This window comes from Globicephala melas, chromosome 8 (genome assembly GCF_963455315.2).
Source record: "Globicephala melas chromosome 8, mGloMel1.2, whole genome shotgun sequence".
In the NCBI taxonomy this organism is placed as follows: domain Eukaryota; kingdom Metazoa; phylum Chordata; class Mammalia; order Artiodactyla; family Delphinidae; genus Globicephala; species Globicephala melas.
Window position 1 is genome coordinate 93,453,915 of NC_083321.1, and position 282,423 is coordinate 93,736,337.

At 48.5% G+C, this 282,423-nt stretch overlaps 5 protein-coding genes across 10 annotated transcripts; 2 read left to right on the top strand and 3 right to left on the bottom strand.

Moving 5' to 3' along the window:
* Positions 1–15,119: 15,119 nt before the first annotated feature.
* TMPRSS13 (transmembrane serine protease 13) lies at positions 15,120–185,573 on the bottom strand. 3 transcript variants are annotated; one of them, XM_060304121.1, is made up of 15 exons: positions 185,400–185,573; positions 119,695–119,728; positions 118,930–119,006; positions 35,831–36,065; positions 34,648–34,752; positions 31,393–31,515; positions 30,248–30,377; positions 27,972–28,064; positions 24,383–24,426; positions 22,963–23,125; positions 21,906–22,078; positions 19,072–19,170; positions 17,712–17,854; positions 17,405–17,557; positions 15,120–16,707 (listed from the first exon to the last, which is right to left on the bottom strand). In XM_060304121.1, exons 4-15 carry the CDS (start codon positions 35,958–35,960, stop codon positions 16,690–16,692), a joined length of 1,374 nt encoding a protein of 457 aa, XP_060160104.1. In that variant the 5' UTR covers positions 35,961–36,065; positions 118,930–119,006; positions 119,695–119,728; positions 185,400–185,573; the 3' UTR covers positions 15,120–16,689. The 3 variants fall into 3 exon arrangements, with proteins under 3 accessions (XP_060160104.1, XP_060160103.1, XP_060160102.1); XM_060304120.1 differs by having other exon boundaries at positions 118,885–119,006; XM_060304119.1 differs by lacking the exons at positions 118,930–119,006; positions 119,695–119,728; positions 185,400–185,573 and adding an exon at positions 49,173–49,282.
* IL10RA (interleukin 10 receptor subunit alpha) lies at positions 92,602–106,716 on the top strand. Of its 3 annotated transcripts, none has more exons than XM_030837947.2 (7): positions 92,602–92,745; positions 94,828–94,942; positions 95,550–95,740; positions 96,817–96,986; positions 98,716–98,863; positions 100,879–101,000; positions 104,099–106,716. In XM_030837947.2, exons 1-7 carry the CDS (start codon positions 92,679–92,681, stop codon positions 105,023–105,025), a joined length of 1,740 nt encoding a protein of 579 aa, XP_030693807.1. In that variant the 5' UTR covers positions 92,602–92,678; the 3' UTR covers positions 105,026–106,716. The 3 variants fall into 3 exon arrangements, with proteins under 3 accessions (XP_030693807.1, XP_060160101.1, XP_060160096.1); XM_060304118.2 differs by lacking the exon at positions 92,602–92,745 and adding an exon at positions 93,269–93,842; XM_060304113.2 differs by lacking the exon at positions 92,602–92,745 and having other exon boundaries at positions 93,269–94,942.
* Positions 156,665–209,362, top strand: TMPRSS4 (transmembrane serine protease 4). Its single transcript, XM_060304360.1, has 13 exons — positions 156,665–156,688; positions 181,837–181,870; positions 185,186–185,299; positions 197,086–197,235; positions 198,293–198,422; positions 201,071–201,175; positions 202,141–202,181; positions 204,402–204,561; positions 205,612–205,778; positions 206,544–206,642; positions 206,827–206,969; positions 208,943–209,092; positions 209,330–209,362. The coding sequence occupies exons 1-13, from the start codon at positions 156,665–156,667 to the stop codon at positions 209,360–209,362; spliced, it is 1,350 nt and encodes a 449-aa protein (XP_060160343.1).
* Positions 209,363–231,910: 22,548 nt separating this feature from the next.
* On the bottom strand, positions 231,911–260,068 carry SCN4B (sodium voltage-gated channel beta subunit 4). 2 transcript variants are annotated; one of them, XM_060304128.1, is made up of 5 exons: positions 254,884–260,068; positions 242,999–243,171; positions 241,807–242,035; positions 239,965–240,094; positions 231,911–235,593 (listed from the first exon to the last, which is right to left on the bottom strand). In XM_060304128.1, the coding sequence occupies exons 1-5, from the start codon at positions 254,933–254,935 to the stop codon at positions 235,500–235,502; spliced, it is 678 nt and encodes a 225-aa protein (XP_060160111.1). In that variant the 5' UTR covers positions 254,936–260,068; the 3' UTR covers positions 231,911–235,499. The 2 variants fall into 2 exon arrangements, with proteins under 2 accessions (XP_060160111.1, XP_030693907.1); XM_030838047.2 differs by lacking the exon at positions 254,884–260,068 and adding an exon at positions 250,791–251,736.
* Positions 260,069–260,206: 138 nt separating this feature from the next.
* SCN2B (sodium voltage-gated channel beta subunit 2) lies at positions 260,207–274,334 on the bottom strand. The gene is made up of 4 exons (XM_030838057.2): positions 274,070–274,334; positions 265,330–265,496; positions 264,812–265,022; positions 260,207–264,125 (listed from the first exon to the last, which is right to left on the bottom strand). The coding sequence occupies exons 1-4, from the start codon at positions 274,137–274,139 to the stop codon at positions 263,926–263,928; spliced, it is 648 nt and encodes a 215-aa protein (XP_030693917.1). The 5' UTR covers positions 274,140–274,334; the 3' UTR covers positions 260,207–263,925.
* Between the last annotated feature and the right edge of the window lie 8,089 nt (positions 274,335–282,423).

Below are 282,423 nucleotides of genomic sequence, written 5' to 3' on the forward strand. Positions count from 1 at the left end.
CATGGCCGCTTCACCCGTGACCCAAGACTCAGTGGGTCAAAGCTGCAGGAACCCAGGCCAGGGACACAGAGTAAGAGAGATCAAACAGACTCAGAAAGGCAGAATCTCGAAGAAACAGGGCACAAGAGATATCTGTGTGTGGAGCTCTGAACTAGACACAGCAGGAGAGTCAAAGGAAACAGAGCTATGGAATATTTGAGCCAGATGAGACCTTAGAGAACATTTTGCAAATTGGGACCCCAAGGCCCAGAGAGGGGAACTGACTGGCTCAAAGTCACAGAGCTTATTAGTGGCCCAGTGGGGACCAGAGCAAGGTCTCCTGAGGACTGGCCTATCCTTCTTCCCTTGCCCCACCCATCTCTCGGGGTTTCTGTGTCCTAACTGAGCAGTTGAGAAAACTCACGCTTTCCTAAATGCATGGAAAATATTTTAAAATATTAACTAAGCTGTGTACCTGAGTGCCTATTATTAATGTCCCAATCCAAGAGAAGGATCAGAATAAGAGGTGGGACTAATCAGGGGCATCTTCCTGGAAGAGTTGGGCTTTGAAGGAGGAGGGTTGGGGGTTGGGATGGGAGAGCAGGCTGAGGCTCAGAGGTTGGAATAAGATGTGAGGGAGGTGCAGGCCATCTACTTGGCAGATTTGGAAGCCCTGCCGGGAAGGCACCGGGGTTTGTAAGTTTCCATCTAGGGCCTGTTTTTCTTGTCTGGTTCCTCCACCAGTGGAGGAGAGATAGGGCTGCCTGGCAGGTGCCCAAGTGGGAGGCCCTGGACACCTGAATTTGGTGTCAGAATTCCATTCTCTGCCCCCCTCTCCCCTGAAAGTCCAGCCCCCCCTTCATCATTAGGGGAGACCTCAGAGACACCACCCAGCTGAGTTTCTTTTCAGTTTCCCATTCTTTCCTAAGAACTGCTAGGCACGGAGCACACAATTTATATGTTCCCGACTGCCCTTGGCCCAAGATTTTACAAGAGAGAAGGGATTTTGCTTGTAGTAGGAGAGGTCAAGGCCCGTAGAGGGAAGAACTCCCTTGTGATCAGAGTGGGCAAAATGAGCGAGGTTGGTAAATTTACTTCCTTGGTAAGTAATTCCTGCTCATCGGAGAGATCCACAACGCCATGCCAGAGAACAGGTTCTTCTGGAAGGCGGTGAGCCAGTCGTAGAACAGACATGGATAATCACTGATTGGACTCGAGTGCTGTTGGTCTTAAGCAAGCTGCTTAACTTCTCTGGGCACCAATTTCCTCCCCTGTGAAGACATATTATTGGTAGTCTCTATTCCATGGGATTATTATGAGGATTGGGATAGAAAACACGTGTAAAATACCTACCACAGTGCCTGGCAATGACGATTGCTCAACAGACATTTGTTTCTTGACTTTCCTGTACTATCCAAGCCCACTTTGACCAACCCCAACAGAGAACTGTCACTGACACCTATCACGGACCTACCGTGTGCCAGGCAGGGAACTAGGCGCATCCCACTCCTTCTCACACAACAACCTTGAGTACCAGGTGTTCCCGATTCCCAGTTTCCTGTGAACTCCACCCTGTAGCAGACCACTGTGACAAAAAGTCCTAGCAGGTGCAGAGATGCAAGACAGCAGCGACTGCAGGGTCAGAGGGACACGCCCCCTGCTCTGAACTGTGGACCTTTGCACGTCGGCGGGAAACTGGGTGCTCCGCGAAGGATGAAAGTGCCAAGTTCTGCTAACCCTGTCCGTATCTGGGGGACCCTGATTGATCCAATTTAACTCATCAGGCTGGCTCGGGGAGTGACCAAGAGAACTGAATACCATTCTCTGGTTGGGAGACGATTCTGCAGGAGATACAAATGCCAACAGCCACCTCTGAGCATTTACCACAGGCCTGGCACAGCACTGATGAGTTCACATACATCCTCTTCTTTTCGGGTGCACGCAGCAGGGAGTGGCAGCTTGCGGTAAGCAGCAGCTGGAAGAGAACTTAGTTCCCTGACCGGGAATCGAACCCTGGTCGCCTGGGTGGAAACCAGGAATCCTAACTGCTAGACCATGGGGGCCAGCGTCTAGGGTCTAAATCCCCAGTCCTTGTCTGCCTTGAGAGGAAAAATCTGACAAGGAGACAGAAGGTATAGATGAAAGTAAAGCGTTTATTAGAAAAGCAGAATATGTGGGGAAAGACGCATGGGCGAACTCATCGAGAGAGTAGCTAGAGTCATGCCTTTGGGAAGTTTAGATCCTTTATAAGGGGCCAGTCTTCTGGGACTTTGCTCTTCTCTTGGCCAATCGTCTTGCTTTGACCCCATGGCTAATTTTTCTCAGGGCCCTCCCCTAGGTGCGCAAGAACCCCTCAGCAAAGGTGGATTTCAGCGCAAGGGCGTCTGCGGAGGATGGCAAGACTAATTATGGTCTGGCGTCCCCTGCCTTTTCGACCCCACGGAGCCTTTCTGCACATGTGTCATGTCTCCCTTGCCCCAAGGATGGGAAATAAGTGACCTCTTGATCTTTTAAACAGGGTTTAGTCCCTCTCTGTTCCTGCTATAAAATTGTGCTATGTCTGGCTAGTTACCCTATTCCTGTTGTTTTTATATCAAAGTGCAGATCTCAAAGTGAGGACAGGAGGCTGGTCATAAATACGTTGTCCGGAGCCCACTTGTCTCTTGCCTCAGGAAATATAAACAGGAGGCTGGTAATAAGTGTCCGGCCTGGAGCCCATCTTTTTCCGGCCCCAAGAAGTGTGAACAGGTGGCCAGTTGTAAATGTCTAGCCTGGAGCCCATCTATCTCCTGCCTCGCCCTCATTTAATCCACACAACAGCCCTGCGATGCAGATCCTATTTTTGTCCCCATTTCTCAGACAAGGAAACTGAGCCTAAAAGAATGACGCAATTTCCCAAAGTTGCTCAGTTGATCAGTGGCAGAGCCAGGACCCAAATCCAGGTGCAAAGCAAGTACTTGTTTGGGGTTTGTTTGGTGAGGATGCAACCTCGGCTCACAGCTTCCAGGGGTTCTGCACTCCTGGCCCCTTCTCCCCACGAGAAGACCCCAATCCCCAGGGCTCCCATTATGCATGATCTTGTGACACAAGGACACCCTCTCATAGCCACCAGCCACCCCTGACCCCTGCCCTGTGTTGGGCTGAGGCGCTGGCACCCACCCCTGCCCTCTCTGCATTCCAGAAGCCATTAGCCAGGGATAGGCAGGAAATTGCTTTCTTTGTCCCAGCAACCTGTTTAGGGGAAGTGCTCGGAAGTTTTTTTCCCTCTGAATAGGCCATCTCCCTCGGTCTCCCATCGTGAACTTCCTGCTTTCTGTATTGTTGAGATTAGACTTCTGTCTGTGATCAAAGAAGGGTGCCTTGTGGCTGCTCTAACCAGAAACTGGTAAGAAATAGGCTGGAGACACATCTGGCTACTGTCATTATTGTCATCATTTGGTATCTGCTAAGTGCCCCAGAGCACCTGCCCTAGACTCGGGAGTGCTCTGAGAGGACATAGTCAAGAAAGATGGAGTGAGCTTCCTGCTGCCAGGAAGCCTACATGCAAATCTCCACCTGCAAGTCAGTTATCCCAAGCCTGGTGCACACAGGTGTGTTCAGACAAACAGGTCCTCTAGGAGGGGTTCACGAATGTAAGCGAGACTCGAGCCTCACAACCACCAGAAGGGCTTGTTAAAACAGAGTGCTGGGCTCCGCCCCCAGGGGACCGCACTTTGAGAACCAGCCCACTAATAATGCCTCTACCAACAGCACTGAGATACTCACACGTGTGCTGCAATGCATGTACACACAAAGACACACGTGCTCAGACACAGGTCCTGCCACCTCTTAAGCATCCTCTGGCCCCACTCTCTCCCTCAGTCTTTGGGCTTCAGTATCTCCAGTCTTCTCTGCATTCTTCAAGCCATGGTCCTCCTGCCTCAGGAGGAAAGAGAGGTAGGAGAGCAATAAATTGAGGCAGAAAAGCAGAACCGCTCATGTGTGCTGTGGTCAGCTGTGGACCAAGAACGCTGCCTGCTGAATCAGCAAACAGAGGATGTTGCAGTCATCAAGCCATCAGCCACTGCAGCTACCCTGACGGTGCGCCCTGAGGGAACTCAGGATGGAGACAAACAGGCTGCCTGCCACCACACCATCAGCTACTGTAGCGCCCCCAACGGTATACACTGGAGGGGATTCAGGATGGAAAAGAACAGGATACCGGCCCTAGATAGTGGAGGTGCATATCAAAGGAATGATTTCATTAAGCCAGACTTTTGCATCTTCCCATACATAGAAAAGTGCTAAATTCATTAACTTTAGTTGTTTGTTTTTTCTTTAATTAACAATAATCTTTTGGTGTTCCAGCTGCCCGGGTTTTTTTTTTTTTTCAAGAACTCCTATATATCCTGGCTCCTTGCTGTCTTCCGGGCTTAAGTCCCCAGCAAGTCTGCGGAATAAAACATAATTCTCAACTTTTAGGTTGTCCTTTTTTTTTTTTTTTTCAGTCGACAGTGGGAAGTGGCAGTAGATTCTCCTGGCAAGATGGTTCTCACTGAGGCTGGAACAAGAGACAAAAACTTTCTCTGCCTGGAACACACTTTCTCCTACTGAAACTGAGCAAAGGCTTGTGTGTCTGTGGTGCAGAAAGCTGAACTCTGACAGTGGGAGTTTGCATCAAAGTAAGGATTTACTGCACGGCACTGAGCAAGGGAGTGGGAGACAAGCCTCACATCCACTTCCACTTGACCTTTGAGCTAGCGGTTTTTAAAAAGGAGAACAAAAAGACTGAGATTAATCATCGTCTTGTGATATTTCATAATCATATTTTCGGGAGTCAGAATGCCTCTGGTTTATAATTCTCTGGCCAGGTGGTCCATGGCTTGGGGGGTCTGTTAGCTCAGCTTGCCCTGGAGAAGCAACCTGAGTTTGTATGTTAATGATGATGTGTATAATAGCAATCTTAGTATATTCACATTGTGGGCAATGAAACCAAGTGGGATCCTGCGGGGCCCTCCTCAAAAGTCCCTCCGTGTTTCCTGTTTCTCGTTTGTAGAAAAAGGCTTTAGTCTCCTAGGCCTTCCCTGAATTCCAAAGAATAGACTGAAGTATGTCCTAATTAGGGAAGTGAGGGAATGCAGAAACAAAGGAGAAGCAGTCTAGCAAGAAAAGTAATGATAGCTTAAACAAGAGTTCAGCAATAGAGCAGAGTCCTAGTTCCTCCTCAAGGGATATACAGAACAATCTGTCTTTGAGTTGTTCTGCAGAAACTAAGCCCCCACATGGGTGGAGGATGGTGACTACATACTGACCACAAGCATGTAGACCCCAGACTGGTTGGAACCAGAAGGTTGATGATTAAGATTCCTTGAATACCACCCTATTACCTCACCTCACCAGCAGCAATCAGAAGAAAGTCCACGAGTTGCAAACCCTCACCCCAAATGTTACCTTTAAAAACTCTTCCCTGAAAACCATTAGGGAGTTCAGGTCTTTGGAGCATAAGCTGTCATCCTCCTTGCTCGGTGCCCTGCAATAAACACTGTACTCTCCTTCACCACAACCCGGTGTCAGTAGATTGGCTTTGCTGTGCAGTGGGCGAGCAGACCCAGGTTTTGGTTCAGTAACACCAACGGCAATTTTAGTATGCTAACTGTGTTGTTGACAACAGTAATTTTAGTCTGACTCTGATTAGTGTTCAGTTAGCATAGAACTGAGGTAAGAGGGGACAAAAAAAGAATAAAATTTTGGCTAGAGAGATGAATCATAAACTCGGTATGAAAACTCGGTTTTAAGGGGACTCGGTTTCACTACTCTTTGTCTAGTTAATGCCTACCAACTCCTCAGATCTAGGTTCTAACAGCTCTTTCTCCAGGAAGCCTTCCTGATTCCCCTACCACTCCCACCACCATCACTAGACCAGGGCAGAGTCTAATTATAGGTGGTGATAAAATGAAATTATTTTAAGTCAGGAAAGGAAAAAAATTTAACATAAAATTGTCTCTGCTATTTGAGCCACTACCGCCCCTCTTTAGTATGCATTGTGCATCTGCATTATACTTTAACTAGATCCCCTTAGATGACACAGCAATGCCTATTAGCCACAAAAAGAAAAAAAGAAAAGAAATTTCCTCCTCGTGCCAGCGAGGTAACTCCTTAGGAGATAACATTCCTTCCTTAATCCTGTAAGGGGTCAAAATGGCCAACTACTCACCTTGCTGGACTGTGTAAACTGTCAGTATATTACTTTGATGTATAATCCTTTGACATATAACCCTTTGTCTAATAGCAATGTTGGGGGGTAGGGGGAACAGTTCTCAGAGCTTTTTGAAAGACTGTCTCCCAGGTTATAATCCCCAGATTGGTGCCAATAAAATTTTCCATTTCTTTCTTAGACTGAGTATTGATTAATTTTTCATCAACATTGGTCATATCTTTGTATAATTTTTCTTCACATATTTAAAAAATGTATGTTTGAGTCCGTGAGAGCTGTGATCACGTTGAGTTTCTCAAAGTTCCACCCCTAGCTGTGTGCCTGCTTCACGGTAGATGCTAGCAATGTTTGTTAAATGAATAAATGAACCCCTCATGCATGTGGACAGCTCACATAGACACACAGGTATTCATGTAAGAACACGTTCATGTGTACTTTTATGTCTGCCTTTAGCATTCTTTGAAGCGTGGGGTAACAGACCTAGACACTGTGGAGGTGTAGAAGTTAATTAAACTCTTCTGAAAAAGAGTTTAGCATTTTGGATAAATATGTAGACAACCCTACTTACAGGAATTTACCCTTAGGAGATCATTGCTTCAGAATGAAGCATGCACAGAGAAATCTATAGCGTTAACGTTCATAATATCAAAATCTGGAAACTAACTACTCTACTTAAACGTCCACTGACAGATTAAGTAAATCGATACATCTACACAATGGAGTATTCTACAACCATTAAAGACGATAATATCCGTCCCCCTGGGGAAGGTGTTTATCTCTTATTGTTGAGGGAAACGAAATCAAGGTACAAAATAATCTGTATAATATGATCCCATTCATATGAAATTGTAGACCTCTCTCTATGGATACATAGAGAGAGATCTAGAAAGATTTTACCCAAGGGCTAATAATATTTACCTCTGGGTAGTGGGATTTAAAGTGATTTTTACTTTCTTCTTTGCAATAGTACCTACTATTGTAATAGGTGTTGAGAGATTAAATGAGATAGTAAAATATGTGATGATGTGGAGAGTTTATGCCTGGCAAATAAATGGTACCCTTTATATTATTTTTATAGTTTTCAGGATTGTTTGGATTTTTTTCAGATGCTCCTGTAGTGAGAGTTAATTGCAAAATTACAGAAACAATCAAGCTTTAAAAAAAAAAGACCAGAGTAGAAAGGGGCAGGGAAGGAACACCATGATATAGGTGTGTGTCCTCCACTCCAACCACAAGTCCTGCTCCCAGCACTTAATGCAGTCCTTGCACTAGTGACTGCTTGTCATAATTTGTTGAATTCAACAGAATTTGGGGCATCTATTAGTCCAATCAGAAGGATTATCAGAGAAGAGCCTGATGGAGTTCTAATCTCCAGTCCCAACCACAAAGCAGACCCCACACAGGCTTCATCTGCAATATTGAAGCTATTGGCCATGCTTCCCCAATCCTGGGCAGAATGATCGAAGTGTTTCTAGCACACACACCTGGGATGCTTCAAGCCGCGGAAGTTAAGAAAATGCAAATTCCCAATCACTCTTCTTTCTCCCACCCACTGAGCTCTTCATTAAACTGCAGTTAAATTAACATCCCTCTTCTTCAACAAGACCCAACATCACCACATAAACCTGACTAGCCTCAGCCCCCTTCACGGGAGAGGTTGTTCACTTTTTCCTCAGAGTGAGCAGCAAAGTAAGATCAAGATATGGTTCCAGTAGAATTTCCAGAAAGTGCCTATCCAAAATCAATACCTGCGGATTTCCCTGTTTTTGTCTTGCTGTGTGGTCTAATACAGCAGTCCTCAACGTGTGGTCTGAGGACCCCTTAAGGTGCCTGAGACATTTTTCAGGGGATCAGCAGGGTCAAAACTATTTTCATAATAATGCTATGATGTCATTCGCATTTTTCACTGTGTTGACATTTACCAATGGTACAAAAGCGGTGGTGCGCAAAACTACAGGCTCCTTACCATGAATCAAGGCCACGGCACCAAACCGTGTGTGTAGTCACTGTGTTCTTTGCCAGCACACTCTTGCCAGTTTCACTTAAGAACATCTTTGATGAAGTGGTAGAAATGATTAATTATTGAAAAGTATTCATTTTATTTAATCTCAATCCTAAATACATGTCTTTTTAATGTTCAGTGTGAAAAAATGGGAGATATGCACGAACCACTTCTGCTGCATCCCAAAGTACTAAGGTTTTCTTGAGGAAAAGCCTTGTATTGTGTTGGCCAACAAGTTTGTTTGGGTTTTTCTGTAACAGCTTTTACAGAAAAACCCAAACGAAGTTTTTGGCCAACCCAATATTTTTGAGCTGCAAGCTGAACTAGCCACATTTTTTTCGTGAAATACCATTTTTCCTTGAATGAAGATTAACATACAAATGACTGTTCAGACTTGATAGTTGGCAATCATTTTCTCAAAAATGAACAGAATGAGCTTGTCGCAGCAAGGAAAACAACAGACAATATTTGTTGCTAGGGATAGAATTTAAACTCTCAATTGAACATTAGAATTTTGGAAAATTTGCATCCTTCCCATGAGCTTGACTGATTTCCAATCCTTAAATACTTTTCTAAGAGATCAGCGGTCATATTTTTATTTATTTTTTTATTTTTGGCTGCGTTGGGTCTTCATTGCTGCACAAGGGCTTTCTCTAGTTGTGGCGAGCAGGGGCTGCTCTTCCTTGAGGTGCTCAGGCTTCTCATTGCAGTGGCTTCTCTTGTTGCAGTGCACGGGCTCTAGGCGTGCAGGCTTCAGTAGTTGTGGCACGCGGGCTCAGTAGTTGTGGCTAGTGGGATTTGTTGTTCCGCAGCATGTGGGATCTTCGCCGACCAGGGCTTGAACCCATGTCCCCTGCATTGGCAGGCAGATTCTTAACCACTGTGCCACCCGGGAAGTCCCGAGATCAGTGGTAATATTAACACATATTATTTTTGATATTGTATAATGAAGTGTGTCAGCATGTGGAAGATGTTCATAACTCAGAATCAATATTTTCCAAATGATGAAGGCATGATGTTACAATATTAGGCGTGGGTAAAAAGACCCATTTGGAGTGCAACACAGACCAAGAGATTTTAATGTAACTGAGTAAAAAAGTTCATTGACAGGTTTTAGATTCCACATTGCATCTGACCTTTACGAAACTGCCACTTGTCAAGTTTGAGTATAGTAACTATCAAAAAAAAGTATCCACAATTACCTGAAAAGGCTAATAAACTATGTTTCCACTTTCCAACTCTATATCTATGTGATATTGAATTTTCTTCATATATTTCAACCCAAACAACATATCACAACAGATTGAACACTGAAACAAAAATGAGAATCCAGCTATTTCATTCAGCCAGACATTAAAGACAGTTGCAAAAATGCAAAGCAATGCCACTCTTCTCCCTTTTTTGTTTAAAAAGTATTATTTCAATAAAAACATTATTTTTGTTAACATTAAGTACTCAGCTACAAATATAATGAAATAGGAACAGGATCTGTATGCTAAAAACTACAAAACCTAGATGAAGGAAATCAAGTAAAATCTAAATAAATGGAGAGACGTATCGTGTTCATGGTTTGGAAGACTCAATAGTTCTAAAACCTCAATATTTATAAGAACCTTAATAAGAACCTCAATAGTTCTAAAACCGGTTCTAAAACCTATATGGAAATGTAAAGGCTAGAATAACCAAAATAATGTTGAAAAAGAACAAAATTGGAGGATTCACCCTACCCACCTTTAAGACATACTATAAAGCTACAGTAATTTAGACAGGGTGGCATTGGTGAAGGATAGACATGTAGATCAATGGAACAGAATAAAAAGTCTAGAAATATGCCTGTACAAATATGCTCAATTGATTTTTGACAAAATGCAAAGGCATTTGGATGGGAAAAGTACAGTCTTTTCAACAAATGGTGCTAGAACAACTGGCCATACATTTGCAAACAAAGAAACAAACAAAGAATGAACCTCAATCTATAACTCAGTGGTATCCAAAAAGTAACTCCAAATGGATCTTAGGTTCAAGTGTAAAACATAAAACAATAAAATTCTTAAGAGAAAATATCAGAAAAATTCTTCTAGAGCTTGGATTTGGCAAAGAGTTCCTAGAATAATCCAAAAAGAAAAAAAAATCAATAAATTGGAATTCACCGAATTAAAAACTTTTGCTCTGTAAGGACACAATTAAGAGAACGAAAAGACGGGCCACATGGGGAGAATATATTTACAAATCACATATTCAACAAAGACTGGTATCTGGAATATATAAAGAACTCTCAAAACTCAACAATAAGAAACAACCCAACAAACGGACAAAAAATATGAACAGACATTTCACTCAAGAGGCTAGATAGATGGCAAATAACCCATAAAAAGATGCTCAACAGCATTAGCCATTAGAGACATGCAAGTTAAAACCACAATGAGACACCACTACACATCTATTAGAGGGGCTACAATAAAAAATCTGGCAATACCAAGAACTGGTGAAGATACGGAGCAACTGGAACTCTCATATTGCAGGTGGGAATGCAAAATGGTACAGCCCCTCTGAAAACAGCCTGACAGTTTCTTATAGAGTTAAACATATGGTAACCATAATCTCACCTACAGGAATTTGTCCTAGAGGAGTGAAAACTGAGGTTCACATGAAAATCTGTACACGATCATTGAAATCTATGCTTATCTTGATTTCTGCCATGATCTCATCAGGAAAGAATGGCTTTGATCCTAGAGAGAATTTCTTGGCCTTTGTACAGTGTTCATAAGAGACAGGCCTGAGTTGTCTGCAAGCAGAAGGGCTTTGGGGGTTGAAGAGAGGGGAGCAGCCTGGGCCTGACCCAGGGAGAGTGGGGTTCCTGAGACTAGGGGTACAGAGAGCAGAGAGTTTGTGAGCTACTCCCTTGACCTGTAAACCCCCTGAGGGTGCTTGTGATGGCTGCGGACTGAGCACCCTGCCTGAAGAGCAGCGGACAGGCTCTCCTGGGGCTGAGCTTCCTGGGGCAGAACATGATGAGAGATGTTTTCCAGCCAGGCTGCAGCAGTTCAAAGTCAGATTTTAATCTACTTGTAAAGACAAAGATGACATTTCTTACACTTTAATGACATGGAACAAATTCCTACTGGCTCTACCGATGTTAGCTGGAAAACCCAGGGATAGATGAGATGACCCAGGGTGAACATTTACCCTGAGAAGAGAGCTGAGGCTGGTGTCCTGGGGACACCATTTACAGAGCTTGTGGAAGACAGAAGGAACAGCCAGAGGGTCAGGAGGGGAACTGGGAGAGCTTGGTGCCACAGAAGCCGTGGCAATTTCACAAAGTGGGAAGTACTCAAGAGTTAAATGTTGCAGTTCCAGTGAGATGAGGACTAAAAATGTTCCATCAGATTTGGCAACATGACAGTTCACTGACATGATGGGGCAGGAGCCAGATGGCCGTGGATGGAGGAGTCCATGGGGAACAAGGCTGTGTGTCCCCTCACAGCCCTGAACTGTCAGCTCCTTTGGCTGAGCAGTCAGATGCCACCAGAGCAGGGCCAGTGACAGGAATCCATCCTGGTCCCATCAGTGATGAGAGAGAAGAGTGAGCTCTATTCAGTGCATCTCCGTGACTTAGAGAAACCACCCTTCGGGGACGGCCATCTACCCCAGATGGTAGTGTCATCTCCATGGAAGATCAGCCATCGCTATGAGACTGAGAGGAAAGTTTATGGAGAGAAATGGCAAATTTCCTAAGCCCTGGAGATGTTTCCAAATTTCCCTCTCCTATCTCACTTATTGAGTGAAGTGATACGGAGGTGAAGGATCTGGCCCTTTTGTTGCAAACTCAACATTTGTTGAGAGGTCCTAATATGCCAGTCACTTTGCCCTGTGTGTTTACATGCATCCTCCCACTTAATCCTGCAACAACGTGTGGCCTAGATACACCCATCTCACGTATGAGGGAGCAGATCGGCTTGCCACAGAGCCAAACAAGCGGCGGAGCTGGAATTTGTACCTCCACGTTGCTTTGATTCCAGCTCCAGGACTCTCTCCACTACAACATAGTGTAATTAGGAGGAATTATTCAAAGAAGGCTCCCAGCTCCCTCCTTGTATGAAAAGTGAAGAAATTCTGGGACCTGGGACTTGGACAGAGGAGACAGCTTGTTATATCCACAGGTTTCGCTGGCAAGAACTGAGCTTGAAGGACCAAAGACCAAGCCATGCTCCTCCCTTCTCAAAGGACTCATCCAATAAAGGCTCCTGCCTGGAGCATCCCAGCTGCTTATCGCCCGAGCACAGCACCCTGTGTTCCCTGGGTAGGCCCATTATAAAACCAGCATGGGGCTTTCTCCCTGGGCTGGGTGGCAGTTTCCAAGGAACAGGAAGCCTGGGCCAGTGCAGAGGAGGTAGGGAATGAGTGGCACGTACCTCTCAGAGTCACCCACCCACATGGAGGAGACATGGAGGTGTCCTGGGGCCATAGTGGGTCATGGCATGGGAGGGTCTCCCAGAAACCATCCACTTGGGGGTGGTGGGGAAGGTGCCAGGGGGCCTCGTCCCATCCACGATGCATTTGTCCCAGGTTCTAGAAGCTGCATGGTCTAAGGCTCTGGTCGTGTGACACTCTGAGGGATATGCCCATCCTCCTCTGGGAGTTGTGCCACCTTGCCCCTCCTACAGCACAGGCCTGGTGGAGAACAGAAAGATCCGCAGAGCCAGATGGCAGACCCCACGAGGCGGCAGCTAGGAAGCCTCCACCTGCTTCTAGAGCAGCTTTTAAAATCAGACAGCCTGGATTCAAAGTCCAGCTCTGTCACTTAGTAGTTGTTAGTTTGGGGGCAGCTTATTCCAGTTCTCTCGGCCTTGTTTCCTCATCTGTAAAATAGAGATAATAACAATGCCTACTTCATGCTCGCAGAAGATAATACACGTCAGGTGGTCAGCACAGCATCTGGCACGTAGCAGCGTTCAGCAAAGGCTAGCTATTACTGTCATCGTCCTCCTCGTTATCATTTCGAGGAGCTCTCTCCATGTGCATCTCTCAATGTCCTCCCAATTGCATCAGGACATTGGCTAAGCAATTATGGAAAACAATAGGTCTTGGGAATCTAACCAAACCCCAGAGGCAGCTGGATGGGCAGCAAGGCTGTAACTGGCTCCTTCTCCAAAGAGCCGTCATCACCTGTCCCACCCCCAATGCGCTCACTTGACCCTCCCCCTCTCCCCAGGGAAATTCAGCTGTCAACAGAGCTGACAAAGCCAGAGAGCTTGACTGGAACCTGGAGATGCCTGGGACCCAGGGACCATAGGACAGTGTCACCAGCAACACCTCCCCTCAGTACACACGCCCATCTCCCTGGATTCTGGATCAGTGTGGGAAATCTCATCACCCACCCTCCATGATTTTTATAGCCTCTGTAGATGTCCTGGGCCTAAGGAATATTTTTCTCTTCCCATCTAGATACTGCTTTTTCTCTTACCTCTCCCTGACACACACACCTCTGCACCCCCAGCAAATCAATTTCTGCCCTAGGAAGCCAAGAGAGGAGAGAAAGGGTCTGGTTCCCAAGTAAAATCGAACAGAAATGCCCTAAGCCCTAACTCTCGGCCCCAAGGCCTGGCTTCTGGGATATGACCAGCTTCCTCTGGGGGGCAGAGATGGCTGGTTAGCTTCCAAAACAGGTGTTTACTCTTGCATGGGAACTGCCCAGGGACTGACTTTCTTAGTGTCTTTCCCACTTGATCTAGGTGGTACCATGTGATATGTTGACACCCATTAAATATGAGTGAAAATGACATGTGTCACTTCGGAGCCAGAGCATTTAAGAAGTGGAAATGCTTTCTTCATCTTTTCTTTCCTCTGCCCACCAGCTGGAAGCAGATGACAAAGTCACTAGGCTGAAAGAATCTGAACCCCTGAAAAATCATGTGGAAGAAAGCCTCCCATTGGCCAGACACCCTCACTGGACTGTTAGGTAGATGAGAAATAAACTTGGATTGGGTCAAGCCACTGAGATTGTGGGAAATTTGGGGATCTGTGACAGCAGTTGTGTTACCCCTACTGCTAAATATAGGAAGCCTGGCACCTGCCCCCCTCCCCATGCTTTGTCGTGCAGACGGAGCGAGAAAATAATTGGAGGAAGGATTTCCCCTGGCGTTGACAGGGGAGATTAAACAATCTTGGGGTGTCCAAAGGCCAGGCCCACGGAGGCAGGTCTGGAGAAGTCTGTGCTCATGGCTAGAGGCATGCGTGTGTGTTGAGGGTGCTGGGAATTCATCGTGGATCATAATGGGTGAAGTCAATATATTGATATTAAACGGAGGAAAAGTGCAGAGCAAGGAGGGCTAGAGCTTTCAGAAGAGGCCAGTGGGACCGCCCACCCAATTCTCCTGGAAACAGTTGAGTGAGCACCGGGGCTTCTTTGTAAACATGCCTTTTGCTGAGCTGGCAAAGTCAGAGGCAGAGAAAGAGAAAGGAGGGAAACAGAACAGGCACTGGCCTGCTCTTGCCCCACCCCAGCTGCTTGGCGAAGACTCGCCTACTCTATTAAGACTCATTTCAAATCTCACCTCATCGATGAAGCCTTCCCTGACCTCTCTAGGTGCAGCTACTGGCTGTGTTCCAAGCACGGTGTCCGCACCGAATCACAGCTTCTATCACACGGGGTCACGACCATGACTTCCTGAGGACCATTGTGGCTTTTGTACCACCTGGGCCTGGCGCAAGTTCCTGGTACAGAGCAGGCACCCATACGGTGGGTGAATGAATAAATAAATGAATGTATGATTCAATGAGCAGAACCCCAAACTGAAGAACCAAAACTAAGAACAAAAACGGAGGATGTCTGGGCACCTGGGTGGACAATCTCAGTTTTCTACCTAGGGTACCGTGAAAACATCCAGCGACACATTTTTCAGGTCACACAACATTTATTGCTGAAGACCACTGCTAGGGGTGGATGTGAATGTTGCCGTCCCCCAAAAAGCCCCAGCTGTGATAACATGTCACCAATCCCCTCAGACCCTGCCCAGTGAACGCTAGCCAATTCCAACTGCTCTTCCAGAACAGTGTCTCCCCCGAGCAGCAGCCTGCCTGGGCTGGGCTGGGCTGATCTGCTCGGACCCTGCCGATGGAAGTCATAGCACTACCAGACAGGCCCAAAGATGGTAGGAGAATGGGATTGCAGGAGGATCGGGTGCCCCAGAGAGAAGGATGGGGAAGGTCCAGGACTTCAGCTGGTGCGGGGACTAGACGCACTGATGCCCTGCAGGAGGGGCAACTCGGATCCTTCAGAAAAGCTGCTTGGAGGGCCTGGGGACAGAGCCAGCTTTCTCTCCAAGGCAGTTTTCATGGCAACACTGTGTCTATGAGAAGCTGAAATGGAGAAAGCTGAGAAGAAATTCCAAAGTCCAAGGACAGCCCTGGGTACCAGGGATGTCCATCCACCTGGATTTTCCCAGGCTCCGGGGCCAGCAGAGAAGCAGCATCGGTTCCTTCATGCTCCTGCAGCCCTTGGGTGCAGCAACAGTTGTGTTTCTCTTTATGATGGATTTGTCCGCCAGCCCAAGTGAGGATTTGCTTCCCTGAGTATCTCAAAGGGCCCCTTGAGGGCAGGAGCCTTCTGTGGGACTGCAGAGGGGCACAGCTGCCGGGAGTCCCTCTGAGTTCCTGAGGTGATTGACGTTAGCTCTCTTGGCTCCTGGAATTTTTTTTTTTAATGTTTATTGGAGGATCGTTGATTTACAATGTTGTGTTAGTTTCAGGTGTACAACAAAGTAATTCAGTTACACGTGTACACATATCCACTCTTTTTTCTTTTAGATTCTTTTGCTCCTGGGATTTGTGGAGAATTTTTAAAAATACATCTACTTCTATTTCTTGAATATAAAAATAAAATGAAATGAAATTTGCCTCCAACAGCCTGTGACCAAACGAGGACAGCAAGCCCTGTCCTGAGTTGTCCGCGGGGACAGCCACGACACGGCCCCAGCGGGAGGGCTGAGAGGGGAGAGGCCACGCAGAAGGTCAGTGGGAATATCTTCCCACTAGGGATGGTCCCAGTACTCCATGAAACATATTACTGGCCCCTGACAGCAGTGATGGCTGGGCCACTGGAGGCGGGGGGGCGGGCAGCCCATTCTGGACTAGTCTCCAAGTTAGGGTCAGAGAAGCAAGAATTCCTGATGTGACCTTCCAGGCCCTTCCCTGGGCTCCACCTCCTGCATCCATTATGGTCACCCCTGTGGGAACCTCCATGGTGTCCAAACAGTTCTCTTCAGGTGATTTCCAGCCTGGCGTTTGAGAAGAGCTGACAGTGCTCCTGGTTTCTGAAGACCTTGGGAAAGCAGTGATACACACATGTGCCCACGCACACACACATGTGTATTCACAGAGGCAGCAGACAGTGGAGGTGGCAGTAATGATGGTGTCTGGTGGCCTTTAGCCCAGATGATGGTGCCTATGGCCCGGTCACATTGGCCAGAGTCTTTACAGCAGCCAGTGCCGTGCGGTGGAGCCGGACTCAGGCTTTCTAGAAGCGCGTCTCACTCTGAGGAGAGGGAGAACAGGGTGAGGGTGGGCAGGGTGTGCTTGGAACACAGAAGGCTGAAGGTGGGGGCTCAGAGCCTAAAATTCAGCCCAGCTGTCATCAGGCACTGCTCCTCAGAGAAGAGGGGCAGCCCAGAGGAAAAGATGGGAACAGGACCTGCCCCACTGGACTTCCAGAGAAGCCTTCCCATCCCCACCTGAGCCCTACTGCCTGGGCAGAGAAGGGAAGGGCTGGCACAGCATCCCTGCCCTACAGCTAGGATGCAGGCCCAGGGAAGGTAGGAGCTGGACCGGGTCCACAGAGGTGGGGGGTAGACCTCCGTTTCCTGAAGCCCAGTTTCCCGGGAGACCCACCTCCTGCCAATAAGGGGAGGCCTCCTCCTGTCAGTATGTGGGCTCACGACGCGGCCATCACTGGGCAGAGGCTGGGGCCAGTACCCAGCCTAGACCCACCACTTTCCAACCCTCTGAGCTCTGTTTTGCAGGAGGAAAAGGGGCGGAAGAAGCACAGGCAGCTGGGGTCGGCCCAACATTTGACTCCTGTCCTGTCCTGGTCATTTCCACATTCTGAACACCCCCAAAGGCGAGGGGGCAAGGGGACCTCGCCGAGACCCTGGGGAAAGGCTAGGCCCTCTTCCAGGAACCCCACCTTTAGGAGTCCCCGCCTGCTGGGTACACACACCCCGCAGGGCTCTCACCTCCATCTTGCTGTATATCCAGTGCAGGACTTCCGTCACTTTGGTGTACACGCCGGGTTTGTTTCTCTGGCCACAGCCAATGCCCCAGCTGGTGACTCCTGCCAGGTACCAGCGGCGGTCCTGCTCGCAGACCAGGGGCCCCCCGCTGTCTCCCTACAGGGGAGTGCACGCGCATCAGCAGGGTGAGAGAGGCAGTCCTTGGGCAGGAAACGGTGGGCACCTGACTCTCCCTCCGACCCCAAAACCTCAGCCTTCCTCCCTTCCCTTGGGGTCCCAGGGCCTGAGCCTCACGTGGGAGCAGCCTCACCTGGCAGGAATCTCTCCCTCCCCGCAGGTCCCCCGCACACATCATCCTCGGGGTGAGGTTGCTGTTGTAGACCAAGTAGTTGTTACACCTCTTGAAGTCGATGAGGTTGACCTGCACCTCCCGGAGGAATGGGGATATCCTCTCTTCAGTGCAGTGGAGGAGAGAGAAGAAGGGAAGGGAGTGAGACTCCGGGCAGCTTTGTGGCCTTCCAGCTGCCCACCCCACACCCCAGACTGGCAGCCTCCTGGGCGTGGAGGGCACCATTCCCATGGTAGGCCACCCAGGATGTATGGGCACATACACCCTCACACCAGATACAACTCACTACACGTAACAGAGACACACGTACCCAGACAAACTCACAGGCCTTTCAGGCTGCCTCACATGCTGCACAATGCCTTTCTGTGTCCAAAGCAACGTCAAATAGATCATTTGTTTCTGGTAACCACGTGCTCTGAGGAGAGCAGGTGTGATGAATCCATTTATAGAAGGAGAAATTTAGGGCTGAGGAAGGACTTGCCCACCGTCACCTAGCGAGTCAGTCACAGGGCCAAGATCAAAACGAGGCTGCTCCTGGCCAGTCCCCGCTCCATCCCACGAGCAGGCCCCGACACCTGCAGCGGCCACGAGCTTGCGATGCTCACGGCAAGGCCAGCTGACTGCTGTGCCTTCCTGCCCAGTATACATAATCTTACAGACCGGACACAAGACACGGCCACCTGTGATCACGATGAAGTGAGGGAAAACCAAACCGCTTCCTAGCCTCGTTTCAGCACAGACAAAACACAAGGTAGGTCAAACCACGAAAGGACCAAACAGCCCCCTGTCCCAGCCAGGAGGAGCAGCTCCTGCTTCTTCACCAACTATAGCTTTAGACGCAGTCTATTAACTCTTTCTAAATGAGATTTTAAGATATCCACTCACAGGATTATCCCTGCTTCCTACAGGCAACCAATCTAGAGAAATACTTCACTTCTTTGAACCCCCTTCAAAGTACCCGAATCCTATAAGTCCTTTCTGACACCCTCTTGTTGAGACGCCCCACGGTTCTCCCTGGTGTGAGTTCTCCCTCGGTTCAATGAGCAATGAACCCAGGTCTTTCAAAGACAGGGGTTTTCCTTGTGTTGTTGGCTGGGGCCTTGTCACGGCAACTGCTCTGATGTATACGCAGGTGTATATACACACACATTCACACCAAGGTCCATGACTCTATATATCCAAACCCTCCTCTAGGTAGACCCTCATCTCTATACCCTGACATATCACCCCCCCACACTCTACACAGACACATATGTACACACACACACACACACACACACACACACACACACACACACACACTCTAGCATCTGCCTCTCACCATCTGTCTCCTTGGTCTTGCCGAAGCCTGTGACCCAGCAGGTCTCGTTGAGGCTGAAGGTCTGTCCGTGCATGGGGAGGCAGGCAGGTTGCACATGTGCTGTGACAAGACCTCAAGACATCAGTGAAGGGACAAGGCTGGAGGTTTTGGTGGGGGGTGTGTGTGGAGGGACAGGAGTACCAATGTCCCAGGACCTCCTCCTTCCCCCCAGAGTGCTTCTGAATCTTTCAGGGCCTCGAACGGACCAGGCAAGAAACTCAATCACTTTATCTTGCCCCTCCAGCCTTCAGGGTGCCGTCAGAGTCCCCCAGACATTCTGATTTTTCGGTGGGTGACATGTGGGCAAATGCATATGTCTTGGAAGCTCCCCTGTGCCAAGCTGGTACTGGGTGGCTGAGGGTCTCTCTCTTCAAGAGTGGCTGTCCCAGCTGAGCCTCTTCCACGCCTGTCCCTCAGAGCAAGGAGCAGTGCAGGCTAAATCCCAGGTATTACTGCCATGACGTCTCAGGGTGTGTCCTGCCTGGTCTGGGGAGGGCACCCTTGTTTGGCCAGGGCCTGAGCCTCTCTCTCCAGGGTGAGACAACCTCTCCAAGTGGGGAGAGCACATCCCTAGAGGCACAGGCCACGAAATTGCTGCTCCCTTGCTCCCACACTCAGAATCATATAGAAGGTGCGGTTGTGTATCAGTTCATAAGCTCCCTCTGAGGACCAGTGTTCCCATGTGGACTAGAGCATCGACCAATTTGCAAGAAGAAAAGAGTTGATAGAATGTTTGCAGTGTTCACGATTGTTATGCTCACTGCAGCTTCCCGTGCCTAAAATAGTGCCTGACACATAGAAAGTGCTCATAGGAAGGAAGGAAGGAAGGGAGGGAGGGAGGGGAGGAAGGGGAAGGGGGGAGGGAGGGGGGAGGGGGGAGGGAGGGAGGGGGGAGAAAGACAGAGGGAGGGAGAATGAATGTAAAATTTTTCTCCTGTAAATTGGGAGTCGAACACATTTCTCTGCTAGAGAGTAAACAAACAAAAAATAAATGAAGGGATGCCATCAATTATTAAGCAAAAACACAAAACTTGACTTCTTAAAATAGTGTGTGTCTATTTTAGAGACATGCAGTCTTAAAACCATGTAACACTATTATATATTCTACTCTTTTTATGGGATAATTAAATTTATCAGTGAGCCTCCACAGGTTTCCTCAGCTAGTACTGTGACTTCGAAGCGCTCAGCCTACCAGACAGTTTAAGAAACTCTGCCCTGATCTCTAAACCAAAAATCAGAGCACATGGTCTGACCACAGGACTACATAAATCTAAGCTGTGAGTGTCTCAGCCTAGAGATATTCCTCCTTCCCAGGAGAGTGGGAGGGGGTGGGAGCGGCTATCAGAGTCTAGAGAGGGACTGCTGCAGTCTGAAAAGCATAGGTAGTGCTATATAGCTTTAATTTAGTTTTACAAATTAATTCTATTTGGAATTCCAAATAATACTCAGGGGGGTTGGGGTGATGGCAGGTAAGATCTGGACGGTTAGTCAAATGAAGTCTGGGTTTTACAAGGCTGGGAAGGCCTGTTCTGATCCTTCAGACTGCCTGCCCGCTTTTATGTGTGCGCGAGGGGCAGGGCAGGGGCAGCACGGCACCCCCATCTCACCGCCCCAGGCTCCACAGACGAGGCTAGGAGGGGCAGGAGAAAGGCTGAGAGGGCTCACCCGTGGCGGGTGGTGGACTTGGCTTCTGCTGGGATCCGCTGGGGGCCAGCTCCACCCAGCCCAGTCCTGCGTTGGGGTTGGGGTTCTCCTCCGCACACCGCTGTGATGAGCTAACCGCTGTGACTCAGGACCAACACCGCCTCCATAATTCACGTGCCGACAAAGGCCCGCTCACAGGCCCAGAGCACCAGAAAGGCTGGACTAAGCAGAGAGCCCTCCAAGGCTTCCAGAAGCCTCTGTAGCCTGCCAAGACGGATTAGGTGCCCGAATCTGTGCCACCACGGCTCCCCGGGGTGCCCCCGACATCACATCACTAGCTTCTAAGTGGCTGTTTGTGTGTGTCATCCGTTTTGTTCTCTTTGCAGTGAAATTGCAGAGCCGCTATGTAGGAGACACACAGTGTTTGACGCGTGAACAAATGGGTGGATGAAGTAATGAAGATAAACCCTGATCTCCTGAGAACTTCAGTAGCATTTCCTTCCTGTAGCCCCATTTGCTCCTCAGCTCCACCCTCAGCTCTCACGGCAGTTAGATGTTTGGATGTATAGGTACTTTTCTTGTGTTCGCAACTTTGGCGTTGGCAATTTGCCAGCAGAGAGCAGCAAGGGAAGAGCACTGCTTAGGAGCCAGACCCAACTGGACCCAGTCTTGGAGCGGCCACTCATTACTGCATGGCCTCGGGGAACTCTCTCTCTCTCAAGCTCCTCTTCTCAAATGTAAAATGAAGTTAATAATAGTACCTGCTCCACAGGATGGGTTGTGAAGAGTAAATGAAATTGTAGATGTAAAATGCCTACCACAGGGTCTGGTCTCTGTTAAGTGCTCGATATACCAGTGAAACAATTCGATCTGTTTATCCTGATGAAGGCCAGTATCCAACCCCTGGCTCTGTCACCAATTTGCAATGTCAGATGTGTCACTGGGGCAAGTTTGTTTCCAACCTCTGGGTCTCAGTTCCCCTAACTGTAAGACAGAGGTGTTCCACTAAATGATCTCTAACAATCTTTGACGTCCACCACGCTGAAGCTCTGGACCCTGGGATGGGTCAGTGGACGCTGCTAAGTGTCAAGGCTGGGCCCCAGGGCTGCTGGATGAGCAGGGTGGGGTGTGACAGGCATGGATTCACTCACCGGTCAGAGTCAGGGGCTCGGAGAGCCGCATGAGGGCGATATCATAGTCGTCCTCGTTGTCCGAGTAGTTGCTGTTGATAATGATCTGGGCAATGGAGGCTCCCTCGGGCAGCTGGTGCAGGTTGTTGGTGCCCACGTACACCTTCCAGTCCTCCAGGATCTTATTCGGGGTCCTGCTAGGGCCACAGAGAGCATGGGCCAGTTACCACATGGCAGAGCCCTCTGGCAGCTTCCACCACACACAGGGAGCTGCGGCCAGAGCGCCACTGGAGGCAGGAGAATGGATGAAATGACCTCTGGGGGGAGCTCTCTATCTTAGCCCGGGGATCTAGGACAATCCCCTACTTCCAAACAACCGCTCTGAACTGGCGGCTCTGTACCTTACGATAGAAAACGGGAGGGGATGAGTAAGACTTCTAGGACCACTGGCCCCACTGTCTCCTCTGGACGCCACCAAGGATCAAATAAGGCAGGTGGGACACATCTCAGTGGTAGTATCCTCAGCAGAAACGGAGCTTTCGATGGGACAAAGTGACCCACTGAAGCCTCACTACTGGGGAAGCCAGAGCCCCTGAGGCCTCGTCTCCGAGCCCTTTCCTGTCCACCAGCTCAAAGGACAGGCCTGGCTGGTGACTGTCAGAAGCTGACCGCACTGCCCTTCCCACAATCCCCATCCCTCAATTCCTGGGACAGCATTCCTGATGTCTTGGGCTCCTCCCCTCTAACTTGCAGTTTCTGGAAGCAGCAACAAGTCCCAACCCTCTTTATTTCACCCTGTTCCTTAGGGCAGGCTCACAATTCCTTCCTTCTACCTGCCTCTCTCTCTCCCTTGGAGCCACCAATCTGTACTGGCTCAGAACAAGTAATCCCGACTCACAGTCCCAGGACCAAATACCAATGGCAAACCATGGTCCTCACCACACACGAGCTGCCCAGCCCACAGGGGCCAGCCTTACCAACAAAGCCCCCCTCCACAGAGAGAAGTAGTCTGCCCTCAGCCCTTGCTGGCGTCCCCGACCCTCAGCGGTGTCGCATCATTGCCCCCTTGGGCACTTACAAGAAGAAGCAGTGGGCGGCGGTGAGAACCCACTGGGCGTCGATCAGCGTCCCCCCACAAATGTGGGTGTGGGCGTACTGCAGACTGACTTGCCAAGGCCACTTGCTCTCTGGGGCCAGCGCCCCTCCCACGATCCGCCCGGTCAGGGCCCTCAGTCCACAGCCTGGGGAGAAGTAGAAGAGATAAGCTAGTACGAACTCAGCTTTTCTCAGAGCTGCAACCATGCTCCCAGGCCCAGGGAATCTCAGGCAGCCGCATCCTGAGGGTACCACCCACTCAGGAGGCCGCTTTGCTCACTTAATCTGATGCAGCACAGCTGCTTCCTGCCAACAGAGCTCCCACATGGTGGGTTAGCCTTCTGGGATCATCCAATGGGTAGTTTGGTCCTAGGAAAGATCCTCTTTCCTCCCCCTCATTCATTCTTCCATTAATTCGATAAATGCTTCCTAAATACCTCATGCTTTGCGCACTGTGCCAGGCTCACAACGGTGAATTCCAGGGCTGCTGTCAGGACCTCGCGAAAGCAGACCAAGCCTAACATGACCCTGAATTGGTAAGCACTGTGAGGGGGATCGTTTCAAAACAAAGGAGAAAAGCCCTTCCCATGATGCACAGGCAGGTGGCGTCCACGTGTTTCCTCAGTGGGTCATCTTGTGCTGTTGGGGACCCTGCACCCCAAGCGAACATTTCCAAACATGTTCTGGAGTGAGTCCTCCCCCCGAAATCATGGACAGAGTTTGTTCACATGTGTGTCCTTTCTTTGAAGAAGGAGAGAGTGAAGAGCCAGCGGTGGTCTGAGGGGCTCCATCCGCAGCACTGTGCCCGCCTGCTCAGGGGAGCACCCCGCCCGGCCATCATGAGAACACAGCACTCATGGACCGGTTAACAGTTTGGGCTTTGGGGTCAGACCCAAGGTCCAATACCAGCTCCTTACCTACCAGCGGTGTGACCTTAAGTAAGGCAAAATTTTCAGTCTCTTTTCAGTAAGCGGACAATAATGGCACCTGCCTCATGAGAATTAAATGTCATCACGTTTGTAAAGCCATAGGCGCAGTGCCTTGGCACCCAGTGTGCTCCGTAAATGTTGGCTCTGGATCTAGCTCCACATCTATCGATAGCAGAGCTTTAAGCTGGCCCTGATGTGCTCTCCCAGTCCTCTGCCCTCTGCCCAGAATCCAGGAGACTTGGATGGTGAGGTTGCTGGGCTAAGCAGAGTCAGGAGAAGGGGAAATGCTACCCTGAGAATGTCCATCCAGGTGCCTTACAGGGACCCTGGCCCTGAAACAGGCCTGCTGCTCCAGCCCCTCTTCCTGGCTTGGACACCCAGGGCTGGCCCTCTCCCTCATAGGGACCCCACTGCTCTGCCCCCTGACTCCCACCCCACACAGGCCACTATCCAGGAGAAAGGGCATCTTCTTACTGGGACACTGGAGAGTCACATACTGCTGGGAAGGGCATTCAGACCTGCAGCAGGAAACACAAAAGATGAGAAAAGGACACATTAGCTGGCTCCTCCAGGAAGCCTTCCGTGATTGGTTTCTGCTAAGTCTCATCCCATCCCCTCTGCACAAGAATATGGAGTTTCTTTTCTTTTTTTCTTTTTCTTTGTTTTGTAACATCTTTACTGGAGTATAATTGCTTTACAATGTTGTGTTAGTTTCTGCTCTATAACAAAGTGAATCAGCTATATGTATAGATATATCCCCCATTCCCTCCCTCTTGCATCTCCCTCCCACACTCCCTATCCCACCCCACTAGGTGGTCACAAAACATCGAGCTGATCTCCCCGTGCGATGCAGCTGCTCCCCACTAGCTATCTATTTTACATTTGGTAGTGTATATATGTCAATGCTACTCTCTCACTTTGTCCCAGCTTTCCCTTCCCCCTTCCCATGTCCTCAAGTCCATTCTCTATGTCTACGTCTTTATTCCTGTCCTGCCCCTAGGTTCATCAGAACCTTTTTTTTTTTTTTTTAGATTCCGTATATATGTGTTAGCATATGGTATTTGTTTTTCTCTTTCTGACTTACTTCACTCTGTATGACAGACTCTAGGTCCATCGACCTCACTACAAATAACTCAATTCTGTTTCTTTTTATGGCTGAGTAATATTCCATTTATATATGTGCCACATCTTCTTTATCCATTCATCTGTCGATGGACATTTAGGTTGCTTCCATGTCCTGGCTATTGTAAATAGTGCTGCAATGAACCTTGTGGTACATGTCTCTTTTTGAATTATGGTTTTCTCAGGGTATATGCCCAGTACTGGGATTGCTGAGTCATATGGTATTCTATTTTTAGTTTTTTAAGAAACCTCCATACTGTTCTCCATAGTGGTTGTACCAATTCACATTCCCACCAACAGTGCAAGAGGGTTCCCTTTTCTCACACCCTCTCCAGCATTTATTGTTTGTAGATTTTTTGATGATGGCCATTCTGACCAGTGTGAGGTGATACCTCATTGTGGTTTTGACTTGCATTTCTCAACTGATTAGTGATGTTGAGCATCCTTTCATGTGTTTGTTGCCCATCTGTATATCTTCTTTGGAGAAATGCCTATTTAGGTCTTCTGCCCATTTTTGGATTGGGTTGCTTGTTTTTTTGATATTGAGCTGCATGAGCTGCTTGTATATTTTGGAGATTAATCCTTTGTCAGTTCCTTCATTTGCAACTATTTTCTCCCATCTGATGGTTGTCTTTTCATCTTGTTTATGGTTTCTTTTGCTATGCAAAAGCTTTTGTTTCATTAGGTCCCATTTGTTTATTTTTGTTTTTATTTCCATTTCTCTAGGAGGTGGGTCAAAAAGGATCTTGCTGTGATTTATGTCATAGAGTGTTCTGCCTATGTTTTCTTCTAAGAGTTTTATAGTGTCTGGCCTTACATTTGGGTCTTTAATCCATTTTGAGTTTATTTTTGTGTATGCTGTTAGGGAGTGTTCTAATTTCATTCTTTTACATGTAGCTGTCCAGTTTTCCCAGCACCACTTATTGAAGAGGCTGTCTTTTCTCCACTGTATATTCCTGCCTCCTTTATCAAAGATAAGGTGACCATATGTGCGTGGGTTTATCTCTGGGCTTTCTATCCTGTTCCATTGAGATATATTTCTGTTTTTGTGCCAGTACCATATTGTCTTGATTACTGTAACTTTGTAGTATAGTCTGAAGTCTGGGAGCCTGATTCCTCCAGCTCCATTTTTGTTTCTGAAGATTGCTTTGGCTATTCAGGGTCTTCTGTGTTTCCACACAAATTGTGAAATTTTTTGTTCTAGTTCTGTGATAAAAAGCCAGTGGTAGTTTGATAGGGATTGCATTGAATCTGTAGATTGCTTTGGGTAGTACAGTCATTTTTCACAATGTTGATTCTTCCAATCCAAGAACATGGTATATCTCTCCATCTGTTTGTATCATCTTTAATTTCTTTCATCAGTGTCTTATAGTTTTCTGCATACAGGTCTTTTGTCCTCTTAGGTAGGTTTATTCCTAGGTATTTTATTCTTTTTGTTGCAATGGTAAATGGGAGTGTTTCCTTAATTTCTCTTTCAGATTTTTCATCATTAGTGTATAGGAATGCAAGAGATTTCTGTGCATTAATTTTGTATCCTGCTACTTTACCAGATTCATTGATTAGCTCTAGTAGTTTTCTGGTAGCATCTTTAGGATTCTCTCTATATAGTATCATGTCATCTGCAAACAGTGACAGCTTTACTTCTTCTTTTCCAATTCGGATTCCTTCTATTTCTTTTTCTTCTCTGTTGCTGTGGCTAAAACTTCCAAGACTATGTTGAATAATAGTGGTGAGAGTGGGCATCCTTGTCTTGTTCCTGATTTTAGAGGAAATGGTTTCAGGTTTTCCACCATTGAGAATGATGTTGGCTGTGGGTTTGTCATATATGGCCTCTATTATGTTGAGGTAGGTTCCCTCTATGCCTACTTTCTGGAGAGTTTTTATCATAAATGGGTGTTGAATTTTGTCAAAAGCTTTTTCTGCATCTATTGAGATGATCATATGGTTTTTCTCCTTCAGTTTGTTAATATGGTGTATCACATTGATTGATTTGCGTATATTGAAGAATCCTTGCGTTCCTGGGATAAACCCCACTTGAAGATGGAGATTCTGACCTTTCTCCCTCCCAGTGGGACAGACCCTTCCAGTGCTTTCTGCAGGAATGGGGATGGCTTAGTGCAAAACATGCCCACTCTTCTCCCAACGTCCGTTTTTCTGTGGCAGATCGCACATATTGGCTAGGTCCATGTCCTTTGAACTCATGACTTCACTGTCCCAGCATCTTTCCCAAGCTAAACAGGTGACCCAACATTCCCCTGACAGTTGCTCAATGTTCAGCCAGCAACGTAGCATGTGAACCACCCAGCACAAAGCAGGCATCCAGGAGGCAGCTCATTGCTTCCCTTCCCTCCCCATGCCTACTTATCTCACAGCCTGGTTTCTTCTCTCCCCTCCCCAAGGTAAACACTGCTAGCTGGTGGGGCACCCCCCCCCACTCCTCCCCTCCACCCAGTGGTGGTGGGAAAGAGCAGCTGCAGTGCAAAGATGACAGATGGCGAGGCCCAGGGGGATGGCGATGCTCCTCAGATGGGCCTCCCTGCCCCCTAACTACCTGCACCTGGCACTCCCCCTGCTGAAGCTCCCCCGCCCCATTCCCCACCCCACTGATGTTTCCCCCTTTCCACCCCAAGCCCCCTCCCTGCAGCAGCTTTCTGTCCAAACATCAGGCTGACCAGTGGCCCCGAGGTTTATTCATTGTCTCTGCCAACCAGGTGAACTCTTGGGGGCCCCTCTGACCTCGAGGTGCTCTGTGCACCCAGCTTCGACTGCTTTCAAGTCAGGAGGCAGGTAATGAATGAGAGCTGTTTCTGAGATGCTCTTGACATTCACGAGGGACTCCTGGAGGTGAGATCCCAGAAAGGCCGAGGGAGAGGGGCTCCCTGACTCAGAGCACTCCTTCACTCCCCTGCTCACAGCTGACAGCCTGGGCCGCCTCACACACCTGTAGATGCTCTCCTGGAAGGTGGAACTATATTTGGAGATTGAGAAACTGCTGTCAAAATTCCTGTTGGTCACGTTGGCTGTCCAGAAAGCACTGCAAGGGAGGAGAGGGGAGAAGAATGAACCTCCTCGAGACAGCGCACACCCATGGCTCCCCAGCCAGCATTAGAGTCCCAAGCGAGCCCTGCTGCAGAGGCCAAAGGCAGTTAAAACCCAACAATCTCAGACCCCACCCACATATTCCACCACTGCCCCCTACTAGCCCTACGCACTAACCCAGTAGTTTTTGTTTTGTTTTTTTAATGTTGAGCCTTCTTTTAATTTATTTATTTTTATTTTTTGGCTGTGTTGGGTCTTCGTCTCTGTGCGAGGGCTTTCTCTAGTTGCGGCAAGCGGGGGCCACTCCTCATTGCGGTGCGCAGGCCTCCCACCGTCGTGGCCTCCCTTGTTGCGGAGCACAGGCTCCAGACGCGGAGGCTCAGCAGTTGTGGCTCATGGGCCCAGCTGCTCCGCGGCATGTGGGATCTTCCCAGACCAGGGCTCGAACCCGTGTCCCCTGCATTAGCAGGAAGATTCTCAACTACTGTGCCACCAGGGAAGCCCCTAACCCAGTAGTTTTGAAAGTGTGGTCCAATCCCAGGGGACAATGTTAGCACTGCCTGGGAAGTTGTTAGAAATGCAAATTCTTGGGCCCTGTCCCAGGCCTACCAAATCAAGAATTCTGGTTTTCCGTTTTAACAAGCTCCCCAGGTGATTCTGATGCGCTCTCAAGTTTGAGAAACACTGACCTAGCCCTTTTCTCTCCAGACTGATCCACGGACTGACAGCAGCAGTATCACCCCAGACCTGCTGAGCCAGACTCTGCATTTTAAAGATCCTCATGTTATGGGTTTGCACCTTAAAGCCTGAGAACCGTTTGGCTTTTAGACCACAACGTGCCTAAGTATCACCCCCGGGTGTTGTTAAGCAGGTCTGAAATCCTAATCCCAGAGATTCTGATTTCAGGGTGCATTTTAACAAGCACCCCAGGTGATTCTTCTGTGGGTGATCCATGGACCGCTATCTGCGTGGCCCTTCGGTGTGTTTCTAGAACACGGGACACCCTTGCATGACAGCATGCCTTTGCGGGCGCTGTCCCTCTATCCAGGGGCCTCGTCCATGCTCTGCTGACCTCCGGGCACAGTCAGGCACCCTCTCCGTTGTGTGTGCATAATGCGTCCCACGTGTCCTTTCCGTTACACATCACACGGTGCTGTGATTATTGGTTGAAGCCTCTCTCACCCGCACCATACCAGAGATTGTCCAAGGGCAGGGATCTTGTCTGGGTGAATGGCTCAGACATAATAAAAGCTCGATGAATGTTCTTTGAATAAATGACACTATCTATTGAAGCCCAAGGGAAGTTCGCATTTGCATAAGGTCACACAACTCAATGATAAACGATGTCCGTTGTCTTCCAACTAGATCACCCAGGTCGTCTTTCACAGATGGGAACTCTGAGGCTGAGGTAGGGGCAGAGAACTGGTTCTAAGTCCTCGTCCCCAAGCCCTGGTGTTCTAGGTGGTTTCTACAGAGAGCCCACAGTGAGATCCTAAACAAACCTTTCTCGCTACAACTTCACACACGTTGGTGAACCCCCGAACTACTTGGTTTGAAACCCAGACCAAGGGGGAGGATGGAGGTGACTATGTGGCCTGCCAACCGGGGGCTCCTTCAAGGGGGAAGGTCACGGTAAACCCCACTCCCTACTCCACCCACTGGTACCAGCTTCTTGTTTCAGATCTGTAGAGCCAAAGATGCTAATGACTTTACCTAGCCACGTCTGCCCATCTCGTTCCTCGTTTGACGCATTCTAGCCCAAGCCGCAGCTGCTTTTTTGCTCAAAGTCCACTGAAGGGTTTGCACAGCCTGAGTTGCTGGTTCCCAGATGTGAGGAGAAGACGAGACCTGCCCGAATGCCCACCCACCTCACAGGGCCTCTGCAACCACTGAATGCGAGCGTGGGCATGAGGACGCTTTGATGCAAAAAACCGTACAGGAACGTCATCCTGCTGTAGATCTGCAAATAACTACGTTGGCCTCCTGGAAACAGCTTGTCCCCAGACTGGGGCTCCCCAGGCCACTGTCCCTTTGAATAATCCAAGTGTGCTATTAGCTAGTGACCTCAGCCCTGGTCCCCAAGAGTTTTTTTAATATGTGTTTCCATCAATGATCCTGAGATGCCCTTGTGAAGAGTTTGAGGCACCCCTGAAGCCGGGACTCATGGGGGAGGTTTACCTCTTGAAACCCAGCTGCTGGCAGGTCTTGTTCGAGTAGAGATCATTCCAGCTGTCACTGCAGATGGGAAGCCACTTATGGGAGGATCCAGAGTAGAATTTAAGCAGAGACTTGTCCCAGTCAAACCTCACTGCAGGGCAAAAAAAGGTCAAGGCAGGGCCTCAGCACCAGGAAGCTCCAAGTTCTTGAGGAATGAACTGAGTAAGGCTCTGAGATGCTCCTGTCCTAAGGCTTCTCACTGAGGCCTTGCAAACAGCCGGGAGCTTGGCCCGGGACGGGATGGTCGTCAGCCAGTGCTCAGAGCCCAAGATGCTCAGTAAGGGCAGAGCCAAGGCAAGGGGCTGGGGCAGAGCAGAAAGAGATCTCCATCCGACGGGACCCACAGCCGTCACTGGGAGAAGGGGTGTGCACTGCCAGGAGCTATCACCCCACGAGGGCAGTGACGTGCCCAAATAAGAGAGGGACAAGGGGAGTGGTGATCCAACTGAGTGCTCGCTAGACAGGCTCAGTCACAGATGGATGTGGTCATGGGCAAGGACACACATGTACACACAGGTGGAAAGGGCCAGTTGTGCACCCACAGACACCCACATTGGGGCTGTACATGGACAACACAAGTAAAAACCACTGAGGACCAGCGCTCAAAGAGATCATTGTGCTCATGAAAGCCTTCATTTACAAACTGACCTTCATGGAACCATAGAGGTGGCAGGTCAGAGGTCACCTGCTGGGCACATGGACAGAGCTCTGGACCCCACACCTGCCTCCAGCCAGAGCAGCCCTGCTTTGCTCAGTCTGGTAGCTGCGAGCTGTCAGATGGTATCCGAGAACCACTAATCTTGTCCAATCCACTCATTTTCCAAGTTAGGAAACTGAAGCCCAGAGAAGGTAAGTGATTAACCCAAGTCACACAGCACTCAAAGCCAGGTTCCAAACCCCAGCCTATTGTAACTAGAACCCAGATCCTATGAGTCTCTCTCCATTGCCTCCCATTTGAGCTGATACCCAGTTTGCAGTCCCCAGAGTGCACATGCGCGGGTGTGCACTTGCTCATGCTCACGCGTGCGCGCGTGCGCGCGCGCACACACACACACACACACACACACACACACACACACACACACACACACAGCCGGCCTCCTTACCACAGCCCAGCTCGTCGCTCTTCAGCTTACAGTCCACGACCCCATCACAGCGCACAGCACGCTTGGGGCAGCTCTCTACCGGTTCCTTGTACTTGATCCCTGCGTGGCCCTGCCAGAAGTAGACTGAAAAAAATGAAGCAGAAGCCAGGTCACTGCCAGCCCCAGAGAGACATGACACTAAGCAGCCCATGGCCCTGGGTGTTCTGAGACACTGATCTGCAATCCCTCCTGGACTCTGGGTCTCTCGTCCCCCTTCTGTATGGAGAGAAAGGCTGCTCAGGAATGCTCCGGAATGCTCCAGAAAGCTTCTGCAAGCAGGGCAGCACTCAAGAGCGGCCACCCAGAGAGGGAGGGAGGTGTGGAGACGGTTACTACTCTGGGAGCTCCCCTGCCCTATGTGCCGGCCAGAGTGGTGGTCAGAAAAAGCCCTTTCTCCACCATCCCAGAGGCCCCTTCTCAGAGCCACTCTGGCATCCCTCCGTCTCTGTGCCCTGTGGGTTGTAGCAGAGACATTTCCATCTTCAGTCATACACTTGCAACCACTACCTGTCCTGTCTTCGCAAAGGCTGTCCTCCCAGCCTCAGAAGCTCCTGGATTTTCTTCCTCCTCCCTCTTCTCTAAACAAGGGATGTCCCCTTGGCTCAGTTCTTGCCCCGTTACTTGTCTTGATGCCTTTAAATGTCTTCCCACTCCGCGAGCAACTCCAGGTGGCTGATTCCTAAACGTACAAGTTGTGCTGAAAAGCCGACAGCTTTACAAACCATATGTGAAAATCAGCTTCATGACTTCTTCTAAGACCCATCTCTTTCCAAACTAGGAACCGTCATCCCTCCTTCCCGGAAACACCTCCCCTTGGATGCCTAAGAAACCCCGGTTCTGACTCCTCACCCTGCCTCTTGTCTGCAACCTGTTCCTCAGCCCTCACATATCCCACTGGTCCCACTATGCTCTCCGTCACCCCGGGTGCAGGTCAGCCCTGTGTGACTGCTCCTTCCAAGTCCAGACACCAATCCCTCCTAACCTCTTGGACTTCCCCCTCCTCTCTGTGCCCCGGTCCTTCCCTCTCCCACGTCCTGGGCACTGAGGCTCCTGGGATCACTTTGATGTGCAGCAGAGAGAGCTCTCAGGGGGCGGGGGCTCTAGTCCTGACCCCACTGCACAGCTGCTCAGTGACCACTTCCCTGGGAATTCCGGAGGTCAGGGGGCTTCAGGGAATGCTGTGAAATCATGCTGAGCACCTGCCCTCAGTTGCCATCTCCCCCCTCCATGGGTTATTTCCTACTGGAGCAGATGTCCCGTGTGGGGAAGGGAGGCAGCTGGGTGGGGCACCCCAGCGGGACGTTCACATGCATGCCACGTGGCGGCAGGTTCTGTGTTGACGCCTTCACATGCATTGTCAGGCAGGTGGGGAAACTGAGGCTCGGGAAGTTAATTAACTTGATGAAGCCACACAGCTGGTAAGTGGCAGAGCCGAGATGCTTCGGCAGGTCTGTCTGGTCCTAAAGCCATACTCCTTGTTTGTTTGTTTTTTTACTTTTATTTGTATTTATTTTTTGCGGCATTTATTCCCGGGCCGTACGTTTTTGTTTCTTCAGTTTCTTCTGAGATATCTTCTTCTTCTGGACAACCTCCTCTTCTGGTTTAGGAACAATCTGTTCTTTTTCAGTAAGGATCATCTCAGTGTGGCAGGGAGAGCTCACGTATGGGTTGATCCGACCATGAGCTCTGTAAGTCCTGTGCCGCATCTTGGAGGCTTTGCTCACCTGGATGTGCTCAATGACCAGAGAATCTACATCTAAGCCCTTAAGTTCAGCATCACTCTCTGCATTTTTGAGCATGTGCAGTGAAAATTCAGCGCTCCTTCTGGGCCACCGACCCTGCGTCCAGCCCCAGTGTCTGGCCCGGGCACACCTACCAGCTCCACCATTGTAATGACGGAATGGCACACACTGCTTCTGTAAAGTGACGTCCTTCAGATACTTGATGGCTTTTCGGATAAGCATACCCTTAATGGCCTGGGCAGTTTCACAAGTGTTCTTAAAGTGAACATGAAGATTTGAACCTCTGACTTGCATGATTTTGTGGGGTTTTCTGGGTCAAGTGAAGAGCAAATCATTTTTAGAGGTCACCTCAAGCCACTTACCAGAAAAGGAAACATAAAGTCATACTTTTAACCAGCGTGCAACTTCTTCCCACGCAATCCTCTCCCTCAGACAGACCTGCCCTTCGCCACCCGTGCTGCCTCTTTAACAGAATCCTTACCCCTCAGCCTGGCATTTAAAGCTCTCTACAATGTGGCCCAGCCACGTGCAACCAAACGACAGCCCTCAGGTCCCCAAATGAATATTCTGTCTGGTTAAGTGGGTCCCTTCCCTCTCCCCATGCCAACTTGCCCATCTGCCCCCCACATTTCCTGCAGCTCCTCATCCTGCTCAGATGCCCTGCCCAAGACGCACCCCCCCCCATCTTCTAGGTCCTCATCTGGCCCTATGGCCTTTAGGAGCTGTCCCCTGCCACCTCAGCCCATACAGCTGTCCTCGCTTGCTGATGGTCACACTCAAATCCACTTGGTCTTAATCATTTCCACCTACGTCCCCCAGGAGACAGTCCTCTCCCTGAGGACAGGGTGGTGTGACGTGTGATCCCCTTCGCTCCCTCCTAAGGTTTCCCACTGTGCTGGGCTCCCTGGCAGGGAGTCCAGGGACATGTCCTGAGTATCTTTCCCAAAGGAGGGCGAGGAATTGAGGGAGCCTGGACCCCTGAACACTTTATCCCATTGATTAAAAATGCCTGGGGACTTTTCCTAATCAATGTTTTTATGTTTGTTTTTTAAATAACTAACTCTTTTAGAGTGGGATTTTGTGCCAGGCATTATGCCAGTAGCTCATTTATTCCTTATAACCCAGTGAAATCTTTAGGAAATTTTACTGAGCACATAATAAGTTGAATGAATGAATTTATTCCCATTTGAAGAAACAGAAACTGAGCTCAGACTGGTTAACTACTCGCCCAAGTAAGTAACACAGATGGGACCAAAGCCAGGTTCCTCTGACTTCCCACCCTCTCGATCCAGCTGTCTCCAAGGGGCCTGGAGGCGCCACGGGCCAAGGCCATTTGCAGGAGTGTCCCTTTGTGGACATGGCAGCCGGTGAGTGTGTGTTCCCCACTTGTCTCCCTGCTGCGTGCCCCCATCCCTGAACCCCACTGCACCCCGCAGTGACCAGAGCCCAGCCCCGCTCCCTCTGTTAAACTCACAGAGAACGATGAGGGACACCACGAGGGCAATGAGGAAGAAGATACATCCGATGAGCAGCAGCTGCTTCAGGCCCTCCTTCCTGGTGAACTTGGGCAAGTGGATACCTGGGAACAGGCCAGAAGCAGGGGAGGGTGAGGCTGTTGGAGGGGAGTCTGGCACAGTGGATGAGGGAGAAGGAAAGCAAGCTGGCCCAGGAGGGCCCTGTGAGGACCACTCCACCCAGAATACGGCACCGCCCCTGCCTGAAACCAAGCTCCCTTTTACTCAGCATCTACGGTGGGCCAGCTGGGCATTTGCGTGTGTGTTCTCATTTAATTCTGACAGCAACTGTGTGTGCTGGGTATCATTACGCCCATTTTATAGATGGGGAAACTGAGGTTCATGGATGTTAAATAACTTGCTCAAGCTTACTTGGCTAGTGAGTGGCAGAGTAGGGATTCAAATGAAATGTGTCGGATCCCAAAGGTCTCCGCACCAAAGTGCCTCACCGGTCCTGCAAAGGGCAAGACTGGGCCCCAAATCTGGGATGCTCCTCCAGTCCTGTTTATATTGCAGTGCTGGGGCAGGAGGACAGGAGGAGGGCAAAGTTGGGATGGGCAGACAGGCTGCTTCCCTAAGGGCAGAGCCAGTCCCTGAGGACCATTTGACGTCTCTGTCCCCCTATTAGCTGAATCCTATAAGCCAGATTGGGCAGTTGGGGGTGGGGCATGCCTGCCTGCTCAGAATCTCTCTCTTTGCCCCTCTACCCACAGATGAGCCCACGATCATGACTGTGCTCCAGTGCAGACCCCAGCTTCCCTGGCAGACCGCCAGGGCAGCCCAAGGAAAGAACCCTGGTTTCTAACCAGGAGCCCTGGCTCTAAAAATCTGCACCTTGACCCAGACTGAGCAGCTCCGAAGTTCCATCTGCTTGGTCGGTCCTGCTTTCTTATCCTCCACCCCATTTGCTGCAATCTCTCACTGCATTGGGTTTGCATGTCATGGTTCCTTTCTGCCCCCTCCTCCCCAGGTCCCCCACTGCCCACCCGGACCATCCCCGCTCCTTCCCAGTCATCGTTATTCAAGAGCTAGAGGAGGAGCAGAGAGTGACAACTTGGAGATTCCCCCCCCCCCACTGCACCCCACTCCGCCCTTGGACTGCTTCCCTGTTCCTCTTGCCTTCCCTGCAGGAGCCCCCCATACCTGGGTTCTCCCTGGTGGCCCTGGCAGCTGGCGTGGACCTGGCAGGAGATGCCTCGACAGGCACGGCCCTCACTGGTGTGGCTCTAACAAGGTGTACTCTCGCTGGAGACGATGTCATGGAGGCTGACATGGCAGACGATGACCCGCCGGGTGATGACCTGGAAGGTGATACCCGGGCTGGGCATGCACAGGCCAGGGGTGCCCGGGCTGGAGGCGTCCTTGCTGGGGAGGCATTCTGAAAGCAGAGTGAAAGCCATCCCTCAGGCTGCTTCCCACCCAGCTGTCAGCCCTGCTGGGCCAGGAGATAGATGCCCTGGAGCAGGCGGCTAGGGGGTGAACAGACCTCCCAGACAGGGAAGAGAATGTCCAGGGATGGAGGAAAGCTCAAAGAGCCTGTGGTACCCTACTCCCTGCGGTCTCTCCCCATCACAGGGACCTGCGGAGGGGGGCAGAGGGCTGTGGGTCATCTGCCTGGGGTATGGGGGCACCTGCTTTGGCTACACGTGTCTGGGGACCCTCAGAAAAGAGGTTGCTGGACCGGATCCTCACTCTGAGGGGGAAGTAACCACCCTTTCTGCCCTCTTCACGCCCCTGCATCCCGCCCTTCTGTGTATGTGTGTTATATTATAAAACATCATTCTTACAATGAGCTGTCATCAAAAAGTGTGAAAGCACTACCTAAGGAAAACCCTGACCTGCCTTGTACCCCACTGTTCTCAGTAACACAGGAAGTCACACACACATGCGTGCGCGCGCACACACACACACACCCCGATACGTCAGGGAAAAAGGAGAGGCAAGATGAAGGGGAAGGAGGTGACCAAGGTCCTTAACCTTCCTCGGCTGTAGGTGGAGTGATTTTTTCATTTAGATTCAGCACTTTAATCTGTAGTTACAGAGGACTTATTCCCTGAGTGCCCTATGTATTTACTCACTTGATCTTGAGAACAACCCTACGAGGTAGGAACTCTTATTATCCCCATTTTGCATCAGGGGAAACAGAGGCAGAGAGATTCAGTAACTTGATCAAACTCTCAGAGTTAGAGTGGCAGAGACAGGATTTGAGCCCAGAAAGTTGGGCTGTGGAGGCTACATTCAACCACCAGGATTTGCTGCCTCTCTGAGGAGGGATGCGTGAGATAATGCAGCAGTGGCCAGAGCAGGCAATCAGTGAACACCAGTACTGCTCCTTCCTGGAGAGTCTGAGCCTTTGCGTGCACTGAATCTGGGATTGGGAGCTGGTGGGCAGCCAGGGCTGATGGAAAGTCCTTAAGCAGCCTCTACTGGTGGCCAAGCCCTGGTCTGCAGGAACCCCAGTCCCTGTCACCAGATTAGGCATCCTCTCTCCTCCCTCTGCCCTCCCTCACACCATTTCTGCTTTCTAAGCAGAACAGCAGGGGGAGCTGGAAACTGACCTGGCCACGTCTGCCCCTCACTATCATTTCTGCTGAACACTGACTGGACACCCAGGAGGGCAGCGGGGGAGCAGCAGGAATGGTGGGGGAAGGGACCTGTGCTCAGGGACCCTGTGCTCTGGGCACAGTCGGCAGGGCTGTGTGGAAGAGACGGGCTCTGGACCTTGGGCACCTCTATTTCTTCCCTCACCTACCACTGTGCTTAAAAGCATTTGACATTAGTAAGCAGCTCAGTTAATAAAAAGTCCTCTTCATTAGAACATCCGGCTCAAGTGAACACCATCAAGGCTGCCAGGCAGGGTGGGGTTTTTTGTTTTTTTTAACTCCATCTTCTAAGAGTCAGAGGTAATGGATCTGGTCACTTCTCCATTTTTCTGGAGGCTGTGGGATGAATTCAAGGAGGGCTGTTGAGTCCCTGACCACACTCAGCTTGCCAGAGGCAGGAACCAGGAGTGACTATCCCAGGGGTTAATTGAGGAACATGGGTAAATACACGAGTCCAGATGCCCCAGCCAGCAGAGCAGGGACACACTCGTGTGTGTTTAGGGATATGAAGGGCAGCTGAACCAGAGCTCAGATTTCCCTCTCACCCCTGCTGTCTAGAGACTAGATTTCCACAAAACGAAGACCCGTTAGCCCCTGGAAGCCTCAAGGGGAACAGGACTGGGGTTGCAGCATGGAGAGGGGTTGAGGATATGCTGAAATGTACAATGCATCGGTTCACAGCACTGGCTTTGGAGTCAGGCAGACCTGGGTCCCAATCCTAGTTCTAGAAGTGTGACCTTAGACAAGGCACTTAACTTTCCTTTTTCTTTTTCTTAATCTGTAGAATAGGACTAATACTCCCGAGGATTCAATGAGATAAAATAGGAAATCTCTTGCCCGTGCCTGGCGCACAGTGGCTGGGCAGGAAACGGTCATTCCTCTCCCCCCTTTGCACTGGCACACCCAGCGCCCACCGTGCTAAGACTTAACAGCCCTGAGGCTTGGCCAAAGGTGCCTCTAAAGGCTAAAAGGTGGTGTGAGCTCATCTTGGGAGAAAAGAGGATGCTCAACGAAGGCCAGACTAAGGTCCTTCAACAAGAGGAACAAGCCCAGGCTGTGTAGAGCCCTGTGCTTCCTTCCCACAAGTGGTGGTCCCAGCCTCGGCACCTGAGCGAGACCTTGGCATTGTGGCACCTCAGCTGGCATGCCAGGCCTCCCTCCCTGTTATGCTCACAGTGTACATCGTCCCTCACCTCAGGGGAAATTCCCATAACTCAATCCAATAAATATAAATTGATTATATAATTGATATAATTGATTATATAATTAAATATGATGGATTATAGCTCCCAATGTATGGTACTTGAGGGTTTATAATACACCTGCACATCTCTGGCCTCCTGAGGTCGTCACTCCATCCCTGAGAGGTTGATATGTTTAGAAGCGCATTTTACAGGTGAGGAATCCAAGCCTCAGAGCTCAGATTGCCCAGAATCACATAGTCAGGACCCTGGCCCAAGCCCAGCTGCATCTGAGTCTCCTGTCTTCTTGAGTCTTCCCAGTCTTTCCTCTGAACCCTGTGCATGGGATGCTCATTCTGCATCTGTGACGTGGCTTGAGAATCGGGCCCGGGACCTTGCTGGGCTGGGAGTGCCATGGGGAGCCTGGAGGTGGAGCCGAGGCTTCCTGCAGGGATCTTGGTCTTTCCAGTAGGAAACAGGGAACTGAAAGTTTCCAGTGGGAAGCAGGGTTGGGCCCGGTGGCCTGCCAGGACAAGCCTGGTCGTCAGAAGCAGTGGCATCACAGCCCTGCAGTACTCTCAAAGCCAGCTGGCGACTGGGCAAGCGACTTAACCTCTTCACATCTCGGTTTCCTTACCTGTGCGGTGAGCCGGTCACCTTGCCTCACAGCATCGCAGTGATAGCTGATGTATATAAAGTAAGACTTGGTGACCGTTAGCTGTGATGGTGGGTGGGTGTTTGTCTATTTGCTTGTTTGCTAAAGACACTGGGCTTGAAATAGAAAACTCTGTGTTCAAATTTGACTACATCCATTCCTAACTGGCTTGGGCCAGTACATTAACCCTTCAGAATCTGTCTCCCCGCATATAAAATGGGAATGATCTTACCTTTTTCCTCCAGATTGACAAGGAATAAATAGGAAAGAGGCTGGTTTATAAACGCTTATCACCGTAATAATAGGAACAGCCCCACTGGGCATTTCACCTGATCCCATTTCAACCTCATAACAGCCCTTTGTGGTTGGTATTATTAACCCCATCTTATAGATTTTGAAACTGAGCTCCAAGGTGGTTAGAACATGCCCAAATTTACATCTCAGGAAGTGACAGGGCTTGGATTCTATCCAGGCCTCCTCAGAGCAAGTTGAGTCTGGCCCCAAATGATCACGAATGCCCACAGTAACTTCCTGCATTTCTTCAGGGCTTACAATTTGCAAAGAGCGTTGACACCCATTATTCCACTTGATTTCTCACCATCCTCCTAGTTTAGCAAGCTGGACAGGAGTTATCATCCCCAGTTTCTACACAAGGAAACTGGGGTTCAGAGGGACACAAGAGCATGCCTAAAACCCCAGAAAGGATTAGTGGCCCTGGGACTCTTATCACAAACTTCTGACCTCCCCAGCAAGAGCTCAGACCCTCCACCTGAGCGGGACCCCATGACCAGCTAGGGTCCTGTCACCCCATCAGCAGGGCCTGAACGAGAGAGAGGGCTGAGAGGTCCACAGGTGGTGGAGGCCTAGAGGAAGATGGGTGGGGAGACCTGGGGGAGGATGGAGGGAACAGGGAGCAGGCAGGCATAGCAGGAAGCCGGGGGCAGCCAGGGAGGCAGGGAGACCTCCTGAGCCCTGCGGGTCCCTCTCCCCAGTGCTGGTTCCACCCACAGGTGGGTCCCAATGCGCCCACCCACAGCCTTGGCCGGCAGGAAGTGGGGAGGAGAGCCACCTGGGTCCCTCTTCTCTGAGTCTAGAGGGAGGTGGGACGTGTAAAATGGAACTAACCTGGGGCTCGTTACCCAAGGAACCAGGTGGAGGGGTGAGTAGTCTCCAGCCAGACTCTTTCAAACTGTTACCTCTGGGCCTCAGCGGTCCAGCACAAAGTCTTCCCAAGGTTGGGCAGAGTGGGGTGTGGGGATGGAGGGGAAGCTGGCGGGGAGGGGAGAAAGGGTGATACCCAAGAAGGGGCGGGAGGCCCGGGAGGCCCTGGAGGCCCTGGCCTCGAGAACGAACACTGTGGTGTCGGACAGGGTGGGAGACAGGTGGAGAGTTTCTGGCCCCACAGAGCAGGACAAGAGAAGGGCCCTAGTCCCCAAAGTGCCAGATAGAGCTGCCCACGTAGAGAGCTGCAAGGGACAGCAGGACGGAAGCGCAGCGCCAAGACCAGAGGAACACAGCCTCCAGAGTGAGGCCATCTACTCCATCTTCCTGACTCCAAACCATCACACTTCCAGGACGCTGCTGGGAAGAGTTCTCATTTTCTAGGACTACCCGAGCAGGAGATTCCACAGCCCTCCTTCTTTACCCGTTTCACAGCCTTCCACCCCACCCTCCTGGAAGTTCTTCCTGACGTCTAACCTACTAGAGCAGGAACTCATTTCCCTTCCTTAATTCTTGGAGATCAACTGCTGAGATTCCAGCATCCCTCCTGGAGAGCTGACCTCTCCCTCAGAGCAGATGTCTTGAGCAGGTGGGGAACAGGGAGGGGAGGAGGATTCTTGCCCAAGGTCCTGAGATACAAGGGACAGAGCCCGGACCAGAACCGGCCAGACTCCTAGCCTTGGCCAGCGAGCAGCAGACCCAGGATTGGGAATCAGATGACCAAGGCCAGACTCTCCACAACCTGCCTGCAGACCAGAGGCTCCTCGGTCTTCATGGGGATAGGGGGACAGGGCAGAGCGTGGGTGACTCTGGCCATTTCCCTGGCCTAACATTGCCAATCATTCTCTGCCTCTCTGCCCCCGCCACCCCTGGCATGGTCTCTGGGGTTACCCCCTGGGCTAATACAGCCATGAACCCTCACTGTGTCATGGACCAGGCCTATACCCCAGGCTGTCACTGATGCCACCTGCCTGTGTCTCTGCAGCTCCCGGGGACCCCTACTCAAAACTCATCCAGTCCCCTCAAGACACTCTGCGGCAGGAGGCAGCGGGCAGGGCAGGGTCTACAGGAAGACAGCAGCGTATGGGCCAGGGAGAGGCCCGGAAAGAGCAGTGCCTGGCTCTGGGGCTCGTTCCAAGCACTTTCCGGGACAGGAGCTGATAAGGATCATTATTCGCATTTTATAGACAAGGAAGGAGAGGCCCAAAATATTTGTGTGCTTTGCTCAAAGTCGCTCAGATACGTCTTAGAGCAGAAGAGGGACTAAAACCCGAGTCCCATTGCACCCGGTCCACTGCCCTCTATACCACAGTTTCCGGGGTAGATTCCCCAGCCCATGGCACCTGGGCCAGTGTTACGGTTTCCTGCGGCAGCTCTGCCCTGGGCCCTTACCTGGTGGGGGATGGGAGTAAGTTAACAAGCCCCCAAGTGGGTCCTACCCTTGGCCTCTCTGGGTCTCCTGCAGGCCTAGCCAGCAGGGCCAGAGAGGAGGGAGCTTCTGCTGTGCTGAGTGATGTCACAGTCACCTCCTGGATCGCTTCACCTCAGTGGTTATGTGGCTCCCCCCATGGACTGTGCCCTGGGCTTTCTATAGAGACTGTTATTTACCCACAGGCGGCAGCCTGATCTCCGGCCCAGATGCACTGTGGGTCACTCAGAGCACCCGGCATTACTGGGAGAAGAACCCCATAATAAAGTCTCACGCTAGGCTTAAGAATGTCCACCTGCAGTGACCTGAACACGTTTTCATGTCTCTCGGGGCCCCTTCAAGTCCAGCACGAGCTGACTGGGCCTCCCTCCTCAGTTCCGGGCCACGCTCAGGCTGGGCATACCACAGGCTAGAAGCATCTTGAAAACCCTCTAGTACAGCCCATTTTCCTACTGATGAAGCGATTAAGGCCCAGAAAGGCGATGTGATTTGTCTAAGATCACACAGCCAGCTGGGGGCAGTGCCAGGACCAGAACCCAGCTCTTCTGACTGCCGTCCTCAGGCTGCTGCACACCTCCATGCTCTCCCACTGCCTGCCCCTTACCACGCTCCAACAAGGAAGGACCCCTTGCTAGATTTAGGCCCCGGTGGCAGCGTCTCTCTCCCAGTGACCCTGAGAATCAAGGATGTTCAAAGGGTGGCACCCCAGGCCGGCACCCCAGTATTCCAGGCTACGCAGGATGAGGTGCTCCCCAATCCCCACCAGAAGCACAAGCGGTACCAAGAAAGATCAGAAGCCCCCTTTCACAGAACTTAAAAAGCCTCCTTGCCTGTTGGGAGCCTGGGGACCCCCTGGACCATGGCAGGGGAGCCTGAACCCCCTCCAGCGTGGACTGGACTGGATAGGAGTGGTTGATGCTTCTTCCCGTCCTCACTACCCAACCCAGGCTTCATTACACCTCCAGGTACACAGGGTTCCGTCCTACCCTCCCCGCTCCCTGGACCCAGAGAAACCACGCAGATACAGGCCCCCTCAGAACCCACAGGCAGATTTCCCAGCACCTCCTGCCACCCAGCCACCAGCACGCCCCACATACATGCAACGTTAACCTCAGGGACCCCAGTCGGCCTGGAATCAAACTGGGCTCCAGACGAATCAAACTGGGCTCCAGTCTAATCAAACTGGGCTCGGGCCAGAGCCCCGAGGCCCCTCTCACCCCAGGCACAGGAGGCTCCAGGGAGCCCTGCTTCTGCTCCTAACCAGCTCCATGACCTTAAGGATAGTCACATTCCTTTCTGGGTCCAACCAAGGAAAAGGCTGGACAATCATCTATTTTCAACCAAGTTTCTACTGAGCATTAGAAGTTCCGTGGAGATGCCTTGGAGGCCAGCTTGTAGGTAAAGGGCTTCGAGTCCTTTACCCCACTTCAAACAGAGCAGATTAACTTTTCAGTTTTATGCAGTGGGTTCCACATAAGATTTCATTTGAACAAAAGAGGCTGCTACTGCAAAGAACTTGAAAATTGCAGGTCTGATTGGATGCTAAGGCTTCTTCTAGTTTATGATGCCTCTTATACACGTGAAAAAACCCTGGGGATCCCTATTAGGCTAGAATCAAAACACCTTCCTGCTCATTCATTCATTCATCAAATAGTTTAAAGAACATTGAGTACCCCCTATTGCCAAACAAATAACGTTTGGTTGCCCAGGACCTTGGTGCCTCAGTTTCTCCCCATGCCCCCTCTCTGCAAGGCTGGGGTGGTAACAGGGCTGCTACATAAGGGGGGCCCCATGGACAGTCCTGGGTATTGCTTCCCTATCACAGGAGCCAGACGCCGCCTGGCATCGCCAAGGCCTCCACTTGGCTGACAAAGCCCTGGGTTCCCGGTGCTGGCATCCCTCCCTGCCTGGCTGGACACCGTCCACCCCCGTTGCTGCCGTACCGAGAGGAAGCTGTTTTGCCAAAGCAGGACACTTAAGCCAAGTGGCTACTGTTCCATCAGTCAGCCTTCCCACCCAGCACCCCGCCTAGAGCCCCGCACACACACTCCCACACATTTCATGCTTACATTTGCCAGGTCACAGGGACAACACAGGGGGAGGCAGGGTGGGCTGGGCCCAGTGTAAGGCTGCTCGGCACCAGTGCCAACATGCAACACAGAGGTTCAGGTGAGGGCTGCATACCTGCAGGGACAAAGGGCAGGTGCCAGGAATCCTGGGGGTGCCTGCACTTTGGGGTCTAGGGGATAGCAGAGCGACCTGAGCCTACTGGTCTGCCATCTTGGGAACCTGCCCAGCCCCCTCTAAAGACGGTGCCTCATCCTGGACCAGCCCTGGGGCCTCCAGCCATTCTCAAGTGCACAGCATCTGTGGTCTTGGGCTGACTGAAAACCTGCTCCACTTTAAGAAGACCCCGGGCTTCCCTGGTGGTGCAGTGGTTGAGAGTCCACCTGCCGATGCAGGGGACACGGGTTTGTGCCCCGGTCCGGGAAGATCCCGCATGCCGCGGAGCGGCTGGGCCCGTGAGCCATGGCCGCTGAGCCTGTGCATCCGGAGCCTGTGCTCCGCAACGGGAGAGTCCACAACAGTGAGAGGCCCGCGTACCGCAAAAAAAAAAAAAAAACCTTTGGAAACCTTCACGTGTATATGACTGGCTTTCCCACAGAGGACACTTAGCTGCTCTCTACCAAAAAACGGAAGAGGAAAGTAATCTTAGTTGTAGCAGAAGGAATCATGGTTAGACATAAAGAATCACTTTCCAAGCATGAAGATTATTAAGCCTGAAAATAATGACCAAGAGAAGTTTAAAATCCCCTTGAAGATCTTCAATACCACCTTTTCTAAGACGGTTTATGAGTCTAGTGAGAGGGTTACCCAAAGATAACCTTGAAGCCCAGTTAGAATGCTAAGCTTCCATGATTCTCAAACCAGCAAAGTTGTCCCAACAGCACATACGTCCTGGCTGGGGTACTCAGGGGCCACAGAGCGGGAGCCCAGGATTCAGCCACACAGCCCCGGGGTGCTTCCTGACCAGACCCCAGGTCCCATCAGCTTCTCCTCCCATGGGGCCCCTTTTAGGAACCATGATAAAAGGAGGCTGCATGATCGTGATCCCCAGTAGCTTCAAACTGTAAAAGGCACATTCAGTTTCCCCTGAAACCGAGGCACACTGCCGCTGCCCCACCTAGCTTCCAGCCCCATCCCTGCTTCCTCAGTGCCGGAGGTTCTGGCCCGAGCTCCACAGATGCACTCACCAGGTGGCTGTCTCTTTCCATGGTCTCCAGAGGAGTGAAGCCTCCAGGCTCAGCTGATGTTGACGGGAAGATCCATGTTTGGCTTCCCAGGCAGGTAAGGAAAAGGGGGCTGGAGGGCTGAGGGCCAGCCCTCACCAGATGGGCGGGGAAGCCAGTTGGGACATGTGAGGTAATCCTGTGTATGAACAACAGGGCAGAACTAGCCAGACCTGTCCCTCGCTCCTCCTCCAAGGCCATCCTAGTTACTCAGCAAATACCAACTACTGGGAAGATAAAGCTACCTTTATTCCCAAAGCTGTCCCCACAGAGTCAGCTGTGGGGAAACCAGGGGTTCCAGACCACCTTTTTTCAAAGGGGGATTCTGGGGAGAAGTGGCCCAGGCCTTGGGAGGACAATCTTAGCCATGCCAACCTGGGCCCCTAAAACAGGTGCTTCTGAGCCCTCTGAGGTACGACCCTGTCCCCATAAGGATCGTCCAAGATCAGGGACCAGCGCCTACCCAGGGCAGGACAGAGTGAACCTTCATCTCCAAGGACCACATGCCCAAATCCCAAATCAGGGCACGTAGGCTGGCAAAAAGAAGTTTTTTCCTGAACTTTGCTTATTTCCACAACAACTCCCAACAAGGAAATTCAAATCAAATGGCTTCTAATTACGCACATAATAAATTGCCTCTATTGAAAATAATAAAATGTTATGAAACAACACATCAAAACCAATGAAAATAAAACATACATATATTGGAATGGAAACCATTCCAAGAAATACTATGCTGACTCATGATTCCCTACCTCTGCCCCAGCCTGTCGAAAGAAATAGTCTAAAGAAACAGAGGAAGCGCTGCTGCGAAGGGAGAGTTAGCACCTCCACACCCAGCAGAACTGCTGAGAACAGCAGAATGTAAGCTTTGGGAAGAACTTTCCAGCCTCTGAGTATTTGGGGGCATAGAGATCATAGAACTGCAGACCCTTAGAGATGGAAGGAAGCTCAGAGTTCATCTAGTGATTCAATCTCCTCATTTTACAGATGGAGAGACAGAGAGTCAAGCAGCTGAGGAAACTTCACAAGTCACATCTAACAAACAACAGCGGCAGCAATAATAATAAGGTGCTGGGTGTCCTATGAAATGCTTTACATACAGCAATGCATTTAATTCCTGCAACAATCCTGTGCATCCATCCTTCACTCATGCATTCAACAAGTATTTATCGAGTGCTTATGTCCCTGGCACTGTTCAAAGTACTAAGGACACAGTGAGCAAACTCAGCGAAGACCCCCACCCTATGGCAGTAGCATTCGGGTGGGTTGGGGCAAACAAAACGAATTTTAAAAACAGATGTATATGTATAACTGATTCACTTTGTTATAAAGCAGAAACTAACACAGCATTGTAAAGCAATTATACTCCAATAAAGATGTAAAAAAAAAAAAACCAGCTAGACAACAGTGGTGCCCATAGGTGGATGATACAGTGTAGCAGAAAGTGGAAAGGGCCACAGAGCAAAACAAAGCAGAGAAGGGGATCCAGAGGGCTGGGCAGGCAGAGTTACAGGAAGGTCAGGGAGGGGATCACTGACTTGACATTTAAGCAAAGACAAGGGAAGTGACTACTATTCTCTCCATTTACATACAAGAAAACAGGAATTTCTAGCTCGGAGTGGAAGCTGCTGGCTCCAGAGGTGTCTTGAAGGAAATGGAATCCAGAGGCAGAAGGATGGTGGGCCCAGGCAGAGACCCTAGGCTTCTCCAATCTCTCCCTCCTCCCGCCACCAGCCTGCCAGGGCAGAGGGACCCCTCCCACGTGGTCATCCAGTCCCTAGGAGACACCGAATTGTGTCCTCAGCACCTCCTCTTCCCTCTTTCCTAGGGAGGCACCCCACCCCTCCTCAGGCCACCGGGGACTCTGAGGCTGGAGACTGGCATTGGGCCTTTCCTTCCATAGACCAGACCTGAGGAACCCCACTCTGTCTCCCAGGCAGACCACTGGCCTCCCAGGGTCACCCTTAGCTTCATTCCCTGAAGGTCCCCCCGTCCTCTGGTAAGAGCTCAGGATTGGGACTCTGGGCCCGTGGCAGGGGGCGGGGCTGGAAACCCCACCTCGGAGGTAAATGCCAGCAATGTGAACTTGGAGGTCTTTAGATTCACCCTCTGGAAGACCGTGATGACACAGCCACCCAGAGAATGTGTCCGGCCCTGGGGAGGCTCTGAAGAGACGTGGGTTGTATTTCTTGCTCTGTTCCTTGGGTCCATCAGAGGCACAAGTCGTCCCAGGGTCCTTGCTGACCAAACCAGCTGACCCACGTGGAAATGCCCATCAGCCGTCCGTTCAGTTCAATCAGCATTGACAGCTCGGCACCAGGCCCCGCCGTAGCTGTTGGAGGTGAAGGTGGCAAAGAACAGGAGTGTGGGGACCCTGCCCCGGGGGGTGGGGTGAACATGCAATATCCCGCGTTGGGGCTCGGAGACGGGGCCAGGGGACACTGAGGCATGAAGTTCTTTGCTGGTGGTTTTCCTGTTTCCAGAGGGGAAGGTCCTGGGGTGGCACAAGGCCTGGACTCTTCCCCCAACAGAGCTGGCCTTAGTAACCACCTACCCCGGCTTCTGCACCCGGCTCCAGCCTTGCTCTGCCTCTTCCTGTCTCCTTGGAAGGAAGGAGACCCCGTCCGTGCCATCCCTGCATCCCTCTGACTACCGCCTTTCCTTTGCCTCCCCGCCCTCCTCCCTCCAGAGACCTGAACACGACGACTTTCCACCCAGAGGGGAGCAGCGCACTGGGCCCAGGTGTTCATCTGCTCTACCTTTTACCTCGCCTTCAGGGGGGACTCCAGGCTTTTAGTAGCCTGGTCCTTTCCCGCCTCTGGTTCATTTCATTTAGGGTGGAGGGAGTTTTACAGAAAATATATCATCCATGCAAACAAGTACATGCCTCAAGGCAGCCCCAAGAGAGTGAGGAGTGACAGAAATCTCACTACTATTTTGAGACTAAACTCCTAGCGCTCTGCTTTCATGGCCGCTCCAGCTGCCACTACCCAGCGCCTTGCAAGCTCTTTCCTGCGGCTACAGACCGGGAAACAGGGCTCTTGGCCATTCTAGTCCCACCTGGTTGTCAACAGTCCTGCTTCGTGAGTCCTCCTTCATCAGCCCTACTTGTGAATTTCCTCCCCGCTCCCTCCGCGAAAGCTCTGAGTACCATCCCTCCTGTGTAGCCCACTTCTGAGATTCTCCATCACTTAGAGCTCAACAGAGGGACTTCCCTCCAGGTCTAAGGGAAGCTGGGACACACAGACCACATACTTAGAGGCCAGGCAGAGAGGACACAACAAGCCCACCCTCAAGGGAATAAGTCACCAGGAGAGACCCCCTGGGCCAGGACACCTTCCCCACCCCAGAGCCTGGACTCTTCCCCCAGCCCCTGCTCTCCCCACCCCAGCGCTCTTCCCTGAGCCCAGACCAGCAAGGCTACTGGCCGGGACCCACACCAGGTGCTTGGTTAAGGGTGCTCCCAGATATTATAAAGGGAGGCTGGAGAGGGTGGCAGTATTTTTTTTTTCAAACCCAGAGGAAACAGCTCGTGAGCCTAAGCGGAGCCCCTCAGCCAGCCTAAGGAAGGCTGGCAGGGGACTCTGCTGGTGGGGCAACTCTGAGGCTCCCCACATCCAGCAGATATGGGGCCTCTTAGCTGAGTAATAGGGACAGGGGAGGGAGGAAGGCCAGCCACACCCAGAAGAGAAAGCTGGCCAGAAAGCCTGAGCTTGGCCAAAGGACCACCTGATGACCCCCCAGCAGGTCAGGGCCTCAGAAAGTCTAGAACCCTCAACCCAGGAGCCAGCATTCCCCTTAGTCATGGAATTTGCTGCCCCATTTGTCTTGTTCAGGACCAACAGGAGGCAGAGAGGGACCAAGCCCTGTTCTTCTCCCCGTAACTATCATAGTTCTGGTTGCATCACTCCAAATCCGTGATTAGATGGGATAAACTATGTAGAAAGCCTCTGGCAGAACCCCAGACTCCCTCTGGCACACTCTGGCCACCAGCCCCTTAAACAGTGGGCCATGGGCCGTGAGGAGGGCCGGCCCCGCCCTCCAGGGTGTCCCGGGCCAGGGCAGCCGAGTCCTCTCAGGTGGACCACCTGTGACCCACCTACCTGGAAGTCACCCAGCTGTGCCCAGATTGGAGTGGAAAATACCACCATCCGGAGACAGTTCTGACTGTTTAGGTGCCACCTGTTTCCAAAGAAGCGTTTGACGCAGCTGCTCTTCCTCGTGATTCGCCCACACCCGTTTTTCTGTCTTACCAGTTCCCCTCCCTGCAGAAGTCAAACCCCACTTCAGCACGACAGCCCCTCTCACACTTGAGGGAACAGTTTGGTGACTCTCTGAGTCGGCACTCTGCCCACCTGAGCACACCCAGTTCCTTCACTTGCTCCTGGTGTGGGGTGATGTCAAGTCCTCTTCCCTCCATGGATTTCTCCAAAAGCAGGCCCACGGGCACTATGGCCCCCCTGAAGGGTGGTCCCAGAGCCACTGTCCCCACAGCAATATTTACAGGCTCCTCCTTGAGATAAAACCAACCAGTGGTTCACCAGAACCACCAACTGGGCTGCTGCTAATTTTTCCACAGGACTGAAGCAGCTGCCCAGAGACCAGCGGTGCTGAAAGACAGGTAGGGATTAAGTCCTGCAGAGGCAAACACGGGTCACCTGCACACAGCCACAGCCACATTCAAATACTCACAGAGTGAGGACAAATGAGACACTGCTGTGACCACGAGACTCCCACATTCAGACAGGAGCATCTCTACTCCCCTCCGATCCATCTGAGAAGGCTTTCTGGAGGAGGAGGTGGGATTCCAGAAGGTGTGAGAGACAGGCAGTAAGACAGCCTGGCACTCTGGGGCTGCCAAGGAGGGTGTGAGAGTCCTCAAAGGAACGTTCAGAGCAGGAAGTGTTGAGTGGTTTGTACAATAGACTTTGAGATCTGTCATGGAATCAGAGCTCTTCGGGTACTCCCTCTGTGTCCTTGGGCAAGTTACTCCCCATCTCAGAATCTCAGTTTCCTTAAAAGGGGATAATGGTTCCTCTCAAAGAGAGTATTTATGTCCATTCACTGAAATCATTTGTATGAAACGTTTGGCGCAAGGTCTGACACATGGTACTCACCAATAAGTAGTAGCCATTGTGAGATGACATAACTTGTGAGCCATTGTGAGCCATTGTGAGATGATATAATTTCTGGTTGAACAACAGGTAGTGCTCTGAGCAGGTATGGAGAGGGCTAAGACGTATGCTTTGAATTCAAAGCCCGGAGAAAATGGTCCTTTGCTGACAGTTTGGTGGAGAAAGCCCTGGGCTAAGACACGAGACTGGGCTTTTATTGCTTCTCTGTTATTGCTGAGCAACTTCTCAGGGGCACCAGGGCTCAGCTTCCTCATCTCTAAAAAGTGAGGTCCCTTTCAGCTCTGGAGAACCTAATCTCTAAGTAGAGAGACTGGGCACAAGAGAAGAGAGTCAGTGAAGGTGACCAGGCAGTCTGGAGATCCTTGCACAAGAGCTGAGGAACAGAGAATCTGACAGAAAGAAATAGAATTACAGTTTGAGAAAGAATAAAATTCTGCCTAAAGGTTTTGCCCAGGAAGACAGAACAGAAGGGGGGTCAGAACCCAGAGGAAAAGGAAAAACAGGTGCAATGTGCAGTAAATAAGAATTATGAGGAGAAACTACATATTTTTTCATGGTTAAATATAAAAAGAACACCAGGAAATAATAACTCACATTTGCAAAGCACTTGCACGAATATTATTTCACTTTGTCCTCAGAACACAACTGCATTTTGCAACAGGGAGCAAAGAGTCAAATAAATACACTCTCCCCTGTCAACAGCTTATGAAGGATGGAGCTAATGCTCAAATCCACGTTCTCTGCTTCCACGTGGATCTATGTTCTTACTATGACAGTGTCTGTTGTAATAGACGGGTATAACGGATCATCATATTTTTAAATTTTCCAAACTATCAATACACTGTTTTGATAATAAACAGTATAGAATGTTAAATATGTACATTATTGTTAGAACCTTTATCTATAGTCTTTACAGTTCAGAGTATTTTAAAAGGAACGCTTCCTTTGGATGTAATTCTTTCCCTAGCTTCATTTTTTCAGCTGCTGCAGATGTGTTTTTATCAGAGCAGATGATAAGTGTGAAGTCACTGAAGGTGAATCCCTGCAGGTCCCCAGATTAATCATTCTATGTTTTGCCAACTGTCACCAAAAGATAGACATTTATATTGTTTGCTCAGCGAAAGGGAAATGTTATGCATTTTGAGATTTTGGCTTTTAGAATATGAATTATTTTTTAAAAGATACAAAGTTATACAGACTTTAGATAACACGAGAAACTTTAGATTTTTTTTTTTTTTTTGGTAGTATAGTTGATTTACAATGCTGTGTTAGTTTCTGGTGTACAGCAAAGTGATTAAGTTATATATATATATAGTTTTTCAGATTCTTTTCCATTATAGTTTATAACAAGATATTGAATATAGTTCCCTGTGCTATACAGTAGGTCCTTGTTGCTTCTCTATTATATACAGTAGTTTGTATCTGCTAATCCCAAACTCCTAATTTATCCCTCCCTCCCTTTCCCCTTTGGTAACCATAAGTTTGTTTTCTACGTCTGTGAGTCTGAGCATGCAACTACATTATTCCATTTCTCCAATAGGTCATTCAGAATTTGGAAAGAGAACATGAGCCTTTCTGCTTTTTTGGCCCTCAAAAGACTTCTCAGTTTAGAACAAACTAATCTAAAGGAATATGATTTTTTTTTCTCTATGCACATGGATATTAAGACATTGAGTAATCACATTTGTAAAGCACTTTCTCTTCATCTCCTCTAGCCCTTAGGACAGCCCTCCAAAGCAGACAGGACAGGTGATCTCAGGAAAGCCCAGAGAGGCTCCAGGTCCCAAGGCTGGTGGCGCGGCTGGGTCCAGCTGCAGCCGAAATGTCTCCAAGTCTGTGCATTTCACATTAATGGTACACCCCAAACAGGGGCCCTTAATAATTATGATCAACATAAAATTCATGAAGACAAATGCTTCCCTTGAAACTATCTTTATATCCAACCTAGAGCACTGCTTAGGGACAATGCACCTTGACCCAGGTCCAGCCCTGGCTTAGCTCCTTCCCAGAAGTGGAAACTTGGCCAAATCACTTCACTTTAGTTCTCTCAACTGCGATCCAGCAAAGGTAAGATCTGCTCTGCCTGTCCCTTAGGGATCAAATGATATTGTGAGATGGCTCTTGGGAAACGCTGACGTACTCTAAGGATATAGGATGTTATTACTATCAGCTTAAAACTCTGTGTAAACAGATCTCCCTACAGTATGTCTTCCCTTAACGCTTTTGACCGCTAAGATGTGCCCTTTTGTAACACATCAGAATTCAGTTCAGCCTTCCAAGTTTTATAAGTTTATATTGGGTTTATTTTTTCAGCTTTAGTTTTCCCACACTGAGGGGTCCTGACGTTTCTAGCAGTTTCTCATGGAGATCCTTAATCACGGAAGCACTGAATGGAGGCTGTTACACAGAGCAGGACAAGGTTTCCAGCTGATGTTTCCCTGAAAACAGCCAGATTCCATCGGCCTTTTGGGCTGAGACTACCCTTTGGATCACGACTACCCTTTGGATCACCCACTGGTAGGCTGTATCCAAAACTGTTTGTAGCACCGTTTAGATCCCCTTCTTGAGTCAAGACAGAAGGCTCAGGGCCCACGACCTTAAAGCTAGTGCCTGGATCATTTTGCTGAGATATGTTCCCTTTCACTTACCAAATCAAAGCCCACTCACTCAGCCCCTGAAATCTTGCTTGATTTTTATACATCTGTAAACGATTATTTGCTGTGCACCTATCGTATACCAGGTACTGCTCAGGCCACTAAAACCTAGCAGGGGCAGCCCAGCATCACACCCGTCGTTATGAAGCTTACCCTTCCGTGAGAGCCTCACTCTCCTCCATCCTCACCCTCCCCACCCTGGGACTTTGCTACCAGAAAAAGAATAGCTAATGTGTATTGCACCCTCTTTGTGGACAGTGTCTTAATTAATTGCCACATCAAACTTATAAATAGATATTTTATACCCATTTTACAGATGAAGAAGCAATCAAGGCTCAAAAAGGATAAGTAATTTGCCCCAAGACCACAAAGCTAGTCATGCTGGAAATGGGTTTGAAAACAGCTCTGTTGGACTTCTGAAACTGCTTCTAATGCTACTCTATGCCTCTCTATACAGTCTCCCAACTCACCATCGACTTCAGACATAGAAATATGAATGGTCATTTTGTCTTCCAGAGAATTCATGAAGATTTAAATAAGGTCTGTCCACTCCAAGATTCTTAGAGGATGTTACTTAATTCTTTGTATAGAGAAGTTTCCAATTTTCTCTATGGTTGGTTTTCCACTCTAGGCTAGCTGCTTATCTATATGGCAATATAGCATAATGGTTAAGAATGTAAACTAGACTATGGTTTAAAAAAAAAAAAAACACCCTAGGGTGAAATTTTGGTCACATTAGTTACAAGTTTACTATCTGAATCTCAGTTTCTCCAGCTGCAAAAGAGAAAATAATACCTATCTGATGGGTTACAATACCCCATTAAAGATTAAATGAGATAAAACGGTAATGTATGTTACCATACAACTTTCCTCTTAATCACAATGTTTTCAATAGTCTTGGATATTGGAACTTTTACCATATTTAGAAAATCTAAAACAAACATTGAAAACTAGCTTCTCTCTAGTTGGATTAAGATGTGTGTGATGGGAAAAACTCAGTGTTCCTCCTATATTTCTCCATTACTACCTTACCCACAACACCCTGACACCAGACGGCGGGTTTTTTCCCCCACACCAAGCAATTCTGTGACACCAGATGAATGTCCTACAATTTAACTCAATTCTGTCACATCCCACGAGACTGCCTCCCAACTTCAGATGCCACTGCAAGTAGTAGGAGCCCAGCTTACCCACCAGTTTTGTCCAACTTAACTACAAATTGGAGATTCTCATGACCTCCACCCCCTTGGATTCAATTATTTGCTAGAACAGCTCGCAGAACTCAGGGAAGCACTTACACTTACCACTTTATTAAAATATATGATAAAGGACACAGCTGAACAGCTAGATGAAGAGATACATAGGTGAGGTCTGGGAGGGCAGGAACTTCTGTCTCTGTAGAGTCCTACCCCTCCCAGTACATGGATGTGTTCACCAACCTGGAAGCTCCCTGAGGCCCACACTATTGGGATTTTATGGAGGCTTCCTCATGTAGCCATGATCGATGATCAACCCCATTTCCAGCCCCTCTGCCCTCGTTAGGGCATGGGGGCTGTGAGGCTGAAAATTCCAAGCTTCTCATCATGGCTTGGTCTTTCTGGTGACCAGCCCTCCACCAAGAGCCATTCAAGAGCCCACCCAGAGCTGCCTCATTAGAACAAAAGACACTCCTATCACCCAGGAAATTAAAAGAGTTTTAGGAACCCTGTGTCCAGAACCAGGAGCAAAGACTAAATATTAAAACCAAAAATTCTCCTAGCATCTTATTTACAAGGGTTTCAGGAGCCCTGTGACAGGAACTGTGGGGAACAGAGACCAATACATAAATTTCTTATTTCACAATATATTTTTTAAATTTATTTTTTATTTATTTATTTATTTTTGGCTGTGTTGGGTCTTTGTTTCTGTGCGAGGGCTTTCTCTAGTTGCGGCGAGCGGGGGCCACTCTTCATCGCGGTGCACGGGCCTCTCACTATCGCAGCCTCTCTTCTTGCGGAGCACAGGCTCCAGACGCGCAGGCTCAGTAGTTATGGCTCACGGGCTTAGTTGCTCTGCGGCATGTGGGATCTTCCCAGACCAGGGCTCGAACCCGTGTCCCCTGCGTTAGCAGGCAGATTCTCAACCATTGCGCCACCAGGGAAGCCCCACAATATATTTTATTGAATTTGGATGGGATTACTTTTACCTGAATTAATTGCCAACATTAAAAACCCCAAAGAAGTCTGCTTCCCCTTCCAAGATTGCACAATACTTTGCCCATAATATACACTCAATAAGTCTTCACCAATTGACTGATATAATTCTTTTGCATCTCCTCATAATGTGTAGCACAAATCTGAGCAATCAGTTAGTCAGTCATCAAGTCTTTACTGAGTCTGTACTATGTGCCTATCAGGAGTTGCTTAATAACTAAATTGCTTCCACTGATCTCCCCATCATGAAGAAAAATTACTGTGAATAGGCTACACCTCATGGTGTTATGCGAGGGTGAACAGAGCTGGTGCGTGTACAGCCATTGCACAGACCAAGTGCTCCGTGGATGTTCGCAGTCAGACTCACAGAAGGTCCAGCCTGGAAGAACCTCAGGGATCCTCTTTTCTGAATCATTCTTTTAAATTTCTGATTGCAGGGTAAACCTCTGACATCTTATGGCAGAGCTTTGAGAGGCCAGGATTCTAAAGACCCACTTCCTGCCTTTGGCCTTTCCACCCAGGCCTGTGCCCAGACCTCAGAGTCTGAAGGCTGCCCAAGGCTTCTTTGGTTCAACACCAAACCACAGACCCTCCTATACTAAGTTCAATGCTTCAAGGCTAAATACAAGGCCAACCAGCCAGTCACCCTCAGCTCCAGCTGGAACCACCACGGCCCCACCTGCTCTGGGTTCCAGTTTTGGGGTGAGGAGTGAGGAAGACCAGAGAGCCCTCCTGTGTCACCACTGTCCCCTTTTCTTCTCAGTACTGGGTGCCCTGGCTTTCCACTCACCCTGAGCACCTGGAAGAGCTGGTTCTCCCTGCCTTCACTGGGCCAAGGCTGGTGTGATGCAATGTGGCCCGAATCATCAGGCCCAAGTTCAGTATAATCACCCACATGTGTGGATGACACACACAGAGGGGCTAACGAGGGTTAATTACCCCGGGCGGGGTGACAGAGCCAGTGACTAAGAGAATGCTTTGCTCTAGCTTCAGAGAGCTGGAGAGAAAATTCCAGCAGTCCCACCTGGGCCTGGACCCTGTGTGGCCCTCCAGGACACCCTTCCCATTAGGTCTCTCATGGCATCCAGGGGGGCTCCATGGGGATGGAATCCCAGAGGTAGGCAGGGCATGTGTACAGATGGAACGCCTGCATCAACTGTGCATGTGCAGAATACAGCAGAATAGACCAGCTCACGGGGCATGTGTTACCTGATCTGTCTCCCCTAAAAGCCAGGAAGTGGTCAGAAGGAGAAGATGCATTCATTCGTCCCACAAAAAATAAAAATTAACAGCTTTATTGAGATAGAATTCACATCCCATATAATTTGCCCACTTACAGGGTACAGAGTTATGCAACCATCACCACAATGAGTTTTAGAATACTCATCACCCCAAAAAGATACACCCCACCCATTAGCAGTCACTCTCCATTAGTGACTGCTATGGGGTCAGGGGAGGTAAGCTGGAGCTTACCTCCCCCAGCCCCATAGGCAACCACTGATCTACTTTCTGTCTCAATAGATTTGTCTATTCCGGACATTTCATATAGATGGAATCATACAGCATGTGATCTTCTGTGACTGGCTCCTTTCATTCATCATAATATTTTCAAGGTTCATTCATGTTACAACTTGTATCAATACTTCATTCCTTTTTATTGTGGAATAATATTCCATTGCATGGTTATCTCATATTTAATTTATCCATTCATCAGTTGATGGGCATTTGGGTTATTTCTACGTTTCGGCTATTATGAATAATACTCTACAAACATTTATATACAAGTTTTTGTGTGGATATATGTTTACAGTTCTCTTGGGTATATACCTAAGATTGGAATTGGTGGGTCATATGGTAACTCTGTGTTTAACATTTTAAGGAACTTTTTCACAAATAATTTTGAGAGCTTCCTATGTGCCAGGCCTGGGCTGGGTGCTAGGGATTCTGGACAAATCTGGTGAAAAAAATCTGAATAAATTCTAGTGAAGAAAACAGATGAGGTTCTGTCCTCATGGAGCTCGAATTCTAAAAAGGAAGACAGGCTGTAGGCAAGAAAAAGTAAATAAGCACAATCATTTCACATAGCAACGGAAAGAAAACTGATGAAACGGAGCAGAATGAGGGAGTTGCTTTGGATGGTACAGTCAGGGAAGGCCCTGGATAATGAAAAAGAGTCAATCGGGCAGTGCTCTAGGTAGAAGGAAGAGCTCAGAAGAAAAGACAGCAGCATCGTGGGAGCAGAACGAGCAAGGAAAAGAGTGGTCCTAGGGTCCCGTAGGCCACAGGCAGGGATGATCTAAATTTTATTCCAAGAACAATGAAAAGCCATTGTGTTCTTTCAAGTAAGTGGTGGAAGTGGCGGGAGGGTGGGGGTGGGGGGAGTGTAGAGGCATGATCTGATTTTTTTTTTTTTTTTGGCGCTACGCGGGCCTCTCACTGTTGTGGCCTCTCCCGCTGCGGAGCACAGGCTCCGGACGCGCAGGCTCAGCGGCCATGGCTCACGGGCCCAGCCGCTCCGCGGCATGTGGGATCCTCCTGGACCGGGGCACGAACCCGTGTCCCCTGCATCGGCAGGCGGACTCTCAACCACTGCGCCACCAGGGAAGCCCTTGATTTTTTTTTTTTTTTTTAAATCAGATTTTGTGAAGTGTAATCTAGGTACAATAAACTTCACCTTTCTAAAGTATGAAGTTTGATGAGCTTTGAAAACTATTACAGTTGCATAGCTACTACCGTGCTCAAAATAGACAATATTTCCATCTCCCCAAGTTTCTCTTATACCTTTTCTCAGTCAATCCTCTGTCCACACTCCCTGTCCCCGACAACCACAGATTCATTTTTTGTGCCTTTTTCGAATGTCATATAAATGTGGTCATAAATACGCACTCCTTGCTGTGTGGCTTCCTTCAGTCAGCATAACGTTTTTGAGATTAATCTATATCGGCAAATAGGAATCGTCTGTTCCTTTTTTCTTGCTAGTGGTATTCCATCGTATGTATATGCCACAATTGGTTTGTCCCTTTACTAGTTGATTGACATTTGGATTATTCCCAGTTTGGGGCTATCATGAATGAAGCTTCTATCAATATTCATGTACATCTTTGTATGGACATGTTTTCATTTCCCTTGAGTATAAACACCTAGGAGTGGAATTGCTGGGTCCTATGGTAAGTTTTAACCTTATAAGAAAAACTGAACTGTTTCCCAAAGTGGTTGTACCATTTTTGCACCCCCCACTAGCAACATACGAGAGTTCCAGTTGCTCTGCAGCCTCACGCACACTTGCTATTGTCAGTCTTTTAAAATTTCAGCTGTTCTAGTGAGTGTATAGTAGTATTTCAATGTGGTTTCAATGTGCATTTCTCTGATATCTAATGATGTTGAGCATTCTTTCTTGTGCTTATTGACCATTTCCATACCTTCTTTACTGTTTATTCAAATATTTTTGGCCCCTCCCCTTTTTATCTAATTGTTTGTCTCTTTATTATTGAGCTATAAGAGCTCTCCATATATTCTGAATATGTTTTATACACTCTGGATATATGTTTTCATATATTTTCTCCAGTCTGTAGTTTATCTTTCTGTTTTCTTAACAGTGTCTTTTAAAGAGAAGTTTTAATTTTTGATGAAATTCAACATGTCAATTTTTCCCTTTAGAGTTTGTGTTTCTCATGACTTATCTAAAAGTCATTTCCTGGGGAATTGCCTGATGGTCCAGTGGTTAGGACTTGGTGCTTTCACTGCCAGGCCCAGGTTCGATCACTTGTTGGGGAACTAAGATCCCACAAGCCTCAGTGCAGCCAAAAAAAAAATTTTTTTTTAAATTAAAAACAAAAGTCATTTCCTAACCCAAGGAATTTTTCTCCTATTTTTCTCTAGAATTTTTATAGCTTTAGCTTTTACATTTAGATCTATAATCTATTTCAAGTTAACGTTTGTGTATGATGTGAGGTAAAGGTCGAGGTCCATTTTTTTTCATTTTGGACATCCAATTATTCCAGTACCGTTTATTGAAAAGACTATCTTTTCCCTATTGAATTACCTTAACACCTTTGCCCAAAACTCAACTGACTATATATTTGTTGGTCTATTTCTGTAGCCACAGAGCACATTAGTGTCTGAAGCAGGGAGCTATGTACCAGCCTCTGACCCCAAAATAGGAATGAAATTAAGGCCTCCAGGCAGCCACATGGCCCCCGGGCTGGGTGATCCCTAGGAAACAACTGGGAGGAGGCACACACTGGAAATGGTCTCTACTGCGAAGAGGGAGAGGAGGAGAACTCCCGGGGCACAGGGCCTGGCTCTGGCCCCAGCGGAGGGGACATCTGAACCTAGAGATCTCTTTCAGCTTCTCTGATGAGAACTGAGAGAGGCTGGGGAAGGGGAAGGCCAAGAAAGAGGAAGGACAGAGGAGGGGATGTCATTGGACCATTGATATCATTGGACCACTGATTAGAGGACCATTGATTGGTCCAGGCCTAGTGGGCAAAGCTGGGTAGAACCAGCGTTAGGAATCCAGGTATCAGAGGTAGAAAGACCAAGAGAGCAGCAAAGGGAGAAGGAGAAGAGGGAAAAGAAAGGAACCTGCTGTTGTCAGCAGGAACAACAGTGGCCACACGGGCCAGCACTTGAGCTTAGGGATAAATTAATGAATGGGTTCAGGTATAACACTCACCGCAAATGAGGATCAGACCACCAGAAAGGACTCTAGATTCTCAGAGCAATGGTTCCCCATCCTGGCCTCACACCAGCATCACTGATACCCGGCCCTCACCCCAACCAATGCTCTGGAAGAGAAGCTGGGCATTGGTATTTTTGAGGTGCTTCCTCAGTAATTCTAATGAGCAGCTGGGGCTGAGAAGCCCCTGTTCTCATCCAACTTCTTCATCTCACAGAGGAGGAAACTGAGAGGCAGAGTTGGGCAGTGGCTTGAACTAGGATAAATGACCATCCTGGTTTGCCCAGGACTCAGGGGGTTCCTGGGATGTGGAGCTTTCAGTTCTAAAACCAGAACAGTTCCAGAACATGAGACTTTCAATGCCCAAACTGGGAAAGTCCCAGGTAAACCAGGACAAGTTGATCATCCTAACTAAAACATTTATCTCCCTATTCTCGGTAGCTCTTTCCACTTAAAATGATAGATTAGATGATCAGTGAATCCTGGACAAGCAACTGGGCATCTTGCTGTTTGATCAAACCCCTAATGTGGTAGAGCTTTTGTTTCTAGCTGCCCTTCAGGACATGACCTCCCCCAAATCCAAATACAAAACAGTCAGTCCATTAGCCTCTGAGAGGACGGAAGTCAGGCGATCTCAGTAGAAGCCACATCTAGCTTTGCTCAGACATGTTACCGTGCTGGCTTCCTGCCTCTGTGGGGTGACAGAGGGACTCCTTTCCCAGCTAAATTCTCCTAGAACAAGCTTTCATGTCACCACATACCTCTCCTCTGCAGCTTATCACAGTAGTAATTCTATATTTGTGTGATAATTTGATTGACATCTGTCAAGATTTTAAATTCAGTGAGGACAGGGGCCATGTCTGTTTCAGCTCATTATTGGATCTCAGCACTTAGCACAGTATCTGGCACATAGTAGGTGCTCAACAAATGAATACATGTAGGCACGCATGAATGAATGAATAATGAATATCATTACCTATAATCGTGCCCAGGGAGTAACACTGCCTTACATCCTTCTATCACTGGGAGATTTCAAACCAGTAGGGGCTAAGGGTTAAGTTCTTGCCTAGGGGGTTTCATACTGTTACGGTAAATGTAATTTATTCATCATCCTCTGAAGTATAGAGGCACAGGATGATAATGAGGGGAGTGATGGCCTCGCTGAGAGGCCTCTCTTTGCCACCTGCTTCCTGAGACATGGCTGCTTCTGAAGCAGAACTTCTGATTACCCTCAAGTCCAATCCACACACCTCCCTGTCTCAGTAACCACTGACATCTCTATTAGTATCTGTGACATTCAGGGCTTGCCAAGCAGGACCTCTGTCACATTCTTAGTACCTCGATACAGACGGCCCATGGATTTATCATCATCACCATCATCACCAACATCATCATCATCACCATATCTTTATTGAACATCCTATGTTCTAGTCACTGTGCTGAATGCTCAGAAAGCAGTGGCTGGGGTGGGAGTTGGTAAGATAATAATGATAGACGAGACGTAATTTCTGACCTAGCATGTTTTACCATTCAGCTGGGTGGAGAGATATGTACTTAGAAAAAGCTTATCAGATTCTAGGACAGTTTGCAATAAATGTCAGAGACGTAGTACAGTCGTGAAGTAGTGCCCAATGTCAAAGGAGGGAGAGTACTAGATAGAACCGTGGGCGGGGCTGGGCTGGGGCGCTCTCCACTGTGTCATTCACATCCCACATTTTCCATGTTCAGATACCAGTCTTTGGCCCTCACTTCCACCCTCCACTCCACTGCCCAAACTCAGAAGGAAACAGGACAGGGGTATCTTTGTAGAAATGCTTGCCATGTCCCTCCGGTCCAGGCATTCATTAGAACGTCAGATGAATGTCAGATGAATGAATGAGTCAAGAAGGGCACCCCCAGCTGCACCCTCACCTCAGATATAACAGGCGATACAGTCCTCCTGGATCTCACCCCACTGAACCTAGTGATGAACACCCCACTGTTGAAGTCATCCTGGTGAGTCATTTCCTGGGAAGTGGCCTGGAGAACCACCTCCCGCTCTGCTGGCTTAGCCGCCCAGGACATGCTTGGCTTAGGGCGCCACCTGCTGACACTCCTAGGAAAGGCTCTCCAGGTCACCACCTCCTTCCCCACCTGGGCCAGCCTCAGAGTCCTCCAGGCTGGTAACCCAGGAAACCAGAACCCCAAAGTCCAAGTTCCCCAAAAAAGCAGAATCAATCCTCTTCCAAGACCCTTACTATAATCCTCCTGTGCGGCTTTGGTCTTGAGCATCCTTTTAAGGGAAAATGTCACCTGTGTATCAGCTACTTATATGTCCCTAAAGCATTCAGCTGTCTGGAGTTATTACCCTCTGCTTCCAAGCCCATACAAGTGGGGAGCCGGGGTCACTCCCCACACCTCCAAGGATTATGGAGGGGGACTTACGTTTCCCAGAGTTACCTTTAGATCTGCATTCTTTCTTCTGCTGATGTTGGAACCCTTGCTCGCTGCTCTAGGTTTTACATCCTGTTCACGTGCTGCCCTTTTTCTGCACCATGTGCCCCACCAGACAACACCCCTGTTGCTTTGTTCCCCAAAGGGCCAACTACCAAAGGCTGTGCATGCAGCACACTTTACAGAAGGTGTAGAGTCGGAAGGGGGTGTTCAAGCAGGGAGGTGCCTCGTCAAATAACTCAACACTGGGCAAGAGATGGGGGAGGGAGGCTAAGGTTGGCCTGATGCCATTTACAGATCTAACCTTATTGTGGGAATAGAGGCGCCAGGACAGCTCAGATCAGTTCTGGACAGGAGTTCTGCATGGACAGAGAGATAATGGTCCTATCCTCATGAAGCTTACATCCTAGTGGAGCGAGATGGGCAATAAACAACTGGGCTAGTAAATAACTAGGTGACCTCTGTAGTAATAAGAGTTATAAAGAAAACAAAGTGATAGGGAGTGGCTAGTAGAAAAGAAAGGAGGCACTTGCATAAAATGATGTCAAGGATGACTTCTCCAAGAAGGTGAGAGGTGGACCAGGACCTGCATGGTGAGAAGGAGACAGAGCAAGGGGGAGGAGAAAGGTGAACAGTCAGGAAGAGAGGCGGAAAGGAGTCAGAGGATTGGCCTTTCACCTTTGGGGTGAAGGGTCAAGAAGAGACCTCCCCAAAGCAAGGTAACCCATGTGATTTTCAAGGACAGGAATTTCAATGTACACTTTCAAAATTGTGTGTGCATGGAGGGGTACAGTGTGGCCACTCATTTTCAGTAACTCGATCATACTCATGGATTTTTTTGCAAGGGAGTTTTTACTTTTGTTTCTGTTTTGGTTTTGGTGGAAGTTAAGGAAAGAAGTGAGATTGTCACCCATGGAGAAGAACAGAAAACATGGATCTAGAAACAGAAACTCACAGATAAAGGCAAGCATGAGCTCACAGGTCCCCCTGGGAATTCCTCTTCAGCAGGGTTTCAGACCACAGCCAGTCTGGGACTAGAGGCTCAAACTCATCTTAGCTAGATCCCACGGAGCAGAGAGAGAATTCCCAATGTTCATTGCACACTTGCACTTCACTTCCAATATCTCATTTTAGAGATATACTGTTATTTCCACATGATAGATGAGGACACTAAGGTAAGAGAGGTTCAGTAACTTGCTGAAAATTACTTAACTCATAAGTGGAAGACGTAGAATTTGAATTCGAGTCTGACTCTAACCCTGTGCCCTGGATCAGACTCTACAATGTGAATACAATGAATTTTTTAATGAACGTTTCTCCTTCCCTCTCACCCCAACACTCAGACACCCACAGACACAAGAAATCCCTAGCTCTTTTGACTCCCCCATAGTACCTGGTCTGTTGAAATTTGAAAGAGACCTCGACTCCACAGAGCAGTGGTTCTCAACCAGGGACGTCTGGCCACGTCTGGGGACGTTTTGGTTGTTGGTGTTGGTGGTGGTGGTGACGTGCATCTAGTGGGTGGAGGCCAGGATGCTGCTACACACCCTATGATGCATGGGACCCACAACAAAGAATTATTCAGACCAAAATGTCCCTCGTGCTGAGGTTGAGAAACTCTGATGTGGAAGATGTCATCGAGGAAAGCTACTAGCTGGCCAACTCAACATTACTTTGATGACTTAACCTCAGTCAGGGAGCTGTTGCTCAGCTAGCAGCACCCAGAACCTAGGTTTTGTGAATTCTCCAAGATGATAAGGTCCTGAAGAAATGATTCACCTCAAGCCAAAAAAAGCATAAGAACTAGAGCTTTCAAATTTTTGAAGCAGATGGACCCCCAAAACCAAAACAAGCAAGAACCCTCCCCGCTCTTCATAGACGCTATTGCAATACACTCTAGAAAAAACGAAGGGGGAAAGTGAAAGGAAACCTCAAGTCCGTGCAAAGTCCTGGGGTATCTGAGCTCCTTCCCCGGCAGTCAGGGGAAGAAGAGCCCTGGGTACCACTTGTCCTGCTGCACTGGCACCTGAGAACAGATATCAGAAGAAGTCTTTCTAGAAAGATCAAGATCTGGCGATAGTCTGAGAGCCACAGGGACAAAGCCAAAGGGAAAGAGCCCAGGAACGAGGCCAAATACCACCCATGTGAGTGAGACCAGTGAATTCTCCAAAGCTACGCTCATTAATTTACCACAAAGAAACCTAAGGGTCACACAGTCTAGAAGGTTGTCATTAGCATAGAAATAACTTCTTCCCAGAAGCAGACCCTCAGAAAACCAACTGCTCATTCAGTTTGGAGGGAATCCCCACAGAGGAATGAACTTAATAGTCTCCTTTGAAAGTGCTTTTCTCACCCCAGGACTGTCCAAGCTATACTCTTCCAGAAAGATTCTAGTCCTGAATGCAGATGACCTTCAAGTGCTCAGTTCCAGGGAAACCTGGGTTCCCCTGCCGACCTCCTTCCTCACCCACATGTCTTCTTCCCAAGGGCACGTTGTCCAGGTTATGGTGAATCTTTCTTAGCCGGAAGCCAACAAGTCTCCTGATTTGACCTGGGATGTGTTGATTTTCTAGGTTAGCTCTCAAGAGGCTCTCTTGTTTCCCTTGTTCACCAATGCTAGTTCGCGGTGGTGGTGGGGGGTGGGGCCCTGTCCCCTGTGCTGCGGCTCTGTGCTGGCTCCCCTGTCACTTCCTACACTGTAAGAGTTCCCTGAGTATGTACATTGCCTCCCGACCCCTAGTCTGTGGTTGGCAAGGCAGGTTCAACAGCACAAACTCTCGATGTGGACAAAGTCGAGACTGAGTCCCAGCTGCAGCCCACACTGGCTGTGTGACCCTGGACAATGGCTTTAACCTCGCCAAGGCTCAGTCCTCCCTTCTGTTAATCAGGGCTACAAACGGCAATGGTGTCTTGAGGACTAAATGAGGGGATGTGGATGAAGTGCCTTGCACAGTGCCTGGCAATGGTGAGCACTTGGGAAACGTCAGCAATCATGGTAGCTGTCACCTTGCACGGGGCCAAGCAACAAGGGCGGTGGCGTCTCCCACCACGCCTCCCGCCTGACCTGTGCCTAGCACGTGTTTGTGACTTGGGGTATCGGCGCGGAACTCCTTGTTCACTACTCATTTCACATACACATGACTGTCCGATCAGTGGGACTAGAGATTCTGTGAGGGCAGAGAAGAAAGCAGTGCGGCGAGGTGGAGCCCAGAGCCTGGATGTCAATCCTGCCTCTGGATCACCCCGGCAGGTTACTTACCCTTTCAGCTTATTCATCGGAAAAGTGAGGAGATGGCAACATACGCCTACCTTCTAGACCAGCGCTATCCAACAGAAATATAACATGAGCCACAAATGCAAACCACAGAGATGCGAGTTTTAAATATTTAGCACCTATATTATAAAGAGTAAAAAGAAACAGACAAAACTGATCTTAATGTGTTTTATTTAACCCAAGATATCCACAAGATTATCACTTCAACGTGTAATCAATGAAAAAATTTAAGGGGTTGTTTTATCGTCTTTTTTTAAAATATTAAGTCTTTGAAATCCAGCATGTATTTACTATACACAGCACATCTCAATTCAGACTAACCAGGTTTCAGATACCCGGTGGCCACATGTAGGGAGTAGCTGCCATACTGGACAGTGCAGGCTTAGGAAGTAATAAAAATTGAATGAGTTGATGGAAAGAAATCAGTTGGTCCCAAGTAAGTGCAGGGTAAATGTTGGTGTTATTACTTCACCACTTGAAAGAGACAGCACACGGGTGTGGGTGGGGCTCTGAATAATTTTGTGTCAAAGTCTTTTTTGAATGCTCATCTTCTTGTAAACATAAAATACAGTAGAGGATAGAGGCTAAGCACATAGCTTCTGAAGTCAAACTGCCTGGGTTAGATCCCACCCATGCCACTTACTAGCTGTGCAGTCTTGGGACAATTACTTAATGTCTCTGTACCTCAATTTACTCATCTGTACAAGGGGGCTAAAAATAGGACCTCCACCATGGGGTAGTTGTGAGGATGAAATGAGTTCATTCATGTAAGTGCTTAGAAGAGTGTCTGCCATCTGATATCATAATAGTAGGTATTATTGTTCCACGTTTGTTAAAGAAAATCTGAAGATACAGAAAGTTTGGAAGAAAATTAATCAATTAACCCCAGAGTCTTTTGTACCCAAAACAACCACAGATGATATTTTTCTGCTGTGGTTTCTCAATAAAACATGGGGCCCCACCTAGTTCCTCTCTTGATGTTATAAAGTGCCTCTCCCATCCTTCCCTTATCCTCCACTCCACCCACCTTGTCTGCCTTTGAAGTCTCTGGCCCCAGAAGCCAAGCGAAGGTCAAAGAACATTCCTAAGAACATGAAGAAAAGGCGAAAACATATACTTATGCTTCGAGGCAACACTTCTCTGGTCTGTTGTCCAGTGACAGTCTGATCAGTAATTGACATGACATCTCGCTTCCACCAAATGTCAATTGAGATGGGACTGTTGATTTGGTCATATCACAGCACAGGGCAGCTGTGTGTGTCTGAGATGTGACACCCACCTGGGACAAGTCCAGGGTCTTCTCTCAGTCATGCTGGACAGTCCCAGGGCACCTTGGTGACCCAAATTTGAACAATGTCTGTCCCTGATTACAACCCCTCCTGCCAGGCCTGCAGCTCCAACTGTGGACACTTCTTCCTAAGGCAATGGTTCTCAAACTTGAGGGTGTGCTTATGATAATTACATACTGAAATGGTTACAATGCAGATTTGACTGGGTTCGACTCTGAAAGTCTGATTTAATAGCTGTTGGGGATACCCAGGAATCTGCATGCGGTGGGGGATTCTGATGCCTGTGGTCTGCAGCCCACTCTTTGAGAAGTCCTATTCATGTAAGGGGGGTAATTCTCTTTGCAGCTCACTGGTATCTACAGACACAGAGACCAAGCTAGAGACAGTGATGGTGAGAGCGAGTGAGGGAGGGAGAAAGGGGGAGGGAGCCCTCCCCGAGTCTCTGACCCACAGTCCTCTCCTTGGAAGTTCAGTGTCAGGCCTCGACCGGAGCACCGACAGCACCCCTCACCGTTTTTAAAAACGGTGTGACTCACATATCACATTCCAATGATAATGGAAAGAAATATCATGTCTGGAGTCAAATCTTAACTTTGCACCTTAGCTGTGTGGCTTCAGGCAAGTGTCTTTCCTCTTTGAGCAATTTACTCATCTGTAAATAGGGATAATGAAGCCAACCTCTCGGGATGGCTTTGGCTATTAAATTAGATACTGTATGTGAACAAACAGAGCAGAACCTCCTACATAGTAGAGGCTCATTTTAGTTATTTGACAACTATTTATTGGATACCAGTATGTGCCAGGCTCCATGCCAGCTTTGGAGGCACAAAGATGCATCAGAGGAGCTGCCTTTTTATAAGGTGTCCTCCAGGTGCTGGACAAGGCAGGCAAGGTCTCCACTATGAGACAGGAGAAAAACCAGAGAGGCAGGGTGGCTTCCCAGAAATTTGAGTACCTTCCCTTCCCCAGATGATAATTTGCTACCCATTCAGAAGTTGGGGAATGGCCCACTGAGACCCAGTCATCCCCACACTAGGATTGGCCATGGAAAGGACACGTTTATAACCTTCAGCTGACCGTCCCAAGGAAAGCTAACTTTCGGCAAAACTCAAATCCGCTAAGTGAGCTAGGGAGTGAGGCTTGGTCAGCGTGCAAAACTCCTGCCTCAGTGCACATCAAAGACCCTTCATATATTTATGCCCTAATAATCCCAGTTCTTGACATTTCCTCTAAGGAAATGATCTTAAAAAGAGAAAAGCTTTACACACAAAAATGATATGTCAAAAGCTGTTTTTAAAAAAAAAGGTCCATGCCCTTTAATCTAGTAATTTCACTTCCAGAAATCTTCTCTAAGGAAATAATAATAGAGTCACACAAAGACTGTGATGTGTACACGTTGTTCATTGCAGTGTTTTAAGTAAAATATTTTAATCTAACGTCAAACAAGAGAGGAATTGGCTAGGTAGGAAATAATAGTCAAAACATTAAACAACCAGTACAAATAAGGATTCTGAAGGCCCTACTATGCCAGGTGTTAACCTTCTAGCTGCCAGACTGTGAAAAGTTTGGGGAGGGGTGTCCAGGGCAGCCTGGAAGGGAAGACAGGGCATTGTACCACTGGCTATCCTCCTACTTACTAGGCTAAAAATTCAAATTAGATTCAGAGGAGAATCATGCAGCCATTAAAAATGATTGTGGTTACATGTATATACATTTGTCAAGACTCACCAAATTATACACTTAAGGTCTGTGGATCTTACCGTATGTAATTATATCACAATTTTTTAAAGCATTGTGAAATAGAGTAGTGGTTAAAAGCCTGTATTCTGACCTCAAATGGATCTGGGTTGGACATACCAGCTCCACCAATTCCCTTTCTAAGCTTCAACTACCTATCTGTAAAGTGAGGATAATGATAGTTTTTACATCATAATATTGTTGTGAGATTAAGTGAGATAATTAATGAAAAAAGTTTTTACATCATAATATTGCTGTGAGATTAAGTGAGATAATTAATGAAAAAAGTTTTTACATCATAATATTGTGAGATTAAGTGAGATAATTAATGAAAAAAATTAACACAATGCTCAACACTTAGTAACTGCTCAGTGTTAGCAATAATTTTATAATATGAAAAAGTATATATGATATAATATATATCATAACACATATGACACACATATGTATCATATACATCATAGACATATATACATACATATCACATGTATATCATATATACCCATGATATAATAAGAAATATGAAAAACAAAAACAAAATTATATCCGCAATATGATTAAAGCCATATATATTTTTACATGTTTAACCTTTGCATTAAACAGAGACAGGGATGGAGTGATGTCACCAAAATGACGACATAGGACAGTCCTGATTTCAAGCCCTCACACAAGAAGAACAACGAACAACTATTCATGGACAAGACACCACTGTGAAAATCCTCGAACACAGAGGTGAGGCTGAAGCACACCCCGTACCACAGAGACCAAGACTGATCACATCAGGAGGCTAAGGGGAGCAACCACACGCTGACCACATTGCCCCTCCCCCATGTGGCGCAGCACCACATGGAGAGGTCTCCCCTGAGCCTATGGTTCCTCCAGAGGCAAAAGAGAGCCCAGGCTGGACAACCAGCTTCCCCACTGTTGTGGCTCACTTCTTGGGAGTCCCACTCTTGTCTTGCTTCAGGGGGATCGCAGGGGAATCTGTGGAGCTTGACCACTGGGAATCAGATTGTGATGGAGAAGGGAGGAGGGCTTGTAGGAACCAGCGTTTGGATTTTGGCAGACCAAGTTCCTACTAGCAGCACCTAAGTGGTAGTCTCAACCAGGAGCTTTACTCATCTGCAGAGCCAAGACAGTGGTGCAGTCTGACCAGGGAACTCGGCAGGGTGCAAGTCTGCCTGATTTGGGACCTCAAACGAAAAGCTTTGTCAGCCCTGGAGCCTGGTCTGCTCCTCCAACCAGGCAAGGGAGCTAACTCATAGCCCTACCTACTGCTGAATACAGCCTCCAACCCTGCTAGCCAGGAAACCTCACCAGAGCTCCTGGGAATCTCAGTAGCCCACCCTGCAGCCCCGATTACAGTGGCACTTGACTGGAGAACCCAGCCAGTGGCTCTGAGCCTGCAGGGCCAACTCAGTGACCATGTCTGTCCAGGGAGCTAAGCATGCAGGTCTGTCTGATTTGATCACCCAGCAAAGAGCCCTGACAGCCCTGGGGCCTGTTCTGCAACCCCAGCTGGCAGAGAAACTAATTTATAGCTCTGCCCAAAGCTGAATACAGCCCTTGGCCTGACCCAAACAAGAAACCTATCATCTCTAGTTGCAGAGCTATCTTGCAACTCTGGTTACAGCAAGACTTGAGCAAAGAACCTGGTCAGTGGTCCTTCCCATCTGTATAGCTATGATGGTGGCCCATCAGGCCAGAGAACTTTGACCCCTAAACAATAGCCTTGCGGGACCTACCCCAACAGAGAAACTAACTTATAGCCCCACCCACTGCTGAATACAGCCTTCAGCCCATCCAACCAGGGAACCTAACCAGAGGACACAGGATGCTGTGTAGCCCATCTTACAACAACCCTCCTTCCAGTGGCATTTGAACAGAGAGCATATCCCATAGCTTTTCCTGTCTACAGAGCAAAACCAGTGCACCCATCCGCCTGGGAAGTCAGTGCACAGTCTTACCTAATTTATGTCCCCAAAACAAGCTATGCAGGCCTTGGGTCCGTTCTGCTGCCCACCCCCCGCAGCGCAGGGAAGCTAATTCACAGCCGCATCTACTGCTGAGTATAGTACCCAGTACCAACAATCTAGGAAGACTGACCAGAGAACTCAGACAACCACAGAACCTATCCTGCAGCCTTGCATGTGCAGGGAACCAAGCCAGCAGTCCTATCTAACTGTTCTCAGCCAATGGCAGCCCCCCAACCTCAGAGCTTGGGCAGTGGCCTCATCCAAAAATAGACCCTGATAGTAAGCCCCACCTATCCGAGGAGGCTACCACCTGACACATCTAGAACTCCAACCTGAGAAGCCTAGTGAAGAACCGTCTCTGCCAAAGTGAACCTGTAAAGTCTGGAAAAGAAGACGGCTGTCTCAAATGTACAGATACAAATGTAAGGAATCAAGGATCATGAAAATCCAGTACACGTGACACTACCAAAGGAAACTAATAAAGCTCCAATAACTGACCCTCAGGAAATGGAGATCTATGAACTGTCAGACAAAGAATTCAGAATAATCCTCTTAAAGAAGTTTAGAAACTACAAGAACACACAGATAGACGTTTAAATGAAATTAGCAAAACAATACATGAACAGAATGAGAAGTTGGAAAAATGTTTTTCATGCAAATGGTAACAACACAAAACAAAACAAGAGTAGGGGTAGCTATACTTATATCAGACAAAATAGACTTTATTTTTTTAACTTTTTATTTTATATTGGAGTATAGTTGATTAACAATGTTGTGTTAGTTTAAGGTGTACAGCAAAGTGATTCAGTTGTCCATATACATGTATCTATACTTTTTCAAATTCTTTTCCCATTTAGGTTGTCACATAATATTGAGCAGAGTTCCCAGTGCTATACAGTAAGTCCTTGTTGATTATTCATTTTAAATATAGCATTGTGTACATGTCAACCCCAAACTCCTTAACTATCCCTTCCCGCCACCCTTCCCCACCAGTAACCATAAGTTTGTCCTCTAAGTCTGAGTCTGTTTCTGTTTTGTTAATAAGTTCGTTTGTATATTTATTTTTAGATTCCACATATAAGTGATATCATACAATATTTCTCTTTCTCTATCTGACTTACTTCACTCAGTATGACAATCTCTAGGTCCATCCATGTTGCTGCAAATGGCATTATTTCATTATTTTTAATGGCTGAGTAATATTCCATTGTATATATGTGCCCCCCACCTTCTTTATCCATTCCACTTTTGATGGACATTTAGGTTGCTTCCCATGTCTTGGCTATTGTAAACAGTGTTGCAATGAACATTGGAGTGCATGTATCCTTTCAGACCATGTTTTTCTATGGATATATGCCTAGGAGTGGGATTGCTGGATCATATGGTAGCTCTATTTTTAGTTTTTTAAGGAACCTCCATACTGTTCTCCATAGTGGCTGTACCAATTTACATTCCCGCCAACAGTGTAGGAGGGTTCCCTTCTCTCCACACCCTCTTCAGCATTTACTGTTTGTGGATTTTTTGATGATAGCCATTTTGACTGGTGTGAGGTGATATCTCATTGTAGTTTTGATTTGCATTTCTCTAATAATTAGTGATGTTGAACATTTTTTCATGTGCCTCGGCCATCTGTATGTCTTCTTTGGAGAAATGTCTATTTAGGTCTTCTGCCCATTTTTTGATTGGGTTGTTGGTTTTGATGATATTAAGCTGCATGAGTTATTTGTAAATTTCAGATAAAATAGACTTTAAACTAAAAATGGTAAAAGGAGACAAAGAAAGCCATTATATGATAAAGGGGTCAATTCATCAAGAAGATATAACAATTATAAATATTTATGCACCAAACATCAGAGCACCCAAATATATAAAGAAATACTAACAGAACTAAAAGGAGAAATAAACAGCAATAGTTGGAGACTTTAATATCCCACTCTCAACAATGGATAGATCATCCAGACTGAGAATCAATAAGGAAACAGCAGATTTGAGCAGGACTATAGATCAAATGTACCTAATAGTCATACACAGAACAATCTATCCAACAATAGCAGAACATATATTCTTCTTAAGCGCACATGGAACATTTTCTAGGACATACCACATGTTAGACCACAAAACAAGTCTTAGCAAATTCAAAATTGAAATCATACCAAATATCTTCTCCAACCACAATGGTATGAAACTAGAAATCAATAACAGGAGAGTTAGTAACTAGAGTTAAAAACTGGAAAGTTCAAAAATATATGGAAATTAAACAAAACTCTCCTGAACAACCAATGGATGAAAGAAGAAATTAAAGGAGAAATAGAAAAATATCTTGAGACAAATGAAAATGGAAACACAACATGCCAAAATTTATGTGATACAGCAAAAACAATTCTATGAAGGAATTTTATAGTTATAAATGCATACATTGAGAAAATGGAAAGATCCCATATAAATGACTTAATTTTACACCTCAAGGAAGTAGAAAAAGAAAAAATTAACCCCAAAATTAGCAAAAGGAAGGAAATAATAAAGATTAGAGCAGAAAGTGAAATAGAGAATAGGAAAACAGTAGAAAAGATTAACAAAGTTGAGAATTCATTCTTTGAAAAGACAAACAAAATTGACAAAACTTCAGCTAGACTAACCAAGGGAAAAAGAGAGAGGACCCAAATCAACAAAACTATTAATGAAAGAGGAGACATTACAACTGATACCACAGAAGTACAAAGGATCAAATTAGGCTACTATCAACAATTATATACCAACAAACTGGACAACCTAGAAGAAATGGATAAATTCTTGGAAACATACAACCTACCAAGACTGAATCATGAAGAAATAGAAAATCTGAACAGACCAATTACTAGTAAGGAGATTGAATCAGTAACCAAATATCTCCCAACAAAGAAAAGCCTAAATCCAGATGGCTTCGTTGGTGAATTTTACCAAACATTTAAGTAAGAATTAATGCCAACTCTTCTCAAACTCTTCCAAAAACTCAAAGAGGAGTTGGGTTAACCCAAAGTCATTTGATGAAGGCAGCCAAAAACCAAAGCCAGACAAGAATACTAAAAGAAAAGAAAACTATAGGTCAATATCCCTTATGAATATAAATGCAAAAATTCTCAATAAAATACTAGCAACCAAATTCAGCAGCACATTAAAGAGATCATTCACCATAATCAAGTGGGATTTATCCCTGGTATGCAAGGATAGTTCAACATATGCAAATCAATAAATGTGATATATTACATTAATAGAATAAAATAAAAATCATATGATCATCTCAATAGACGCAGAAAAAGTATTCAACGAAATTCAACATCTGTTCGTGATAAAAACTGTCAACAAATTAGACATGGGAGGAACATACCTCACCATAAATAAAGGTCATATATGATAAGTCCACAGCTAACATCAAATTCAATGTTAAAAGTTTGAAAGCTTTTCCTCTAAGATCAGAAATAAGGGTGCCCACTCTCACCACTCCTATTCAACATAGTATTGGAAGTCCTAGCCAGAGCAGTCAGGCAAGAAAGAGAAATAAACAACAATTCCAATCAGAATTGGAAGGGAAGAAGTAAAATTGTCTCTATTTGCAGATGACATGATTTCATATCTAGAAAATCCTAGACTACACACACACACACACACACACACACACACACACACACACACACACACACAGAGCTGTTAGATCTAATCAGTGAATTCACTAAGTTGCAGGACACAAAACTAACATACAAAAATCAGTAGTGTTTCTATACACTATCAAGAAATTACCTGACAAAGAAATAAAGATAACAATCTCATTTACGACAGCATCAAAACAACAGAATATTTAGGAATAAATTTAACCAAGGAGATGAAAATTTTCTACACTGAAAACTATAAGACATTGATGAAAGAAATCAAAGAAGACACAAATAAATGGAAAGATATCCTGTATTCATGGATTGGAGAAATTAATATCAATAAAATGTCTATAATATTCAAAGCCACCTACAGATTCAGTGTAATTCCTATCAAGATTCCAATGGCACTTCTTATGGAAATAGAAAAATCAATCTTAAAATTTATATGAAACCACAAAAGACCCTGAATAGCCAAAGCATTCTTTTATGAGAAGAAGTGGGAGGTATCACATTTCCTGATTTCAAGCTATATTATAAAGCTATAGTAATAAAAACAGTATGGCTGTGTCATAAAAACAGACACATTGACCAGTGGAGCAGAGCTAAGAGGCCAGAAATAAACCCATGAATATACGGGCAACTAATATTTGACAAGAAAGCCAAGAATACTCAATGAAGAAAAGACAGTCTCTTCAATAAATGGTGCTGGGAAAACTGGATGTTCACATGTAAAAAAAATAAAGCTAGATCTGTATATTACACCACTCAGAAAAATGAACTAAAATTGGATTGCAGACTTAAATGTAAGACCTGAAATCATAAAACTCCTAGAAGAAAACAGAGGGAAAAAATCTATTTGAAATGGGTCTTGACAACTTTTTTTTTTTTTTGATATGACACCAAAAGCAAAGGCAACAAAATAAAAAATAGACAAATAGGGCTACGTCAAACTAAAACGCTTCTACACAGCCAAAGAAACAATCAACAAAGTGAAAATGCAACTTACAGAATGGGAGAAAATATTTCAAATCACACATCTGATAAGGGGTTAATATCCAAAATACATAAATAACATACAACTCATTAGCAGGAAAATTAATAATCCAATTTAAAAATGGGCAAAGGGCCTGAATAGACATTCTCCCAAAGAAGATATTCAAATGGCCAAAGGTACATTAAAAAGGGGCTCAACATCACTAACCATAGGGAAATGCAAATCGAAACCACAATGAGGTATCACCTCACACCTATCAGAATGGCTATAATAAAAAAACATAAGAGGGACTTCCCTGGTGGTGCAGTGGTTAAGGATCCGCCTGCCAATGCAGGGAACACTGGTTCGATCCCTAGTCCGGGAAGATCCCACATGCTGCGGAGCAACTGAGCCCGTGCATCACAAATACTGAGCCTGTGCTCTAGAGCCCCTGAGCCACAACTACTGAGCCCACATGTTGCAACTACTGAAGCCCGCATGCCTAGAGCCCATGCTCCACAACAAGAGAAGCCACCACAATGAGAAGCCCATGCACCGCAATGAAGAGCAGCCCCCGCTCACCCCAACTAGAGAAAGCCTGCTCATCGCAATGAAGACCCAACACAGCCAAAAAATAAAATAAAATAAAATAATTAATTAAAAAATAAATTAAAGAAACAAGTAATAAATGATGTGTAATCTAATGAAAAAATATGAGATTTCCATCAATAAATTTCCTATTAAAAAAAAACGTAAGAGACAAATACTGGCAAGGATGTGGAGTAAAGGGAACCCTTGTGCATTGTTGATGGGATTGTAAACTGGTACAGCCACTATGGAAAACACTATGGAGGTCCCTCATACCATCTGATCCAGCAATTCCACTTCTGGGTATATATTTGAAGAAAACAAAATCATTATGTTGAAGAGATATCTGCACCCCCATGTTCACTGCAGCATTATTTACACTATCTAAAAATGAAAATAACCTAAATATCCATCAACAATGAATGAATAAAGAAATTGTGGTGTATATATATGCAATGAATACTATTCAGCCATAAAAAAAATAGTCCTGCCATTTGTAACAACACGAAAGGGCCTAGAGGGCATCATGCTAAGTGAAAAAGTCAGACAGAGGAAGAGAAATGCTGTATGGTCTCACTTAAATGTGAAATCTAAAAAAACAAAACAACCAAGTTCATAGAAAAAGAGATCATATTTGTGGTTACCAGAGGCAAGAGGGTGGGGGTGGAGGAATTGAATGAAGGTGGTCAAAAGGTACCAACTTCCAGTTACAAGATAAATGAGTACTAGGGATGAGATGCACAACATGATGACTGCTGTTAACACTGCTGTAGGGTACATTTGAGAGCTGCTAAGAGAGCAGACCCTAAAAGTTCTCATCACAAGGAAAAAAATGTTTTCCTTTTTTGTATCTGTGTGAGATGGTTGATGTTAACTAAACTTATTGTGCTAACCACATTGCAATACATGCAAGTCATTGTGCTATACACCTTAAATATATACAATGCTGTATGTCAATTATATCCCAATAAAACTGAAAGAGAAAATAAAAACATTTAAAAAAAACAAAGTGGAAACTATGTCATGGGACTATGGGTGATTTATTTTTCCTTCTTTGTAAACTTTTCTGTACTTCCAAATTTTCTTTAATAAATATGAACTGCTTTGTAGAAGAAAAACATTTCTAATTTAAAATGAGATCATTTCAAAATCCCATTGTTTGGGAATATGAATGCTTCAAAATGTTATGGTTTGTTAGGACTACCTGTCCTTAGGGTACTTGGAAAGGGATGAACTTTCAAAATGGGAGAGTCAAGGAGCCAGCTATAAGGAACCAGGGAATACAAAATCTAGGGAATGGGGCAGGCAGATGAAGCTGACACTAGACACAAGAATTCTGAATAAAAGATGAGTGTCTGAGTGAATGAGCAGAATTCTTAAGAAGCTCAACAAACCCCAATCAGGGTATATTCCAAGAAACCCAAAATGACTGGTGTCCTTATAAGAAGAGGAGATTTGAACACAAACATTTACAGAGGAAAGACCATGTGAAGGTACAGGGAGAAGACAGCCATCAGCAATCCAAAGAAAGAGGCCTCAGAAGAAACCAACCCTGCTGACATCTTCTTTTTTTAATGTTTTAATTTTATTGGGGTAGAATTTATTTACAATGTTGTGTTAGTTTCAGGTGTACAGCAAAGTGATTCACTTATACATATACATACATTCATTCTTTTGTAGATTCTTTACTCATACAGGTTATCACAGAATATTGAATAGTGTTCTCTGTGTTATACAGTAGATCCTTGATGGTTATCTATCTTATATATAGCAGCGTGTGTTCATACCAAGCTCCTGATTTATCCACCCCCCCATGTTTCCCCTTTGGTAACCATAAGTTTGTTTTCAATATCTGTAAGTCTGTTTTGTAAATAAGTTCATTTGTACCTTTTTTAAATAATTAGAGTCCACATATGAGTGATATCATATATTTGTCTTTCTCTGACTTACTTCACTTAGTATGATAATCTCTAGGTCCATCCATGTTGCTGCAAATGGCATTATTTCATTATTTTTTATGGCTAAGTAATATTCCATTGTATATATGTACCACATCTTCTTCACCCGTTCCTCTGTCAATGGATATTTAGGTTGCTTCCATGTCTTGGCTATTGTAAATAGTGCTGCAATAAACATTGGGGTGCATGTATCCTTTTGGATTATCGTTTACTCTGGATGTATGCCAGGAGTGGGATTGCTGGGTCATACAGTAGTTCTATTTTAAGTTTTTTAAGGAGCCTCCATACTGTTCTCCATAGGGGATGTACTAATTTACAAACCCACCAACAGTGTAGGAGGGTTCCCTTTTCTCCACAACCTCTCCAGCATTTACTGTTTGTAGACTTTTTGATGATGGACATTCTGACTGGTGTGAGGTGATACCTCACTGGAGTTTTGATTTGCATTTCTCTGATAATTAGTGATGTTGAGCATCTTTTCATATGCTTCTTGGCCATCTCTATGTCTTCTTTGGAGAAATGCCTATTTAGGTCTTCTGCCCATTTTTTGATTGGGTTGTTTGTTTTTTTGACATAGAGCTGCATGAGCTGTTTGTATATTTTGGAGATTAATCCCTTGTCGGTCACATCATTTGCAAGTATTTTCCCCCATTTTGTGGAACCCTGCTGACATCTTGATCTTGGACTTCTTGCCTCCAGAACTGTGAGAAATAAATTTCTGTTGTTTAAAAGTTATTTTGTTATGGCAGCCCTACAAAACTAATACACTTTTTAACAGAAACAAGAGAAACCAGAAGACCAGGGAATGATATTTTTAAGGTGCTGACAGAAAATAACTGTCAACCTAGAATTCTATAATCAGCAAAAATGTCCTTCTGAAATGAAAGTGAGAACTTTCGCTTCTGGACAAGATAGAGTAACAGGGACCATTTTACCTTCCCACCTGAAACAACCACTGCCCCCCACATGGAAAAAATATATGTAAGTATATATATTTAAATATATATATATATACAGATTTTCAGGATCTTGAAATTCAGGCAACAAAAGACAAGAACCCTGAAAGCCCTATGATTGCCCCAACATGTTGCCTTGAGAGAGTTTCCAGGCCATAGCACAGGGAGGGGGAACTCAGGTAGAGCCTATGCAGCTGGGGTTCATTGGATGGAATACCAGAGAGGAGAGAGCTACACGCAGAGAGAACATCAAAAATCTGAAGGAGGTTCCCTTCAAGTATTCAGCAGAGTACTGATTAGTGTGTCCAAAAGACGAAACTACCAGAGGCCATGCAAAGAACCATCTGAAAGAATAAGACTGAACTGTACCTGATGCTCACACAGAACTGGAAACAGTACCTGTCCCCACTATCCAGACTGGAGAAACTAATAATCCACAGGGCAATGGGTACAGTTCTCAGGGTAGTCTTGCCTCAACAGAGGAGAATATTTGCCAGACTCACCTAAGAAATCACGAAAGCAAGACACAAAAGGATAAAACTTTTGCTAAGTAAACTTAATTGCATCCCAGAACACAACTCAATAATAATTATAGGAATACAAAAATAGCCAGCACCCAACAATATAAAATTCACAATGGCTGGCATACAACCAAAGATTATAAGCCATGCAGAGAAACAGGAAAACATGACCCATGATGATGAAACAATCAATCAATTGAAACAACCCAGAACTGACACAGATGCCAGAATTGGTAGAGAAAGACATTAAGACAATTATTATAGCTGTACTTCATAGGTTCAAAAAGTTAAGTAGAGACCAAGATACTTTTATTTTTAAAAATCTCAATTCTAACTTCTAGAGATGAAAACTACAATATCATAAATGAAAAATACACTGAATGGGATTAACAGCAGATTAGACACTGTAGAATAAAAGATCAGTGAACGTGAAGGCATAGCAATAGAAACTACCCAAAATGAAACACAGAGGAAAAAATAGCCACAAAAGAAAAGAAAAGAAAAGAATATCAGTGAGCTGTAGGCCAGCTTCAAATGGCCTAAGATTGGACTCCCTGAAAAATTCCTGAAGGAGATGAGAGAAGGGGTAAACAGAAAAATATTTGAAGAAATGCTAGCAAAATTTTCCAAATTTAATGAAAATTATAAACCCACAGGTCTAAGAAATCAACCAACCAAACAAAAAATCTGAGCACAAGAAACATGTAGAAAACTACACCAAGGCACATTATAATCAAATTTCTCAGTACCAATGTTAAAGAGAAAATTTTAAATGCAGTCGAAGAAGGACATGTTACATACAAAGGAAAGATTAAGATAAGGATATGTCACATCAGAACCAATGTAAACAAGAAGACTATGGAGCAACACCTTTAAAGAACTGACAGGAGGGCTTCCCTGGTGGCACAGTGGTTGAGAGTCCGCCTGCCGATGCAGGCGACACGGGTTCATGCCCCGGTCCGGGCAGATCCCACGTGCCGCGGAGCGGCTGGGCCCGTGAGCCATGGCCGCTGAGCCTGCGCGTCCGGAGCCTGTGCTCCGCAACGGGAGAGGCCACAACAGTGAGAGGCCCGCGTACCGCAAAAAAAAAAAGAACTGACAGGAAAAAACAATCCATCTAGAATTCTATGCCCACAAAAATATCTCTCAAAAATAAAGCTACAGGGCTTCCCTGGTGGCGCAGTGGTTGAGAGTCCGCCTGCCGATGCAGGGGACACGGGTTCGTGCCCTGGTCCGGGAAGATCCCACATGCCGCGAAGCGGCTGGGCCCGTGAGCCATGGCTGCTGAGCCTGCGCGTCTGGAGCCTGTGCTCCGCAACGGGAGAGGCCACAACAGTGAGAGGCCCACGTACTGCAAATAAATAAATAAATAAATAAATAAATAAATAAATAAATAAATAAATAAATAAATAAATGAAGCTACAATAAAGATATTTTCAGTTATACAAAAGCTGAAAGAAATTTCACCCCACACCATTTTCCCCTATTATTAATATGAGAACATTTGATTACAATTAATGAACCAATGATGATACATTTTCATTAACTAAAATTCATACGTTATTCATATTTCCTTAGTTTTTACTTGATGTCCTTTTTCTGTTCCAGGATCCCATCCAGGGTACTACATTATATTGGTTGCCATATCACATTACATTTAGTCATCATGTCTCCTTAAGCTCCTCTTAGCTGGGACAGTTTCTCAGAGCTTTCTTGTTTTTGATGACCTTGACAGTTTTGAGGAGTACTGGTCTGATATTTTGTAGAATGCCTCTCTGTTGGAATTTGTTTGATGTTTTCCTCATGGCTATACTGGAATTACAGGCTCTGGAGAAGAAGACCACAGAGGCAAAGTACTATTCTCATCACATCCTATCAAGGGCAGGTACTGTCAACATGACTTTGATATCACTGTTGATGTTGACCTTGATCACCTGTGTGAGTTAGTGATTGTCAGGTTTCGCCACTATAAAGTTACTCTTTTCCCCCTCTTGCCATACTGTCCTCTGAAAGAAAGTCACCATGCACAGCCCACACTTAAGGAGTAAGCAGTGTTGCTCATTGAGGGTCGAGTATTTACATAAATGATTTGAAATTCTTCTACATGGGAGATTTGTCTCTTTAGTTGGGATTTTCCATATTTTTGCTCAGAGCTTATCACTGTTAGCAGCCAGAGGGTTATCCAGTACAAACTATTCCACCATTACCTGAACTAGACCTTCCCACATCTAACATCTGTTGGACATTTATGCACCATGCACTGTACTAAACAACTTCTATGTATTTAATTTCATTTAATCCTTGCAATAACCGTATACAATAAATACTATTATTCTCATTTCATTGATAAAGAAACTGAGACTCAGAGTTACTCTACTTGTGAACCCCATGGTATTCCTGGCTATGCCTTGCACACCATACCCTAAAAATTGGAGTGAATTTCCATAGACTGTTTGTCCACCCAGATTTTGTGCTGCTTGGTGGACCCTGCTCTGAATCCTCTCCTTCACACATTTCTCAGCCTGTGTCTGAGGCCGTCTATCCTCCCTTCCCTGCTGGGCCTGGTTGTGTAGTAACTAGGCGGGCTCCTCAGCCTGCCCCAAAGCCTACCCCAGAATCCAGTTCCATGGCTTCCCATGGGTGCCTGAACTCTCAGGCACAGAGCAGCCCCAGGGCATGAGGGGTCACAGCCTCACACCTCTGCTCACATGGAAAATGCCTTCTCGCCAAAGGACAAAAACAACTCCTCACACCTATGGAGACCTGAGCGATCTAGAAGACTGTTTCACACTCTGAACAAAATCCCCCACCCAGATGTTCAAAGGTGAGAGAGCAGGGAGGGAATTGAAGACTCAAAAGCCACTATGGTTGGAAAAGAAACCTAACAAGACAGCTTCTGGGCAGTTAACCCACCTGCACCCACAACAGCCCTTAGAGGAGGAATCATGGGTATCAATAAGGCTCAGCTGATTTTAGAGAGTTCAACCACTCAATGCTCAAGGTTTTGCTCTTCCTCACCCCACCCTAAACCTCATCTTGGGCACCACAATGGAGTAAAAACAGGACGCGGGGGCAGAATATCATTTGATATTCACAGAAGCCCTGGAAGGATGACAAGGGACTTATATTTTCACTTTACCATAGAAATGGAGGCTTAAAGATGTAAAGCAATTTGCCAAACTCAGTAGAGTTAGCAAGTTGTCTGACCCCGTCTTGGCCTATTCACACAGATGGTTTGATGGAAAAGACTAGGGCCAGTGTCATTACCAAAACATCAAGTTGAGGCACCTAGTAATACTGGCCAATAAACAAAGATGTAGATGAAAATTGTTGGCCAAAAGAGTACTCCGCAAAGTTGGGGGTGACGCACAAGCCTGGAATGACTAGTGTTTATCAAAGAGGGTTCTCTGGAGACAGTGTCGAATATTCTGCAGAAGGAGGGAAGAGGAGGCAGGAAGAAGGCCAGATGGGTCCACACTCCCAGAACATTCATCTGACTGCCATCTCCTGGAACACTATGCCTGGCGTGGGGCCCCTGTGCAGAAACCACTTGGTGGCATCTACCCCGGAAACCCATTTGGATCAAGCACTGCAGGCAGCAGAACTGGATCTGGAGTCCCAGGAGAGGAAACAATCAACCTCAGTGTTCTGCTCCCAGCCAGACAGGTCTCTGAGGGTTGCCAGCACTTGGCCTACTGCCTAGCACACAGTGGGGCTATATTAGAAGTTGGTTGACTTAAGTGCTCCTGAAAGAGACTGAAGTACAGAGAGGTGAAGTCATTCTCCCAAGACCACACAGCAGTAAGTAGTAGAAATGAGATTCAATGCAGGTCAACAGGCTATTCAGCATTCAAGCCCTCATGCTTTCCCCTCCACCCTATAGTCTCTTGCCTCAAGGGCCAGAAGAATGTCACTTTCTTGTCTTCATCTCTGTAGCTCCCGACACAATGTCTGCCACACAGTAGGCTCTTATGAATTTTTTGTTGATCAAAGCTTAGAGGTCTGCCCTTAACACTGAGTTCAGGCGGTTTCCTTGCAAAACCACATGGCATACTGGGCAGGAAGTGAGAGGATGAGGCCTGAGGGAGGAACGGGGAGGAAGGGTTCTAGGATACCAGGCAGGGGCCACGAGTTAGGACTGGTCTAAAGCATGGGGAGAAGGCACAACAGACTGACCCCCTCACACAGTGCCTGAAACCCACACCCCTCTCCCCGTGGGCCCCACCCCAAGCCCTGCACATCCTGCCGGTGCTGGTCATGCCCTGGTCCCGCCATCTGTTCCCTCTGCCTGCAACACTCTTCCCTCCCCTCTTAACCTGGTGACCCCAACTCGTCCCTCAGATTTCAACTCAAGCAGCACCTCCTCATAGAAGTTCTCTTGGGCCTTTGTCACCAGGTCAGGTCCCAATTATGGACTCTCATAGCACTTACCACAGTTGCAATTTTGCATATTATATAGATGATTATTTGATCAACACCCATCTCCACTTCTAAACCGTAAGGCTATGAGAAGGCTCTGCTTCGCTCACCATGTCTTCCCAGTGTCCTGCAGTGTCCGGTATTGAGTAAATGCTCAATAAGTATATGTTCAATCAAGGTATGATTGAATGAATACAGAAATGAATGTTGAAACTGGTCACTGTGGTAAGATGAAAATGGCTCTCCAGAAGCTATCCATGTCCTAATCCCTGGAACCTATGAATGGTCCCTCCTATGGAAACAGGGTCTTTGCAGATGTGATTAAATTAAGGATCATCAAAATGAGTCCGACATAGACTTCCCTGGTGGTCCAGTGGTTAAGATTATGAGTTTCCACTGCAGGGGGCACAGGTTCACTCCCTGGTCAGGGAACTAAGATCCCACATGCTGCACGGTACAGTCAAAAAATAAAATAAAATAAAATATAAAATAAAATGATAAGATAAAATAAAATAAAACTATTCCTTTAAAAAAAATGAGTCCTACATGTAATCACATTTAGGTTCCTGAGAAATTCTTGTAATTAAAGAGACAGGGAGATTTGACACATACACCTCACCCTGGCTGCCTTGGGTTCTGGGTCTCTCACAGGGGGACGTGGTTGTACCCAAACACCTGCCAACAGGCCTCAACCTAGTTCTTTGCCTGGCAACCTCCCAACTGACCTACAGCTGGAACGTCCCATCTGCTTCTTTTTGCCTGTGGCTGGTGGGAGTAGGGGCGAAGAGGAGAGTGGTGATGTAGGGTCAGACAGGCCTGGACTGGACCATTTGCTGAGTAACCTTGGGAAAATCATATAACCTCTCAGTTTCCTCCTCTGTAAAATGAGAAAAGAATACCTCAGAAAGGATCAGATGAAGTAATAACAGCGCATTAGGCAGCACAAAAATAAACGCTAGGTTTCCTTTTCCCCTCGCTTTCAAACTAAGCATCCTCCAAGGCAAACACAGTCTCTTTTTCATTTTTGTCCCCCGGTGCTAATCACAGTGGCTGACACAGAGCAAGTACTCAATGAATACTAGCAGATTCAAGCTGTTGACCCAAGAGGGAGAAGGGCCGTGAGGAAGATGTGGCAATAACGGACTTGGTTATCAAAGTGGGACCTCAGAGGAGCTGAGTTACTGACTTATGCTTTAGTATGTAAGGACCAGAGTTGGTGTGGGGAGGAACGTTAAATGGAGAGGGGGAAAGAATTGAGTCCTGAGCACAAGAACACATGTCATGGAAAGAGGCCTCTACTCCAGGAGCCAGAAGAAGTAGCTCATTATATGATTGCACAGGGAGCATCTCCTGAGAACAATGGATGGGCAAGTATCCAGGACTCACATGGAAAGCCTTCTGTTAATTTATAAATGTGGACACAGGTAGTGACCACTTGCAAAACTTTCATGAACCCCAGAGCATTTATTCACTTCAGCTTTCTGAAATTAGGCTTAGAATTTCCACAATTGGTAACATTAAACATGAGTCACCTCTTTGGAGCTTCCTACCGTACATCGAAGTGTTGATAAATGGTATATATTTCTGAACACTTATTACTTCATCAAAGAATTTTTATGTGTTAAAAAAAATGTGTTTACCAAACCGAAGTTCTAAGAAGGGTAAAGGAACCTCACCATATTCAAGAACTCTAAAAAGCTGCAGAAGAAATGCTCATTTTTCTCTCATGGGTCCTGAGAATTTTCCACTTGGGTTCCTTTGGTGTCTGGGAGGAGGGGCTGAGGGGGGAGAGAAGGGCAGGTTCGTGCAGGCAGAAAGGAAGGGCTACTGGCCACCAGAAAGACCAGCAGGACTTCCTGTCATCAGTCACCCAACTGCTGGCTTGTGAAAAAGAGTTTGGAACAAGGTGAGAAGGACAACTCACTTGCTTTTATGTCCCAAAAGGTCAGATGGCCACAGAATGAATCTGGGGGTGAGGTGTGAACTTGTCTATCTAACTGAGCTCCTCCTCTCTGACTTTCATTTTCCTATAGATGATAAGAATTTGAACTGCACCCTCGGACTGTAGAACTTCCCTCTTCCATGCTCCCCTCCCACGCACCCATCCACTGGGAACATGTGCACACTTTCTACGCACTATGCCCGCCTGACCTCCAATGATCATTTCTTGTATTCGTCATTAATTCTGTGAAAGAGGAAAGGCCTTATTTCCAGTATGTCCTGGGGAAAGTGCTGGAAGAGAAGCAGGGGTACAGATGAATTGTCCGCCACGTAAGGATTCCAGGATTCCAAGGGGCAACAAGATCTCTTGGAGCCATGAGGGGACGGGGAGAACAGGCTTTGGGTTATGACCTGGTCAATATATGTTTGGCCTGGCAGTGACCAGAAAGGAGACCCAATCCACAAGAAAAATACCAGCAGTACTAATACTCTACATGTGTATTACACCTTAGAGTTTACAAGACACCTTACATCTAAGCTGGTCCTTAGACGTTATTTATTACAGGTTTAACTCCCTTGAAAGTACATGCTCCTGATCAGGCCAGCGTATGACTAATTTTTGTATCCCACAGGACCTAGTCAAGGGTACTTAACAAACGTTTGCTTACATTAATCCTCTCGACAACCCCAATAGGCTGTAAGAAGAGGTATCATCTTTATATTATAGGTACGAAACCTGAGACCTGGGGAATTTGTGACCTGCCCAAAGGCACAGATGACAACTGACAAACTGGGGCTTAAACCCCAGTTTTAGGTCTTCCCACCCCGCACTCCTACTGCTGCCAGAGGTACAGTGGAATGGATACCTTTAAATTCTTGAAACTGAAAAACTGTATTTCAAGGGTTACAAGCAATTTCTATATCACAGAGTAGTAATTAGGATTTATCTTTAGGTGGGAGCCTCCCTCTGTCCTGGGTGAACCTTCTTAGTCATGTCAATAGAAAGTAAGCATATGCCCATAGTTTTGGGCAAAGGCCCAGACGTCAGTAGTGGACCCAAGACAGGTCCCTCAGACCGAGGTCTAGAGGTTTTGTTTGGCAATGTCAACTGAGTATCTCCTTAGCAGATCCATGGCCTGGAGAAGTTAGAAAAATAGGCTGAATTTAGACTGTCCCATCCCACACCTGAAAATCACTGTTCTTTGTTGTGGCTTTGCTCATAGAAGACCAGGAGCCCAGACACGCACAGGAGAAGCAGGCAAACCTGGTCTCTTCCCCTCCGTGGAGGAATGGCTGTGCAGGGCCCTGGATTATGCTTGACATGCCACTGTCTGGGCCATACAGATGCTGTCCCACCTGTGCTGTTATCTGAGGCTAAGGCAGACTTAAGGAAATACGCCAGCAACTAGCCCTTTGTGGGCCACTGGAGCCACACTATACCTTGGGGTGGGGCTAGGAATTTCCCTTGAAGGATATTGATGCTCTTCCTGTGAATCATCTTAAAGAGAGAAATAAGAAGAAGAAGTAGTGGGCTTTGAGCAGGGAAAGGAAGGCCTCTCCCTTCTCTGGAGGCAAGAAAGTTGTTCAGAGAGGCCTAGAGATTTCCAAAGGTGGGAGGCTAACTGGTTTCTTCCTGCCACAATGACTGCCAGGAGCTTAAGGAAAGTTTTCAGAAGGGGACCAAACTGGTGGGAGCTCCGAGTGGCTACTTCTTAAAGTGGCTGAAAACTATCTCTTTGGTACTTCTGCTATTTGCAAGCCTCCAACAGCAAGTCAAAATGTGATGGGCCCTGTGTCCACACCTGAAGTGAGCAGCTGCAGCCCAGCACCATGAGACCCTAGGAGGTGAGGTGTGAGACTGCCAGGAGAGCCCTGGGCATGGGAGACTTCCCTGGAGAACCCCACAAGTTCTCTGGGAATGGAAGCCCAAGAGCAGATGAACTTCTTCCCTTCGTAGGACAGGAGCTCAGACTGCTGTTAAGTTTACAATTAAAGGGAAATGACACCCCTAAACACTGGAGAAGTCAAAGTCATCTGGACTACAGAAGGAAAACACAGCTGTTTCTTGAAGGGAATGGGATATTTTTGTCAGTGTTCTTAATCTCTCGTACCCAGGTTCATGAGAGCAATGGCAATGGACTAGGTGCTCACCCTTCCTGATAAGATGATTGGAGGCGAAGAGGAGTCCAAGTGTGGTCAAAGGCCCCAGTTGTCCTGGGGTGGGGTGGGGTTCAGCACAACATACAGCCTGGAGAAAGGATGAGTGAATGCAGACAAGGGGAAAGGGCACTGGCCCCCTCTAGTTAGTATGAGGCCTTTCTGCTGAATATTTCTACTAGCCACACTCCCTCTTATTTGGGAAGCCTTTATCAGTTGTCAGAACACTTCTGTATCTGGCCTTGCAACAGCCCAGGAAGGTTACAATTCTTCCAATCCTGTCATTAGCTAATAGAGGTAAAGGGACTGGTGCAAGGGCACACACCTGGCAGTGGCCAAGCTAGGGCGAGAAATGGGTCTCCTGTCTCTGAGGCCCACAGGTTGCTCCCAGCAGCCTTGTGGATCTTGGCCACTGGCCAAGAATGATATCCCAAGTAGACTGCAGGCTTGAGATGGCCCTTGGCCCCAGCTCTGCTGATTCAAGAGAATTAGCAGGGGAGGTCCCTCACCCGGGAGACCAGTATTTCTTCCTCTTTTCTCTTTGCTAGGGGGCACAAAACATGACACGTGATTCACATGGTCTTCATAGTTCCACAAGCCTATTTGTCGGGGCCTGTCAGGCAAAGAGTTGAACTTCAATCAGATCAGGGTTTTGATTCTGCCACTAACTAGCTGAGTCACCTTAGCTAGTTACCTCTGTACTCTGGGTTTCCTCTTCTATTTAAAATGCAAATCTGCCATGTCTCTCTCCTGCCCAAAACCCTTTAGGGAGGCCTATTACCCACCCAACTAAAATTCAAGCAACTCTCCATTCAAGTCTGAGCCACCATCTGAACAGAAGAGAGAAGGACATTCAGAAGGGGGTTCTGTCCCTGGTGAGCTCTTTTATTCTCATCCAGGAGAGAGCCAGGCAGACGGTGAATGGATGTGAATGTTAATTAGGTTCTGTAACCAATAGCAAGAAGGCTCCTTCTGGGGCTGGGCTGGCCCTTGATGACCTCTTCCCCTCACATCTGTCATTCTCCTTGACCCAGTGACTACCAAGTATCCCCAGGCAGCTTCCTTTTCTCTGATTTCTTCTCGGGGTTGGTTCCATTGAGGTCTCTCCCCCTGTTATGTTTAGCTCTGACACAGTGATCACAAGGCCTGGAACTTCCCTCATCACTAGTCCAGGGACAGAAACTGCAAGCCGTGTTTGTTACCACACTCGAGCTGGACTTCCTGCCGCTCAGATGACCACCCTACCCCACAGTGGTGCCCATTCAGAAGCATCAAACTGAAGACCAAGATGAAGTAGAGCGAAAATGGGACAACGGAACCATCCAAAGCCCAAAACTTGTCCTAAAATTTTCCCAGTGTGGCCATGGGGGCAAGGCTCTGCCCACATGTTCTCTGGGGCTCCTCACCTTCCCTCTTCCCACCATACTCAGCCCTGAGCTGTTCCTCCTCCCCGACCCACACCCTCCTCTCTTTCTCTCTCTCAACTCAGTAGACACTTGTCTTTTCCAAGAACTCTTCCAAGATTGGGAAGGGCATTTTTTTATATGGTTGCAAAAGTATGAGCTCTGGAGTCAAACAGACCTGGATTGTAATCTTAGCTCTGCCACTAAGTGGCTGAGTGATGCAAACAAGTGATGTTGTCCCTGACTTCACTTCCCCGTCTGTAAAGCATTAATAATTATGTCAGTCTAGAGGGGGTAGTAATAAGGATTAAATGAGACAATGTTTGCACATTAATCAGGGTAGTTAACATTAGCTGCTATAACAAAAATTCCAAAATCTCGGTGGCTACCTACAAGAAGAGTGTGCCCCACACTCAAGTCACAGGCTGATGTAGATTGGGTGTCTTTCCTGCATAGCTCCCCTCCAAGAGGTGATTCAGGGACCCAAGCTCCTTCCATCCCCTTGGAGTCCCCTTGGAGTCCCCACTAGGCCCCCTCCACTGGCTGACAGAATAGCAAAGACAGAGTTAGAGGCCAGGCCAGGAAGTAGCACCCATCAATTCAACTTTACATTGGTTAAAACCCAGTCACATATTCCACCTAATTGCAAAGCAAGCTAGGAAATGTAGTTGTCATGTGTGCCCAGGAAGAGGAAATGGAATTGCTAACCATCTAGCCAGTCTCTGATACAACATATTAAGTATTTAGCAGAATGACTGATACGTAGTAAGAGCTCAATAAGCAAAGGATACTATTATAATTACTTTCTATTATCTGTCCCAATACTGGTATGAATACCAGAAATCACTGAACCTTACTTAGGTGGACTTTTCACAACACTGAGATTGAATAACTGAATACAAACCAAAATAAACACTGAATTTCTTAAAAGAAAAAGATACAGTAATCATATGTCTGACATAACTTCTGTTCTAGGTGCTTTCTTTGAGGCACCAGGATACACTGGAATAGTCTACATTCAAATGCTGACTCTGCCCTGAGCAAAACATTAACCTATGTCAGTCACAGTGGTTTCCTCTTCTTAAAATAGGAATGCTAATTTACTCACTTTACAGGATTCTTTTAAAAATGCCATATTCCCTCATATCTAAGCATATACTTCCCTCTGTCTGGAACACCCTCCTTGTCCCCTCTTCACCCAGCTACCTCCTACTGATTCCTCAGGTCTCAGCTTAGATGTCACCTCCTCCAGGAAACCTTCCCTATCCTTGACCCCAGTTGTGGTAGAGTGTCTGTCTCCTGTGTCCCCATGTGAGCCTGTATTTTCCTTCCCAAAGCACTTACCACAGCATATTAAAAATCTCTGTTCACTTTCTGTCTCTAGCTGAGTGTTCATTTCTTGTGGAAAGGGACCTTGTTTTCACCACCATTTTTTCCTCAGCCTCAACAATGTGCAGGCACATAATATCCCCAGGTTCATAATGATATGCATTAAATGTATGTCATATGAATGAATTAAGAAATCCTGATCCTTCTGCAAAATGGTGAGGGGGTATAGATTGTAAACTCTTACAATTCAACACAAAACTAAAAGTAAAGACAAGTTCAGAAAGACACAGCGCAGCATACTCCTTGTAAAGGTCAACGGGAACTAAGAAGTCATTTCAGACAGCAGCCACACCCTCGGGTCATGCCTGGGTACTTCTGAGCAATTGGCTAACTTTTCATCTCTCAGTTGAGCAACAGAGGGTGCAAAAAATATCCTCACACATTAAAAACCTCCAGGCTGATGTAAGAGTGTGGCAACAAGAGCTGTCCACTTAGGGTGGCCCTGGCTGACCATATGTCCTGCTGGGCTTGCATATACCACTCTTCGCTATCCATGTGGCCAGTGCATCCGACCACCATCAAAAAATGAGGTCCTGGGCTTCCCTGGTGGCTCAGTGGTTAAGAATCCGCCTGCCAATGCAAGGGACACAGGTTTGAGCCCTGGTCCGGGAAGATCCCACATGCCGCGGAGCAACTAAGCCCGTGCGCCACAACTACTGAGCCTGCGCTCTAGAGCCCGCGAGCCACAACTACTGAAGCCCACGTGCCTAGAGCCCATGCTCCGCAACAAGAGAAGCCACAGCAATGAGAAGCCCGCGCACCACAGCGAAGAGTAGCCCCCACTCGATGCAACTAGAGAAACGCAGCGACGAAAACCCAATGCAGCCAAAAATAAATTAATTAAATAAATAATTTTTTAAAAAAATGAGGTATTTCTAGTCCCAAGGTAGATCTTCAGATACAGGATGGGACTTCCATCCCACCCCCCGCCCCCCATACACGCACATAGTCTGAAGCACATGCCACCACCCAACAACAGTGAAGTGGACAGTTTGTCTCCCATGCCCAGTTACCTTCCCTGCACCTGGAGTGAAGTGTCAGATGAGCCAATTGACAGAGGTATGAGTGACTGATGACGTTTATCCAGTTCTTCCGAAGCACTATTACCCAGCAGGAAAAAAAAAAAAAAAATGTGGTGCTCCAAGGACAATGGTGCTTCAAGGACAAAGGACGACCCTGCCTGAAAAAGTGTCAGCGTTACACCCCCTACCGGACTCTTAATCGCCCTCCCCACCATGTTGCAATGGTTAGGAAATTTCTGAGCCCACCTGGGCAACGGGACCTGTCCCAAATAAGGAAAGGCATATGCCCTGTCCCACTCCCACCCTATAGAAGGAAGGTATATGTGCCTCGACCAATCAGTAAACGAAATTTTCACCTCGGGCCATTCCTTTGTTTTCTGGTTATAAAAACTGATCAATAGCACATGTTCTGGCTCGACTCTCCCAGACTACTAGGAGGTCGACCCGCCGTTCTGGCGGCGACCCTTCCCTCTAATAAATTCTATATTCTTTACATTCTGCCTTGTGTCTGGAAATTCTTTTCCAACCCCCGTTCGGACCACGACAAAAAACCTCTAAACATGAGATTTCAGGCAGGCGAGGGAAACCAAAGAAGGCTGGAAGACGTCGTCGGCACCCCTTCCAAAATATTAAGCAGGTACCCTGAGCACCTGAGACAATCTCCTTCCCAACTCTGAGCAGCTGCGGATCCCAACCCTACTCTTCCGTAAAATTTGCTCTAACACCCTCACCCCACTTTCCGCACCCACAGGGACAAGGCTGTTCCTCGCCACCTGCACCGCAACAGAACACACACACACACACACACACACACACACACACACACACACACACACACACACACACACACACACACACACACACACACACACACACACACACACACACACACACACACACACACACACACACACACACACACACACACACACACCAGGCTACCCTATTACACCGGGGGCCCCGGGAGGCGAGGAGGGTGAGAGTTGCCCAGAGCCCGGCCCCCGCCCCGGGACAGCATGCGCAAGCCCTGCCCCTGCTTCCTCTCCACCTGCCTGGGCTGACCGCGCTCCGCAGCGGTTCTGGCTCCCTGACGCCGCTGCTCGGGCTCCCTGACGCCGCGGCTCGGGGGCGGGGCGTCTCAAGGCTCCGCCCCTATGACGTCAGCCTAGCGGGGCGTGGCCTGGCAGGCGGTCGGAGGCTTCAGTCTCAGTCCCGCAGAGCGGCGACCGGAGGCAAGCATCCCGGCTCTGGCTTCTGCTCCCGCTCCGGAGGATGCGGCTCGACTAGGATGCTGCCGCGCCTGATAGTGCAGCTTCCGGCCCTCCTCAGCCTGCTCCTCGGCTTTCGCGCGCACGGTAAGGATCGGGGTCTAGCCCTGACCTCTCCGCGCCCTTCCCGCTCCCCCTCCTACCGGTCGTCACTCCTACATTAAAGTTCTGAGTCCCACGGAGAATCACGTCTGGTTTGCCCTCTATGGAGAGGGGCACCCATTATCTCCCTACTCCCCGAATCTCCCTCATTCTGGCAAGCCTGGGTCTCAGGCTCACCCGTTGTGGACGTGGAAGAGACTGAGATTGACTAGGGGAGGGGGAAGTATGGATAGAGAAGTTAAATGACCCCCCCACACACACACAAGTCACCGTCCACCCGCCTCCCTGTGCGTCATAAATTTACCCCTGGCTTTTTTGTTGTTCTAGTTCAAATGAAGAGACTGCTGGTCCCTCTGGGGAATTACTTTGATCTCAGTCTGACTCTACCTTCCCTTAGCTCTCCGATTAATCTATTTCTGCCCCGTGCCATGTCACCCTATCTCAGCACTTTTCCCCCACTATTACCTGTCACCCCCATCGGATCATCCCTTCTCCTCCTTTAGCCCCCAGTGCTCTCCCACTGCCACCTGCCTCCCTCCTCCCTACTGCTACTCCTTAGCTCACCTAACCCAGCCAGAAATCCTGGAAAGTTTCTGCAATTGAAAAGACTAAATCCTGAAGGGAGAAAATGAAAGGGCTGGCAGCCGGAGGGACCAGGAGCGGAGGCAGGGAGAGCAGGGACTGAAACTGCTTCTACATGACGCCAGAATACGAAGTAAAACATGCAGTCACCATTCACATGATAGAGAGCTGAGCTGGGGATGTGCAGCCCCAACACCACAATGACCCACTGTGTTTTTCACTTTCCGTATACTGTTTTGAAATCGAGACACAGACTTGAGGATCAAAGACAGTATAAGAAAGCAAGCAAGGGACCGGGACAGATGTGCTTTCTAAGTGAGGATGACAGTCAGAAAAAAGAAGCATTATTAGAGAGATGATGAGAAGTTGGAGAACAAGGGAAGCCTGGGAGTCGCTGTCAGATGGAGAGACATTAAGGGATCGAGGAGGAGAGAAGAGGAGCTGAATGTGGGTATTGGCCTGGACATACTTCATTGCATTCGATCGGCAAGACTCTTAAAGTAGGTGTATTTATCACATTCTTACAAATGAGAGAACAAGTTCAGGGAGGTTAAGTGATTTGTCTGAGTCACACTAGCAAGTGCTAGTTTGAGCCTCTTGAAGTTAGTTTCCCATGGTGAGAGGTGTAGCTGGCTGTGAGGGGAACACAGGAGGTGGAGAGAGGCACTGGTACTTAGTATATATCACCTTGGAGCCAAGGTGCCAGCTCTTTGTGGAAACGTCCTCAGCCCAGTCTAGACCCCGGGCTGCCTGTCCTAAGGCTGGGCATCTGGCTGCAGTAAAGCCCTCCGAGAAGTGGGGGCAAGCACTCAGCTTGGGGTTCTGTGAAGAGAAACAGGTAGATGCCAACTAGCAGGATATCTGTGTACCCAAAGAACTCCAGAGAGGGGGGCCTTGGGCTAGAGCCAGGGCTGGGACCAGGGTGGGGACCAGGTGTGGGGACGGAGAGCAGGCCTTGGGATGGGGCTGGAGCAGGGACAGGGATTGGGCAGAGCCAGGGACCAGCTCATCTGAGAGCTCACTGTGGGCACATCTTAGCCCTCAGCCCCTGCCTTCTTGCCTGGGAGGCATCACACCCACCTTGGCTCTTCTCAACCAGCACTTCTGCTTCTGATCACCTACAGCACAGGACAGTGATTTAAGGACACTATACTAGCTCTGGGATCAGACGCATCTGGATTCAAAGGCCCACTCTACCGCTTACTACCCCATTGACCTTGGGCAAGTCACTTAGCCTCTCTGAACCTTCATTTCTTCTCTGGTGAAATTGGGGTAATAAATGCCTGCCTTGTAGGATTACTGTGATAATTAAATGAGACAATATATGTAAAGTACTTAGCTGAGTGCTCAGCTCAAGGTAAAGTGCTCAGTAAATGGGAGCTGTTAGAATGCCTGCTACCATCACCACCATCATCTCCTCCCTGGCGGGGAGGTGGAGGGGACCTCTGCTAGCTCTGGTACTGACACTGTTCTCCCTGCGGACAGAACTGCCCAGACCTTCATCTGCGTGGTTTGAAGCAGAATTTTTCTACCACGTCCTCCACTGGACTCCCATCCCGAATCAGTCTGAAAGTACCTACTATGAAGTGGAGCTCCTGCGGTAAGCAAAAGGGAGGATGGAGAAAGGAGGGAGGTGAGGGAGGGAGTGGGTGAGTCCATCCCCTTCTACCCATGCTGGCATGGGAAGATACCTGCCTTGTTACTGAAATGACACCAGGAAGGACCCTGGCACATATCCATCAGTTGACAAGTACTGATCAAGTCTCATATGGGCAGAGTAGTGTGCTGGAAGCTCTGGGTGAGAAAGCCAAGGTATTGCCTTTATCCTCAAGATTTTTCCATGTTATTGGAAAAACAGGAAAAGCATCCGTAAGCCAGTTGGAGAACAAGGAAGCCCTAAGGACTACAGATGTAGTTGGGAGAAAGGAGGAATTGGGCTGTGTTGCAGGGAGTGGCAAGTCTTCCTGGATGAGTTGGCATTTGAGCTACTCGTATTCCAATCTAAGAGTCTTCTAGAGCGCAGAGAAATTGGTACAGAGTCCCAGAACCAAGGGAGATCCCCTTGCAACTAGATGCCCCGGACTAAAGGGAATACCCTGAGGGCTATACCGTCACGAGAGCTCTCCCCTGGCCTCTTGCTTCCCTCCTAAAGGAGTTAGGTTTGAGCACAAGTTCCTCTCCCAATGCCTACCCCGCTATCTCCCCAGGTATGGAGTAGAGCCCATCTACTGGAACCCCATCCGCAGCTGTAGCCAAACCTTGGTGCTGTCCTGTGATCTCACCATGCAGACCCTGGACCTGTATCATAGCAATGGTTACCGAGCCAGAGTCCGGGCAGTGGACGGAGGCCAGCACTCAAACTGGACCTCTCCCAACACCCGCTTCTCTGTGGATGAAGGTGCTTTTCCTCCCCGGGACCTAGAACATGGCTTTCAGGGTCCTTTCCGGCCGGAAGCTCTAGTCTAGAACTTTTCTTTCCATTCCCATAGCTCGCCTCATCTGCCTGGCTTCCTCGCCGGGGATTTAGTTGCCCAAACAAGCCTGAGTCAGGACTTTGGAGAAGGTTTAGATGAAAATAGCCAAGTTATTCAGGATTTAAAAGGGAACTGGAGTTGTTTATCCTACAGAAGAGAAGTCTTGGGGTGAGTTGGGGCAGCTGAGTCACGAGGGTCAGGTTGGTGTACTTGTAGGGTTCTGGGAGGGGAAGCAAATCCATAAGCACTCAGCATAGGGCAGCAAGCTGGAGGCAGAATTTCTATCAGGTCCTCCTCCCTTTAAGAATGAATTCCTCGGGGTCACGGTGTGAGGCTTTGAAGCAGGGAGGTGCTATTGAAGCAAAGTTGGGAGTTTCTCTCTGCAGAGAGAAGAGAAAAGAATAAGCCCCAAATGTGATGGGATTCTTTCCTTCTGCAGATTGGGACTGACTGTGCTCTATGTGTGTGGCAAGGCTGCTCTGCAGAATTCAGAATGATGCTCTTGGAGGTCATTGTCTCCCAAATGCCTGCCCACAGGCCGGTACTCCACTGGCTGCAGAAACATCACTGAAGAGTGTGTTTAAAATAGGCATTTCCTGGGCTTCCCTGGTGGCGCAGTGGTTGAGAGTCCGCCTGCCGATGCAGGGGACACGGGTTCGTGCCCTGGTCCGGGAAGATCCCACATGCCAGGGAGTGGCTGTGCTCCGCAGCGGGAGAGGCCACAACAGTGAGAGGCCCATATACCGCAAAAAAAATAAAAATAAAAAAAATAGACCTTTCCAGGGCCCAGCTTCCAAAATTCAGATTCACTGTGTCTTGAGTGGGTCTGGGCATCTGCGTTTTTAACATGCTCCCCAGGATATCCTTATGTTCTGCCAGGTTGAGAAACCTGTAGCCCAGGTTTTAGGGTGGGTAAAGCTTGACCCTGGAGGCCAGGTATGGATGGGGTGCCCAGGCCCTCCCCAGGCTGCACGCCTCATGGTTTTGTCTCCCGACTCAGTGACTCTGACAGTTGCCGGCGTGAAGCTAGAGGTGCACGATGGCATCATCTTTGGGGTGATCCAGCTCCCCAGGCCCAAGATGGCCCCAGCAGGCGACACATATGAAAGCATCTTCCACAACTTCCGGGAGTATGAGATTGAGGTTCGCAAGGTACCAGGACGATATAAGGTATGGGATTCCCCAAGGCCAGGCTTCCCTTGTGTACCCCTGGGGAACTTTTCCAGCAGAGTCGAGAGAGCTTGTGGGGCAAGTGGGGGTAGCCAAGATGGCCTGAGCCCTTAAACCTGTGCTTCTGCCAGGTGGCAGGGACGACAGTGCCCGCTAGGTGTCAGGCAGCGCAGGAGATGTTATAACTATTGCTTCCAACCCCCTTGCAGATGGGGATTTTATTCCATGTTATAGATGGCAAAATGAAGCTCTCAGAGGCTATGAAAATGCCCAAGCACACTCCCATAAATGGGAGATCTGGAATCTGCAAAATCCATCCTCTTTCCTTTCAACCACAGTTGATTCTAGCCTCTTCTGGGATGGTCCTCAGTATCTATAAAATACTTCCTTTTTGCTTTTTTTTTTTTTTTAACATCTTTATTGGAGTATAATTGCTTTACAATGTTGTGTTAGTTTCTGCTGTATAACAAAGTGAATCAGCTATACGTATACATATATCCCCATATCCCCTCCCTCTTGCGTCTCCCTCCCACCCTCCCTATCCCTCCCCTCTAGGTGGTCACAAAGCACCGAGCTGATCTCCGTGCTATGCCGCTGCTTCCCACTAGCTATCTATTTTACATTTGGTAGTGCTTATATGTCAATGCCACTCTCTTACTTCGTCCTAGCTTACCCTTCCCCCTCCCCGTGTCCTCAAGTCCCTTCTCTACGTCTGCGTCTTTATTCCTGTCCTACCCCTAGGTTCTTCAGAACCATTTTTTTTTTTAGATTCCACATATATGTGTTAGCATACAGTATTTGTTTTTCTCTTTCTGACTTACTTCACTCTGTATGACAGACTCTAGGTCCATCCACCTCACTACAAATAACTCATTTCGTTTCTTTTTATTGCTGAGTAATATTCCATTGTATATACACGCCACATCTTCTTTATCCATTCATCTGTTGATGGACACTTAGGTTGCTTCCATGTCCTGGCTATTGTAAATAGTGCTGCAATGAACATTGTGGTACATGACTCTTTTTGAATTATGGTTTTCTCAGGGTATATGCCCAGTAGTGGGATTGCTGGGTCATATGGTAGTTCAATTTTTAATGTTTTAAGGAACCTCCATACTGTTCTCCATAGTGGCTGTGTCAACTTACATTCCCACCAACAGTGTAAGAGGGTTCCCTTTTCTCCACACCCTCTCCAGCATTTATTGTTTGTAGATTTTTTAATGATGGCCGTTGTGACCTGTGTGAGGTGATACCTCATTGTGGTTTTGATTTGCATTTCTCTAATGATTAGTGATGTTGAGCATCCTTTCATGTTTGTTAGCAATCTGTAATCTTCTTTGGAGAAATGTCTATTTAGGTCTTCTGCCCATTTTTGGATTGGGTTGTTTGTTTTTTGATATTGAGCTGTATGAGCTGCTTGTATATTTTGGAGATTAATCCTTTGTCAGTTGCTTCATTTGCAAATATTTTCTCCCATTCTGAGGGTTGTCTTTTCGCCTTGTTTATGGCTTCCTTTGCTCCTTTTTGTTTTTAATACAAACTAAATCATGGTAATCACAGAGATCTTGGGCTGCCTCGATAATGCAGGGTTTTTTATCTTAGAAAAAGACCACTAAAGGGGGTTGGCCTTCAGTGCTTTAGAGCATCTCTAAAGCCCCTTCGGCTCTCAGCTTGCATATGGCATGGAACAAGGATATCGTGTTTACTGCTCTGATTGTTTTCGTTTCAGTCCCATGACAAGATAAAACATGAAAACTTTAACCTCCCAGTCCCGAGAGGGGTGGGAGAGTTCTGTGTCAGGGTGAAACCATCTGTCAGCTCCCGAGTGAACAAGGAGGTCTGGTCCAAGGAGGAGTGCATCGTGCTCACCCCGCAGTGTGAGTTGGTCAGGGCTGCTGTCTGGGCAGAAGGGAGGCAGGAAGGGCCTCTCACTTCTGAAAAGCATTCCACTGAGGGCTGCCGATGTGGGGAACTGTGCTAGGTGCCCCCCAACTGCGACACAGCTCTCCATCCTCACACAGCTCTATGAAAGAGCTCCTATTGTCCCCATTTTAGAGATGCAGAAACTGAGGCTCAGTACCTATAAGCAACTTCCAGGGTGTGGCCACAAAGCCAGGTCTCCCAGCTCTGCGGGTGCTTCCACTGGAGCCCAGCTGCACTCCCAGGAGCCCTTCTGCAGCACTCCTCAGCCAGCTGTGGTGGTTCCTGTTTGTTACATTCCTCCGCTGTCTTTTCTTAGAGCTGGGGGCACCAAGGGCTTCTCCGAACTTCCCCTCCTCCCCCTCAGAGGAAAGCAGAACTGAGCTGACTCCTCCCCACAGCTGCAAAAGTCAGCAAATACTGTGCCAGGCTCTCAGCCCGGTGCTGGAAAGGGGAGGGAGGGAAGGGAAAATGGCATGTGAAGGCTGTGGTTCTGCCCACAAGGATCTTACAGTCTGGCTGGGAAGACAGGGTGTGCCCAGAGCAGGCTGTAACTAGCTACTCAGGACAACATATGTCAAGTGCCCAGCGAATCATGCCAACAGTCAGTGCGCTGGGAGTGCCCGGTCCAGTGTGGGCAGCGTCCAGCAATGACCAGAGGGACTCCTTACTTTTCTGCAGTACATTTCAGTTTATGGCAGACACGCACAAACTCATTGTCATTTCAGCCTCACTCTGCCTTACTGAAGCAGAGGAAGGCACCATCTGTGTGCCAGGCGGCCTTAAGAGCTTTTCAACATCCACTCACTGATATAGAAATAGTTTTGTATACAGGTCTAGGTTCAAATCTCAGCGTCGTCACTTATGAAATATATGACCTTGGGCAACTTGCTTAACCCCTCTGGGCCTCAGGATGCTAACCTATAAAAATAGGGAAGATATTCACCTCCTAAGGTGGCTATAAGAATCAGGTGACATAGTACAGTAGTCCCCCCCCTTATCTGAAGGGCATACGTTCCAACACCCCCAGTGGATGCCTTGAAAGCATGTATATATACTATGCTTTTTCTCTATACATACATACCTATGACAAAGTTTAGTCTATAAATTAAACAAAAATTTAAGAGAATGCCCAAATTGACACCATCACTACTCTTGCACTTTGGGGCCATTATTGAGTAAAATAAGGGTTACTTGAACAAAAGCACGGGATACCACAACAGTCCATCTGATAACTGAGGCAGCCACTAAGTGACTCACGGGTGGGATCTGCTGGACAGAGGGATGATTCATGTCCCGGGCCAGACAGAGTGGAGCAGTGTGAGATATCATCATGCTACTCAGAACGGCACACGATTTAACTGATGCATTGTTTATTTCTGGAAATCTTCCATTTAACGTTTTTGGACCACATTTGAACACAGGTTAACTGAAACCACGAAAAGCAAAACCACAGATAAGGGGGGATATTATAAAGGGCTTGGTTCATGGTAAGTGCTGTGTGCTTCACAGCCATCTATGAGGTAGGCACTATTATTTTGCCCATTTCGTAGACGGTAAAACTAAGGCTCAGATAGGCTAACTAATTTGTCCACAGCCTCACAGCTAGTAAGTGGTAGAGCTGGGATTTGAACCCAGGTCTGGCTGCTCCCAAAGCCTCCCTTCTTACCTGCTGTACCATCCTGCCCCACCACTATGTATGCCTTCATGTGAGTTTTGTGCAGAGAGCTGGAGGCCATGTGTCTAGTGAGGGAATCCTTCAGGGCAGAGGTTGGAGGGCCAGGCAGGGACTCCCAAGAATCCTGGCGTGGCCTCCAGAGTTGTGGCCTATAGGTAACCTGGGGGGGGGGTGTGGGGGGGGGTCACTCGGCCCCTCACCACGAGGCTCCTGAGAGGGGCCATGGGATCCTCGGGGACTGCCCCTCCATATCGCATGGAACCAGGCTATAAACCCATCGCTCTGGGCCCACAGATTTCACCGTGACCAACCTCAGCATCTTCTTCACCTTTGTCCTGCTGCTCTGTGGAGCCCTGGCCTTCTTCCTGGCCCTCCAGCTGTATGTGCAGCGCCGGGGGAAGCTGCCCACCGTCCTGGTGAGTCTCACGGGGAGGCCACTGCCCCATCCTTCCCGGCCCCACCAGGACTCCGGGAGGCAGGGAGAACCCTCCCAGGCAGGCCGTGTACCCTCAGCCCTGACATTATCAGAGGCACCTTCATCAAGCACCATGGGGGCGGAGGGAGGGCTTGAATGCCAAGCCCAGCACGGAGAATGTTGCCTTATAGTGGCCCAGATAAGACACAGTAATCCCAACCCACCATGCGCCATTTTGTTACTATTTGCCAATAATTGGCCACAGACCAGCCCCTGTGCATTAGTACCTCGGAGTCAGGTAGTTATAGCCTCACTTTACAACTGAGGAAACTGAGGCATAGAGAGATTGTTACGTGCAGAGGGTCCCACAGCCAGGAAGAGTCAGGGCCGGAGCCCAGCCTTTCCCATCCCTAGAGGCTGGCGATGGGTGCTCTGGAACAGGCAGACAAAGGGCTGCTGTCAGTGTGGGAGAGAGCAGAGCGGAGAGGTGATGCTGAGAGGCGAGCATCTCCGGACCTTCCCACAGCCTATCCTCTTGCTACACAGTGCTGACAAACACCGCATTTGTAGTCAGCCGGCCTCCAAAGTTCAGCTTGCCACATTGAGCAGCATTTCCAGACCACAGCCCGTCTCTGGCCTGGGATTCAGACTGGACCAAAGGTGGTCCCCACAGCTGACATTACTGTGATGGTCGAGGGCTCAGCTGTAAGGGTGGGCTCCTTCAGGGAGACCAGGGCCCAGGGAAGCTCACAGCTGGAAGGGGACCCTCCACAAGGATCCCAGGATCTCTAGGAAAAATAAGGAGAGAGACAGAGGCCCTCTGAAATTATTTTGAGTAAGAACTCTGGGATGGGGATGGAGGGGAGAGAAGAGGGGTGGGGCTGCCTGGTGAGTGCACCAAGGAACCTGCCCTCAGGGATGGGTAACTAGACAGCAGAGTGGTAGGAAAGGACCACTGGATGGGAGAGTCTTAGCTGGGCTTGGGAAAAGGCATCTAGTAAGAGAGAGGTAGCTGTTGAGTTACAGTTACCAAGCAAATACAACATGCAAAATGTTGTACGGAAGCAGCTGAGTAATGTGGCCACTGGTCCCAAGGGGCTTGATTACGTCTGGTGGGGCAGCCAACGAATCAACGATTACGTTTAATGCAAACCAGTGAAATGGACATAGATGCAAAAATGCCAAAGGAGATGACAAGCAACCTCTGTTTTTGTTGTTCTTTCTGAACATTTGGATCACAGAATTGACTTGTCCTCATGAGTTTTTTCGTCCTCAAGATAAGTACAGCCCAGTTTCCTTCCTCTAACGATCACAGCCGTTACTAACTTTATAAATAACATGCACTTGCTTGTTCTCATTCATTAGCTGCTTTGATCTGATCTTCAATGATTATCAAAGTAAGCATTGTTAAACAAGTGGGGATTACAAATCAGGACAGTTGAGTACCAATTCCAGATCTATTTGTTCTTTGCTGCTGTGTGACACTGGGCAAGTCATTTAACTTCTCTGAGGTTCAGTTTTCTCCTCTAGGAAATAGAGATAATAATACTTCTTTAGAGAATTATTAGAGAGTAAAATTCAGTTCACCAAGTGTTTATTGAGTGCTTTCTCTGTACCAGGCACTGTTCTAAGTATTTTACATGCATGAACCACAACTTGAGAAGGCAATACTGTCATTACTTCCATTTTGCATAGGAGGAACTAAAGCACAGAGAGGATAAATGATTTGGCCAAGGTGACACAGCTGATAAGAGGCAGACCTGGGATTTGAACCCATGAAGTCTGGCTCCAGAATACACATCCTTAGTCACCAAGCCACATGATATCAATAGGGATACAACCAATAAGAGTTGCATTAGAGTCATCACATACAAAAGGAACAAGGGCAGATGTGCAACAGTGAGTCAGTAAGTCAGTCAACAAACCGTTGAAGTGCCTACTATGTGCCAGCTCAGTTTAAGCTCTGGGAACAGAGTGGCCCATAAGAACAGACGACTCCTGCCCTCAAGGAGTTTCTATTCTCTTGGGGTTGGAGATCGTGTGTGTGTGTGTGTGTGTGTGTGTGTGTGTGTGTGTGTGTGTGCGCGCGCATGTGGGGGCACAGAAAACAAAAAAATAACTCCAGGAACTAAGTGCTAGGAAAAAATAAACTGGGTTAATGGGAAGAGAGTGTCTGGAGCACTGCTTTAGCAAGGGTGATTGGGAAAGTTTCTCTGAGGAGATGACATCTGAATTGAGACCTGAACGATAAGGAGGATACAGCCATACAAAGTGCTAGGAGAAGAGTATTCCAACCAGGAGTAGCCTGTGCAAAGGCCCTGAGACAGCACTGTCCAGAGCAAAAGGAACATCAGTGCGGCTGGGGCACAAGAGCAAGGGGGAGAGAGGTTAAGTGACTTCCCTGGGCCTCTGGGCAATTAATGGGGAACGAGGCCCCCTCAGCTGCTAGCTCTGCTTGTTTCACTGCCCCACGCTGCAGCCAGGCTGCGTTTATGTGAGTCACTCAGGGAGTGAAGAAATTAACTCGGTGTCTCACATCCAGCGTTGTAAGAGATGAAATGAATAACATGGGATAGGATAGGACAGGACAATACAATAGATCACAGTGCACAGGTAGTAACGATAAGTATTATTTTGTGAAATTGGTTTCAATCATATATGAGTTGTATATTTATGGGCTATTTACATACAGGTTATTGTGTAACATATTTCTTACTTGGGGTCATAGTGGAAAAAAGTCTGAAACACATTTCTAAATCTCAGTGGGTCCAGCCTGCTTTCGGGTTTGAAAAGCACTGCTGATAGAGCCTCCCGAGAATGTTCTCCTTTCCCTGCAGCCTCCCATTCTGCCTGTCATTCTGTCCGAACTCCGAGAATACGGGCTTCTTAGGTATCTGGCCTGAGTCAAACTGAGAATTGCATGAGGAGGAAAACTCAATTCTGAACCAAAACCGAAAGGACAAGTGGCAGTGTACTCCAGGCTCTGCACGACCCCTCTGTTGGAGCAGTACCTCCTGAACCCCTGGCCTCCCCTGGCCACACTGGGGCGGGTTCCTGCAGGTGACCCTCCCACCCCTCACTCTACCCTCTCCTCCCCAGGTCTTCAAGAAGCCCAGTCCCTTCAGCCTCATCAGCCAGCTTTCCTGCCCAGAGACCCAAGACACCATTCACCCCCTCGATGAGCAGGCCTTCCCCAAGGTGTCCCCAGAGCTGAGGAACTCGGAGCTGCACGGCAGCACGGACAGTGGCTTCAGCAGTGCCAAGCCATCCCTGCAGACTGATGAGCCCCAGTTCCACCTCCCTGCCCCCCACCCCCAGGCTGGGGGTACTTTGGGAAAGGGGGTGCCCCGGTTGCCGGAGGACAGCTGCAGTAGCGGCGGCAGCAAAAGTACAGACAGCGGGATCTGCCTGCAGGAGCCCAGCCTGAGTCCTGGCACGGAGCCCAGCTGGGAGCCGCAGGCGGGGAGCGACAGCCGGGACCAGCTTGACAGTGGCATTGGCCTGGTCCAGAACCCTGAGGGGCAGCCTGAGGATGTTCAGGGTGGCTCAGCTTTGGGCCATGTGAGTCCCCTGGGACCGGAGGTGGCTGCGGGAGAAGACCCAGCTGCGGGGGCCTTCCAGGGCTACCTGAAGCAGACCCGGTGCCCGGAGGAGAGGGCAGCCGAGGCGGGCGGCCTGGAAGAAGAGTCCTCCTCAACAGATGGCCTTGGCCCCAAATTCAAGACATGCGTGGACGCTGAGGTGGACTGGCCTCTACCAGCCCTGGCCAAGGGCTATTTGAAACAGGACCCCCCAGAAATGACTCTCACTCCCTCAGGGGCCCCAGCTGGACAGTGGAACCCACCAACTAAGGATTGGTCACTCCTGGGCTTGACCCGCTGTGGTGACCTTGGAGCATCTGACTGGAGCTTTGCCCACGACCTTGCCCCTCTGGACTGTGTGGCAGCCCCAGGCGGTCTCCTGGGCAGCTCTGACTCAGACCTGGTCGCCCTGCCACTCATCTCCAGCCTGCACTCAAGTGAGTGACTCGGGCCAGAGGGCTGCTTTTGGTTTCCGCTGCACCCTGCCTGGACCCAGAGGGGCCCCAGGGGATGAAAGTGAAACACGAGGCCAGTCTGGGCACTTTTCTGCAAGCGTAGTGAGGCCAGCGCCAGGCCTGGTAAGTGTCCAGGGCAGGAGGACACTCAGCTAGCACAGGGTACATGTGTGGCATTGGCCTCCTCTGCAGACGGGGCCCTGCAGACTCTGGCGGAACTGAGAAGGGCAGGGCAGAGATCTCCACCTCCTTGGGATGCTTCCCATATTGTAAAGGACTGCTTGCTCAGGGGAATCATGGGGCCTTTTGGAGTTGTGGTGAGGCCACCAGGCTGAAGTCAGCTCAGAGAGCCAGGCCGCCCTGCTGAGGCCAGCCATGTGTCAGGGCCTCCAGCAGGATAGAGGGCCGAGAGGATGGAGGCTTCAGGGCCTCGCTGCAGGGGCCATTTCTAGGAGGTAAAAGAGGGAGCAGGGGTCAAAGGGAGCTGAGATGCAGAAGGGGGCTTCTGGCTCAGAATCCAGCGCTCTGGGGATGGCTTGTGTCCATCTGCAGACAGCACCCTCTTTCAAGCAACTAGAGCAGCATCCCCCTGGGGCACTTGGAGTGGCCAAGCCATGCACTACCCTCACCCTGCTGCCCACACCATCTTGCTGACAGTACCAGCGAAAGCATGGGTGTTTGTACTGGTCAAAACTCAGGCCTTCAGGTGGCCTCTAGGCTTGGACGCCACCTTATCTGCCCAAGAGGGTCAGGGTTAGGACCTGCACTGTGTTTGCTGCTGACATCCAGCTATAGGACAGGACACTGGGGTAGGGTCTCTGTTCAATGATCAGCTGTGCGACCTTGGGCCAGCCACTTCTCAGAGGGCCTCAGTTATCCCATCTGTGATGTAAAGAATCTCTAGGGGACCCTTCTAGATGATGGATGGATGATAGCCAAGCTGGCTTCTGGGGTGACATCTCCAACCCCAACTGACCCTGGGTAGGGAGGAAGCCACGCCTTCACAGAGCTGGCTTCTTTCCCATGCCGCAGGCTAACTGATGTAGCAAGAGTGCATGGCATTGTGCTGAGAGAACAATCAGACCCTGGGCCCAGAGAGGGGGCAGGTGTGGGCCCCGCTTCCCCACAGTCAGTTTAGAATCTGTCTGCAAAGCCATTTTACAATCCGTGGGCAGGGAACCTGGGAGGGGTGATAGGCCTGGGGCGTGCCCACCGCCCAAGTCATCCTCGGCCCTGTGTTTTCCGTGGCATTCTGGGAATAGACATCAGGCCCAGGGAATCCAGCCAGAGCCCCTTCCACTCTGCCAGGAAGCTCGTAGGCGCCAGTCCGATAATAACTCCCTCTAGAAACAGGCTTGAAGGAGGGGTTTCTCAGCGTTTCCTTGGAAGGTTTATTTATTTATTTTGTTCATTTATTTATTGAAGAAGCAGCAAGATACAGGGAAAGAGTTCTGGGTATTTCGATAGCCTAGGAGTTCTCATTCTGATTTCACTGTTTCTAGCCGTGTGACCGTGGGAAAGCCACTCTTCCTCATCTGTGAAACCAGAAAACGTTGTCTGACTTGTTTCATTCATAAGGGTGTGAGGTTCCACTGACGACGAGGATGTGAATGTGCCTTGAACGCAGGCTCTGTAAATGAGTGACATGTGTTCTTTCTTCCAATAAATTGTCAGAACCACAGGAATCTTGGGAAACCAATCAGATTTCTGATGACACAGTGGCTGGTAGAGGCATCAAGTTGTTGACGACCGAGAATGATAATGAGTAGATGTGCGATGTCACTTAAGCTACCAAGACTGAGGACTTAGGCTCAAATCAGGTCCAAGTCGTCATGTTAACATTTATTTTCTGTGACCGTGGGCAAGTTTCTTACTAAGTTCCAGTTTCTTCATCTATAAAATGGGAATAATCATTCCTCATGGGGATGTCAGGAGGTTTAAATGAGATCACACATGAAGAGTTACATTTAAAGCTGTATAGGGAAATGGACAGTTTTTCTTGGAAACAGGTGAAAATGAAAGAGATCATGAAAAATGTATGTTATGTGACGAAATTGCTGAAAGAGTACGTGAGGAAAGATAATGAATGCAACGTAAGGTATAGAGCATGTAATGTAATGAGAGGTAATGAAAATGAGTGTAAATGAAAGAGTATGCAGAGGGTTCTTCAAGAAGACTGAAAAGGAAACAGTGGGACAGAAAACACTATCTTTTGGATGTGAATTCTGACAACTTGAAAGGAGACCCGACAGCCCCTCCCTTCCAGGCAGACAGCAGACCAGGCATTCCTGGAGCCCCGCCAGCTGCTCCCCCCAACGTGGACGTGTGTCCCAGCAGTGCTTCTCGTAAGTGCAGAAGCCATCTGCATTCAATTCTAAAAGCAGCCTCCCCCTTCCACGAAAAGCCACGTGTGGGTTTCAGGCTCTCCCCGAGCTCAGCCCAGCCGGTGGAGCAGACCCAGGGCTTGGGGCCTGAGTTTGGGGTACACTTTGCTCTTTGTCGCAGCCTGGATCCTCCAGGAGGTGGTCGGGGACACCACATCTCTGTTCCCCTGTGTCATCTCTGATGATGCCTCTCCCCTTTTACTCTGAGAAAATAACCAGTTCTGCGGAAGCATTGATCCTGTTATCTTCAGAGAACTTGACTAATCTTATACCGTTTGGGACCTGCTCAGACTTTTGCCCCGAAGGCCTCCTTGTCAAATTGGTGTATGGGGTTGGTCACTTCCTCCTGGAAATGAGTGTTGGAGATGGCGTCTGCCCAAGGGAAAGGCCTCTGGGGCAGGTTGGATGAAGCCTGGCTGAGACATGAATAGGAAGTTTCAGAGAGTAAGACGAATCCCTCTCAAGGAACTGAGGCCAGTTTGGATGGAAGAGAGGAAGCATGGAGTAGTTCAAAGGAGAGAGTGGAGTCCAAGCACGTGAGCTCTTGCAGCAGGCTTCCCTTATGTGGAAGGAGTAGGAGTTTGTGCCGGGTCTCCTCCTCTTTTAAGCTGCTTTCTGACCACCCAGCACGGCCAGGGCCATGGGATAAACTGAGCGAGTTCTTCCAAACAGCAGTGAGACACTGCCAGGCTTCTTGGGAATTTGGAATAAAGTCTCCAAGAGATGGCCCCGTTTGTTCCTACACTGAGAAACCTCCTTCGAGGGCTTTTCTAAGCTGAAGGATGGGTGATTCTGCATTTCTATGAGCTAATGGAACTTCCACTTAGTAAGGAGATGGGAAGTGGGCATTCTACTGAACTCTGTTTTCCCGAGTTTGTAAATAGCTATAGTCAAAGAGTCTGCCTCGTCTTTCCCCAAAGATCTCCATCCCTCCCCACCCCACTCCCAATGCACACACGGTCACAGCACACACACCACCCCTGAGATGGTCCCACCCACTGCACTGAATGGAGCCCACAGGGCAGTGCAGGTGGAGGGTCGCTGAGCCCCGCCCACGAACGGCAAAGAAGGGGGTCTTGTTGTGCCCACCTGGGACAGCACACTGGTAACCATGTGAGGTAGTTCTAGCAGTTAAGGCTGATTTTATCAAACCCCAGTCTAGAGGACACTAGGTACTAGAAGGCATGACTCATCTATTTCCTGTAGTGCTCATGGGTTTCTTTTAAAGCAAATCCACAATTAAAAATTTCTGATTAATCATTTATGATCACTTTTGTTGATAAGCCACCACACCTCACTATCAGCTTGATCTTAACTTCATTTTCACTCCCATAAACATTCAAAAAGGGTGCTGGGACCCAGTAAACACTGACAAGGGTTGGGTGAGGTGAAAGTTGTGTTTTAGAAAGATAACCCTGGTCAGTACACAACAGGGTCAGTACACCCTGGCATGAGTCAGAAGGAACCAGGCAGAATGCAGGGTGAGCTGCTGGAGGCATTCCTTGTCAGCATTTCATTTCTTCAAGAAACACATTATTAAGCATGTACTATGTGCCCAACATGGCACTCGGCCCTGGGTCCAGAGTGGTGAACAAAAGATGTACAGCTTCATGGAGGGCACCTCTGCTTATGAAGATAATCACCAAGCTACTCAACAGACTAACAAACATATTACTATAATCAGTGATAAGTGCCATGAAGGAAACTAACGTCCACACACGAGATGGAGGCAAGCAGCAGAGAAACTGAACAGGAGGTTGTATTAGTCAGCTCAGGCTGCTATAACAAAATACCATGCTTCAACAACACCACCGTTATTTCTCACTGTTCTGGAGGCCAGAGGTGTTGGCAGGTTCATTTCTTGGTGAGGGCTCTCTTCCTGACTTGCAGATGAGGCTAAAGATTCATGATGGCCCCTTCTCCTTCTCCTTCCATAGTGGGATGGGATGGGGGTAGGGGTGGTAGAGAGCTCTGGTTTCTCTCCCTCTTCTTGTAAGGATACTTTTTCCACTGTGAGGGCTCCTCTCTCACAACCTCATCTAACCCTAATCACAAAGGCCCCACCTCCTAATACCAGCACATTAGGGGTTAGGGCTTCGACATATGAATGGGGGGACCACAAACATTCAGTCCACGACAGAGGCTTAACCAATAATCCAATTAAATGAGCAGGGACAGTGGGAAGAGAAGAAGTGACAGATTCAAAAGACAATGTGAAGGGAGAATTGGCAAGACTTGATGACAACCTGGAGTGAGAGAAACAGGAATCAGAGGTACTAATCATACTTCAATGTGGATGATGAGAAAAGTGAAATATGGCCGTGGAAGGGAGACATGGGCATGGGGGAAAAGGGGAGATGGTGAGTTCTGGAGTTGATATGACAGGTCAGCCAAGGAGACAATCCTCCAGCAGTTGGCAAGGCAGGCCTGGCCCTGGGTGAGGGCTCAGAGCTGAGGATTCGGATACGAAAGCGTTTGTGCTATGACCCACTTAGGTCAAGTTCTCATTCAAAGGTATGGAGAAGACCACCAAGCTCCTCTGCAGCCAATATACAGTTAAAACACTCACCTCATGATCGCCCAACCAGAGGAAAAGCAGGCTGCCATTCCTCTGCTCTTAGCCATGCCTGCGCTGGGCACCTGTCTTGCAGACCCCACTGTCATTGGTGCCATGTTGTTCCTTGGACAATCACAGCCCATCACAAGGGTGCAGCTGAGGGTTTTTAGTAAATCAGCTGATCTGTGGGGCTGGTTAGCTCTGGAGTAGGCACAGGGAGGGGTGCTGGTGATGATTGGTACATGACGAGCAAAGGTCTGGGTGTGGGTGCCACACCTGTATACCTCTACCTGCACAAGGAAGGAGGGGCTGGTGGAGGTTAAGTCCTCATGATGGCCCTGCAGAGAACAGAAACATTCCTCAGGATCCTGCTACCTAGTCATGCAAATCCTAGGCACCCCTCTACCTATCCCCCAGGGCACTCAAATCACCTGGGGGTACTTGTCTTCCTAAGCTTTTCCTCAAGGCCCAGAATTTCTAAGGCTAGTTCCCAGGGACCTGCTTAATAAACAAGTTCCAGGTGATCAAGTTGCAGGTGATTCCCATATACATTAAAGTCTGAGAGTCACTGCTTTCGAGAATAACTTGATGATTTGCTGCTTGTTCTATTAAACTCAACCCTTCTCTCCTCACTGCTCCTAGATGGTACCACCCAGTCCATACCTTTAAATGCCATCTGGATGCTGGTGACTTCCAAACGCCCAAGCAGGACTTCTCCCTAACTCTGCTGCCTCCTGAGCAGCTCCATTTAGATGTCTAGCACGCATCTCAAAAATATGTCTGCAGCAGAACTCTTGACTCCCTCACACACTCATTCCTCCCCCAGTCTTCCCCTCCTGAGTAAATGCACCATCATTTACCCAGTTGTTCATAACAAAAAACCAGGAGTCATCCCTTCACAACCCACATCTGATCCATCAGGTAGGTCCTATCAGCTCCACCTTCCAAATAGATGGTGAACCCAACCACTTGTCACCACCCCCACATGATCATCCTGGTCAAATCCATTATCATGTCTCACCTGGACCACTGTTCATCCCCTTCCTGCCCCTCTATTTCCACTCCGGCTCCGTTAGTCTAATCAAGCATGATCTGTACAGTATACTTACTCTAGTGCAGTAGCCAACGTGATCTTTATAACATACGACTCAGGTCATGTTATTCCCCTGCTGGAAGCCCTCTCCTTTGCTCCTGGTCCAAATCCAGATGAGCTGGTATCTGCCCACTCTCTCGACACACCTGCTGCAGCCTCCCCCTGCCCACTCTGCTTCAAGCTAATTTCCATCTCAGGTCATTTGCCCTTGTTCCTCCCAGGTCTTATCCTGCATTCCCTCCTCATTTAATTCATGTGTCTCCTCAAATGGAGACTCTTTGAAGAAGTCTCTCCTCACCACCCTCCCCAAGTATCCGCCCCATCTCTACTTCATCCCTCTATCCCCAGCTTACTTCCTTCAGAGCACTTATCATTATCTGAAGTGACATGATTGATTTATGTGTTTATTTGCTCATAGTCTGTCTCTCCCAATAAAATATAAGATCTGTAAAGACAGGGACTTTATCTCTTTTGTTCACTCCTACATTCCCCAACTTCAGTTTGTATTTGTTGAAGGAATGAATGAGCAAGTAAATAAATGAACACAGACTTACAATATAAGGCTGTAAGTGCTGCCTTAGCCTAGACTGCCCCATCCAGAAGCAGAGCCTGATTCAAGGAATTGTGGGCAGGTGGTTTATTTAGAAGGCAATCAGAGGGAACAAGGGTGAGGGAACAGGAGAAGGAAAAGCCAAAACAAGAATATGTTATCAGGCTGGTCATGCTGAGAGCAACTGGACCCTGATCCCACTGGAATGTTTCTTGGAGCATAATAGAGGCCTCTTCCAACTGTCCCCTGAGCACTGACAGTAGAAGTCCTAATCCATCAGCTCCTGAACTTCACTGGCTGAGGCTTGCCCCAGAGATGTTGACTCATCTGTACTCTCGGGCTGCTGGTGAACAGGGCTGCATGGGCTCCCCCAGAACAGAAGGAGCCAGGGCAGAAAGCAAGTGATGTGCAGTGGGCACTGCAGAAGAGACTGGTTAGCACAAAGTCAGTCAGAGCCCACTCAGAACTGGCCAGAATCAGGGGTGGGGCCAAGAGGACGTAAGGGATCATAAGAAGCATCAGCTGAACGTGCTGTGATGGAGATGTGCACAGCGGTCCATAGGAGGGCCATTTGGTCCAGCTAGAGTGTTCAATGCACATTTGTTGGACTAAACTGAAAGGAGTAAAATACACGATTTATTAGATTATGCTAAGTGAGGTTGGGAGACTTCCAAAACTTGAGATATTGTAAGATCTGAGCCCACGGTTCAAACCTGGGGCAAAGAAACCACACATCTAGTAGAACAAGCACTGTGTGGCATGATACAATGGAGTGAAGAAAGCAAAACTTCCTCACATGGAGGAAGTGCCCATCAGTCCACCCAGGCTGAAAGGACCAATCCATGGACAAGCTTCCAAGCCAAGGTGGCTGGTCTGGAGATGCCCCAAGGGCAAAAGGGAAGAGGCAACACACCCAGGGAGTGAACAGAATGCTCAGGAGTGGAATGGAACTCAGGAGACCTGAGTTCTACCGTCACCCAGCTCAATCTTGTCATGCCTCAGTCTTCTCACCTGCCACATGGAGAGAGTAATCTTCAATCTGACTCCTCTCATGAATGCATTGGGCATACTGCTGTCATTGAACATACAACATTCCATGCTCATTTCACTGTGAGCTCTTGGAGAGCAGAGACTCCTCTTGATTTCTCTCTGTATCCTTCACACCCAACCAATGGCTAATATATAGCATAGGTGCTCAGTACATTTTTGGATGCATAAATGAATGCCTGAAGGAGTGGATTTCCTCACAGAGAAAAGCATGTGAAAGATGGTGAAGTAGTATAATGTCCACATATGAGATGGCAATGTGGTAATGGTAGCCTGAGGCTGAACGTATACTTGGGAGACATTAGACCGATCTGAAATGAAAGCAGTCAGGATATAAATTTGATTTTATTTTCAGGCTCGTCATCTTCTCGGCTTCATCATATTATACCATGATTATTCCCTTCTCTGCTGTTTTCACCCTATAGCTCTTAGGTGTTGGAGGGACTCAGAGCTACAGACTAAAGAGGAAGCCTAGAGCAAGGGGATGTGGTGAGGAGGCAAGGCAAGGGACCGTGAAAACATTGAACATGCAGCCATTCACCCCTTCAGCAAACATTCATTGAGCACCTGTCATGGGTGGGCCCTCTGGGAATACAGCCGGTGACAAGACACGATCTGTCTCTTCCTTGGCTCACCTCTGCAGTGGACACACACACACACACACACACACACACACACACACACACACTCTCAGAGGTGTCTCTGCCTCCCTCCTTCCCTGCCTCCCTCCCCCAGCACTGTGGAACTGAAGTCACCCACACTCTGAAATAGCCTTGCAGCTGGAAGGGGCCTGAGAATCCTTAAGTCCAGTGGCAGCCTTATACAAACAAGGCACCTGGGACCCACCAGCTCCTGGGGCTAGACCTGAAGATGAGGCTTCTTACATTTTCCACCCCTCTGCCTCTCTACGGCTCCCTGCTTGTGTATGAGAAACCTCATCCTAGGCTTTGGGGATGGGGAGACTACCCCCATGTCTCTGCAGGAAAAATCCAAGAGACAGGGAGTCTACCAGGATCTCTAGCACTTCCTCACCTGTTGTTTTGTTGGCCTGTTGCTACTCTGGGCAGACAGAACATTTTCACTTCTGGTCCCCAAGTGTGAGAATTCACCAGGCCACTAGCTTCCTGTTTTGTACCAGATCTGCTTAAATATCACTGTTTCTAGATGGTTTTTGATCACTAAGCACTTTAAAAAAGTAATGATAGACTGATCTACTCCCACTGTGAGGTTCTCAGAACCCTGGGCCAGAGAGAGGGACACCATAGACACTGGGCCCTCCATCCGTGGTCAGTGGCATGGAGCAAGGTCATTACAGCTGAAAAGGAAGCTACAGGAGAGCAGAGCTCCCCCCTCACCTGTCCAGCTACTTCATGGGTTTGGCCATTATCTCTCAAATAGAAAAAGTCACTGTGAGCACTTTCTCCAGATCTGTATCAGTTGATGATCAAAGGGGTGAACATGGTTGAGGACGGAAAGAGAAAATCGAAAGTTTTGGTTTTCCGAGCACCTGGGATTGGACCAGGGATGAAGCAACACCCAAGATTCCCTGAAGAGACTGAAGAATCTTTCAACATAATTTCCTGAGGAGTTCCTGGCTATGGCCAGAGCCGTGCAAGGTACCATAAAGAACTCAGAAAAAGTATAAGATCTGAATTTTGCCGCAAAAAGTACCCATCAAATAGGAGAAAGTGAGGTTAATCTCAAGAGAGACTGGATTCCTGCACAGTGCCTAGCACAGTTCCTGGCCTATTAGAGAAACTGCATGAATGAATAAATACAAGGGAATGATCAAGAATTAAGTTATGGTAGCCAGAGAGTATTTGTAATTAAAACTCAGAAGACAAGAAGATCCATAGATGTTGAAGAAGTTTCTCTGGAGAAGTGAAAATTGAGATGACCTAAAGAATGCACAGAATTTGATGATTTGGAGGTGAAAGGGGATATAAAAAATAAAAGAAAGAATGAGGAATGGGTCAGTGGGAAGCTCAGGGCTGAGGACAAGGCCTGAAGAGGCCAGGCTTCTGAGAAGCCCTTCTCACCACACGAGGGGACCTGGGAAAGAGATTAGAGACCAGAGCGAGGGGGCCAGGGAGCTCAGGGAGCTGCTAGCTTGGGCAGAGGCTAAAAGTGAGCAAGAGTTATAAAGACAACACATTCTTGCCTAGCCTTAAGCAAATCATTTCACCAGACCCTGAGCCTCTGTTCCCTCACCTGTGAGGCTGGGAGGATGAAGTGACACAGTGCATTTGAAGTCCCTGCTTTGCACAGATCTTTGTTCAGCAAATGTTAGCGTTTTACCTTCCTGCTCAAGAAGGGCTCGGTCGGGAATGGTCCAGTCTCGTGAGCTGGTCAGACCTAGCCAAGGTCAAAGAAAGACTGAGTAATATTTAGGATCCTAAACCATCAGGGTCTAAGGGAACTGCAGCCATCACCTTTCGGCTGCCACCTCCTGAGTTAGAGAGTTATAACTACACTTTGTAGTATACTTGCCTCTTTTGTGTATTGAATGCCTACCAAGTGACAGGTGCTGTGCTAAACACAGAGAGTACAGAGATTAGAAGGTGAAACTCTTTTTCTCCTTCAAGTAAAAGAGAGGAACCTTGGAGAAGTAGTCCAGTCCTCGATGGCCAGATGCTGAAATTGAAGCCCAGGGTGGTGAAGTGACAGCCCATGGCCACACAGCATGGCAGGACAGGTCAAGACCAGACCCTGTTCTACAGTGTTCAACCCTCCTCCCACCAGCCCCGAGATCAGGCTGCATCTGTGAGGCCTCAGATTCTACTCAGGCTCCAATGCAGTCAATGTGGCTGGCTGTGCAGCCTTAGGCAAAGCATACACCTCTCTGAGCCTCAGCCTCTCCATATGTAAAATGGGACCAGTAATCATCTCCACGTCACAAGGTTGCTACAAGGTTCAAGACACAGTATCGCGCATGGAAGTGCGTTGTACTCTGCAGACTGAGTATTGTATCAGCAGTTTCTGCTCTTCCTCATGTTACCTTGGCGTCTTTCTCTAGGACAAGGCAGCCTTCTGTGGCCAGAGAAACTGGGTGTTTCTCTCCACTCAGCAGGCATCTATTAAGCCCCGCCTATGGACTCCACTTTTAGCAGTTACTAAAAACCTGTGGGACGTAACCCTGCCTGATCGGGTGACCTCAAGTCTAGAGTCCTGAGGGAAGCCACAGGCAAGATGAGACTTAAGCCAACCGTGGAGACTAGATGTGGCTGGGGGTGGCGGGAGTGGGGAGGAGAAGGCATTCTAGGCAAAGGCAGCCCTGGCAAAGACACCAAAGAGGAACCTGGTGGCAGTGAACATGGGAAGGGCCACGGAACTGCTGACACTCGTGACCGCTTCCTGGCTCCTGGGGCCAGTGAGATGAGGAATAGTTAAGGGGAGAAGGAGGGCCTGGGGGGGGGGGGTCGGTGCTGGCACGGCCATGGGTCTGGGTGCCCAGCCAATGCCCACACCAACCAGATTTGAAGCCAGATTTCTCAGCATCTTCTCCCTTATCGTTTCTGAATCAGCTGGAATCTGCCCCCAACGGAAACATGTAGAATCAAGGGTAAAGAAAGCCGTGCTAGCCGGTCAGACTACGGAAGTCAGGAAAACGAGGGGGAGGCAGAGAGGACAGGGAACGCGTCAGAGGACCCAAAAAGAGGAAGTGGCCCAGTCTCAGTTCTGCTCCCAACTGAGGAGCAGAATGGAGGAAATACCCTCCTTTCTCCCAGCCCTCGGCAGCTGTCTCTGTCTCCTAACCTGAAGCCACCAAACCGGGGGCCGAGACCACTTGGGCTCTGGGCCCCATCCTTTCTGTTTTTCCCAAGGCCGCTGAGTTCTGAGCACTTTCAGGGGCCTAGGACAGTCCTGCCGGGGCTGCAGACCCAGGATCCACACTGAGCAGGGCATAGCTGAGAGTTTATTGAGGCTGGACACCCCCTGGGTTAAGCAATGGGGCTCAGCCCTCAGAACTGAAATGCAAGGAAGAAGGACACCAAAGTCAGCCCTTCCCCGGCAATAGGTCTTCAAGGAAGGGAGGGATCTAAAGTCACTGGGGGGCTCTTCCCCAGCCCCACCTACTCAGGAATAGAGGAGTTAGGGCCCAGCTGAAGACCTCCAAATCCGGAGCTTTGGTTTATTAAGCTGGAGCCTGGCTACATTGAGAGAATGGACCCCAGACCCCGGAGGGAAGTAAGGGGATAGCAGCTATAAGTCCCCTCTCCTTCCTTCCTTCCTTCCTTCCTTCCTTCCTTCCTTCCTTCCTTCCTTCCGCCCTCCCTCCCTCCCTCCCTCCCTCCCTTCCTCCCTCCCTCCCTCCCTCCTTCCCTTCCTTCCTTCCTTCCTTCCTCGGCAATCTGCTAGAACCCAAAGTAAGAAAGAAACCAGGCCTCAGGAAAGAGAGGATAGGAGGACAAATACCATGACTTCTCTCCTCCTCGCCTATCATGGTCCTGGGCTTCTGCATCTTGTCCACCTTGTTGCTGGGACATGGGCAGGGAGACCAGTGTCTGGTAGTTCTAACTGCAGTTTCAGCAGTGGCAGGGCCCCCTCAGGCCCTGCTCCATCCACAGCTGCCCCAGGAACTCAATCTCTCTGGATTGAACAACTCTGCATTAAGTACCTACTAAGCTGACATCCCAGTTCAGGCCCCACCTCGGGTCCAGTAGGGCACAGACCGGAGGAAGGAGTGATGACACACGAACAAACTGTTCTCCTGTCACAAAGCTACACTTGGTTCTTGATTTCCCGTGCGCACGATCTGTTTTTCTCAGGCTAACCTTGGTTCCTCTTCCCCACTCCATTTCTGGTCCACTTTCCACATCACAAGGCAGGCCTTGCATGGGAAATGGAGAACATGGGAGACTGAGCTTGCCACACCATGCCCACCCCATCACAGGAAGCTAAAAACAAGAATGTGTTTCTAGACCGTTCTCAGCACCGCCCTCAAAATTGTTTGGGAGGCACCAAGGCTGGTCAGAAGCAGGGAAAACAGGCCCCGGTGGTGGACATGTGTGTGGGAGGGCATGAGGGGTTGGGGGACTTGCTGAAAGTGCCGGAACCAAGTTCGAGTCAAGGCCTAAGCTCAGCCTTCAGCCCTTAGGGGAACTTGGCTTCTGGTAGGAAGGTTGAAAGTGGAATCACCCTCCCTCCCGCATGACTTTGCCTATGGAGGATGTGACAGGTTTTCTGGCCCTTGTGTCAGTCCTGCAGGGAAGTGACTGGGGATGCCCCAGGTAGCAGGCCCCACCCACAGCGGCCAGCTGGGCACCTGGAACTCCGCCCGCAGGCTCAGAGGCCTCCCGGGAATCAGCCCTTTCTCGCTGGGACGCGGCCATCTCTGTTTCTGTGAGAAAGCCACCGTGACTCCACAGGCTCTGTCCCCAGAGGCCTGACTCTCCTGGGGGACTCTCATGCCACAGGCTGGTGGTGTCCCCAGAGAAAACTCCTCAGTGTTCACAAGAGGGGGTCAGGCCAGGCCTTGAAGACCTAGGGGTGGAGGCAGGGGAGGCTGGGAGGGGCAGGTGCTGAGCCAGGAGCCTCCTCCTGCAGAAAGAAAAAAAGGGAAAGTGACAAAGAGATGAGTCTCGGGAAAGATTCCTCTAAACCATCACATCAGGGCAGAGGGAGGAACACGCGGAAGAGGTGAGTGTGGGGTCCTGTGGGGAAGAGATGAGAGAGAAACTGAGGGTCTGTGAGGGACTCCTGGAGGGAGGAAATGTTTAGATGAGAGAAAGCAACTGAGCTGTGAAGAGGGATGGGCTTGAAGGCGGGCGAGGAAAGGTGTGACCAAAGGGTCAGCCAGCCAGGAAACAGGCATGGCTCCTGGGCTTAGAAAGTTCAGAAGCTCTACAGCAATGCTTCTTGGAGAGGGTGGCCATCTGGAATCTTCATCTCAGAGCAAAGGGTTGAGATACAAAGCTCTATTCTAGAAATTTCCATCTGATCAGAAATAGAACTTCCCCAGGAAAGAAAGGCAGGACATGGGTCAAGTGGAAAAGGAGCGGCCCAGGGCTAGCAGGAGGTGGGGAGTGGGAGACAGCACAACCCCAGGCCTTCATTCCTGAGATCGTCCCCTACAGCACTCACTCTCCAGGAGGCGAGGGATGAACCAAATCACCTCCGGGTTCCAAGCAGTCCTTGGTGCTAGGCTTGGGTGCCTGGACCATCTGAGGACCACACTGGGACATCAGACTCACTCAGCTCACCAACCTTCCACTCACCTCTCTGGGGCTCCAGAAAGCTGCTGCTACCCTCATCAGACCAACCTGTTGGAGAACTTCATGGAGCTGCCATCCGGCCACTGATGGTGAAGGGTGGACCCATCTCCAGATCCTTCATGTTCCTGAGAAAGGTGAGCCAATCAAGTTACTGGGGCTGAGAACAAGACCTTTCCCTGGGACCAGAGCATGGGAAGAACTTCTAGCAGTGACTCACTGACTCACTGGCTTATCTTCCAGAATCAGAGCTACCCCATCTCTCAGGCCAGATGAGAAGCTGCCATGTGACAAAGAGCAGATGAGATGACTTATCACAAGAGGAGTTTCCAAACCCCACACCCTGAAGGCCTGATTGTCTTCATTTGACAGCATCTTATGCCTGAGATTAAATTATCTGTAATCAGGCAGGTGTCCACCACAGACAGTGAAATGCTTGAAGACAGAAGCTATGCCCAGTTATCTTTGTACCCTTAGAAACTAACACCACAATACCTGCTACACTAGATCTTTACCGAATACACGATGGGTGAATGAATAAAGGAATGAATGGATGGTTGGATGGTGCCTGCCCAGGGGTGGATGCTAAGAGGAGCACTATCATTTGGATCTTACATGGTCCTGTCCATGTTCAAGTTTTCGTTCATGGAACTTTCTAGATGGACCCTGGCTCCTTCCTTTTCTCTTGTTTGTTTAGGGACATGGGGAGGACACAGGGAAGGCGAGCAGTGAATTTGAGTTCCATCTTTGGTTCTTTCTCAAGCATACCTAACCCCCCATGCCCATCCCACCCAGATCTGCCCTGAATCTACTCACCGGATTTGGTACAAGTTGAAGACAAAATTAGACCCTAGAAAGACAATCAGAAAAGAGAGGGTTAGTACCTACAGGGAGAGTGGTCCATCACTCTTCTGGGAGCATCTAGTTCTCCCTCACCCCTGTCTGGAAGGTGTGGGGTGGCTAGGCAGGGCTGCAGGATGCCATGGGAGGTTCCCAGTCCCTCAGCGTCTGCCCTCCTGCCCCAGACCCATGGGTACACCCCTTCCTCCCAGACAGAACCACCAGTCTCTGAGGATAGATCCTGCCACTGGGGATCCCTCCATCAGGGGCACTGATTACTCTGCGAAGGAGGCTTGAATCCAGACTCTGTGACTTTAGCCTCATCCTCATCTATAAAAAAGAGAGACTAAAAATTTCATCTTCGCATGTAATTTTAAAAAAAATCATACTAGGCTTGTGCATTGGCACATAGTAGGTGCTCAACAGACATCCACGGAAGCTGTTGAACTTAACTGCAGATCTGGGAGATGTCCTCTGCCTCTTGGCACTCCAGCGTGCCCTCCCAGTCCTCCTGGGTCCTATGGGAAGGGCAGATATGGATCAGAGCTGGGAGCAGCCCAGCAAATTCCAGGACACGCCCAGTGAGGCTGACGCATCAGCAAGCTTAGGAGAGAGTCCCAAGAGAGGGCAGGGCAAGAGAGGCTCTAGGAGCCAGGGTAGGAGACAGCTGCAGCTTGGCCTGTCTAGCACATCACCCTCAGCCTTGTGGCCCGCACAGGCCTGGGAGGTGGACTCCTGTGAGCTCTGAAGGACAAGGAAGCTGACTGCTTGCTGGGGGAGAAGAGCCTCCACTCCCTCAGTAAAGGCCCCACCCGCTCCCCCCACACACCTCAAGCGCTCAGCCACCCACCCAAGTCTTCAACCACCGCGGCCACCACAGGAAATATTTTTGCATGACTCCGTGCTGAAGAGTTTGCAGCCCCGCCTGGCCTGAGCCCTCTCGCGGCCCCGTACTCCAACTGACTGCATCATGTTCCAAATGTCCTCTCCTCCCTCCCCACTGCCATCAAAATGACTGTCCCCTGGGAATCTGGATCCTGGCCAGCTAGTTCAGCTAAGTCATGCTAAGATGTGAATGTCTGATACCTGATTTTTTAGAGTCAGCTTGTTTCTCCAAAGTAACAGTCCTCTGACAGTAGAGATAATTTGGAGCTGGGAAGCCTTCCTGAAGCTGTAGGCTTTCTCCGTGTTGAAAAAGGCACTGCTGTTTGGGGAGAAGCCCAGGACGTCTCTCCTCTGCATGAAGCAGGAAGGGCAGCCTGGAGGGCCCCCGAGAGCAGAGACACACAGATCCTTGATCCTCTGCCCACAAAGCCCTCGTATGTGGTAGCAGGGTGTTAACCCCTGGGCTCTGTTTGCTGCTTATACTTATCACTTCTTCCCTGTTTGTGGTATGAGCTCTTGGTTAGATTTATATTTTATCTGTAAAGGCAAACCAAGAAAAAGAGCGAAAGAGAGGGAGGGAGAGAGAGAGAGAGACTGGAAACGTGCTGAAGCAGAAGTAGAGCAGGAAACCAGGTTTGTAGGGAGAAGCTGACCATGGGGGCACACGGAGACAACCCACCCCTGCTGGGGCAGGGAAGGAAGAGGCAGGGCAGCCCCACTCCTGCTGGATGAGGGGCCAGGAGTGTGAAAGAATCATCTGATTCCCCATCTCCATGGCTTGGTGTCTTGAGGCTCCAGAGGTGTCCCCAAGAGGCCAGAGGTGCAAGGTTATGCACAGCCTTTGGTACCGCAGGCTTGCACGCGAAGCCCATGCCCATCGTTTGCAAAATGTGGGACCCGAGCAAACCCCTGTCCCTCGCAAGACTTCAATTTGCTCTTATGAAAAATAAGCATAATAATGAACACACATGGAGTTGTGGTGATTAGTGGAGATGCCATATATAGAGCACTTGGGAGAGGACCTGGCATACAGGAAGTGTTCAGTAGATGTTAATTACATCATTACTGTTGTTGTCATAATTATCATCAAGTAGTGAATTGTATTCTTAAATATTTCACAATTTCCCCCACCCTAGCCTTTCCCTCTCCCATGCCCCTGATCCTTCTTCCCATTAAAGCAGCCACGTTATTCTCTGAGAGAGTATGACAGCCAAATGCAGGGAGAAAGGGTCTCTCCTCCTACTTTTAGATTCCAAAAGCCCAGACCCTTAGAGAAATGGCAAGGATTCCCAACATAGACAAGAGACGAACAGAACCAAGATTACTCTTCTCAGTATACTAGGGGAAAATTTCCAGCCTGGGGGAGGGGAAGGGAGAAAGTGAGGTAAGAGAGATGGGAAAAAAGCACTGGAAAACATTGAAAAGATGTCAATGGGCCACAGAGAAAAAGTCCTTACTCCCCGATCGAAGTGGAGCCCCGGGGAGGCAACAGAATTCCCAGGTAGAGTTGTGGGATCCGAGAGCTGGACTGAGCCCCAGAGAGACAGCAGGAGCCCAGTAAGGGAGACCTTCAAGATGGTGGAGGAGTAAGACGTGGAGATCACCTTCCTCCCCATAAATACACCAGAAATGCATCTACACGTGGAACAACTCCTACAGAACACCTACCGAACGCTGGCAGAAGACCTCAGACCTCCCAAAAGGCAAGAAACTCCCCACGTACCTGGGCAGGGCAAAAGAAAAAAGGAAAAACAGAGACAAAAGAATAGGGACGGGACCTGCAACAGTGGGAGGGAGCTGTGAAGGAGGAAAGGTTTCCACACACTAGGAAGCCCCTTCACTGGTAGAGAAGTGGTGGGGGGGGCGGGCTTCAGAGCCACGGAGGAGAGCGCAGCAACAGGGGTGCGGAGGGCAAAGCGGAGAGATTCCCACACAGAGGATCGGTGCTGACCAGCACTCACCAGCCCGAGAGGCTTGTCTGCTCACCCGCCGGGGCGGGCGGGGCTGGGAGCTGAGGCTCGGGCGAGGTCAGACCCCAGAGAGAGGACTGGGGGTGGCTAAGTGAACACAGCCTGAAGGGGGCTAGTGCGCCACGGTTAGCCGGGAGGGAGTCCGGGAAAAAGTCTGCACCTGCCTAAGAGGCAAGAGACCATTGTTTCGGGATGCACGAGGAGAGGGGATTCAGAGCACCGCCTAAACGACCTCTAGAGACGGGCATGAGACGCTAAGGCTGCTGCTGCCGCCACCAAGAAGCCTGTGTGCGAGCACAGGTCACTATCCACAACCCCCTTCCGGGGAGCCTGTGCAGCCCGCCACTGCCAGGGTCCCGGGATCCAGGGACAACTTCCCCGGGAGAACACACGGCGCGCCTCAGGCTGGTGCAACGTCATGCCGGCCTCTGCCGCAGGCTCGCCCTGCACTCCGTACCCCTCCCTTCCCCCGGCCTGAGTGAGCCAGAGCCCCCAGTCCACTGCTCCTTGAACCCCGTCCTGTCTGGGCGGGAACAGACGCCCTCCGGCAACCTACATACAGAGGTGGGTCCAAATCCAAAGCTGAACCCCAGGAACTGTGCAAACAAAGAAGAAAAAGGGAAATCTCTCCCTGCAGCCTCAGGAGCAGCGGATTAAATCTCCACAATCAACTTGAGGTACCTGCATCTGTGGAATACCTGAATAGACAACGGATCATCCCAAAATTGAGGCGGTGGACTTTGGGAGCAACTGTAGACTTGGGGTTTGCCTTCTGCATCTAATCTGTTTCTGGTTTTATGTTCATCTTAGTTTAGTATTTAGAGTTTATTATCATTGGTGGATTTGTTTATTGATTTGGTTGCTCTCTTCCTTTTTTTTTTTTGCGGTACGCGGGCCTCTCACTGTCGTGGCCTCTCCCGTTGCGGAGCACAGGCTCCGGACGCGCAGGCTCAGCGGCCATGGCTCACGGGCCCAGCCGCTCTGCGGCATGTGGGATCTTCCCGGACCGGGGCACGAACCCGTGTCCCCTGCATCGGCAGGCGGACTCTCAACCACTGCGCCACCAGGGAAGCCCGCTCTCTTCCTTTTTTTATATATATATATAAATTTTTTTTTCGTTTTTCTCTTTTTGTGAGTGTGTATGTGTATGCTTCTTTGTGTGATTTCATATGCATAGCTTTGCTTTTACCATTTGTCCAAGGGTTCTGTCTGTCCTTTTTGTTTTTAGTATAGTATTTAGCGCATGTTATCATTGGTGGATTTGTTTATTGGTTTGGTTGCTCTCTTCTTTCTTTCTTTTTATATAACTTTTTAATTTTTATTTTTAATAATTTTTTTACTTTAATAACTTTTTAAAATTTTATTATTATTTTCTTTCTTTCTTTTTTTTCCTCCCTTTTCATTTGAGCTGTGTGGCTGACAGGGTCTTGGTGCTCCGGCCGGGTGTCAGGCCTGTGCCTCTGAGGTGGGAGAGACGAGTTCAGGACATTGGTGCACCAGAGACCTCCCGGCTCCACGTAATATCAAACGGCGAAAGCTCTCCCAGAGATCTCCATCTCAATGCTAAGACCCAGCCCCACTCAACAACCAACAAGCTACAATGCTGGACACCCTATGCCAAACAACTAGCAAGACAGGAACACAACCCCACCCATTAGCAGAGAGGCTGCCTAAAATCATAATAAGGTCACAGACACCTCAAAACACACCACTGGACGCAGTCCTGCCCAACAGAAAGAAAAGATCCAGCCTCATCCACCAGAACACAAGCACCAGTCCCCCCCGCACCAGGAAGCCGACACAACCCACTGAACCAACCTTAGCCACTGGGGTCAGACACCAAAAACAACAGAAACTACAAACCTGCAGCCCTACCCCAAACACAGTAAGTTAAGCAAAATGAGAAGACAGAGAAACACACAGCAGTTGAAGGAGCAAGGTAAAAACCCACCACACCAAACAAATGAAGAGGAAATAGGCAGTGTACCTGAAAAAGAATTCAGAGTAATGATAGTAAAATGATCGAAAATCTTGGAAATAGAATGAAGAAAATGCAAGAAATGTTTAACAAGGACCTAGAAGAACTAAAGAGCAAACAAACAATGATGAACAACACAATAAATGAAATTAAAAATTCTCTAGAAGGAATCATAGCAGAATAACTGAGGCAGAAGAACGGATAAGTGACCTGGAAGATAAAATAGTGGGAATAACTACCACAGAGCAGAATAAAGAAAAAAGAATGAAAAGAATTGAGGACAGTCTCAGAGAGCTCTGGGACAACATTAAATGCACCAACATTCAAATTATAGGGGTCCCAGAAGAAAAAGAGAAAAAGAAAGGGACTGAGAAAATATTTGAAGAGATTGTAGTTGAAAAGCAAATATTTTCTCCATTCTGAGGGTTGTCTTTTCATCTTGTTTATGGTTTCCTTTGCTGTGCAAAAGCTTTTAAGTTTCATTAGGTCCCATTTGTTTATTTTTGTTCTTATTTCATTACTCTAGGAGGTGGATCAAAAAAGATCTTGCTATGATTTATGTCAACTAAAAATAGAATTACCATATGATCCAGCAATCCCACTACTGGGCATATACCCAGAGAAAACCATAATTCAAAAAGACACATGCACCCCAATGTTCACTTTAGCACTATTTACAATAGCCATGTCATGGAAGCAACCTAAGTGTCCATTGACAGATGAATGGATAAAGAAGATGTGGCACATATATACAATGGAGTATTACTCAGCCAAAAAAGGAAAAAACTGAGTTATTTGTAGTGAGGTGGATGGACCTAGAGTCTGTCATACAGAGTGAAATAAGTCAGAAAGAGGAAAACAAATACCGTATGCTAACACATATATATGGAATCTAAAAAAACAAAAAAAATTGTTCTGAAGAGCCTAGGGGCAGGACAAGAATAAAGACGCAGGTGTAGAGAACGGAATTGAGGACACGGGGAGTAGGAAGGGTAAGCTGGGACGAAGTGAGAGAGTGGCATGGACATATATACACTACCAAATGTAAAATAGATCGCTAGTGGGAAGCAGCTGCATAGCACAGGGAGATCAGCTAGGTGCTTTGTGACCACCTAGAGGGGTGGGATAGGGAGGGTGGGAGGGAGGCGCAAGAGGGAGGGGATATGGAGATATATGTATACATATAGCTGATTCACTTTGTTATACAGCAGAAACTAACACAATATTTCAAAGCAATTATACTCCAATAAAGATGTTAAAAATAAAATAAAGGAAGTTTACAGGAAGAGAAAGATTTAGGAAGCAAACTGAAGAACACATAATATTTTTATGGAGATAATATATTCAATAGAAACAGAAAGTAATAGAATAGATATCATTAAAAAGTAAATTACTAACAAAGAAAAAACTTGAGGAAAGCACAGAGGATGGGAAGAAAAATACAAAGCGATTAAAGAAATTAGAGGAAAAACTAATACTTATGGAAGACCAAGATAATCCTACTAAGGAAAATTGGCAATCCTGAGGTAGAGAACCCAATAAATTAAATAGAAAATGTTTTCAAATATATAGTAAAAGAGAATTTCCCTGAATGGGGGGTGGGGTGGGGTGGGGAATGGCATCTGCCAATTAAGTGTATACCAGGTTCTAGGAAATATTGATTCAGAATACTGAAGATCAATGTACATTCTAATTAAAGTGCTGTTCCAGTTATTAAGCTATTGTTTCTCAACTTCAAGCCCACCCTCTATATCCAGTTTTGTGATGTTACAGCTGGGACTCTGCAGACCCCATTTCTCCTTTGCCAGACAGGGGAGGTTCTGCCGATAGAGGTTGACACCGGGAGACTGAAAGACTGGAGGATAAAGAAGGGACTTGCTCAGTTCTGTCTACTTCCCGTTGTCTTCTTGTGGATTTCCTACTACTGTCAGCATCACCTATTGCTTCTTTTTCACCCCAGCAGTTTCTTCTACAGTTGGGTCTAGTTTTCAGTTTTTCCAAAGTCATAAAACCAGTCTCATTACTCCCTACCCTCCGCTCCAGAAGCATGAGCATCAGACAGTCAAAGCCCCGTCCCCCAAAGGTCTGAGGTTCTCCTCAAATCTCCATGTTTTAATAGTTCCAGGTTCTTTACTTTGTTCTCCCAGTCCTACGGGTAGTAGCTCTTCTTGCAATTGCTACCTCCATGATACCTTAGTATTCTCTATCTGCCTTATCACTTAGCTAGGTAGCAATTCTCTATAATAAATTCTCTCTGTTAAAATACCTGGTAAGGTTTCTGTTTCCTTTACTGGACCCTGACTTTCCAGGCAGAAATATAAAAACCTTTTAGGGGAAGGGCAGGGTGATGAAACATAATTTAGGCTGATCTCAGCTTTCTTCACAGAAAATTAATGCCAGGAGACAACAGATCATTGTCTACAAAGTTCTAAGGGGAAAAGAAAAAAGTGAAACCCCAGAAATATTTTATCCAGCCAAGGTATTGATCAAATATAAAGACAATAGGCAGACATTCTCAAATATAAAAGAACTTAAGGAACAGAATCACTGTTTTTTGTCCCAACTGCAGTTGGTGGGGAGAATGGCACCAGAATGGCCCTGAGCAAGATGAAGAGGGTGTCTGTGGTGGAGAGCTGTTTAATGCAAGGTGTCTGATTCCACGTGGGGTGAGGAAGATGTCCATGAGGAGGGGATGCCTGGTATGAGGAGTCAGGTAAAAGAGGAAAGAGGAAGGTAGTCAAACATGGGATGTCAGGTACCAAGCAGGGTGATAAGGGTATCAGTGCTGGAGAGGGGAGCAGCAGAGATAGGAATTGATTATAACAGAGGATTCATCCAAAAAGTAAATATATTAAGAAAAATGGAAGCCAGATTTCTCACTATTGGGAAAAGGAATTACAAATACAAAAATGGAGCAACCTAGACTAAGCCTTGCGGTATTAGATTGGATTGGAGTTATTAATGTGAATTCACGTTTTCTACATATACAAATAGGTACAGAAATAAATGTTGACGTGTATATATGTAGCTCTATCTTCTAAGAGGACTTGAGAGCAATTATGACTCAATATCAGTGAACACATCTACCACCAAAATCTTGGCTTCTAAATGCCATTTTTCACTGTAAGAAACCAGGGCTCTTTGGATAAAGGGCTGATTTCAGACTGACGGGGAAAATACAAGATGAACTTGAAAACCTTCTTGTGTCTCCCATCTCCAAAAAAGAAAGCCCTAAAGAATACTGGGGACATGTCAAAAAGACATATAAGCCAGCTTCTATTGGCCAAATCATGATAGTTGAAGCATCAGAATAAATCATTACATAACAACACATTGACTAAAACAGAAACCATAAATCCATACAAATATTAATTAACTAATTAAAAGTTTATAAAAATAGAGTTGCCACATGATCCAGCAATCCCACTTCTGAACAGTTATCCAGACAAAACTATAATTCAAAAAGATACATGCACCCCTATGTTCATAGCAGCACTATTCACAACAACCAAGACATGAAAACAACCTAAATGTCCATCAACAAATGAATGGATAAAGAAGATGTGTTACATATAAACAATGGAATACTACTCAGCCATAAAAAAGAATGAAATAATGCCATTTGCAGCAACATGGATGGACCTAGAGATTATCATACTAAGTGAAGGAAGTCAGAAAGAGGAATACAAATACCATATGATGTCACTTATATGTGGAATCTAAAATATGACACAAATGAACTTATCTGTGAAGTAGAAACAGACTCACAGACATAGATAACAGACTTGTGGTTGCCAGGGGGGAAGTGGGTGGGGGAGGGATGGATTGGGAGTTTGGGATTAGCAGATGCAAACTACTATATATAAAATAGACAAAAAACAAGGTTCTACTGTATAGCACAGGGAACTATGTTCAATATCCTGTGATAAAGCATAATGGAAAAGAATATGAAAAAGAATGTACATATATATGTATGTGTGTATAACTGAATCACTTTGCTGTACAGCAGAAATTAACACAACATTGAAAATCAACTATACTTTGATCAAATAAATTTTTTAAAAAGTTTAGTGCCTAATGGCATATTTACATGGTTTCAAAGTCCCTCCCCGCAAAATACCTTTTAATAATAAAGAGAAGGCTTCCCTGGTGGCGCAGTGGTTGAGAGTCCGCCTGCCGATGCAGGGGTCCGGGAAGATCCCACATGCCGCGGAGCGGCTGGGCTCGTGAGCCATGGCCGCTGAGCCTGCGCGTCCGGAGCCTGTGCTCCGCAACGGGAGAGGCCACAACAGTGAGTGGCCCGCGTACCGCCAAAAATAATAATAATAATAATAATAAAGAGAAAGAAGAGTAACTTTACAGAGGGGAAGCCTGGCAAACACCACAATAATCAAGTGATCAAAGTGAACATCATCAATATGACACAAACACAAACGGTGTGCCTTCTGCTACGACGCAATATGAAGCACACAACGTCACTTCCGTGACATTATTGCCAAAGACGTAGAACCCAAGCCTCAGAGTGCGGAGACATCATACAAACCCGAATTGAGGGCATTTTACGCAATAGCTGGCCTGCAATCTTCCACTGTAAAAGTCATAAAAATCAAGAGAAGATTGAGGAAATGTTCCAGACGGAAGCAGACTAGAAAGACCTGAGAACTAAATGCAACCTGTGATTCTGAATTGGATTCTTTTTCTATAAAAGCCATTATGGGGGCAATTGACAAAACTTGAAGAATCTAAGGATTAGATGGAAATAATGTATTGATTTAATTTTCTGATTTTGATCATTGTATCATGGTTATGTAGGGAAATGTCTTTATAGGGAACAGACTCTAGAGTATTCAGGTGTGATAGGGCATTAGGTCAATAACTTACTCTCAAATTATTCAGGGAGAAAAAGGTTTGGTTTACTTTCTAAAAAATATATTTCTAACTTTTCTGTAAACTCTTAATCATTTCAAAATATAATTTGATAATTTTTTACATGTGGCTGGTCTCTATTTACTGATTTACAAAATCTCAAGACATTTTGTAAACGAAAAAGCAAAGTTTAAATGGATACAGTATAGGGCTTCCCTTGTGGCGCAGTGGTTGAGAGTCCGCCTGCCGATGCAGGGGACACGGGTTCGTGCCCCGGTCCGGAAGGATCCCACATGCCGCGGAGCGGCTGGGCCCGTGAGCCATGGACGCTCACGGTAATTGGTAGGTTATGAAGGTTACTTCATAACCTCACCCCGTGGGATATGTTTTAAAATCTACTCTCCTGTTTGGTTCTAAGACCTTTGACAAGCATTTTCCAATGATTTTGGAGGTAATAAGTTTGAATAGGATTTAGACTTGATAAGCTCCTGTGTGTTTTCTTCCATATTCCTTTACGTGCTGCCTTATTAACACAGTCAAGGGGCTTCTCCTATTGTTGTTATTGTCACTGTTGTTTTGACTTCCTGATAATGTCCTTGTAAAATCAAGAAAGTCTGGAGCAAGACTCACATTTATTCACACATGGAATGGTTAAGACAGACTTTAGTTTTCAATGATCTCTTGATAACAAATGAAGAGAGAAGCCTCCTTCTCTCAAGGCACTTAAATATGAAAGTTTCAAAAGGCACCTCAGAGGAAAGTTTACATGAAGTTTCAGAAGACTGTCTGACAGCAAGAAATCCCTTGCAGAATTCTAGAATCGCTTGGCAATACAGAACGGAAATTAAGAGTTTGGGTGCTGGTGCCAAACACACATGAGTTTGAATCTCAGCTTTACCATTTACTTACAATGTGTCCTTGAGCAAGGGACTTAATCCCTCTAAAACTCAGTTTATTTATCTGTGAAATAAAAATAAAATTATCTACTGTCTATTATAGATTTTTTTGGAAATAATATGTGTCTACCACAAAGAGAGCACTTAATAAGTATTAACCATAGTAATTGTTGCCGTTGCTGTTGGTTACTTTAAAAAAAATAACTGCTTTCTCAATCTCACAGTTCTAAATATGGATTAAAACAGACTCATGGTCCACAATGTCAAGCGTAAAAGTAAAAGGGAAATGGCTGTTTTCTATATGCACCATGATATTCATCACAAGAATCTTAAGAAGGAGGAGCCAGCCACCTTATCACAACATTAGCCCAAGGATGGAGCTGTTAGTGAAAATTCCCTTGGAATATGTGTCCATCGAGCTGCCCATTACTCTGTAAGTGGTTCTAAAGGTTCAATTGCTGTTTAGCAAATGAAGAAACATCTATTCAAGAACATCTACAAAAATTTGGTAAGAAAAGTAAGAATGTGTGGTATTTGAACCAAGACCATGGCCTCCCTCCTTTCACTCAGCTCATCAAGGCAGAAACTCCACTCCAGGCTTCTGCTTCCAAGAACACAGGTCTCCCTCTCCCCACAGTAACCAGCTAGAGGGCTTTTTTCCCAGGAAGAACAGGACTTCAGCATTTCTCATCCTGTCCCCAGCTACTGTTGCTAAGGCTAAGTTCCAGGTGAGTACAGTTGAGAATTGGGGTCTCTCTCTTCCATCCACTCCCCTCTCATGAGATGGAGCCTCTACCTTGGGTAGGGCATGCTGAGAATATTGGGGCCCTGACTGCCCTCATGAGGCAGTGGTTTCACAAAGGAGAGGCAAGCCAAGAGGATCTCAGGCTACTGTCTGCACCTACTGATTGCTCAGCTCCTAGAGCATTGTCACTCAAAGAGAGATTTGTCATTGTTCCCACCCCCACCTCCAGAGCTCCAGAGATTTTTCCTAGGGGGAAAGCAGTCCATAAAACAAATAGCTCACCATGTCTTCCCAAAGGAACTGACTTTCTTTGCAAAAGAGCATGGAAAAGTTCAAACCTAATGTTTGCTCTCAAGACCGTGGAGATTGTGGAGAAAAGCAAATAGAGGGATATTCGTGGATTTAATGAAGCTATAGCCCAGACTATACACTGGATAGTTTATAAGACAGAATCAGAGAATAAAACAGCTGAGAGGAACCCACTGGGGTCAGAACAAATCTCAAACACATACTTCAAAAACTATTCCTTCAAAGGAGTCACAATTTGATCAGATTCACTTATAGAGCAATTTGCACCCCAGAGCACTGTTGAAAACATTAGAGCAGCCAGCAAGCAATTAGTGACAAATACCACTGTCATCCAAGGGGCTGTGGGCATACTCAAAGCTATTACATCTCCCTGAGGAGCAGCATCAGAGGCCGAATACTGGTGGAGTGAAATAGACTCCACTAAAACAATCCAGCAAATCACAAAAAAATAAACAAGAAATAACAACAAATCTGGAAGGGGAAGGACTAGGAATTGCCAAAATATATCATCTAAAATGTCAAGTTTTCAACAAAAACAAATATAAGAGGCAAGAAAAGAAATAGGAAAATGTAAACCATATACCAGAAAAAAAAAAAAAGCAGGCAAAATGAACTGCCTAGGAGAGCAGCTAGATTATAGATTTAACAGAAAAAGACTTCAAAATAGTCATTACAAGCATGTTCAGAGTACTAAAGGAAAGCATGCTAAAGAAGTAAAGAAAGGTATAACAGTGTCACATCAAATAAAGAACATCAATAAAGCAATAGAAATTATTTTAAAAAACAAATTGAAATTTGGGAGTTTAAAAATACAGTAAGTGAGATAAAAAAATTCTTTAGAAGGGCTCAAAAGTAGATTTGAACTGGCAGAAGAAAGAATTAAAGAACTTGAATCACTAGACCAATAGAGATTATACAAGCCAAAAAAACAGAGAGGAAAAAAAAATGAAGAGAAGTGAATTAGGCCCAGAGAATTGTGAGACACTATAAAGTGCACCAACATATGTGTAATCAGAGTATCAGAATGAGAGGAGAGAGAGAAAAGACCAGAGAAAATATTCCAAAATACAGTGGCAGAAAACTTCCCAAATTTATGAAAAAGTAACCTACACGTCCAAGAAGCTTAATGAACTCCAGATAAGATCACAAAGAGATCCACAAACACACATCACAGTAAAACATGCCAGGGGTGGGGGAAGAAAAAAAGACAAGGAAAAAGTCTTGAGAGCATCAAGAGAAAAACAGCTCATTGCTTACAAGGAATCCCAATAAGATTAGCAGCTAGCTTCTTAGCACAAACAATGTAGGCCAGAAGCAGTGGAATAACATATTCAAATTGCTCAAATTTTTACCAAAAAACTGTCAATCAAGAATCTTATATTCAGCAAAGCTATCTTTCAAAAATGAAGGTGCAATAAAGACTTTCCCAGAAAAAAAAAAAAAAAAGCTAAGAGAATTTGCTGCTAGCAGTCCCACCTTTAAAGAAATACTAAAGTATATTCTTCAGGCTGAAAGCAAATAATCCCACATTATCACTTGAGTACACACACACATACACACACACACACAAAGGTAATTGTGTACCACTAAAGGTAATTATTTTTTAAAGTATGAGTATTTCTTTCCTTCCTTCTTATAACTGATTAAAAAGAAATTGTATAAATAATATGTAGATAATGTAATGTTGGGCCTACAACATATACAAATGTAAATAACACCATAAAGGAAGTGGGTAGGAACAAAGCTCTTTTGGGCTAAGGAAATAACTGCAGTTAGTAAAGTAATAAGTATAACAGTGTTTTGTTGGGTTTGTAACATTAAGAGATATACATAACAACAATATACAAAAGCAGGTAATAGAGCTATACAGAAGTAATATTTCTATACATCACTGGAACTAAGCTAGTATATAAATCTGAAGCTAATTCTGATAAGCTAAGCTATATACGGTAAACCCTAGAGCAACCACTAAAAAGAAAAAAAAGGTAAAAAAATATTAAAGGAATTAAAATGCTACATTAGAAAATATCTACTTAATGCAAAAGAAATCAGTAAAAGAGGACTAGGGGAACAAAAAATGACATGGGTCATATAGAAAACAGAAAGTAAAATGTCAGATATAAATCCACCCTAGCAATAATGGCCTTAAATGTAAATGGATTAAACAATCAAATAAAAAAGCAAAGATTATCAGACTGGATTAAAAAGAACAACATGGCCCAACTATATGCTGTCTACGGGAGAGGCAATTTAGTTATACCGTCTGTAAAATAGTTGTAGCTAAAGTAGTGATTAGAGGGAAATTTATAGTTGTAAATGCATGCTTTAAGAAAGAAGAAATATCTCAAATTAGCCAAACCTTCCACCATAAGACACTGGTAAAGGGAAGACAAACTAAACCTAGAGCAAGCAGACGAAAGGAAATAGTAAAGATTAGAGTGGACATTAATGAACAACAAATAGAAAAACAAAAGAGAACATAAAGGAAAACAGAAGTTGGTTCTTTGAAAAGATCAACAAAACTGACAAACCTTTAGCTAGATTGATCAAGATAAAAAAAAGAAAGAAAACCCTCAAATAACTAGAATCAGAGATGAATGAGGGGACATTACTACCAACCTTTCAAAAATTAAAAAAGATTATAAAGGAATACTGTGAACAACTGTACACCAACAAATTGTATAACTTAGATAAAATGGACAAATTCCTAGAAAGACACAAACTTCTAAAACTGACTCAAGAAGAAATAGACTATCTGAGTAAGTGTAACAAGTAAAGAGATTTAATTAGTAATCAAAAATCTACCCGCAAAGAAAAGCCCAAGCCCGGACAGCTTGACTACTGAATTCTACCAAACATTTAAAAAAGAATACCAATTCTCCATAAATTCTCCCAAAAAATAAAACAGAAGGGAATACTTCCCAACTCATTTTATCAGGCCAGTATTACCCTAATACCAAAAGCAGACAAAGACATCACAAGAAAATTATAAGCAAATGTCTCTTATGAAAACAAACACAAAAATCCTCTACAAAATACTAGCAAACTTACTCCAGCAACATATTAAAAAAATTATACTCGATGTCCATATGGGATTCATCCCAGAAATCCAAAGTTGTTTCAACATCTGAAAATCAATTAATATAAAACATCATATCAAAAGAATAAAAAACAAAAATCACATGATCACCTCAATAGATGCAGAAAAGGCACTTGACAAAATGCAACACCCCTTCATGATAAAAACACTGAACAAACTAGGAATAAAAGGGAACTTCCTCAAACTTGATAAAAGGCCTTTATGAGAAACCCACAGCTAATATCAGACTTAATGATAAAAAGACTGATTTCCTCCTAAGATCAGCAACAGAAAAGATGTCCATTCTTGCCACTTCTATTCAACATTGTACTGGAGGTTCTAGCCCAGGAAGTTAAGGCAATAAAAAGAAATAAATGGCATCCACATTGGAAGGGAAGAAATGAAACTATTCTATTCACAGATTATATCTGATACATTAAAAAAACCTAAGAAATCCACTTGTTTATTAGAACTAATAAACAAGTTCAGCAAGATTGCAGGATAGAAGCTCGATATACAAGACTGTTGTCTTTTCATACACTTGAAATGAACAATCCAAAAATGAAATTAAGAAAATATTAGTTCACAAAAGCATCAAAAAGAATAAAATGCTTAGAAATTAATTTAACAAAATAAGTGTAAAACTTATACTCTGAATATTACAAGTCACTGTTGGAAAAACATAAAGAAGATCTAATTAGATGGGAAAACACTCCTTGTTTATGGATCAGAAGACTTAACATTGTTAAAATGGCCGTATTCCCCAAATTGATCTTCAGGTTCAACGCATCCCAGTCAGAATCCCAGAGACCACCTTATAGATATTGACAAGCTGATTCTAAAATTCACATAGAATTGCCAGGGACTTAGAGTACTTAAAACAGTCTTGAAAAATAAGAGAAAAGTAGGAGGACTCACATCTTCCAATTTTAAAACTTACTACAAACCAACGGTAATCAAGACAGTGTGGTCCTACACAAGGATAAACACATAGATCAGTGGAATAGAACTGAGAATCCAGGAATAAACCCATCCATCTATCATCAGTTGAATTTTCTTTTTACAAAAATGCCAAAACTATTCAACGGACAAAGAATCGTCTTTTCAATAAATGGTGCTGAGACAACTGGAGAGCCACATGCAAAAGAATGAAGCTGGACCCTTACCTAACCATATACAAAATTTAACTCAAATGAGTCAAAGACCTAAGCATAAGAGTTAAAACTATAAAGCTCTTAGAACAAAATATAAAGGTAAATCTTTACTACCTTGGATTTGGCAAATAATTCTTAGATAAGACACCAAAAGCATAAGTAATGAAAGAAAAATAAATAAATTGAACTTCACTAAAATTTAAAATTTTGGTGTTTTGAAAGACACCATCAATAAAGTGAAAAAGATACCCCACACAGAATGGGAGAAAATATTTGCAAATTATGTATCTTATAATAACTCTTATAACTTAACAATAAAATTTTTTTAATGAGCAAAGGATCTGAATAGATATTTCTTTTTTTTTAACATCTTTATTGGAGTATAATTGCTTTACAATGGTGTGTTAGTTTCTGCTGTATAACAAAGTGAATCAGCTATACGTATACATATATCCCCATATCCCTTCCCTCTTGCATCTCCCTCCCACCCTCCTTATCCCACCTCTCTAGGTGGTCACAAAGCACAGAGCTGATCTCCCTGTGCTATGTGGCTGCTTCCCACTAGCTATCTATTTTACATTTGGTAGTGTATATATGTCCATGCCACTCTCTCACTTCAGCCCAGCTTACCCTTCCCCCTCCCCATGTCCTCAAGTCCATTCTCTACGTCTTTTGAATAGATATTTCTATAAGGAAGATATATACATGACCAATAAGCACATGAAAAGATACTCGCAACGTCATTAGTCATTAGGGAAATGCAAACCAAAACCACAATGAGATACCACTTCAAATCCACTAGGATGGCTGGATTCCAAAAGTCAGATATTAAGTGCTGATGAGAATGTAGAGAAATCAGAACCCTCATATAGTGCTGGTGGGAATGTAAAATGGTGCAGCTGCTTTGGAAAATATCTGGCAGTTCCTCAAACATTGTGTACCACATGATCCAGCAATTCCACTCCTAGATACACACCCAAAAGAAAACATTAACCCACACAAAAACTCATACATGAATGTTTCTAGCAGCGTCACTCATACTAACTGAAAAGTAGAAAAACCCAAACAGCAATCAACAGACAAATGGATAAACAAAATGTGGTATATCCATACAATGGAATGTTATTTGGCCATAAAAAAGAATAAAGTACGATACATGCTACAACTTGGAAGAACCACGAAAACATTATGCTAAGTGAAAGAAGCCAGTCACAAAAGTCCTCATATTATTTGATTCCATTCATATGAAAGTCTTGAATAGGAAAATCTATAGAAACAGAAAGTAGTTTATTGTTTGCTTTGGGGTAGGAGGTAGAAGGGAAGGGGGTTTACAGCTAAAGGAAAGGGTTTTTCTGGAGGTAGGTGATGAAAATGTTCTAAAATTGACTGTGTGTCCCAAATTGTGTGAGAGTGAGGTAGTGATAGGAGTAAAAAAAGACTTTCCAGTTTTACCTTAGTATTAGATTGAACCACATAAAATTGCCATTTTTGTAAGTCAAGAACAGATATCATAAATTTCATACCATTTTAATTTTTTGCAACAGGAATATTTGTGTAATAAAAATATTACTGAAGAAGACTAACCAATCTCATAGTAACAATAAAAGAACAAGTACCTCTTTTTTTAAGACTAGACACAGGAGTTGGGAAGGAATGAATAGGTGGAACACAGAGAATTTTTAGGGCAGTGAAAATACGCCGTATGATACCATACTATTGGATACATGTCATTATACATCTGTCGAAAACCATAGAATGCACACCACCCAAAGTGAGCCCTAATGTACACTGTGGACCTTGGGTGATATTGATGTGTCAACGTACGTTCATCAGTTATAATAAATGTCCCCCTCTGGTGGGTGATGTTGATAAAATGAGAAAGGCTTTGTGTGTTGGGGGGTCAGGGGATATATGGGAAATTTCTGTACCTTCCCTTCAACTTTGCTGTGAACGTAAAACTTCTCTAAAAAGTAAATTCTCAATTAAAAAACAAAAACTAGACACATTGGTTTGCTTACTGTCCTCCCCCCCCACCAAATTTTAACCTCACTTTTCCCTTTCTTTCAATCCAATTTCATGAATGAGCTGACAGAGGATTTCAGGCAGATCTTCCTAACTTGGGCACCAGAAAACTGGCTTTAGTGGTATGAGATCATGGAATGAGACTTGAAGTTGAGCCATCTGGAGGGTGAAATATTGTTACTTTGGGCAAGATCAAGTTTTAATCGTCACCTTTGTCAAAATGGAGATAAAAATATTAACTTTGCACAGTTATTGTGAAGAAAAAGTGAGATGTGTGTGAAAAGAGGGGTGCAGTATGGTTCCTGACACGTAGCAGACATTCCATAAATTACTTTCATTCTCTGAAGATGAAAATTTTTAGAACAGCCTTAGAGTGTTGGCAGCTTTGCATCGATCTAACCGCTGTCTCTGACCATCAGAACAGAAATCAGCTAGGCACCAAGCCACGTGACCCCACACAGATCTCCACCTACTGAAGTTGCTCAAAAGTCTACTTTTGAATGCTAAGGCAAGAATGAGGGTGGGCAGAAATGGTCTCCTGAGAGATCACAATCTCCCATGACATAAAATGGGACTGAGTGTTGGGCCCCTTTCTCTTCAAGTGATGTCACATGATCAGATACCCCTTTTAAATTAGATAGATATGTGGTCTCCCTTCAAGCACACAGGAGGATAAGCATCACCTTTGATACCAATGATAGGTTTATGAAGAACCAGGGGGAGGCCTCAAGAAATTCTAAGTGCTGGTTCCTGCCTATGCAGAAATGCAATCTAACGCCAGATGGTTCTCTGCCTACGCAACCCTGGGCCTCAACACATCCCTGTGTATCCTGGACCTCAGCTTGAGACGGAGCCAAGTTCCCCCCATGATTTAGACAAGTCAGGGCAGGTGTAGAGCAGGTGTTCCCAAATGATCCCCTAAGGATCTTTCAAAGAATGGAGCTACTCCAGACCTGTCCAATCCAACTCTGCAGACGGGGAGCCCAGGAATCTGTAATTTCCTTTTTTTTTCCTTTTTTTTGAGTTTGATCTTTTTCTAATTCTTTTTTATTGAAATGTAGTTGATTTACAATGCTGTGTCAATCTCTGCTGTACAGCAAAGTGACTCAGTTATACACATACATTCTTCTTTTATATTCTTTTCTATGGTTTATCACAGGATATTCATTACAGTTCCCTGTGCTATACATTAGGAGCTTGTTGTTTATCCATTCTAAACGTAACAGTTTGCATCTACCAACCCTAAACTCCCAGTCCATCCCTCTCCTTCCCCCAACCCCCTTGGCAACCACAAGTCTGTTCTCTATGTCTATGAGTCTGTTTCTGTTTTGTAGATCCGTTTATTTGTGCCATATTTTAGGGAATCTGTAATTTTCAATAAGCTCCCCCAGGGGATTCTCTTGCAGACAGGCTGCCACCGTTTGGGTTTAAAGATCAGAGGGGTGCAATCAAAATATGGGCAGAAGACCTAGATAGACATTTCTCCAGAGAGGACATACAGACAGATGGCCAAGAAGCACATGAAAAGCTGCTCAACATCACTAATTATTAGAGAAACGCAAATCAGAACTACAATGAGGCATCACCTCACACCAGTTAGAACGGACATCATCAGAAAATCTACGAACAACAAATGCTGGGGAGGGTGTGGAGAAAAGGGAACCCTCTTGCACTGTGGGTGGGAATGTAAGTTGATACAGCCACTAGGGAGAACAGTATGGAGGTTCCTCAAAAAATAAAAATAGAATTACCATATGACACAGCAATCCCACTACTGGGCATATACCCTGAGAAAACCATAATTCAAAAAGACACATGCACCCCAATGTTCACTGCAGCACTAGTTACAATAGCCAGGACATGGAAGCAACCTAAATGTCCATTGACAGACGAATGGATAAAGAAGATGTGGTACATATATACAATGGAATATTACTCAGCCATAAAAAGGAACGAAATTGGGCCATTTGTAGAGATGTACTTGGATCTAGAGACTGTCATACAGAGTGAAGTAAGTCAGAAAGAGAAAAACAAATCTCGTATATTAATACATATACGTGGAACCTAGAAAAACGGTACAGATGAACTGGTTTGCAGGGCAGAAATAGAGACACAGATGTAAAGAACAAATGTATGGACACCAAGGGGGGAAGTGGCGGGGGGGGGGGATGAATTGGGAGAGTGGGATTGACATATATACACTGATATGTATAAAATAGATAACTAATAAGAACTTGCTGTACAAAAAATAAACAAAATAAAATTCAAAAAAAAAAGATCGGAGGGGTGGGTCTGTAAAGGTCTATCATAGGAGAGTCAGCATAGGGAGTTTCCCAAAGAAAATAGTTCCGGTTATCTCACATTGAAGAGGAAGAAGGTGAAAGTCACATTGAATATACTTAAGGTTAGACACAAAGATGTTTAGGTTTGGAAATGTGTTGTTTTGAGTAAGAGTTTAAGATAAATAAACACTTTAGATTTCTTGGTAGATACCAGTCCCAAGAATACTTAGTTTTAGCACTTCCCTGAACAAGATAAAGACAATGAGAAGACTAGAAGTCAGCCTCATTTCTAATAAGTGAGCCTTGGGGGTAAACTGACTTCTGAGAGCCAGCCCCCACTCCTAACGTGATGATCTGGGGAAAAATGATCCAATAGGTGTCTGACAACAGAGAAAAAGAGACAGAGGCAGAGAGAACACACAAAGACTGAGCCCTGGCCGCAAATTGGGCTGCTGAGGCATTCTAGGGCCTTCCTGACATGACACCCAGAAACTCAACTCTCATCCCCTGGCTCTTCCTGAATGGAGCCTCAGTGGTGTCCCAGTAAAGCCAGGATGCCATCTAGGGGGAGGCATTTGTAGCACATCTGCAGCCAGGGGACCCCAGACCTCTGACTTTCCTACCCAGAGACCAAGGGTTGGGAGAGGTGGGCCTCTGCTTGAAGAGCCTGGACCCATGAACAGGAGAAGCAAATAAAACATTTCAGCCTCCCCCAGTCTGGAGTATAAGCTGTGGTCACTCACCTTGGGGGAGTCCAGGCAAAGATCCCCTTTACATCAGGTTAAGCAAATGACTACTGTGAGCTGGTAATCACTGCGGCCCTCCACCCTCACCCCAGGGCACCAGTTTCAGTGCCTAAGGTTCAATGGATAGGGTCTGTGTCTTGGGAAGGGTGGAACAGAGAAAGCATCCCTGAGTGTTTCAAGGCCTGTCAATGGTCCCTTAGGAGGTGACCTTTCAGGGTCAGATGGAACGTGGCCTAGGACTCTCTCTCCCTCCACGTCAGTGCTCCCCAGAGTGTGGGTGCGTCCGCTGGTAATACAGGAGATGATTACAGTAGTTCCTGGGGGCGTTTTTGATTAAATAGTTATGCATTTACTTTACTGTGTTTCAGAAGGAGAATGAGCACATCAAATCTGGATTTTGTGGACTTCATTGCTTAGGACAAAGGAGGTATTTAATTTTAAAAGGTGACACAGGTTTAAGAAAAATATTAATAATGGTACAGGTGTTTGGGGATGAGGCAAAGGTCATAAAGTTGTTGGGGAAACACTGCTCTGGATGAAACATATGAGTAACAGCCAAACACCAGGCCACCTCAGAAGAGAAAGAGATACCTTCTGGGAAAGAACATGCCCTAAAGGAATAAAATGTCATAGGCCCTGGGACAGGACAAGGGAGGGGGAACCTGCCCCTCATATTTCCTTCTTATCCACATCCTCATGCCTACAGCTCAGGCTGAAGAGCTGCAAAAAAGAACAAGTAAAAACCATAACAGGGGCTTCCCTGGTGGCGCAGTGGTTGAGAGTCCGCCTGCCGATGCAGGGACACGGGTTCGTGCCCTGGTCCGGGAAGATCCCACATGCCGCGGAGCGGCTGGGCCCGTGAGCCATGGCCGCTGAGCCTGCGCATCCAGAGCCTGTGCTCCGCAACGGGAGAGACCACTTCAGTGAGAGGCCCGTGTACCGCAAAAAAAAAAAAAAAAAAAAAAAAAAAAAAAACCCATAACAGTTTGGTCAATAATCATAATACACCACTTTTGTAACCAAAAATACATTTTTTAACTCAAAAAAGTGTTATTTCACTCCACTTCCCTTGCGTGTTTTTTCCCTTTCTTATTTTTAATTTATATTTTTTTCTGCATGTTTTATAATGCTCGTATACACTAGAGTATAAGTACAAATACAATTTGTAAATACATAAATAGCAGCGTGAACGCTCAAAATTGTTTGTGGCTAGGAGGCAGGATCAACAAACGTGGCTGCTATATACATCGACATTACTCACTATGCCTGCCCGGATTGCTGTCAGCAATTCCTCTACGTAAACTGTGCCTCCCCAACTAGACGCTGAGGGGGGAGGGCTGGGGAGTTTGTTGGGGGGTGACCTGTGCCACTGAGTTCAAACCACCTCATGCTATAGTGGGGTCCCTGGGGCCTGGAGGATTCCAAGGGGCCCAGGCTCCTTGGGAGGAGCAGGCGGGGGAGGTTTATAAAGTCAAGAGTCCTGGAAGGAGCACAGGGCTTGCCTTCAGAGAGACCTTACACTGGAGCCCAGTCCTAGCACACACCCGCTGTGCAATCTTGGGTGACCGCTCTGAACTTCAGGTCTGTCTTCTGTGAAATGAAGAGCGAATGAGTGGTATACACCTCATAGCATCCTTGCAAGGCTCACGTGAAGTAAGAGGAAAAGAGCTTTGGGGAATCACAGAGTATCTTCCTTCTCCCAAGTAGTGTCTCGGGCACGGGGTGGCCCCAGAGGCTCCCAAGCTCCAAAGCCTGCAAGAAAGGGGTGCTGCAGGGCCAGCCATGGGAACCCGTGCTGAGGCCCCTGTCCAGACAAAGCCAGGTCTCTGCTCAGATGGGCCAGATGTCATGCCCGGCCCAGCTGAGCTAGGGCACTGGCACCTAGCCGGCCACACCCACCATCAGCCACTCTTGCTGTCTCCAGCCTCCTGTAGTTTGTGGGAAAGTTCAAGGGCAAGTTGGCTTTTACATTTTGACTCTTCTTGTTGATCTCTGCCAGACCTTTGAGGGGAGGGGGGGGGAAGAGAGGAGACAGCCGACATGCACACAGTGGTGAGCACTCATCCCAAGCACGTCCAGGGTCCTTCTACCTCACGGCCTCCTTTTCACCCAAGCCTCCTCCAGCCCTCCCCACTCTTGTTTCCTGATCATAAGCACAGGCTGATTCGTGCAGGTTGCAGAAATTAGGATAAACCAGGGCTGCTTTGTATGGTTACAAGTTTAAAGGCTTTGGGGTTTTCTGGATCTGGCCTTGAAGCCTCTAGAAATATCTGAATACTTGCATGATTCCCATCTCTCTCTTCCTCTTGTCACCCCGATGTGTACCGACCCCAAGACCAGAGCCTCCCAATCCTTTGTGCACCGTTTGGAGGAAATTGCTCTGCTGACCTCCCCCAATCCATTCCCATCCCAACTACTTCCTATAACTCCCAGCAAACAGCTTGGGGCACAAAAGTAGAGAACGTATCCTTCCCAGTTTTGAACAGACTGTTATACTTTTCACCATTCTCTGCTGAGACCCTGAATCGGACCACGAGCTTCCCCTACCCAGGTGCACAGGTGCTCATCTATCTCCACGTCTCCCCGCGCAGGTCAATACCTGGCACAGGTAGATGCTGAAGTGAGCCATGGGGACAGCGGCACGGCTGATTCAGCTCTATCCTGCTGGGGCTAGCACCGCGTCTGACACAGCAGATGCTCAGTACTGCTTGATCAAAGCTGCTGGAATTAGGAGGCACCTCTCTCCTCCCCCTGCGCTGGCTGAGACTTAAACACAGGCTTCAGATCCCTCAGAAGATCGTGCAAATCAGTCTCAGAGATCCATTGCCTGGGTGACAGCCTGAGACGGAGGTTTTACCCAGGTGTGAGCTCTCCCAACAGCCCAGAAAGGGGGTAAAAGTGAGAACCCTCTCTCACCACAGCGCAGATAGACGGGGTGAAAAAAACCTGTCAGCTGCACCCTACCTGTGCCTGCCCTTACCATCTAAGCCTATGCAGGAAGTGGGGGAAACTACCAAAGCCAGCCAAGTCATCTGTGGTTTCACTTCTACAGTGAATCAGTTCCCTGTGCAGGGGCTCAATAGTGCAACCTTGGGTTTAAATATTAGTGAACGAGGGGCACCAGCGGGAAGCAGGGTGTGAAGTCCCACTTGCCGGTGGTTCAGCCGTGCCAGGTGTTCTTCAGCACAATCCTGAGCCTTGGTGGAGGGAACAGTTTACCTGCCTCACCGGGATGGGGTGAGAATGACACAGGTGAAAGCATTTGGCCAACGGGCAAAGCCTCCACACCTGTGTATTACTTGAAGCATGAACAGGAGTTGTGGTCAGATTCAAGGCACCCCTTGGAAAATTTTGGGGGCACTATGTGCATAGACTCAATGTGAAAAGTCATCCACTTACCTTGCCTCCCCCCCAGCAAAGCAGTTCTGCCTCTCTTCCTCCAGAGGAGACCCCAGACTCTGGTTTCCTGAATCCAGCCTTGACTAGCTGCTCAGGGGTCCAGGGCTCCCCAGAAGGGAGAAAGGAGGGAGAGAGCAGAAGCAGTTTGCTGCCAGGTTTCTCCACGAAGCTAATCAGCTTAGGTGTCAGGCCCCTTACCTGCACAGACCCCTCCAAGCCCCTCTATCTAATTTGGTACTTATTTCTATATTCTTGCTTTAAACTTCAGGCCCCCACAAAACCTGGGGCTGCTCTGGCTCCCAAATAGGACTCTCCTCTCCTCAGAGATAAGCTCCCATCACTCCCCGCTTGATAGCCAACGCCCTCCACGAGCCAGCCTCCCCCCCCACCGGATGTCCACCTGTCCAGCCAACTCGGACAGGCCTCCATGACTTGGCTCAGGACATCCCCCAGCCAGGACTGCATTTTCCCTAACTTTTCAGCCTGTTGCACTACTGCTCAGACCCACAGCAAATACTACCAACGGTAGGAAGCCTTCCGCCAAGTCCCAAGCAAAATCAACCCTCCCTCCTGGGTGCCCCTACTGCACTCAGCACACCCCTCTGTCACAGCACAAATCCGTCCCGGGGAAACTTCAGCTTTGAGAGTCCGCCTCCCTGCCCAGACTGTGTGCTCCTCCAGGGTCCAGGCGAGCTTATCTGATTTGTGTCGGCAGAGCCCACCAGCTCAGAGCTGGCCCCTCCCAGGTGCGGGGCAAATGTTTCTTGAATAAATGAATCAATGAATAACGCTAGTGCTGGGGACAGTGACAGAGTGATGTTAAAAGGTCAAGTTCAGTCCTAGATCCCAGCTGCAGTCATTGCTCTCACCCTCTGGCCACCCCTCCTGATACCTTATTCCGCTCCTCCAGGAAGCTGAGCCCTGAGAAACCATTCCTGGAGCCTGCGCGCCCCCTCGTGGCCGAGTGGCCACCAGCACCTTCCCCAAGAACTAGAGGCGGCAGGCGGGGCCCAATCCTTGGACGACCTGCACAGATGCTTGTCACCCACCACCCACAAGAGCAATGTGTTCACCAGGGTCTTATTCACGTGGAGGCTCAAGTCCTATAATTTCTGTAATTCCTTGGCCTGTAAGGGGCTATGAGGACTCATCTCACCCGTGGTTCCAGAGACCCCACCCTGGACCCAGCTGCCCTGAGCAATGGTGATCACATCTGTCCAGGAGGTCTCAGAGAAGAAAACGGGAGGCCATCCTGATTCCTGTGTCTCTGGTCTGACACTCTTGCCTGTGGCTTCCAAGGGCCTCCAAGACACCTGGGATGTGCGCCAGAGCCAGGATGAGCTGTGAGACCCAGTCCCACAGCAAGACTAGGCATAGCAAAGTCATGCCCTACTTCCTGGCTTCTGAAGGAGCTCACCAGCTACTCTACGCCAACAGCCTTCCTCACTCTGGACCACACAGTCCTGCCACCACCCCCAGCCCTGCCACCTGGAATCAGGGACAGCAAACCACTGTGCTTTTTTTTTTTTTTTTTTTGCGTTACGCGGGCCTCTCACTGAAGTGGCCTCTCCCGTTGCGGAGCACAGGCTCCGGACGCGCAGGCGCAGCGGCCATGGCTCACGGGCCTAGCCGCTCCGCGGCACGTGGGATCTTCCCGGACCGGGGCACGAACCCGTGTCCCCTGCATCGGCAGGCGGACTCTCAACCACTGCGCCACCAGGGAAGCCCCCACTGTGCTTTGTTCAGCCTGTGCAGTGTTGTATTCATACTTGAATGTGATGCCTTTCGACGGAGCATGCCTTCTGCTGGTGTCTCCCCGCCCTCTGTTAAATACACGTACAGTTCTTCCTTGACTTACAATGGAGTTACGTCCTGACTAAACCCATCGTAAACTGAAAATATCATAAGACAAAAATGCGTTTACTTGAAAAAATGCATTTACTACACCTAACCTACCAAACATCATAGCTTAGCCTAGCCTACTTTAAACGTGCTCAGAACACTTTCATTAGCCTACAGTTGGGCAGAAGCATCTAACACAAAGCCTAGTTTACAACAGAGTGTTGAATATCTCATGTAATCTGTCGAATACTGCACTGAATGTGAAAGCACACTGGCTGTCTGGGTACAGAAAGGTTGTGGGCGCACCAGCTGTTTACCCTCAGGATCACGTGGCTGAGTGGGAGCTACTGCTGCCCAGCATCACAAGAGAGTATAGTCGTACATCGCTAGCCAGGAAAAGATCAAAATTCACAATGCGAAGTTTCTATTGAATGAGTATCACTTTTGCACAATCATAAAGTTGAAACATCGTTAAGTCGAACCATTGTAAGTCGGGGACCATCTGTCGTCATTCCTCCCAGTGTCTCTTAGCTCCTGAAGGATCTGAGTTAGACACTCCTGCTCTATACAGTTCATTCACACCATTTCCTGTCTGCCTACAAAATACTACTTAATAATTGCCTCTTCTAGGAAGCCCTCTTTGATTATTTATTCAATAATCATGTACCATTGTTTTGACAAAGAGTCTGAGCATATAGGAATAAGAGATACAGCCCTAGACCTCTGGTGGGGAAGACAGAGGAGTTGAAGTATTACTAGTGGTTATTCCAGGGAGTAAGTGCTTTGGGAGGTGAGCATGGGGGCTCTGAGAGCACTGGGGCCCAGCACAGAGCCCTGATTTTGGGTGGTGTCCAAGACACATTCCTGGACGAGGTGCCATCTGCACTTTCTTTGTAAAGAAAGACCTAGTAGTCAGGGGCCAGCAGGGGACGTGATGAAGGAAGAAGATGCTCCAAGCTGAGGGCCGAGAGGCAGGAGGGACCGTGGGGCACTCAGGGCTCACTGTAGCCAGTCAGAGGCTTTGAGTGTCAAGTGGTGACCAAGGGCAGGTCGTGGGGGCCTTGCTGCTCCCCATCAAGGAAGGGCATGATGATACTGGCTCCTTAGAAGGGTCACTGGAGCCACCGTGTGGGGAGGTATTCTCCAAGGAGCGCTTTAGGCAGCCGTGTCATCCCAGAGAGAGACAACAGAGCCTGGTCGAGGGCAGGGGCAGTGGGGAGACGGGGAGGTGATACTGAGGAGGGAGGGTCAGCAGCATTTGGTGATCAACTGGGTGCAGTGAAGTAGGAAGAGGGTGCAGCCTGACGGCTCTTAGGATGTGGCTGTAGGCAACAGGGTGGATGGCAGTGGCCACAGAGCAAAATGAGGACATCGGAGAAGGCAATTCTGTTTGGCCCTGTTGGGTTCCAGGTACTCTCAGACCCTCCAGAGCAGATGCCCACTGGGCAATGGAGATAGAGATTTGTTGCTTAAGAGAGTTCTCTGGAGTAGAAAACTTAAATTTGGGAGCTATCAGCACCCAGGTGATAGGTGCAACCTTGGAAGTGGATGAAATCCCCAGGGAGAGAATATAAGCAAGAAAAAGAGAGGGCCACAGAGGGAGCCCTGAGGGATGCTGACACACAAGGCAGAGGAGACAGGGAAGGTCCAGCCAGCAGGAGGGCAATCGAGGGAGGAGACTGTGCAGATCGTCGCACGCCATCGCCAGAGGTCACAACACACAGGTCATCGGGGACCTCGGCAAAAGCAGTTCTGGTGGAACGAGGCGTGCAGGGGCCAGGCCACCGTGGGCAGCGGAGTGAATGCAGGTGGAGAAGGGTGCAGAAGAGAAAGGCCGCACGTCCATGAGAAGTGAAGGTGACAGGAGTCGGCCATTCTCCCCAAGCTGAGCGGTGGGGGGAGGGAAAGCGACCTGGCAGCAGAGCTATAGAGCAGGATGTCGAGTCAGAGCAGGATGTCGAGTCAGGGGAGACGCGTTTGCTAGAAGGGAGATTTGGACAGAGGTGCGCGCTGTCAAAAGGGAAGACGGCGAAGACACAGAAGGAGCTGCTAACTGATGCTCGCTTTCTTCAGGAGGAGAGAGAGGAGCTCAGAAGGCTCTGAGGGCGTGAAGAACATTCTTCCACTGCAGCTGAAGGGAAAGCAGGGAGGGTTTGGATAGAGATGCGTTTGTGGTTGTGCAAGGAGTAAGGACAGGCAGGAAGCTGAAGGGTTCCTGTCTGTGAGGCTCTCTACTTCTCTGTGCTATAGGAAGTCAGGACGTTTGTTGAGAGTATTGGGGGGCAGCATGATGGGGAACTCAGGTGAACCACCGCGGGGAGAGAGCTGACCATGGACGCACAGAGAGGTGGCCACGGGGTGGGGAGAGCTCAGCTGGGAGTTGGAGCCAATGCTGTTGCTGTGGTCACATCTGGGAGCCTGAAGGAGTTTTTTTCAGCATCCCAGGTACAGGAAGGATGCAGGTGGTTGTTGGCTCACTCCAGGGTTGGTGTTTTGCTGGCCAGGTGTGGTGCACGCACACACACACATCCGATTGGCACCAACCTCTCCCCACCTCCTTCCCTGCCAGCAGTCTGAGGGGATGCTGTCACTAAGATAGTAACAACAAGATTAGTAATAACACAGGAAAAGGTAATGGGCATTCACCATGGCCAAAGGCTCATACCTGCCTTGTACTTGCCCCCAAGCACAGAGTCCTGCAGCATCTGCGTCTCAAAGGCAAGGCCTACAGTAGGTCAGGGTGGAAGCCATACGCATGGTAACCAACGGCCCAATGGAAGGGGTCCACCTGTGGACCGTGGGTCAAATATGTATCAGATCCAAAATCACCCCTATTTTCCTTTACCCGAGTAATCCCCGTAATACCTGCTTTGTGGTACAATTTTTGTGGAATTAAACCTGAACGGCTTAAAAATAAATCATTACATTTCCATCTTCAGTTGATCTAAGCCTATATTTGATACCTGGCCACAAGAGTAGGGTAACCACAGGCAGGGGATTAAACTCTATTGACCCTGTGACCTAGCTGGGAGTTGGTCCTCCTGAATTAGAACACGTTTCATAATTGTTTTTAAAAAAAATCTCAGGCACCCACTCCCTAGGCCAGCCACCCTGTTACAGGGGCTGTTATGTTGGAGGCCAGGAGGGCAGCGTCCCTGAAGCAGAGGGGGCCCCTCCTGGGCTCGCTTTGGCTGCTAAGTTCCCCTGCAGCCCTTGGGTGGTCCACTGTCCCCCCTTCCTGGGTCCACCCCTCCTTCCTTTGAGGTTTCTCTCCTCCGCGCCCAGTCTCAGGTTCAGTATTCACCCCAGGGCCAGGCTTGTGGGGAAGGGACCGGAGATGGAAATGGACCCAAGGAGGGGGTCCTGGGCAGGTGGGGCAGCTGTGGGCAGGGGTCCATGGCCTGGGTACAAGGAGGGATGATGGACCTCAGGATGGCATGCCCAACAGGTGGGTGAGAGGCAAGTGCCAGGGATCAGGTCAGCCTGAGGGCAGAATCCTGGAACAAGGGCTTGGTATAGGGACCAAAGCAGAAACCCACTTGTAAGAACACGAGAAAATTCAGAAACAAGTAGGGGAGTCGAGAGCTGGTGGAGCCCCTGACTGGGTCCACCCATCCCTCGAAGCCTGGGTTACTGAGTATGTCCTGCCTTCAGGTCAGACTTCTCTGGAATTAGACCATGACCTCAACTTTGAGGACCTGGGGAGGAAATGGGGGGAGGGGTCCTGCCGAGGAGGCGGTAGCGGGTTCAGAGCATCTCCCCCACTTTCCTGTCCCTAAAATAGAGCACTGTGCTTCTGAGGTTTTGCTGGTAACTAAAGGGAACCAGGAGAGAGGTCAAGATAGGACAAATAGGGCAAGTCACAAGTTGAGCAGAAAGGTCATCAGAGCCCCTGGCATAGCTGGGGTCAGGCCCCTCTCCTGGCCCGGGCCTCCACCTGCCCCTCTCACAAGGCAGGATCCTTATCTAGAGAGGCGGAGCCCTCGCAGATCTTCCACAGCAATGTCTGTCCCAGCTTGGTGGTTCTGGGCTCAGCCTCTGCCCAGTTCACGGGGTGGGGCACTGAAACCTCTGGGAGACCCCAGCCATCCTGTAAAGGTGTAAGAACCCGAGAGGACCCTGAGACTCTTTCAAAGTAAATGTCATCCCATCACACAGAAATGATGTGAGGAGTGGGGAGGTGAGGACGCGAACGTGAAGCCCAGTCACCTGTGAAGCCTGGGACACGTGCACGGTGGGCCTCGGTCTGGGGAGGGGAGTGATGTTTTCTATCAAATGTGCTGGAGGAAGGGAAACACCCCCAGCGTGGAATACTCAGACCCATTGGGGTCCAGGCTCAGCCACTTACTAAGGGATCACCTTCCCGGTTTGAAACAATGAGCAGCCTTATAAGGCCCACCTGCTGGGTGCCTTAAGGTGTAAATGAGAAAACGCGGGAAAGAAAGTTTGCCACCGTTGTTAAAAATGCAAAAATATGTCGTGGGCGCTCCATTGCCAAGAAGAGCACCCTGAGGCTTTGGAGTGCACTGGGGCCCTCAGGATCCCCTGGCCTCGGTGGGCCCTCCGGATGTGACTCCGTCTCCATTCCTCTGCTGCTTCCCCTGGGAAAACATTCTGGGCTCCCCCCCAACCCCGACTCTGCCTCACTCTGGGCCCAGAAGCAGCCCTGGAGCATCGTTAGGAGTGCCCAGATCTGGGGCACAGGGCGAGGTTCTCAACTCCGTGTGGGTAAGCTCAAATAGAACTGCGGTCCCGCCCGGAGCAGCTGGGCCCTGCTGGGGATCGCGGCCTCCCACCTCTCCTGTGACGGGGAAGACGCCAGGAGAATACTTGCTGCGCCAGACCGAGCTGAGCGCCTGCAGGCGGCGGGTCGAGAAGAACTTGGTTAGCATTTTCTCTCCTCGCCCTGAGCTCTGGGGCCTGTTGGGAGAGGTGGAGGCCGCACCGCCCTGGCAGACAAACCTGCACCCCCCCGTGCGGGACAAGAAGGAGGGGCCGGCTGGGAGGCAGCCAGGGCCCCCAGCCGCTGACCCAGTCCCCACGCTCCAGGGGCTCTCCCAAATCTCATCCACACTCATGCCTCTTCCCTGGGAAGCCTGCCTGGAACCTCCACCCAGAGCCCAGACAACTCATCTCACTTCCGCCCTGGTCATCAGGGATGCGAAGGGAGGCTGAGGGCTTCCTCCACCGGTGGGAGTTCCAGCCTTTTCCATTCCTCAGTGTAAACACCCTGGCTCACCACCTCCAGCCGCAACAGCCCTCTTGCGATCAGCCCTCTTCCTAGAGTTGATGAAGGAGCTGGGAAATACTCAAATAAGATCTTCTGGCTTTGGAAGGCATGAGTCAGCCTTTTGCTGCAGCTCTGTTTTGCTGCACCAATGCTATAACCAATCTGCTGTCCTTGGCTGGCAGAGGAGGGTAGACGGGGGCGCAGGCAGCCCTGGGAAGCATTCGTGGTGGAAACCCAGAGGTGGCTGCCTTGCTCCCCTGAGAGACTGTCCTTGGCCTGCTTTCCCTTCCAAGCGTAGGATCCTGTGCACCTTTGGGTCCCAGGTGGGGAGAAAGCAGCTGCCACTGGCTGGCTGGAGCCCCTACAGAACTGGAGTCTACAGGGATTCCTCTTTTCGTTGCCCTTAGTGTTCCCCTTCCCCCATCTCTTCCTCTGGTTGCCTGCCAGCTCCAGGCCCCCTGGAATGTGGCTCCAAACTGGCTCGCAGATCTCTTTTCAGCCCTGAGGACAGACGCACAACCTCCCAGGCAGACATCCACGCTGGCCTCCCTTTAATTTTCCCTTATTGATCCAAGAGGAAGCAGCAGAGGAGGCGCTTCCATGCTGCTCCTCCAGCTCCGTGTCCTCCCATCACGGCGGCTCTGGATGAAGGTCTGGGGGACTCCGATGGGGCAAGCAGAGCCTCCCGCAGGCACCACTTCTGCTGAGTCACTCGTTCTGATATCTGCTTGTCCAGTGACGGGACTGCTTGCATCACCGTCGCAGTGACAGACTCACCCTGCCCCCATTCAGTGCGGACGACTATGGGGCTGAAGAGGGCCTGGGCTCTGCGTCCGCATCACCCTCATCCCCAGCTCCTCCAAGAAGGGAGAGGTCAAGAGACCAGACTTTGGTCTCTGGGAGCCGGCTGCAAACCTCAGATCTGGGCCTGATTTCCCACCTGTAAAATGTTGGAGATAATGCCCACCTCACACGATTATTGTCAGCATAGGATGACACAGTCACATGAAGCAGAGCCTGAAAAGTGCTCACTCACTGAGTGGCATTTCTTGCTACTATTATGCCAATGAATGATTTTTTTTTAATTAGCAAGTTATTCCAGGGACTAGTGTGGTGAGACCCCACACCTTGGGTTATCTTCTTCCTGGCATCAATGTCCCAGGGAAGCTGAATCAATAGCTATCAGACGAACACAGAATCAGATCAAGGGAAGTGGGAGGGTGTGGGGAATTTCACTGCGCTCTGGGGAGGGCCCACGAACACCAGTAGCCTCCACAGGGGCTAAGAGGTAAGCAGAACCTGCTAGTGCCCACCACTCCCAGGCCCCATCCTCTGTACCCTGGGATCCCCCTTTTGTGGATGCTTTCTTTCTTTAGATGTGTGAGTGTCACTGACTAAGCCAGAGTCACCTCTGTTCCCTGGGCCTCCAAGATGGCGATTCTCTTCCCATGATGAGTTGAATTCGCAACAGCAGCCCTCACCGTTCAGGGACTTCCCGCCTTCGCAGCCCACAGCCTGGCTGTTGGTGTACAAGTAATAATGCCGGTCACCTCGCACGGGGTGTGACTGTCACCAAGCGCTCCCACCCCACGCGCCACCTGGGTCCAAGTTCATCACAACTCAGTCTCCCCCTCCGAACAATTCCAGCGCATAGACTTCTAATTCTGTTCCATCACAAAGCAAAGCAAAAGTCCGGGGAACCACCCGGCGCTACAGCATCAAAGCAGGCACGTTCTTCAGTTCACAGGGGCCAGGACCCCAGGGCAGCCTCAGACCCTGCTGGAGGGCCCCTTCCCAGCAGAAGCAAAGGTGACAGCAGCCTCTGACCTCTTCCCGCAGCCCAGCTGGGTGTCAGGAATGGAAACAGGACGTTCACTGGGGCTCTGACTCTTTTTTTTTTTTTTTTACATCTTTATTGCAGTATAATTGCTTTACAATGGTGTGTTAGTTTCTGCTTTATAACAGTGAATCAGTTATACATATACGTATGTTCCCATATCTCTTCCCTCTTGCGTCTCCCCCACTCCCACCCTCCCTATCCCACCCCTCTAGGTGGTCACAAAGCAGCGAGCTGACTCTTTTGATTTTGTGATTGAGAACCAGGCAGATGGGGAGGGAAGGAAGGAAGGTGGAGAGCAAGGGCTTCATCCAAGCAGGCCTCTCTCCACCCCTCCCTCCACATGCCCTCTCTGTCCTCCGTGTCTCTGAGCTTCTGCCACTTCTGCAGCCTCCATCTGTTTCCCTGTCCATCTCCCTCACTCTCTGTCTTCCCTCTGTCTTCATTCCACTCTTCTTTCTGTTGTTCTAGTCAGTATTTTTCTAAATATCTTTCTGCTCTCCTTCCTGATTTCTGTCTCTCCTGTCTCTCTCTCATCTCCGTCTTTCTGTTTTTATTTCTAAAGCTACTCTACTCTTAATTACTCAGTCTTTTTGCCTATCTATATCTCTCTTCTTTTCCCTTCCAAAGAAAAACACAGAAGTGGGAGATAAGATAGCCACCAACTTTCCACTGACCACACCCCACCCCACCCCCATATACACAGACCCCAAGGTCCTGCCAGAGGTTCAAAGTGGTGGTTCCGGGGGCTCATCCTCAGAGTCACCACTGATAAAACTGGTAACCTTCTCCACGCTGAGCCCTAGGCGGAATCTTGGTCAAGTACACTGAACTGGGGCAGCCCAGATATCCCAACTGACCAGACCAGGACAGAATGAAATACATCTGTTCTAAAGCATGACCTGCAGTGGAGCCCTTGTCAGTGGTCCCACACCTGTCCTACCTTCGCAGCTGCAGGGTACCCACACTCCATCCCACCCCACCCAGCTCCTTCCCTGCATTCTCCTTTGCTTATCTTAGCACCAGAAGATGACAGCCAGGACACACCCAGCCTAACCAGCCTTTCCCAATGACTTTGGCCTGGAGCACCGTGGGTAGGAGTCTGGCCACCATCCAAGATGGCTTGGAGGAAGAAGAAAACAAGGGTACCTACACTTTGAGTGGTTCCCAGAGGTGAAATATGGGAGTGGTCTGGGTCTGATCCCTGGGACATGGAGCCAAGGGGCCAGGCTAAAATCAGGGAGACTGGACAGAAGCCACCATTACTGCCCGATTGACCCATTTCACGTCCTTCAGGCACTACCCTCACCATCACTCACTCGGGGCTGTGCCTGGGGAAGGGGTGTCTGCAGCCCCCCGACCTCCAGAAGCATGGCCAAGTGGGACAGCTCCAGCCAGGGCTCTCACTGGCATATTTGACTCAACCTGTTCAGATTCAGACTCTTTATCTTTCTCCCCAAAGCTACCCCTCCCAACTGTTCACCCCCTTGGTAAATGGTACCACTATTTGCCCAGTCGCTCAGAGAACTGAGACTCTCCCTGCATCCTCCCCCTGCCTTGTTCTCCAAATCTACTTAGTTATCAAATCCAACCATGTGTAAAATTTCTCTCTGCTCTCCTGGGTTCTTCCTCCCACCTGGACTTCCACCAACAGCCCCCTACAAGTGTCTCTACCCCCATCTCTCCACACTGCTGCCGGGGGGGGTCTTCCAAAATTAATAAAACAAAGAGCAAAAATTCATCCCTATTTGAACAACTTCTACTGGCTCCTTAGCGCCTAGAGCTGTGGTCTCCAAGCCTCTTTGATGTTTGTCGATAACAAAATAATTTTGGCACCCACCTCTAACATATGTATATTTATTTATGTATAAATTATGTTTCCAGGGCTTCCCTGGTGGCGCAGTGGTTGAGAGTCCGCCTGCCAATGCAGGGGACACGGGTTCGTGCTCCGGTCCGGGAAGATCCCACATGCCGCGGAGCGGCTGGGCCCGTGAGCCATGGCCGCTGAGCCTGCGCGCCCGGAGCCTGTGCTCCACAATGGGAGAGGCCACAGCAGTGAGAGGCCCGCGTACCGCAAAAAAAAAAAAAAAATTATGTTTCCATGTTCTACCATCATTAGCCAATATCTGAAGGACAACCAACCTTTAAAGAAAGAATATTACTAACACCAGAAAATTTGAATCTATATTTCAAATTATCTTGATAATTTTGAATACTTCTAATCAGCTTCCATTGATATTGATTAGATTGTTTTTATCTCAACACAGGAAGGTAATGAGGAACCCATCCAAAAAGTGGGGGAGAGATAAACCCACGCACATATGGTCACCTTATCTTTGATAAAGGAGGCAAGAATATACAATGGAGAAAAGACAGCCTCTTCAATAAGTGCTGGGAAAACTGGACAGCTACATGTAAAAGAATGAAATTAGAACACTTCCTAACACCATACACAAAAATAAACTCAAAATGGATTAAAGACCTAAATGTAAGGCCAGACACTATCAAACTCTCAGAGGAAAACATAGGCGGAACACTCTATGACATAAATCACAGCAAGATCCTTTTTGACCCACCTCCTAGAGAAATGGACTTAAAAGCTTTTGCACAGCAAAGGAAACCATAAACAAGATGAAAAGACAACCCTCAAAATGTTGAAAATATTTGCAAATGAAGCAACTGACAAAGGATTAATCTCCAAAATATACAGGCAGCTCATGCAGCTCAATATTAAAGAAACAAACAACCCAATCCAAAAATGGGCAGAAGACCTAAATAGACATTTCTCCAAAGAAGATATACAGATGGGCAACAAACACATGAAAGGATGCTCAACATCACTAATCATTAGAGAAATGCAAACCAAAACCATTATGAGGTATCACCTCACACTGGTCAGAATGGCCATCATCAAAAATTCTGCAAACAATAAATGCTGGAGAGGGTGTGGAGAAAAGGGAACTCTCTTGTACTGTTGGTGGGAATGTAAATTGATACAGCCACTATGGAGAACAGTATGGAGGTTCCTTAAAGACCTAAAAATAGAACTACCATACGACCCAGCAATCCCATTACTGGGCATATACCCTGAGAAAACCATAATTCAAAAAGACACATGTAAAAAAAAAAAAAAAAAACCAACAAAAAGACACATGTACCACAATGTTCATTGCAGCACTATTTACAATAGCCAGGACATGGAAGCAACCTAAGTGTCCATCGACAGATGAATGGATAAAGAAGATGTGGCCCATATATGCAATGGAATATTACTCAGGCATAAAAAGGAATGAAACTGAGTTATTTGTAGTGAGATGGATAGACCTAGAGTCTGTCATACAGAGTGAAGTAAGTCAGAAAGAGAAAAACAAATACCGTATGCTAACACATATATATGGAATTAAAAAAAATTGGTTCTGAAGAATCTAGGGGCAGGACAGGAATAAAGATGCAGACGTAGAGAATGGACTTGAGGACACAGGGAGCGGGAAGGGTAAGCTGGGACGAAGTGAGAGAGTGGCATGGACATATATACACTACCAAACGTAAATCCTCCCCTTTGGCCCTTACTCTTCTACCTGACCACGTCCTGCTCATCCTCATAAGCTCAGCTCAAATGCTACCTCCTCTGTGGAGGCTGCCGACCTCCAGCTCAGTTTGCACTCTCAGCACGGCCTCCCCGGCAGATCACAGTGCCCTCCCCACCATGTCGGAGAGCTATGGGGGGCAGGTAAGGTGCCTGATTCACCCATGTGTCCTCAGACTACAGGTGCTCAGTAAATGACTAATGAATGAGAGATTCCCACAGAGCCTGGGATGAGGTCTAGGGACAGTCTGGGCCGGAGACTTCCAGGTTCAAGAACTTTGGTTCTGGGTAATGGGCAGGGAGAAGATGAAGGCGATGATGTGAGGGGCATCCAGGACTGTGTCTGCATGTTGACAGAAGGGCTGCCCACTGACGGCCTTTCAAGTGGGAGATGAATCTACTCAAAGGAGAAGAAGCAGGGACCCTGGGGTGAGGAAGTGAGCTTCCGCCACCTGGCAGCGCTGTCCACGTCGGGCAACCGCACTGAGGCAGAGGGGCTTCCAGGAGCCAAGCAGCCTCTCCCAAGCCTCACTCTGCGGCCAGAAGCACTCAGTCAAGTCAGAGGCACCAGCATTGTCAATAAATGCTCTTCTGCGGGATTTGGCAAAGCCTGGACGCACACAATCTAAAAGCATCCCCTCTTGCAATAGGGTCAACCCAATGAACCAACTGTTAATGGCCCACCATAGCTCCATCACCCACAGAGAAACCTCAGAGTCATCCCCAATTCCTCCCACAGACAGTCCTTTGGAGTGTCAGAAATGTCTCTAAATCCTGGCAGCCCAGTGTCTGTGCCAATCTTGCACTCTGGGTCTGCCCACCAAGTACGAGTTGTGTGGTATTGGGTCAGTTACTTCAGTTCCCTCAGCCATAAAATGGGAACATTTATGAGACTGAGTTTGCAAGGTTATTAGGACAAAATTACTTAACTAACATACAACACAAAGCATAGGGCACAGCACAGAGGAGAATATTAATAAAGAATATCCCTTCCTTTTCTTCATCCTCTCCATTCCTGTGGACCAGGCCTTAATGTAGGCCTTCTCCATCTTTACCTGAACTATTGCAATGGCCTCTTACCTGGTCTCCCTTCCCCTCCTCCACACAGCTGCCAGAAATATCTTTCTCTGTGGCAACAGTTATGTTTTAAACTAAATTTACTTAAGCAACATTTGAGCACATTGTGTGCCTGGCACTGTGCTGGTGCTGCAGATATAAAAGTAAATGGGCTTGGGGCTTCCCCAGTGGCACAGTAGCTAAGAATCCACCTGCCGGTGCAGGGGACACAGGTTCGATCCCTGGCCCAGGAAGGTCCCACATGCTGTGGAGCAACTAAGCGCGTGCGCCACAACTACAGAGCCTGCGCTCTAGAGCCCATGAGCCACAACTACTGAGCCCGCATGCCATAACTACTGAAGAAGCCCACACGCCTAGAGCCTGTGCTCCGCAGCAAGAGAAGCCACCGCAATGAGAAGCCCGCGCAGCGCAATGAAGAGTAGCCCCCACTTGCCAAAACTAGAGAAAGCCCGCGCGCAGCAACGAAGACCCAACACAGCCAAAAATAAATAAATAAATTTATAAAAAAATAAAAAATAAAAAAATAAATGAGTTCTCTCCCAGGGAGAGAGAGCTTCCCTGCCTCTCTCCCATAATAAATACTTACGATTTTTTTTATCTAGAAGGTCACCAAGTGGGGACTCAAACTGAACCCATGCTCTTTCTAATTCACCCCTCATCTCCATCACCCCTCACCTGCCTTCCTTCCGCCTCTCCCACACACACATAACTTCAGCACAAGGACAAGTAGCAGGAAGTCCCAGCATAAAGAGACTGTCCAGACAGTGACAGAGAGTAAACAGGCAAAGATTATGACTCAACTAACTGCAAGCATCTGGCTCAATGACTCTGGCGGAGGAAATGCCTCTTTTTGAGGAAGGGGTTGGGTGATCACCTCCCTTCTCAATATTTCCCTTTTCGTGGCAGCCTGAACAAGATCAGATCCTCGGGCAGTGTTGGTCCAGCCGGCACTTGAAAGCCAAGAGCAAGGTCCAGCATGAGCCCTCGGACCCGGCTTGAAACCTTCAGCCCCAGACAGATGGACTCAGGGGCTTCTGTGAGTGCCTACCAGACAAAGGCCTGTTCCCAAGGTGTGATGACCACCTCACCTCCTACCTCCCCTCCCGGACACCATCACACCCGCAAATGCAGACAGGCACACTCAGAGTAGCTGAGATGGTAGAAGTTACATTGCAAAAAGCCAGAGCCACCAAACAGGATTAAACAGGTAAATCTGCTGTGATAAACATAACCCAGATCAAGGCTCAAAACCCTTGTCTATATAGGACATGAGCTGCCAGGACTTAGCTTCTCTGTGTGTATAACCATCCAGCATGCGAAAGGACACAGCAAGACTAGAGGAAACAGAAACACAAAGAAGAATAAGACACAATCCCTGCCCTGGACACTGTATCACAGTAATGGTACCATAAACTCTGCGGCAAAAACAACAGAAACTACTGTCTCATGTTTCTGGAGGCCAGAGGTCTGAAATCAAGGTGTTGGCAGGGCCATTCTTCCTCTGAAGCCTCTCGGGGAGGATCCTTCCTTGCCTCTTCCCCCTTCTGGTGGCCCCAGGTGATCCTTGGCCTATGGCAGCATCGCTCAAATCTCTGCCTCTGTCTTCACATGACCGTCTTCCCTCTGTATCTACACATCATCTTCCCTCAGTGTGTGTTTGCTTCTGGGTCTCTTCTCACCAGTCATATTAGATGAAGGGCCCATCCTACTCCAGCATGACCCAATCTTAACTAATTATATCTACAATGACCCTCTTTCCAAATAAGGTCACATTCTGAGGATCTGGGTGGACATGAATTCTTGGGGTGTTACCACCGGGGTCCTTGGCCTCTTTAATCAGTAGATATTGATAAGGGGCCAGACAAGGAATTCAGGCAAGGCTTTACTGGGATTTGTGCTGCAGCAAGAGGAAGCAAGAACAAGTAACAGTGTGCACTTGCTCTTTTCTCGCTCTCCTCTCTCCAAGGAGGGCAGGCGGTCTCTTAACTGGGGGAGGGTAGGGGCAGATCAGCATGGTGGTCGGGCTAGAGGGGGGCCTTAGGTCTGCCCACCCGCTCGGTGGTGCTGTGTGCAGGAATGATGGGTATTTACCCTGCTTTTGGTCCCCGTACCTGATAAGTGGCAGTTGGTTTGTGGTCTTTTTGTATCTTATTGTTTCTACTTTGGCCCCAACTGCGCACGTGTACAGTGATTTTTAGTCCCTTTTAGTTTCTTCGTATTCTGTTGCTCAAGGAGAATTTTGTCGAGGTGCAAGCACTGCAGCAAAGGGTCCCAGTCTTGTCTCAGGGAGACACTATTCAACCCAGTACGGGCATCGACAATCCAGCAGGAGGATATACTGCCAAGTTGCCAATAAAAGTTAGAAGAAAGGACCATATGAAGGGGTTTAAGATGGGTCAGTTCCAGGTGGACATCTTAGCAGCTGTGTAACCCTGGACAAGCTGCTCAACTTCTCTGAGCCTCAGTTCTCTGGTCAACAGCACAGGATTGTTTTGAAGGTCAAATGAGAAAAGATGCTTTGTTGCTATAAAGCCCTGTGCACAGACACGTGTGATGTTTCTTCACCAATCCATGCACGTTGGCTTCCTGAATAAATTGGGAGCTGCCCTGATCTCATCAGCAAGCATTTGCCAGCGTATCTCTTGTATAAAGTCCAAGCTGGATCATTTTATGATTCAGGACTTCTGAAGGGCATCCTTTAGTAGCTGCCAGAGGGAATCAGTGTGTGGTCCTGTTAAGCCCTTAACCGGCTTGCCCTCTCCTCTGGTCCAGGCTCCACCTTGCACCCAGCACTGAGCTTCTGCACCTCTTCAGGGATCTGTTTGCAATTCCATCCCTGAAGAGTCGCAAAAGCTCAGTACCGGGAGGAGAAACGTGGGCACTGGACCTCCCCTGCCAGGTAGGGAGATACAGAATGAGCCAAGCACATGACAAAGCACAACTCGGGTGGGACTGCACCTGCAGGACGGTCCAGCCTTTCCTGGAGCAGATGCATGGACTACATCAGGGCCTTCAACATTCTCACAAGTCCCGCATCTGTAGGACACAGGTCGCTTACACTGACAGTGCTCTGCACGGCTGGTGAAGCCCTCACACAACCGTTCTCCCCTCCCACCTTCACAACCACATCGTGGACCAGACTGGGCAGCTGTTTTAACGCCGCAGGTAACTGAGGCCAAGAAGTGAGGGTCCAGCCCTCACCCACACAACTGGCAAAAGATGGGGTTGAAACCTGAATAAAAACCATGCACTGTTGATGAAGCAGTAAAAAATCTGTGACATGTAGACTACATGGCAAAACATACATTCTGAAGCTGATGATTTATTTAACCTGTGGCTGAACTAATAATCGTTTTCACTTCACTGACAGTATTTTCATGCCACCATTGTAAGCACTTTACAAATATTAAGTCACCTAATCCTCTCAACAGTCCTTAAAGGTAGATATCATTGTCACCCATTTTACAGATGAGGCAAGTGAGACACAGAGAGGTTAAATAACATGCCCAAGGTAACCCAGCTGGTGGGTGACAGAGCTGCTATAGTTAAGATTTAAAGCTGTGCATGGAGTTTATTCCATGTATAATAGACTGGATTTTAAACTGATTCTCTGATCCTGAGGAAATAAATGTAATAAAGTTTTCATCTATACTATTTAATTTCTAGCCAGATTCTTTTTTTAAAAAAATCATCAAAGTATTGTATGTTCGTGGTCTCAAATCTACAGCACAGTTAAGAGGAAAAGCAGCATCTCCCAGCCCCACTGCCCTCCCTCTTCCTTTAAACCACTGGGCTCCTCCAGGGTGAGGCTATGAGCGGCCTCTAGAGACAGATGAAAAGAAAGAGGCTGCCTCTGAAATAATCTGAAATTCATTCTTTGCCCACTTTGCAGGGGAGAGGACTGAATGAAAACATTTTCTCTGAGACTGATTTCAAATTACACTGGCAATGTAGAAACTGCCCCCTGGGGTCCAGGCAGGCCCACCCTGTGCTCTGGTGCCACAGGGGCCCGAGTGGCTTTCCAGAGGTCCCTGGAGGACAGCAGAGGCCATTGCAGTTTCTCCCCATGACCCACGCAGGGCCTACCCACGCACGATGCGGTGGAAAAGGCCTGGGCATCCCAAGTTACGCAGACCTGCATCCCACCCCCTCTGAGCCTCTGCCTCCTCCTCTGTAAAATGGAGGCAAGAGCAGCACCCACATCCTAGGGTGGCCGCAAGGACCAGATGAGGTGATGTCCTTTCTTTGCACAGGTGTAAAGCCTGGCACATGGGAACACAATTTACATGCTGGTTATTTTTCCCTCTTGTGGTCTATGGAAGCAAAAGTGTCTTGTCATTCTGTCAGATGCACTGTGTGCCCCACCCCCGCCCCCCCAGCCTTAGTTTCCCCACCCGTGGAAGTTCATCCTGGCAAGAGAAAGGTCAGCTCCCACCCAGCAGAGACCAGCCAGGGTTGGGGATTCTCAGGTTCCCCAGTCCTTCTTTGGTGCAGATATTTAAGACTCAGTTCCACAGCCTCGGGGCCTAACCCATGTCTTGGGAGACGGGCTGCCAAGCAGTGAAAATCCTCTCCGGAAAGAGACTCAACAGAGGGCCACACCTGCATCCCTCACAGAGAGCCAAGGTGCCCCTTGCTGTCCCCATCGCACAGGCGCTGCATTCCCTACCTGCCGCGTTTCAGAGCTGTTTGGCTTGGGTGACGAGAGCTGTTGCCAGCACCTGCCCACGGCCTGCACCCTTTCTCACTTAATTTCCTGGGAGAGGCTAGAACAAAAGGGTCTGTCGCTGAAACTTATCTCAAATTATTTGGGCTCAGAGGAAAGAATCATAGACTCTGCTGGCTGGAAGGAACCCACAGGACTCATGGATGCCAAGCTCCAGTCTCTGAGTTCAGCTCACTCCAGAAATCACAGCCTCTACCCTCTCCCCAGCATAGAAAGAGATCTAGACCAGCATTTCACAAACTTAAAGGTACATTTGAATCACCCAGGGATCTTGTAATGCAGGTTCTGGCTCCGTAGGTCGATCTAGAGGACTTGCTGCCCTCAGAAGGTCCTGCTGTAATAGGGGGAGTGCAGTCCCTGGGCAGGTCCTTCTCCAACCACAGGGTCTAACATCACAGTGCCTTTAGCACCACAGAAAATATTTGTTGGATGGATGGATGGATGGGCGGGTGGACGGATGGGCGGATGGATGGATGGGCAGATGGATGGATGGATGAACGGATGGGCAGGCAGATGTAGATGGACGGATGCTGATGTGAAGATCAAACTGTCCTATAATTATATATCTAGGTAAAAATGTCCTGGAGGTGAAATGAAGGAAGGGGGAAGGAGGGGAGGGAGGGAGGGAGGGAGGGGAAGAGGGCAGTGAAAGATGAAAAACCCTCTAAACTCCCAAAGAGTTTTCTTTCTAACTCTACTGGAACATCTTATTAACTTAGAATCATTTATGGATGTGTCATATCCCCTCCTGTAGACTATGAGGTGTGCGCGTGCAGGGCTGTGTTTTTTATCTCCTAATCCCGAGTGCCTGGCTCTAGCAAGAGCTCCATAAATACACATTTTGTGAAATGAATAGGGATAATAGCTCCATTCAGGAAATCCCCTTTAGGTACCAGACATGGATATCTCATTTAATCCTGTAACAGCCTTATAAGGTCAGTCCTATTATCACCACTTTACAGATGAGGAATGTGAAACTTGGGAGGATTAAGTAAGATGCCCACAGTCACACAATCAGTGGTTGGGATTAGCGCCCAGGCGACCGGAGCCCATGCTGCTCATCGAGGGAGAGCCAGGTTGTGTGAGGCCTCAAGCTGATGATACATTTTGAGGGACCCTCTTTGAGAAAAACATACCCGCAAAACTCTGCTGCAAAATTTACAAAATAGTATGACTATGTGAACACATCACCGGGACCATTCCCAGCCTTGCAGGTGCCGTGCAGGGAGGGGCTCTGCAGCTTAGGCTACATTAGCTGCATGGCAAAAATGCCTCTGACCTTGACCCACGTGCTGGAAATGAGAGCAACAGGAAGAAGGGAGAGGAAAAACTGTCGGACAAAGAGAGAAAGAGATAAAACAGGAGCAAAAGGAAAGAAAGGAGGGAGAAAAAAGGAGGGGACTCAAAGAGATGGTTGGAAAAGAGAGAGAGCCATCAGAGACGGGACAGGAAGGAGCTGAGGGGGAGTTAAAGCTGCCTCTGGATGAATGGGGGCAGGAGGCTGGGAGCATCCAGCCAGCTGGTCCCCCCAGCACCCGGGAGGACGGGCCCTCTGCTCTCTCCAGGCCTCTGGGCCTCCACCTGTACACCGTGCAACCTCCTCCCCACAAGGACCCTGCCTCGTCCTGCCCACCTGTCTCCTTCCCAGGCCTCTCTTCAAGCTCCCAGACCCACTTGGGAGCCTGGGCCCGAGCTGGGGACAGGAGGGCTGAGTAATCATCCCTCCAGCAAGCGTCGCCCAGCAGCATTCTTGCCCACGCAGCTACCTCTTTCCTGGTTCATCACCTGAGCACCCAGCAAGGAGATGCAAGCCTGGGGCCTGACGTTTAGCCGGGTACACAGAGGAAGCAAGGTCAGGGAAAGCCTGGTTCAGGGTGGCCCCCTGGCCTCCCACTGCCCGACTGCTGGGTCCTCCTTAAGAGGGACATGCCTGCCTGGATCTTCGCAGCCTGTCCCTTGAAGTCACCTGTTCTGAGATCACGGGCACTTGACTTGGCCCAAAACTTCCAATTCTGAAGGCCATCACCCTAGAGTGGGGAAGGATGGTGGGCCCAAGAGACCCCCCAGACCAGCTCAGATCTCTGCTGCTCAGAGATGAGTCCAAGGCCACACCTGATGGAGGAGCCAAGATTAGGCCAGTAAACAGTTCAATCGAGCCAATATTCCTCCTTCTGCCCAGAGGTCACCGGGGTCCTGCATGCACCATATCTCCCCAGACCATCACCCAGGGCTTTCAGACACATGCGTTGCATTCAGCCCTGAACCGGGCTCAAGCCCCAGCTCCGCCAAAAACCCAGTGTGATTGGGGGGCCAGTCACGTCATCTCCACGCACTACGATTTCCTCAACGGTCAGATAGGAGCAAAATATTCCTCATGGGGTTACGGTGAGAATTGAAGAGATGAAACATACAAGCATGTTATCCATGGATGGGCCAATACAGAAGTCTAACCTGGGCTGGTCTCTGGGGAGGGTCAAGGCTGAGACATGGAAGAAAATCTAGACTTGTTCAGAAACCGACACTAATTTACTGTGTGATCTTGGACATCCCTTTTGTGGGAATTTAGTTTCCTGACCCACAAAGGAGATGGGAGAAGACAGTTGTCCAAATCCCTTCCAGTTCTGTGGTTCTGTGGTTCTGTGGTTCCAAGGTGTCTCCTTGCACACCCCCCGGCCAAGGGGGTGGCTCCGGATCTCAGGATACTGCAGGATGGGAATCTGCAGTGACCCTGCTGGGTGATATTCAAAACAGTAATAACCGGTGAGGCAGGGGCAAAAAACACTCAAAAGGGATGTTGGCTGGTACTCCGTATATGAACCTACGCAGGACAGCTTCACTCCAAGGTCCGGGGAAAGGTAGGGAAACCTGTTCTTCACGGACTTCCCAATCCTGTTGCCCTACTCACGGCAACAATCTAGTCCCACCGAGCAGTAAATTCTGTCAGCCCACTCCCCACACTCCTCCACCACCTCCCCACAACCCCAAACAAAACACCCACACGGTGAGAACCCCAAACAAAACACCTGCAGCTAGAAGAGATGAGAGAGAGAGAGAGGGAGGGCCTTCTGACATCACAGACAGCCAACTCCCGGTTGGGTGGAAGCCATTCAGCCAGGAAGGCTTTTACAACATCTAGGTGTGTCACCTGTTCTGAGGCCAAAGGCCGAAGAATGACTCCAGGTATTGTTCCAGCCCCTAAGACGAGTGTCGGATTATAAGACGCATAATCGTTCCAGTTTGGCAACTTCACCTGTAGGGCTGCTTTAATTGACCTGCCCCACAGTCTCCAAATCACTCCTGGAAGACAGCGGCGGGAGGCACACGGCCAGCTCCTCGAGGCGGGGAGAGATGCTGGACGCTAGGGACCAAAGCCTGCCCTGCACTTAGGCCTCCTCCAGCCGATGCTGCCAGGGATCACTGACCTGCTGGCCGCCAGGGCCCAATCCCGGGAGGCCCTCCTCCTGACTTGCCGACGTCGCTCAGCTCCAGGCTGCAGAGAATTCGGGAAGGTCGCAGAGCCAACATGGTGAGTGTGAAGGCCTCTGCTCCAAAAACTGGTGGAGGGAGGGTCTCCCCATAAAGGGCCCTTTGGGCAGCTGAGAATTTTGCAACACCTTCCAGGTTAAAAAAAGAAGTCACACCTGACTCGCCCCACACTCCAGCCCATTATAGGTGTCAGTCCCCACCTGCCCTCCTCGCCAACAGCCGTTGCACCAGCACAAAGCGAGGGCCATCCTGCCTGCTCTCTTGCCCAAGGTCTCCTGGTCTGTTGGCTGGAGACTGGAGCCACTTTTCCAAGGCAAGGGTCTGCTTTGACACAGTGGTGGCCCTCTGCTACCTCTCTGGGAAAACTGACTCCTTTTCTTTTTAAAGAAAAGCAGAGGAGCACTGCTTCGGGACAATCTGGGGCGCCGTGGCGATCTACCTGCCCCTCCTTTCGGCTCTGCTTTCTCTCCTCCTCTGAACAGCGAGGGCTTCTCCACTGTCTTGGGGGCAAAGAGAGTCGATCCCACCTTTCAGGGAGGACGGCTGAGGACAGGAAGGGGAGGAGGTGGAAACCAGGGAAACTTCCTTCTCTGATTGTTGGCCGGGATGCTGCAGGTGCCAACAAGCAAAGTGAAGATGAAAAGGGAGGAAAGGCAGGGAAGGGAAGGGGGAGCATTAGGTCCGGGAGAGAAGGGGGCAACCTGCTGGGCCCCTCAGGGGACGGTCTCCTGACTCCCGAGCGCTTTCTGTGACACTCCCCTGAACAGTCTGGCGATGCTCTAGCCCCAGGGCTGGGGGAGCTGGGGCCATAAAGGGGAAGGGGTTCGCCTGCTTTACTCTGCAGTTCAGCCAGCATTGAAGCACCAGCCGTCTATGTCCCGTCCCTAGAAGCCCAGCCTGTTTGCAGAGAAGCTCCATCCTGCCAGGGCTCTCAGGAGGGAAGAGGAAGCGGTACCAGCCCGCCCGAATGTCAGCGACTTCTTGGTGGCGCTTGGAGCAACATGGAAGGGGGCAATTTGGGGGGCAGATGGCTGGGGCACTAGCCATAGAGTCAAAAGGTCACATGGCCAGCTCCCTTATGAGCTTGCCAGTCTTCAAACTTTCCTCTGAGACTCACCGTCTCCCTCTGTAAAACAGAAACATTATCCACGTGACCCCCTAGGCACAGACACAGGGTTAGTGGAAAGAGTAAATGGGCTAGTGGTATATGTGAATAGCCTCTGTAAACCAGGGAGCCCTGTACAGATGTCAGCATTTATGACTAAAGAAAAATCCACTCCAGGGAACGGCAGGTGGGCGGCGTGGCTAGCACTGACCCTCCACTGCCCGGAGAAGGAGCCGGGTGCTACTGTATGAGTACGTGGTGGCAAGTGGGCAAGCTGGGGAGGAGTGACCAGGCCCGGGGCCCCAGAGGCAAGGCAGCAGATTTACCCACGATCCAGGACGGGACCCAAGGAGCTTCTGGCCCCTGAGCTAACCATTAAACCACCCGTACCTGATAATCCTGTTATTTCCCTGTAATGAGGCCCAGACAACTGTAGCTTCCAGCCCTCCCTTCTCCTTCCCCTCCCTGCTTCCTCCCACACCCTCGGGCCACTCCCTAGACAGAGTCCTACACTGGTAGCTGTGTCTCCATGACGGTTCTCCTTCAAACCTATTCAACCAGGTACACCCGTGAGACAGGAGCTGGGGAGGGCCCTGGGCAGAGGTCTGAGCCCCATCTCCCCTCAAGGGGAGTGTGTCCCTTGATATCTGATACCCACAGCTGAGCTCTGGAGGGAAGCCTGGGACGCTGGGACTAGCCATCCTGATCTTAACTCATTACTGCCCAGGAGGCCCCAACACACCATGAACCACCAGAGTAGAGTGTTCAACACCTGAGGTCAGCCCAAACCTTGGGCCACCCTGGAAGAAGCAGGTCCTCCCCACCCTCTCCTCCTTGACTTGCCCGCTGGTACAGACCCAGTGGGTTGCTGGGCTTGGCTGGGGCTCAGGAATGTGGCAGGTCAGCAGGGGTCCGGGAGCATGGGTGGGGTCCACCTCCAAGAGAGGCCGAGTCCAGGAGCCCACTCAGCCCTGGTGGCACCTTCCTGGCTCACAGACAGAAGAGCTGGGCAGTCGAAAGACCCAAGAGGGCAAGACAGGCAAAGAAGGGCTAGGCCCCCTCCTGTTCTCCAGGCCCCCTCCCTACCTGATGTGAGCCCCAAAGTAGCTCGATCCTTCCAACCACCATTCAATCAGCCCCTGCTATTGGCCAGCCTCCAGACGGCTGGAAGGAGGACAAGAGGGTACAATGCCTAGGTCCTGCCCTGGAGGTGCTCGAAATCCAGAGGAAGGACAGCTCCTTAAGCAAAGGATCCTAAAGGAGTGTGACAAATCCAGTGCCAGAGGTGGTGCAAGGTACCCCTGGAGGAGGCAGTAAATTCTCTCTGGGGGTGGTCAGGGAGTTGTCCCAGAAGAGAAAGTACTTGCACTAGACCTTGAAGGATGAGCAGGCTCTCTCCAGGCAGAGGGAAGCGCATGTGAACAGCAAGAAAGCACGGCCGTGGGGGACGAGGGGGACGAGGGGGAGGGTGCTGTGGCTGGAGCAACAGGCGCAGGGGGCACAGCTGAGGTCTGGGCCCCGCGGGGTGGTCGTACAAGGCTCTGCACGGAGCTCGGGTTGAGGGTCCCCACTGTGCCCTGCAGCTCAGGGGGGCTGGGCCAGGGTGGAGTCCCAGCAGCTGCCAGGGGCTCACGCCTTGGGCTGAGCCACCCCCAGAATCTGGCCCAGCCCACCCTTGACCCCTCCCAGGCAGGGCAGCGGGCGTCCAGCTCCACTCATTCATCCCAAGAAATGGGCAGCATGCCTCCTCTGTGCTCGCACTAGACTTGCTGGTGAGAGAAGGCAGACCCTTGCGCTCACTCAGCGTCTAGAGGCAGTGGAGGGTGGGGAGGGGTAGAGGATTATCAAACAATCACACCAACTCCAGTTTCACTAACAACTGACTCACAGGCTGTGATGAAACACGTGGGGAGCTGTCAGAGCCGGATCAGGGTGTGGGCCTTGCTGGAGGTCAGCAGAGGCCGAGGGCTGCATAGGAGCTGGGATGGGAGGAGATGGGCCGTGTCAGGCAGAGGGACCAGCTCCCGAGAATGTGGACGTACATTCCCAGGCCCTCTTCCGTCCCCCAGGGCTCTTCACTCCTGCACTTGGGGTGGAGTTCTGTACCTGGCTACTGACACGGTTTAGAAGTCGGGTCTGGTCCATGCCCCCGGGCCTCTCCCTCACCCTTTCCACCTCCCCTCTGTGCAGTTGAGACCCCAGTGGTCATCTGCAGCAAACGCCCTTCACTCCCAGCCTGTGCCCTTGACGAGGACTAAGAAAATCTGAGGAGCTGAACATGGGAAGTGCGGAGAGACTAGTCCAGGGCAGAGAGGAAAAATGGAAGCAACGAAAAACAGGGCTCAGGAACTCTGCACAAACTTTCTGAAGCCCCAGAACTAACGCAGGACAGCAGGAAACAAATGCTCTCAGGCCTGAACCTCTTGGCGGGCCTCACAGATCTCCCAGGCAGCTCTCCTCCCCTCAGCCTTCCTTCTTGATCAGATGAAAACATCTGCCTCTGTAAAGCACCTCAAATGCCCAAGCAATGATTCCCCCAGACAGTGATTCCCCAAAACCTGAAATGCGTTCATCTGCCACATTCTCTTATAAACCTGTTGCCACAAGACTATGAGCTTCTAGAGGAGGGTCTGTGTCTTTTCCATCTTTTTAGCCCCAAACCTAGCACAGGGCCTGGCACGGAATAGGCACTTGATAAACATTTGTGAATGAAGGACAAATAAATGACCAAAGACTGGAACCCCCATAATGAGTGGTTCTGACACTGAAAACAAGATTAGCCAAGTCTGATTGAAAAAGATACCAGATGCTACTGGAGCTGTTACCAAGCTGCTTGCATCCCAGACGGGGCTGGGGTGAGGCCTGAGCCCACCTGGAAACCCCAGCAATGGGAAAGAGAGAGAGTCGGAGCAGAACCAACACGGCAATCCCCCTGTGACGTGCTTAACTCCACCTCGCAGCCCGCAGCTCTGACTGTCAGGATTGCAGTAGAGAAATTCGTAAACAAGACTCAGAACCGGGACACCTCTCCCCCACCCCTCCCTCCCGGAGCAGCTTCCAGCTTGCTGGCATGATCCGCATGCAAGCGGAAACTCTCACAGGGTAGCAGGTGAAAGAAATACTTGAGGAAGAGGGCGAGAGACTGAGTTGGCACCCGTTCGGGGATGGGCACCCATCCAGGGATGGCAGCAGTGTCTTCCGTCACAAAATGTTCTGCATATCCGTCTGGCCGGGCTCTGCCTGCTGACGTGTCTGATGCTTTAGGCATTTCCTGCAGTCTTAATTTCTTCCTTTATAATATGCATGCATTCATTCAGCGTGTGTTTCCTGAGCATATGCTATGCGCTGGCTAGACACAGTGGGAAAGTCAGAGAAAAATACCCAAAATCGAAGCCCTCGGTCCCATATGCTCCATGGATGGAAGAGAGGCAGGGGAGACTACTTCCCCCCACCCCAGGCAGAGCAGGGCACTCGTTCACCCATGGATGTGAAACAGAAAGGGGGCAACGTAGCTGAGGTCACCCCACTTCACCGTCATCCCATTCCCACCCTGACACTGGGACTTCACTCATGATCACACCTCCGCTCCTCAGAGAGCAGGGTTCTGTCAGGCTGTCGGGAGGACCTGCCCTGGTGAGGAGGAATCACTGATGGGCTAAAAGAGAATAATGACAACAGCAGCCATGTCTCACCTCCACCCAAACCCAGCAAGCACAGCATTCTGTGGTCTGAGAAGCACATTCACATCCAGAATCTCCCTGAATCTTACCCACAACTCTCTGAGATACAGTGATCCTCCTCGTACAGATGAGGGGACTGAGACTCAAAGGGCTCAAGTGACGTGAGAAGGGTCACTCAGCCAACAGGAATCAGGATCAGACTCTAAGTTCTGGGATTTGGGGATTAAGTGCCCTGCTTTTCCTTCACGCCCTCCATCTCCTCTAAGATGTGGACCCATAAGACCTGAACTTGAACTAGAACAAGAACTTAAGCTAGCAAGGACCAGGGGACCCCACTTTCCTATCTAGAAGCTGATAGATTTTATGATAAAGGATGCATTTAGGGAAGACTGCATCAGCCGGGGCGATCAAGTGGAAGAAAGACAATGTCATTTCTGCAAGGAGACTGCATCTCTCGCTAATCTACTAAAGGTCACTAAGGAGGAAAAAAAACACATGGACACAGGAAACCAGTGGACATAATTAACTTAGACTTTCAAGAAGACCAAGAAAAAGTTTCATGCCTGATGCTGCTTAGGAGAAAAAAAGACTCAAGTTACCATGAGATCACTAAGGATAGAAAATCGATTTAAAGAGAGAATGTTATGAGTAAATCAGGCCTAGGACTAGTCTCACCCGTAGTTAACAGCAAGCTCTTCAGAATCACAGGCCCTAAAGAAAGGAGATCGTCCAGATAAGTGGTTCCCCAAAATTTGGTTCAGCCTCAGAGCCCTTTGGCCCTGAAATCTAATGGAGAACCCCATGTGGAAAACAGAGAAAACCAGAGCTGCAGTGTTTGAAAGGACTGTGACCCCCCAGCCATTCCTGCCCTCTCTCCCTCCCAACACTACGGCAACCTCTGGGGGCTCTACCAAATCCCCCCAGGACGCCATAGAGCCCTTGTCTGGCCTTGCCTTTGTCTACTGTGGAAACTTCCTTCACGATCCAGCTTCTACTCACAGCTCTTCTGTGGCTTAAAACAATCCTCCCCTTGCCAAGAGAAAGCCATCTTTCTGTAATTTCCCCACTCATCCTCAGCATGCTTTTTGCCTTCACCTTGAGATGGCCCTACACATTTCAAAGGACCACACTTGGAACACCCTGAATCTTCACTTCTCTGGCTTGCATCCCCCACCCTTTGTTCATAGAGAGATCACACATGTCACATGACATCACTTTGGGTCCCCTAACTGCTCTGGTCACTCTCGGCACCCTAGTCCTTCAATTCCTTTCCTGAAGTCAGAGCCCTTGACCTAATGAAACCACAAAATAGCTACCATTTGCTTGGTTCCTACTACACATATGCTAGGCCCTCTACTAGGCTCTTTCTCATTAAGAATTAATGATCTTTTAGTATCTATTATGTCAAGCACTTGCTAGGCTCTGTATTGATACTGTTATTAATTATTAATTAAAATAATACAACATGTACTCCATGGACACGAGGACTTTGCCTACTGGTTCACTGCTGTATATTCAGTCCCAGAATAGTGCCTTACTGAATGGACAAAGTATGATTATTGTTGTTGTTGTTATTATTAACATTTATTGCATTCCTACTACGTAACAGGCAATGTGCTATATGCGGTACATACTTTGGTCTCATTAAGAGGAAGACATTGAAATTCTGTCTCTCTCTGTCTCTGCCTCTCTCTCTCTCACACACACACACAAAATTGAGGCTCCCAGGGGTTAAATAACTTGCCTGAGGCTCGTGCTTCATCCAGTATAAAACACAGCCTCCCCTAGCAATTTGCAGCCCAGCACAGAAAAACTTCACCAGGTGTTCCCAGAGTTATGTGAGTGGGCAGGAAAGTGGCAAAGGAGCTTCGGGTTCTACAACTACAAAGTAATAGATGCAGAGCCGTCACGGAAGCAGCCCTGAGGCACTATTTACAGGATCGCGAGTTCGGAGTTCACAGGCAGAGATCCCGAAATCACTACAGACTTTGGCCAGGAGGTGGCAGTCCTTTGCTGCAGCCGCCAAACCAGCCCACTAGCGGCTGGTTCTCTGGCAGCAACCGGAACAAAAGAGAATGCTCTGGTCCAGCCCTGTGCAGACCCACCTGCAGAGCCTCCTCCAGCGCTGTGGGGGATCCTGCGCCCCAAGCCTCTGGGGTATGAGAGGGGATGAACTTTCACGTGCTAAACTCCTCTGCATGTCAAAGCACCGAACCACGTGCATCGTCCCTGTTAACCCTCACCAACAACCCTGTGAAATAGATCATATTCTCCCCGTCTTACAGATGAGGAAACTGAGACTCAAAAAAATTAAGTAACATGCCCAGGACCACATAGCTGGTAAGGGGAAGAGCTGGCTTCAGGCCAGTGCTCCTGACTCAGCGCCCAGGGGGTAAAGAAGCAGGGACACCCCCCTCTGACCAGGGCATCTGAGACCCCTCAGACCACAAACACCAACCGAGGGAGACCATGAGCAAGTCTGTACAATCATGAGAGGACCAGATGGGTTTCCTGTGGGCTTGAAAAGGTGCATCGTAACTAGCAGGTAAAGCACCTGACAGAACCTTTATCGCTGTCTGGTTTTATCAGTTTTATCACACCGAAGTCCCAAAGGAGAAAACTGGGTCCAGGAGATGTTAAATGATTTACCTGGGTCCAGGAGATGTTAAATGATTTACCTAAGGTAAATAATAGCGGGGAAAAAAACAGCTCCACAGAGAAACAGAAGAGTCAGACTTTATAATACCAAGTCCTTCTTTCCTCCTCGTGATTTCTCTCCCGGTTAAAGTTTAAAGGACAATTCAGGACAAGCAAAGGGGAGTATGATTTTTCAAAGGCAATGTAAACTTTGTGGGGTTCTTTCACAAACCTCAGGCTGCATCACAGATGGCCGTTCCCTAGTTCAGATAAATGGCAAGGTTTAGAGAACCCTGCCAAGCTCTAAGATCCACCAACTCTTCCCAAAGGCAAACCCCCTAAGGGTCCCAGTCAGTCTACGCGTCCTGACTCCTGATGGCTTTTCTGTCCCCTTCAGCCATTGCGCAGTCGTTGCATTCAGGTGTGCAAAACTGGGGGCACCTTCCTTCCCATCAGATCCTGCAGGGAAGGGAAGGTGGGCTGGATGGACACACTGTCCTGGGGCAGAGAGAAAACTGAATAAAGTAGAACTGTTGAGAGAACTCAGAGAGGCTGCAGAGACCCAAGGATGGCCCTCAGGTGGGATTTGTAGGAGCGACAGGTAACAGCAGCATCACCTAGAGACAAGGGCTCTGCATTGGGGAACCAGGGCTTCCTTCAGTTTGACTCAACCCAACAGGCATGTACTAATACCTCACTCCTGCCCTTTACAACATCTTGCCATGTGACCTGGGGAGAGCTAGCACGACGCCTCTGTGTCTCAGTTTCCCCATTTGTAGAACAGGAATTGTTCCATCCTCGCCCTCTCCCCTGGCCCTACCTGGAGTTGAGAGCCGCGCCTGAATACAAAAGCAGATTCTTAAACGACAGCAGCTGAACAGCAGGCTGTCAGCAGGATAACGAAGGCCACCTGACACCTCCCTTCCGCCCCAGGCCCTGCCCCAGAGCCATTATACGCTGGGAGAGGGCCAAGGTACTCAGCTCAAATTGCCAACAGGTCAGCACCTATGTGGCTTAGCACAAGGCAAAACCATTTTGCCTTGTTTTGGCTTAGAACAAGGCAAAATGGTTTCTAATGCAGCAGCCGAGGCTGAGGCTGGTCCAAAGGAAAATGTGCTGCCGATAGGACAACTCAGCACAAGGCAGATTGAGTGAGGATGTTTCCAGAGGCTCCTCCGCGCCAGGGCTTGGATACCCACCTGCGCGTGGCCCGGACTAGGGGGATCTGCCTGGAGACAGGCTAACAATTCAGAAGGCCCTTGAACGCCAGCATGATTTGTCATCTCTGAGAGCCTTCCACGCACTCAGGGCTACTGCATCACAGCCAGGCTTGTCTCAGGAAACTCACACCCTCCTCTCTTGACTCGTGATCCCCCAGCCCTCACTTCACGTCCCCTCTCATCACCTTACCTGTCATAGCTGAGGCACCCGAGAGAGAGGGTACTTGCTCCAACCTGGCAAAGGCATCAGCCTGCAGATGGAGAGGACATAGCAGCTTGCCGTCAGGTTGGGGGTGGGATGCAGGTACACGGGTCAGGACAGTGTGAGGTCCCTCAGAGCAGCCCCTGAGCACCTGAGGCAGCCGAAGGCTGAGCCCCACTCTGCAAGCTGACTGGAAGCAGCCTCTGGGTCCCCTGGCTCACCCAGAGATCTTTCCCCACCCCCTCCCTGGGGTTTTCCTCCCTGCTATGTCACCAGCCTTAGCAACCTAGCTGCCACCTGCCAGAGCCACAGAGGTCCTGTATATCCCATCACCTAGCAACAGCAGCATCCCTGCTCTAGGTTTTCCCAGAGAGACCATGGGAAGCCAGGGCTTTAGACCCCATGGGAGCCTGAAGCTGCCACAGGCCAGATCAGGACCAGAAAGCCCCTTTCTGTAGGCCCCTGCTTTTCTCCCTTCTTCTACACCCCAATCATCCCAGCTCTGCCCCTACCAACTTCTTTCCGGAATAAGGAATGCAGAGTCAGCATCGTGGAGCAGAAGAGAGAAATAAGGCCCCAGGGGCAGGGTGCTTGGCAAAGAAAGTAGACAAAGAAGCTGGGCAGGTTTTCTGTTCCTTTGGCCTCTGTGAGCATTTGCCTCTTCATTGCCTCATTATTAGCCTGGTGGTACCCATTTCATTGTGTGGTTAGTAACCTCTTATCTGCTTCATCATCTCTGAGAGTTCCCAATTACCCAAAGGGAACTTGAGGCACAGAGAGGTTGAGGAGTATGCCCAACGCCACCCAGCACGTGAGAAGGCAGGGCAAGATGAGGACTCATACTCCCCCGGCTGGGTCTTTGTCTTCTCTGCAGTACACTTAATCCTCACCCCCATTTAAAAACAAGAGCTGCTTTATGTTTGAGTCATCGTCTCTGAGCTGGAAGGAAAACAGTTGAGATATTCATCTGTGATTTGGAGCTGAGCTAAACCCAACCAGGAGTTTCTCGGGATCTAAAACAGCAGGGGCTGGGCTTCCCTGGTGGCGCAGTGGTTAAGAATCCACCTGCCAACACAGGGGATGTGGGTTCGAGCCCTGGTCCGGGAAGATCTCACATGCCGCGGAGCAACTAAGCCCGTGCGCCACAACTACTGGATCTGCGCTCTAGGGCCCGCGAGCCACAACTACTGAAGCCCACACACCTAGAGCCCGTGCTCCGCAGCAAGAGAAGCCACCGCAATGAGAAGCCCACGCACCACAACGAAGAGTAGCCCCCGCTCGCTGCAACTAGAGAAAGCCCGCTCACAGCAATGAAGACTCAAAGCAGCCAAAAATAAATAAATAAAATAAAATAAATTTATAAATAAATAAATAATAAAACAGCAGGGGCTGAGGGTAATTGGTAAATAAAAGAAGGAGAAGCAGGTGAGAAAGGTGCAAAGCTAATGGAAGAGAGGGAAGAAGGAGTACTAATATCAATAAAGCCCCTACTAGGTGCCAACCAGGGCAGTAGGCCCTTTCCTCAATAGTCTGGGAGGAAGGGCTTCTTACCCTTGTTCATGGACGATCTAGCAGATTCAGGAACCAAGCAGAGTTGGGTCTGCCTTCAGACTGAGGAAGGGCTGGGAAGATGCTGGGGGTAATTTCTGCATGTTGACTGCATGCTAATTATATGCAACTAGATTTCACTGCAGGGGAGCAGAGAATCAGAAGGACCCAGTACCAGCTGATGCCGACCAGACAGGTTCCTGAAACAGTGGGGAAATGAAAACAACTGTCCACCAAGTCCAAAAGGCTGGCCCCAAGGGCTGGATCTGTTACTCACTTGCTCTGGGGCCATGGAGACCACTCAATCTATAGGAGTCTCGGTCTTCTCTTGTGTAAAGTGGGGATAATTTCTCAGGGTTGTTGTGAGAGTAGTTAATCCTCACAGCATTCATGAAAGACATAGAACAGTAGCCAACTGCAGAATTAATTTTTCTGCCTCCACATTTGGATTTTGGATTAATGTCTTTCTGCCATCAGTGGCCAACTGCGAAACAGGGAAAGAAGATTCTCTGAGTGAATCAGAAAATGGGTGGGTGTTTTTCAACTAACTAACTTCCACCCACCCACCCCACCTTCCACCTCGTCCAGCTCGGGCCATCCTGGGCTCTGGGGCCCCAGGTATTCTTGCCCTTTCATTTGACTCCAGACAGTAGGCGCCTCGTTCCTGGATGAGCCCTGGGTCGGGCACCGGTGGGGCTGGCCCCATGAGTCAGGGCTCTGACGCAAACTGAAATCAACAGAGCAGACGGGCCTGACCCAGCCAGTGGCCCCGACCAAAAGGAGAAGGCCAACACCTCTGCGTGCCCTGGGGTGTGGCCTAGGCTGTGGCAGTTGTGGCCAGGGGCTGAGTTCAAGCTGGGGATAAACAGAGACACCTCCAACAAAGCAGAAGGAGGCACAGCTGGTCTTTGTTGGCCTCTCAGCCCTCTTCCCTCCATCAACTACAGGGCAAAACATTTCCCCTGTCTGGCTGGTTTTCTCTCTACTCCAGAGACCCTTTCAGCCTTGCACACTGTGATCCGGAAGGGACCCACCACAGTGTTGGGGGTGGGTCAGATGGCAGAACCTTACCTGGTAGCCACATCTCTCAGCCTCCCTCCCTCCTTCCCGCAGCTCAGGATTGATTCTGGACTGAAAGGCGACGCAGCTGCTGGGAGTCCCTATCTTTATCCTGCTCAGGAAAGTCATTGGCATTGATGATACTCAGCTGCCACTCGTAGGCCTAAAACGCACCCAACTCCCTACGCATTATCCCCGATGCCCTTGACTTTCAGCAGCTCCCCTTCCCAGAATTTTAGCAACTCTTCATCTCTGATCTCTGTGCTGGAGACTTTTGTCAGAGAGGCTTCAAGAAAAGCCAAAGGGCTTCCCTGGTGGCGCAGTGGTTAAGAGTCCACCTGCCGATGCAGGGGCACGGGTTCGTGCCCCGGTCCGGGAAGATCCCACGTGCCGCGGAGCGGCTGGGCCCGTGAGCCATGGCCGCTGAGCCTGCGCGTCCGGAGCCTGTGCTCCACTACGGGAGAGGCCACGGCAGTGAGAGGCCCGCATACTGCAAAAAAAAGAAAAAAGAAAAGCCGAAGAGTGGGCCACTAAATGGAAGAAGTCAGGCAGCATAAGAGTGAGAACAAAGCAGCAGGAGGATGGCAGTTGGAGCCTCAAACCCCTCAGCAGAACCAGGCGGCTGCTTTTTTATTTTCTCTTTGACCCTCAGGTGCACGGCCCTGGATAAATCATAATCACTGATTTATGGCATTTTTCATTATTGGTCCAGGCGGGGCTCCCTATAACTCACCACCTAGTTACACAGTTTCAGCAACGCAATAAGCCTCCATAAACCCACCACCCAAAACCAAAGCTGGAATCTAACAATAACCTACATCTAACCAGGAGATCCCCTTGCTGAGGTAGGTGGGCGAGTCCTTTTTGTTTATCAATTCAACAAACCTTGATTGTACGCCTTCAATAGGCCAGAGATGGTGCTCGAATCATCCTGAATTCCATGTTCACCATTTCTTTGCTTTTTTGTAATAAAAAAGATTCTGTGTTAGATGAAATCTTCCGGGACTTAATTCTTCCTTTAATATGAAATCGCTCGCGCTGTTCATATTACTTTGTGGCACCGCAGTTCATGTGTTTTGACTGCAGCATAATATTCCATTGTGTGAATTACCTCAGTCAGTGTCTTCAAGGCTGGCCTGGGATTGAACCCTGAAACTGCAATATTTTCCTTAATTTTTCCATTCAACAAAGATTTATTAAATACCCACTGTGTGCCAGGTATTGTAGGAGACACCAGGGGTGCAGTAATGACCAAGATATTCGCAGCCTCTATCATTCTATCTTGCAGGGTTTTTTCCTCATTCTCTTTTGTTTTCAAAAAGGTATGGATTGTTTTTTCTGTTTAATAACCACTACTCAACTGATAGCGATTGAAAACATATTAGCCAGGGGTACTAGGGTCACTTCAGTTCAGAGATGAGGAATCCAAGGCCCCAGAAAATACAGACCGAAAGCCTCTTTTGTTCCCTCTGTCTCTCAGCTTCTAGCACAGTTCCAGACCCATCAAAGGCGAACAGTCAATATTTGCTGAAAACTAAACAAAGAGACTTACCCTACCTACTTCAACCAGTGCAGACATGTGTGTGCAGGCAGAGTCCGTGAGAAAGAATGAATTGACAGGGGATTGGCCACTAATTGGACGTCCTTGATACCCCTCCAACCTGCCCCTCCTGTAGCCTTCCACATCTCAGCAAATACCCTCTTGCTTGTTCACTAAAAACCCACAAGCATCCAATCTATGGGCGAGGCCTATTGCCTTTGTCTTCGAAGCAGAGTTGAATCTTCCCACCGCCCATCTATTCATCCCGCCTTGCTATAGCCACACCAATCTCCATTCTGTTCCTCCAACACCAAGCTTGTTTCTGCCTGCCTGGCTACTTCCTGTCATTTAAGTCTCAGGCCAGAGGCCCTCCCTAACCTGACCCCTTCCCTAGACCTCCCATTTTAAGCATCCAGCCAGGCGCTGTCTCCCATCACCCATGTTACTCTCTGCATAGCACCCATCACTCTCTGGGTTTATCTGTTGACGACCTGGCCTCTCCTACGCTCCCCCTGACTCCCCCACCCCAGGATACAGTATCTTGAGGGCAGGGCCTCACCTGTCTTGTTTGAGCACTTCTCCCATCCTTGCTGTAATTATTTCTCATTTGTCTTTGAATCCACAGCTCCCAGAGCAGTGCCTGGTACAACATAGACACTCTAAAATATCTGTTTGATACTTAACTATTGAATGCTACCCACTCTGGTTATCAGACGAGCGTCAATTCTTTTCACCTTTGTATTTGACTGAGTTAGACAAAAGGGCTTTGTAAACTGCTATGCGCCAATTGTGTACAGATTACTGTTGGTAAGATTATCACCTGGCTCTGTAGCTACCGCAACAGACTCTCCAGAATCGTTCTCATCTTCATCCTGGAAGTAGTTCCCTATCCAGGCCCTGGTGATGGTGGAGGAGAGACGGCCCGGAAGGAACTACAGTGCAGAGCCCCGAGTTCAGTTCAGTGTAGCAATCATTTACTGGGCCTTTACTAGGTACAAGCCGGATGCAAAGCACTGAAGGCACAAAGGCAATAAGAAATAGAGACCACCCAACGGGAGAGTGCTAGAATAGAGCTCTGTGCCAAATGCCCGGGGGCACAGGACGGAAGGGCCAGGAAGAGAGTTCTCTCTGTGAACCAGGCACTTTCCACCAGATATCGCATCTCATCCTCACAGGAGCACTTTGAAGTAGGTGTCATTTTCCCCACTCTACGAGGGGAGGGGAAACCTGAAGCTCAGAGAGGTTAAGTATCTTGCCCAAAGGCTCCCAGTTAATAGGAGGCACAACTCGAATTCCAACTCAGCCCCTGCAGAGCCTGGCCTCGCCCAGCCCAGGGACTCCAGGTCCTATGCCAGACGAGGAAAGGAAAGAAAGAGAGTTCATGGGAGGCAGGAGAGCAGGAACTTAGGCAGCACCCTTCCCTAAGCTCTGCCTTGCAGGAAAGGGTGCAAGTACTTTGCATGAGAGCCTTTGTGTGCGGGCTCCTGTGTGTGCCCCTATGTGGCTGTGTGTATGCTGAGTGCACGTGTAGTGGTGCAAATGAGTGGAAGAACAGAGCCTCGTGTGCATCTGTGTATGTGTATTCACGATGACCTAAGACTACACTCACAGAAATACCTTAGTGTCCTGGTAGTTTTTTGTTTTTGTCTGTTTGTTCTATTAGGTATAACATATGTTCAGTAAAGTACTCAAATCTGAAGTATACCACTCAATGAATTTTTACACACGTACACCCCCATGTAACCAACACCTAGATCAAGATCTAGTTTTCCAACATTCCAGAAGGCTCCCTTGTGCTCCTTCAAATAATCCCCAGTATAATCACTATCCTGACTTCTATCACCATGGATTAACTTTACCTTTGAATCATATATATGAAATAATACTCTTCTGTGTCTAGTTTCTTTTTTTCATTATTATGTCTCTGAGATTCGTCCATGTGTCATTGCATTTCACACTAGTTTATTCTTGTCTATTGCTGAATTATATTCCATTATATGAATACACCACAATTTATTCCGTCAGTGATTGACTTTGGGGTTTTTCCAATTTTTAGCTATTACGGATGAAGCTAGTATGAAGATTCATGTACAGGTGTTTTGCTGGACAGATGTACCCATTTCTCTTGGCCCTAATTCCTGGTCATAGAATCATAGAATACTGAGACTTCCCTGGTGGTCCAGTGGTTAAGACTCCGAGCTCCCAATGCAGGGGGCCCGGGTTCGATCCCTGGTCAGAGAACTAGATCCCACATGCCGCAACTAAAGGATCCCGCATGCCGCAACACAGATCCTGCACGTGACAACAAAGATCCCACGTGCCTCAACTAACACCTGGTGCAGCCAAATTAAAAACAACAACAACAAAAAAAAAACAAAGAATCATAGAAGAGTCATATGTTTAGCTTTAGTAGATTCAGCCAAACCTTTTTCCAAAATATTTGTACCAATTTACACTCTTAGCAGCAGTGTCTGAGATTTCCAGTTGCCCCACATCCTCAACAGCACTTAGTATTGTCAGGCTTTTAAATTTTAACCATTCAGGTGTCTCTGTAGAGATAGCTCATTGTGGTCTGAATTTACATTGGCCTGATGAGTGATGACGTCAAGCATCTTTTGGCACTTGACTGGCCATGGAAGTATCCCCTTTGGTGAAGTGCCCGTTCAAGTTTTTACAGAACTACAGTATCTATCAAAGTAGGCGAATAATTGACAAAAACAGACAGGAGAGCAGAACCATCTTAAGAAACTCAGCAATACACAAAACAGCCCAGCAGCCAGCTGTTTTTCAATTGCTAACTAGCTGCTACAATTAGTAAACCTGCTGTACCAGGTCATTTAGATGAATAACTGAATTTTATATTTTAAACCAATTATTTAGATATCATAGAGCCCCCCACCTTAGACTCAGCAGGGAGAAGGGAATGCAGATAAGAGCCCTTTCCTGGGCTCTTAGCCCCAGACTGAGAGGTTCCCTCACTCAACTCACTGACTGTTTTTCCTTCAATTACAGGATCCCAACAGCGATCAACCCCTGAACAGCCTTGGTAAGCTCAGGTCTGGCTTTCCTTTGTCTATCGCAGTCTCACTCAGTTACCAAGTAGATACTAGACCCCTCTTGCATGGTCCTCACCACCACCTCCAAGTGCTAAATGCTACGGGAGACATCCATCCACCATTCAACAAACATGTATCAAGCAAGTGTCATCTCCAGGATTCATTCTAGAAGTGGGAGGCATGGTCTCTGGGGAAATAGAACCATCAAACCTAAAACGCCAACAGCAGTGATTTTCTAATTCATTCATTCAGTTACTTATTCTCTCATCCCTTCAACAGTACTGTGAGTGCCTGCACGGGGTAGGCCCTGGGCTGGACACGGGACTACAGCAGTAAATACGACAGCCAAAGTCCCTGCCCTCATGGAGTTTACAGTCTGACCGTGCTGCCAGGGAACAAGCTGGACAAAGGTGTTTTCACTGGTAGAATAGAAAATGGCAGTGTTTGCCTGACTTACCAGAGAAAAATAAGTTAATAGATGAAGTATTCCCAAATATAGGGGGTTATTTTCCTCCTGTTCCATTTTTTTAAACCATTGATACCTATGCCTGACAACCTGGATCAGCAAAACAAGTGAGCAGAGACAAATTAAATATGACAGCTTCATAAGGAGATGACCAATCCCACTTACTTTGACGGCTTATTTATTTCAGGGTCACAAGTTAATAAAGATCACAAACGATATAATCTTCAGCAGGTAAAACAATGCCTAGTTTCTACTTTGGAATTTAATATATCAATATTCTGCGGTGTCCCCAAAGAATACTAGACATACAAGGGCTCCACCACCTGAGTAAGCCTGGGAACAGCCAAACCAGAAAACAATTAAGGGAGCTCGGGAGGGAGAAATCAGTGCCAAGTGAAGATTCTGAGGTTAAGAATGATTACAGGTTGTGCAAGGACCAGGGAGTGAAACGGCTCATGTGGAAATGGGGCTGGCGGACTAGCAGTGGGAAGTCCATTTGGCTGGGAGAGGGAAGCCAAATTACACCGCCTTTGAAAGCCCAGAGAAGAGGGTGATTCAGATAAGGAAGTCATGGGGAGCCCTTGAGGGTTCTGGAGCAGAGACGTTATGGGATGAGAGCACTATGTCTGTCTGGCAGCATTGGGCAGGACAGGCTGGAGGAAGGAACAGGGGCAGGCAAGGAGGCTCTTCATAGCTCAGCAGGTTGGTTAACTTTATAAACAATAAACTCTATAGACAGTAAACCAAGAAAACCCTTCGCTTCCTGATGATGTTCTCCATGAGAACATCAGAGAGGCAGAGACATTGGGCCCTGGACAAGGGAACTCATCAAAGGGCTCCCAATAAGTCATTCACTTCTGGGAAAACAAGCCAACCTTGTATCCCCAGAGGTAGGTGGTCAATGAAGAAATCATGCATGAACGAATGAACAGAATGTCTCCATGTCCATGGCCGCAGGAAAGAGGACAGTGCTGAACACTCACTGCTGGAACTTAAAAAACAATATCATTAATAACCTACTCTGTTGCCAGGTCCTGATAATAACAGGCAATACCACCCCACATCTTTAGGGCCAGAGCTCTGTGTCTGAGGTTTAACCTTTCCCTATTGAGGAAACATAGAGTTTCCTACGCTTTCCCTATCAACACATCCAATGATATCCGCACTTATTGGGCACCAGTCTCTGGCAGGGTGCCATTCTCTGCTTTTGAACAGCTGAGGAAAGAGAGACAGAAACATAACTAGCCAACATTCCAGACAGAATAAAATGAGACCTGTAAGAAAGGCGGAAGGGATGTGCTGAAGAGAACAAGCAAAGAGCAAATCGTTTACTCATTTGACACATATTTCTTGAGTTCCTACTAGGGGCCAGGCACTGTTCTAGGCACCAGGGACTCAGCAGTGAACAAAACAGACAAAAATCCCCATCTTCCTGGAGACTTCATTTCAGGCAGGGTTGGGAGGGGCTAGATGATATACAAAATATGTAAAATATACAGTACATTAGAGGTGATAAATGCTTTGAAAAAATAAAACAGGGAAGGAGGATAGGAAACATTGGAAGATTGAATTTTAAATAGGGAGGTCAAAGAAGGCCTCAGTAAGAAAGTGACATCGGAAGAACAATTTGATGGAGGTAAAGGAGAAAGCCATGTGCAGATGAGGGGGAGGAGAGCTGGCCTATTGCTTTCCAGGGATTCTCAGGGTTGCTATAATTCCTGCCCTAGTTCTCCCTGGAGAAGTCCCCGTGGCACCTCCCCAGCTTATTGCCTGCAAGGAGAGGGGACACCAAAGAGCCTATCCCTGATACTTTGTGAGAAGTCAACCTTTTAAAGCCTTGCCATGTTCCATCTCCTTGGACAGCCACGTGAAGTGGACAATATAGCTATTATTGCCTCTGTTTTAGACATCAGTAGGTCCCTCCTGGTCTCCCGAACCCCAGACTCTTGCTCTAGTCCATCTCCTCCCTGATGAAAGAGTCATAGTTCTAAATATTAATGTGATCATAGCTCTCTGCTGCTTAAAAGCTTTCCATGGTCCCTCACTGCCCTCAGGATAAAATCCAAACCCCTTAGCATGATAGTCAAGACTCTCCACAAGCTGACTTTGCCAGCCCAGCTTCCACAACATGCTTTCACCCACCTTACATCCCAGGCACACCAGCAGCTCACAGCTCCCAACACCCAGGCCTTCACCAAGCTGGACCCACTCCTCCCTCTCCCATCTCCACCTAGAAAGGCCCATTTAAGTGCCTTGATGGTGTCTGGTGGTAACGGCAATTATGTCCCTGTTTGCCTCTTCCCCCAAATTGGAATCTCCTTAAAGACAGGACCTTTCTAGGGACTGGCTGTGTGTTGAACTGAGTTAGAGATGAAGGCCATTAGGTCACCTTCATTCACAAGTATTTATTAAGCTTCCACTAAGCACATACTGTGCTGGCAGCCCCTGCCCTCCTGGAGCTTATAGTTTAATCAAAAGACAAGTCAGGAAAGAGGATACATGATAGTAAAGGCAAAGGGTACGTGCCTCTCCTGGGACAGATGCAGGTTAGACTGGACAGGATGAAACATCCTAGAGCAGGCTGTCAAGACAAAGAGAAGGTGCCATGGACTAGAGGAACACCTGTGAAAGATGGACAAGCCTGGGTAAGTGAAAGGGGGGGGGGGCCTATGCTGAGGAAGCTAAGCCTAGTCTGCAGAAATAACCCCAGCATCAACCAAAACGGTACCCAAAGTTTTCCTGGGCTCCGCACCAGGGGCTAGAGGGCGGGGAAGCTGTGGGCCTTGGCAGGGGGTGGCCTCCGAGTACTGACTGCAGGCTCTTCCCCTCCCCCTCACAGATGTCACCCCCCTGCGCAAATCCCGCACCTCCCTGGAGACCTTCAGAAAGGTGGGGATCCCCATCATCGCAGCGTTGGTGAGCCTGCTGACCATCATAGCCGTGGCTGTCCTCAGTAAGTGGCAGCCCTCACCCCGGCCCCCATGCTGCCTTACTGCCCCCCCTCCACCCCTACAGCAAGTGGCAGCTCCCACCCACCCCTCCCCTGCCCTCACCTCAGAGCGCTCCCCACGTCAGCAGAGTCAAGGCCAGGTAATCTGCATAGAGCTTTGTATCCACCCCTGCTCTGAAGGGAGCCTTCCTCTCAGAGTGAGAGGGAGATGAACTCAGCCCCCATCTACCCAGATGGATTCTATCCCAGATGATTTCTTCTGTGGGGAAAGCACAGTTTGCACCAGGTACGAACCCACTCAGGCAACAGCACAGCAGCCAGGCCCCCTGCCTGCTCCTCCCTAAGTCTGCAGACAGAGAGCAGGGTGGATCCGCAGCCCTGCTGGGAGGAGCAGGCAGCATGTCTGCTTATGGGGAGGGAGACAGGGAGGACGCATCGGGGAAGATGCCCAGGCAGACAGCCCCTCTCCCCGCCTTGAGCTCTGGCTTCACCACGCCAGGAACCTGAGACCCACTGTTATCCCAGGCAGGCCACTCTGGGGCAAGGAAGAGTAAACTGAGCGAGCCCAGACTCCCACAGTCCCTCCCTTTCTGTCCGCACATCCTGTGACTGAGTCCCCATCTTCACCCACCCCCATAGTCACAGCAGGCTACTGACCGCAGCTTTCACGCAGGAAGCAGGGCTGAGGGGACCAGACTAGGAATCAGGACACCTGGGTTGGGGATCCCGGCGCTGCCCCTTCTTGCTGCTATGTGACCTTGAGTAAGTCCCTCAACCTCTCTTAACCTCAGTCTCCTCACCTGTAAAACATCCTGCCTTCCTCAGAGGGATATCAGAGGACCAATGAGGTCACGTGTGTAAAGTACCTGGATAAAAACCAAGTTGTGCAAAAGTGTAGGTTATCACGTAGTGTGTAGAGATGTGGCCGAGGCCATGTGTTTGCTCACCAGGCCAGGACAGCCTTCCAGGAGCCTGCAGCAGCCTTCAACTCGTTGGAGGACGCTCAGAGATCATCCGGTCCAACGCCTCATTCTCCACTTGGGCACTGAGGCAGTGTGGCAGTCGAGGACAGGGCTAGGACAGGTCCCCAGGCCCTGACTGGGCAGGTCCATTTCTACTTCGTGGCGGTGGAAATGTAGATACACAACACAAACACCACCCAGATCCCTGAGTGCCCTATCAGGACGTGAGATGCACATAGCTCCAGATCATTCGTCTTGACCTTGGCCGGCCCAAAGCGGTGGTGGGTGTGCAGCGGCCATCAGCAGATTTACCGTCCTAGGCCAGTTAGGCTCAGACTAATATTAAGATGAGCCTGCCTACTCTGAGCACGTACCCTGCCATAGTGGAGAGAGAAGACAGGGCCAGGTTCAGGGTGATCCAAGGCAGGTACAAGTACATAATGTAGTCGGGCTCTCCCTGTCCCAGAAGGCCCTTTGCAGCTTCCAACCCGAGACCCCCAGGTTCTGCAACCCGAGGAGGTAACGTGAACTTCCATCCTGGGCTGGGCTCCCTCAACCTTTTGGCTTCTGCGGGCTCAACTGGTGACGCTGTGTCCTGGCTTCACCCCAGGAGGCAGGAGGGACCCCTCCTCACCCAGGCTCCTGACCATGAACCAAACTCTGAAAGTCCACGAAATACCTGACTGACCTGCTCCTTCTCCCTTGCTTCCCAAACCGGGAGCATCGGGGCCATAAGATCACATTTTGAGCTCCTTCAGGGAAGGTGTGGAGAGGCAGCAAAGAGCTTTAGAACTAGACAGACACTGATCAAAATCCTGGCTCTAACACCTGACTGCTACGTGGCCTTGCGAAATAAACCCTAACTCTCTAAACCTCCATTTCCTTATTTGTAACGGGAGTTCATAATGGCACCTGCCTCCTAAAGTCGTTGTCAGGATTCCAGGTGACAGTGCAAGGAAAGCACTGAGCAGTGATAAGCAGGGCCATCATCAGACTTGTGACCACCACTCCTAGGGTCGGCCAGGGGTGATGCTGGGCTGCAGAGGGGAGCTTCAGGCCAAGGAAGAGTTCAGTCAGGCAGGAGGAGCCAGGACAGTTTGGAAACTATGGAAATATCTGTTCCCGGAGGTTTTTTTTTTTTTTTTACAATATTTTCTTGGCTTTTTTTTCTTAACATCTTTATTGGAGTATAATTGTTTTACAATGTTGTGTTAGTCTCTGCTGTATTACAAAGTGAATCAGCTATCCATATACATACATCCCCATATCCCCTCCCTCTTGCGTCTCCCTCCCACCCTCCCTATCCCACCCCTCTAGGAGGTCACAAAGCCCCGAGATGATCTCCCTGTGCTATGTAGCTGCTTCCCACTAGCTATCTGTTTTACACTTGGTAGTATATATATGTCAATGCTACTCTCTCACTTCCTCCCGGCTTACCCATCCTACCTGTGCCCTCAAATCCATTCTCTATGTCTGCATCTTTATTCCTGTCCTGCTCCTAGGTTCATCAGAATCATTTTTTTTTAGATTCCATATATATGTGTTAGCATACGGTATTTGTTTTTCTCTTTCTGACTTACTTCACTCTGTATGACAGACTCTAGGTCCACCCACCTCACTACAAATAACTCAATTTCGCTTCTTTTTATGGCTGAGTAATATTCCATTGTATATATGTGCCACAACTTCATTATCCATTCATCTGTCAATGGACATTTAGGGTGCTTCCATGTCCTGGCTATTGTAAATAGCGCTGCAATGAATATTGTGGTACATGTCTCTTTTTGAATTATGGTTTTCTCAGAGTATATGCCCAGTAGTGGGATTGCTGGGCCATATGGTAGTTCTATTTTTAGTTTTTCAAGGAACCTCCATACTGTTCTCCATAGTAGCTGTATCAATTTACATTCCCATCAACAGTGCAAGAGGGTTCCCTTTTCTCCACACCCTCTCCAGCATTTGTTGTTTGTAGATGTTTTGATGATGGCCATTGTGACCTGTGTGAGGTGATACCTCATTGTGGTTTTGATTTGCATTTCTCTAATGATTAGTGATGTTCAGCATCCTTTCATGTGTTTGTTGGCCATCTGTGTATCTTCTTTGGAGAAATGTCTATTTAGGTCTTCTGCCCATTTTTGGATTGGGTTGTTTGTTTTTTCTTATTGAGCTGCATGAGCTGCCTGTATATTTTGGAGATTAATCCTTTGCCAGTTGCTTCATTTGCAAATATCTTCCCCCATTCTGAGGGTTGTCTTTTCATCTGTTTATGGGTTCCTTTGCTGTGCAAAAGCTTTTAAGTTTCATTAGGTCCCATTTGTTTATTTTCGTTTTTATTTCCATTTCTCTAGGAGGTGGGTCAAAAAGGATCTTGCTGTGATTTATGTCATAGAGTGTTCTGCCTATGTTTTCCTCTGAGAGTTTGATAGTGTCTGGCCTTACATTTAGGTCTTTAATCCATTTTGAGTTTATTTTTGTGTACAGTGTTAGGAAGTGTTCTAATTTCATTCTTTATCATGTAGCTGTCCAGTTTTCCCAGCACCGCTTATTGAAGAGGATATCTTTTCTCCATTGTATATTCTTGCCTCCTTTATCAAAGATAAGGTGACCATATGTGCGTGGGTTTATCTCTGGGCTTTCTATCCTGTTCCATTGATCTATATTTCTGTTTCTGTGCCAATAACATACTGTCTTGATTACTGTAGCTTTGTAGTATAGTCTGAAGTCAGGGAGCCTGATTCCTCCAGCTCCATTTTTCTTTCTCAAGATTGTTTTTGCTATTCGGGGTCTTTTGTGTTTCCATACAAATTGTAAAATTTTTTGTTCTAGTTCTGTGAAAAATGCCCTTGGTAGTTTGATAGGGATTGCATTGAATCTGTAGATTGCTTTGGGTAGTATAGTCGTTTTCACAATGTTCAATCTTCCAATCCAAGAACATGGTATATCTCTCCATCTGTCTGTATCGTCTTCAATTTCTTTTATCAGTGTCTTATAATTTTCTGCATACAGGTCTTTTGTCTCCTTAGGTAGGTTTATTCCTATATATTTTATTCTTTTTGTTGCAATGGTAAATGGGAGTGTTTTCTTGATTTCACTTTCAGATTTTTCATCATTAGTGTATAGGAATGCAAGAGATTTCTGTGCATTAATTTTTTTTTTAAACATCTTTATTGGAGCATAATTGCTTTACAATGGTATGTTAGTTTCAGCTTCACAACAAAATGAATCAGTTATATATATACATATGTTCCCATCTCTCTTCCCGCTTGCGTCACCCTCCCTCCCACCCTCCCTATCCCACCCCTCCAGGCGGTCACACAGCACCGAGCTGATCTCCCTGTGCTATGCGGCTGCTTCCCACTAGCTATCTACCTTACGTTTGGTAGTGTATACATGTCCATGCCTCTTTATTGCTTTGTCACCGTTTACCCTTCCCCCTCCCCATAGCCTCAAGTCCATTCTCTAGTAAGTCTGTGTCTTTATTCCTGTTTCACCCCTAGGTTTTTCATGACATTTTTTTTTCTTAAATTCCATATATATGTGTTAGCATACGGTATTTGTCTCTCTCTTTCTGACTCACTTCACTCTGTATGACAGACTCTAGGTCTATCCACCTCATTACAAATAGCTCAATTTCGTCTCTTTTTATGGCTGAGTAATATTCCATTGTATATATGTGCCACATCTTCTTTATCCATTCATCCGATGATGGGCACTTAGGTTGTTTCCATCTCTGGGCTATTGTAAATAGAGCTGCAATGAACATTTTGGTACATGACTCTTTTTGAATTTTGGTTTTCTCAGGGTATATGCCCAGTAGTGGGATTGCTGGGTCATATGGTAGTTCTATTTGTAGCTTTTTAAGGAACCTCCATACTGTTCTCCACAGTGGCTGTATCAATTTACATTCCCACCAACAGTGTAAGAGGGTTCCCTTTTCTCCACACCCTCTCCAGCATTTATTGTTTCTAGATTTTTTGATGATGGCCATTCTGACTGGTGTGAGATGATATCTCATTGTAGTTTTGATTTGCATTTCTCTAATGATTAGTGATGTTGAGCATTCTTTCATGTGTTTGTTGGCCATCTGTGTATCTTCTTTGGAGAAATGTCTATTTAGGTCTTCTGCCCATTTTTGGATTGGGTTGTTTGTTCTTTTGTTATTAAGCTGCATGAGCTGCTTATAAATTTTGGAGATTAATCCTTTGTCAGTTGCTTCATTCGCAAATATTTTCTCCCATTCTGAGGGTTGTCTTTTGGTCTTCTTTATGGTTTCCTTTGCTGCGCAAAAGCTTTTAAGTTTCATTAGGTCCCATTTGTTTACTTTTGTTTTTATTTCCATTTCTCTAGGAGGTGGGTCAAAAAGGATCTTGCTGTGATTTATGTCATAGAGTGTTCTGCCTATGTTTTCCTCTAAGAGTTTGATAGTTTCTGGCCTTACATTTAGGTCTTTAATCCATTTTGAGCTTATTTTTGTGTATGGTGTTAGGGAGTGATCTAATCTCATACTTTTACATGTAGCTGTCCAGTTTTCCCAGCACCACTTATTGAATAGGCTGTCCTTTCTCCACTGTACATTTCTGCCTCCTTTGTCAAAGATAAGGTGACCATATGTGCGTGGGTTTATCTCTGGGCTTTCTATCCTGTTCCATTGATCTATATTTCTGTTTTTGTGCCAGTACCATACTGTCTTGATTACTGTAGCTTTGTAGTATAGTCTGAAGTCAGGAAGCCTGATTCCTCCAGCTCCGTTTTTCGTTCTCAAAATTGCTTTGGCTATTCGGGGTCTTTTGTGTTTCCATACAAATTGTGAGATTTTTTGTTCTAGTTCTGTGAAAAATGCCAGTGGTAGTTTGATAGGGATTGCATTGATTCTGTAGATTGCTTTGGGTAGTAGAGTCATTTTCACAATGTTGATTCTTCCAATCCAAGAACATGGTATATCTCTCCATCTATTTGTATCATTTTTAATTTCTTTCATCAGTGTCTTATAATTTTCTGCATACAAGTCTTTTGTCTCCTTAGGTAGGTTTATTCCTAGGTATTTTATTCTTTTTGTTGCAATGGTAAATGGGAGTGTTTTCTTGATTTCACTTTCAGATTTTTCATCCTTAGTGTATAGGAATGCCAGCGATTTCTGTGCATTAATTTTGTATCCTGCTACTTTACCAAATTCATTGATTAGCTCTAGTAGTTTTCTGGTAGCATCTTTAGGGTTCTGTATGTATAGTATCATGTCATCTGCAAACAGTGACAGCTTTACTTCTTCTTTTCCGATTTGGATTCCTTTTATTTCCTTTTCTTCTCTGATTGCTGTGGCTAAAACTTCCAAAACTATGTTGAATAAGAGTGGTGAGAGTGGGCAACCTTGTCTTGTTCCTGATCTTAGTGGAAATGCTTTCAGTTTTTCACCATTGAGGACGATGTTGGCTGTGGGTTTGTCATATATGGCCTTTATTATGTTGAGGAAAGTTCCCTCTATGCCTACTTTCTGCAGGGTTTTTATCATAAATGGGTGTTGAATTTTGTCAAAAGCTTTCTCTTCATCTATTGAGATGATCATATGGTTTTTCTCCTTCAATTTGTTAATATGGTGTATCACGTTGATTGATTTGCGTATATTGAAGAATCCTTGCATTCCTGGAATAAACCCCACTTGATCATGGTGTATGATCCGTTTAATGTGCTGTTGGATTCTGTTTGCTAGTATTTTGTTGAGGATCTTTGCATCTATGTTCATCAGTGATATTGGCCTGTAGTTTTCTTTCTTTGTGACATCCTTGTCTGGTTTTGGTATCAGGGTGATGGTGGCCTCGTAGAATGAGTTGGGGAGTGTTCCTCCCTCTGCTATATTTTGGAAGAGTCTGAGAAGGATAGGTGATAGCTCTTCTCTAAATGTTTGATAGAATTCGCCTGTGAAGCCATCTGGTCCTGGGCTTTTGTTTGTTGGAAGATTTTTAATCACCATTTCAATTTCAGTGCTTGTGATTGGTCTGTTCATATTTTCTATTTCTTCCTGATTCAGTCTTGGCAGGTTGTGCCTTTCTAAGAATTTGTCCATTTCTTCCAGGTTGTCCATTTTATTGGCATAGAGTTGCTTGTAGTAATCTCTCATGATCTTTTGTATTTCTGCAGTGTCAGTCGTTACTTCTCCTTTTTCATTTCTAATTCTATTGATTTGAGTCTTCTCCCTTTTTTTCTTGATGAGTCTGGCTAATGGTTTATCAATTTTGTTTATCCTTTCAAAAAACCAGCTTTTTAGTTTTATTGATCTTTGCTATCGTTTCCTTCATTTCTTTTTCATTTATTTCTGATCTGATTTTTATGATTTCTTTCCTCCTGCTAACTTTGGGGTTTTTTTGTTCTTCTTTCTCTAATTGCTTTAGGTGCAAGGTTAGATTGTTTATTCGAGATGTTTCCTGTTTCTTAAGGTAAGATTGTATTGCTATAAACTTCCCTCTTAGAACTGATTTTGTTGCATCCCATAGATTTTGAGTCGTCGTGTCTCCATTGTCATTTGTTTCTAGGTATTTTTTGATTTCCCCTTTGATTTCTTCAGTGATCACTTCGTTATTAAGTAGTGTATTGTTTAGCCTCCATGTGTTTGTATTTTTTACAGATCTTCTCCTGTGATTGATATCGAGTCTCATAGCGTTGTGGTCGGAAAAGATACTTGATACAATTTCAATTTTCTTAAATTTACCAAGGCTTGATTTGTGACCCAAGATATGATCTATCCTGGAGAATGTTCCATGAGCACTTGAGAAAAATGTGTATTCTGTTGTTTTTGGATGGAATGTCCTATAAATATCAATTAACTCCATCTCATTTAATGTATCATTTAAAGCTTGTGTTTCCTTATTTATTTTCATTTTGGATGATCTGTCCATTGGTGAAAGTGGGGTGTTAAAGTCCCCTACTATGAATGTGTTACTGTCGATTTCCCCTTTTATGGTTGTCAGTATTTGCCTTATGTATTGAGGTGCACCTATGTTGGGTGCATAAATATTTACAATTGTTATATCTTCCTCTTGGATCGCTCCCTTGATCATTATGTAGTGTCCTTCTTTGTCTCTTCTAATAGTCTTTGTTTTAAAGTCTATTTTGTCTGATATGAGAATTGCCACTCCAGCTTTCTTTTGGTTTCCATTTGCATGAAATACCTTTTTCCATCCCCTTACTTTCAGTCTGTATGTGTCTCTAGGTCTGAAGTGGGTCTCTTGTAGACAGCAAATATATGGGTCTTGTTTTTGTATCCATTCAGCCAATCTGTGTCTTTTGGTGGGAGCATTTAGTCCATTTACATTTAAGGTAATTATCGATATGTGTGTTCCCATTCCCATTTTCTTAATTGTTTTGGGTTTGTTATTGTAGGTCTTTTCCTTCTTTTGTGTTTCTTGCCTAGAGAAGTTCCTTTAGCAGTTGTTGTAGAGCTGGTTTGGTGGTGCTGAACTCTCTCAGCTTTTGCTTGTCTCTAAAGGTTTTAATTTCTCCATCAAATCTGAATGAGATCCTTGCTGGGTAGAGTAATCTTGGTTGCAGGTTTTTCTCCTTCAACACTTTCAATATGTCCTGCCACTCCCTTCTGGCTTGCAGAGTTTCTGCTGAAAGATCAGCTGTTAACCTTATGGGGATTCCCTTGTGTGTTATTTGTTGTTTTTTCCTTGCTGCTTTCAATATGTTTTCTTTGTATTTAATTTTTGACAGTTTGATTAATATGTGTCTTGGCGTATTTCTCCTTGGATTTATCCTGTATGGGACTCTCTGTGCTTCCTGGACTTGATTAACTATTTCCTTTCCCATATTAGGGAAGTTTTCAACTATAATCTCTTCAAATATTTTCTCAGTCCCTTTCTTTTTCTCTTCTTCTTCTGGAACCCCTATAATTCGAATGTTGGTACGTTTAATGTTGTCCCAGAGGTCTCTGAGACTGTCCTCAGTTCTTTTCATTCTTTTTTCTTTATTCTGCTCTGCAGTAGTTATTTCCACTATTTTATCTTCCAGGTCACTTATCCGTTCTTCTGCCTCAGTTATTCTGCTATTGATCCCATCTAGAGTACTTTTAATTTCATTTATTGTGTTGTTCATCGTTGCTTGTTTCATCTTTAGTTCTTCTAGGTCCTTGTTAACTGATTCTTGCATTTTGTCCATTCTATTTCCAAGATTTCGGATCAACCTTACTATCATTATTCTGAATTCTTTTTCAGGTAGACTGCCTATTTCCTCTTCATTTGTTAGGTCTGATGGGTTTTTATCTTGCTCCTTCATCTGCGGTGTGTTTTTCTGTCTTTTCATTTTGCTTATCTTACTGTGTTTGGGGTCTCCTTTTTTGCAGGCTGAAGGTTCGTAGTTCCTGTTGTTTTTTGTGTCTGTCCCCAGTGGCTAAGGTTGGTTCAGTGGGTTGTGTAGGCTTCCTGGTGGAGGGTACTAGTGCCTGTGTTCTGGTGGATGAGGCTAGATCTTGTCTTTCTGGTGGGCAGGTCCACGTCTGGTGGTGTGTTTTGGGGTGTCTGTAGACTTATTATGATTTTGGGCCGCCTCTCTGCTAATGGGTGGGGTTGTGTTCCTGTCTTGCTAGTTGTTTGGCATAGGATGTCCAGCACTGTAGCTTGCTGGTCGTTGAGTGAAGCTGGGTGCTGGCGTTGAGATGGAGATCTCTCGGAAATTTTTGCTGTTTGATATTATGTGCAGCTGGGAGGTCTCTTGTGGATCAGTGTCCTGAAGTTGGCTCTCCCACCTCAGAGGCACAGTACTGACTCCTGGCTGCAGCCCCAAGAGCCTTTCATCCACAGGGCTCCTTAATTTGGGATGATTGGTTGTCTATTCAGGTATTCCACAGATGCAGGGTATATCAAGTTGATTGTGGAGCTTTAATCCGCTGCTTCTGAGGCTGCTGGGAGAGATTTCCCTTTCTCTTCTTTGCTCTCACAGCTCCCCGGGGCTCAGCTTTGGATTTGGCCCCGCCTGTGCGTGTAGGTCGCCGGAGGGCGTCTGTTCTTTGCTCAGACAGGACGGGGTTAAAGGAGCCGCTGATTCGGAGGCTCTGGCTCACTCAGGCCCGGGGGTAGGGAGGGGCACGGAGTGTGGGGCGGGCCTGCGGCGGCAGAGGCCGGCGAGACGTTGCAGCCTGAGGCGCGTGCGTTCTCCCGGGGGAGTTGTCCCTGGATCCCGGGACCCCGGCAGTGGCGGGCTGCACAGGCTCCCCGAAAGGGCGCGTGGCCAGTGACCTGTGTTCGCACACAGGCCTCCCGGTGGCGGCAGCAGCGGCCCTAGCCACGTCCGTCTCTGGGCTCCGCACCCCTAGCCGCGGCTCGCGCCCGTCCCTGGAGCTCTCTCAAGCAGCGTTCTTAATCCCCTCTCCTCGTGCACCAGGAAACAAAGAGGGACGTAAAAGTCTCTTGCCTCTTCGGCAGTTCCAGACTTCTCCCCGGACTCTCTCCCGGCCGGCCGCGGTGCACCAACGCCCCGCAGGCTGTGTTCACGCCGCCAACCTCAGTCCTCTCCCGGCGCTCCGACAAAAGCCGGAGCCTCAGCTCCCAGTCCCGCCCGCCCCGGCGGGCGAGCAGACAAGCCTCTCGGCTGGCAAGTTCCGCTCGGCCCGATCCTCTGCGCTGGAATCTGTCCGCTTTGCCCTCCGCACCCCTGTTGCTGTGCTCTCCTCCGCGGCTCCCAAGCTCCCCCACTCCGCCTCCCGAAGTCTCCACCCGCGAAGGGGCTTCCTAGTGTGTGGACACTTTTCCTCCTTCACAGCTCTCTCCCGCTGGTGCAGGACCCGTCCCTATCCTTTTGTCTCTGTTTAGTTTTTTCTTTTGCCCTACCCAGGTACGTGGGGGGTTTCTTGCCTTTTGGGAGGTCTGAGGTCTTCTGCCAGCGTTCAGCAGATGCTCTGTAGGAGTTGTTCCACGCGTAGATGTATTTCTGGTGCATCTGTGGGGAGGAACGTGATCTCCGCGTCTTACTCTTCCGCCATCTTCCCGGAAGTCCCCTGTGCATTAATTTTGTATCCTGCTACTTTACCAAATTCATTGATTAGCTCTAGTAGGTTCTGGTAGCATCTTTAGGATTCTCTATGTATAGTATCATGTCATCTGCAAACAGTGACAGTTTCACTTCTTCTTTTCCGATTTGGATTCCTTTTATTTCTTTTTCTTCTCTTATTGCCATGGCTAAAACTTCCAAAACTATATTGCATTTTCTGAGGACTTAAAAACACTAGACTCCTTTCCATCATCTAAGACAGCAAAGGAGCAATAGAATTTTGAAGGTAGGAGGCAGAAGACAAAACCAAAGCAAAACACCAACCTCCTAATGGGTCTTTCAACCCCAGATAAAAACACCAAATCCTAGAACTGCACTTCATAGTGATGAGACACTTTCACAACCACCAGCTCATCAAACATTCTCTGCAACCCTGTGAGGCCCAGAAAGGGGAAGCGATTGGTCTAAATTCACACAGTAGGTGGCAGAGCCAGAACTCAGGTCTTCAGACTCCAGGCCCAACGCTGTCTTCTCCCTCCGCAGAGGCACTGTGCCAGCACTTGGGGTTGGGAGGCTAGTGGGGACTGTTTCTAAATTGCTCCCCATACATGATCTTGATTGACTCCTCAGCCATCTTTAGGGATGGGACAGATGTTATTATCTCCGTTTTACAGATGAGGAAACTGAGGCTCAGGACCAAGAACACCAGCTCCTAAGTGACAGAACTGGGCCTGGAACCCACATCTGCCTGTCTCCAGGCCCAGCATGTTTTCAGGGAAACAATCTCTCCTGCCCCTGGGCTGCCTGCTTGACCGTCAGCCCTCTTTGCCCCTCCCTGCCCTTGTCTTCCAGTCAAGGTGCTTCTGGACAATTACTTCCTCTGTGGGCAGCCCCTCCACTTCATCCCGAGGGAGCAGGTGTGTGATGGCCAGCAGGACTGTGCCTCAGGGGAGGATGAGCAGCACTGTGTCAAGGAATTCCCCGATGGGCCTCCAGTGACAGGTGAGTCCAGGGGCTGTGGGGCCAGGGGAGTGGGAAGGGCAGGAAGTCGACTCAGGTCCCCTTGGTCCACTGCACAGCATCTGCCACCTGACTAGTCACTTTCCTTCCCCGTTGTAAGGTTCTTAAAAACAGGATCATGTCTTGTCTACTAGGTCCCCAATACTTAACATGCAAACACTCAGTAAATTTTGATGAACAAATGTGGGCCAGAGGGGACAGGAAATTGTAACTGAGCCTGCCCCATTCCTGCTGCTCCTGGGTGCTGAATGGAATGACCTCCGGGAGTTCCCTCCTTTCTCTGAAGTCTGTTATTTCAAGGGGACTAGAAAGAGACCATTAAGGCCGCTAGCCAGCTATTGATCCCTCTGTTCATTAGGTACGTGTTTATCGTAACACATTATGGAACAAGACTGAGCGGAATACTGAGATGTTTCAAACAGGAAAACCCATGTTATTTCTTGGACTGTTCTAGCCCAACTTGATCCACCTATCACTTGGGCTCTGAAAAGAAAAGCCAGCCCAGGACACGGGCGATGGGGGCTTTTGTGGGGCAAGGCTGAGTAACTTCCTGTGTATATGCTCTTTTTTATGTGTATTTGCTCTTTTTTATCAGAAGTCAAATGCCTATGGGCCCTGCCACCCTACTGCCAATAGCACTCCCCTCTCTCTGACCTTACACGGTAAAAGAGCGACATTCCTCTTTGAGAAGTCTTCCCAGGCTAGGCAAGCTGTGTGAACTATGGGTAGGGAAGCCATGTAATACATCATCAAAACTTATACATATAAAGAGCTATTAATAATTATGCCAGGGCAAAGGTCAAAATGCAGATTGTCCCCAGGACATCTGGTCGCCCTAGCTACCGTCAGAATGAGACTCAATCTGGCAAAGCCAAATGGAGGAACTTCCCTTGAGGTTGAAAGGGTTGGTGTTCTGTGATGCTCCCCAGTTCCTGGTAGGGTTTGGGCTACCGGTTTGGGCTGGTCACATGATGAATTCTCTGGGAGATAGGCCAAATGGGTCCCTGCCCTGCGCTGACCCGGGTTCCTCCCCTTCCAGTCCGCCTCTCCAGGGACCGATCCACCCTGCAGGTGCTGAACCTGGCCACAAAGAACTGGGCCTCCGCCTGTTTCGACAACTTCACAGAAGCTCTGGCCAAGACAGCCTGTGGGCAGATGGGCTATGACAGGTACCTAGCCCAAGGCTCTGGAGGCTGTCACCTCACCCCATGACCTCTCTCCCTTTCTTTCTTCCTTCCTCTTTCCCTTTTCCTCTCCTTCCTTCCTCTTTCCTCCCTCTTTCCTTAAAAATATAGGTATTGGAGTCAGAGCCGCTTTTGAAGCACTTTCCCTTATGAGCAGCATGAAGTTAAATCTTCTAAGCCTCAACATGTTCAAGAGTTACTGGAGGAAGCAATACCAACCTCATAGGATGGTTAAGAGGCACCAGAGAGAGGATATCTGCCCCACCCCTCCCCCACCCCCACTGCCACCCCCCCACCCCCACACGGTTCAAGCTCCTTTGCAATTCTTTCCTTTCCTTTCCTCCTCAATCCTCACTCCTTCTTCGCTTGGTAAGTCGCTGTCCCTGCCCCAGAATACAAAAGTCTTATTTACTTATTCAAAGTCCCATTGGTTAAAATTTAGTTTAAATGAACCTGATTTCACTGGGCCTCTTCATCAGCAATCTCAGTTTTCTCAGCAAATTTCAAAAGCAGTTTTAAATCTTCAGTGTATGAAAAAGGATATAATTATAAGAAGGGTAATTAGCATTACGTATTTATATTCATTTGATCTTGGCAAAAACCAGAAAGGTAGTTATTATTCTATTTTAGAAGTAGGTTCAAAGAAGGTAAGTAACTTGCTTGGCTAGTAGCTGGGAGCGAGAGGGCTGGCATTTATGCCCAAGACCCCCTAATTCCTGGGCAACAGAAGCATCTCTGTTTCTCGGTTGGGTAATTCTCTCTTCTCTGGAGGTTTCATTTATAAAGGGAGGGGAGGGGAAACAGTTGATCACTCAGAGCCTAACTGGAGAGGATAGAAAAGAACCCACGAATTCAGTTGCACAGGGGATAATCTCTTCCTGGCAAGCCCCCAACTTCAGGATCCTGAGAAACTGGACGCAGAGACTAGGTAGAAATGATCAATCTTAAGCAGACCTCATCTATCAGTCAATCACAGAACCCGCTTCCATCAATCCCTAGAGCAGCCTCAGGCCCTTTTTCAATAAGTGCTGCGGGCAGTCATTACTGATCCATCAGACCTCTTTGCCCCTTCTGCTGTCTGGTTATCAGGCTTCTCTTGCTCTATGCCCTCCATGGGGTGCAACATCCAGTACCCGCTGAAGAGGATACCCTACCACCTTCGTTTTCAAGGAGAGCTGGGAAGGCACGTCCTGTCCCTGCTGTCTCCCCTCCCCCAGCAGCCACCCCAGCCCAGCCTTCTGGCTGCAGCCCCCCCTCCTCCCTACCGCAGTCCAGCCAACTGCAGCGTCAGCTGTACCAGCATAGCAGGCTGCAGCTTGATTACGAAACCAGGGTGTCTCCAGGGGCTCTTAAGGTAAAAGGCTCCTGCAACTTCTGTCCTTCTGGAGCTCTTTAAGGCACCATGCCATCTCTATCTTGAGCTCTACAAGATCAAAGCTGGTCAGAATTATTCATCGGGATGTAACTGGTGAACAGAGGCTACCTCTCCCGGGAATGTCCACTTCCACCACGATTCCTCCTTCTGGGTCTCAGATTTCCCCGGCTAGGAGGCCCTTTTTGTCCCAGGACCACAAAACCCTAGATGGCTCAACGTGGGAAGGACTCTAGAGATCATCTGGTCCACCCATCATTTTACAGAGAGGAAAACTGAGGCTTGGAGAGACCCAGAGAGGGAATGTGACCTACCAAGGGTACACAGCAAGCAAGTGTCAGAGCCAGGACAGGAACCTCAGTCCTGAGGGCTCTCAGCACAAAACCCCACACTGCTAGACTTCAGTCTTCCAGGTGCCATGCCTGGGTCATCCAGGTAGTGCCAGCTTCCTGGCTGGGAATGTGAAAATGTGCCAGTCAGCCAGTGCCTCAGGGTGACCCGAGCCTGCATACCAGCTTTCTACCAGCTCTGTATAGCATGGCTGGATGGGGAAGGATAGGAGATGGGAAAGAGGCAGATTCAGTACAGGTACCATCAGAAAGATGGGATTAATCAGGGAACCCTTCCTGGAGGAGGGAAGACTTACACCCAAGGTTTGATAAAGACAAGCATGGACTAGAGGAGAGGAAGAGGGAGAGTGGTCCAAATGAGAGAAATGTTTGTCTAGATGCATGTGAAGCCTGATCTTGGCCTGTCCTACCTCCAAAGGGACCATAAATGTACCCCACTACCAAATTTAGACCAGATGCCTTGTTTGGAGAGCAATATATCCACATTCAGTTCCCTCCAAGGTGAGGGGAGAGCTAACCTGGTTCCTCTGCCTCCTTGTTCCCCTCGCTGTGAACCAGAAGAAACCGCTGGGACATTTGGAATAGGGACAGAGCTGGGAGTTATAAAAGGATATCCGTAACATTTCTCCAGGGCTCTGGGTTCAGGACCAGGCTTCCCTGCCTGACAAAGCAAGTCCACACCAGCACTGTGCCCAGGGCTGAATCCTGGGATGCCAAGGGACCATCCCTTGTCATCTAGCAAAGCAGTCACCACCCTCACTGACCAAGGCCACCTCCACTCCCCTGCCACACCGTACCCAGAATTCTCTGCGGCCCCCTCTCCTGGGAGTGGGGACTACTTCTACCCTCTTGGTCTAAACTCCTGCCCCAGCTCACATCTCTCCCTCCCTCTCTTTCTCTCCCAACATAAGCAGCAAACCCATCTTCAGAGCCGTGGAGATTGGCCCAGCCCAAGACCTGGATGTTGTCAAAATCACAGAGAACATGCAAGAGCTTCAGGTGCGAAACTCAAGCGGGTAAGTGAGAGGACACCTCTGGCCCACAAAGGCTCACATGTGGACGATGCCAACGGGGCTGCAGCCAGCCCACCCTGAACAGACTTAGCAAGGAAACTTAAGCCAGACAACAAAAAGAACTCCTGGCCAGGCAGACTGTCAGATACCAGAAGCTAGAGCATCACATTTCTGAGAGGTTTTCTGTATTGACTCTTTGTTTTAATACAAGGGGCAGCTGGACAAAGTGTGCTGTCCACAAGCTGGTGGCCTTTCATCAGTCAAATAAGAAAACCAAATTTGTTTCCTATGGCCTTATGTTCCCTATTAAGCCCAAGAGGCAAGGTTCCAAAGGCCACTTTGTCCTTCCTGCCTCTCATCCAGGCCAGAGTAAGCCCTCCCCACATTTCCAGCTCTCCAGAGGAGAAGCTGCTTGGCCTCTGTCAATGTATCATTCCCGTGCCTACCACCCCGAGTCAGAGCCGGGCATCTTCTACAGGAAAACTGTCACCCTGCAGCAGAGTGACTCAGAGAGGATGCTGGCTTCTTAGCATTCAGGGATGTTGCTGAGGGCTGCTTATTCATCAAAGAGTAAATCTTGAAAAGGATAGGAATAGGAGCAGAATGATCATTTGCCTGGAATTTCATCGAAATCCCATTCCTCTTCTGTTTGGAGAGCCCGCAGTACAGCAGACACTGCCCCAGCCTCTGCTCTCTTCCATCTCAGGCTGCCAAGAGCCCGGGGTGGGCTGTGACTCGGGCAGGGCCCAGCACATAGTAGATGCTTATCAGTAGTGCTGGAGAATCCAATCGCATTAAATCGCACTGAACTGGGTGCAAGCACGGTGTCTATACAGCCCCACCAGTCAGGTTCCATACTTCTTGGCTCCTGGGAGGGGACTTTAATCAATAGTGCTGGGAGGCCTGAGTCCCTGCCTCCCAGCCAAGGGACAAGCAGAAATCACAGGACGCCTGTGTCTCCCTTCCAGCCCCTGTCTCTCAGGCTCCCTGGTTTCCCTGCAGTGCATTGGTGAGTACGCCCCATCTCTGAGGGTTTGGGTCCTGGGCCGGCAATAAGCAGGGAAGAAGAACTTCATCCTCATTCTTAAATCCCTCAGACTCCAGGTGTCACTCTGTTTTGTCCCAACCTTACTCCCTTGGCCCTGGGCTTGTAGGTAACGCTCCTTCAAGAGGTTGACAGTAAGAACTCCCTCTTACTGTCCACACACAGTCCCGCAACCTGGGCAGAGACCCAGTAGAGAGAGAGTAGGAAAACCGGTAAGGGCAGGACTGGGCTTCCACCCCCTCCCACCCCTGGCCAGGGCCCACATAACCTCCTTTGTCACAATCAGCTCATCTGTCCAAGATCTGATTACCCACACCCCATTTAGCAAAGATTCGTCGAATGTTACAGTGTATCAGCACTGCCAGGCCTCTGTCCTCAGGAGCTAATGGCTGAGCAAAGAGAGAGGTGCAAGGCCACGTGCAGGAAGTACCAAGCTGAGCAGTGGTCCCAGCTGACATGCTTCAGAGAGAGCTGCACCTGGGGTGGGGCGGGGGGAGGGTCAGGAGACCTGGGCACCAGGTCCACTGGCTTCCAGTGTGACCTTGAGTAATTCACCTGACCTCTCTGAAGTTCATCTTCCCAAGAAGCCCTTTAGTCCGACTACCCAAGAGGATCCCGGGAGACCCCCTAGCTCTGAGAGGAGATCAGAAGGCAAAACAAGCACTGTAGCCCTGCTCATCCCACCAGCCTCATGGGAGGACCGAGCAGAGCCTGGCAGGATGGCCAGAAACTGGGCCGCCTGAGAGGAGAAAGGTCATCCTCGCTGCCTTTGCAGTTTAACAGTGTATATGCTTCCTTGTGGGATGCTAAGACTCTTAGCCATTATCATGTGACCCCCACGATACCTAGTGAGTGAGGGCTGACCCATGGGGGCTGGTCAATGAATAAATGAATGAAGGTTCACATCACTCGACGTGCTAAGCTGAACAACCCTGGAGTCACAAAGAGGCTTAAGCCACAGACCCTCCCTTGAGGAGCCTTCTGTCTCACTGAGAAGACAAAACCGAACCACGTCAACAAGAAAAGCTGGCCAACACCCAGGCAGGCTGTGGAAATGCCAAGAGAGGAAAATCCCCAGGGATTACGTGACCTGGAGGAGGTGCCCAGGCTAAACATCACAGAATGAACTGTAGGCTCCAGGAAGGGAGGGACCATGTCCATCTCTCTGTCTTGTCCACCACTCTCTTCCCAGCATCCTTGAGACACTGTAGGCACACAATTCATATTTGCTGAATGACCGGTGATCTAGATAAACAGAAGAGGAGACAGCATCTCAGGGACAGGCCCCTCCTGGAGCAAAAACAGAAAGACTTTTTAGGGAGCTAGCAGCAGATCGATTTGGCTAGACAGAAACTTTATATAAGGACAGCAGAAGGCTGCCAGAAGGGGAAGTTAAACTCTTCCCTACAGACAAAGGGGGATGCTGAGGGGCTCTGAGTGGGGGAGCGAGGTGACATGTAGAAAACAGTGTTTGGAATTAGATGGTATTTGAAAAGCCCCTGCCAGGCATAGGCCCAAAAAGGGTGGTAGCCTTTCCCCCTTAGAACCACCACTGTGGCAGCGACTGCCAGAAGGATTGGAGAGGCTGAGAACAGGACGGGGAGGTGGAACTGGAGGTTTTTTTAAGAGTTTGCGAGTCAGATGTGAGAGCCAGGAGAGTGGGATGTGAAAGAGGGAACAGGATGTCAAATTGGGAGACTCTCTCAGCAGGGGGAAGGGACTTGGAGAAAGGTGAGTTCAGGATGGGAAGATCCATTTCTGGAACTTTCTTCCCACTCTCCAATCCCAAAGCAGCCTGTGGGTGTCTGTTTACTGTTACTCAGTGGGAGGAGCTGGGGACACCCTTTTGGGCAGGACTTTCATAATTCTGCGTCCCTGTTTGGTTTGAAGGTCACGAACGCTGGCACAATGGACACGCCCATGTTCACAATATCAACTCCTAAACTCAAACAAAGCTGAAAAAACAAAAAAAAGGAGAGGGAGATGGGGGGAAAGCCTGTGGTCTGGGACACTCAATGTCTCCCTGTGAATAATTCAAAATTGGTGCGGTCCTCCCACCCCGACCCAGCCCCCGGTCCCAGTCCTAAGGGCCCTGCTCAGGATAGACCGGGGGCTCTGAGGGGAGGCAGTCCCCACTCGCAAGAGTCTGACTCCTGCTTTTTCCCTCCTTGCTACTGAGTCCAGCCTGCGGAAAGAGCCTGAAGGTCCCTCGGGTGGTGGGTGGGGAGACGGCCTCTGTGGATTCTTGGCCTTGGCAGGTCAGCATCCAGTATGACAAACAGCACATCTGTGGAGGGAGCATCCTGGACCCACACTGGATCCTCACGGCAGCCCACTGCTTCCGGTAAGGCCCACACGAGGGCGCCTCGGGGGTCAGAGCCACAAAGGGGCCTGAGTGCCTGGGTCCCCTGTCTCCCAACTTGTTTTCTGATGCCCTCCCCCACCCCACCCCTTCCCCTAAAGACCATACACCAGGGTGTGGCCACCGCAGTGAGACACTGGACATGATGTCCTTTGTTAGGCCTTGGGGGTCTGAGCAGAGCTGGTCACCGAGGCTGACCTCTTCCCTTCCAGGTGGGAAGCCACCAGGTACCCAGTGTCCTCACTCTACCCCCATATCATTCACTGCACAAAAGCTCTTCTCATCCGCCTGGAGTCCTGAGAACTCTCTCCCTTTTTGCCAGTCTTCCAGGAAGGGGTTCCGGGTCCAGAGTCACTGCCACTCCTTCATTATATTCAGAAACTTAAAAAAAAAAAAAAGGATAGATTCTCTTACAGGCCAGTAGAGACAGGACTGCCCATACCTCTGGGGAAAGACTGCTCCAGGTCCTCTTCACCTTCATTCATTCATTCATTCATTCATTCAACACCTATGAGTACCTACTAGGTACTATGTACCCTCATGCATTAGACTCCATCACTGCCTTGGAGGAGCACACAGTGTAGGCCTGTGATTTTTAACCTTTTTGGAGAATCTGACAAAAGCTATAAACCTTTCCCTGGAAAATCACTCCTGCACACTCAGCTGTGTCTGGTGTTGGGAGGAAGACAAGTGCAAGTACCACGTGAGTAGCAGAGCCAGTAAAAAGCACGGGAGGAGAGAGTGTCAGGACCCAGAGCTCAGGCACTGGGAACAGCCCCTTCCCCAGCCCTCCAGTTAGAAGTTTCTTTGGGAAGGTTTCACCAGGGAAAAGGATCAAATTCCCCTTTAGAATTTGACCTGTGGTAGGTGATTCCTCAGACTGCCCCTTCTCCACCACCCCTGCCCTCACCATCATTACCTCCCAAGGCAGGGGCAGCCAACACCCCACTCCCCAGGGCCCTGGGGACCCAGCCTCTGGCAAAGCCTCCTCATGCTTGGCTCAGTCTTGAACCGCACTGTCTCCGTCCCCAGGAAGCATCTCGATGTGTCCAACTGGAAGGTGATGGCAGGCTCAGACAAACTGGGCAACTTCCCATCCCTGCCTGTGGCCAAGATCTTCATCATCGAGCCAAACATCACGTCCCGCAAAGAGCGGGACATGGCCCTCGTGAAGCTGCAGCTCCCACTCACGTTCTCCGGTGAGAGCTGGCACCTGGGCACAGAACTCCAACTCTGCCACTAGCTCATTCACTAAGCGGCCTTGGGCACATCTCTTCCCAAGACCTCAGTTTGCCTATTGTTTCTTGCAAATGTATCGGCCTAACATCATGGAAGCCATGAGGCCTCCCCGAGCTATCAGCTGACACCTGACCCCACCCCTGCCAGATTCTTCTGAGGTCTGTTTTCTCCCCGTGGAGCACCTCAAGTGAGCATCACAGATTCATCCAATCTTGGAGTTGTGAGGGACCTAAAAGATGACCTAATCCATCCTCCACCCCGACCAATGGCAAGAGCCTGTACGATCTCCCTGCCAAGGGGTCACTGGGCCCATTTGCTCTCCTCCAGGGGCAGGGACTCATTACTGTTAAGGCAGCCCATCTCTGTTCGATGACTCATGTTTACATTGGGTAGTATTTAGATCAGCCTTTCCAATGGTAGCTTCCACAGGACACTGGTCCCTTGGGTAAAAAAGGGTTCCATTCTCATATAAGTTTGGAAAACATTTTTGTACTATAGCTCTCTTCCTGGAGCACATTAGTATATCAATGATATGAGAAGTTTTTTAAATTTGTTTAACTCACATTTTCTAAACTTCTTTGACCACAGAACCTTTTTCTCATGCCACTTCTATTAACATCCCATGAAATGTACGTTACAGAAACCATGGTGCCAACATTTACAGAGGGCTTAGCTGCCAGGCTCTCCTGAACCTTGAGCCCCCTCTTCCTCTTTGCTCCCGGTAGACACAGTCAGGCCCATCTGCCTGCCCTTCTCTGATGAGGAGCTCCCTCCAGCCACCCCACTCTGGATCATCGGATGGGGCTATACAGCAGAGAACGGAGGTAAGTCCCAGGCTCAGGACCACAGGACTAAGTGAGCAGCTCCTGAATGTGATGGGAAGGAGGACCATCCTTTAGAAAAACCTATCCTGGAGGTCCAAGCACCAAGGTACCAGGCAACCCAGAGAATATCCTGGGCTGGGATTGAAGGCAAGAATGGGAATGTGAGTGTGTTTTCAACCTGCAGGGAAGATATCTGACATACTGCTGCAGGCATCTGTCCAGCTCATTGACAGCACTCGGTGCAATGCAGAGGATGCGTACCAGGGGGAGGTCACCAAGAAGATGCTGTGTGCAGGCATCCTGGAGGGCGGTGTGGACACCTGCCAGGTGGGGTCTCCAAGGATCACGAGGGAATTATAGAGATAGGGAATGTCTGCCCTGAAGAAAAAGCTCAGAGGATGAATGCCCCCCATGAAGTCTGCATATGGTGGGCACTCACTATGTGATGAAGGGAGGAAGGAGGAGAGGGAGGGAAGGACTATAGTCAGATAAAGATATAAAGACAGATGGATGGATAGATAGATAGACAGATAGATAGATAGAAGCAGAAAGATTCCAAATGTATATTTCACATGCAAAGATGATACTACACTCCCCAACCGCTCTTTTTTTTTTTTTTTTTTTTTTTTGGTTATGTTGGGTCTTCATTGCTGTGCGCGGGCTTTCCCTAGTTGCGGAGACAGTGCGCGAACTTCTCATTGTCGTGGCTTCTCTTGTTGCAGAGAACGGGCTCTAGGCGCACGGGCTTCAGTAGTTGTGGCATGTGGGCTCAGTAGTCGTGGCTCGCGGGATCTAGAGCGAAGGCTCAGTAGTTGTGGTGCACGGGCTTAGTTGCTCTGCGGCATGCGGGATCTTCCACGACCAGGGCTCGAACTCGTGTCCCCTGCATGAGCAGGTGGATTCTTAACCACTGTGCCACCAGGGAAGTCCTCCCCACCCGCTCTTACTTCCCATCATTTAAAAGAGTATGAGCCCCTAGAGGGCAGGAACCCCAGGTCTGTTTTCTCTACAGCTGTCCTCAAGCTGCTGAACTACATTAGAGAAAACCCATCTTATGCTGGATGAGCCCTGGTGCACCATCCCCTCAGCCCATCCCACTGGCCAATCCCTGAATATATTCTCACATACCCACCCAGAGGATTTTCTGGACCATTTTCATTCAAACCCCAAACCCTACTCCCACACCCATTCTCAGTCATTAAATTCCTTCACTCGAGAGGCATCTCTTACTCTCTTGATGACTTGATGTCAGGTAAATGCTGAACTCTGGGGACATTGTCTTCCCTCAGGGAGCTCACAGTGGGCAGGGGGGTGAATAAACAGGCCGTTCAGTTATAGAGTTATCGGATTCTGAGGGAAGAAGCCCCAGGGGCTATAAGAGCTGGTAAGAAGGACACCCAAATAAGTGCACTTTTCACTATCTGACATTTCCTTGTCTGTTTTGTTGTTTGCTTGTTTCCCCCTCACCCTCTCTCTCTCTGTCTCTGTCTCTCTTTCTCTCTCCTCTCTATCTCTCTCTCTGTCTGTTTCTCCATGTGATTCCAAGTTCCCTTAGGGCAGGGATCTTCTTTTCGTTGATTGAACCCCAATTGTCTAGAACAGTGGTTGACACGAAATAGGTCCTGAAGTGGTCCAATAAATCTGGGAACTACCAGGTTAAACAAAGATAATCACAGGGCTTCCCTGGTGGCTCAGTGGTTAAGAATCTGCCTGCCAATGCAGGGGACACGGGTTCGAGACCTGGTCCGGGAAGATCCCACATGCCACAGAGCAACTAAGCCCATGCGCCACAACTACTGAGCCTGCACTCTAGAGCCCGCGAGCCACAACTACTGAAGCCCACACATCTAGAGCCTGTGCTCCGCAATGAGAAGCCCACACACCACAACGAAGAGTAGCCCCCGCTCGCCGCAACTAGAGAAAGCCCGCACGCAGTAACGAAGACCCAACTCAGCCAAAAATTAATTAATTAAAAAATAAATTAAAAAAAAACTCGACAGTGGTTTAAAAAAAAAGATCATCAGTCTCCCTTACCACAGAACCCCTTAGAACCCAAGCTGTGGATCTCCGAGAGAGGGCTAAGAGCACACCCACAACTTACTTGACCACAGAACACTTTTGCCCCAAAGGGAAGGGCATCGCAGGATGCAAGAACAACAAGCACAAGGGGTGAGGGTGGAACAGCAGAGCGCGCTGGAGAGCAGGAAACAGATGGGCCAATGCAGAGAGGGGAGGAAGGAGAAGCCCACCCCTCCACCCCCGCCCTGCCTGCCCTCTCCAGTAACCCCTGCCTCCCACAGGGTGACAGCGGTGGGCCTCTGATGTATCGCTCTGACCGGTGGCAAGTAGTGGGCATCGTGAGCTGGGGCTATGGCTGTGGGGAGCCGAGCACCCCGGGAGTGTACACCAAGACCACAGCCTATCTCAACTGGATCTACAATGTCCGGAAGGTGAGCACGTTTGCTCCACCTCTTGTGCCCTCCCTCCCTTCCTCTCCTCTGAGGGTACTAGACCATCCTTAGTGGCTTAATGCCTCTGAGATACCCCCTTACATCCCCAACCATCTTCTTTCCCAGCAAGTGACAACCTGGGATGCCACCATTATGAAATTCCTTAGATCAGAGATTCCCATTAAATACAAAGGGTATGGAACACACCCAGCTTTACCATTCTCTGTTCTCTGGCAGAAGGAGACTATCAGACATTTTCCAGAGAACTGATTCTGACAAGAAGGTGGGTGGAAAGGCCTCTAGAGGGTAGAGAGATGAGCAAGAAGCTTCAGTAAAGGAGATTAATTTTGCATGCCACCATTTTGTCCATTTTCAAATCATCTGATTTCTTTGTTGGTCTCTTTTATTCTAGTCTGATCCATGATGCTGCTGCTGCCCCCCTGCAGTGCTGGAAACTGCTTCCCCCCGCCCCACCCTGTCCACCTGGGGATCCCCCAGAAGTCAGGCACAGAGCAAGAGCCCCCTTGGACACACATCTCTGCCCACACCCTCAGCATATCTTGGTACAGCAAAGGACCTCCATTCCTGTAAGAGACCCCACAGCCCACAGGCACCCAGGAAGTCAGCAGCCCCAGCTCAGCTGCCTCTGATGCTCCCAGCATCCCAAGGTGGGAGAGACACAGCCCACTGAACAAGCCAGCTTCCAGGCTGAGGTCCCAGAAGGCATTGCTAAGCCAGGAAAGAACTTTCTACTCTACTGAATGGAAACCGATGCTCTTCTGAGAGCCCAGATCAATAATAGAAATCCTCAAAGGCCAAAAAAAGCAAAATAAAATAAAACAAAACCATCAGAATTGTGAGCTGAAACTAAGGTGGATATCTGGGAGCAATGGCTAACCAATATCTTCGGTTGCCCTGGGACACAGACCTACATTAAGGCTGAGATCAGAACTAAACCCAGACTCACTGCAGGTAGGGAAGCTGAACCTGGGATTCCCACATGGGACAGAGACAACTGAATGGGGTAAATGTGATCCCAGGTGGCAGATCTAATGAAGGATGAAAACATCCCACATTTAGAGCCTCGAGATTCCCAGACAGAGATCCTCCAAACATGAGCTCACAAAGGTTGGCCAACATTTTAAAAAATAAAAACCACCATGGTTTTCCGTTTTCAAAAACAGAAAATAGAACCTCAAGGACTTTAGGTGTTAGAATTATCTATAATAAGAACTAATAGAGTATTTCTATGTACTGTACACAATTCTAAGTGCCTCATCATGTATGGATTCACTTAATACTCACACAAACCTATGAGATAGGTACTGTTCTTATCCCCATTTTAAGGACAAGAAAACTGAGCAAAACGAGATTTAGGACCTTGCCTGAGGTTACATACTGGTAAGTTGAACATGAGCATTCTGACTCCAGAGTTCATGCTATAAACTACCACACATTCACATTGTTGTACATCCGTCACCACCATTCATCTCCAGAATAGTTTTCACCTTGCCAAACTGACACTCTGTACCTATTAAATAATAACCCTATTTCTCCCATACCCCAGCCTCTGGCTGTCGCCATTCTACTTTCCGTCTCTACAAATCTGACTACTCATATAAGGGGAATCATATAGTATTTCTCTTTTTGTGCCTGGCTTATTTCATTTTTCAGTTTCAGTTTTTAGCAGAAAGAGATAGGAAGACTTTAAAATATGAAAACAAGGCTATGAATAATGGAGGCTAGAATGATAAGGTCTAATATATCCAGTTAGAGCCCCAGAGAGAGAGAACAGAAAGAATGAAAGGGAAACAATATCCCAAAACTTAACAGCTGAGAATACCCAGAACTAGTTAAAGGCGAGAATCCACAGATACAGCATATGCCACCATAGTGTATACCCATACAACCAAGGTGGAAACATTAAAGTAAATCTTCACCTAGGCATATTATAGTGAGTCTTCATAACACCAAAGATGAAAAGAAACACTTGAAAGCAGCTAGAGAAAAAACCCAGACCCCTTACAATACCACAATTGTACCACAGTCAGACTAACAGCAGACTTCCCCACAGCATAAAAAAGATAGAAGACAGTGGATTTGTATCTTCAGTGTGCCAAGAGATAACAGTCAACCAAGAATTGTGAATACTACAAAACTATCTTTCAAGAAAAAGAAAGGTATTTTTAGGAAAACAAAACTGAGAGTTTATTACCAACAATGTTCCTTCTCTAAAGGAACATTTAAAGTATATACTTTAGGGAGAGGGAAAATGAGGCTAAAAAGAAAAACTGAAAGGGTGAGCTGTGACAGGGCGAGAGAGAATCATGGACATATACACACTAACAAACGTAGTAAGGTAGATAGCTGGTGGGAAGCAGCCGCATGGCACAGGGATATCGGCTCGGTGCTTTGTGACAGCCTGGAGGGGTGGGATAGGGAGGGTGGGAGGGAGGGAGACGCAAGAGGGAAGACATAGGGGAACATATGTTTATGTATGACTGATTCACTTTGTTATAAAGCAGAAACTAACACACCATTGTAAAGCAATTATACCCCAATAAAGATGTTAAAAAAAAAAAAAAGAAAGAAAAACTGAGATGCAAGAAGGAATAGTAAAGAATGCAACTGGTACAAATGTAGATAAATCTAAACAAATTTTGTCAACATAAAATAACAATAACATCTATTTTGTGGGTTAATTTTTTTAAGTCTAATCAAAATACAGAATAACAATAGTGTGTAAGTCAGGAGAGACTAGTTGGAGTTAAAATACTCTAAAGTTCTTAACTTTTCTCAAGAGGGGGTTTTAAATATTGATTAAAGTTATGATACATAAAGTATATGTATTATATTCTGTTGGGCTGCATCCTGCAGGCCTACGAGGCCTGTACTTGCCCAGTTTTAAGACCAAAGAAAGAGCCCAGAGTCGGTGACAGAGATATTAACGGTTTAATGGATGGGGGAGCTAACACGTCTGAAGCAAAGTTCTGGAGCAACACCCCACTGTGTGCAACACAGGGCAGGCAGGACATGGCAGCAGGCCTTGCCCCCGGGGGGAGGGGAAATCGCCAGTTATAGGGGGAATTGAGGTCAGATTGGTGCATTAGTTACCAGGGAAACCACCCGAAGCGCACAACCCTCACCACTCCTTTGGATAAGAACAATTACTAGCTGGGGTCTGGGGCAAGTATGTAGGAAGGTCAGTCATGTGAGCAGGGTATAAGTGAAGCAGGCACTGGTCGGGCAAGGGATGTACAGAGAGCAAGAGAACAGCCATCTTGAGTGGCTTGACCATACATATTCTAAGCGGTCAAAAGAGTAACCACCAAAAGAATGGAAATAAAGTTTTTAACTTCAAAACAATCAAAACAAGAAATAGATTAAGGAAAAATAATCAAAATATCAAACAATCTCAAAAGAAAGAGGAGGAGAGCTAAAAGGAAGGGAAGCATAGAAAATGGAACAAATAAAATATACAAAATAGGATGCTAAAAACAAAAATATCAATAATTACAATAAATGTTAAAGTCACCAACTAATACATAAGATAGGCAAAATGGATAAAAATATAAAATCAAGCTACATGTTATTTCTAAAAGACACACCCAGAATGTTAGGTTACAGACCATTAAAACCAAAAAGATGAAAAAAGACATAGAAAATAAGCTCATAACCAAATTTAAGCTGGGGAAGCTATATAGTATTTTTTTAAAATAGGGATTTAGGACAAAAAGAAAAAACTATTTTTAGGATAAAGAGAGTCACTACATAGTCATAAAAGCTTCAATTTTCACAGGAAGGTATAGTAAGTTAAAACTTGTAAACAAAAAGAAATGAAAAAAAACAACAACAACGCAATCCCTTTGTCACCACAGGAGTTACCTATCACACCAAGTCTTTATTCTGAAATGATAATTAAAGAGAAAAAATTAAGCATTACTCTGCTTTGCCGTAGAAATCTACTTCCAGGTAACAAGATGGCTCAAGGTGGTGAGCGAAAGCTCTTCTTTACAGAAAAATATAGCTAATTGATATAGATGAATGATAGAAAATCATTTTTTGCATCTTCTAACGAAATAATTCACTCAAGCAAGGATCAATGGATGCTAAAACCATTAAGTGAAAGGTTGATGGAGAACAGGATATTTGCATAATGCCCAAGTATCACCCTCGTGGATTCCTTGCTAATCTCAAGAGGAAAACTTAACTTTAAAATCAAGGGATCAGGCTGTCATCACCTACGCACTAACAGTGGAATAACCAGATATTATGTGCCTACCGACGTGAAGATGAAGTACACCTCATGTTGCATCACTTAAAGGCAACTTATCAAACATGCTTAACCCAAAAGTTTACATCTAATTTCCAGTTTATAGGAAATATAAGAATTAGAGGAATAAGTTAAATGACACCATTTGGAAGCTAACAGACAAAACCAGAAGGTGGGACATTCTATCGACTTAAGAGGGTAACAACCAAATACAGGGTGTGGACCTTGACTGGATCCTGACTTGAACCAATTAGCAGGAAAAGACATTTGAGCTAAGGGCTAACTGGGGAGATATGAATACGATTTGGGTATTGGATGACAACAAGGAACTGTGAATTTCATTATAATACTATACTTGGGGCTTCCCTGGTGGCGCAGTGATTGAGAGTCCGCCTGCTGATGCAGGGGACGGGGGTTCACGCCTCGGTCCGGGAAGATCTCACATGCCGCGGAGCGGCTGGGCCCGTGAGCCATGGCCGCTGAGCCTGCGCGTCCGGAGCCTGTGCTCCGCAATGGGAGAGGCCACAACTGTGAGAGGCCCGCGTACCGCAAAAAATAAATAAATAAGTAAAAATAAATACTATACTTAAGAAAAAATATCCTTAATTTTTAGAGATGCATGCAGAAGTATTTGGAGTAAAATAACACAAGTTATAGTTCAGAAAAGAAAAAACAGTTGAGCGGGAAGATGGCAGAAGAGTAAGACGCGGAGATCACCTTCCTCCCCACAGATACACCAGAAATACATCTACAAGTGGAACAACTACAGAACACCTACTGAACGCCGGCAGAAGACCTCAGACCTCCCAAAAGGCAAGAAACTCCCCATGTACCTGGCTGGGTAGGGCAAAAGAATAAACAGAGACAAAAGGATAGGGACGGGACCTGCACCAGTGGGAGGGAGCTGTGAAGGAGGAGAGGTTTCCACACACTAGGAAGCCCCTTCTCGGGCGGAGACTACGGGTGGCGGAGGGGGAAAGCTTCGGAGCCGCGGAGCACAGCAACAGGGTTGCGGAGGGCAAAGCGGAGAGATTCCCGCACAGAGGATCAGGGCCGACCGGCACTCACCAGCCCGAGAGGCTTGTCTGGTCCCCCGCCGGGGTGGGCAGGGCTGGGAGCGGAGGCTCGGGCTTCCGTCGAGCTCCTCCGGGAGAGGACTAGGGTTGGCGGCGTGAACACGACCTGCAGGGGATTAGTGCGCCATGGTTAGCCGGGAGGGATTCCGGGGAAAAGTCTGGACCTGCCGAAGAGGCAAGAGACTTTTTCTTCCCTCTTTGTTTCCTGGTGCGTGAGGAGAGGGGATTAAGAGCGCTGCTTAAAAGAGCTCCAGAAACGGGCGCGAGCCGCAGCTAAAAGCGCGGACCCCAGAGACGGGCATGAGACGCTAAGGCTGCTGCTGCCGCCACCAAGAAGCCTGTGTGCGAGCACAGGTCACTATCCACACCCCCCTTCCGGGGAGCCTGTGCAGCCCGCCACTGCCAGGGTCCCGGGATCCAGAGACAACTTACCCGGGAGAACGCACGGTGCCCTCAGGCTGGTGCAACGTCTCGCCGGCCTCTGCCGCCGCAGGCCCGCCCTGCACTCCGTGCCCCTCCCTCCACTCGGCCAGAGTGCGCCAGAGCCTCCGAATCAGCGGCTCCTTTAACCCCGTCCTGTCTGAGCGAAGAACAGACGCCCTCCAGTGACGTACACGCAGAGGCGGGGCCGAATCCAAAGCTGAGCCCCGGGAGCTGTGAGAACAACGAAGAGAAAGGGAAATTTCTCCCAGCAGCCTCAGAAGCAGCTGATTAAAGCTCCACAATCAACTTGATATACCTGCCATCTGTGGAATACATGAACAGACAACGAATCATCCCAAATTAAGAAAGTGGACGTTGAGAGCAACATTTATGATTTTTACCCCTTTTCCTCTTTTTGTGAGTGTGTATGTGTATGATTCTGTGTGAGATTTTGTCTGCATAGCTTTTCTTCCACCATTTGTCCTAGGGTTCTACCGTCCGTTTTTTTTTTTTTAATTTTTTTTCTTTTTTTCTCTTAATAATTATTTTTTATTTTAATAACTTTATTATATTTTATCTTACTTTATTTTATTTTATTTTATCTTCTTTCTTTTTTCCTTCCTTCCCTCCTTCCTTCCTCCCTCCCTCCCTCCCTCCCTCCTTTCTTTCTTTCTTCCTTTCTTTCTTTCTACTTCTACTAATTCTTTCTTTCTAATTTTTCCTCCCTTTTATTCTGAGCCGTGTGGATGAAAGGCTCTTGGTGTTGCAGCCAGGAGTCAGTGCTGTACCTCTGAGGTGGGAGAGCCAACTTCAGGACACTGGTCCACAAGAGACCTCCCAGCTCCACATAATATCAAACGGTGAAAATCTCCCAGAGATCTCCATCTTAACACCAGCACCCAGCTTCACTCAACGACGAGCAAGCTACAGTGCTGGACATCCTATGCCAAACAACTAGCAAGACAGGAACACAAACCCACCCATTAGCAGAGAGGCTGCCTAAAATCATAATAAGGCCACAGACACCCCAAAACACACCTCCAGACGTGGACCTGCCCACCAAAAAGACAAGATCCAGCCTCATCCACCAGAACACAGGCACTAGTCCCCTCCACCAGGAAGCCTACACAGCCTACTGAACCAACCTTAGCCACTGGGGACAGAAACCAAAAACAACGGGAACTACGAACCTGCTGCCTGCAAAAAGGAGACCCCAAACACAGTAAGATAAGCAAAATGAAAAGACAGAAAAACACACAGCAAATGAAGGAGCAAGGTAAAAACCCACCAGACCTAACAAATGAAGAGTAAATAGGCAGTCTACCTGAAAAAGAATTCAGAATAATGATAGTAAATATGATCCAAAATCTTGGAAATAGAATAGACAAAATGCAAGAAACATTTAACAAGGACCTAGAAGAACTAAGATGAAACAAACAATGATGAACAACACAATAAATGAAATGAAAAATACTCTAGATGGGATCAATAGCAGAATAACTGAGGCAGAAGAACGGATAAGTGACCTGGAAGAAAAAATAGTGGAGATAACTACTGCAGAGCAGAATAAAGAAAAAAGAATGAAAAGAACTGAGGACAGTCTCAGAGACCTCTGGGACAACATTAAACGCACCAACATTCCAATTATAGGGGTTCCAGAAGAAGAAGAGAAAGAGAAAGGGACTGAGAAAATATTTGAAGAGATTATAGTTGAAAACTTCCCTAATATGGGAAAGGAAATAGTTAATCAAGTCCAGGAAGCACAGAGAGTCCCATACAGGATAAATCCAAGGAGAAATACGCCAAGACATATATTAATCAAACTGTCAAAAATTAAATACAAAGAAAACATATTAAAAGCAGCAAGGAAAAAACAACAAATAACACACAAGGGAATCCCCATAAGGTTAACAGCTGATCTTTCAGCAGAAACTCTGCAAGCCAGAACGGACTGGCAGGACATATTTAAAGTGATGAAGGAGAAAAACCTGCAACCAAGATTACTCTACCCAGCAAGGATCTCATTCAGATTTGATGGAGAAATTAAAACCTTTACAGACAAGCAAAAGCTGAGAGAGTTCAGCACCATCAAACCAGCTTTACAACAGCAGCTAAGGGAACTTCTCTACACAAGAAACACAAGAGAAGAAAAAGACCTGCAATAACGAACCCAAAACAATTAAGAAAATGGGAATACGAACATACATATCGATAATCACCTTAAATGTAAATAAACTAAATGCTCCCACAAAAAGACACAGATTAGCTGAATGGATACAAAAACAAAACCCATATATTTGCTGTCAACAAGAGACCCACTTCAGACCTAGAGACACATACAGACTGAAAGTAAGGGGATGGAAAAAGATATTTCATGCAAATGGAAACCAAAAGAAAGCTGGAGTAGCAATTCTCATATCAGACAAAATAGACTTTAAAATAAAGACTATTAGAAGAGACAAAGAAGGACACTACATAATGATCAAGGGAGCGATCCAAGAGGAAGATATAACAATTGTAAATATTTATGCACCCAACATAGGAGCACCTCAATACATAAGGCAAATACTAACAGCCATAAAAGGGGAAATTGACAGTAACACATTCATAGTAGGGGACTTTAACACCCCACTTTCACCAATGGACAGATCATCCAAAATGAAAATAAATAAGGAAACACAAGCTTTAAATGATACATTAAATGAGATGGAGTTAATTGATATTTATAGGACATTCCATCCAAAAACAACAGAATACACATTTTTCTCAAGTGCTCATGCAACATTCTCCAGTATAGATCATATCTTGGGTCACAAATCAAGCCTTGGTAAATTTGAGAAAATTGAAATTATTTCAAGTATCTTTTCCGACCACGCTATGAGACTAGATATCAATTACAGGAAAAGATCTGTAAAAAATACAAACACATGGAGGCTAAACAATACACTACTTAATAACGAAGTGATCACTGAAGAAATCAAAGAGGAAATAAAAAAATACCTAGAAACAAATGACAATGGAGACACAACAACCCAAAATCTATGAGATGCAGCAAAAGCAGTTCTAAGAGGGAAGTTTATAGCAATACAATCCTACCTTAAGAAACAGGAAACATCTCGAATAAACAACCTAACCGTGCACCTAAAGCAATTAGAGAAAGAAGAACAAAAATCCCAAAGTTAGCAGAAGGAAAGAAATCATAAAAATCAGATCAGAAATAAATGAAAAAGAAATGAAGGAAACGATAGCAAAGATCAATAAAACTAAAAGCTGGTTCTTTGAGAAGATAAACAAAATTGATAAACCATTAGCCAGACTCATCAAGAAAAAAAGGGAGAAGACTCAAATCAATAGAATTAGAAATGAAAAAGAAGAAGTAACAACTGACACTGCAGAAATACAAAAGATCATGGGAGATTACTACAAGCAACTCTATGCCAATAAAATGGACAACCTGGAAGAAATGGACAAATTCTTAGAAATGCACAACCTGCCAAGACTGTATCAGGAAGAAATAGAAAATATGAACAGACCAATCACAAGCACTGAAATTGAAATGGTGGTTAAAAATCTTCCAACAAACAAAAGCCCAGGACCAGATTGCTTCACAGGCGAATTCTATCAAACATTTAGAGAAGAGCTAACACCTATCTTTCTCAACCTCTTCCAAAATATAGCAGAGGGAGGAACACTCCCAAACTCATTCTACAAGGCCACCATCACCCTGATACCAAAACCAGACAAGGATGTCAAAAAGAAAGAAAACTACAGGCCAATATCACTTATGAACATAGAGGCAAAAATCCTCAACAAAATACTAGCAAACAGAATCCAACAGCACATTAAACGGATCATACACCATGATCAAGTGGGGTTTATTCCAGGAACGTAAGGATTCTTCAATATACGCAAATCAATCAATGTGATACACCATATTAACAAATTGAAGGAGAAAAACCATATGATCATCTCAATAGATGCAGAGAAAGCTTTCGACAAAACTCAACACCCATTTATTATAAAAACCCTGCAGAAAGTAGGCATAGAGGGAACTTTCCTCAACATAATAAAGGCCATATATGACAAACCCACAGCCAACATCGTCCTCAATGGTGAAAAACTGAAAGCATTTCCACTAAGATCAGGAACAAGACAAGGTTGCCCACTCTCACCACTCTTATTCAACATAGTTTTGGAAGTTTTAGCCACAGCAATCAGAGAAGAAAAGGAAATAAAAGGAATCCAAATTGGAAAAGAAGAAGTAAAGCTGTCACTGTTTGCAGATGACATGATACTATACATAGAGAATCCTAAAGATGCTACCAGAAAACTACTAGAGCTAATCAATGAATTTGGTAAAGTAGCAGGATACAAAATTAATGCACAGAAATCTCTTGCATCCCTATACACTAATGATGAAAAATCTGAAAGTGAAATCAAGAAAACACTCGCATTTACCATTGCAACAAAAAGAATAAAATACCTAGGAATAAACCTACCTAAGGAGACAAAAGACCTGTATGCAGAAAATTATAAGACACTGATGAAAGAAATTAAAAATGATACAAATAGATGGAGAGATATACCATGTTCTTGGATTGGAAGAGTCAACATTGTGAAAATGACTCTACTACCCAAAGCAATCTACAGATTCACTGCAATCCCTATCAAACTACCACTGGCATTTTTCACAGAACTAGAACAAAAAATTTTGCAATTTGTATGGAAACACAAAAGACCCCGAATAGGCAAAGCAATCTTGAGAACAAATAACGGAGCTGGAGGAATCAGGCTTCTGGACTTCAGACTATGCTACAAAGCTACAGTAATCAAGACAGTATGGTACTGGCACAAAAACAGAAGGATAGATCAATGGAACAGGATAGAAAGCCCAGAGATGAGATAAACGCACACACATATGGTCACCTTATCTTTGATAAAGGAGGCAGGAATGTACAGTGGAGAAAGGACAGCCTCTTCAATAAGTGGTGCTGGGAAAACTGGACAGGTACATGTAAAAGTATGAGATTAGATCACTCCCTAACACTATACACAAAAATAAGCTCAAAATGGATTAAAGACCTAAATGTAAGGCCAGAAACTATCAAACTCTTAGAGGAAAACATAGGCAGAACACTCTATGACATAAATCACAGCAAGATCCTTTTTGACCCACCTCCTAGAGAAATGGAAATAAAAACAAAAATAAACAATGGAACCTAATGAGACTTCAAAGCTTTTGCACAGCAAAGGAAACCATAAACAAGATGAAAAGACAACCCTCAGAATGGGAGAAAATATTTGCAAATGAAGCAACTGACAAAGGATTAATCTCCAAAATTTACAAGCAGCTCATGCAGCTCAATAACAAAAAAACAAACAACCCAATCCAAAAATGGGCAGAAGACCTAAATAGACATTTCTCCAAAGAAGATATACAGACTGCCAACAAACACATGAAAGAATGCTCAACATCATTAATCATTAGAGCAATGCAAATCAAAACTACAATGAGATATCATCTCACACCAGTCAGAATGACCATCATCAAAAAATCTAGAAACAATAAATGCTGGAGAGGGTGTGGAGAAAAGGGAACCCTCTTGCACTGCTGGTGGGAATGTGAATTGGTTCAGCCACTATGGAGAACAGTATGGAGGTTCCTTAAAAAACTACAAATAGAACTACCATATGACCCAGCAATCCCACTACTGGGCATATACCCTGAGAAAACCAAAATTCAAAAAGAGTCATGTACCAAAATGTTCATTGCAGCTCTATTTACAATAGCCCGGAGATGGAAACAACCTAAGTGCCCATCATCGGATGAATGGATAAAGAAGATGTGGCACATATATACAATGGAATATTACTCAGCCATAAAAAGAAACGAAACTGAGCTATTTGTAATGAGGTGGATAGACCTAGAGTCTGTCATACAGAGTGAAGTAAGTCAGAAAGAGAAAGACAAATACCGTATGCTAACACATATATATGGAATTTAAGAAGAAAAAAAAAATGTCATGAAGAACCTAGGGGTAAGACAGAAATAAAGACACAGACCTACTGGAGAACGAACTTGAGGATATGGGGAGAGGGAAGGGTGAGCTGTGACAGGGCGAGAGAGAGTCATGGACATATACACGCTAACAAACGTAAGGTAAATAGCTAGTGGGAAGCAGCCGCATGGCACAGGTATATCGGCTTGGTGCTTTGTGACCGCCTGGAGGGGTGGGGTAGGGAGGGTGGGAGGGAGGGAGACGCAAGAGGGAAGAGATATGGGGATATATGTATATGTATAACTGATTCACTTTGTTATAAAGCAGAAACTAACACACCATTGTAAAGCAATTATACTCCAATAAAGTTGTAAAAAAAAAAAACTGTTGAAGCTAAGATAGCAAAATGTCAAGAAGTACAAAATCTAGGCGTTGGATATTTATTATTTTTCTACTTTTCTGTATATCTGAATTTTTTCTCAGTAAACAGGTTTTTTTAACTTATATAAACACAGTTTTAAAATAGTCTCAAAAACTGATAGAACTACAAGGAGATATTGATAAATCCACCATCATAGAGCAAACTTTTAGCACACTTCTCTCAATGATTGTTAGGTCAAACAGGTAAAATATTAGTATAGACAATTGAACAACATACTTAGTATGCTTGATTAATAGACATGTGTAGATACTTGCACACAATACTTAGAAAATAAGCCTCCTTCTCAAGCACATTTATAAAAAAAATTAACTACATACTAGTCCATAAAGTAAGTCTCAACGCATTTCAAAAGCAGTATGGATACACCCAGTTTTGTGCTCCCATCAATTTCTGATCAGCCTTGCCTGCATTTCCCATCCTCTCACCTCCAGGATGTAGTCGCTGACCTGGCTTCCTGCCCTGGGTGGCCCCAGTACTGGCCCCTTTCATTCCCCTGGTTTCAAAGCCCTGGTAACTGCCACCACCTCTTCTCCTAACACCACATTGGTCTCCATCACCCCTGGGGCCAGGGCTGGGCTTTGGCTTGGGTGGTCTTCATTGTACCCACCAGCACCCAGAGCCAGCAGACTGTACCCACAAGGCTCTGCTTCCCCGGGGCTCCCTGAAAAGACTAACAAAACATGGAAATTATTGTCTTTGGGATAAATATTGAATAAGGGGAAACAGGAGACAGGAAGGGGCCAGCAGATAAATTATTCTACCTTCTTCCCCAAAATGAAATTATTCAGAGAAGCCCGAGTTCCCCAGAGACAGTCCCTGTGATTCAGCAACCAGCTGCGTGTTGCTGAGTCAGCTGTGGTCAGCTCCGTATCACATCACCTTTCTCTCTTTCCCTGCCTCTCAGCCCTTTCCCCCTAACGCCTGCTTCCCTGGGATTGAACCCCATAATAAAGTGTTAAGATTAAGTTTAACTTAGACAACTTAAGTTTTCTAAGAAAACTGGTCTAAGACTATCAAACCGATGAAGCTCTCTGATTGCAATGCTATTAAGTTATGAGACAACAGCAAACAATAATTTTTTAAATGTAAAATGCATATGTGATGTTAACAGCACTTCTAAATAATTCATAGGTCAAAGCAGAAATTATAAGGAAAAATTTACTTAAAATAGAATGATAATGAAAAATATATATGTACACAGACACATGCACGTACCCATAGAATGTTTTAGGGTGACATTCAGCAGCTAATCTGAAAGTACTCGTGCTCTTTACGACCTGGATTTGTGCGGAGATGGGCCGACTTTTGCACTCGCCACTCAGAGTACAGGTGGTTCCACAGAAAGGGGGCGGAGGGATCAAAAGAGAACCAGGAAGTTGTAACGTGACTAACACCGAGACTCTCACAGCTGACCCTCACCATCTCTGAAAGGGAGGGTGTGGTGAGGGGGTTGGTGGGAGAAAAGACCCGCCTCCTTCCCACAAGGAAGGGAACTGAATCCCAGAACGATAAGCCTGACGCAGGAGTACTGGTCTGATGCTCCCAGATCCAGTCCAGAGCTATCTCCACGAGAAGGTCCCCTCCTAAAAGCAAGCCATTACACGGACCACGATGGAGCGCCGAGTGCGAACGTGGGCCAGGAGCTGGGAGAGGCACGTGGAGGCGGGTGAGGACTCAGCCCAGCCCGTTAGCGTGGTAGGGGAGCTCAGGGGAGAATTTAAGGATGGAGTGGGAAGCACTCTAATACAGGTGTGTGCAAATGCCAGGGACAGTGACGTCTGAAATAGAGCTGGAGACCAAATAGGCTGTACCCATTCCAGGAGGTGAGAGTAGCTAGAGGGAACAGCAATTACAATGGAAGAGACAGGAAGAAGCCCTGCGTTCAGAGAACAGTGTGAGAGAGGACAGAATGGGAAGTTGAAAGGAGAGACGTGTGATGACGTTGTAGTGAGGAGAAAAGAATCTGGGCTTTAGAGGCAAGCACACCCTGACTCAAAACTGTGTGTGTGTGTTTATTACGAATGTATCACATAGTTATAAAAATTCCAGCAACACTGAAGAGTAAAAGTAAAGAGTTAAACACAGACATAGAGAACAGATTTCTGGTTGCCAAGGTGGGACGGGGGTGGGTGGTGGAGGAGGGATAGAGTAGGAGGTTTGGGATTAGCAGACGCAAACTATTATAAATAGAATGGATAAACAACAAGGTCCTACTGTATAGCACAGGGAACTATATTCAATACCCTGTGATAGGGACTTCCCTGGTGGTCCAGTGGGTAAGACTGTGCTCCCGATGCAGGGGGCCCGGGTTTGATCCTTGGTGGGGGAACTAGATCCCGCATGCATGTCACAACTAAGAGTCCACATGCTGCAACTAAGAAGTCTGCATACTTCAACTAAAGATCCCACATGCCGCAGCTAAGACCGGGTGCAGCCAAAAGAAGTAAATAAATTTTTTTTTTTATCCTGTGATAAACCATAATGGCAAAGAATATAAAAAAGGGTGCATGTTTATGTATAACTGAATCACTTTGCTGTACAGCAGAAATTAACATAACATTGTAAATCAACTATACTTCATTTAAAAAATAAATAAAGTTTTTTAAAAAATAAATAACGGGGCTTCCCTGGTGGCACAGTGGTTAAGAATCCGCCTGCCAATGCAGGGGCCACGGGTTCAAGCCCTGGTCTGTGAAGATCCCACATGCCGCGGAGCAACTAAGCCCGTGCGCCATGACTACTGAGCCTGTGCTCTAGAGCCCGCGAGCCAGAACTCCTGAGCCCACGCACCACAACTACTGAAGCCCGCGCGCCTAGAGCCCGTGCTCCACAACAAGAGATGCCACCGCAATGAGAAGCTCACGCACTGCAACGAAGAGTAGCCCCTGCTCGCCGCAACTAGAGAAAGTCTGCGCGCAGCAACAAGACCCAACGCAGTCATAAATAAATGAATTCATTAAAATAAATAAATAAATAACGAGTTAAAGTTTCATCTTCAATTTCCAGCCCAATCCCCAATCCCCCTCATCAGAGGCAACCACTAATCTCAGTTGGATGTATATCTTTCCAGACTCTTTTCTAGACAAATACTTAATATCTCTGTGTCTCCATTTTCTCATCTGTAAAATGGGACTAATAATAATGGCTCTTCCCTCATAGGGTTGCTGTGAGGGTTAAATTGTTACCAAACCTGGGTCCCTGGAAATTGATAAGAGGCCATATGAGGAATTCAGGAAAGCTTTATTGCTGCAGCACTAGGGAGCAAAAACAAGTAACAGGTGACCCTGCTCGCTGCCCGGGGGTGGGGGATGGCAAGCTGGTTCCTTAAATGGGGTGAGGGTGGGGGGAGACTTGTGGGTTGGGGGGGCTTAGGTGGTCTGCCCACACTGTGTAGTACCCTGCTTTTGCTCCCGGCACCTTGGAAGTGGCAGCTGGTTTGTGGCCTTTTTGTATCTTATCGTTCATACTTTGCCCCAACTGCACATGCATGCAGTTATTTTTAGTCCCGTATAGTTTCTTTGTATTCTGTTGCTCGAGGACCCCATTGTCCAGGTGCAAGCACCCCAGTAAAGAGTCCTAGGTCCGAGGACCCAGCCTGTCTCAAAATGACTTAGTACACACATGCAAAGTACTCAGAGACAGGCCTGGTCCAACAAGCACTCAGTATATGTTAGTGATTATCATTATTAGTAGTAGTACTTACGAACATCCATAAATGGTTGACTACTTGTTTGTTTTTCACATTTTACTGGATTTAAATTCTGCTACCTAATAGTTACCTGTCTGTGGGAAATTTTTTTAGCTTCTCAATGCTTTGGTTTTATCATCGGTAAAAGGGGGTTTTATACCTGCCTTCCAGGAGTGTAACAAGATGTGAATATGTTGTAGGAAGGTGACTAGCAACTCAGGAACCAGATCAGTACTTGCCTTAGTCATGATTACACAGAGCTGGGGTCTCCCTCGCATCCTCGCACCCGCCTCCACACTCACTGCTTAAGGCCCTTTTACACCCAAAAGAAGAGGAGATCAAGGACAGCACAAACCCTGGCATTTCTCACCCTCCTGCAGACAGTGCCCAGGGAAAGGATGGGGTTTGGGCTAGAAATCACCTGGGAGATGAGTCTCAGTGCAAATTCTGAGTCAGTAGCTTGGAGGTGGAGCCTGAAATTCTGCATTTCTAACAAGCTCCCTGGCGGTGCTTATGCTGCTTGTCTGCAGACCACATTTTAGTATCCAGGGCCCACAACTCCTATCCTTCCTGTGGTCCAACTGAAAGGCATCTGCAGATGCGTTGCCTGGCGAAGTCAGGGGCCCAGACAGCTGACCTCACAGTCCATTCTGAACCCCACGGGGCTGCCCTCCCTCTGGGTATTCCCTGGCCCCTGAGGATCCCATTCCTTCAAGGAAAGAAGGGAAAGTCTAGATTTTCCCCAGAGAATAGACACAGCCTCTGCTCCCATGGAGTTTACATCCTAGTTAGAGAAGATATACAATAAACAAGTAAACAAATATATGTCTGCGCTTTGAAAAAAATAAAGCAGGATAAGGAGACAGTGTCTGAGCTGTGGAAGATGTTATTGTAGGTAAGATAGCCAGGGGAGTCTTCTCTGAGGAGATGGCATTTCAGCAGAGACCTGACTGAAATAGGAGAATGATGGGGAGTTCCCTGGTGGTCCCGTGGTTAGGACTCGGTGATCTCACTACTGGGGCCCCAGGTTCAATCCCTGGTCAGAGAACTAGGATCCTGCAAGCCAGCGCATGGCCAGTAAAAAAGAAATAGGACAATGAAACCTGTGGATATCTGGGGGAAGAGCATTCTAGCACAGGAACAGCATGTGCAAAGGTCCTGAGACAGGAGGAGGCCAATGTTTGAGGAACAGCAAGAACAATGATGCTAGCACGGGATGAGTCAGCAGGAGAGTGTTAGGAAAAGAAGATATCAAAGAGGCAACAGGGATCAGAACAGTAAGGCCTTCTAGGCCATTGTGAGGAATGAGTAAGACAAATTGGGAGGTTCCGAGGAAAAGAGTGACATCATCTAATTTTTTTGTAATTTTTTAAGATGTCATTTACAGAAAGTAAACTTCACCGTTTTTAGTGTAGAGTTCTGCCAATTTTGACAAATGTGTGCAAGCACGCAACCATAGCTCTATCACCCCCAAAAGTCTCCCTTGCCCTCTGTGACCTTCCCCACACCCACCTATAGCCACGGGCAGCCACTGATCTGTTTTATGTCCCTATGGATTTGCTTCTTCCAGGCTGTCATTTAAATGGAACTATAGAGTAGGTGCCCTCTTAAGTCTGAATCCTTTCACTTAGCGTAATGCACTTGAGATTCATCCGTCCAAAAGTATATGGAACTTTTGATGACTGAAGAGTATTCCACTGTATGGATGTGACAGTTTGTTCATCCGTTCACCAGGTGAAGGACATTTAGACTGTTTCTTGTTTATGGCAATGACGAAATCAAATCTCTATAAACATCTTTGTACAGGTTTTTGTGTGATCATAAGCTTCTATGCGTTCCTTCTGACAGAGATGGAGTGGGAGGAAATGGGTTTACTCTCCTATCTGAAACGGCTAAAAATCTGGGGGAAAAAATATACAGAATGCTTTTCAGACATAAGACATCAGGCAGCACAGGACAGTGATCCCCGAGAGAGGAGAAACCGACGAAGTGAGCCCCATGACTGCCGAGCATGGGGAGGACGGCTCAGGCAGAGGCTAGCAACCTGCTGACATCCAGGAGGTGAAGGGGAGCCAGGGGGGCCAAGGCAGAGGGGGCTCACCTTGCCAAGTCCTGGAGGAGAGACAACTTCCCAGAGGGAAAGTTCCAGAGAACTGTAGACGGCGCCCTCACGCCTTTGGCATCTGACCAAGCCGTGTGTGTGTGTGTGTGTGTGTGTGTGTGTGTGTGTGTGTGTGTGGAAGCCACCTAGGGTTGAGGAAGAACCACCAGGAGGACTGGTTAGAACAATCCCTGGAGCTCTTAACAGGGCCAGGAAGAGGATCATGGCCACCAACTAGAGTGGAAAACTTCATGATTCCTGGCAGATAAGGAAGGAGGTTCAAAGGATATCGCCTCAGTAGTGGGTGAGATGGGCCCTAGATGAAAGACTGCCTTGTGTCAGCTCCAGCAAGCATCTCCCCTAATCCTTTCTGCTTGTTCTCTCCCTGGCCTCAGGTAGTTTCCTCACACACCCAGCTATCAATACTCAGCTGAAGACTCAGGAAAACCCACAAATTCTAACCCACTTAGTTTTCCCAGATTCTCAGCTCCTCTCATCAACTCAGGGACAATGCTGGGCTTAGCCTGGGTCCCCCTCCCTACGTTGTGGCCTGGAAGTTCTCTCCAGGCAGGAAACTGGGCCAATAGAAGGGCTCATTTGTTTCTCCCTCTCAGGAACCTTCGTCCTCCACTCCCTTTTGTCCTATGATGAAAACCACCATATCATATATTTTCCGCAGTTTTTCAGTTGTCTGAAGTAGAAGGGTAAATGGCCCCTAAGACTCTGTCTTAGCTGGAAACAGAGATGACATCACCTAATTTTGTTTTAAAAGGATTGCTCTGGAGACTAGACTAAGGGCAAGGGCGACAGTAGGAAGACCAGGCGAGAGCCATCGGTGGCCTGTCCATGACTGCAGGGACAGCGGTGGTGAAAGGTCACGGAGTTCAGGATGTATTCTGAACACAGAGCCGATGCTATTTGCTGGTAAAAAGGATTCAGCTGTGAGAGAAACTAAGGCGTCATAGTAGATTCTACTGTTTGGGGCCCGAATGACTGGGTGAATAAGGAAGACTGGGAGGAATGAGGCGAGATCAGGAATTTGGTTTTGAACAGTTAATATGATCCTGTCTGCCAGGAAGTCATTTCTCAACACACAGCCCTCCCTTCCCAGGTCTGCCCCACTCCGCTGACAGCCTCTCCTTACCAGGAACACGAGGGTGTGCTCAGCAAGGCCACACCTGAGCTCGCCTTCCACCCCACTGGCGATGCACAGATGGGGCCTTGCCTTGGGCAGCCCTTTCTAAGTATGGAGATGCTCGTGGAAGCTGTTACCTGGCTTGGAAACTACTTACATTTATGACCAGCACTTTGTAGTTTTTAAAGTATTTAACACCTACAGTCGCCTTCAATCCTCACAAGAACACCAGTGGTAGGTATAAACATCCCCGTTTGCAGGTTACGGAACCAAGGCTCAGAGAGGTGAAGTGGTGCCCAAGGCCATTACTGGTGAACGATAGAGTGAGAACTTGAACCCAGGTCCCTGGATTCTAAATCCGGGATTGTTCTTCTCCGTACTTGCACTCAGGCAGTGGAAGGGGACCCTCCATCTTACCTGTTAGCACGTCGGGGGCTTTGTTTAAGCCCTGAGCTGACAGCACACCCTCCCTCCCTCCCACTGTGTGTGCTGCTCCTGTTACAGTGTGTACAGGTACAAATAGAATGCGGGGAAGGGACTGGCCAGATGCCTGGGGCCCTGGATTGGGAGGGTCCTGAGCTGTCTCCGGCTTCAATCTCAAGTCTGCTCTGCGAATGACGTGACCCGGTAACTTAGTAGGAACCAGAGACCATGAGGCAAAGTCTCTCAATCTCTTGCCTCACCCCCACCCCACCCCTCCACCGCCCCACACACCAGTTTACCAGCCTTTCTTTCCACCTGACCTCCTTTCCCTGTCGTGGTGGCAGAGGGTTGACGCCCCTGTCTAAAGCTAGTCATCCCACCTGGCTTCTGGGTCCCATCCCCTCAGGTCTACCCAAAAGGACTCCTGCTGCCTATCAGCTAAGGCAGGCTTTCCCTCTCCACCGCCTCTTCCCCAGCGGCATTTAACCCTTTTATTTCTTCCATCTTGAGTAGAAAACCATCCATCCTCCTTCCTACCTGGGCCAATGCCTTTTCTGTCCTTCAAAGCCAAGTCACCTGAAATTATAACCTCATGTGCCAGTGCCTCCCACTGACTCTTCCACACCCTGGAATCCGGCTCCTTCTGCCTCTGCCACCTGGCCCTCCCCTTCCACTGTGCTGGGCTCACTGGGGTCACCGATGACCTTCATAAGGACTGATCCTTAACTTAGCGATGGCCACTCTGTCCTTAACATTCCTTGCTACCTTGACCTCAAAGACATCACTTGGCCTTGCCCTCATCGCACCCTTATGGCCTCCCCTTCCTTCAACCAGCCACTGAGTGTCAGAGCCCAAGATTCCCTAGATGAGCCCACCTTCCCCGTGGTCCGAACAGACCATTTACCCCTAAGTCCTAGACTCTTATTTACAACTGTCTACTATTCTGCTATCCTGGGGGCACACTCACCACTTCCATAAATGCACATTACGCCCAACACGCCATTCCCCTCCACTCCCTTTCAGGGCAAACTTACCTCTAAGTACCCGCTCATTGCAAGAGGAGCTTAGAAGCCATCCTTGGCACCATCTTCTCCTAGCCCCCCAAAATCAAGCTCTGTATAATCTACTCCCCTGATTATCGCAACCCTTGCACTGCTCTCCATCCCTTTTCTGCCACCATCTCTTGCCTGGGCAACCAAATCGGCAGCACAACGCTCACTGTCTCCTGTCTTGCCCTCTCGAACTCTGTCCTGCCTCTCCCCCGCTAAAATCTTCCAGTGGCTCCCCATGGCCTACAAAATACAACGTGAACCTTTTGGCATGGCCTGGAAACCCCGCAGGATCGGGGCTGCTGCCCTGCTGCCCTGCTCCCCCCATCTCCAGTCCCCACCACACCATCGGGGCTGCAGCCGCAGCTGAACCTCTTGCAGCTACCTGAACCCCTGTCATCTCACAGGCTGCTCTGTGTTCCCCAAAACACATTTTACTTTCTCTTGGGCACCCAGCAACTACATTTCCCAGCCTGCCTGTGGAGGAGCATGTGGGCAGCATGACGTGGTCCTCTTCCAGGCCTGGCCCATAAACCTTCCAACACACCATCTTCATTCTCACCTTTCTCATCCACCACCTGCATGAAAAAGGCTCCAAGGACCCAGAGGAGGGCAGAGCCACAAAGTAAGATGCAACGCCTCCAAGTGACACGTGGAAAGCAGCCTGGACAGGAGACCCACAAGTGAGAAGCAAACTTGCATCGTGTTAAAAGTTTTCTATTTCAATCACAGGAGACTATAAGCTCCCTGAGAGTGTGGTCAATATTTAGCCCATTTTAGTAATACCAGCATCTAGCAGAGCATCTAGTTCAGAATAGTCCATCTGGTCTCTGTGCCTGCTACCAGCTCAAATAAGAACACATAATTTATGTGTATTTTTGTCCTAGTTGAGTCAGTATGGCCTTAACCGGTGACCGTATGTCCAGGTTTGCCCAGGACAGTCCCAGTTCCTAATTTGGCTTTGACACAATTGTTTATCTATCCATCATGATGACAGTTGAATGGGGAGAGGAAGTAGGGATGAAACAGCAATGATGGGAACCTACCCAGGCCTTGGGACTGATCCTTGCATGGAGAACGGCACGTTCAATGAACAGCATTCCAAGAGTGTTATAAACTCAGACATGGACCAGGAAACTTCAATATCCAACAGGTCTGTAGCTGATGAGAAGGTGGCAGGAGGTCCCAGGCCACAAGCTGTACCTGAAGACAGGTGAGTAGTGGCGTGGGGATCCAGGTGAGTCCATTCAGGGTGAGAGCACAGAGCAGGTTCTTTAGCTGAGAGCTCAGAAAAGAGTGCTGTCAGGGACACCAGCTGAAACTGAGGACCTCACGGACTTCTGTGTTGCTGGGGCCCGTGACCGAGGAAGAAGAGTCTTTTAACAAGATCTTTGAGGACTTAGTGTTTGAAACCCTTTGAGATGCAGTCTTAGGGGAATCCATTGAAGACAAGGATATGGTATGGTGAGAAAGTGTGGTATGATAAAATCCATGAATACAAGCACACACTCACCCACACCCACACCCACCCACACACACACACACACACACATGCATACATAGTCCCAATTCTTTCCCAGCCTGGCCTTGTGCCCAGCAGCTGGAAAGAAGGCATGAGCGCTTGGTTAATCTATGTTCAAGTGGTTTAAGATGGACAATATGAAATGTGCATGGGTAGAGTCATTCCTGGGACATAAGCCTAAGCTTCCTCCCTCCCTCACCGCCCCCAGATAGCTTGTCCCCTAAAACAGCAACCTGGAGGGACCAGACAAGCAGGGCTCAGTGTGCCCACATATGCCAGTCAGTAAATTGTTTTGCGCTTTTCCTCTTTAAGGTTTACGTTGTACATTTGAAAAGATTTCACCTGGATATAAATGTTAATCTGGGGTGGAAGGGCCTGGGGAAGGGGGTGTGATGATATTTAGTGGTACCAGAATCATTGCCAAGGTCATCGGTACAGGGAGGGCCCTGGCAATGATTCCAGTATTAGAGGGCCATCTTTGCAGCTTCTCCAGAGAAGAAGTACTATCAGCACTAATACGACCTGAATGCCTGTGAATATGCCGGGCATCCTTAGACTTTTTACATCTGTTATCTCACCAAGGCAGGGAACGTTTCAGACACAAGGAGACTGAGGCTTGGCTGGCAAGTAATAAAACTGGGCCCCAAATTCCAGTCAGCCAGAAATAGAAACCCCAACCCGTTTCTATTAAATATAATTTTTATTTCATCCAAGGCAAAGCTAGATAAAACTCTACAATGCAAAACATGTTGTCAAGGCAAGACAGTCTGATCACATTCATTCTGTGCTTGAACACAAGTCAGTGCTGGGTGTGTGCACATCTGCGCCTCCCAGGAGGCACCTGCAGATCTGAGGCCCCCCAAGGCCCATTTGTGCTGCATTGTTTCGATCTATAGTTACATAGAAAATTGACTATGAGTATTGTCATCCAAGGCAGAGGAATAAACCATGCATAAGATAGTCAAAAGCACTGTGTATCGGGTGGGAGGGTAAGGACTCCCACCTGGGACAAAGTAAAGTGAAGCTGTAGGATTTTCCCCAGAGAAGAGCCCCCTCCTGGCACTCCCTCCCCCCAGCACTCTGATGGCATCTGTCTGTGACAATGAGACAGAGTCACGGCGTTACGGAGCCCAGGAGCACGGCTGATCTCCCCCTCTGTCTCCTATCCTTTCTCAGCCTCCAGATGCCCCAACGGATATAGCTCTGGCCAGGGAAGATGGCTCCTGAAACGTGCAGAACCTCCTCCATCTCAGGCACACTCAGCCTTTACACACACCTCCATACACCCCGACGTCCATGCATGGCCCACCCACCCCACAGTCATGCATTTCCACACACGCACGCCACCCAGGCACACCCTCAGCTGCCCCCATCTCAGGAGCTCGCTCTCACCCCCTCCCTGAGCTCTACCGGCCCCTCTCCCAGACCTCTCCAGCACCCCAGGTTCCTTCTGGCTGCCTTCTGCTCAATTCCTGCACCGGGAGAATCCCAAGGCCTGGAATGCTCAGGTCCTATGCGGGGTCAAGGACGGGGAGCTGGGAAACGCTTGGTCTACGGTCTCCTGACCTTACTGTCAGCATAGCTGCGTGTGTCCAGAGCTCCCAAGTTCAACTTTGTGAACGGCTCTCTCTAGCCCACAGGCCCTGAAAACACCCTCACCAGCCCCTGGAGACCTGCACTTGCTGAGGGTCTGCCTGGGAAGATGGCTTTGCCCACACATCTTCTACGGCAAATTCATGCCAGGGTTTCTCCATGGCTATAATCCCGGCCTTGGCGCAGGACAGTGTTTGTGGTGGGGACTAAGTTTAGCATCCTCAGCCCCCACCTTCACTAAATGCCAGTAGAGCCCTCAGGCATTGGGCAGCCAAAAGCGTCCCCGCTACAGTCCCAACCACCTCTACTGAAAACCACCAAACAAAAGCCATGCACAGGAAACTTTAAGCATCAGAGCCAGGGTTCTAACATTACAAAGACTAAAATAATTCCAAGGGGGAGGGGTGGGAAGAGAGAGACAGAGAAGAGAGAGAGTGTGTGTACGTGTGCGTGTGTGTGTGTGTGTGTGTGTGAACTATGGGGATGGGACACAGAGATGAGGACAGGACAGACTTGGAACCGTCCCTCCAATTATGACACCTGGACTGCTAGATCCCTGTTGAAGCCAAAAAAGATTTTTAAACCAAAACCTGCCAAGCCTCACAACAGTCCTGTGAGGTAGGTATTATTACACCCATTTTATAGATAGGGAAAGCTGAGCCCAGAGAACGTGCATGACCCGCCTATGATGCTCTTCCTCTCCCCCACTCTGTACGCCTTGGCTTCCTCTCAAGGGAGTAAGAGGAGCACAAGACCCTCTGCCCTTCCAAATGCTAACGCTGGGAAAGGAGAAGCAAGCACTTTTGCGTGAAGGCAGCCTACGAAGTTTCCCGAATGACTGGTGGCTCTTGTCTGCCTGCTCCCAAAGCCGGGAAAATCTGAACCTGAGCCCAGGATGGGTGGAGGAGGCCGCAAGGGACAGAGGCAGATCTCAGTGGGACCCTGCAAGCCCCTCAGGCCGGGCAAGGGTCACAGGTCACAGCCGTGGCTGCCCTGCAGGCACTCCTGTTCCCCCTCCCCAAACCTGCACCCTTGGGGACGCTCGCCGCTGCTTTTTGGCAGGGAGGGTCCTCAGGCAGTCCCCACACACTTTGGAAAAGGGGGCTACTCCCCTCTCATCCCTCCCAGGGGCCCAGAGGACAGAGTGTCAGGAATTCAACAAGAGAGCGAGGGGGTGGGAGCAGATGGCGGATTCCTCCATGATCACAGCCCCGGCTCCCCTCACTTCCCCAACCCCACAGGGACAATACCACGACATGGCCTGTAAGGGGCCCACGGGAGCACTTGGCAGACGCCTCCAACACTCAGTGGCTGGCCAGCGGGCTATTAACGACACAACTCCAGCTCCCTGGTCCCCTGCCTGACCCTGGGTTAGGGCAGCGGGACCCTCACCAGGGCCCACCAGAGCTGGCTGTTCCCTAGGGGCTGAAGCGGGGAGGGAGCGCATGAGCCAGGACTCAGGAGCTAAGGCACAGTCTAGCCCCACACGCAAGGGGTGTGCAAACCAGTGCGTGGAAAAGCAAAGGAAAACCCTGGGCACTCTCTCCCTGCACCTCCCCAACCCTGGGGTGAGAGCGGGGCACGGCTGAGCAGGAAGCAGACAGAAAACCCAAGGGCCCTCTCATCCAAAGCAACAGGGTCCCCGAGGTGAAGGCCAGCCTTGACGCAGGGATGGAGATGAACAGCCCTGGGCAGGGAGAAGCTGGAGGAGCACAGGAGCAGCTCCTCAAGCAAGATGGCGCCACCTGCTGCTTCAGGGGAAGAGGAGCAGCGCGGAGCTGGCGGCGAGCTCCCAGCAGTGGCCATGGTCCTGCCATGCCGAGGAGCAGGGCCAGCCAGCGCTGGCAGGGCTGGGGTGAGCGTTCCGTGGCCAAGAGGCCCACCTCTGCAGCCCTGATCCCCCAAGGAGAAATACTAGGAAAGGTGTAGGTGGCGCCCCGGTGCTCTGGGAAGGCCTGAGGGACCCTGCATGAGCCCTCAGGGCCCAGAGATCAGAGGAGCAGACTAGGTGGGCTAGGACCCCCCAAGACCAGGGTGGCAGCCCTAGATGGGAGGGTTCAGAGACTGAGCAGCTTGGGGTCTGGGGGTGGGGGCAGAACCAAGACAGGCAGGCAGGCACCCAGGGATGGGGGGAAAGGGGAGTTCTTCACTAGAAGGACGTGGGGCAGCAGGAATCCATCAAAGCCTCTCACTGTAGGACCCTCCAGCAGCCTCCCACCCTCGGATCCCGTACAGAGTCCTCTGGCCACTCCCACCGTAGAAGGGTTAGTCCTCCCTACTCAGGGTCCAGCTACTGGGGCAGCCCTCCCCAACCCCTCCAAGTCTCTCACAAAGAGACATCTAGAGGAAAACCAAGGCATTCCCTGTCCAGGGTGGGGACACTGAAGGAGACCATCTACCCAGGTGTCGGGGGACCGGCCCTCCACACCGCTCCAGCCCCTCCTTTCCTTTCCTGAACCTTCCACAGGGCCCCTCCCTTGGCCAGCCCTTGTCCCTGGGGAGCCCTGGGGGGGAAGGGGGTGGGGCAGGCTAGACAGGACCCCAGTTTCTCCCCGCCCGGAAAGACTACAGTTTGAGCCAAGCAGCAGATGTCTCAGGCACGTGGGTTCACGGACACGGCTCAGGCATCAGTTTCATCGTTAGAAAGCGAGGCTCCCGGCGGCTGCTTGGCCCCGAGCAGGGCTCACACTTTTTTTGGTGCTTTCTCTTCCACCTTGGAGCCAGGTAACCCATTCTCTGTATTATCGTTCCCTGACGAACTCACGAGGCACTCCTTCCTGAGAGGAGAGAGGAGAGAGGGGGGTGCTGGTGAGAGGAGGAACCCAAGTGATGGGTAAATGGTAGAGGAGGAGCCATGGTGCCCTGGGCCAGTGCTGGACCCTCTCCCTGGCCTTCTGTAGAGCTATGGTAGCCAGAGGCCAGGTTGCCTGACCTCTCTTCCTCCATATCCTCATCTATAGAATGGGTATAACGATGGTCCCTTCTTCATGGGGTTGCTGGGAGGAGTCAGTGAGCCCTTGGAACAGTGCCTGACCCACAGGAAGGTCTCAGTAAGGCTAGCATCACCCAGTCATCTCAACGTGGCAGAAGGCAAGGGTACCAGGCGCTGTTCCTAGGGATCAGTGCTGAGGGGCAATTGTCCGGCTGTGCCAACCCAAGGGTACAGGCCAGTGGGCAGTATGCCAAGGGCAAAGCGCTCCTCACCCAGGGCCCCGCAGGCCCTTCCTCCTGAAGCTCACTGTGACCAGAGGTAGAAGAACGAGATGGAAGGGGCACAGCAGATGTGAACAGGGGATGGTGGGACAGGGCAGTAGGAAGGAGAGATGGAGATGGAGAGATGGAAGAAGGCGGAAGACACCCCCCAGGAGCATCAACACCCTGGCCACCCTGTGCTGGACATGCTCCAGTTTGAGTATAACGCCCCCCAACAGCAGTGCCCAGGCTGCACAGGGCTCTCCAGGGAAGACCTGACTGCTACCTCACTCCCACCTTTCAGCTCATGAAAACCTCCAAGTCTTTTTCACTGCTGTTGTCGCTAAACTACATCTTAGCCTCACCCTGGGCTTCTATACCTGGGTTTGAGGCCTTCAGGAAGGACTTAACATTTTGTCCTCATCAATTTCATCTTGCAAGATTTAGTCCATAGCTCCAGCCTCTTAAGATCCTCCTAGATCCAGAAAATGGAACCCTCCTACACTGCTGGTGGGAATGTAAATTGGTGCAGTCACTATGGAAAACAGTACGTAGGTTTAGTTTTTTAAAACTAAAAATAGAGTTGCCATATGATCCAGCAATCCCACTCCTGGGCACATATCTGGAGAAAACTCTAATTCGAAAAGACACATGCACCCCAATGTTCACAGCAGCACTATTTACAATAGCCAAGACATGGAAGCAACCTAAGTGTCCATCCACAGATGAATGGATAAAGAAGATGTGGTACATGTATACAATGGAATATTACTCAGCCATAAAAAAGAATGAAATAATGCCATTTGCAGCAACATGGATGGACCTAGAGATTATCATACTAAGTGAAGGAAGTCAGAAAGAGAAAGACAAATACCATATGATATCACTTATATGTGGAATCTAAAATATGATACAAGTGAACTTATCTATGAAACAGAAACAGACTCACAGGCATAGAAAAAAAAACTTACGGTTACCAAAGGGGGAGAGATAAATTAGGAGTTTGAGATTAGCAGATACAAACTACGATATATAAAATAGATAAACCACAAGGTCCTACTGTATAGCACAGGGAACTATATTCAATATCTTGTAATAAACCATAATAGAAAAGAATCTGAAAAAGAATATATATGTATGTATGTACAACCGAATCACTTTGCTATACACCAGAAACTAACACAACATTGTAAATCAACTACACTTCAATCAAAAAAAAAAAAAAAAGATCCTCCTAGATCTCAATTTTGTTCTCCATCCAATATAGTTGCTAGGTTTCTTATATCACTCCTAGTGTAGTTCAAGTCTTAATAATAACAATGAACAAACAGAGCCCTGTGACATACCACTAAAGACCTCTATTCAGATGGGTCTATCTATCATCTACCTATCTATCTATCTATCTATCTCAATACCTAAGGTATAGTCAACCTGGCCAATTCCTATCCACCTAACGATCCATATTTCTTTACTAAGACCCTACTGGCTACCAGGCATCGTATCAGGCTAGAAGGGTGTCCAACTGACATGGTGCCTGCTCTCCAAACACTTGCAGTCTTCCAGGGGACATGCTATTACACAAGTAATTGCAATACAATGTGGTAAATGATAGGATGGGGGGCATAGCAGGGAGGGACTCAACCTAGGAAGGCTCCTTCTAGGGTCAGGGAAGCCTCTTTGGAAGTGTCCTTTAAGCTGAGACCAAGAAAGATCAGCAGGAAAAGAGGGAGGAGACACTCCATGCAGAGGGAAATGCACCCACATGTGAAAGCCCAGAACTGATCATGAGATGCTGCCCCACACCTCCCTTCTTCTCGGGAAGAAGCCACATCTCTGCTGTTATGCAGGCTTTCCTTGCTGCTCAGAGAACCTCCTCAGGCTTCCCCGTGGCTTGTCTCCCACCTCCTCACCCAGTCCCTGTGCCCACCAAGGCCACACCCTTTCTTCCGGGTCCTCTGATGGAGTCAGGCCCTGCAAGCCCTCCCCAGCTCCCCTGCAGTCAGAGGAAAGCCAGTCTCAGCCTGGACTCCCAGGTCCTCAAGAGTCTGTCCCAACCCCCTTCGCAGGTTTTTCCTCCCCTTCCTCCCTATCACACCCCCCCACTCTCTCAACAACAATAATAAATGCTTTGTTCCCCAGAACATGCTCCTTTCCCAGACTCTCTGTCTTTGCTCTCAGTGTTCCCCACCCGGAACACCCTTCTCTTCACCCTCCCCAGGGCTTAAATCATATCCATCTTGCAAAGCTGATCACAAATGTCTCTTTGGCCAGAAATCCTTCCCTAGTATCTCACCCTCTCCTGAACCCCTGAGGCATTCTCTCAGACCTCTACACCAGCCCTAATCCCTCTGCCTCATGTTACAATGATTTGTGTACATGTCTTCTTCACAGAATCTCATTCCTTCCAGAATTTCCTGCAGCACCTGGCACAGTACCTTGCACACAGCACCTCAAAAAGAGTCACCGAATGAAAGAACGACTGACTGAACTCTAGATCCACCGCATGAATCAGCAGGGTATGGTGGCAATGGTTGAAGCTTCAAAGCAAACAAGTCAGGATTCAAATCCCAACTCTATCACTTATTAGCCTTAGTCAAGTCACTAAACCACTCTGAACCTCACTTTGCTCAACTTCAAAATAAAATTGTACATATTTTATTTTAAAAATGCCTGGTGGAGTACCTAACACATGGTAGGCATGCGGTGAATGACAGGAAGTATTACTATCTGTAGCGTCCTGATCCAGCTGTGTGCTAGCAAGAAAATGTTAGCCTGTCTTGTTTTGGATGAACTTGTGGCGGCTCCCAAGATCACTGTTTTCTTTTCTAAGTGCTTTTAAACCATATGCTGAATAATGTGTTCTCCAAATTTGCTCGCCATCAATAGTCAGACTGATTGTTAAAAACAGAATTTGGTCCAGCTCCATGCTCCTGGCCCCTCTTCAGATCTCCAAAACCCTCCCAGCCTCTGGCCATGATACAGGTGGACAACCCAAGAGTTCATCATCTCAACCAGTGCCTCCCTGCTCCCCCTCCCCTCCGCCGTTCTCTAAAGTCCCTCCCTGCCATCAGCTGCCTTCCCTTCTTACCAGTGGAATTTCTGCCCTTTCAAGCCTAATTCTTTCTTCTCAACAGAGCAGAATGAAGCCAACACCAACAGAGCATCTCCCCCTTCTCTCTTCCTCTCCTTGTTACTCTCACCCTCTCTGCTCCAATGGCAGGCCTGCCTCATCTCATCTTTCTTGCCAAGAACACAACTTTCAAATGCCTTCTGCCTGCTCTGGTTTTGCAACATTCAATTTTGGAGCCTGCCTGTTCCGGCAATTCTGGGCCTGGGTCGCACCCTTTGCACCTCCCCATCTTTCCTCCCCTTCCTCTTACAGATATCTGATTTATACCTGAATTTATCCTAGGGCTTCCTAGGTGGCCATATCAGCCTTTTCAGACTGTTTTTATCTCCCTCATTAGGATTTTCAGAATTTCACAATAAGAGACTCCCATCACCCTAGAAGGATCTTCCCATTTTAGAGCTTCTGTACATGGAATCTTATATTTTCCCTGATCTGAAAAAAAAAAAAAAGGCATCTTAAAGCCTTTGGTAGGACTTTAGATTTAGGTGGTACAAATAGAGACAGGCTAACGGGATGGGCAGGAAGACAGGGGAATGAGGAAGAGCAAGTGGGTTGTATTTATGTTCTCAGTGAAGTCAGTGCATTAACAAACACCTACTGGGAGGATGGGGAAAAGGAAGTGAGATTAGGGATGGGGCTGGAAGATGGGAGGAGGGTGGCAGGGATAGGGAAGAGAGTGAGAGAATTAGGAAGAGAGGATGGGATTAGGAGATAGGCAGAAGGATGAAGGGCAGATGGGGTAGATGACGGTGGATGAGAAGATGCTGGGAACACCTATAATATGAGAGTGGGTGGTGGGCTGATGGGAGGACAGGAGTCAACTCACTTCTTCTCCTGAGTCTTCTTGATAATGAAGGCGATGAACTTCTTAACCAGCAGGATGAAGATGAGGAACCCAATGACCCCGCCCACAACAGCCAGGATGATGAGTGTCACTGTGTTGTCCACTTCTTCCACTTCATGGCCAGAGCAGGGAGAGAAGGGGGGTGGAAAAGGGGAACAGGAGTCACCATGGCAGCCCAGCAGCTCCAGAGCCTCCAACCTGGGCAACTGGGACATGCCCACCTCAGGCAGGAAGCAGGAGAAGCTAGAATATGGCATCCATCAGGCTAGGGCATAACGGGCAGACAGCCCTCTCCCCCGACACTCTGCACATACGCCCTCCCACAGACACCCACACAAGTTCTGGAATAACTCAGACTCAGGGACCACAGCACCCAGGTTTGACCTGACCCTCAAACATGAGACTTTCACTTGCCTCTTCCTAGGTGTCCGCTGCCCATGCAGAAGAAATTGAGAATCTCCCCGTGACATCTCTTATGTGATCAGAAGGTACTGGAGCCAGGCAGTCTGGATTTCAACTACAGGATTTCCATGGTCACTTACTAGGGGGTAACCTAGAACTGGTCACTTAACTCTTCTAGCCTCAGTTCCCTCAACTGAAAACTGAACCCCTGACTTCCCAAACCTTCTCCACCCACAGTCTCTCCCATCTCTGCTGAGAAAACTCCATCCTTCTAATTGCTCTGGCCCAAATCCTTGGAGTCATTCTTGACTCCTCTCTTTTTTACAAACCCCCATATCCAATCCACCTGAGAAGCCTAATGGCCCTAACTTCAAAAATTCCAGGGCTTCCCTGGTGGCGCAGTGGTTGAGAGTCCGCCTGCCGATGCAGGGGACATGGGTTCGCGCCCCGGTCCGGGAAGATCCCACATGCCGCGGAGTGGCTGGGCCCTGTGAACCATGGCCGCTGAGCCTGCGTGTCCGGAGCCTGTGCTCCACAACGGGAGAGGCCACAGCAGTGAGAGGCCCGCGTACCGCAAAAACTAATTAAAAAAATAAAAATAAAAAATTCCAGAATCATGAGCATCTCCTCTGTAGAAATTCCACACCATCTAGGGAGCAGTGGACCCCCAGGCACACAAGAAACACAGAACAATCAGGATCCTTAAGCAGATTTCCTTCCTTTTTCTCTGCTTCTGCACCTCCCTAGCCTTCCAGGCTCCCCCCTCGTAGATGCCCACCCAGCCTAACTCCTCCAGCCCTTTCCCTAAACACCGCCAGTGTCTGGGATCAGGTGACATCCTCATCACACGCTTCCTCGTTGTCTGTTTCACCTGTGTCAGAATGAAACCCCACCAACTGGGACTTAGGCTCCAGAGGGAGAGATCATTCTTATCAGTCGGTTACATGCTTTGCCCCTGTTTCAATTATGTGTTTACCTGTCTTCTGTCCTACCCTGACCTGTCAATTCCTCGAGAAAGAACACTGTGTATCATTCATAGCACTCTTTGGTTTGATGCCTGGCATCCAATCGGCTGTCGCTAACAGAATCCACAGTAATAATCAGCACATACGGAGAACTTTACAAAACACTTCCGTGTAGTAGCTTCTGTAACTCTCACAACAACCCGAAGCGAATGCAGATTCTACAGATGAGGAAAACAAGGTTCCGAAGGCCTAAACGTATATCACAAGCTATTCAGGGGCAGAATAAGTATTCAAGCTAAGTTATTCAAGCTTCCAGATGTAACTCCAGTAGCTCTTGAAAGCATAAAGCAAAAGAAAACACCAACGTGGTCCATTTCATCATTACACTGAATTGGGTACCCACCCCCACCCCCGTCCTTCCAACTTTACTGCCCTTGTCCCAGGCCTTACTGCATACGTTTATCAACAACTTGGAGGAAGATGGTGGCCTGGTGCTGAAGATAATTCTCCTTGGGGTTCTTCACGTGGCAGGTGTATTTGCCCGTGTCGCTGAACTCCAGGTTCCTCAGCAGAATGGAAATATTGTTCATTTTCTCCTTCACAGAGCCCTCCAGAGTGATGCGGTCATCATCTTTCAACTTCACCTTGGGGTCTGACTTCTCATTCTTCACGATCCCATCTATGAGCTGTGGGGGGGAAGAGGGGAGCCAGGAGGTGGCCAAGAAAGAATCAAGGTCCTTTCAAGAGTCATGACGTCACTCCAGCCCACTCCTTGGGTATCTCCCTGGCCAGGTCCAGGAAGAGCCCTCCCCCAGTCGTTTCCTTCCAGTATCGATAGCTCTGCCTATCTAACCTGAAGTTTACTGGCTTCAGGCTAAACCCACTTTCTGTTATTAAGGTCTCCCTAGAATGTAGCATGCTTTTACTGTTCTCTTCATAAAAGCCTTTTAAGTAACGAATCCTGCAAATACCACACTCATTTCCCTCTATCACTCCCCCCGGCCTCTGCTGACGCCACATCCCATCTGTCTGATTCTGACCCTCCATCAGGACGTGGATCGACCCCACAGCACTGTGCATCGGTACCCTCTGAATTCAGCGTCTAATTACATCCAGAGTTGGTGTCTTGTGACTGCTGGTCCCCTACTAGATTGCAGAGCGAGTACTCAATAAACACCTGCTGACTGCCCCATCCCCACCCGTGGCCACAGCCCTGGCCCTTTCTCTTCTCCACCTTGCCCTCCCATCCTTCCAAGTCCTGTTCCCCAGCCCTCCTCCGATTTGGACTCTCCTCATTCCCCCTCTCCAAGTCTCCCGAAGGTCTTGTCTCTCCTGTTTTTTACATTAAAGTATTAATTTTTATACAAGCTAACCAAGTTTCAGGTATGTCTTCACACGAGACAGAGGACTCTAGCCCAGAATTCCAACAGACCTCAAATTCTGGCAACACAATCTAAGCATCCTTCCCACTTAGATCCTTCTAGACAGGCTCCAACAACAATACTGGGAGAAAAGGTGACGAAAGGTCCTGGGGACCATCACCGTGGGGTCAGGCCAGAAATGACCAGAACCTGGGATGGGAGGCAGGGGTGAGGCGACAAGGAAGGGAGGAGGATCTGAGCTGTCCTGTCCCTTCCCCGCCTACTTACAATCTTGAATGTATCACTGCTGTTGTAGGACCACCAGAAGCGCAGGTTCTGGAAGCCAAAGCAGCTGGTGAAGGTGCAGGGCAGCAGGATCTCCGTGCCGTTGACAGCGTAGATGGTAGCGGCCTTTCCCACAGATACCTCCAGCGACAGGGACACAGGGACCAGGAAGAGACCTGTGTGAGGGGCACCACTTCCCTTAAAACCCCATCGGGGGCTTCCCTGGTGGCGCAGTGGTTGAGAGTCCGCCTGCCGGTGCAGGGGACATGGGTTCGTGCCCTGGTCCGGGAGGATCCCACATGCCGCGGAGTGGCTGGGCCCGTGAGCCATGGCCGCTGAGCCTGCGCGTCCAGAGCCTGTGCTCCGCAACGGGAGAGGCCACAGCAGTGAGAGGCCCGCGTACCGGGGGGAAAAAAAAAAAAAACCATCGGAACCTCCAGGCTGGCGGCCTGGAAGGGACCTCTCGGATAGGGTGGAGTGGCTTGGTCAGGCTGAGAGGTCTCTATCACCCTTGGTGTCAATATCAGGAAGATGGTTCTCTTTACTTCAACGTACACTGCCTGGGCCACCGCCGTGATTCATTCTCCCGCTTGGGCTGAGCTGGATGGACTTCCGAGCCAGTTAGCAGCCCTTGGGGCATTCTAAGTGACCACCAGGAGTCACCCCAACCCAGGAAACCCGGGCCCCTGCCTCCATGCCGCGAGTCCTCGCCCCCTAACCTGCGGATGCGGTCCCTGCATCGCCCCCAAGGGCAGGACCCGCGCCTCCCGTTCGCGCTGGGAATTTCCCCGAGGGCTGTGCGCGGCATCCCCGTTACGTTTCCGGGATTGGGGGTGGGGTATTGGGAGGCTGAGGGGGTCCCGTGAGGTGAAAAAGACGAAAACGGCAGCAGCCACTCATCACCGACCCCGGCGGCTCCCACCGGCCCCAAGGGGCGGAGAGGTAGAGGGGAGCCTCGCGCTGGACCTTGCTGAACCACTGAGCGGGACCCCGAGAAGAGAAGGGAGACAGGGCGGGATGGCGTCCAGAGGGGTGGGGTGGAACAGAGCACGTCTGGGCATCGGTCAGCAGCATCGAGAACCGAACGGATAAAGCAATAACACAGAGAAAGTCAGGGCGGAAGACGCTTTGTGGAAGCCGACTGCGGGCAACCAGGTGCACGCAAGCGGGGTGCCTGGAGAGGGCGCTGCACACTCCGTCCCCTCGTGACCCGAAGTGGCCCATCCTGCCCCCCACTCCCCGCAGCCCCACTGCGGCCTCTTGTCCTGGGAACATCCCCCGAGCCCTACACCCCCGCCCCTGCTTCTTTCCCACACCCTCGCATCAAAACCACCCCTACCGCTTGAGCAGGTGGCAATCGTGAATTTCCACTCGTGGCCCCCGGGTTCTGCCTCATGAGTTCTTGTAAGGAAACCTGGAACTCCTGTCCTACAAAGTCCTTGAGGATAGTCCACCGTGCCTCAAGGTCATGGGGAAGAGGGTTGTCGGAATCAGAGAGTAGCTCTCCTTGCCCCTAGATGAACCAGGCACCCAGGGTCACCCTGGGTGAGGACTCAGAGGGAGTCCTTCTCAGCTTTCCAGTGATCCTAAGAATAATGACCTTTTCCTGGGCCGCTTGCTAAGCGGATGCTTGCTAAGGCTTGCTAAGGCTATGTGTGAGTAATCTCATATCACCCTCACCTCACACCTGTAAGGGGGGCTTATTAATCACATTTTACAGGTGGGAGAAATGAGGCTCAGAAGAGCAAAGTGCCTTGTGCCTTGGCCAAAGTCATACCACTTCTAGAGGCAGCTGAAATCTGAACTGGGGTCTGACCCCAGGTCTAGTGGGCAGTTGAGAGCATCCATCTGGCTGTACCAACTCCTATGCCAAAGTTTCCCTGGCATCTCTTCCCAGACTGTAATTTCTCTCAACTACTTGGACCTCCAGCCTAGAGCTCCCAGAGTGTAAGAGCTAAAGGATCCAGACTGATCCATGTTACAGACACTAAGTTGCCACTGCCTGATTTAAAGACAGGACAACCAAGACCTAAAAGGGGAGGAAACTTGGCTGAACTGACTGGGTTTAGTGGCCGAGCCACTTGAGAACCCTTCCAGGCCAGGTCAGCTCCCAGCTCTAAAGGCAATTCCCAGAACTGCCCTGGTTCCCAAGACAGCCAGGGTCAGTCTTTGTTTTAAAGGCCACCAACCTTGCTCTTTCTCCCATCCTCATCTCAGGGAAGGACCTCTTTCGTCAAACTTAATTCCCTCGTGGTACATCATAAACCAGCTTCCTCTTGTTTTGCCCACATGAGATAATGATGCCTGGTACCACATGGGCGATGCTTTTTAAATAGGGGAGGAGTTCCCCGGCGGTGGGGAGCTAAGATCACACATGCTGCACGAAGCCAAATAAATAAATAAATAAGAGGAGCTCCAAGGAGAGCTGGCAGCCCAACTCTGCTCTCAGGGCCCCCCTCAGCTTCTCCATGTCCACTTCACTTCTGAAGGCAAAGTGGACTGCTCTTACCACGAAGCTCAGAGATAACACCCCGGGTCCAGGATCCCCTGCCACTGTCAACAACTGCTGATACTTACTCAGCAATTACTATGTGCCAGGCACATTTAACCTTCACATCCATGCTATGAGTGGTGTACTGTGATACCTCCCTATTACAGACACGGCAACTGACCATAGACAGGTTAGGTGACTTAACCTAAGATCAAAAAAAAAGAGACATTTCTAGCATCCCAAAGCCCCAAAGCAAGAAAGTCCTTCCTTACATCTTTAAGCAGCAGGGTTTGCCCACCTGCTGGGTTCCAATTAGTGCTGAGAGGTCATTTCAATTAGCCTTCATTCTTTGATCAGCTCCTCTGTGCCAGGAATTGTTCTAGAGCAGTGGCTTTCAAATTCACAGAGCGTCAGAATCACCTGGAGGGCAATTACAGCTAGCTCTGTGGGGGAGTTACTGATCTAGCATGTAGAATGGAGCCTGGAAATTTGCATTTCTAAGAAGGTCCCAGGGAATGCTGTGGTCAGGGATGACACTTTGAGAACCACTGTGCAAGAGGATTGCTACCTGTTAACTCCAAGTTTTATTAGAATGCCAAAAGGTAGGTATCATTTTTCTTATTTCACAGGCAATGAAACTGAGGCTCAGAGACGTTAAGTCACTTGCCCAGGGCCACATAATAAATGGTGAATCTGAGTTGAGCACCTATTATAAAATAGGACAGGCATTTTACATGCACTGTCCCATTTAATCCTCATAATAATCCTACGAGGTAGTTAGTTATTATTTTTATCTCCAATATACAAAATGAAGAAAAGAGGCTGAGAGAGATTAACCTGCTCAAGGCCACACAACTGGTGAGTGGAATAAGCAGTGTACCGACGGCACTCTGCTGTCCACCCCTTTGTGACGGTGCCTCTCCAAGAGAACAGTGCTGTCAGGGCCAAGCTCTCCTTAGCACTCTTGGTTTTCTTTTTATCTCTCCCCTCCCCCAACCCCCTGCCCCAGAGGTCTAGGGATGGGAGACAGACACGAGATCACCCTCCAGCCTAGAAGATGGCCTTCTGATCGGAGACCCCAGCTTTGCTGCTCTCCCCCTACCGCCCCCGCAAACCAAGGAACAGAGTACAGAGCTGTGACAGGGAAGCTCTCGGGAGAAGGCAGCTTCCTGATGGTTACAGTGCTCCCTTGGGGCCTGAGCATGTGCTCCAAGGATCACCACACCGCCAGCCTCCAGCGTTCGGGACCCTGGGGAAGGTGGCGGGGAATGCAAGTCAGGGGCCAAATCCCTTTCCCCAACCTCAGCCAGAATGGGCTCTCCAAGAGCACCAAAGATACACATCAAAAGTGAAATTATTTGACTGCTTTAAATAGAAGCAAAAAAAAAAAAAGAAGCAAAAAAAAAAAAAGTCCAGAACAGAGGAGAAAAGTGTTTCTTTAAGGTCTGGCTGATGACAGTGCACATTTCTGCCTGATTAGTGTGTGCCCATGTGGATGACTTAACTCTAATACAATCGGGACTCCCCGACTCTCAGAGTGAAGCATTGCCATTTCCATCGTAGCCCGGAGGGGACAAAGGAAAGGCAGAGACGTTTCCACGGAGAAGTTCAGAGCCCTGCCCGAGTTAAGGCATCAGAGAGGTCAAACAAGCCTGGCTTCTCCACAGCACGCCCTCCCAGCAGGCAAAAGTCCTGCCAGCTGTGTCTGGGAGACTCGTGCACAGGAAAGCCCAGGGGCCTGCCTCTTGTACCTTCTCCCCTGTGAGCCTGCGCTGCGGGGAGAGGAGGGAGCAGGGGCAGGTATAAATCCACTAGAGGACCCCGAGAGGTACTTCAGCCAGGGTGGATGGGTCAGCAGACACAAGGCAGGCCCCACTCTGCCCGCTGACCTTGAGAAAGTCAGAGGTGCCATAGCCCCAAACCAGGGATGGCTGTCTTTCCTACATTCTGAGCTTGGTATAACATGAGCTTATAAAACACGAGAAGGGGGCTTCCCTGGTGGCACAGTGGTTGAGAGACCGCCTGCCGATGCAGGGGACGTGGGTTCGTGCCCCAGTCCGGGAGGATCCCACATGCCGCGGAGCGGCTGGGCCCGTGAGCCATGGCCGCTGAGCCTGCGCATCCGGAGCCTGCGCATCCGGAGCCTGTGCTCCGCAACGGGAGAGGCCACAGCAGTGAGAGGCCCGCGTACCGCAAAAAAAAAAAAAAAAAAAAAAACACAAGAAGGGCTTCAGTGAGTCCATCCTCTGGCCTGGGCACTCTGCAGGTGGAGGCTAGTGTTTAAAGGGAGGGAGACAGAGGTGGCCCCCATCACAGGTCTAGATGTAACCAAGGCACCCCAACTCAATGACCAGTGTCAGTCAACAATATCTCCAGGCCATTCACATGCTGTTTTATACTTTCACCTTGTATTACTTCTTGGAGGTAATTATTTCCATGTGGTTATTTCCTTAGATAAAGAAGGACTTCCTTTGCTTTGTCCCAAACTAAACTCTTCAGAATTTCTTGTGTGTGTTTCAGATTGAGGGCCTCTTTCTGGCATCGTGGGATTGATGAACAAGTCCTCCTACTCATGATCTTGTGGAATTCAATCCTAAGCCCCTAAGCCTTGCCTTTGCTCACTGAAAGACCCTAACCATGGAGCCACTCTCAGAGCAGCCGTTTCCTTTGCTATTTACTGATCGGCCCCCTCCTATATCATCTGGGTGCTGCGGTTTTGTCTAAGGATTGACTCAGGCCTCCCATTTAAAGTAAAAATGTGTTGGGTACATGCAAATGTTATCATTAAATACACCAGCAGGGATCTCAGGGCTACCATCAGACCTTCCAAGGCAGATGCCAAGGCAGAAACATTCTGCCACCTTTTCCCACATCCGGGGACAGTGACACCCACCTTGGGGTGGAGGGAGGAAAGAGGGGCAGCGTGGTGCCCTCTCTAAGTTTAGCTCCCAGGGCTCTCCTGGCAGGGCAGGCGGAATCACAGCTGACGTTAATAAGGAAGCTGATACACTCTGGCCCCCGGGGGAGTCAGACAGGCTCAAAGTTAGAGCTGGGAGGCAGAAAGTGGGCCGAGGTCAGCAGGACAAGACCCCTCCTGGGGTGCAGGCCCTGGGGGCCGTGGTGGGGGGGCAAGGCTGAGCCAGGAAGCCCCCTGGGCGCAGAGACAGAGGAAAGATTTCAGCTCCCTCACCCTAGGCAAACTGCCTCCTTCCGGCCCACACCGAGGGGCTTTGCCGGGATAGAAACATGCCCCTGAGACAACACTGGATGCTCAACAAAACCAGCTCTGCAAGCAAGTCCAAGCAGAGTGCCCATCCCTCCTCCTGCAGGCCACGGAACGGGTGCACTGGTGCAGCCAGCCCGTGGCTTATGCAGAGAGCCCTACACCCACAGCAACAGGGCAAAGCGGGAGGATCTGTACCTGGGGTCTACCTAGCATGCTGGTCCCACCAGCCAAGGCAGGCATTAGGGCTCGGGAGACCCCACAGGCCTGCATCTCCTGAAGAAGAACAAATCCCCCGTTCCAGATTCAAACCTGGGGTCTTTCTCCATTTCCCCCCTTTCCCATCCTCTTCTCCATGAACTCCTCACTTACCCTTTCCTTTTCCTTCCTCTGAGTGGGACTCAGCACCCTCTCTTTCATTGCCTTCTCGTTAAACAAGCCCTTAATAAACACATACCAAGGGAAAGAGGGTGGGGCAACATAGCACCCTCACAAGTGATCATTACACAGAGGTCACAGTAATTAAGCAAATCAGGGAACAGGAAGGGGTGGGTAGGACACGTACATTACCAGTTACATGCTTAGGAAGGGACTGGTACCCATTTTATCCTCAACTTCGCAGTTGAGGATAAAACGGCCATGGCCACAGTGGGAACTCGGGCCGATCAGGGATGGGGTGAGGGGCAGCTAGTGTAGAGTGGCCCTGTGCCTAGCCCGTGAAGAGGAGCCTCAGTCCTACAGAGGCCCACTTCCTAGGGTCACTGTGAAACCAGCACATCTGTGCCTAAGCTACAAGAGAGAACACCAGTGACTTCGATCCAGCTGTGGGGATGTAATAACATCAGTGGCTCCTGAGTGCAAGACATCCTCTATCCCCCTCCTCCACCAGGTGCCAACGTGACGGGTCTGCACACAGTTTACATTTGCAGAAGCAGCAGTGACCGCCCTTAAAGGCTTCTGTCTCCCTGTTTACAGCCCAAATGCCTACATGGTGTGCCTGACCCGGCGAGGGGGGAGCTGCCAGAAGCCAAATGTGACTAATATAAACAGGAAGCGGTGCAGGTGCCGGAGATGGAGTCGGCTTACATTGAAATCCAGCTATGATTTGTGAGGCATTCTGGCCTTAATAAATATCATCCCCCAATCTGTTGGAGTTTGACGCTCGAAACTATCGCGTGCATACTAATAGATAATAATCTGTTCCTTCTGTGTCCTCTGGATGTGCCCCCTCCGTCTTCATACTCATCCCAAAAATGAAGAGCCAGGAGCAGGCTAAACAGGTTCCCCCACACCCCCATGGAATCTTTACCTAAGAAGAGGGATAAGATCCTTCCTAAAAGGGGGCTTGGGGAATTCCCTGGCGGTCCAGTGGTTACAACTCCGACTCCGCGCTTTCTCTGCCGAGGGCGCGGGTTCAATCCCTGGTCCGGGAAATAAGATCCCGCAAGCAGGCGCGGGCCAAAAATAACTAAATACTAAATAAATAGGGGCTTGAACTGTCCTCCAAGTCCCTTCAACCCCATCCAGTCTGCAGGGAAGGCAATGGGCACTGGGGGAAGTAGAGAGCAGAGGAGTCAAACAGAAAAAGGACCAGGAGGAAGGGGAGCTCCCCCACCCCCAACTGGTGCACGCTACTGCCTGGGCAACAAGCATCCAAGTTGCAAACGGCTCTGGGCAGAGGTAGAAACCAGCATCCGAACAAGCACACGTTGGGATGCAAACCCACCTGGCATCCCCTACACCCAAGGCAAAGACACCCTCCCCCAGCACGCTTAAACCTCCGAACTCTGGGCCCCAAGATTCAGCTTTAGAAGCCCGGGGCTGAAGGCACCACAGACAGCAAAGAACTAATCTCGGGGCTGGCTGGCCGGATGGGGCAGGGGACGGCGCACGGTCCCCAGGGAGCTCAGCAGTCCGAGCCCGCGTCCGGCAAGAAGCGGTAGCCGCGATGCTCATTCCGTGCCGCACTCCAAAGCCCACCCCGTCCAAGGCGCTGCTCTTCTAAGTGTCTCCTCCTCTGGGGGAAGGTGGGGGAAGGGTGGGGGAAAGAGGCAGAAGAAACCAAGCCGGGGCTGCCTTACCCAAAAGCCCAGTGCCCAGCCATCTCGCCCGGGCTGCGCCTCGGTGCCCAGCCCCGGGCATCGTGCTGTTCTCTGCCGAGCGCACCAGGGGCGCGGGGACAGGATACACAGGTCACAGCCGCGCTCGCAGCCCTCGGTCTGCAGTCGGCCCCGAGGCTGCCGGGGAGCTGTGCGCCGCCGGCCGGGGCTCGGGAAAGTTGGCGCGGAAAGGGCGAAGAGGGGGAGGGAGGGAGAGGAGGAGCCGGCTGCGGGAGCAGCCGCGGAGGGCAAGGGGAGGAGAAGGAGGGGCCCGAGGAGGAGGACCCGGAGCAGCAGGACCTCCGAGCTAGTGCAGACGCGAGCGACGCTGCTCCTCTGCTTTGGAAGCGCTCCAGCCGCAGGAGGGGCGGTGGCCGCCGCGGAGCCCCGGGCGCCCCCGCCTCGTGGTCCCCGAGCCCCGGGAGCCAGCCGTACCGGCCCCACCACCACCACCCCTGCTTCCGCTCCGGCTCGGGCTGGGCGGCTGCGGCTTCGCACTGCAGGGCCGCCCTCAGCCGCGCGCATCATCCCGTGCGCTGAGCTGCCAATTAGGAGGATAGTTTGGGGAGGGGTAGAGATGGAGCTTTTCGGCTGTTGGAAGGCTGTGATGTTCTGCTTTGAGGAACACGAGTAGGGTAGCGGTTCCCTCTCCCGGGGCCGCGAAGGGACCGCTCGGATGCCCGCAGCCAGCACTGCAGCAGCCGGCGGGCGTGTGCGGGCTTGTCCGCCGCGGCCGCCGACCCGCGAGTGTGCAGCCTCGCGAAGCCCCGCTGTGCAGGGTCCCGGGAACCCGGTTTCCAACTGTAAACTACCCCCGTCACCGCCCACCATCCTCTCCCACTGCTTCGTGGACTCCTCGAAAATCATGATGCTCCTAGTTAGGGAATCGGCCAGACACCACCGATCGGGTCCAAGCCCCGCTTCACCCTCCCGCGGCACCCCTACTTCTCATTTTTCCCACCTAGGCCACCCCCCTCAGACCCTCCCCTTTTACCCCCCTCCAAGGGTGTCCTGAGTCCTTCAGAATCCTGGAGGACTCCCTTGGCCTCGCCTCCCTTTTGGGGTGGGGGTCGAGGAGCCCAGGGCAGATGTCCGGGCTTGGTGGGGGTCGCAGCCAGGTCAGAGGGCTTTTTCCCAGACCCTCTTGAGTTACAAGTGACTAGTGCTACTTGGGGTGGTTTGGTGACTCATGTCTGCTATCCTCCTCAGCAGCCCCTTCCCAGCCATCCCAGCCCCCTCCCGCCACCACAGGGCCTGTCTGAGGTCCTGACCCTCCAACCTTTGCCTGTCTGGAGACTGGTTCAGACCTGGAAACCTGCTCCCACTTCATGGCCTGACCTCTGCTACTGCCCCCGCACCGCCCATCTTCTTAACCTGGGGTCCCTGGGGGGCTTCAGAGATCATGGACCCCTTGAGGTTGTACTGGAAATGCTGAATGTCTCTCTTTTTTTCCAGGAGAGAGGCTGCTCAGTATAGCTGTGATAGTGGTATAGGGGCTCTGGAGTTAGGCACTGGGGAATCAAGTCCCAGCTCCAGCATATGTTGTCGTATGACCTTGAGCAAGTTATGCAACCTTCTGCAGCAGCTTCATCTGTAATATGGTGAAAGTGACGATATTCACCTCATGCAATTGTTAAGAGCAATGCCACCCTTAGACCTGGGCAACAGGGGCCTCAGCCCTGGTCTCCTGAGTTTGGAGGGCCTCACTCTGGCCCTCCTCTGGCCCTATGCCTCCTCACTGGAAAAGTGTTTCCTGGGATAGAAGGGAGGGTAGTCTATACACCTCCTCTTCTAGACCATGCTCCGAACATCCGGGACCCTGGAATTCCCTGTTCACATGACCCGATTCCGAGCAGGCCTCTTCCCCGGGTCAATCCTCTCAGGAGCTGCCCATGCCAGATGTGCACCCCCAGGCCGGGGCAAAGGGCAGCTGTTTACAGAGGGTGGGAAGTGGATGGAACTTGACATGCAGATGGAGGGTTCCCAGGCATGCATGAGAGAGACCCTGTCCCAGCAAGACCAGGGAAGAGTGGACCAGGGAATGGCTTTTGGGCCTGGCCTTAAAATTAAGACTGAGGAAAATTCATCAAAGGTGGAGGATAATAGATGAGTTTTAACACTTTGTTATCTTGATTCATAACTTATATTTAGACATATATGTAATTATCATTTGTGCAGTTGCCCCAGGCCTCACAAACATCAGATGTGGACCTATGAAGACTGGATGAGATATTATCATACGTAAAAGTGCTAACAGAGTTCTAGGCATAGGGTCAGCCCACAGTACATTTTAGCTCTCATTATTCTCAAAGAGGTCTGTGGCCCTAAAAAGGCTAAGACTCTTCCTGTCTCCAAGTTTGCACGTTTACCTCCTCCTTCTCCAGGAGCTTCCAGACACTAGATCCACAGGGCCAGACATCCACACTGCCCACTTTATTTTTACAGCAGGGGTCAAGTTTCTCAGAGCCGGAGGCTGATTTGAGACAGGAGGTGAGTCAAAGGGAAGGAAAGTGACCCCTGCCCAGAGAAAGGGGAAGGGAGGGGACAGCATTCCCTGGATATCTTTAGACCCTGGGGACACAAAAACAGGCCAGCTTCCTCCGCACCCTCCACCTTCTAGGCTGCCTCGCTGCTCACCAATTCTTAGAGCCAGAAGGGTCCTTAGGAAACCCACACGCCTCCCAAATGAAGAAACAGGCCCAAAGAGGTAGAATGTGTGGCCCAAGGTCACAGAGAAAGTGATTCTTAAAGTCAGAATTAGAACTTCCCCCATTATTTGATTCCCTCCCTCCACACCCCCAGCTTTCCTCTAGAGAGCAGGAGGGCTCCACAGCTGGGCAGGAAAAGTGCTTGAAAGATGCATTAGCGGCTAGAGGAATTTCACATTTAGAGAGCACTTTCCTCAAAAATTCTCAAAACCCTAGTGCATCCATCAGATGGACGGCACTTTGGCCCTTTCTGCGCCTCCGGCTGCAAGTCCCTAGAGGACAGGATGGTGGTTTGGACACAGCCCCCTGCTGTGCCCAGCAGGCTGGCTTCGCGGTGGTGGGGTCCTGCACACTCAGGTCCTGGGCAGCCTGGCTCAGAAATACCTCGAAGAGCAAGTTTTCAGGGATACAGAGACGGACTGGACCCTGAGCCAAGGAGCTGCCAGGAAGCTGTTCTCAGGTGGGAGGAGATGGGCCTAGATTTAAGGGGAAAGGAGATTTTTCCAGGGGGGTGGGTGTGCGGGGGAGGGCTCAGGGTCTTTGAAGCAGTTAGTCCAGCAGTCCTCTCTGAGACCAGGCAAGCCTCTGGGTTCCTGCCCTCCGCCTCCACCTCAGGGCCAGGATGGGAGCTAGGAAGCAGCGCAGGTATGAGGTTCAGTGTGTGGTGGGGAAGTGACACGGGCAGAAATGGGGGCCGAGCTCCGGCTCCCAGCCTCCGGGAGATGCTTTTATCCAGGCAGGTACTCAACCCTGGGGGTGGTCCCACCTTCCACCTACACCAGGGCGGGTAGGTGGAAGATTCCATCTCTGTCAATTCTCAGAAAGCTAGCCAAGACCCCGGCAGGGGAGGAAGGGAGAGCTCCGGTGAGGCCTCCAGAGCTATTTTGGGAGGAGTTCCTTCTAAGTAATAAGAGCCTGGCAGGGAGCCTCCTCCCCCTCTGGCTCCCCTATTGCCCTTGCCCTTGCCTGCCTCTCCCCCTCCCGCATAAGCCCTCTTGGCTCCTGTCGGGGCATTGCAGGTAACGGAGCTGGACGGCAGCCACGCTGACCCGGCTCAGAGAGGCAGAGAAGAGGGAGCTCTGCAGGGATCCATCCCCCCGCAATGCCCCCACCTCCCAGCCCCTCTCCCTCTGACCTCAGATCACTCAGATCGACACCAGGAGCTTATAGCCCAGTTATCAACAGGGCCCCAACCTCAGGACAGTGGAACTGCAGGAGCAGGGATGCTCTGCATACAGTAACTTAAAGTTGAATGCTCCCAAATCCTTCTGCCTCTGGGGTTGGGGCTGGGTGGATGCTACCTGGCCAGGCATTTGGGTGTCTCCTTCTAATGCACCTAGGTCTGTTCCCTGCCCATCCCGACTCACCATTCCTGCCCTCCAGCTCAGCGCTCACTTGCCTCAGCCACAGTCTCAGCATCCACTGAAGTTTGGCAGGTGCTGAGGGGGTTAACAGGACAGCATGCACCAAACCAACCCGCAGGCACGTGGCTCAGCAGCCCAGCAAGGAACCAGTACTGGCCCCCTCGCCCGCTGCTCCCCAGCCCACCTCGAATCCGACCTGGAGCAGCGATGAACTCTTCCTGAGCTCTCCTCACCCATCTCCACTTTCTCTAAGGGCTCTGGGCGCACGCACCTCCTCCATCCCTCCCTTCCTCTTTTTCTGTTTTCTGCCAGGTTCTTTCCAAACATCCCTTCAGGCAAAGGGGGGTGGGGAGCCCCAGACAGATGAGCTCATTGGGAGGAGGAGGGCAGAGGGAGGAGGGAGCTAAAACATCCTGACCAGGGAGGTGCTCACTGGACAGTCCTAAGCTGGAGAGGGGCATGTGCCCCCTGGCAGGAGCAGGCGTCTGCTTCCCTCACTGCAGCTCAGAGATGGGGTGAGTCCTGGGCATCCCTTTATTCTGGGCCACTTTGGGGTAGGGCGTGAAGCCCCATGGCAGGGTCTCAGCCACCCTACCCAGCACCCCAGAGCTGTGTTTACCTCTGTGTTTCATGGATTACCATGCCCCACTGCTTGTCCATCATGGGAGGATGGGGGCTCAGGAGGGCTGGGGGTCGGAGGCATTGGGAAGGTTTGTCATTCATTGTAGGGGGACTGCCTAGTCAGCTGAATGGCTAGATGTCCTCCTGGAACCCTAGACCTGGTCCTGCCGCTGAACTGGGCGCTGGGACAGACTGACCAAACCAGAAGCATAAAAAGGTGCAGAGCGCCAGGCAGGGCTCCCCTAGTGTTCAGGTCCCATCCGCTATGAATATTTTAGTGTGAGAGCAGTGGATCTTGCAAAGTGAGAGGAGAGAGAGGATGTGGAGTAGAAGAGGAGATATGGCAGGGACAGAAGGTCAGGAGAGATGGCCGAGAGGAAGGGAAGAAGCATGGGAGCAAGGGAGAGTCTGCCTGGAATGAAGGGGAACCTGGGGAAGTTGGAGTGAGACACAGGCCGAGGAGGAGGGGTAGGGATGGAGACAACTGGTCAGCAGGTGAAGAAAAGGTTTTATAGGTTTTCAGAAACCAGGAGAGGAGAGGGTGGCCAGCGGGAGCCAGAGCTGTTTGCACAGAGCTGTGGGGTCAGGGGCCAGGCCAGGCAGGAGGTGGGATGTTAGAGACCCACTGGGAAGCCTTTGCCTCTGCTTCCAAACACTTTTGCCCATCTCTGGCTGTCCACGGTCATTTTGAGATTGGCTCCCAGTCACCCTTCCCCCACCCACTCCTAGGTCTCTGGGCTGCAAGAGGCCAGTCCACTGCCCTTTCCCAGTCACAGCCTGATGTGATTGATGGCTTTGGCATCGCTCCACCCTGGGTCTGAATTCTCTGCTATTTTCTGTGTCACCTTGAGTGTACCCATAACTTAGTATAACAGGTCTCCTCATCTGTAAAAGTGAGAAAAGAATGCATATTTGGGGAGTTGTCCTGACTACTGTCAGCTGATACACATAGAATATTGAGCTCAGGGCCAGGCACAGAGTAGCTACTCAGTAAATGGTGTTCATCCTGATTAGTCTAGCCAGCTGTCACTCACCCTGCTACCACCCCGGCCCCACCCTCCAAACACTTTGAGGCTGGATATGAGCCCGCCCATCCCACAGCCCTTCCCAAGAGCTCCTGTGGAGAGCCCACAGGGTGTGAGCCTGCTATGGGACAAGGATGGAAGGCTGAAGACTTTGACAAAGCTGGGAGGGTGAAGGGAGGAGAAGGCTGAAAAGATTGTCACCATTTTCTACAGTCTTGACTGAAGGACAGGGGAAGCTTTGCCCCAGCTGGAGGGTCAAAGATACAAGTTAGACTTGGCCTGATCTTTGGAAAGAAGTTCCTGAGGGTTCCTAACTCCAAATTTCCACCCTCTTCCGGCCTATTTCTCACTGTGAATAGGGGCTCGCCACCTACCCTCTCCCCACCACCATCGCTAAGTCGGGTAAAGATGCAGCCTGGGGTAGAGCGTGACTGAGTAACAAGGCAGAGGGACAGGAGTTTGCCCATTCATGTGTCCTGTTTATCTTCAGGCAGGCAAGCAAGAGTTAATCCTACTTCTGTCATTTGAATCCTAAAATGAGGGCTGCAGAGGGCCATTGTCAGTAAATTTAGACAGCATCTAAAAGTATGCCCTGACATATGAATCTTCTCGACAACACCCCCAAGCTATGCTTGAATACCTTCCGGGATGGGGACCTCATTACCTCAGAGAAACTCAACCCTCTGCACAGCACTGACTTCCATTGGATCAATATCTGCCTCTGTCCGCCAGCCCTAATGTTTCGCCCTGGGGCAGAATGGGTCAAGGCGAATCCCTCTCCTTGTGGCCACAGCCCCACCCGCTGTATTAGCCATCAGCTGTGACACACACTTCCCCTCCAGGAGGAACACATCCCCTTCTTTTGCCCATTTGCCCACAGGAGGGTCTCAGTCTGTTGAGGCAAACAGTTCTAGTCCTATGCCACCTGTTTACAGGGAATTTGTCGCAGTTGAGAAGCAGAGGCAGCTGCAGTTGGGATAAAAGTGACTTTGCCAAGGCTGTAAGGGACAGCCCCTCTCATGGACTCCAGAGTAGCCAAGCTGAGCACCCAGTGTCCACTTGGCCCCCTTCCCAGCGCCTCGTGGGCTCTCGAAGTCATTATTGCCAGAGAAAAGGAGAAGCTGCTTTACAAGCTCCCTACTCCCAACTCACCTACTCCCACCACCTCCCTCCCGCAGTCTTTCTCCCTTTTCTAGACAGAGGCCTCCTCAGCCCTGCAGAGGAGTGGGGTCCTAGGCTAATCTGTTTCAGGACCAAATTTATGGGCCATGTCACGATGCCAGGATATAGTTCTAAGATGGGCTTCCTTCCCCATGGCCCTCTGGAGCTCTCAAACACTGGGTGGCCGGAGCCTGTCCTAAAAGGTGGTTGGTACCCTGCACATCAGCATGGTAGCAGGCAGCCAGGAATGACTAGAACCTGGCAGCCTTCAGGGTCAATTTCACCATGGCCATCCGAGAAGAGAGCCCGCAGTGCCCTGCCAGCATGGACCTTCTGAGCCCCTGCAGTGCCGAAGGCGGAGGGCAGGAGACCTCAGTGGGGACCTGTGCTCCTGTGCACCCAGCTGCCCAACCCATATCCCACCAGGCACTGCCCCAGCTTCCTCTCCCCTGAAGTTTTTTAGCACAACACCTGCAACATGGGAGGGAGACAAGTGGCCTAAGATGGACCATATACAAACCAGCATGAGGAAAGGCACTCTACTGAGGTGTGGAATGGGACTTGGAATGGCGACTAAAACCAAGCTCTGTCATTAGCCTACTGTGTGACTTTGGGAGAATTACTTTCCCTCTCTGAACCTCAGCTTTCAAAACTGTGCCCTTACAAGAAGCATGGGGGCTTCTTTTTGTTCAACTCAAGCCCACTGGGAAGGGGCAGGCAGGAGCCTGGGCTGGTGTGGGCTGCTGTGCCGAGCTGTGCCGAGCGCTAGGCTCAGACTGGGTGTGGGCTGTGGGAAGAACAGGCAGCCTGGAGCCAGCTGGGAGATCCTGGATTGTCCTTGACTCATCTTGTGGCCTTAAGCAAATCACTTCCCCGACCTGGTCCTCAGTTTCCCCGTCAGGATAATCAGGAGACTTGGCCAAGTAGTCCCCGGGATCCCTCCCCTCTCTGATGTTGTAAAGATCTACTCTTCCCCCTCCCCCGCTCCTTTTGGGCCTCAAAACCTGTCCTGGGGACTCTGAGAGGCTCCGCATACAGACTACCATTCCCGGGCAGCCGGCCATGGGCAGGCCGATGGCTGTGCCTGAGCCCTGCAGGGGCTCCGGCGGGAAGCAAAGGAACGGTGGGAATGGAGAGGCACCAGCACCTCAGGTGGGGGACACGGGAAGCCGGTGAGCAATTCTGAGCTGCGGGGTGGGAGCTAGCCCTTCCCGCACACGGCAGCCCCCTCCTCAATCAGAACTACCTCACCAGGCCCCAAGCAGGCTGAGCCCCAAAACATCAGTTTAGGGGAGACACCTGAGCCAAACCCAGTCCTCCCAGAAGCCAGGCCCAGCTCCACAGTGTCCTCCAAGTGTTCTGGGGGAGAAGCCTTGGACTGAGTTAGATGCTGTGTCCACCCGGAAGGAACCCAGCACCTGAGTCCACATCCCCTGCCTCAGTTTCCTATCTGTTAAGTAGGGAAGCATCCTCTCTGACATCCCATCCTTGGAAGGACTCAGGGGCTCCAAGGGCAGACATCCTTTTAAACCAAGGTACCTTTGGTTCTGTCAAATACCAGCCACCTCTCTTTAACACTGCCACCTTCTATCTGGCTTCTTTCTCGGGTAGCAGCTGCCGGCATTAGGACTACGAATGTTAGGCTACTCCTAGAATAGTCTAAAATGCATCTGACCACTAAACCAGTGGCGAAGGTCTCTGGGTTACCAGGGAGCAGGCAGAAATGACAAAGGAACCATGAGAAAAGTAGAAACCAAGCACTTCAGCATTCCCTTGCATTCAGAAAGCTGAGGACTTTCTTATTGGGTGAGCCTCCTTGGCAAGGGTGTGTGGGTGTGTGTGTAAGAAAGAGAAAAGTGCAAAGAGATACAAAACCAGAAGGCAAGAGAGAAGAAGACTGGGTTGTCTGGGAGAGCAGAGCCCCTGGGCCAGGTGGTTGCCTTTGGCCTGAATTGAGGACCGATTCAGCAGCACGTAACTAGGATAGAGCAGTTCGCAGATGGGACATGAGCGACCTGATTCTTCCCTGCAGCCACCCTCATCCATGAAGTTGCATGAGGGCAGACTCTGCACCAGCTGTCAGCTATTCCTCTTGAGCCCAGAGCAGATGAAACAGATGTCTGCCTAGTCAGACACAGCTTAGAAACAGGGGGCAGGAAGGATGGCCCGTCCACCCATGGAAAGAATAGACAACGTCGGCATGACGGTTAGCCTTGGGGGCATAAAGTGTTGTCATCTTCCAGAAATAACCAAGAGCCCTCCAAGAAGTGGGTGTTTAGCCACCCTGTCCCCAGGGTGCTTTCAAGGTGGATGGAGTCCCCCAGGGTTCTGTGAAGGCAATGAGGGGAAAAGAGGAAACATCTAACAAGAGGGGAGCAGAATGATCTCATCATTGATGGGGACCCAGCAGTGTCAATGGCATCACCAGGAAAGGAACAACAGGACTCCCTGTGAAAATCCTGGCACCGCCTCAACTTGCCCCACTCTGCACCCCTGAAAAAAGTCACACTCAAGGGATGTTCAGGGGAGACCATCTGTTTATTGCAGCCAATAAATCCAAGCAACGAGACAAACTGCAACAGAAACTGTCTGCTCCCCAAAGCAGACACATCACAGCAGTTGGGTCACAGAGGACCATTTCAGTTTCTCTCTCCACCACCTCTTCCATTACCACATAGCACATAAATCCTAGAAAGTGCATAAGTAGTTGTGTTTTCCCCTCCAAGTGCACAAAGAGCAATAAGAACGTTCCATAATTTGCCTTTGGTGAATCAACTCAAAACACTGAGAAATGATTGTTGCCCCCTCAACGTAACTTCCGGGGTGGATGTAGTGAGATGTTTTATATTTGTATATATAATATATCTCTACCTATATATAGACTATGTACAAACGCATCAGCAAGCTTCAATAAAGGAAGACATCAGCAAGAGGCACAGCAAGAGACACAGGCTTTCTATCCTTAAGACGTATGTAGGAAGAAAAATTTCTCCATTCATCGCCCGTTCCAATTGCACCAAGCCATTCCTATGGCCTGGGACTGTCTTTTGGACCTGGCCAGCATTTTCAATTGTCCATCTGCTTAACCTGACCTTGCAAATACTTACCAGCCCAACCTCACCAAGGAGACTCACAGGGAGAAATACGGATCCAGCTTTTCCTTTTTATAAATTGGGAATAACTGTGATTAGTCCAGAGCTAGGGGGCAGATAGCTATTTCCAAAGCCAGTTCCAAGGCACCTCAAGGCATTTCAGTCCTGACAAAGTGTGCTTTGCTCCTACAAGCTAAATCCCATGGGTTGACGAGCCCATCTCTCTTCACGGGGGCCCTTAATTAGGAGAAAGGGACAGATACAGGGTTCCAAGAGAGCAGGAGAGGCAGAGGCAGTTGAGAAAACCAGCAGACTGAACCCAGCAGAGCGCAGTGATGGGAACATGCAGCCAGAAGTAGGGCTTGAGCCCCATGGTGCAGGGTGCTGTGGAAACATCTCACCAGTCTCCCACCTCTACGCACAGAAGCTCCATTTTGTTCCCAGCCTCATTGCCCTGGGGGAGGCAGCTCTATGAGGCGTCTGGAAGAGACTCTAAGAGGCTTGGGGAGAAAGTGCATATGAGGATGGGTACCTGAGACAAAGGTGGTTCCTGGCCCATCCCCATCTGCTTGGGCGCCTGAGGCCCCTGGACAGGCACTGCTCTCCCTAGGACCCTCTAGGGCAGGGCAGAGAAAGGAAGGAACCCAGAAGTCTTGGGCTTCTTAATAGAGAGTTAGGACTTCTTAGAATAAACCTAGGGAATCTTGCAAACAATTTCCCTGAATGTTATGAGTCCTGGAAAAGAAAAGTTCCCAGCATCCACACAGATCCTCACTCATCCTGGAAGAGGAGAGCACTTAAGAAGTTGCCAAAAAGTGAAATCTGCAAGCTGCAGACATGTTATTACAACCACCCTTGGTCTCAGCTGGAACGAGGGTGCCCACTACCCATCTCTCCCCTCTCAGCTGGTTGACTCCAAGGATGGGCAATGTCCACCTACCCCAGGCATCCTGGGGGCTTAGCCCACCCCCATTGGCAGTGTGTTGATTGGCAGTTAGGTACTGATGAGCTAGAATTTCCAGGTGAGCTGGATTCATCCCACCCAGGAGCTCTCAGGCTGGTTGCCCACCCTCCACTCTGTCTGGCCTCTCACCCTCTTCCTTATTGCATCTTCCCTCTTTCCTTCCTTTCCCCCCTTCCCAGGGCCCAGATTCTGGAATCTCTTCCTTTTTCTCCCACTCCAGCCCTGGAAGCAGTGGCTGCAGAGGTGGAATTAGATGCACCAAAAGAAAATTCATCTTGGTCCCCACAGTGCTGACCTAGCAGTTCCCAGCTCTGTTATGGCTTTGTGTACATCTCCAGTACCTGGCTCAGTGCCTGGCACATAGGAGATGCTCAATAAATGGATGTTGAATTGAAGTGAATTAAACTGAATCGCCCATATGCTATTACTCTCTCCCCAAAAAGGCCATCTGCTGGGCAGAGGCAGAGAGGGGTCCCAGAAGCTGTCAGAGTCCCATCTCTACCCGCTTTCCCCAGACTCCTGCCCTGAGCTCTGACCCCCTGAGCCCAGCCAGGGCCTGAGCTCTGAGAAAGGCTGGGAAGTGCTGCAGAGGGTCAGCCTGGGGTGGGCGTGGGGCATTCCAGCAGCTCTGCCCTCCCACTCCCATCACCCCATCCCTGCCTCAGTCACAGCCTGGAGGGGCTGGGCTCCAGGGAGGTGAGCAGGGCTGGAGGAGCTCACCTCCCTCCCCTCATCTCCTTCGTCTCTCTGTCTGCAGAGGCCCCTCCCCCTGGGCAAAGCGTGGCTCTATTCATCCAACCTGGAGACTGAGGAATCAGAGGGGAAGCAGGCCCCTCGGTTGTGAGTTTGAACCTCAGTCTCCCGGTCTGTAGTATGGGTGACTTGGCTAGCTGATCTCTGAGGATCTTCCAAGGCAGTTTCTCTCTGTCTCTCTCCCGCTCCTGAGGCTTGAGCAATTCCCTCTTCATGTGAGTAAAATGGCAGTGAAAGTTGGCTCCCCACAAATGCTACTTTCCGTCCCCCCAGAGAGAACTGTCGGGGCAGGGGAGGGTGTGACATGGCTCCAGATGTGACATGGCCACAGGGTCTCAGAGGCTACAGGGCTCCCCTCAGGCTTCCCTCAGGGCCAAAAGCCAGATGAAACCCTGCTGAGGGTAACGGGGGAAGTCTGAACAGAAGCCCCAGCGAGGCCCCCGCTCTGCACACCTACTCCTCTGACGTGGCTCCCACCCCCTCTCTCCTTATCTCCGCACCTCAGCTGCTCCTGGCCCAGGTGATGGTGGCCACCCTGGGGGAGGAGGCAGTCAACCTTGAACTCCATTTTACAACGGAGCCCGCAGCCCCTCGTCCCTCAGCTAACTTTGCAGTTGCCTCCTGTGAGTGGGTAACTGCGGTGAAAAATGACCAGCACCTGGAGAAACACGACTCTCCGCCCCCCACGGCCTAGCTCAGCAGCCCTTTGGTACTTTTCCTGCCAAAAATCCCAAGGGCTTAAGCGAGCCCACAGAAACCCAGAGGCTTCTGTGGTAGCAGCTATCGAAGGAGAAAGGTGAGAGCAGAGCTCCCTGGGCCAAGGCTTGTCTCCAGCTGCCTCCAGCTTCCTTCCCTTCAAGGCCCAGGAAACGCACGGTCATCCCTTCAACACACCCCCAAGTTATAGGAACCCATCACCACCCCCGTGACAAGGCTGCCCAGGGCTAGGGGCAGCTCTGGGAGCAGAGGCATGCCACACCCCAGGCCTTCTAGAGGCAGCCAGCAGAGCCCCGTCCCACCTGCAGGTCCCCTCTGAAGCGGCCACCAGACCAGTCCATGCACTGGGCAGACTGGACAGCTGGCCTCCTCCTGCTCCACTGCCCACCCTCCCCCTTCTCTCTCTGCGCCCCTCCCACAGGCCTCCTGCCTCTTCTCAGAGGCTGGCAGTTTTGAGCCCGCTTCTCCCTCCCCCCAGGGCCCACACATCCCAGATGCCAGGGCAGGTTTCTCGAATCAAAGAGAGGTGAGTCTCTCTTGGTGCAGGGTGGCGGATACGAAGGGAGGGGTTCAGGAGGCCCCAGGTCAGCCCTGGGATCCTGGTTCGAGAGAAGCACACCAAGAGAGGGCAGGCGGGGGCACACAGTGCGGGGCGGAGAGTGGGAGGGAGACAGGACGCAAGGGAGGGGCTGCAGGGCCGGCCGCCCGCCCGTTACTTGGTGCCATTGTCCGCGTTGCCCTCTCCATCCGTCTTGCCCTCCTCCTCCGTCTTCAGGTCATCCGTGCTCAGTTTCTGCTCTTTTTTCCTCCTCACACACTTTACTACCATCAGCACCAAGATGACCACAGCCAGAAAGCCCCCGACGGAGGCGCCCACGATCACGGCCACAGTGGAATCCCGCTCAGGGGGCTCTGGAGAAGGAGAGGAAACAGACCCGCTGAGCCCTAGGGCTGGAAAAGGGAGCCTCGTCCACTGGCCCCTGCTCCCTGCAGTAGGTGTGGGGTGGTCCTGACTTTACTCTCCTCCGTGGAAAGCACTCTAGTCAAAGCAAAAATCAACCCAGGCCATGGACCTCTAAGCGCCCCACCCACCCCATAATCCCAGGACACCTAAAAGCCTCAGGGGAGGGCAATATAATGCAGTATCCAAGAGGATGGACTTTGAGGTCAAATGGACCCAATTTGAGTCCTGATTGTACTATTTATTAATTGTGTGACCTTAGGTACCTTACGTAGCCTGTTTCCTCATCTGTAAAATGGGAATGATCATAGTACCTCCCTCATAGGGTTGTATGAGGATGAAGTGAGATATTGCATCTAGAGAGTTTAGCCCTAGCTATAACTGAGACATAGCAAGTGTCCAATAAATGAAAGCTGCTCTTGGGATTCTGAAGATCGTGATCATGCTGGACAGCATCATCAGGACTCCCTGAGACATAGTCCTCGAGGACGGGAAGGAGTAAAACAGATGCCTTCCACCCAGCACGTGCTGTTTCTCCCGCCCCTCAGGAGGGCACAGCCTCTCCCAAGGAGCCCCAGCTAGTCCTGCTGGAGAGTAGCTGGGTGGGAATGGGCAGGGCCCCCCAGCAGCCCCTCACCTTCCATGAGGACTTGCAGGTAGATCTTGCCGTGGCCGCGGTGGCGGTCGGGTGGGTTCATGATGTAGCAGTTGTAGGTGCCCTCATCCTCCAGCTGCACGTTTCTCAGCGTGACTGACACGTCATACTTGCTGGGGTTCCCTGAGAACTCCACGCGGTCTCGGAACCGCTCCAGCTTCAGGTTAATGATCTTCATGCGGAACTGGAGAAACTGGGGGGGGGGGGGCAGGAGGCGACAGGATAGGGGGCTGCATGAGCAAGGAGCTGCAAGGACAGCAGGATGCCCCTCCTCCTATGCACCCTTCTACCTGGAAGAGAGGCAGTCACCTCTAGGTCTCTGCCACCCTCCCAGGGCCACCCAGGCACGACAGCACACCTCTGCCAATGCCCTCAGGAGCAGATAGCCCACCAGGGTATGCTAGGGTCCTGGTACAGTGCAGGGGCAGGTGGTGGGAAAGGGGAGCTTCACGCTGTGGGGCTCCTGCCTCCCCCACCCCTGCTTCCATCTGAGAACTCACCATCTCCTCGGAGCAGTTACTACACTCCTGGTAAGTCCAGTTCAGGGAGAACTGTTTGTGGTTCACGGTGTAGCAGGAGTTGAAGGTGCAGGACAGGCGGGCATCAGAGCCATTGAGGACGTTGAGGGTGGTAGGTACTGTGACTTCCATGCTCCTCCCTGGTGGCACTGTGGACAAAGCCACAAGCTGGTGAGGATTCTGGCAGACAAGGCCAGGGAGGGGGCAAGCCTCTGCATCTGGTGGGGAGCGGAGCAGAGCTAGGACAGCTGGCGGGGTCCCTTATGGCTGAAATTAGGGGGTGGGGTGGAGTGGGGTGGGCAAAGCTCCTAAGCGGTAACTGATGTGGCCCTTGGGGTGGAGAGAGAGCACATCATCTGTCAAGCCAGGGACAGACAGATGGCCTCAAGCCTGCCCTCCATCTGGCTGTCCTGCCACAGGCCTGTCATGGCCACCTGATGGCTTGGACAAGGGGCTGCACGGTGCTGGCCTCGGTTCCCCCTCCTTCCCACCACTTTCAACCATCTCGGCTGAGCCAAAGCCCTTCCAGCGGAAGCTGCAGTGTCCCCTGGAGGCAGGCAGCCTTGAGGACAGATGCAGATACAGAAGGCCTCGCTCTCTATACCGCAGGGAAGAGTCAAGCCATATGCCCAGCCCAGCCCAGCCCAGCCCCCTTCTCTTCCTCAGGCTCCTGGCAGGGACAGCAGATGGGCAACGGGAAGGAAGAGATGCCCCAGAAGAATAGGCACAATTCGAAGGGATCAACTGATGGGTCTACAAGGACAGGAGCCCCTTTTGGAGATGCCAGGCCTGGACACACCGCAGCAAGGAGCTGATACAGGCTGCAGGGACAGCAGGGTGCAGGATCCTCTGGGGAACGCTGGACCTGGTCCAGGAGCCCTGGGCGCGTGGCCTGAGAAGGCCCATCCCACTCTGACATTCCAAGCAGGGCAGAGTCTAGGGTGAGGGGAGTGAGCCGAAGCCCTCCCAGCTGAAGCTGCAGTGCCCATCCCACCCCCCGCCCACAGAGGGGCAGAAAGCCTTGGGCACGAGATTTAAGGGGGTGCCCACCCTCAGGGTCATGCAAACACCTCCTTAAATTTTGCACCCTAGGCACTGCACTCACCTCACCCTAGCCCTGGGCTGAATTCCAAAATTCTCTGCCAGTATGGTCAAAACCTCATCCCAAAAGATGAATATTCTTCATAAAGGAGAAGCAGTAATGCTCAGTATCAATCATTCATTCACTCATTTACCAAATATTTATAAATCACCTCCGGTGCCCCAGGCACTCAGTCTAGGGCCCAGGGATTATTGCTATGATGGAGGCAGGCAGAGGTACTGTAACATGGAGCTTATATCCTAGGGAGGGGGACAGACATTAACAGGGAAAAGAAATAATGTAACTTTAGCTATTGATTCACAGGCAAGGGCTGTAAAAAATAAAGCAAGGTGCAGGGTGTGTTTGACATCGGGTGGTCAGGGAGAGCTGCTCCGAGCGCCGCCCTGTAGGTGGCCCCCCACTAAGGTGAAGGAGTGAAGCCATGTGAAATTTTGAAGGAATGCAAGGCAGCCGAACATCAAGAGGGAAGTTCCAGGGGTTGGAATGAGCATCACGTATCTGAAGCACAACCAGCAGAGTGATCAAGGGGGCAACTGGAGAGAGCTGAGGTCCCAGAGTTAGGCCAGGACCGGGACACTATTCTTCTGAGTGGGAGAAGAAGCCGCTAGGGGACGGCAGGGGGGCAGCTAGGAGGCACGGAGACCCCAGTAGATGTGGTTCAATCCCAGCTCTGCCTTCTATCGGCTGGGAGAACATGGGCAAGTTCCTCTATCTTCTGAGCCTCAGGCCCCTCCTCTGTAAAACGCAGCTGATGATACCTACCTCCTGGGGTTACGGTAATAATTAAATAAGATAAAATATGTAAAGCAAAGGGTAGGGGAATTCCCTGGCGGTCCAGTGGTTAGGACTCAGCACTTTCACTGCGGTGGCCCGGGGTTCAATCCCTGATGGGGGAACTAAGATCCCGCAAGCTTCAAGGCACCGCCAAAAAAAAAAAAATACAAAATAAAAATAAGGCAAAGGGTAGCCTAAATTCTCCTCAAGTTCTGCCCCCTAAGCAGGAAGGGCTTAGGCAGGGCCACGTTGGAGCCTGACCCCTCGGGGCAGCCCCTTGGAATTCCCCCGGATTGCACAGGGCTCGCGTTTTGCAGAAGATTTCGCTGTGCAAAGCTGCCGGGCCCCACCCCAGGAACAGCAGCACTGCAGCCTGGAAGCAGGGATAGCGAAGCCCTTCCACTCGGCTCATCCCTTCGGATGAGTGGCCAGGGCCAGCAGGCAGGACTTAAGAACAGGAGATGCTCTGAACTGCTGGCCAGGGAGGTCAGGACCCAGCCCTAGATGGAGGGACAGGCACACGGCTCCACCTGCAAGGCCAGGTGTGCTGAAGTGCTCATCAGGGAAATACGAACTGGAGAGGCTGAGCGGCAGCCCCAGGAGAACAAAGCCCAGTTCCCATCTCCTCGCTCTCACAGAGTTATGAAAGCACTGAGCACAGCGCCAGGCGAGGAGGAGGTGTGCTGAAAATGCCATCTCCGCCCCCGCTCTGCAGAGGCGGAGGTATCTTCAGGGAAGGAGCCCGGCAGGGCCTTGTCCTGAGTTTACCTCACATCCCAGGAACACCTTGCTTCTCTAGCACCTTCCCTGGGAAGGTTCCGCGACCTTCCCAGGGCACCTGAGCAAAAAGAGCCTCCAAGTGGCATTAGGAAGTAGGTCCCACACATCTGGCTGACCCATCCCTGCCTGTGTCCCGCCCCAGGCCACAACATCACTCCAGAGACAGAACTTGAACCCTACCAGGAGCTGCCTCCAACTTGAAGGAGCTAGCACTCTGCTGTGCGGGAGGGCAGAGCCCTGGGGAGTGAGGGGCCTTTTCTGGCCAGCAGGAGGGGGGCAGACTGAGAGGTGCAATGCGGCTCCTTCCCCGCATCCCTACGGCACAGCCTGCAGGAGGCACCAGGCGGACACGTGTGCCCTCTAGTGGTCAGAGAGGTCAACCGTCAAGTCCCAACTGCAGAGAGAGGAACAGGAGTCACCAAAGCAGGGGGAACCTCAGGAATTGTAGATCCAGCTCCATCATCTTACCAACGAGGAAACTGAGGCCTGAGAGAGACACACAGCAGGTAGGGACAAGCCGGGTCCCGAATCACGGTTCCTGACTCCCAGTACAGCGCCCACTTCCGCCTGAGGTCTCCCAGCGTCCCAGCTCAGGGCAAGGGCCTTCGGCCTTTCACCAATCCAGGCCCTCGTTAAAGATGAGGAAATCATCGTGCAGCGAGGACAGAGCTGTGAGCAAAATCCTGGGCTCCTGGTGAGCTCTGCTGCTTCGGGAAATTAGCCGAATCCACGGCTAGGGCCACAAAGGGACTTCATAGTAACAACAAGATGCTTACTGTGCGCCTGGCGCTGTTTACACACCCTACAGATATCACCTCATTTAATACAGCAACCCTATTATCACCCCCACTTTCCAAGTGGGGAAATGGAGCACAAAAAAGTTAAGTGAATAGCCCAAGTTCACAGCTGGTAAGTGACAAGCTAGATTGGAACGCAGGCTGCCAGGCTGCCAGCCTCTAGACAGCAGGTTGAGGGGTGGAGGCTGGGTGAGGGGGTGATTTTTGTACCAAGGGGTCCCAGGGCTCAGTCCTCCTGCTGTCTACATGGCAGGTCCAGCCCCCATGTCAGCCCCCAGGCAGTCAGGCTGGCCAGAGGGGAATGGTCTTCTTTAAAGGAACCTCCATACAAGGGGGGCTCACAATCTTCCTGGTTTTCCCATTTGGGACCATGTCTGGAGCCTGAGTCTCTGATCTCCAACTCACAGAAAGGAAATGATTCAACAAGGGTACCGTAAGGATGTGGCTTTTGAGCTCAGTTCCAAAACTTCACCAATGCCCAGGGCCCCTCACTCTCTCTAAGGTGTATCTGGGCACTTCAGGGCCCATGTCATATACTTTTCTAACTGGCCCGTCTTGCAGAGATCACAAAAATTTGCTCATCTCCTGTCAAACACTATTTCCTACACAGACTAGAAGTTAATTCTCTTCATGCCTCTTTCCAACCCTACAGCAACCTATGAGGTAGGTTAATTTTTTTCTTGGTTAAAAAAAAAAAAACAGAGTTTGTCTAAGCAGAGAAATTAGTCCCCACCCTTCTGGAGCACGCTGTGTCCCAGGGCAGCCCCTGCTACCCAGGTGACTGTGACACGCAGGCCAACTCCTGGGCTGCCTTACCATTCAGACCCACCACCTCAGGTCTCCCTCGCAGGCCAGGCCACCCCCATGCAGCCGGGAGAGCACCTGTCCTTGTCACCCCTCATCCCCAATTGCCATTGGCTCCCTGCTGCTTTCAGGATCTCGTCCAGGCTCCTGGGCTTCTGAGCCCTTTGCCATCTGGGACCATCCAGCATCCCAGCCTCATTTCCTGTCCTGCTCCCAACCCTTCACGCTTCCTCCACTCCAGTGACCCTGGAGTTCTTACTTTCCTGAAAACGCCACCTTCTTCCACTCCTCCATGGCTTTGCATGTGTTTTTGCTGCAGGTTGGAAAGCTCATTCACCCTGCTGCCCCTGAGCCCTCCTGCTTACCCCGCAGATCCCAGCTAACAAGGCATCGCCCCCATGGCAGCTTCTCCAGTGCCCGTGACCTCTCCCCAGACCGGGAGGTTTCTGTCACTTCCAGACCGGGAAGCAGAATGGCATAGTGGCCAAGACCAGCGCTCTAGCACTGTGGTCTGATCTTAGGCAAGATGGTTCACCTCCCAGCACCTCAGTTTCCTCATCCGTAAAATGGGAGACAACAATAGGTCCTACCTCCTGGGGCCGTTGTGAGGATTGAATACTAAAACATAAAGCTCACAGCGGTGCCTGGCTCATGGTCAGCCCCCACCAAAGGTTAGCTGCTAACAGCACATGGGATGCTGCATTACTATTTTTTGTTTATGTTCCCTAGTCCCTCGGGAGGCTCTGGGGAGCTGATTCTTATTTATCTTGGCATCCCGGGACCCGGAACAGCATGTGACACACAGTGGGCACTCGATAAAAGTCTGGAGAGGGAAGGGAAGGTGTTTTCCCCTGTGTGTCCGTGTGCAGTGGGGTTGAGTGAGGACCAGACTCCACTTTCTAAGCCTCGCCTAACATAACCCAGACTTTGGTAACCAGGCCAGTGACCGTGGAGCCAAGAGTTTTGAGACAAACTCTAAGGAAAACCAATCATTTGGATTGCTTCTAACTGAAAACTAGTCCCATGTACTTCTGTGGTATGTACAGCAGGTTGGCCAGCTGTCCCCTGTCCCTTTGTCAGCTCTGTAGTCATCCTCGCAAACCCAGGCCCTGTGTCAGTCCCCTCCCTTGTCACTTGGGACATCCCTCCATCTTGGGGACTGATGCTGCTACAACCACCAAGGTTCCATTGTCCACTTGAGCCCTCGGCCTCGGAGTACCAGGGCCTGTCTCATCACAGCACCAATCAAGTTCAAGTTCAAGGTCCCTACTCCTGCACCCTCCCCCCATCCAGGTTTGCAGAGGCTTTAGCCTCCTCCCACCACCGCCTCACAGCCCCCATGCCCTGACCTCTTCACCCTAGATTCCATCTTCCTCTAAGCCACACCCTGGTCCTGGTCCCCGAGCCCCCTTGCTTTCTTCACTTAGATAAGGCTCTCCCTCCTTCAGGAAGCTCTCCCTAACTCCCCAAACAGGTTGCCTGTCCTCCATCCTCATTTCCTTGCACACTGGTCACTCACCCAACTCCCCTCTTTTGCCTGTACTTAAGATTCTTTGATCCAAATTACTGTTACTATAGCAGCATCATTTCTTAAATATCGGGGGCAGTAGAATTCAGTGGTTAAGAATGGGGTGAAGCAAAAATAAATTCAAAATGGATTAAAGACCTAAATGTAAAGCCAGACACTATAAAACTCTTAGAGGAAAACATAGGCAGGACACTCTATGACATAAATCACAGCAAGATCCTTTTTGACCCACCTCCTAGAGAAATAGAAATAAAAACAAAAATAAACAAATGGGACCTAATGAAACTTAAAGCTTTTGCACAGCAAAGGAAACCATAAACAAGACAAAAAGACAACCCTCAGAATGGGAGAAAATACTTGCAAATGAAGCAACTGACGAAGGATTAATCTCCAAAATATACAAGCAGCTCATGCAGCTCAGTAACAAAAAACAAACAACCCAATCCAAAAATGGGCAGAAGACCTAAATAGACATTTCTCCAAAGAAGATATACAGATTGCCAACAAACACACGAAAGAATGCTCAACATCACTAATCATTAGAGAAATGTAAATCAAAACTACAATGAGGTATCACCTCACACAGGTCAAAATGGCCATCATCAAAAAATCTACAAACAATAAATGCTGGAGAGGGAGTGGAGAAAAGGGGACACTCTTGCACTGTTGGTGGGAATGTGAATTGGTTCAGCCACTATGGAGAACAGTATGGAGGTTCCTTAAAAAACTACAAATAGAACTACTATATGACCCAGCAATCCCACTACTGGGCATATACCCTGAGAAAACCATAATTCAAAAAGAGTCATGGACCACAATGTTCATTGCAGCTCTATTTACAATAGCCAGGACATGGAAGCAACCTTAGTGTCCATCGACAGATGAATGGATAAAGAAGATGTGGCACATATATACAATGGAATATTACTCAGCCATAAAAAGAAACGAAATTGAGTTATTTATAGTGAGGTGGATGGACCTAGAGTCTGTCATACAGAGTGAAGTAAGTCAGAGAGAGAAAATCAAATACCATATGCTAACACATATACATGGAATGTAAAAAAGAAAAAATGGTCATGAAGAACCTAGGGGCAGGACGGGAATAAAGACACAGACCTACTAGAGAATGGACTTGAGGATATGGGAAGGGGGAAGGGTAAGCTGGGACAAAGTGAGAGAGTGGCATGTACATATATGCACTACCAAACCGATAGCTAGTGGGAAGCAGCCGCATAGCACAGGGAGATCAACTCGTGCTCTGTGACCACCTAGAGGGGTGGGATAGGGAGGGTGGGAGGGAGACACAAGAGGGAGGGAATATGGGGATATATGTATATGTATAGCTGATTCACTTTGTTATACAGCAGAAACTAACACACCATTGTAAAGCAATTATACTCCAATAAAGATGTTAAAAAATACAAAAGAAAGGGGTGAAGTCAAACAAGGGGTTCAAATCTCAGCTCCCCTTAAACTACTGTGACCTTATTGGGCAAGTTACTTAACCTCTCTGTGCCTGTTTCCTCATCTGTAACGTGAGGATCATAATGTCTCTACCCCATGCGGTTACCAGTTGCCGCGAGGACTAAACAAGATACACAGCGCGTGGGCACGTGAAAAGAGTTCATAAAGCGTAGCTATTCTTAAGCACTTGCTATGTGCCAGACTCACAAAAAACCCAGGCAGTAGGTATTCTCCAGTTCACCCAGGAAAGAACTGAAGCTCAGAGGGGAGTAACTTGCTGATAGTATGAAGTAAATGACAAAGGTGGCTTTAAACCCAGATCGAGTCCAAGGCTCATGCTGTCTCTACTGCCTGAGCTTCCCTAACACTCCTGCTCTGTTGTTAATATGTTCAGTAACTCAGCAAAGCTCACAGGCCTTACCGTGCAGGCTGCCAGGGGCCCTGGGCTGTCTCTAGCACTCCAGCCCAATATCCAGCACAGCATGCCAGAGAAGGAGAGAAAAAGAGCGAGAGAAGGAGGGAGAGAGAAACTTTGTGATGGGGAATATTCCCACTGACAGCCGTTGGACTGGATCCTCAATTGCTATGCCAGCAATGAGTAAGTTTAAGAGCAAAAAGGAGACTACCTATAATGCAGGCTTGCAAGTGACCCCCTAGCCCACCTACCCACCAGGAAGTCCCTAAGTGGCCATGTATGAAATTAGCATTTGGATCTCTTGACAGTCGGCAAGGTGGGGCTGGACAGTTCAGAGATGTGATCCAAAGGGCCACAACCACACTCATGTGTTCCCTTTTTTTCTTTTTTTTTTTTTCTGATCCCTTCACCTGACCCCTCCTCCACTCCATCTGGCCCAAGCCAGAGAGCTTCTCCATCAGTGCCTGCTTCAGCAGTTCTCTTCCCAATGCAGAGATCGCTCCTCAAGCCTGCTTCCCACCTACGCCTCCACACACTGCAACAGATCGGTGGTACAGATTTCCAGGAAGCCAGACCCAGACTCAACTTTCTGCCCCTCTACTCCCCCCCGTACACTCTTTTCTGACAACCTAAATCCACCAGATTCCAAAGATCAAGGTTCACAGAAGAAGCCCCTTAAGGGAGCATTAAGTCCCAGGAGATTTGTAGCAGCTAAAAGAAAAAAATCCATGAAGAGGCTCTGCACATCAGCCTACCCTCGGCCCCCAGCCCCACATACGTCCATTTCAGGGAAATCCAAAGAAAAATCACCTCCCTTGACAATTGACACCTCCGAGGAACCCTCAGATCCCCTGACCCAACGTTTCTGCGACCAAGTCGTCCCAGCGTTATGCAGTCCCCAGCCACATCTCCCCCCATCCCCGCGCCTCCCTTCCCAAGGACAACGCCGAAGGGAGGCTCAAGCGATGTCTTCTTTCCTGCCCCCGGCCCCCATCCTCCTCCTGTTGCGGCTGCACTTCTGTACCCTCAGAAGCATGCAGATGTGCAGTCTAACTTACCCAAAGAGAAAAAGAGACTGAGCCCCGTGAGACTGAAGGCAGGGCGAGGTAGCCAGGCATCTTTGTGCATTTTCAGAGACTGAGATGTTAGTCGGGTGGGATAGGGAGAGGGTGATTTGAGGGGCCGAGGGCTACAGGGGAGGAATGGTTAGATGCTAAAAGAAAAATGCACAGATGTACTTCAAAGACACATACAACATTAAGGAAGCTTTATTTCCATCTCTCTAATATGGCCGGCTTGTATGTTGCTGCTAAAAAGAGAGAGGGAGTGTGGAAGGGAGAGAGAAAAAAGTGGATGGAGTAAATTTTGTGGTTGGTGGATTTCAAAAAGCAGGTGGGAGGGCATAAAAAAATCTGTCTGCAAAGAGCAAAGTTCCTCGGAAATTTTTACCCTCCAAAACCAGAACTAAAGCATGGCCTGCCTTTCTTCTCCACTTGGGTGATGGTTGGAGTTGGAAAGTTGTTTGAGGAACCCATTTATTTCAAAGCTGCTGTGAGGGGTGAATTCTTTTTGTCATTTAAAAACACCCAAAAAAGGAGATGCTAGTTTTTGTTTTGTTTGAAAAGGGTTCAGGGAAATGAGGTGGGAGACTTTCAGGAAGTAAGAACTTCCTCATTTTTCTAGCATTTCCACTGAAAACAGAACAGCAGGTTGGTGTAAAAATACCTGAGAGCTCTTACAGTCATTTGTAACATGAACTTTTGGGGAATCCTGATTCAATCAAATCAACAGTAAAAAGACATTGTTGAGATCATTGGGAAGAAAATAAATATGGACTGGGTGTTAGATTATATTAATGAATAATTCTTGATTTGGTGGGGGGGACGTTAAAAATTTTTTGTGGTTGGGACTTCCCTGGCCATCCAGTGGTTAAGACTCCGTGCTTCCACTGCAGGGGGCGCGAGTTCGATCCCTGGTCGGGGAACTATTATACCACACGCCCCATGGTATGGCCAAAAAAAAAAATTTGTGGTTATGTTCTTTAACATCTTTATCTATTATACACATTGGAGTGCTTATAGGTGAAATGATACGATGGTTGAAACTTGCTTTAAAATATTCCAAGAAAAAAAGTGGGGGGGAGGTAGGTGACACAAGACCAGATGTTGAAACTGGTTGTTTCAACAGATGTTGGAAAAGGGAGAAAACAATAGGCTAGTGTCACAAGTAGGAGAACTTGGGGTGGAGTACCCACGTGGCCCTAAGCAGATAAGGTGACCCCCACTCCTCTGGGGAGACATTTGAGGAGAACACAGGTTCTCATGTAGCCACTACAGGCACTTGCGATGGGCCACTGGTGCAGCAAGGAGGAGCCACCCACATCTTAGAGCATCAACTCTGTGCCAAGTCTTTAAAAGTTTGTACTTAATTGTAAGCCTGGAAGAGGTGATTTCTTCTCTTTTCTTTTTAAATTGCAATGAGGAAACAGAGGCCGACAGGGCCTAACCCACTCAAGTTACCTAGGATAGTTAAGGGCCGAGTCAGAGCCAGGACTCAAACTGAGGTCTGTGTGAAACGCTGGGTATGTCCAGTATTCCGCATCGCCTGTTGCCAAGGGGAGGAGACACGACACCTTCCCTTGGGGTGTTTAGAGACACAGAGAAGAGCAGACTGGACTAGATGAAGCAAGGGGCCCCTGCGTGCGCGTGTGTGTGTGTGTGTGTGTGTGTGTGTGTGTGTGTGTGTGTGTGTAAAAGAAGGTGCTAAGAGGCAGGGCATGGAGGAACCAAATGAGAGGCCAGAACAGTGCTTGGTTCAAAGCAGACACTCAATAAACAGGTGCTGCATAGCTGCACGGGGGCACCCTGAATGAATGAATGAATGAATGAATGAATTTGGAGAGGAGTGAGACATCATCCACATCATCGTGAAGGCAGTAAAATCTAGCTGAGGCCGCTGAGGCTGTCCTAGGCTGGGGAGGAGTGAAGTGGGCCAAATTTGGGTGGCAGTTGCTAGAGGCAGAAAGGCGGAGAGGAGGCCTCTGTGCTTCTCCACACCAGAGGTGGTTGTCCATGCCTGCATCTTGCACAGACTCTGTCGCCAAAGTTCCTCTGTCACTTCCCCAGAGTCTGCCTGCAGCTGGCTCATGCATTCACAGAGCTCACAGCCCAAGGGAAGGAAAATCAGAGAAGAAGAGATGGGGCAGCCTAGGGAGAAAAGTGTCTTCCGGTGGCCACAACCCTCAGGCCCCAGGCCTCCTCCGCTGTCAGCAGTGGCCTGGCTCACAGGCGTGCCCGGAGAGATAGATTGGCACCAGCCCGTGCCCTGGCTCCCGCACAGCCCCTCGGCCAGGTCTGCAGCACCATGTCAGCCCGAGAGTTTTCGTTTGACATAGCCGGCCTCCTCCTTTTTCTTAATGCAGCTGAGCGTGCCTGTGAGGCCCAGGGAAGCTGATTACTGGGCTCACTTGGTCTCACACTGGGTCCAGACGCTTCTGTTTTGGGGACATCTGAGACAAGAAGGGGATCCAGAAGTTCCTTTGCCTCAATCCAGAATTTGGCTAAGAGAAACCAAGTATATGACTTTATAGACTTTGTCCAACTCAGCCCTCCAGGACCAAGGGTCAGAAGGCTCCAGTTCAGGGGAGAGACACCCTGGCAGGGTGAGTCGGGAGGAGAGCTACCCCAGAACCTCCCCTCAATTCACGTGGGCCTCCAGATGCCCATTTGCTCCAAAAGAATACGCTTTCCCCAGGAGCCAATACAAGCCTGGGAAGCAGAAACTTGAAGAGGTATTTTGCAGAATGAAGACACCACTGTTGAAGAGTGGCCATTTGGGAAATGAAGCCCTATTTTCGGCATTTCTACCCAGTGCCATTCATCCATGAAGATTTTATTAGACAACACTCAATTACCTACCCTGCTGGGGAAGACTGCTACAAATAATCTAAAAGAAGGTAGCTTCCTTTTGCCTTTGGAATTCGTGGTTGAAGCTACAAAGAGGCTCCCTAGGTACCACTGCCTTACTGGCCCAGCATCCTCAGCATCACCTGGGTTCTCCTTCGAAATGTACACTCACAGGCCCCACCTCAGACCCAAAGAATCAGAATCTGCATTTTTAACAAGATCTTTAGGTGTTTCTTGAGCACAGTAAAGTTTGAGAAGTAACACCTTCAGCTAATACTAAAAGGTTCGCATCCCAGGAGCAAGGGGCAATGCAGGCCAGGTTTGTGGGGTTGGGGAGAAGGCACCGGCAAGCAGAAACAAACTTAGGGGTAAATGGGCAGAGCAACCGGCGGCCTGCTCAGGGATAACAATCTCACGCACCTCTCTCCTCTGCCCGGGCCCTTCCCAAGCCATTCCACACCAGGCGAGGTTTCTCTTACCCCCGCATAGGGCTTTACATCATGGTGTCTCTGCCTCTGCAGTTTCCTCTTCTAGGAATGCCCTTCCTCCCTTGTCTACTCAGCCAGCTCCTAGCCCTTCTTCAAAAATCTGCTACAAAGTAACCCCTTCTTTGTCGTACCTACATACCTCTCCTCTCTCTGCTGCTGTGACCCTGGGTCCATTCACTCATTTATCAATTCCCTCAGTCAACAAACTCAAATATCTATTTAATGTCCCCTATGTGCCAGACGCTAGGCTAGAAACCAGAGACCCAGAAACGAGTGATATACAGCTCATCCTTTGAGAGCTTACCTTCTAAATAGAGAGACAAATGTATCAATCCCCATCTACAGTACACCTGGGTTGCCCGAGTCAGGGAGTATTGTCATTTTTTGTTTATACATCTTACCTCCCCAACTAGACTGTAGCTTCTTAAAGACAGGGGTTGTGTCTTACTCTTTTTAGTTTGTGCTGGGCCACTACTGGTCCCTGAGCAGATGAAAATGAATGAATGAATGTCTATTTTACATCTGGGGAAACAGCAGAAACTCCATCAGCCTGACCTTTCACAGCCAAAGTGTGGTAGAACCAGGACTGGGAGCCAGGTCCAGCCACTCCACACCCTAGGAATTCCATTCAACAAGGGACTGTCCCACATGGGGTCAGGTGCTGCAAAGCTCACAGAAAAGACCTAAGCAGGATCTCTAAGAGTTTAAGATCTCTCACAGAAAAGAAAGCCTCACACCCATGAAACAATTAGAGAACATCAGAAGATAAAATCTGGTAAGTGTAGAGACATCTAGGAAGATGTGAGAAATAGGAGATCACCCAGGCGAGACTCAAGCAGGGCCTTGAAGGAATGTTGACTTGGGCAGGCAAGAAGGAAAAGGGAATTCCAGGCAGGGGAACACCAAGAGCAAAGGCTCAGAAGCACAAAAGACCAAGGTATATGGAGCAGAGGGTTCCTGTCACGGAAAGAAAAAAAAAAAAATGAGAGACGTGGATGGGTAGACAAGATGGTACCCAACCTCAGAAGGCCATGAACATATGATGTGGACTTCAGACAAGGGCTTTGAAAGTTCTGGGACAAGTAAATCATGATTGCTCTCACCACCTATGAAATAAGAAAGGGTTTAGCTTTCTGTGAAAACTCCAAGTTCCCTTATTTTTTGATAAAGAAGGGGTGTTTCGAAAGTTGGGCTTTATGGAAGTGGTAATGGATCGCCTGATCTCCCTTGAGGAAGACCAAACCACATTTGCAAACCAGCTGGCCAGGACAGAAGGTCAGGAGTCTTGAGAAACTTTGTTTATTCTTAGTAAGAAGATAACTGGTCTGTGTTGGGATAAAACTTGCAACCTAAGGTTCTTTGGGTCTAAGCAACTGAGCCAAATCAGTGGCAGCGTGACCCCTTACACACATACACACACACACACACACACACACACACAGAGCTAGCATTTTATAAAAAACAATTGCCAGTATAGACATGCAAGCATATGGGCTAGCCAGAAGGAGAAAGAGTGGGGTGGCAAAGAGAAACAAAAGACCAAAGGGCTGGCGGAAGGCTGCAGCCTTTAATAGGAGGCACATCTTCTGCAGGTCCGCAGTGGACAGACAGGCTGAACTGTTTTCAATTCCAATAGCCAAACTCTGACAGTGCCAGATTATCCATTATTCTTGGGTGGTCCCACCCCCTCTACCCTTATGCTGCTTTCTGTTGGCAAAAGCCTGCTTGCTTCTGGAAGCCTTTGAATATGGGAGCATCTGGTGTCCTAGAGACTTAAAATACTACAAATTTGAGTAACAAAACTGCTTGGATCTACCAGGAGATCCAGCTTGCTCCATCTCCAGCAGGTTTCATACCCTTCAGAATGTCACCCCTTGGAGCTATGCAAAGCCCTTCCCTGAGCTCAGGTTCCTAACTCTTTCTTTGAATGGGAAGAGGGACTTAGGTATTTAGGGTTGCAAGGGCTTCCTGCCCATAGAAATAAAAATTAATGGGAGATGGGGACTGAATCATCAGAAGACAAATCCACTGGGGGAAACACACTGGAAGAGGATGGAGGGCCCAGACCAGGCTCTAGCCCCTAACTGACCTCATTTAGTCCCCACAATGTATTTTATATCTGGGAAATAGCCTCAAAGAATTGACATAAACTTTGCAATACTGAAGAGAGAGTAAGAGGCAGAGGCAAGATATAAACCAGGCCTATTTGACATTGAAGCCACTCCCTACGCCATATGCCTTCATGGCCCTGGATTTAGTAGACAACCACCCCTAGGCGAAGGGCATGAGGGAGCAAGCAGGTCTTTTCCATGGTCCCTTGCAGGGCTATTTTGGTTTGGGGCAAAATTATATTTGACAGCTGTGGACTTGCACTCTCAACTTTGACTCCATGCCTGTGTATAAGAGGAAAATTTGTGGAGAGGTAGGCTTGTGGGAAAGAGGTGGGCTTCCTCTTCCTCCTCCTTAGAATGGAAGCCAAACCTTGGATGAATCAAATTCACATTTGAGGTGGGCAAGTCAAACTCTGGAGGGGCATGCCCACAGTTCCCGGGGGAAAGCACCCTCTGCAGGAAGGAACGTATGCAGAAGCTACCCAGCCCACCCTCCAGCTCTTATCCCAAGTATCCCCTTCCACCCAGAGCAACAGATGTACAGTCACCATCCATCCATCTCACTCGGTATCCTGAAGGTCATCATCCTATGAAAACAATAATTGAGGAAATGGAAAAGGGCCCCTTAGCCCAGGAGAGCATGTTACCTTATAGCCCAGAAATGAAACCACTTCCTTCCCATGAACTCTTAGTATATGAAAGACTCCTCCTCCCCCCACTCCTTATCATGTCAACACATGTCCCCTCTCTGGTATGTCTTGAACAGGCTATCGCCTTCAATTCACATACTGTAAATTATTGACATACTCCTTATTGAGAGCTGACAGGTGAGAAGGAGACATTTAATGACTCTTAGCCATGGATGAACAAAAAGAGGCTTCAGGCCTCCAAGTGGAGACCTGAGAGCCTTTGGTAAAAGAGAAAGATAATGATGAGTGTGTTATAGAGGGTTCTTGATACTTGCAGAATTAAGGAAACCCTTCAAAAATGTAGCTCCACTTACAGCTACGTGTAAAAGAATGAAATTAGAACACTCTCTAACACTATACACAAAAATAAACTCAAAATGGGTTAAAGACCTAGATGTAAGGCTAGACACTATAAAACTCTTAGAGGAAAACATAGGCAGAACACTCTATGACATAAATCACAGCAAGATCCTTTTTGACCCACCTCCTAGAGAAATGGAAATAAAAACAAACATCAACAAATGGGACCTAATGAAACTTAAAAGCTTTTGCACAGCAAAGGAAACCATAAACAAGATGAAAAGACAACCCTCAGAATGGGAGAAAATATTTGCAAATGAAGCAACTGACAAAGGATTAATCTCCAAAATTTACAAGCAGCTCATGCAGCTCAATATCAAAAAAACAAACAACCCAATCCAAAAATGGGCAGAAGACCTAAATAGACATTTCTCCAAAGAACATATACAGATTGCCAACAAACATGTGAAAGGATGCTGAACATCACTAATCATTAGAGAAATGCAAATAAAAACTACAATGAGGTAACACCTCACACCAGTCAGAATGGCCATCATCAAAAATTCTGCAAACAATAAATGCTGGAGAGAGTGTGAGAAAAGGGAACTCTCTTGCACTGTCGGTGGGAATGTAAGTTGATACAGCCACTAGGGAGAACAGTATGGAGGTTCCTTAAAAAACTAAAAATAGAACTACCATATGACCCAGCAATACCATTACTGGGCATATACCCTGAGAAAACCATAATTCAAAAAGAGTCATGTACCACAATGTTCATTGCAGCTCTATTCATAATAGCCAGGACATGGAAGCAACCTAAGTGTCCATCGACAGATGAATGGATAAAGAAGATGTGGCACATATATGCAATGGAATATTACTCAGCCATAACAAGAAACGAAATTGAGTTATTTGTAGTGAGGTGGATGGACCTAGAGTCTGTCATACAGAGTGAAGTAAGTCAGAAAGAGAAAAACAAATATCATATGCTAACACATATATATGGAATCTAAAAAAAAAAAAAATTGTCATGAAGAACCTAGGGGCAGGACGGGAATAAAGACACAGACCTACTAGAGAATGGACTTGAGGATACGGGAAGGGGGAAGGGTAAGCTGGGACAAAGTGAGAGAGTGGCATGTACATATATACACTACCAAATGTAAAACCAATAGCTAGTGGGAAGCAGCCGCATAGCACAGGGAGATCAGCTCGGTGCTTTGTGACCACCTAGAGGGGTGGGATAGGGAGGGGGGGAGGGAGGGAGACGCAAGAGGGAAGAGATATGGGGATATATGTATATGTATAACTGATTCACTTTGTTATAAAGCAGAAACTAACACACCACTGTAAAGCAATTATACTCCAATAAAGATGTTTTAAAAAATCTAAATTTAGAAAACACATTATAAAAAATAAATAAATAAACAAACTCAAAATGGATTTGAGACCTAAAGCTAAGGCCTGACACTATAAATCCCTTAGAGGAAAACACAGGCGGAACACCCTTTGACATAAATCGCAGCAAGGTCTTTTTTGACCCACCTCCTAGGGTAATGAAAATAACAAGAAAAATAAACAAATGGGACCTAATGAAACTTCAAAGCTTTTGCACAACAAAGGCAACTATAAACAAGACAAAAAGACAACCCTCAGAAAGGGAGAAAATATTTTCAAATGAATCAACGGACAAGGGATTAATCTCCAAAATATAACAGTTCATGCAGCTCAATATCAAAAAAACAAACAACCCAATCAAAAAATGGGCAGAAGACCTAAATAGACATTTCTCCAAAGAAGACATACAGATGGGCAACAAACACGTGAAAAGCTGCTCAACATCACTAATTATTAGAGAAATGCAAACCAAAACTACAATGAGGTATCACCTCACACCAGTCAGAATGGCCACCATCAAA

Bases quoted from the DNA above. Each gene is read 5' to 3' on its own strand.
- TMPRSS13 (XM_060304119.1), bottom strand. From the start codon at position 49,220: ATGGTGGTATTTTCCACTCCAATCTGGGCACAGCTGGGTGACTTCCAG. The intron at 22,079-22,962 runs GTAAGTGCCCAA...TGGCCCTAGCAG, and splicing joins GCCGCCCACTGCTTCTTCTT to GACCCCGAATAAGATCCTGG. The intron at 17,558-17,711 runs GTGAGGCTGCTC...ACTCCCCTGTAG, and splicing joins GAGGGAGAGATTCCTGCCAG to GGAGACAGCGGGGGGCCCCT.
- IL10RA (XM_060304113.2), top strand. From the start codon at position 94,716: ATGGGAGCTGTTAGAATGCCTGCTACCATCACCACCATCATCTCCTCC. The intron at 96,987-98,715 runs GTATGGGATTCC...TTTTCGTTTCAG, and splicing joins AGGTACCAGGACGATATAAG to TCCCATGACAAGATAAAACA. The intron at 98,864-100,878 runs GTGAGTTGGTCA...CTGGGCCCACAG, and splicing joins CATCGTGCTCACCCCGCAGT to ATTTCACCGTGACCAACCTC.
- TMPRSS4 (XM_060304360.1), top strand. From the start codon at position 156,665: ATGTCGGAGAGCTATGGGGGGCAG. The intron at 181,871-185,185 runs GTAAGCTCAGGT...TCCCCCTCACAG, and splicing joins TCAACCCCTGAACAGCCTTG to ATGTCACCCCCCTGCGCAAA. The intron at 201,176-202,140 runs GTAAGTGAGAGG...TCTCCCTTCCAG, and splicing joins CAGGTGCGAAACTCAAGCGG to CCCCTGTCTCTCAGGCTCCC.
- SCN2B (XM_030838057.2), bottom strand. From the start codon at position 274,139: ATGCACAAAGATGCCTGGCTACCTCGCCCTGCCTTCAGTCTCACGGGG. The intron at 265,023-265,329 runs GTGAGTTCTCAG...CCCCCCCCCCAG, and splicing joins GTAACTGCTCCGAGGAGATG to TTTCTCCAGTTCCGCATGAA. The intron at 264,126-264,811 runs GTGAGGGGCTGC...CTCCTTCTCCAG, and splicing joins CCTGCAAGTCCTCATGGAAG to AGCCCCCTGAGCGGGATTCC.
- SCN4B (XM_030838047.2), bottom strand. From the start codon at position 250,851: ATGCCCGGGGCTGGGCACCGAGGCGCAGCCCGGGCGAGATGGCTGGGC. The intron at 243,172-250,790 runs GTAAGGCAGCCC...CCCCTCACACAG, and splicing joins GCTGGGCACTGGGCTTTTGG to GTCTCTTCCTGGTCCCTGTG. The intron at 235,594-239,964 runs GTGAGTTGACTC...CTCTCCTCTCAG, and splicing joins AAGAAGACTCAGGAGAAGAA to GAAGGAGTGCCTCGTGAGTT.